At 43.6% G+C, this 208,478-nt stretch overlaps 2 protein-coding genes across 2 annotated transcripts; both read left to right on the top strand.

The window, feature by feature from the left end:
- Nucleotides 1–3,600: 3,600 nt before the first annotated feature.
- On the top strand, nt 3,601–61,495 carry TM9SF3 (transmembrane 9 superfamily member 3). Its single transcript, XM_065922988.1, has 15 exons — nt 3,601–3,871; nt 12,673–12,868; nt 25,984–26,106; nt 28,925–29,085; nt 30,100–30,177; nt 33,234–33,365; nt 35,587–35,753; nt 40,089–40,183; nt 41,715–41,845; nt 50,577–50,716; nt 53,561–53,629; nt 54,470–54,616; nt 55,085–55,168; nt 55,293–55,369; nt 58,206–61,495. Exons 1-15 carry the CDS (start codon nt 3,776–3,778, stop codon nt 58,271–58,273), a joined length of 1,764 nt encoding a protein of 587 aa, XP_065779060.1. The 5' UTR covers nt 3,601–3,775; the 3' UTR covers nt 58,274–61,495.
- Nucleotides 61,496–67,013: 5,518 nt separating this feature from the next.
- On the top strand, nt 67,014–201,488 carry TLL2 (tolloid like 2). Its single transcript, XM_065920056.1, has 21 exons — nt 67,014–67,194; nt 101,767–101,877; nt 128,923–129,000; nt 142,925–143,080; nt 144,738–144,855; nt 150,118–150,296; nt 151,209–151,314; nt 159,789–159,913; nt 162,510–162,625; nt 167,798–167,900; nt 175,517–175,633; nt 176,766–176,911; nt 177,354–177,549; nt 186,182–186,307; nt 187,024–187,184; nt 187,824–188,004; nt 189,964–190,089; nt 192,178–192,305; nt 195,573–195,786; nt 199,046–199,296; nt 201,354–201,488. Exons 1-21 carry the CDS (start codon nt 67,014–67,016, stop codon nt 201,486–201,488), a joined length of 3,054 nt encoding a protein of 1,017 aa, XP_065776128.1.
- The last annotated feature ends 6,990 nt before the right edge of the window (nt 201,489–208,478 follow it).

Raw genomic sequence — 208,478 nt, 5'->3', positions numbered from 1 at the left:
CTTAGTTGCCCCATGGCATGTGGGATCTTCCCAGACCAGGGATCGAACTGGTGTCCACTGTGTTGCAAGGCAGAGTCTTAACCACTGGACCACCAGGGAAGCCTAGCACTAGTGATTTTTGAGCCTTGAGGTCATCAGGCTCCAAGAATCTTTGAAGCCATATTCCTTTTCCTCTAATTACTTTATCTCCTATTCCTTCTTCCCAAGCCTACTCGTTATCAGACTTTTATCACCTAAAGCTATTTATCATCATTTCCTTGTACCTACCAGAGTTCCTGGCACATAACAGATGTTCAATAAACATTCTTTGCATTAATGGCCCTACATGCTCTTTCCCTCATTAAACTTTACCAAATATGCTGCCAAAACAGGGTCTGCTTTTCTCTTCTTGCTCATTGTTCATATTGCCTTTTGAACATTTGCACTGTTGGTCACATTTTGTGCAATTCTTTTTTTGTACACTGTTACGCCTGTTGTCTGTTATGTGTGTAGCGTTTCCTAGTTCTAAGTCTACACTCCTCAAATGAATACTTTTTCTTGTGTCCTCCCTCACTCAGTTGTGTACGACTCTTTGTGACCCCTATGGACTGTAGCCCGCCAAGCTCCTCTGTCCATGGAATTCTCCCAGCAAGAATACTGGAATGGGCTGCCATTTCCTTCTCCAGGGGACCTTCCCAACCCAGAGATTGAACCTGAGTCTCCTGCATTATGGGCAGATTTTTTTACAGTCTGAGCCGCTAGGGAAGCCCTGTTATCCCCACCCTCAAGCAATCGCCAACCTAGTGCTCCTGACAATACGGAGCAAATGCTTAATGCCTCAAATCTGTGGAGGCTGGTGATGGATGTTAAGCAAGAAACTACTCATCCATCTTAATTCAGCACTTACACTGCTTATTCTTCAATTGCCCATCATCACTTGATTCAAGAGCTGTGATTATTCATTCACGGAGCATTCACTGAGCTTACACTATGAGCAAGTCACAGTGCTAGGTGCTCTGAGGCATATACAAAGATGGATAAGACACCGCCTCTGACTTCTATTGCAATTACTGGTGTATGATTCATTCAGCAATTAATCAGGTACTGCCTTTGTGATGCCTCTTAGACTATTTGGAAAGTGTTCTTTAAGTGCTTCTGTGCTATTTGACTTTTCACTTATGTATGTCTTCAGTAAATAGTTATTGAATGTCTATGATGTGACAAGCACTGTCCCAACAACTGGGACAGATATAAACAAATGGTAGTGGATGCCATCAAAAAGGGTCAGAATGCAGTATAGAAGAGGATGTGAGACTATGGTAATTATGACATAAATTATTTTATGACATAAATGCAGCTGGAATCCTGAAGAAGGGATACTTAACTTCCTGAGGGCATCATGCAAGGTTTCACTGAAGAGGTCATTCATTTAGGCCAGGAAAATGAGTAAATAAAGGTTGTCCATTCGTTTCCATTCTAGGCAAAGGGAACATTGTGGATGAATGTGTACATACAACCGATTCACTTTGCTGTACAGCAAAAACTAATATAACATTGTAAATCAACTATACTGCAATAAAAATTAAAAAAACAAGATCAAAGGTACAGAGGTATAAAAGAATCTGGTGTATTTGGGAAATATAGGGATGTAGTCTGAGCAGACAGCAGGACTTTCCTGCTGGCTCAGATGGTAAAGCGCCTGTCTACAATGCGGGAGACCTGGGTTCGATCCCTGGGTCGGGAAGATTCCCTGGAGAAGGAAATGGCAACCCACTCCAGTACTCTTGCCTAGAAAATCCCATGGACAGAAGAGCCTGCTGCAGGTTACTGTCCATGGGGTCGCAAAGAGCCACGTCACTTTCACTTTCAGCCTGAGCAGAGATCAGTGGGAGGTAAAGCTGAGGAGATAAATTGGGAACTGATTCCTCAGTTGCATGCTAATAGGATTATCCTTTAGGAAGGAATTTTTTTTCTAATTACACAGATAGCACATACCCACTGTATAAAACACTCAAATATTGGCAGTCATGTACACTGTTAATGGTTTGAGTCATAACCTTTCAGATTATTTTCTGTGGTTAGACTAATATCATTCAAAATGGAATTAGTCTATTCTTGCAAATTTTTTCACTTAAAATTGTCTCTTGGCTATCATTCCATGCCAGTGTATACAAGTCTACTTCATTTCTTAAAATGATTGTATGGATGGCAGTTCATTAGTAGTAAGAAATAATGATTCTGGGGCTTTCTTGGTGGTTCAATGGCTAAGACTCCACACTCCCAATGCAGGGGGCCCAGGTTCGATCCCTGGTGGGGGAACTAAATCCCACGTGCCACTACTAAGTGTTCATATGCTGCAAATAAAAAAACCAAGTGCCGCAATGAAGACCGAATACAGCCAAATAATAAATAAATAAAAATAAATATTAAAAACAAAAGACTGATTCTGAAGTCAGATGCTTGGATCAAGTCCTTCAGTAACTACTTAACCCCTCTGTGCTTCTGTTACCATTTTTGTAAAATGAACAAACAGTGCCCGTTGCCTAAGGATTGGAGTCAATACATGTGAAGTGCTCAGAATAGTGCCTGGCAGATGAAAACATTAGCTATGATTTCTTGATTTATGTAAACAATATACAAGGAGTATTTTAAGCAAGGCAGTGATACAGTCAGGTTTCTTTATAGAAGAATCCCTCTGGTACCTGTTGGGGAGGATAAATAGGTAAGGAAGACCGGTAAAAAGGATCCTGTTAGGAGGTTGTTGCAATACCTGGTGAGGGAGGTGTAGACAACTGGCTATTACTAGGAGGGGAGAAGAAAAATTAATTCTTTAGGTATTTCTAAGATAACAAACGCTAGAACTTGTTGACTGGTGATGGCTGATAGAGACAACTCGACTCCAGGGTCCAGATGTTTGGCTTAGAGGACTGTGCAGTTGTATATTCAGGTATATATTTGACAAATAACTTTCGAGTTTCCACAATGGGCCTGACACCGTTCTCGTACATGTCAGTGAACAGGATCTCTGCTTAGGAGAGAAGCTTAGATTCTAAGAGGTGTTTCTACCTGTGGACGGGAGATTCAACAAATAAACTAACAAGAATTTTAAAAAGATTGAATATATGTTCAAAAATACTCAGGGATTTTATCAAACTCATCCAACCCTGCACCAGTTTAGCAATCTCCCTTAATGACGATTATGGAGCTGGTGATTCATTCTCGGCAGGAGCCGAGAGCCTGTGTGGGTTCTTCGATCTGATCCCCGCAAGCGAGAGAGGGCAGGTCAGACTATTACCCCACTTCACAGCCGAGGAAAATGAGGCCAGGAACAGTTGGGCGTTTTGACCCAGGTCGCACAACTAGAACAGAGGCGGCTTCGGCCCTGCGCTGAGGGCCAGGCAGCCGCGAGGAGCGCGAGGATGGGGCCAGTATGCGTGCCGCCAACCTTGGGAGCCGGCGGGCGGACCTGCCGGACCCTCGGACGGCCCTCAGCGGCCACGGACTCGCGCCTCCCGGGCGGGGCGGCCGGCGGCGGTTGCGGCCCCGCGTCGCGAGGCACTTCCGGCGTGTGCCGGGGTGGCCGGATGACGTGGCTGAGTCAGAGGAAGAGGCAGGGAGGCGCGGGGGGCGGGGGAGGCTCCGGAGCGGGCGGTGACGGCGGCGGCGCGGAGGAGCCAGCGGCTGGGCCCGGGCCCCGTGCGTCTGTCCGCGCCCCGTGGATGCGAATCGGCCGCGGCGGAGGCGGCGGCGGAGGAGGAGTCGGTGGGCCGGCGCCGGGCCGGTGGGAGCGCGGAGGATGAGGCCGCTGCCGGGCGCTCCCGGCGTGGCGGCGGCCGCCGCGCTGTTGCTGCTGCTGCTGCCCCGGACCCGGGCGGACGAGCACGAGCACACGGTGAGAAGAAGCGCTCCCTGCCGGCGCGGCCGCCTCCGCCCGCTCCCCGCGGCCCGCCGCCTCGGCAGGCCCGGCGCGGCCTGGACGGCCCGGCTGCCCGGCCAAGGCCCGCGGCTGCCTTCCGGTTGGGCCTGGCGGAGCAGGAACCCCGGGAGCGGGGAGGAGGCATTTCCGTGTGTTACCGGGACAGGACTCCACTCTCGAGTGCCTGGGCCTCCTTTCCCCAACCCGGACCTAAATGGCGCCGAACCTCTGAGTCCCGGAGCCCCGGGAGCCGGGAAAGAAGTGGAGTCTGAGGGTCGGGGCTCCCTTGACCGCGGCAGTGGGGGCCGCAGGCAGTCAGTCTCGGGGCTGGTGTCCCACAGGGAAGGGAGCTGCGCCCGTGCTGCTGGGGGGCTACGATACGGCGGAAGATGGATGCACCACGTATTACTCGTCATACCCTAATCAGGAAATATCCACCACTTAATGATGCTCACCGGCCTTGATTTCCCCCTCCTGCCCAAACCGGAATCTAACCCTGTCGTGGGGACAGCCTTGATAAACTTGAGGTGAAGAGCACTTTACACGTGTACAGGCGCTCAGCCACCGGCATCCGCCTTGGAGGCCTTGTAACTTTCTCCTTACCTCTTCTGGCCCCGAGATGAGGCTCGCGTCCCAGTGGTCTCTAGGGCAGCTTCTGATTGTGCAGGGTCTTAAGTTGCCCTCTTGTCTTGCTGGGAACAGTCGGCTTTGCATTTAGCCTAAAATCGATCGACTGTTCGTTTAATTGGCATTTTCAACATTAAAGCTTGGATATTAACGACTCTTCTTGTGACTTTCACTTAGGAATGTAATTCAGTGGCTTTCGTAATGGTAGGTGTGAGCAGGGCTGTAAAGTCATGTAAATTAGAGGGTGAGTGTGAGTAGTTTGTGTTTTTAGACCTTAACTCATTAATGATATGACTTTGCATGAGAAATTGTGTAGTACTAAATCTGAAAGTCTTCTGTCATTTCTGACAAGTGAGGAAATGAAGCGACCAGAGAAGTCTGTATGTTAGCTGTGCTCTTCATTTAGCTAACACGAGTTCTAAACTTTAAGGTACAGCAACTTCAGACACAGCAACTTCTTATCTGTATATTTTTTAAGTCCGGAGCCGTTTTTGTACTGTATTTGTGACTTTTCACCTTAAGATAGTTTTATTCTCAGGTTAAATAGTTTAAAACTTGTCTCAAAGAGTAAGAAGTGTTCATTTCCAATGGGCATTCTTTTGGCCAACGAGTACTAATATTTTAACAATTTTTTTTTGAGCCCTTTGGAAAAGTTACCATATAAAACTCGGAATTGTCTCTTTAGTTCCACCGTACAGGCATATAAGCTTAAGAGTAGTATTTTACTTTTATATAATGAAAGTGAAAGTCGCTCAGTCGTGTCCGACTCTCTGCGACCCTGTGGAAATTATATGGTCCATGGAATTCTCCAGAACAGAATACTGGAGTGGGTAGCTTTTCCCTTCTCCAGGGGATCTTCCCAACCTAAGGATCGAACCCAGGTCTCCCTCATTGTGGGCGGATTCTTTACCAGCTGAGCCATAAAGGAAGCCCAAGATTAATGGCGTGGGTGGCCTATCCTCCATTGGATCTTCCCTGCCCAGGAATGGAACTGGTGTCTCCTGCATTGCAGGGAGATTCTTTACCAACTGAACTATCAGGGAAACCCCTTTTTATATTGTGTTTTATATAAACCGCTGTAATAGGGAAAAGAACATATTAATTAAAATGCTACAAATTGGAGGTGAATAAAAAGATTAATATACAAATTTTAAATGTAAATGCCAACTTAACTGAAATTTTATGGCAGGAACATTTAATATTTTAAAACCAGAAATTGAATGTAAAATACTTGATAAAAGGTTTTTGAGAGAATACGTCATGTATGAGAAAATTGTTGGACAAAAAAATGTTGACTCTTTTATTTCAGTCATGTTTACATTGAACTGCACTCACTTGTTAATACCTATTTTAAACTTTTAGGTATTTAAAAATTATAGGGGAAATAGCATGAAGATATATGTAAAAAATTTAAGTGTTAAAAAAAAATTTAAGTGTCATTATATATTTTTTGGTTATTAGCCAAGATATTTTATTTCTTAAAAGTTTCTTGAAAATATTTTTGAAAACTAGGCATTCATCTCAAACCGATAATAATACTGAAAAGGGTATGGTCAAGTGATTTTTTTTTTTCCCACCAAGAAGGCAGAAGTAGCTAATGAAGACAGAATGATACTGAAGGGAGAGAAAAATTGTCAGGGGAAGGTTACTGAGTAAGTGTTTAATAAATACTTATGAAATTGGATTGTTAACCAAAGAACCATCTAAAAGTTAAAGTTTGCCCTTTAGATTAACTTTCTGTGAAGACAGTTTCCAGATCGAAATAATAGCTAAGATTTGTAGCAGTATGTGGTAGGCACTGTCCTAAGTACTTAATATGTATTAACTTGTATTTTAAACATGTATTGATAATCTTGTGAAATGAATGGGATTATGTCCTCTAGAGAATGGGATGGAGAAGAAGTTACTTGCCTGAGGCTGCACAGCTAGTACAGGTAGAGGTAGGATTTGAACTCAGGCAAACTGATTAATAGTCTCCTACACTCTCATAGGATATGCTCTACAGCCTTTTATCCTTAAAAAATAGGACAGTAAAACAGTTGGTTTCAAATTGAGTTATTTTTCGGTATTGAAAATATTTTTAAGTGCTTAAAAGAAATGTTTGGGTAAGCCTGGTTTCATAGGGAATTGTTACTGAGGTTGTGTTTGGTTTAGTGTTAGAGAGGGACGGAAAGGGCATGTGACCTCTGCAGCCACTTAGTGTGTGCAAGACATAAGGACTGCTTAGCTGAAGGCTGTGCTTCACCATTTGAAATTCTTAGTACTTGTTTAGAAAGGAGTCTTGCATGTTTATTTTGTGCTGGGCCCCACAAATTATGTAACTGATCCTAAGACAGAGCAACCAACTACTTAATGCAGTTCCTCAAAGCCCTTGATTTCTCTTACTTTACCTACTGGATTAGGATTCAGCTGACCATTTGAGTCATACAGATTTTTTTATGTGCTTATTTGTCCAATGCTCTTAATATTCTCAGGAGAATAATGGGAAGGAAACATGCTGCTGGCTTCTGGAATATATACACATGCAGAATATATAAAATGAGTTCCTTTCAGTTTTTAAATTACGGAACATACTCTTAAATAAAAATTAAAGAATACTTTCATGAAAGACAGGTTCTTAATAAATGATTGAAGAGTCATAAAAAGAACACTTAAGAGTGAAAGGTGTATAGGGTATGGCTCATGCTTATTTGGATTTCTGAAAGTTGGAGCACTCGGAAACAACTAGAGTTAGATTATCTTGTCTCCTAAGATTCCTGAGGACTCATTTGAAAGATTGCAAATTGAGAATAAAATTTTAGAACTGGAAAGACTTAAGACCATTGAATTCAAGACTCATTTTCCTAATGACCTGAAGAGGCCCAGTGGCTAGCCCAGGGCCACAGGAATAGTCTGAGCTACATGATTTCTAGTCCTAGTTTTTTCCACCTGTCTTGTACATATAATTTCCATAGTAATACTGTGTAAAAATATCAGCATCAAAAAATCAACAGTCAATGGCACAGGAATCTTAAAAGCATTTTATCATTTAAACTGAAGCCTTGACTTATTTTGAGCTCTGTTTTCTCAAGGTCACAAAATCAAAAAATTTTTTTCTGGGTCTGTCATATACCAGGCTCTGTGCTTAGCACAATAAGTGGTATTTAATCAGTGCTTGTTGAGTGACTTGAGTAATTGGGGAGCTGCCAGGGGTAAGAATATGCCTGGTTGGACGCTTGATAACCCTATTGCTTAACGCAGACCATTGTTCATATAAAATGCACGGTCTTGGGGATGTTATGTTTTAGGGGCCCTTCCTAGGTTACAATTCCATTTCTTTGTGGCCCATTGTACCTCCTATAGGTAGTGTTGGAAGGACCCGCCCGCTCTGTGCTTAGGATAGCCTATTCTCAAAATCTGCCATAAGCACTATTACACCACTGGGTTAGAAAAAAGATGTTTGCTTAGACAAATGGAAGCCTTTAGTCTTTATCTCTGTTGGGAGTATGAAACTCTTAAAACATATGTGAAGATTTATAAAGAGGATAAACTGTTTACTACAAGTGAATTTGTGAGTGTTTTAATATAGATCTAGTTTTAGGAAGTGCCAAAATTCATTGTCCTATTTTCAGCTGTACTCTATAGAAGACTAAAAGTTCATTTAGGAATAGGGTTATTTTGAGAGAGAGCAGTTATCTTAAGAGGTTATCCAAAAATACACTAATAATTTGTTTGTATTTGCATTCTGATATATGTGTTTTAAATAATTAAAAGGCATTGAAACAGTGATTTTTGAAACATTTCAGAACTGGATTTTGTTTTCTCAGATATGTATTTTAAAGTAAGCATATATCTTTTCCCTCATCTTATAAAAGTATTGGCATTTGGGAACTTAGTCTGAGTCTTCAGTTCTTTGCCTGTCTACATAAATTCTGATTTCTTTATTCGGATTTTACATGAGATCATCAGTAACATTATCTCCTGAATTGTTCCTCCAAGAAAAGGTAATTCACCATGTCTGTCAAGGAGGGGAACTTCTGTACCTGCACTGTCCCAGCACATAAACCGTATTTAAATGAGAGACCCAACATTGGTGACTTCTTGAGAACAAAGGTCATTGCTTTTGAGATTAGAGCACAAGGAGCTTCTTAGGAAGGTTTTTTTTTTTTTTCCCCCCAACTGTTGGGCAGATTAAAGGCTCAAATGGAAAAGTTGTTCAGTGTTTAGCACTTTCTTAGGTGCTTTGTACAACTGTACTTTCCCCAAATTCCTTTATTTAGTTTTTGTTCTTCAGTTAACAAAGCTGATTAGGGATTAGCAAAAGTGTAGTCCTAAATTTATAAACGTGATGCAAATTAGAATGATCTCATCTCTCTTTAGTTTTTTCGAATCTGTAAAATGGGAAAAAATCATAGGAGCTGTCTTATAAAACTTTGAGACATTAAATATTTATATATATAAAGACCTTAGAACAGCACCCAGAACATGGTATGTCCTTAATAAGAAGCCTCATGGAAGGAACCACCCCCGTGTCCAGGGATCCTCTGATCCACTGCTATGCTTGCTTACTTTTTCTCTCCCCCTCTTCTGATTATACCCTGCAGGTAAGTTATTAAATTCCATCTTGCTCTTTGGCAACTCAGTTTTTCCTAGGAAAGTATTTATAAAGAGCTTGCTAAGACATGGGATGTCTTGAAAGCAGATTAGACTAGAGTTTTGGCTGCACCACTGGTGTCTCAGATGGTAAAGAATCTGCCTGCAATGCTGGAGACCCGGGTTTGATCCATGGGTTGGGAAGATCCCCTGCAGAAGGGAATGGCAACCCACTCCAGTATTCTTGCCTGGAGAATTTAATGGACAGGGGAGCCTGGCGGGCTGCAGTCCATGGGATCGCAAAGAATTGGACATGACTAAGCGATTCACACTTGTGACCTCCACAGGTAGAGGGGAGAGTCTTACCAGTCCTGTCTTCCCACCAAGTTGGGGACCCCAGGGACTTTTCTAGCAGCTTAGCGGAAGGAAAGGTTTTTCTCCTTAAAACGTTTCTTCCTTTTGGTATTTTCTTATTTCAAGATCTTGTAAGACACATTTTTCTCTCTCGAAAAAGAACTCTCTCCTTTGGAAATACTTATTCTCAGGGATAATCAAAAACTATAATGAAAAGTAAACATTTTAAATTCTTGAAATTTGTGGTCTGTATAAGGAGCAATGTAAAAGAAACATTTTTAACCTTAATATTCACCCTAATCTGTGTGTGTGTGTGTGTATGTGTGTTTATGTCTATATAACATATATATATATGTATTTTTCCCCCAATCCCTGCTTCAGTCCTCTTCCCAGAGGGAATCCTAGGCTACAGAATTGTACACATTTTGTTATAGTACAATTTGCCTCATGTCATCAGAACTCTACTACCGAATTAAGGTTTCATGAGTGTTTAAAATGAGTGACTTCAGAATGTGTAGTTAACACAACTATGACCCTTAAATTATTTTAGTCTTATGTTTCAATCTGTATGAAATAAATGAATGCTCTATTTTAACAAGTGCTAATGTTTTTGTCTATTTATAAAGGAATATGAGCATTAGGATTTATAGAGAAGGTGTTCTGTTTATTTTCACAAGTTGTTACGTTTATAAAATTTCTCTCAGCAGGATTAATGACAAGAATAGTTCCTCTCTTTCAGGGTTATAATCCTGAATGGATACATGTGATTACCTTTCCTTCCTTCTTTCAAAGGATACTATTGCATTTAGTGCACATACTTGAAACTTCTTCTGAGTTGCTAATGACCTTTCATTTCAGCCTTTCTTCAGTGTTTTGTCATATTTATTAAATATTTTTTGTGTACATGATACTATGCAAAAAGCTTTCTACTCTGTGAACAGGTTTCAATTCTAATACAATACCTGCTCTGTTCAGTGGATAGTGATTGGTTTAGAGAACTATTCTGAGACTTGTTATGCTGTATCTGTATCTGTGCAGAAAGGAATACCTTGATTGATTAGTGCAGTGCGACCTTAAACATTGGACAGAAGGGTGATGTCATAGGTATTTTTTCAAGCCCCTAAAGTAACAAGAGTAGTTATGAATGGGGATCTGTGGGTACATTAAGACCTTTGATTGGTTTCTTCATACTTGTAGATTATCTACAGTTTTTCTGGATTCACTTGAAACAGCTTGTGATTTTCCATATTGTTATTCATCCCAATCCTTCTGTGACAAAGCAAAAATAATCATTCTTTTACTGTTGCTACAATAACTCTTTTCACCTTAATTGTAACACTTACTTCTTCACTGTTAATCATTTACTTTTCTGGCTCCACTTTGGACTGTGAACTACTTAAAGGACAAGATTTACCTTTATAGCATTAACACCTAGTACTATTCTTAGTACATGTGTCATGTATTCAAAAAGTCAGGTAGTTTTTTATTTCCTTGATGAGGTACCTGAATGATGTCTTAGGACAGTGAGACATCATGTTTGAAGGTGATTAGATCTAAGTCCTAGTTTAATGGTGGTATGAATCAAAAGAGGCAGATGCTTTGTATAAGAGTAGACAAGTCAACGGTTTTTGGATGCAGAGGGACTTGGAGATTGAGTCTCCATGTGTGAGAGGATAATACCATTAGAAAAAGTTTTGAGGGGTTGCGTTTGGGTGGGATGAGTTTGTTTTGGAGATGTTGGATTTTGGTGGAAAATGTTTATTCATTTTAGATGGAGGAAAGGTGAAGTGGAAGTCCTCAGTTGTGTCTGATTCTTTGTGACCCCATGAACTGTTTATGTATAGTCTGTGGAATTCTTCAGGCCAGAATACTGGAGTGGGTAGCCTTTCCCTTCTCCAGGGGATCTTCCCAACCCAGGGATTAAACCCAGGTCTCCCGCATTGCGGGTTGATTCTTTACCAGCTGAGCCACAAGGGAAGCCCAAGAATATTGGAGTGGATAGCCTATCCCTTCTCCAGCGGATCTTCCTGACCCAGTAATCGAACTGGGGTCTCCTGCATTGCAGGAGGATTCTTTACCAACTGAGCTATGGGGGAAGCCTTTAGATGGAGGACTGGGAGTAATGTTTGGTATTTGGGCTGGTTGGATAGGTTTCTCTTTTATATGCTCCATAGCACACTGCCTGATTATAATTGCTCATTCAGTGTCCATCTTTTTGTTTAGGCTCTAAGCTCTAGTAGGGCAGGAAATGTGTCTTGTTCAAAGCTGTCTCAGTTGTGAACACAATTATTGGCACATGGTAGGTGCTCAGTAAATAGTTGTTTGGTGATATAAGTTCTGCACTATTAGTTGACAAGCTGCGTCTTATGTTGTCTTTCATTTATATTGCTAATTAGGATTATTAGTTTTAAAATCACTCAGGTAACCACTCTTCATAGAATCATTGGAATTTTAAACTTGAGGAGATCTTAGAAATCTTTGGCAGTTCCCCAGTTGGACCCTGGAAAGGTGAAGTCACCCAAAGTCATTGGACCACAGCACAAGTTTAGCTACATAAAGTATTCACTGATGGGTAAAGCCATAATTGTTTATTCAGAGAAATTTGCATGCAGTAGCTGTGTTTCAGGCTGATAAAGGGAAAGATAGAATGATGACTTGGATGAGTTGTGAAGGTTGCATAGTATGACTTTCTCTCCCTTTTCTTTGGACATTTCCTCCTTTTGACCAATGATTGTGGGGGGGTGGGGGAAGGTGAGATTTTATTTGTGCATGCTGACAACATTAGATTTTTGGAGTTTCCAGTGATTAACATTAGGTTCTGGATAAACTACTGATTTTGTTTCCTCCTCCTTTGTCCACGTTAGCATAGTGAATCATGTCGGTTCTAGGTTTATCATTATGTGATAGTGTAAATATTAAGTATAAACATACTCTTACAGATTATTGGAGTTTATTTAAACTGTATCTTCTATAAAACAAAGTCTGGAAAACATGAATCTGCCTGAGATCATAATCAGAATACATCATTTTAAAATTCACCAAATTTCATTTTTAATGTGTAGAAACTGATCATCATTTTGAAACAAGCTTCCAGCATTTTATTTTAAAGCTTCCAAAACTGAGATAGTACATTTTTGTTTAGAATAAATAGCAAAATATGCCCTTAACTTGAATTAGGTTTTTTAAAAAAACATATTCTTACTTGCTTTTTTGGTTTGTTTCAGTATCAGGATAAAGAGGAAGTTGTCTTATGGATGAATACTGTTGGGCCCTACCATAATCGCCAAGAGACATATAAGTACTTTTCACTTCCATTCTGTGTGGGGTCAAAAAAAAGTATCAGTCATTACCATGAAACTCTGGGAGAAGCACTTCAAGGAGTTGAATTGGAATTTAGTGGTCTGGATATTAAATTCAAAGGTACGTAAACCGTAATAGTCCTTGTGATAAAAATTAGACTGTAGACAAGGGTTTCTCAACATTGGCATTATTGATGTTGGGTCCAGATGATTCTTTGCCGGGGGTGGGGGTGGGCTGTCTTGTACATGGTGGGACGCTGAGCAGAACTCCTGGCCTCTACCCTCTAGATGCCAGTGGCACTTCCCAGTTGGGACAGTCGAAACATTTTTAAACATCGGTAATCATCCTTGTTTGAGATCCACTGCTCCAGACTCTAAAAGATGTTTTTATCTTTAAGTTATGTGTATTATATTTAGAAAAGTATATTAGTAACTAACAAAGATTTGTTTTGAATATTTATAAAATATTCATGGATCTTGTTAATAAAATTACATTTCCTTACCATATTTATTTCTGAAAGGTGTTTTCTAATAAATCTTTTAGTGATTGGACATAATGTGCTTGGGGAATGCCTTCATTGATTCCTAATGGAGTCATTTCCAGAGGTACAGATGTAATGGGCTGTATGGATACTTAAAAATTATGTGTAAAGTCTCATTCACATTTGTACTATTGGATCAGTGTATTTATCAGTGTTGTATTGCTTTATCCTCTCAATACCTGTTTAGTGTGGTTTAAAATTTTAAGTCAAAGACTTGTTAAAATTGGGGGTGGGGGTAAAAATCCCCTGTAGCTATTTATTATTTGTTTTATCAGTGCCCAAGAGTGTGTTTATACATTTTATTTTTTTCTGCGAAGTTTGTCCCAGCAGGTATTTCCTGCATGGACTTTTTTTTTTTTTTTTAATTTTATTTTATTTTTTCCAGTGGGTTTTGTCATACATTGATATGAATCAGCCATAGAGTTACACGCTGCATGGACATTTTTACCTGGTGGGCAGACACCTGAGTAATTGAATTTTTGCAGGATCTTTGATTAGGTGTCTTGACGTCTGAATAGAGCATGGATCTTGTAATCAGAAGCTTTGAATTTTAATCCTGTTTCTTTTACTCTATTGAGTTTAGTAAAGTTGTTTACTCCAATTTTAACTTTATTGTCTACATGTATGAAATGAGTAGTAATGGCCCTCTGATATTTTTAGCCTTTTGGGAAGAGAGTGTGAAATGAGGTATTTTAAAGATAATATTTTGAATGTAATGTTTAATTTTGATTTGTTAAATTCTGTTGTTTTTAGGATGTTTTTCCCTATTGTTGAAAATAGGTATATGCATTTACATTTTTTTTCTGTATTATTCCTTGGGGTTTAATTATAAAATTAAGTTATAAGTTTAAACCACAGTGGCATGGCCTGTAACTTTATAAATTATTATAACATGCCTTGAGGCTTGCTTTAATTTAATGAGGTAATTTATTTAATCAGAAATAAGGAGGAAACTTAGAATATGCGGTCTTTGAGAGCCTCAGTACTACATTTATTCACATACTCTCTCCTCTTCCATATTTGATACTCATGTCTAATTTATTAAAAAGGAACCAGAGAAAGAATAGGCAAAAACCCTGAGTCCTTCATTGCTACTATGAACAGATTTCATACCTTTTTGAAATCTTCACATTTACTAACTAAAAAGAGTTACTCATTCAGCTGCCTTAACGATTCTTATTTTATTAGTTTCTTGAAGCTGAGATGGAAAGATTATTTAGATAGAGAGGGATGGTTTTCATGGCTTGTAGAAGTGGAATTTATTTTCTTTTCAGACTAAACACTTTTAGATGAAAAGAGTCAGAACTGGCTGATGTTACTTCCTAAGAGTTGGCAGTTCCTTGGAGTTCTGTCAACCCTGCACTCCAGCATGGATATGCTGCTAAAGGAACTGCCATGTTACGTGGTCCAGATGCAATAGAAAATGCTAATAAGATTTCTCTTTCAGTTGTAGATCCTTGCTCTCCCTGTTCAGAGATAAAGTTGATCATGCTTTGAAAAGTGTTTTGTGGGGTTTCTTGGTTTGTCTTGTATCGTAGAATTTTAAAGGTGGGATGGACCTTACAGATTGTGTCATCTGATTTCCTCTCAGGGAGGCCCATAGATGAAACGATTTACCTAAGGCATACCGCAGCATGCTAATGCTTGTGGAAACTTGAGCGCTCTGTCCCTGTGTGAACTGTAGAAATATTTATATTGTTAATCTTTCATCCCTTAAGTATTTGATTTTTAAAGGTTCTTCTGAAGGCATATTCAAGTAAGACAATACAATTTTGGAAATACTGTGACACTAGGAAAAACTATCTATATACAGATACAGATACACACTTAGGTGTGCATTCACACAAACATAAGTTTTTTTTTTTAACCTAGCAGATTCTGTCAGGTTAAATGGATTGGTGGTGTTTCGTAAAATGAAGGTCACTAAATAGATGGTGGTGCAATGGTAAAGAACCCACCTGCTAGTGTAGGAGACAGAAGAGACTCAGGTTTGATCCCTGGGTCAGGAAGATGCCCTGGAGTAGGAAATGGCAACTCTCTCCCGTCTTTTTGCCTGGAGAATCCCATGGACAGAGGAGCCTGGAGGGCTGCAGTACATGGGGTTGCCAAGAGTCAGACATGACTCAGCATTCTTAGAGGAGAGAGAGGGTGGTAGTTTTGAGTCTGATGTAGGACACCCCTCTCTCAAGGTTTTATGGACAACTTTGTTTTTTCCTTGCTTAATAGTTTTTATGCTACCACTTAGCAAAATGCTGCATCGAGAACATTTAGAGAAAGTTAGAAAGAAAAGGGCATACTCAAGGTGGGTATCTTTGAGCGAGACTTGAAATCATTACCCTATAATTTTCAAGGGTACCTCTCTCTTGGAGTCTTGTTTTTATGGAGTGGAAAGAACATGTGCTTTAGAGTCAGAGAGACTTGATGCATCTCAGCTCTGCCTCTGCCTATCTATATGGTTCTGGACAAATTATTCAGCCTCTTTAATCTTATTTTCCTCATCTGTGAAATGAGGGAAGTAATATTCACTTGATAGAATCATCAGATTTAAATGAGATAATGCATATACATCATTTATCAAAGTTCCTGAAAGTTTACATTCAGGAAAAGGTCATTGTTATGAATACTAATAGCACATAGTGTGTGTCTGTACTTCAGACTTGATTTTGTATTAGCAATTACGAAATGTTAATTGACTAAATTATAAAATTCAATTATAAAACAATAATTGAGTTTACTGACTATAGTATAGGATTTGACTTATCCTCAAGCTGCTGCACTAGCCTGCTGGGTGGTTTAGTTACTTCCACAGGGGCAAGGACAATTGAATTCTTATTCACTGCTGCATCCTTAGCTATTAAGTTATAGTGAGCTCTAATAAATTGTCTGGCATCTAGTTTGTGCCTACTTTTCTTTATGATAACTGGTTCATTAATGATCTTTAGATCTGGAATAGTTATTTTTGTTTGTTTGTTTAAAGTTTTTATTTTGTATTAGGGTATAAACAATTAACAGTGTTGTGGTAGTTTCAGATGAACAGCAAAGGGACTCAGCCATACATATACATGTATCTCTTCTCTCCCAAACACCCCTCCCATCCAGGCTGGCACATAACATGGAGCAAGAGTTCCATGTGCTGTACAATGGGTCTATATGAGTCATCCATTTAAATACAGCAGTGTGTACATGACCTTCCCAAAGTCCTTAACTATCGCTTCCCCTGGCAACCATAGGTTTGTTTTCTAAGTCTGTGAGTCTCTTTCTGTTTAGTAGGTAAGTTCATTTGTGTGTTTCTTTTTAGATTCCACATATGAAGGATGTCATTTGATATTTCTTTGTCTGGCTTACTTCACTCAGTAAGATGTAAGATGGACTCTCTAGGTCCGTCCATGTTGCTGCAAATGGCATCATTCCATTCTTTCTAAAGGCTGCGTGATATTCTATTGTAGCTATGTCCCACATCTTCTTTTTCCATTCCCTGGTCAGTGGACATATAGGTTGCTTCCATGTCTTGGCTATTGTAAACAGTGCTGCAGTGAACATCGGGGTGCATGTATCCTTTTGGATCATGTTTTTCTATGGTTATATGCCCAGGAGTGGGATTGCAGGGTCGTGTGGTAGCTCTGTTTTTAGTTTAGGAACCTTCATACTACTCTGCATAGTGCCTCTACTAACTTACGTTCCCACCAATAGTGCAGGAGAGTTCCCTTCTCTTCACATCCTCTCCAGCATTTGCTGTTTGTGGATTTTTTTGGTGATAGCCATTCTGACTGGTGTGAGCTGATATCTCATTATAGTTTTGATTTGTATTTCTCTAATAACTAGCAGTGCTGAACTAGAATAGTAATTCTTGAGAAGGGGAGGTAACCAACCACTCCATTCCCTCTCTTACAAGAATTCTTGCAGTATAATGAACAATTAATATAAATATATATAATATATATAAATATTTATAAATATCATATAAATATAAATATTAATTGTTGAAAAGTTGATGGATTCCTTCCTCCTGTTTATTTTATTGATCTTCCCTTGAATTTTCTCTTCCTTGAATATTCCAAGTTAACAGAGGGGTTAACTTATCTTACTGGTGTTTCTTCTACTTCTCTAGAGTGAAATGGTGAGTACTGCAGATATGGAGATATACCAGGGGCTGTTTAAGACTCTTGTGTATTTCTAACTCAGTGATTCTCAATCTTGGCTATTTTCATCCTTGAAATAAACTTATAGAGGTGTATTATACCTATTTTTCAGATGAGGAAGTTGGGGCCCAGAGATGAAGTAAACTTGTTTAAGGATTCACAGGTGAAAAGTGGGGGGAGTGAGAATGTGAACTGAGCAGTCCAGGGTTAGAGTTTGAGCTTTAACCACTCTGCAGTATTTCCCTCCAGATATCTGGCCAGGTTGGTAAAGCCTGATTGCCAAAGGGTGGGGAAAGGGCTTGGGAGGCTGCAGGTCCTTTCAGCCTGAATGAAGATTTTTGTTTTTGATAACCCCATCCCGTCTCCAGTCCCTGGATTCTCCTGTTCCTGCTCTTCTGAGGCTGGAGCCTCTCTGCTGAAGTTCTCTAGGGCAAGTGCCTTTGGTCAACTGCAGGGGCAAGTTGAGGGTATTCATCTGGTTGTGTGATGGGTGGAGGACGGGACCTGGGCATCCAAGTCCTTCATAAACGTAGTTTCATACAGTGTGTTCAGCCCTGTGTCTGTCTGTCTTCCACCTTTCAGTGTCTGTGGTGCCTCCAAGTCCTCTGAGTGTGTCTCCTGTGTCCCTTCTGTTAGTTTCCTCTGCCTTATTAGTCATTGCCATCTTCCATTTGTTTTCCGTTTCCTCAACATTTATTGAAATCTTTTCTCACTGTCTTCCTTTCTGTCCTTGTGCACCAACATTCTTTTTATTCCTTTATTGACATTTTAATAGAGTTTCGAAGGTAAAAGACACTTGTGGTTAATCTGCCTTGTTTAATTGGAAGTGGGAACTCGATGCAATATTTTGTCCTACTGGCTTCAACTGAAGTGTTTTAGCTCAACCAGGCAATTTGAATCTTATATTGAATCTTGACTAGATATTTTGAATTCATGGTATTAGCAATTTTTTAAACTTTACACTAACTGAAAATTTGATAAGCACAGTCTTTCTATAAGTTCTTATTCAAACCATTGCTAACGTTTTCTTCAGATTGACATCTTGTCTTTTTTGTTTTCAAAACAATGTGTGTGTATATATATATATTTGATTTTAACAGTAATATAGGATCAATGTACAAAATTTAGAAACTACAGAGAAGTGTAAAGAGTATAAAAATCACCTGGATATAAATACTAGTAATAGTTTCTTCTTTTTTTCTGAACATCTTTACAATCACTTGCATTATTTAAGATTTTGAATATTGGGTTCATGTTATTAGTATGATTTTAAAAATGTATTTAATGAGCACTTACATAATGTTTATTATGTGCCAGATACTGTTCTGAGCACTTGCTCATTAATGTTATGTATTAATTAGTTTTTAATCTTTTTTTCGTAACATCTTATAAGCTTGTCTTCAGATTGTTAATTACTGTTTAAAATGTTTTTATTTAGTTTTCTGTAAGTGGTTATTATAATTTCCCCCCATTTCCCAGTGCCAGTTTACTCATTATTTTCTTTCCTTCCTTCCCCCTCCCCTTTTTTTTCTGTTAGAAATAATGATGCATTTGCCTATACTAGCACATAAGTACTTTATTTCATCTTTGAATCTTTCATTAGGTTAAATTCTTAGAAGTAGAATTACTGAATCAAAAGGTATACATGGCTTTTGTTTTTACATGTTGCCAGATAGCCATCTAGAAAAAAAATATACATATTATCCTGCCAGTCAGTTGGGTCAGTTAGTATTGTTTATGTACATGGTTATTAATTAACAGTGAAAATGCCAGTTTTTCAGTCCTTTTTTAAAAGGTTCATTCAGCAGTTTTTCAGTGCTGATTGTATTCCAGAGCCTTATGATAGGCTCTGGGTATATAAAGTTGAGTAACAAGCTATGGCATCAGGGGTCTGTAGACCCTCTGGAATTGTACTCTTAATTTTGAGTGAATATGCATTTCAGGGGATAAGGGAGATATCACTTTCATTTGATTTTCAGAGAGGTACTTATAGTCACTATCTGTGACTATATGGGCACTTGTTGTCCTTAAAACAGCTCTGGGACAGAGATAGCATAGATGTTATCTCTTTTACAGTTGAGAAACCTGAGGGTCACAGAGGTTAAGTGAATTGCTTTTATTCACAAAGGGGCTTCCCTGGTGGCTCAGAGGTTAAAGCATCTGCCTGCAATGTGGGAGACCTGGGTTCGATCCCTGGGTCGGGAAGATTCCCTGGAGAAGGAAATGGCAACCCACTCCAGTATTCTTGCCTGGAGAATCCCATGGACGGAGGAGCCTGGTGGGCTACAGTCCACGGGGTCGCAGAGTTGGAAACGACTGAGGAACTTCACTTCACTTCAAGTAATGATACCCAGACTAAAATCCAAGTTTCTGCCCATTTTTCTATCATTTGTCTATAGTGACTTCATGAGAAACTGCTGAGTGCTGCTGAATTTGAGAGAATATTTTTGATTTTCCAATTCAGTAATGCTATCAAAAGAGAAAGTAAACAAAGGAAGGCGTGATATGTTCTTAGAGAATTCATGAATAATTATCACATTCTTTTTTCAGTGCTTTCACTGTCTATTCAGTTATTAGTCTGGAGTGTTGTTGAGAATTGATGACAGATTTACTGGCATGTAGTTTCCAGAAATACCCTTGCTTTCTGTTTGGAAGATCAGTGTTGACATTTGCTACTTTATAACTTTGGTTTTCTTTTTCCCCCATAAAAAAAAATTTGCATTGGTAAGATCTTAATTGCATCCTCTTCAGGATTCATAGGTGTGTATTTCACGTGAGAAGAGTATGTTATTGTTGTTCAGTTGCTAAGTTGTGTGCAACTCCTCTGTGAACCCATGGACTGTAGTCCCCCAGGCTCTCTGTCCATGGGATTTCCCAGGCAAGACTACTGGAGCAGGTGAGAAGGGTATATCCTATTGTAATTTTAAAGTCGTGATTTGTGGTGAAGGATGTTTCAGATTGTGTTCCAGTCATGTAGAGTGCTGAGTAGTGATTTGGTATATTCAGTTTAAGCATTACGTTCCTTGTCTTCAAAGTGGCTTTCTCCAGAGGGAAGTGCTTGTTTCAGTTGAGCGACCAAGCTCTTCAGTTATTGGTGATGTTTGTATTTGCTTACATGCCTGCAAGAGGAATTCATTCAAATATGACGAACCTAGGTTCTTATTATAGCCTGCCATAATGATGTTTTCTCTTTTACCTCAGTATTTATTTTCTCGATTTTATATCACTGAAAGATAGTCTTCAAGACTGCTTTATCGCTTCTTCTGAGATACTCAGCTGAGAAATTTCATTTGCTTATATTGGTGTTTTCTTCCACACACATCCACACCCCCCTCCCCCCATTCACAGGCAGATGCATGTATGTGTGCATACTTAATAATTTCCCTTGTCAAATAAATGGAAAATCATGCTCTTAAAATCTGTTAAAATGTTTTGTTTATTTGTTCAGTGCTTGCTCTGTGCAGGATACTGAAACAGACAGAACTGGAGCTGAAAAAGGTTCTGATCAGTTATAGACATTGCTCTCAAGACCTCATGGTCTTTTTGAGAATCTGAGGTACTGGTGTGAGATTCTAGGTGGTGCAGGCCTAGGTGCTGTAGGAGGTATGGAAAGAAAGCCATGGGGCTTCAGTGAAGGGGCAGGCTGGGTGGTTTGAGCAGTGAAAGGGTTGGGGAATCAGATCACTCTGCGGGGGACAGGGTTGAGGAATGGGAAAGATTCGAGGATAGACACGTGAGGTGGGGTTTACTCTACAAACAGAAAAATCCAGAGGCCCCGGGAGCACAAGGGGTATGGGAACTGCAGGTGGTTGACTTTCGCTGGAGTATAGGGAGAGAGGATGGTAGATAGTTGGGAAAGAGAGGGTTAAGCTAAAGTTCAGACTGTGAGGAATCTTTTCAAAGCTTCATATGGGTAAATGTCATATTGTATACCTCATAACTTCATCGGGGAAACTACTGCATTGTTAATGACAGTTATCAGTGAATGTCTGATTTAACACACGGAGTTTGATGGCCTTGCAGAGGTAGCTGTGAGTTCACCCACGGCCGCTGGGGCCATTCGTTGCTGCTTAACCTGGACCTTCCTGTGGTTCTGGCTCTCCCCTCTGTAGCTCCAGTTGCCTGCTGCCCTTGGTGCATTAACACAATCTGTGGAAATCCCATTTGGAGCCCTCTTGCTGGCAGCTCTTTTAGCTCCTTTTGTAGTAATCTCTTTCTTAATTCTCTCTTCCTTCTCCTGTGCTCAGTCTCAGTTTTTGCCATTATGAAAACCCTCAATTTCTTGCTGCCTTGAAGGGGCCTGGGTAGAAAGAAAGCATGTATAGGAGCCACTGTTGTTGGATTGTTGCTGTTGTTCAGTCGCCCCATCATGTCTGACTCTTTTTGATCCCATGAACTGGAGCACACCAGGCCTCTCTGTCCCCCACCATCTCCCAAAGTTTGCCCAAGTTCATGTCTACTGCTTCAGTGATGCCATCCAGCCATCTCATCCTCTGACGCCCTCTTCTCCTTCTGCCCTCAATCTTTCCCAGCATCAGGGCCTTTTCCAGTGACTCAGCTGTTCGTATCAGGTGACCAAAATAAGGGAATTTCAGTTTCAGCATCAGTCCTTCCAACGAGTCTTCAGGGTTGATTTCTCTCAAGATTGACTGGTTTGATCTCCTTGCTGTCGAAGGGACTCTCAGGAGTCTTCTCCAGCACCACAGTTCAAAGGCATCAATTCTTCGGTGCTCCACCTTCTTTATGGTCCAGCTCTCACAACCGTACGTTGTGACCCCTAGGAAGACCATAGCCTGTACTATACAGATCTTTGCTGGCAGAGTAATGTCTTAGCTTTTCAACAGACTGTCTAGGTTTGTCATAGCTTTTCTGCCAAGAAGCAAATATCTTCTAATTTCATGGCTGCTGTCACCATCTGCAGTGATTTTAGAGCCTAAGAAGAGGAAATCTGTCACTACTTCTGCCTTTTCCTCTTCTATTTGCCATGAAATAGTTAATGCTTTTGAACTGTGGTGTTGGAGAAGACTCTTGAGAATCCCTTGGACTGCAAGGAAATCCAACCAGTCCATCCTAAAGGAGATCAGTCCTGGGTGTTCATTGGAAGGTCTGATGCTGAAGCTGAAACTTCAATACTTTGGCCACCTCATGCGAAGAGTTGACTCATTGCAAAAGATCCTGATGCTGGGAGGGATTGGGGGCAGGAGGAGAAGGGGACGACAGAGGATGAGATGGCTGGATGGCATCAACGACTTGATGGACTTGAGTAAACTCTGGGAGTTGGTGACAGACAGGGAGGCCTGGCGTGCTGTGATTCATGGGGTCTCAGAGTCGGACACGACTGAGCGACTGAACTGAACTGAATGGGGCCGGATGCCATGATCTTAGTTTTTTCAATATTCAGTTTTAAGCCAGTTATTTCACTCTCCTTCTTCACCCTCATCAAGAGCCTCCTTAGTTCCTCTTCGCTTTCTGCCATTAGAGTGGTATCATCTGCATATCTGAAGTTGTTGAGGGTTGTTCTCCCACCTCTCTTGATTCCAGCCTGTAACTCATCCAGCCTGGCATTCCTTGTGATGTGCTCAGCATATAGATTAAACAAACAGGGAGATAGCAGACAGCCCTGTCTACTCCTTTCTCAGTCCTGAACCAGTCCGTTGTTCCATACTGGGGTCTAACTGTTGCTTCTTGACCCACATACAGGTTTCTCAGGAAACGGGTAAAAAGATCTAGTATTCCCATCTCCTTAAGAGCTTTCCACAGTTTATTATGATCCACACAGTCAAAGGCTTTGGCGTAGTCGATGAAACAGAGGTAGATGCTTTTTTGGAATTACCTAGCTTTCTCTATAATCCAGTGAATGTTGGCAGTTTGATCTCTGGTTCCTCTTCCTTTTCTAAACCCAGCTTGGACATCTGGAAGTTCTTGGTTTGCATAACACTTTAGCCTAGCATACAAGATTTTAAGCATGACCTTACTAGCATAAGGGACTTCTCTGGTGGCTTAGACAGTAAAGAATCTGCCCGTGATGTGGAAGACCTGAGTTCAGTCCCTAGGTTGGGAAGATCCCCTGGAGAAGGGAGTGGCAACCCACTTCAGTGTTCTTGCCTGGAGAATCCCATGGACGGAGGAGCCTGGCGGGCCAGAGTCCATGGGGTCCCAGAGAGCTGGACACAACGGAGCAACTTCCTTTACTGGCGTGGGAGATGAGTGTGATTGTCCGATGGCTAGCACATTCTTTAGTGCTACCCTTCTTGGGAATTGGGGTGAGGAATAACCTTTTCCAGTCCCATGGCCACTGCTGGGTCTTCCAGATTTGCTGACATATTGAATACAATACCTTGATGGCATCATCCTTTAGGGTTTTGAATAGTTCTGCTGGAATTTGTCACATCCACTAGCTTTACTAACTAATTATTATTAATATTAATTAGTTATTATTATTATCTAAGCTTTATTCCTAAGGCCCACTTGACTTAGCTCTCCAGAATTTCTGGCTCTGGATGACTGACCACACAATTGTAGTAATTCAGTTCATTTGGATCCTTTTTGTACAGTTCTTCTGTGCATTATTTCCATCTTTTCTTCATCTCTTCAGTGTCTACTCGGTCTCAACCGTTTCTAACATTTATTGTGCCCTTCTTTGGACAAAATGTTCCCTTGATATCTCCAATTTTCTGAAGAGATCTCTATAGTCTTTCCCCTTCTGTTGTTTTCTCCTTGTTTTATACACCGTTCATTGAAGAAGGCCTTGTGTCTCTGTGCAGTTCTTTGGAAATCTGCATTTAGTTGGATATACCTTTCTCTTTCTTCCTTGCTTTTCATTTCTCTTCTGTTTTTTAGCTATTTCTAAGGCCTCCTCAGATAACCACTTTGCCTTCTTGCTTTTCTTTTTCTTTGGGGTGGTTTTGTTCATTGCTTCCTGTACAGTATTATGGACCTTCTTCCATAGTTCTTCAGGCACACTATTTACAAGTTTTAATCTCTTAAATCTGTTACCTTTATTGCATATTCACAGGGAATTTAATTTAAGTCGTACCTGGCTGGCCTGGTGGTTTTCCATGCTTTCTTTAGTTTAAGCTTGAATTTTGCTATGAGAAGCTGATGATCTGAGCCACAGTCAGCTCCAGGTCTTATTTTTGCTAACTGTATACAGCTTCTTTATCTTTGGCTACAAAGAATGTAATCAATTTGATTTTGGTATTGACCATTTGTTGATGTCCATATGTAAAGTTGTCTCTTGTGTTGTTGAAAAAGGGTATTTGCTGTGACCAATGCATTCTCTTGGCAGAAATGAGTTAGCCTTCACCCTGCTTCATTTTGTTCTTCAAGGCCACACTTGCCTGTTGTTGGATACAAAGCAATTTTCTTCTCCCACTTTGAGAGTGAGAGTATTACCCTGTCCCTCTTTCATGGGACTTCAGTGTTTCTTGCTATCTTTGGTTTTACAGTTTTGGGGTATCCACTCTGGGCTGAGCAGTAATGAGGGGAAGCTGTTCTCTCTGTTGAGGACTGGGGAGACATGGTGGTGGTATCTGGAGTTACACCTCAGATTGTTACTTCTGGTCTAAATAACCTTATAGATGGCTGTTAACTATGGTTTGGCTGCAATTTATGTTTAGGTTATTTTAATCAGCATTGAGAAATTTGAGAAATTTAACATTGTTTCTTGGAGGAAGTTGTTTTTCATTTTCTAAATAACCAGTATTCTAGTACAGGAGAACTTAAAAACAAACATCTATGCTTTCTTTTTTGTTGTTGTTAAGGTTGATTTCTCTTTTTTCCCCTCATTGCTTAACTAACATAAAAAAAAACAGTTCAGTCCTTTGGTTGGTCATGTAGAGTGTTTTTCAGATTTTGTTTTGTTTTGTGTAGAAACTAATCATCCTAAGCACATTTTTGAAAGGTTTATAAGTTAGAGAGCATCTGAACAGTATTTTCAGATAACAGTATTTTTAAAAGCAGTCAAGAATGGAGATGACTCATCTCGAGGGAACTTTCCAGTAATTTATATACAGTGACACCTACTGGATAGAGGTTTACCTTTTAGTTTTCCAAATTATGAAAAGTCACTGGCATTTTTCATAGAATCTGAAGCCTCCAGTGACTTGCACTTCTAAGAATGTTCAAATGAATACTTATCACAGAGATCTTATAGCTAGACATTGTTGGCTTTACTTAGAATTATATTCTTGAGTTTTTGTATAAAATGAAGCTTTCCTATGTGTTTTAAGCTTTTCATTTCTGTTTTAAAATCAGTTGATTCATTTGAAAGTTTTTCTGTAAATGTTCTATATAATTTTCTTTCTGTAAGAGATGCATTCTTCACTAAGATATCTTTGAAAAATAAAGATGATTAAAATTCTTTTATTGTGAAAATCTTAAACATACACAAAAGAGGAAAGAATTGTATACTGAATTCCCATATATATATCACCCAGGTTCAACTGTTATGAGTAGAAATTTCAACTTCAATAAATGTTGTTTTTGTGTGTGCTAATTTTCCTGTAACTCTTCTGCAAGCGAGAGTGCTGATTTGCAGTTTTTATTTTACGTAGATGATGTGATGCCAGGCACTTACTGTGAAATTGACTTAGATAAAGAAAAGAGAGATGCATTTGTGTATGCTATCAAAAATCACTACTGGTACCAGATGTACATAGATGACTTACCAATATGGGGTAAGTACTGTATGTTACATTTAAAGTTTGGGGGATATTTGCATAATTAGCAAGATTTCTGTAATGACTATTCAGGTGATTATACACTGAATCAATAAATGTGTTTTCACTCTTTTCCACAGAATTATTTTAACACCAATTTTATATGGTCTCCTGTTACTTGAAAGATTTTGACATTGTGTTATATGAAAATTCCTGAAAATATAACTTTTATATAGTAAAAATATTCAGATTCAAGAGATTAAAAGGTGCTTTGAACAGTCTGAAATATTCCTCTTGCCCCCATTTTTCTCATATCTTATTTTAATTTATCAAATACAATCAAAGGGACTGAATAGGATTTTAAAATTATATTCTGGCTTTATCTCATGCAGAACTGTGGTGGTATGATTTTTAGGTACAAGAGTCTCCTGAATGTCTTGTTTCGCTAGTTCTGTGTTATTTTCTAAAAGTCTATTATGTTTAAAAATTTTTTAAACTTTTTTATGTTTTATTTTTTTATATTGTATGTCCGTGTTCATCTCTGCTGATAGAGAGGAGCAATGGAATAGTAGTATCAGTTTATGCAAAATCCAAACATTGTTTGTGCTGGACTTGATTATAAATTACTTAATATGCAAAAGCACAGCCATCTGTCATAGCCAGTATGTTTGATCACATTTTTCTCTTAGTGGCGTTTGTTGTTGTTTGTTTTTTGATATTTGGACATTTGTTCTTATATATAGTTAGTACATATAGTTAATATTCTAATTCTTAAAATTATTAGCAGACTGATATATTCATGAGAAGCAAATTGCAAGACTGAACATATCAACTCAGAGTTTAATATGGTACTAAGATGGAATTAAGGATCTTCCCTGTAGCTCAGACGGTAAAGAATCTGCCTGCAATGCAGGAGACCTGGATTCGATCCTTGGGTTGGGAAGATCCTCTAGAGAAGGGAATGGCGATTCACTCCACTAATGCCTGGAGAATCCCATGGAGAGAGGAAGGAGCCTGGCAGACCACAGTCCATGGGGTCGCAAAGAGTTGGACATGACTGAGCGACTAACACTATGACTAAGATGGAATTTATAAGAAAGTTACTCTCAAGATATAATTGCATGCAGCATCATTACTGTGTTGCATGTTAATTAGGTATAAATAGGAAGCATTTCATGTAAGTGACTGTAATTAGTATAACAGACATTTCTGTGACCAGCTCTGAGGGTAGCAGGAAGATCTGCTGAATATTCGCTGAAGATTTCTGAGCCTGTAGTTTAGGAGAACCCTTTAATCTGGATTTCCTCTTTTTGGTGAGAGAGCAAGTCCCTCTCCTGCTCTTTTGCATTGCTTATGGGTTTCCTGCCTGGAACCTTCGGCTTTTCCAGTCATTTCTTCGGCCTCCATAGCAACATGGCAGCTGTGTTTTCCTGTCTTAACATAAATCCTTTTTAGCTCTAGGTTTCTGCCATATTTAGGGCAGATACTTTTGAATGTCCTAGAATGTCTGAACCATGGGAAACCTTGTCAGAAACAAATCTTTACCTGGCTTTTCTTGGGATAAAGGTTTTAGGTCTTTTAAAAGTCCCTCAGAGAATACTTTCCTATATAATGTAATTGTGTTTCCACCTTCAGAGTTTTCAGAGAAGATGGGTAAATAAACTTCCATGAAATTAATTATTAGGTAGATTTTATTATCCCTCTACAACCTCAAACAAAATGCATCTGTATTCCTTGAACTTGTACCAATTAGAGCAGTTTTGGTTAATAAGCAAATAATTCTTAATAAAAAAATGATCTTTTTTTTCCCCCCCTAATGCTTTCATGAGTTGCACTGATCATAGAGGGAAGACCCAAGGAGTAACTTTTAGAACCTAAGATTTTCTAATGAATTTATAGGCTTGGGTATAGGGAACATTGGATAACTAACTGACAGTGTGAGGGCACCAGAGATGGTCCTCAGCTACTACCTGATTCCTTGTTTGGGTCTTCTCCTTCAGTGTCCCAAATTGTGATCAAAATGATCATTTTAACTATTGCCTCATTACCATTTTTTATCTTCAACACTTCTGTCATTTTGTTGACAAAATTCTAGGGATAATTCTAAGACTTGAGGTATAAAGAGGAGGCATTTTAAATTTTAAGTTAGGCTTCCTTGGTGGTTCAGATGGTAAAGAATCAGCCTGCAGTGCAGGAGACCCGGGTTTGATCCTTGGATCGGGAAGATCCCCTGGAAAGAAAATGGCACCCTACGCCAGTATTCCTGCCTGGAGAATTCCATGCACAGAGGAGCCTTGTGGGCTCCAGCCCATGGGGTCACAAAGAGCTGGACATGACTGAGCGACTAATATGTATATACATATGTACAACTATTAGGAATGGATTGATCATAGGTTACTAGAGAAAATATGAGACTGGAACTCTGGAAACCTTGGTTTTAATTTTAGTTTGGCCACTAAACTGAGAATCTTGCCAAATGGTAATATAGTGCTTCCTTGAAATTTTGAGATATCAGGGAACATAAAGTATATGGTCATAATTATTACAGTGAAGGTGTACTTTGAGGATCAAAGTATGAACTTTGAGGATCAAATTAATGATAGATTATGCTTAGCTGTTCATCACTCTTTTACCATGAAGTGAAAATGGTTTGTATTTGCCAAGTAGTTAACAAAGAGAAGTCCAGCCTGCAGCTTTTCCTTGTTCTAACTGTAAGGAATAATAGTAATGTTGCTGTTTTTTATAAAAATGCTTTTTACTGAGCTTTTAGTTTCTAATGTGTTTTAAATATTAAGTGATGTTACATACCTTGTGTGAAGTGTTATTTCTTTTGTAGGTATAGTTGGTGAAGCAGATGAAAATGGAGAAGATTATTATCTTTGGACCTATAAAAAACTTGAAATAGGCTTTAATGGAAATCGAATTGTTGATGTTAATCTTACTAGTGAAGGAAAGGTGAAACTGGTTCCCAATACTAAAATCCAGATGTCATATTCAGTAAGTATTAAAATAATTGTATACAGGAAGAAGTGTTTGTAACTTAACATCAAAAATTAAGTTTTACAACTTCAGTAAATGAAAATGTAGCTTGAAATGGGATTCAACAGAAATACTGCTCAGTATTTAACTTATAGAGTAAAAATCTTATTAGACTGTATTTCCCCAGTGTCTGTAAGTAAGCCTCCTGAAAACAAGGAGATTTACTTTAGGTCTGTAGTAATAGACACCTGTTATGCAATGGCAGGACCTACCTACCAGTTGCTTCAGCAAAGTTTACCATTATAACTGAGCAATTAGCTAACCCAGCCATGTATTCTTATGGTTACATTTTAGCAGTGCTCCTTGTCTTTCCTTTTTACTGTTGCAAATTAAGAGATGTTGCTATGTTGAAAATTTCTGGATGAGTATAGTTTACCATATTTTGCTTTATCAGATGGAATAAGATGCTCTTGCAGAGTAAGAGCCCTTTGCAGCTGTCAAGTTAATTCTTTTCTATTATGATTAAAAGTAGTGGAAAGAAGAGAAATCTGATGTAGGTAGCCTCTCTCTTTGCGAGTTTCTTTTCCTGGTAACTAGAATGAGTCCATTGCTGTTAGATAGTCTTGAAAGTTTTTCAAGCTTTGTGCATATGTACCTAGTACAAATAATATTTGCATAGCTATATTTATAAAGAAACATGATCTTTGTAATAAAACTAATGCAATCTAGAGACAAAGATATTCAGATTATTTATTTTGTCTATTTAATTATTACCACATTTATGAGGTCAGAGAATTTAACAGGTAATAGTCCTTGAAAACTGAAAAGGTCACTCTAAGTAAAGTCATAAGTTTTGTTAATACACAGAGAGGGAAGTTGGGTAGTTTTTTTAATCATATATTTCAACTTCTCAGATTTGTAGTAACTTTCTACCATTTCTCAAATTTCTTATTCTTAAGAGTATAAATCTTTTCAAATTTTGCTCAGAGTATTGTTTACTGTCCTTGATATTAAAAAAAAATTTTTTTTCAGGTAAAATGGAAAAAATCAGATGTAAAATTTGAAGATCGATTTGATAAATATCTTGATCCATCCTTCTTTCAACACAGGGTAGGTAAATTGTGTACTTCACGACATTCAGTATGTGCTTCAGTCAGTCACACAGTAAGCAACTGCCATCTGTAGGGCACAGTGTGAGGGCTGCGAATCTCAAAGGTTTCACTATAGTGCTGATTTCAGATGTGAGCGCAGAGGGGCCTGAGCACCTGTTAAAGTGGAGCTGCTGTCTGTGGGCCAAAGCTATGTTTGGAGAGCTGGGGACAATCAGAGTACAGTTTGGGAGATAGTATTTTTCAAGTCTTCAAGACATCCAGATGGAGATAATGACCAGCTAGTTGGATCTGTCAAATGGAGTTCAGGAGAGAGGCCTGGGCTATAGATAGAAGTTTTGTGGTCATTGGCATATAAGTAGTATTTAAAGCTGTGAGACTGAATGCAGTTACCAAGAAAGGGTGCATAGAAATAGAAGAGCACCGAGAACTGAGCACTGGGAGCAGTAGTGTAAGTTTAGAGAGAAAAGCAGAAACCAGCTCGGAGCTCTGAAGAGATACTTGTATGGTGTGAAAAAAGAATTATATGGTATCCTGAAAGCCAAGAGAAGAAAGTCTGTCATGAAGGATAGAAAGATTAGTTCTGAATTGTTGCTGATGGGTCAGTAAGATGAGTACTGACAGTAACTGTGGATTCATCTGGAGTCATCAGTGAACTTGACAAAGAGCAAGTTTGGTATAGTAGTGGGGCACAATCTCAACAGAGCTGGTGTAAGAGAGAATGAGGGGAGAGTAATTGGAGGCAACAAGTCTGGCTACTGATGGGAGTGAAGAAATGGTGTAGTAGTCAGCAGGAAAGATGGGATCAGGAGGGAGTTGGGGTGTTTTTTGTTTTGTTTTTTGAAATGTAAGGAAAACACTTTTGTATGTTGATGGGGTTCCGTAAAGAATACAAAACTGACGATGCAGAAGATGGGGAGAATTAATGAACCTTTTTCCTTGAGTAGGCAGTAGTGGATGGGATCTACTGTGATGCACTGGGATTGTTTGTTATACAGTGACTTACCAGCACAGACTTTGGAGCTCCAACTGCATGTAAACTCTGTCTCTGTCATTTACTGTAACCTTGATGAGAGGACTCAGTTCTTTAGCTTCTTTTCAGCAGTGAAGCGGGGGTTGCAACTCTACTACTCTGCAGAGTTGTTGTGAAACTCCATTTGACCATGTTTATAAAACCTCTGGTATAAAACCTTCCATAGCAGGTGCTCAGGAAGAAGCAGCACTGGTGGTATATTAATCTCCACTGTTCTAATGTCTGTGGTAAACCTGGAGTGCTACTTTTAGGATTAGCAACACTAGAGGGCGCTGGAGGCAGCAGTTCATAGGGTTAGTCACTGCTGTGTGACATCTCATTTCTTTATTGTTTTAAAGAAATATTTCCCTTGGTTAATAACTTCAGAATCATACAACATTTATTTTATAATTTGGGGGATAAAGGAATATTATAAAATGTCAGGTTATTAGTAGTACATTATAATAGGTATTAAAGTTTGCATCTTTGATTAGAAAATAGACAGCTTTGCTAGAAATTTTAACATTTGGGGGCATATCTTTCTTATTACCAAACAGTAACTGTATAAAACGTCTTTTCAAAAATTTGATAAATTGACTGAAAAAATTTATGAGGTGTGTGTGTGTGTGTGTGTGTGTGTGTGTGTGTGTGTGTACACACATATATATGTATGTATAACTTTTTCTCTCTTGTCCTTTTCTGGGTCATTAATTTCCAGAGTAGCAACAAAAGCAAATCTTTGTAAAAACCTATTTTTATATAGTGCATTTATAAATCTTAAGAGATACTTTTGTGATAAACTTTATATGTGAATAGTTTAGGTTTGATATGCAAGCTTCCTTGGTGGCTCAGAAGGTAAAGAGTCTGCCTGCAGTGCAGGCTACCTGGGTTCCATCCCTGAGTCAGGAAGATCCCCTGGAGTAGGAAATGGCAACCCACTCCAGTATTCTTGCCTGGAGAATCCCATGGACGGAGGAACCTAGTGGCCTACTATCCATGGGGTCGCAAAGAGTTGGACATGAGTGAGCGACTAACACTTTCACTTTGATATGTGAAAAAATAGGGAATGTTACTGTAAGTTTTAGAATAGAGAAACAATATATGAACATGATGTTTCAGAAATATGTACTGTTACAGGATAGACTGAAAGGAAGGGGAAAGACCAAACATAAGGTCATCATGTAGGAGGCCATTAGAGCTATCAGGTGAGAGGTGATGGCGTGGGAATGGAGAGGGAGGGGAAAAAATGAAATGAGAGAGAAGAGAAAATTTGAAACTACCCATAAGGAAGAATTTTGGGGAATTAAAATGTAAAGAAATTGATGGACAGTGCCAGAGACATAATTGAAGTCAGATGTGCTGCATCTGAATGTAATTTTTTGACAAATGTATGGGTGAAATCAAAGTCAAGAGCCTTGGGGAAGTTGACAAACTATGGAGTACATCAGAGTTCTCTGTATTATGGATAGGAAGGTGGCTTAAGTCCACAGCACCCAACTATGATGGTTTAGTCTTGTCATTTTGATGAGGTTTTCCAGCTGTTGCTCAGTTAGAGGGAAGGGAACTAATATTTATTGAGTATTCACTGACCTGTGCCAGACAATAATGACATGTGGCTTACATATATATTAAAATGTACAAATCACTTATGATACAGTATCATTTCCTTCCTCTTTGATGAAGGAAAACAGGTTCAGGGCCTGTGTTTAAACTGTGTTTTGACTCCAAAACCCATTTTCTTTCTCTGTAATACTGAATAGCATACTTCATGCGGCCAAATTGTACTTTATTTGTACAATTTGATTGTGATAATCTATATATACAGTATCATACTTTTAATGCATCTGAAGCTTACTGGAAAGAAAGCCAATCTCTTTACTCTTCTTCAGTGTATTTTAATTTTGGATTTTCATGTAAAAGTTTTAGAAGATTTTTGTGTTTTTTTTTTTTTTTCTTTTGCATAAACATTCCATTGTCATCATGAAACCTGTGAATTTTGTAACTGGTATTTCATGTAAGTAATACTTTATTTTCTATTATTCTAGATTCACTGGTTTTCAATTTTCAACTCCTTCATGATGGTTATCTTCTTGGTGGGCTTAGTTTCAATGATTTTAATGAGAACTTTAAGAAAAGATTATGCCCGGTATAGTAAAGAAGAAGAAATGGATGACATGGTAAGCAAACATTTTATTAATACATTATATTTACAAAAAAATTGAACTCAAGTGTTTTTGAATATTGGAAGTAGGTTTATAATCCTGAGATCAGCTGATCTTAAGAATTCAGAATTTTCAGACTTTAGAAAGATATAAACTCCCAGAGGGGTCTCTAATAAAATATTTTAATGTTTTTAAGTTGCCCTGATTAAATGTCCTACAATCAAATACATTAATGTGTTTTCAGCAAAACATATGAATGTTCACCCTAAGTGGGACAAATAAACAGTGTAAGTAATCTCTTGTTAGTTCAGTCTTGAGATTTGTCACCAGAGAAGGATATGTCAGGCTTGTGAAACAGACTCACTTTTCAGAGCTTTTGATTTCAGAATTGCAGCTAGGAGGTTGTCGACTTGTATTGGTATCTTTCTACTGCTGCTAAATATTGCTTGAAATTAAGAGTTGGTGGAAGGATTGATTTACATTTAGTTCAGATTGTTCAGAGGTTTGCTTTTGAAATTATTTTTACTAAATTATAGAACAGAAATTATATAGAAATTTATATAGAAATTATATAAATGAGCAAAAGTGTGGTTTGTTTGTTTGTTAATTTTTTTGACCACACTGCACAACTTGTAGGATCATAGCTCCTCGACAAGGGGTTGAACCCATGCCCTTGACAGTGAAAGCACAGAGTCCTGACTATCAGGGAATGTTAATGGCTATTTTTTTTTTTTTTCCCTTTTTAAAAAATGAAGTGTAGTTAATTTATAATGTTGTGTTAGTATCAAATGTACAGCAAAGTGATTCAGTTGTTAATGAATATTCTGTGTAGATATGCTCCATCATTAAATAAGTTTTGAAAACAGTTAAATTAAAACTTTAATATGCATATGTGTCTTGTGAAATATCAGAGGCTTGATGAACTATTTCAGTTCAGTTCAGTTGCTGACAAAACACGGTCCACTGAAGAAGGGAATGGCAAACCACTGCAGTATTCTTGCCTTGAGAACCCCAAGAACAGTATGAAAACATGAAATATTTGCTGCCTCTCAAATATAGCTGACCCAGACCACTCCCCCTCCCCTGTCACCACCAAAAGAAACCCAGAGATTATCTTGAGGGACTGATTGATATTTGTTAAGAAACACTATTTTAGATACTTGCTTACTCAGGTTGAAAAGTCATAATTGAATGTTTTGCTTAGAAGAGCACTATAGACAGCATATTAAAAAGCAGAGACATTACTCTACCAACAAACGTCCGTCTAGTGAAAGCTATGGTTTTTCCAGTAGTCATGTATGGATATGAGAATTGGACCATAAAGAAAGCTGAGCACCAAAGAATTGATGCTTTTGAACTGTGGTGTTGGAGAAGTCTTGAGAGTCCCTTGGACTGCAAGGAGATCCAACAGTTCCATCCTAAAGGAAATCAATCCTGAATATTCATTGGAAGGACTGATGCTGAAGCTAAAACTTCAGTACTTTGGCCCCCTGATGCCAAAAACTGACTCATTAGAGAAGACCCTGATGCTGAGAAAGATTGAAGGCAGGAGGAGAAGGGGGGGACAGGATGAGATAGTTTGATGGCATCACTGACTCAATGGACATGAGTTTGCACAAACTCTGGGAGTTGGTGATGGACAGGGAAGCCTCGTGTGCTGCCATCCATGGGGTCACAAGGAATAGGACATGACTGAGTGACTGAACTGACTGATAGACGGTTAAATAATATTTAACTATTCAATATATTCTCCATGTATTTTCTTAGGCTCCAGGCTATAAGGGGCATTTCTGCATTGCTAGGGCATCTAGTACTGGTTTTAATCTTTTCTTTTGTTCTCCACCTGGGCCCTGGTCATACGTGAGCCATAGTTATGATGTAATGTCAAGAATAGCATCTGAAGGTAATGTTCAGAGCTGCTGGGCTTTTCTCCCTGTGTGACCATTTCTTTTGCTCCTAGACCTTTTCTTTTTCCATTCTTTGAGATTTTCTGAGTACAACCAGGAGCCACCTTTCTGAGTTTCAGTAATATCACACTTTATAACATAATAAGTTATTAAGTCAGAAATTATTTTAAATTTGAAATGTCTTTTCTTGATATTTTGAAACTTTTAATAGCTCTAAGTTTGTAGGGAGGGAACTTAGAACTGTAGTTGTAATTTTTTAAGCTATTTTATGTATTTTAATTTCATTCTGGATTATTTTCTTTTCTCTCAACACTTATATATATATATAGGATAGAGACCTTGGAGATGAGTATGGATGGAAGCAGGTGCATGGAGATGTATTTAGACCATCAAGTCACCCACTGATATTTTCCTCTCTCATTGGTTCTGGATGTCAGATATTTGCTGTGTCTCTCATTGTTATTATTGTTGCAATGATAGAAGATCTGTATACAGAGTAAGTTCATATGTTTATAACTTTATTACTTTTTTGTTGTTCTTGAATAGTTTTAATAATTGAACCTTTAAGTCAATGATATTAAATATCTGCTGATCCTAATTATCTTAGAATTTAAAAAGCATAACTGCCATTATTGCAAACAAATAGTGAATAGTATTCTGCAGCTATAATAAATATACTTTCCTGTTATCTTTTAAAATTACTAACCTTATTGAGTACTTTGCTTGGTTATAAAGATTGTTTTTCATGAGAGGTATGAGCAGAGTTACAAATCAAGAGTTCTTTGGCAAAGTGAGTGGATACTTTTATGAAAGCTGAAGGTCCAATTAGATCTTCTAAGAAGCACGCAAGGATTACCCGTTTAGTGAGTTAGTACTTCACATTTGCCTCCAAAATTTGGAGCTCTACAGAATAGAAGAAAGCATTGTAGATAACACTAAAAAGAGTGGTGGAAAAGGCACATGAGGTTAGATCAATAATTGCATGGTTTTTCCTTTATTCCATCTTTACATGGTTTCTGGTACACTGTTTCTTTGAAGACAAAACCAGTTGCAAGAAATCTTTAATGTGAGGCCTTTGGATCCTAAGAAAAAGTTGTACATTCATGGATATCTTGAGTCTTTATTGAGTAGTCCTATAACCTTGTGCTCAGAGAGCCATGACCTCAACAAAGCAAACACTGAGCCTGGGGTGTAGATGCCACCCCATGAAGTCCTCAATCAGAATGACACTTGTCTCCTGTTACATTTCGTACCTCTGTTTCAGTTCCTGATGGTGCTTGCTTATATATGCCTGGCATTAGTGGACAAGTGGCAAATTGTTGCTGAAAGCATGGCTCTGTAGTTACACATTAAATGTTTAACTATAACTGGTTTTTCCTTGCACTGGACTGTCAGTCTCTTGAGAGTAGAGACTGGGTCTTCCTTTTGTGATCTCCGAGTGCTTGAGGAGCTCTGTGTGTTCAGGTTCCTCAGTCAGTGCTCACTGACCTGAAATGAATGTGTGTTAGTTTTTTTAATATAACCTTTGTATTTTAGTTACCACATAAACCTTAAAATAATTGGCCAAAACCTAAACTTCAGTGTCTTGTAGATAGTTCTAATTTTAGGATAGAATATATTTCAAGTAAACTAAATCTCAAATTCAAGAAAAGCTGCACTGGTAGGCAGGTTCTTTATCACTAGTGCCACCTGGGAAGCCCTTTTCTACATGAGACTACATCATCCTTCACATTAAATACTGGATTAAATTCATCACTATGGAATTGACACTGACTATATAGTCACAGTGTTAGAATTTAGTATTGGGTATTTAGTAGTGGGTAAGAGAGTTCCAGAAAAACATCTATTTCTGCTTTATTGACTATGCCAGAGCCTTTGACTGTGGATCACAATAACCTATGGAAAATTCTGAAAGAGATGGGCATACCAGACCACCTGACTTGTCTCTTGAGAAACCTGTATGCAGGTCAGGAAGCAACAGTTCAAACTGGACATGGAACAACAGACTGGTTCCACATTCGGAAAAGGAGTACGTCAAGGCTGTATATTGTCACCCTGCTTATTTAACTTCTGTGCAGAGTACATCATGAGAAACGCTGGGCTGGAAGAAGCACAAGCTGGAATCAAGATTGCTGGGAGAAATATCAATAACCTCAGATATGCAGATGACACCACCCTTATGGCAGAAAGTGAAGAGGAACTAAAAAGCCTCTTGATGAACGTGAAAGAGGAGACTGAAAAAGTTGGCATAAAGCTCACCATTCAGAAAACTTAAGATCATGGCATCTGGTCCCATCACTTCATGGGAAATAGGTGGGGAAACAGTGGAAACAGTGTCAGACTTTATTTTTCTGGACTCCAAAATCACTGCAGAAGGTGATTGCAGCCATGAAATTAAAAGACGCTTACTCCTTGGAAGGAAAGTTATGACCAACCTAGATAGCATATTAAAAAGCAGAGGCATTACTTGGCCAACAAAGGTCCGCCTAGTCAAGTCTGTGGTTTTTCCAGTGGTCATGTATGGATGTGAGTGTTGGACTGTGAAGAAAGCTGAGTGCTGAAGAATTGATGCTTTTGAACTATGATGTTGGAGAAGACTCTTGAGAGTCCCTTGGACTGCAAGGAGATCCAACCAGCCCATCCTAAAGAAGATCAGTCCTGGGTGTTCATTGGAAGGTCTGACGCTGAAGCTGAAACTCCAATACTTGGGCCACCTCATGCGAAGAATTGACTCATTGCAAAAGACCCTGATGCTGGGAGAGATTGGGGGCAGGAGGAGAAGGGGACAACAGAGATGAGATGGCTGGATGGCATCACTGACTTGTTGGGCATGAGTTTGAGTAAACTCCAGGAGTTTGTGATGGACAGGGAGGCCAGGCGTGCTGCGATTCATGGGGTCACAAGAGTCAGACATGACTGAGCGACTGAACTGAACTGAACTGAATTGAACTGAACCTCTCCTAGGGGGTTCCCAGGTGGTGCTAGTGGTAAAGAACCTGCCTGCCAGTGTAGGTAGACATAAGAGACACAGGTTCGATCCCTGGGTTGGGAAGATTTCCTGGAGGAGGAAGTGACAACCCGCTACAGTACTCTTGCCTGGAGAATCCCATGGACAGAGGAGCCTGCAGGCTGCAGTCCATAGGGTCACACTGAGTCAGACACGACTGAAGCGACTTAGCACACACACAGGCAGCCTCTCCGAGAATCCAAATTTTTGCTTTGTTCTTTCTCAAATGTTAGTATTTCAATGTTGGCAGTTCATTTTTTAATGCTGAAGCTCTTCTGCTTAAAGACCTTCAGCTTTTAGAAATAAGAATCCGCACCTAATAGATGGTTATTAGCAGGCAAGTCATGCATTGTTATTTAAGCCTGTCATTGTTATCAGTGGTTTTTCTACCATTTGAAGTGAACATATTTAATCACTTACATGATAAGTACTACACCTATGAATATTATTATGAGATCAGAGTAAGTAACCTTATTGAGGTTCCATGTTAGTAGCTTTTTGCTCATTAGCTCATTTAATCCTCACATCAGCCCTGTGAAGGGACTATTATTATCTTCAGTGTCTGTGTCAGTATCCACACACCCGGTAATAAGCAAAATGGATCAATTTGTTAATGATAGTCTGGAAAAAAAAGTTAGTACTTGCAATGTTTAATTGTATTCTTGAAAAAACAAATTTGGCTTTTCAAACTGATTAACTTTGAGAAACCCACAATTTTTTAAACATGGGAAACAAACATATTGCTGCCATGTTTCTATTTAGCTATATATTTATGTAATTGAATATTATATAGTGTTTTAACATACACATTAAGAAATTGAGCTTAAGTGTTTGAGCAGAAAAGTGGTACATATTTCAAGACTGTATGGTGCCTTTGTAAGTCTACGTAGACGGACAGTGGAATGTAATAATTATTATCCAGAAGATGGTTAATTTTTAAAAGTTGTGTTTCCTTCCAGAACACACATTAGTGTAATATTCTTGTAGGTTGTATTTAAAAGAGTATTCTTTAACTCAAATTAACAAGGCTATACGTTCTGTCTACAGACTTTTACCTTCCTAGTTGTGGTGAGTTTCAGAAATGGTCTTTATTTTTAGTTAAGTACATTTCTATATTATAGCAGATGATGCTGTCATTTTATCATTTTAATATTTCTCTTTGCAATTAGGCATTTAAAATATCTTTGTCCAGTTTTGTTCAATAGGGGAGTTGATCTGTATTGCCTAGATAGCATTACTGGAAGAAGAGGTTAGAAATTATTGATCTGAGTTAATGTTGATTTGTAGACAACGGATTTTTAAAACCGTTTTAACAGTATAAGGGAAACTAAATAGAAGTCTCAGTACTATACCATTTAAAGTAATAGTAGTAATATAGGTTACAGTACTTCCATCTTATTTCTGTCAGCAGGCAAGAGACTCTTAAGCAGTTAAACTATAAAGAGAAATATTCTAATTAATTTTCTTAACAGATGAATATTCTTTGCCATGTGATGCGATTGGTTCACAAGGTTGTGAAACAGTTTTAGTGCCAGCTTCTAGTATGTTTGCCAAAGAAATGTGAAATGTTTGTTAGGAATATTATGAAATTTAACTTCAAATTAAAAAAAAGTAGGATCAGTCTGTTACCATTTACATGCAATTTTAACTAGAAATTCATTTACTGGGCAAACTTTTGAGGTCCGCTGCAGTCCAGGAATACATTTTTTCTGTTACTGCTAAATTTGTCTTTGATATTAAACTGATGTTAATGTGATAGACTGTATGATATTTTCTTTAAATCATTGGTTTTAGTTTATCATATATGTTGTTTTGCCTTTTTAGGAGGGGGTCAATGCTCAGTACAGCCATATTTGTCTATGCTGCTACATCTCCAGTGAATGGTTATTTTGGAGGAAGTCTGTATGCTAGACAAGGAGGTAATTTCTGAGTTACTGTTTGTGTTTTTAATTACAGATTCTAATATTTCACTGTAAGGTGTATGTAGTTTAAAATGGGCAGTACAGCCATTTTAAAGTTATTTGTTATCCAGTTTCACATAATCTCCACCAAACCTGTTACATGTTCTCATCTGCTTTTTATAGAATCCTTACATTTTATTTCCTAAAATTATGAATAATTAGTAGATTATCTCCATTGTCCACTGTGAAGTTAGGCCTGAGGAAGCTGTGGGAGAGAGTGTATTTAAGTTACTAATATTATTTTGCTTTGAGGTGTCTAATTCCCTAGTAGTGCTCCATGGGAGGCTTCCTCATAGACTCTATACTCTATAGCTTTACAACTGAACATAAAGGCATATTTCATGGTTTATGGATATATGTCTGGGCAGTGGAAGGATAATAGGAAGGAAAGCTGTTTATTTCTGTTGACCCTTAAATACTTATCAAAGGATCCTGCAGAAAGATTTTCTGTCACAATCTTTTGCTAAAGGAGCTTCATCTGAAATACCCCCCTGCTGCTTTACTATTGTGACCTGAAAATGGTGGGTGTTCACGTACGATGTGAGGTTTCTGCCTTGTGGTGTTTCTTTCTGTGATGGCATTAAAGGTCTTTAAGTTCCTTTGTTTTTCCTATAATTGGTTGGGGTCAGAAAAGTGATAAAAGTAGTAGATTTGCATATTTCAGTTTATGAATGAAAGGTTGTTGAAAGATGTTAAAATTATATTCTTCAGGATAGAGACTTCCTACTGTGATTTTCCTAGCCCTTCCTGAGCATTAGAGGATCCTGCCCTTTTAGTAGGCTAGACATATAGGCTAGAGGAGCTCAGAGCACAGGATCATTTAAAATTCCCCCAGGATATCCTGGTTTACCACGGGCTTTTAAAAAAAATTGGTCCTGTCACACTTAATGTGGTCTATACTGTAAACAGAGATAATTCTTTGGATTGCCTGAAGGAGTGTCATTGCAGATTCCTGACTATTTTAGTTAGCTGTTCAGTTTCTCTGTTCTCCCTCTAGATATGGGAAATGAGTCTTAGCACACAGGTCTACCATCCTGAGGAAGTAAGGATGCCTGAGGTAATGCCTGCTTTGAATTTGATCTGAAAACTGGTTAGGCTAAGAGCTGTACAGTTTATGGTCTCTAGAAAAGTTTCCACATGAGGAATAGGTTACTCAAAACAGGAAATTGAACATAAATTCACTTTTAGTCTGATTGCAAGTGAAGAACACCGGACCAAACTTAACTTTACTACACTTGTTCTTGAAAGTTGGCAGAGTTCAGACTTAAGCTTAGGAGTATCAGATCTTACCAAGAGTAATCTAAAGGTTATTTTCTGATTGACAGTGTCCTGAGGAGATCTGATCATGTCCATGTCCTACATTGAAAGTATAGGATAAGAGAATGCTAGAAAAGAGTTGGAACTTAATAAGAGAAATAGCCATCTTTCAAACATTGATGTATGTCTGTCTACCTAGCTTCTCTGATTGTTAGTTTCCCTTTTCTTTCAGGAAGGAGATGGATAAAGCAGATGTTCATTGGTGCATTCCTCATCCCAGCTATGGTGTGTGGCACTGCCTTCTTCATCAATTTTATAGCCATTTATTACCATGCTTCGAGAGCCATTCCTTTTGGAACAATGGTGAGTTGCTCGAATCTTACTTTTAGACTGAGAGTATATTGGTGATGGACAGGGAGGCCTGGCATGCTGCAGTTGATGGGGTCGCAAGGAGTCGGACATGACTGAGCTGACTGACTGACTGATAAGCATTCTAATATGAGCTCTACTGTCTATCCAGGGTACCTCTAAACTAGGAGGTACCTTAAGTATAACAGCTACCTTTTTTTTTTTTTTTTTTTTTACTATTTGCAGCCAGTCCCTACTCAGTCCTGGAAAGTTAGGTAAAGAAAGTTTTTTCTTGTTTTTGTCAACCAATGAAGTGAAAGGTCAACTTTAAAGTAAGACAAAAGAGAACACTGTATTGTTTTATTAGAAATGAGGGAAACTGGTGAGTATATTTCAGAGGAAGGATGATGACACACAAGAAACATGGGTGTTTTAAGGTGATAGTTGAGTGCAGTGGTAGGAAGTGAAGACTAGCATTTTTTTTTTTTTGTAACTGTACTATTTTTAGAACCTCATGAAAGCATTTATATTAATATTGATAACTTATGTGCTATAAATATTTAAATCCTATTTTATATCTTACATGTTATCACAGAGTTTGAAACGTTTTAAATTTTTTAAATATATTAAAACTAAAGCACAGGAATACTGGTGCTTCATAGAGGTAACTCACAGTCTCTTGATTCTTCCAGTTGTTACCATTTTACTAGAAACAGAATTTTAGGCCTAGAGTAGACTTTAGTCTTAGTGTACACTTGTGCAGACATGCACACGCACACACACACACATGCAAGTTGCAAGGTGGTTACTGTTTTTCAGAGAGGTAATGTAACGTTTAACGTCATACAGATTTAATGGCAGAACTGCAACTGGAACCCATATCTCTGAATTTTAACCTTGTTTGGGTTTCTTTCTATCATATGGGAGTTATTGAATGGTCTCAGAAAAGTCCAGATGATTGGTTGTTTTACAGTCCAAGTTTTTCAGAGATACCTTGCATATATGTTTTTATTAAATCTTTAATAATTTTTATTTAGGAATATTTTGCAGATTGCTTCAAAATTGGAAGGTTTTTTTTTGGTTTGGTTTTTGTTTTTGCAAGCCACGGATACTGATAATGGTTAGGAAAGGGTAAAAGAATTAGTAACATTGAGAACTGGAAAATAATTTGTTTTACAGTAGTTCTAGGCCATCAGAAATTATATAGAGAGAGTCAAGTTACTTAGAGGTGATCTGCCAAATGAATTACTATCATAGGGCTTTAAAAATTAAAAGTCAGATTCTGTTATAATTTTTATCATAAAGTTTTTAATTTGTTATGGTGAAATGTTATTTCAAAGTTGCTTTGTTTCATAAAAATTATAAATGTTGCCACTCTGTAAATGGGGTTTTAATTGTTAACATTCAAAGTAATTTATCTTTAGATACTTTAATACTGACTGATTACTCAAGTACAGTATCAGACTCTGTGCTGAGCAAGAGATGGTTTATAAAATTGATCTTTATTGTATAAAAAGACTGGCTGTTGGTGCTTAGCATCCTCCTACAATGTCCTGGTCTTAATGTCCTGGTCTTTGTAATGAAGGAATACTGCTTTCAGGTTGTAATCAGGTGTGTGGTCTAAAATTTTTTCTTCCTTTTAAGAGTATTGTAATTTGTTTAGAACATGAAATGTAAGAATTGAGATATTTGACCTAGTTGTCCATTAAGTGTTTTAACTACTTAAATTTGTATTTTAAGTTATTTGACTTGTTGACATTATGAAGGAAATGGTTATATTATTTTCATAAACTCCATGGTCCCCAACCTTGGATACACATAGAATCACATGGAAGTTTAAAAAATTTCAATGCCCAGGGCTTCATCCTATGCCAGTTTATCTGTCCTACTTTAAACCCAATCTCTAGTGTTTACCTGATTCTAGTTCTTAGCATCTGAGGATGGATCTGTTAGTTGTAAAGTTCCCAAGTCCCATATGTCTGAGAAACTGGATCCCTTACTTTAATACCCTCGTTTAAAATCAGAGTCTTCAAATAATCCTGTATACTCTTCCCCAGGCTTATTCTATCCCTATTCCTTTGATTTCATGCCTGTTGAGCCCTTTCTCTGGGTAATCTTCGCTCTAGTTCTGTTTTCTCAGAGAGTCCGCAATTGAGGGCTTAATTCATTCTTAGTAAGAGTGACTTCAGCTTCTGTGTTGCCCTGCAGAGGCACCAGAACAATGGGGATTGTGTCCACTTGGAGTCCAGAGTTCTGTCAGAATACTACTGTTGTCCCTAGGACTAGCCCAAGATAAGATTGAAAGTGGGAGAAGTTTGTCTCTGGACCCCAAATTCTCTGGTCATATGTACCTGTACATAAAAGCCATTAAATCCATGCCAGATTAAACTTGTTGAGTACTTGTCAATCTTAGCAGCTTATTAAAGGTAAAAGAAACATAAATAGAGGGTGGTAACAGTAATCTAAGCTAATGTCTAGCATCTAGTCTTAAGGCATGATTGCTAGAGAATATTACAAAACTCTATAAGAGAGCATTTAAATGAAATTTGGGGTCAAAGATGGTTCAGAGATGAACATACCTGTTCCTAAAGTTGGCTTATTCTGGCCAAGACACTACAGAGAGTTAGAGAGAGTGTACTTCAAATTAAATTGAATCTGATAAAGTAAAACCTTTTTCCTTTGGAATTTGTTCAAAAATGATTTAAGTATCATACCCAGAGTTTTGGTCCTGTAAGGGTTTCCTGGGAGTGAGGAAAGATTTGCCAGGGTATTCTGAAAAAATGTTTTAGGCATCAAGTCTTCTCTTGGTTGTAAATCTCAGATTCTTAATGATATTGGAGGTTTTCAAAGGACAGAGAACCAAATTGCAGAGTTTTAAACTCATAGAGGCAAAGTAGCATAGAAACTGATAACCTTTCAATCTAAATATCATTCACCTCAGAATGCACCGATAGATCTGTGACTTATACTTTATGATTTAGTCTCTCAGTGGGTAGAGTAGTTGATGGAGAAGTAGGAGGTCATGAGCCATGTTTGTCATTTTAAGATTGTTTTACCCTGGGAGGGGAATTACCAGAAATGTACCCTATGTTTTAGGAAAAAAGATTTCACAAATATTTAGGGAAATGCTCTCTCATGATCCAAATATTTTACCATTACTGGGAAAATGTCATGAGAATTCAGGGGTCTCAGAAATGAAATTCATGAGGTATAATCAGAAATTAACACAGTGAGGAAAGAATGGAGACAAAGATTAATGGATGGGTGCTATTTTGTGATCTCTCAAAGGTTGTAAGAAGAGTACAATCAATTGACCATATATTTGTTGATCTATTTCTGGACTATCTTTTCTACTTTGTTGTTGCATTGATTGATTTGGGTTGGTTGGTTGGTTTGTTTTTCCAGTATCACACTGTGTTGATTATTGTAGCTTTACAATAAGTCTTGAAATCAAATTCTTTTTCAAAGTTGTTTTGGATTTTTTAGGTTCTTTGCATTTCCATGTGAAGTTTAGAATTAGCTTGTCAGATTCTACAGAAAAACCTGATTAGAATTCCGTTAAATCTATTGGATAAATTTGGGAAGAATTCACATCTTAACAATATTGAGACTTGATTAATGAACATGGTATATCTCTTGATTTATTTAGACATCCTTACTTTTTCTTGGTAATGTTTTGTAGATTTTAATGTTTTGGTTTTGTACAGCTTTTATTGAAATTACTCCTAAGTATTTCATATTTTTTATTTTATTCATAAATGGTATTTCTTAAACTAAAAATTTTGGTTGCTTGTTCCTAGTGTATAGAAAAACAGTTGATTTATGCATATTGGCTTTGCATCCTGCAACTTGGCTAAACTCACTTATTAGTTCTTATTTCTTTTTTGTAGATTCCCAGAGATTTTTTGCATATATTGTGTTGTCTAAGAATAAACAGTTTTACTTCTGCCTTTCTAATCTGTATACCATTTATTGCCTCACTGCACTGGTTAGAGCCTCTAGTTCTTTTCTTTTTCTTGCCTTATTGCACTGACTAGAACCTCCAGTTCAGTGTTGAACAGAAGAGGTGAGAGCAGACTCTTTATCTTGTTCCCAGTCTTAGGGGCAAGGTATTCAGCCTTATGCCATCAAGAAATGTTACCTGTCGTTTTTTCACACATGTCCTTCATCAGGTTGATGAAGTTCCCCTTTATTCCTAGTTTGCTGAGTTTGTTTTATTGTGGAGGGAGGTTGGCTCTTGCAACAATTTTTTCTGCACCTTTTGAGATGATCTGTGATTTTTCTTTTTTTTAGTCTGATAATACGGTGGATTGCATTGATTGATTTTTAAATCTTAAACCAATCTGGAATTCCATTGATAGACCTCAATTTGTTATGATGTAGTGGCTCAGACGGTAAAGTGTCTGTCTACAATAGACCCAGGTTCAATCCCTGGGTTGGGAAGATCTCCTGGAGAAGGAAATGGCAACCCACTCCAGTAGTCTTGCCTGGAAAATCCCACAGACGGAGGAGTGTGGTAGGCTACAGTCCATGGGGTCGCAAAGAGTCGGACACGACTGAATGACTTCACTTTCACTTTATTATCCATTTTATATATAGCTTGATTTAATTTGCTGAAATTTGTTCTTTTTTGTTGTTTTGCATCTATGTTTATGAGAAGTATTGATCTGCAGTTTTCTTGTAATATCTTTTTTTAAAGGTTTGATATCAGGATAATGCTAGCTTTATATTGGATTGGCAAAAAAATTCATTCAGAGTTTTTCATACCAGCTTACAGAAAACCTCAAACTTTTTGACCAGCTCTGTAGAATAAGTTGTTAACTTCAAATCCAGTGTTTTCTTCTGTTATAGTATTGAAGTTGCCACGAATCAGAATAAGTATTGAGAGTATCTATAAGATAGGCTTCTTATAAGTATTTGTGTTTGAGTTGGCAGTGTCCTGATTATTGTCAGCATGCTTAAATTGAAGCTACTTTTTATATCAACATAAAGGTATAAAATGTATAAGTAGAAAAGGAGCAATAAAAATTGTCTGCTCTGAGCACATGTCAAGGAAATACCTAAACATAAGGACTGAGAAGATGATATATTTTCTAAGAGTCACCTTGTGCTAAGTCGATTCAGTTGTGTCCAACTCTTTGCGACCCCATGAACTGTAGCCCACTAGGCCCCTCTGTCCATGGGATTTTTCAGGCAATACTGGAGTGGGTTACTGTGCCCTCCTCCAAGGGATCTTCCCAACCCAGGGATTGAACCTGAGTCTCTCATGTCTCCTGCATTGGCAGGAGGGTTTTTTAATCACTGGCACTACCTGGGAAGCCTGAGAATCACCCCACCTATAAGCAATTACTGTCTGTCACCCTCAGTGAAATTTATATCCTTTAGCATCCCAAACGGAGAAGGCAATGGCAACCCACTCTAGTACTCTTGCCTGGAAAATCCCATGGACGGAGGAGCTTGGTAGGCTGCAGTCCATGGGGTCGCACAGAGTCGGACATGACTGAAGCGACTTAGCAGCAGCAGCAGCAGCATTCCAAAATAGCACATTTTGGGCTGCCTGCTCCCTTTCCATTTTACTCACACCACAGATTTCCTTAAAAGGCCAGTTTGGAAACAAAGGTAAAATAATATTCACAATCTTGCCTTGTGAGATTGAGAATAGTTGACCAGTTGGTACATCTTTGGGGTATTAAGGAGTGATATGCAGTATTTGTTTCTAACTTGTTCTTCTTGTCAGTAGGGGACGCCCTCAACCTGGAGTGAGTTCTTCCCCCCCCTCCCCCCCCACCTTTTCACTTTACATTGATCCGTGAACAAAGGCTAGGAAGCCCTAAGGGAAGGCCCTATATTAGTTTGAGTTCCAGGGTTTTCACCAGTGTATTAGGCTAATGATTTTTTAACTCTTAGTTGCTAAATTTCAAGTTAAATGAAAGCTTAATGTAGAAACCCAAGAAAGAAAGCAGATAATAAGCATGATTCTATTAGTCTAAATAAATTTTGCTAATTCAGTACTTTAACATTTTAAGTTTAATGAAGGCAAGAAAGTTGTGATGAATACAGATCTAATATCAAGGGGTAAGATAACATTCTTCTTTAGTAACCAGTTTATTTGGTTGAGTATCAGTACTGAGAAAAATTCTGACTTCACAGATGATTTAGTTCCATGTGACTTTTTAACAGCTCGCCTTGCAGTCTCAGAGTATTTCTTCAAGTAAACTCATCCAGAACTTGGACATAAAGGAGTAGGAAATTGGTTTCACAGTTCAGTCACTAATAGTTTCCAACATACTGCTCACATTTTTACCATGTATTAAAGTCAGGAAAAAGGGGAGGGGGATTTAAACAAATATAAGCAGTGATAATGTCTTGATGAGACTGTTTATTGGTTCCTTTATTGACTTTTGTTAATGCTTTGAGCACACAGGCAGGGTATGCCTTCACTTCACCTGCCACTTAATTGCTTATGACATGCATGTACTATAGTGCATTTGCTTATAAAGCTTTTAATGAGCAAGTATGTGCAGGCCAGAATTGGGTGGGAGTGGGGTATGGGACGGAAGAACAAAAGACCAGTGTAGGCCTTCCTAATCAGTGATACATTTACTAGGAGTCCAAATATATATATATACAGAGATAGCAGAAGAAACTTTATTCTGAAGTTTACATGAAATGAGTTAACCTGGCTGTGGTATCTCCAGGTATTAATATTTGGTATGAAAATAATTTGAGTCTGTTTATTTTTTTTGTTGCTCTTTATTTTTACTTTATTTTTAAAATTTATTTTTAGTTGATGGATAATTGCTTTACAATATTGTGTTGGCTTCTGCCATACATCAACTATTACTCGGCCATAGGTATACATATGTCCCCTCCCTCTTGACACTTCTCCCACCTTATTTTTTTTACAGTTAAAAATAATTTTTTTAAAAAAGCTATTTTCAATAGGATAGTCAAATCAAGTGCTTGTGGAATTCCTAACTAAAACTTTTTTCAGCAGGACGTGAGGGTTCTGTGGAACAGTTTGAAAACTACTTTGCTAGACCATGTCATTCCACATAGGAATGTTTCTCAACAACTTCTCTTCAGTCCTTGTTTGAAATTAGAGTTCTGGTAAATTAAGGGAAAATATATAGGTCTCTTATTACAATGTTTTAATATTTATGAGTTTTATATACTTAATGGTAGCAAAATAATAATTAAAAAACAACAAAAATTGAGACAGAATTCAACCCCCAAGTATGGGATATGTATAATTCACAGTATATCCTAGTATTTAAAATATCTTTAAAACATCTGTCTATTTTTTATGTTTCACTTTTCTTATTATTCATATAAGCAAAAGTTCATATTATTAACACATCTAAACTGAGATACCACTGATTTGAGTTTTTAAGTCTGAGCTTTAAAATGGAATGTCAGAACTCTTAAAACTCTCCTACTTTTGTACGAGTTTTACTGGACTTCCCTGGTGGCTCAGATGGTAGAGTCCGCCTGCAATGCAGGAGACCTGGGTTTGATCCCTGGCTGGGAATATTCTCTGGAGGAGGACATGGCAACCCACTCCAGTATTCTTGCCTGGAGAATCCCCGTGGACAGAGGAGTTTGGTGGGCTACAGTCCCTGGGGTCACAAAGAATCGCACACGACTGAGCGACTAAGCACTACCTGAAGGGAAAATGATGACACTCTTTGGTTTGTCTAAACACATGCTAGCACACATCAGGGTGTAATGAAGATGTAGAGTTTTCAGTAATGTTGCTTCAAATTAGATTCTTTCCTTCTCGTGTCATCACTGTGGATTTTCTACCCCACACCTCTTCATTTCTCTCAGTTAATTTCTTCACAATTCTCATTCAGCATTTCTCTCACTGTTGATTTATGAGAACCCCAAAATATGTATTTGAGAGATACTAGAGGTGATTCAGTTCTGTTTCAGTTTTAGAAGTTCAGAGTGAAATAATCCTGATTTACATGCTGGCTGGAAAGAGCTTGAGTGTGTCTCTGTAAGAGTACAAGTTTATATAAAAAAGAAAAAAAAAATCACAAAAAAAATGCTTCCTTAACTTTGGTTCTAGAATCTCTGTATGGTCTCCCCTGTAATGTTAGACTTTGGATTACTAATAGGCAGAGAATAGTCATATTATTTTAGTAATATACATATATGCATGAATAGTGATGTTTTCTTATTTTTAAGATCCTAAAGCACTGTAGAATAGAAACGAGCAGACAGAATGAGACAGGCAGATCTGAATTGAAATCTTAGTTTGGCTACCTACTAAACTGTGTGATCATGGGAAGTCACATAGCCTCTCTGTCTCATTTTCTTCACCTGTGAAGTAGGGAAATAACACGTGTAAAGATCCTTGAGCTTATTAGGAGTTCAGTGAAGTATAGGCAAGTAAATAAGTTGGTTATAATGATAAAAGATAAAAGTTATGTTAAAATCATGACAGCTGAAACTGAGAGAAAAAAGGACTATGGCAGGGGCAATGTGCAAGAATAGGAAATATTGGGAACTACAGTTGATAGGAAATATGGTTCAACTTGTATTTAGTTTAATTCTAATATTTTAAAGCACATTCTTTTCCTATTGATATTAGTATGTATTCTGCACAGTTTTAACCCATTTTGAACTTAAACATTTTCTTTTATAATCAAATTGCGTTTAAATTTTTTTATCCTTTTATTTGTTTTTGTTAATATTATTGTTCTCTGAGTAATCACACACATTTTAACTTAATTTACAGGTGGCTGTTTGTTGCATCTGTTTTTTTGTTATCCTTCCTCTAAATCTTGTTGGTACAATACTTGGCCGAAATCTGTCAGGTCAGCCCAACTTTCCTTGTCGTGTCAATGCTGTGCCTCGTCCCATACCGGAGAAAAAATGGTAAAGAGAATGCTAAATTTTCTTTGATTGCTTCTCACAATATATAAATTCTTAAGGCTATTGCGTATACATAACTTTTAGAATTGGCATGTATTTATAAGTTTAAACTTAAGATTTGTCTTTTTCTTTCTCCTTCAACATATTATTAGGAGTAGTAATAAATGGTATCTTTATTTCACTTTTTGAATATTAGTACCATTCACAGAGAAATCAAATGCTTTGGTCAGTACACTAGTTCATAGAAGCGGATAGAACCTAACGCAGCAGCTGTTGTATTACTGCAGCCTATAAACCAAATCTATTTTTATAAATAACGTTTTGTTGGAATATAGACACGCCTGTTTATTCCCATATTGTCTATGACTGCTTTTCCACTATAGCATCAGAGTTAAACAGTTATGACAGACACCAACCATATCACCTGTAGAACATGAAATATTATCTGAGCCTCTACAGAAAAAGTTTGCCAACCCCTGGCTTACAATTTCAGTGTCCTTTCCACATTTTTTATTCAAAACAAAATTGACACACATTTATAGCCATATATTTTGAATCAATTGAGAGATGAACTAGGGCTTCCCAGGTGGCACTAATGGTAAAGAATCTGCCTGCCAATGCCAGAGATGCAGGAAAGGCCAGTTCAATCCCTGGGTCAGAAAGATTCCCTGGAGTAGGAAATGGCACCCCACCCCAGTTTTCTTCCCTGGAAAATTCCATGGGCAGAGGAGCCAGGCGGCCTCCAATCCATAGGGCCACAAAGAGTTGAATGTGACTGAGCACATAATTTACTGACCTACATTCTTTATCTTCACTTCTGGGATAGTATAGAAATCTTAGATACATTTTTGTCATTTTATGCACAAAATGTATTTTTGAGGATCTCCCGTAATTCAAGATTTAATCCTGACAAAAAGATGACAGGTATTTCTGTTTAATAGCTAAAGCTGTTCTTTTATTGCAGTAGTTTAAACATAGTTTATAGTTCATTATTCGGCTTTGAAATAGTGATTCTTGATGGATTTTTAACTTGAGATGGTTTATATTTTTTCAACCTTGGGCATAAAATGAGATTTCACTAATATGTTTATATTTCTAATTTTTGTAATTCAAATTTGAATAAAATGTGAACTCACTGTGCATATGTTTTGCCCTTTAAAATTAGCATATTGAATGTTTTAGTGCTGATTTATGCTATTCTGCATTTTTTATTTTATTAATTCTTATAGACATAAGTAGAACAATCTTACTGCATATTTTTTTATTCCCCATCTCATTTAAAACAGCTATATGGCAGACTCTACATATTCATAATAGGGGATATATATTGAAATACCTCTGTTCATAGATATTTTGCTGTATTATAAATATTACTTATTTTCAAGTACTTATACAGTCTTTTGAAGACCTGGAGGTATGTAGACATTTGCAGAAGTGGAAGGTGGATAAAATAGCCCCATAATTTAAAGGAGAGTGATCTGTTCTAGTCTTCGGAATTATACATGTTCTATTTTTTTTTTCTTTTTTTTAGATTAGTGCTATGAGGACGTATGTAGTCTGTGTTTTAAAGTCAGTTTTATCTTCTTCAAATCAAGATTAGCCTGTTAAGGCCCATTGATATCCTGATGTTCCTTCACCCATTACTGAGGAGGATAAGATTAAAGTAAAAGCCTAGTCAGAAATCACAAAAGTTCCTCTGGGTCACTAGATTGGTGGGAGGAAGGAGTAACCTGTACCCTTACTAACCATGGGTCACGTTTAGGTATAGGAAAGGCTCGCATGTCTCTTCATTTTCTCTATGTCATTATATGGGAACCAAAATCCACATCCTAGATCTGGCAGGCAAGTCATTTTTAACCTCTGTGGATCTTGACTTCTTATAAAAGGAAGAAAGGAGATGAGATTAAATGATCTTTAATTTTTTTTTTTCAGCTCTCAACTCATTTTCTTCTCAATTTTGTAGTTTGTTCATGTCAGAAATGGTAGTTTGCTGTCTTTTATGTGCAGTGTACTATGCCAGGCACTGGGAATACCTAGATGAATAGCTTCTGCCTGCCAGGGTTTATAATCTAGTGAGTAATTATATAAGTAATTAGTATAGTATAGTGTGGTAAGTGCAGCCTTGGAGTTACGTTCAGAAGGCAGTCGAAGAACCCACCTCTGGCTGGGAGACTTGGGAAGGGCATTATAGGGAGAACACTCGAGCCAGTACTTGCAGGAAAAGAAATATGAGACAAGGGAGGGCATTCAGGGTTGGAGAATTACTGACTGCAATCAGTAAATATTTGTTGAGTAAATGAATGAGGTTTGAATTTTATTTTTGAGTCATTCTTTGACTCCTTTTATAACTCAGAACTCATAATACTTTAATTGTATAATTCAAAGGAAAAGGAATTACTGAACCAAGGAAAGCATGAGCAAAGAGACTGGCAAGGCCACAATTTGGGAAACATTATTTCAGATGGGGGAGGCAGTTTCAAAACTTATATTTTCTTTTCCTATGGCTTTCTGTAAGTAAAGGACTAAAATTTTTAGAAGTTACTGTAAAGTATAGATCAGGAGACAGAGTTTTTCTTGAGTTCTGCCAGTAGCAAGAATTTGTGTTCCTGAAATTCTTATCTTGGGCTTTAATGCCAAAAAGAATTTTAACAATAAAATTTTAACTATGGCTAATTTGAAATCCCATTTCAATATTGTGTCTCTTTGAATTTTTGTTTTTTCTCTTTACTGGCTTATTTCTGTCCTTTAGATTATTTTTAAGTACCAAGTATTCTGATTCCTGTTATCAGAGTTAATATAATGTGGAAATCATACTAGAAGTTCACTGTTATTTTTAATATTTTCCAGGTTCATGGAGCCTGCAGTTATTGTTTGCCTAGGAGGAATTTTACCTTTTGGCTCAATCTTTATTGAAATGTAAGTTTTGGCAATGTATTTATGTTTCGAGAGATTTAATTGTAATAAGATAAAGGAAATATGGGAGTTAGGGTGGCTCCCCCTTCCCTTGCCCAGAGCACTGCTTAGATGCTCCTCTTAGGTGCATTGGTGAAGCGCCTGTCATGGTGCGTCATGATTGTCCCTTTATTGATGTTCCATGCTGAACTCATCTCCTTGAGAGTAGAGACTGTTTAACTCTGTTCTCGCTGCTTCTCTGATATGTGTAGGGCTTCTGTAAATACCTGTTGAAAGAATGGGTAATAGATAAAGTAACTAGCAAGCAGAAGGGAACAAGGAAAAGAAAAGAGGTTAAAAAAACCCTTTTTGTTTTAATGATGGCTTGTGTAATGGAATTAGGAGAAAGGATCTTTTTTTTGGTATAAAATCATAGTGCCCTTTCTCTTGCAGTCCTGTGAAAATGGCATAGAGCTTTCTTAGACTTTCTTTTCCTAATTATTTTTATTTTCCTAATTTTATACATTATTACCATATCAAACCTTTTAAAAAAATTTAATCGGGTGTTTTATAAACTGTGTTGCTTGTATAGTAGTATGCAGAAAAAAATAAATGAGAGAATTTATTTTAAAAATATGAATTTTTAGCTGTTTTCATTTTTCTTTCCACAGTACACTCCTAAAGCTTCTCATTTATTCAGTTTACTTAGAGATGAAAGGGGAGGAAGGGAAACTGTTGAAAGTTGCTTGGAAGAAAACTATTGAGATTTAAGTGATAACTAAGGTGCAGATGAGATTTAGCAAGAACAGGGTAAGTTTTATGAATGAAGATTGGAAAACTGTGTCTTTGTTGGGCTGTATTTAGGTATTTCATCTTCACCTCTTTCTGGGCGTACAAGATCTACTATGTCTATGGCTTCATGATGCTGGTGCTCGTCATCCTGTGCATCGTGACTGTCTGTGTGACCATCGTGTGCACGTACTTTCTACTCAATGCGGAGGACTACAGGTGGTGAGTACCTACTCTGCGAGGGGCTTCTGGGGCCATGTAGTGTCAGATAAGGTTGCATTTGAAATGTATCAAGTGAAGTAAAAGTCTATATACAAGTTTTCTTAAGACAGTGTAGGAGTTTTTTCAATTATAAAAATATTGACGATTAAAAAAAAAATACTGACAATTTTAGAGAAAAGAATAGTATCAGTCAAAAAAATTGGGAATATTAATGAGGGTCACTATTTTAAACATGAGGAGACATTTGAAAAAGGAAGTGGTTTATTTAGGGTCATTTGTAATTCGAAATCTGACAAAATTTAGGGTCTCTCCTTCCAGTTCTTTGGCTTTCTCCTTGTTAATATATTTAAATGCCATTATACATGCATTTGTTTTTAAATATATAGAATCATAAAGGATGTTTTCATAAAATGCTTTGCTTTAAAATCTTTCAGTGTGATCCATTCAAAAGAGTTATTTTTTCTTTAGGCAATGGACAAGTTTTCTCTCTGCTGCATCCACTGCAATTTATGTTTACATGTATTCCTTTTACTACTATTTTTTCAAAACAAAGTAAGTGGAGACATTTTCTCATTTTGTATTTTAGAAACTAAGTATCATTTAAATGCTAGAATTTAGGCCTTATGTTGAAAGTAAAAATGGATATGCTGTATATAATTTTTTTGTTTTATTTCAGGATGTACGGCTTATTTCAAACATCATTTTACTTTGGATATATGGCGGTATTTAGCACAGCCTTGGGGATAATGTGTGGTAAGTTCTGAAATTCTTGGAATATCATGAGTAAATCTCTGAGTGTTTCTGAATCAGAAAAATACAGTTTTTGGAAACTGAGAAATAACCTTCTATTGTTTGATCAGGAACACCAAAAGAAACTCAGACATCTGATTTCAGTCCTTTTAACTATTCCTCAAAATCTAATTTATTATCTCACTGATTTCTCTCATTTCCTGTTTTTAATAATTGTGTATAGCACTGTTTCCCATACCACAATTAGTTTTTCATTCATGTTGAGAATTGCCTTTTTTTTTTTAAGCTTAGATTGTTTGGAAAAGATTATTGTGTAAACAAGTTAAGGTTTTGGCCAAATGATTTTTGTTTGGAAGTTTCTGTTCCCCTGTTCATTGAGGTAAGAGTGTCTAGGAGGCAGCACAATTGATTGGTTATGAGTACACACTTGGGTGTTTGCAGACTGGGCTTAAGTTCTGGCTGTGCAATCTGTGGTTCTATACCTTGATCCAATTCCCCAAGCTCGCCAAGCGTCTATAAAAGGAGGATAATACCACTGTTTCATGGATCTATTACAGTCTTCCATTAAATGGAAGAGGTAATAGTCATCACCATAAATAGAGCGTATAGTGTGTGTGAAATAGCTAGAAAATGAAGAAAGAACTTTTTAGAGGCACCATGAAAAATGGAAAAGACATGGACTGAAAAGCCTAAGAGATCTGGATTAGATCTCCATGCTGCCACTTAACCTTCTTTGTGGCCATGGGAGGGCATATTAACCTAAGTCTCAGTTTCTAATCTATAAAATGGGCTTATCTTTCAGAGTAGTTATCTGTAATAGTGTCGTGTGTATAAAGCACCAGGTATAATGCAGGTCTGTTATTAGATGGTAAGACATATGAGACGTGGTGGGGAGTTTTGGGGAGGAGCAGGACTTTGGGGGGCCAGTCTTGATTGTGAATCGTAGTGCCCCTACTTAATAGCTAAATTTTTGAATGCTTTTCCTGTTGAAATTTCATCTTGCTGCCTGACAGTCCTGGCACATTTACAGTTCCCTGCTGTTCTGGCAATGTCCCAACGTTTATTCTTTAATGGGTTTATATGCCTTCAGTGCTAATCTGTTTTTGTCAGGGAGGGGAACAAGTTCACACTGGAAATGATTAAAATGTCATCATAATACAAAAATTATACATACTCATCTGGTTATATTGCTAATATGCTTTTTCAATCAGTAATTGAAAGAAAAATATATATTTTTTTTAATGTAGAAAAAAAAATATTTTTGTTAAGGGGGAAATAATTAGATTGCTGCAGACTATGTTTTGAGCATAGCATTTTAGTTTTTAAAAAATTAAGTTTGGTATTATTCCCAGGACATTTATTTTTCTAGAGAGCATATTCAGTCTCTTCCTTTTATAAAGTAATATTTTTTAAGGTTGTTCTTAAGATACTCATAAGATTAAGAAAAATGATTCTCTAGATTGACACCATTTTGCTTTTAAACATATCTCTGCTCAAAAGGGAACAATATTTTATAAGTCTCAAAAATTGAATTTGCTTATTGGACTAGTACTGTATTATGCCAGTTAAATTTTTGATTCTACCTAAAATTTTACAGATACTTTAAATTAAAAAGAATTCAGTTTTTAAAATTGAATGGTTATTTCCACTTATCTTGTAAGAACTTATATATAGCTATTTTAAGGTGAATTATCACTAATTTTCAAGGATAATATAATAATTTCATAATAAAAAATAAGTGTCTGTTTATTACAAAAATAGGTTTCCTTTATTGTCTGGGTGGGTTTTTTAAAATATTTTTTATATTTAATTATGGGGAATTTTCAAATATATACAAAAAGAGAAACAGTAGTATATATGTAGTGAGTCCCCATGTACCTAACACACCTAACATCAGTAATTGTCAACTTGTATCCAGTCTTGTCTTCCTTCTTTTCCCACTTTACCTCCTTTTTTTCTGATGTGAATCTCGAGCTTCATATCATTTTAGCTGTAAATATTTGTGTGTGTGTGTATATGCATGTGGGTATATAGATACATCAAATGTGCAGTGTTTATATAATTATTATATAGCTATAATATATAAGAATGCAGTTACATAATAATATTTTAATATATATATATATAATTTCCTAATGTGCTCAAATATTCACTTAGTATTCACTTCTTTCCCACACATCCTCATTTCTTTTTTAATTATATATAATTATTCAAAAACAGCATTTCAAAATTCCTTATCTACTTACCTGTCTCTCTCATCTGTGTCCTCAAATGCCTACCTTTCTACCAATCACACAGCTTCTACAATTTAAACATAAAAAAGAAGTCATCAGAAATGTGTCCTCTCTAGAGCTTCAGATGCTATTTGGCCATGGGTCTCAGTCCTTCCCTGAGAGAACCCCCCAGTCACTTCTTAATAAATTATCCATAAGTATATCATATTGTCTGGAGAACATGTTAGTATTGTTTTAATAACCTAGAATAATCTATGCTTAAATTTTTGAAAGACTTATTTTTTCCATTTAATGAATTTTTGTCATTCTGAAATTACTCTGTCTTTTTAAGAGATTATTTTAATTCATATAGGTCATAATTCATGAAATAATTGATATGTAACTATAAAAATGTTACATCAGGCCAGACTTGGTATATGACAGCAACAGGTAATTTGCAAAACAAGTGACACTATTTTAGTAAGTTTAGGGAGAATGCTAACATTAGATGTTATCTTAAAAAAAGAATAACTTTCCAGAGCAGAGAGCATTTAGTGTTTGTTTGTAAATGATGGGTATATGCTCTGTATGTGTTTGTTTCAAAACATCTTATTTTATCTTTACAGGAGCAATTGGTTACATGGGAACAAGTGCCTTTGTCCGAAAAATCTATACTAATGTGAAAATTGACTAAAGACCCAAGAAAGCCTGGAACTTCGGATCAATTTCTCTTTCACAGGGGTGGAACTTGGACAGCAAAAAAAAAAAAGCGCAAGAAGAGATTTGGGCTTTAACACTGGGTACTTTGTGGGTCTCTTTCGTGGATGGCTTAAAGTAACATCTATTTCCATTGATCCTAGGTTCTTACTGACTGCTTTCTCCAACTGTTCACAGCAAATGCTTGGATTTATGCAGTAGGCATTACTACAGTACATGGCTAAACTTCCCAAAAACTAGCTCATTAAAGATGAAATAGACCAGCTCTCTTCAGTGAAGAGGACAAATAGTTTATTTAAAGCATTTGTTCCAATAAAATAAATAGAGGGAAACTTGGATGCTAAAATTACATGAATAGAAATCTTCCTGGCACTAGTGTTTCTACAATACTGAAAAATGATGTTCCAGAAAGATTACTTTTTTCTCTTATTTTTACTGCCATCATCAACCTGTTGTGGGACATTTTTATATATTGAACCTGGGTTCTTTTTTGACCTGCTTTTTTTCCGCCCCCAATTCAACTGCATCCTTTTTTTTTTTTTTTTAAGAGAAAATTTTAAAATATTAAATCCTGCATGTAATATATCTGCTGTCATCTTAGTTGGACCAACTTCCCATTTATTTATCTTAAAACTATCCAGTTACATCTTAATTCCATCCAAAGAAGATACAGTTTGAAGATAGAGGTGTACTCTCTACAATGCAATTTACTGTACAGTTAGAAAGCAAATTGTTAAATTGAGAAGATATTTGTTTTTATTAAACATTTTGAGATTTAGATAAACTACATTTTAACTGAATGTCTAAAGTGATTATCTGCCCCCTCCCCCCAAGTTAGTCTTACATCTTTTTTGGGTTTGAATGAAGGTTTTACATAAGAAATTATTAAAAACAAGGGGGGTGGGTAATAAATGTATATAACATTAAATAATGTAATGTAGGTGTAGATTCCCAAATGCATTTGGATGTACAGATTGACTACGGAGTACTTTTTTCTGATGATGATTGGTGTAGAAATGTGTGAATTTGGGTGGCTTTTTACATCTTGCCTACCAGTGCATGAAACATTGGGGTTTCTTCAAAATGTGTGTGTCATACTTCTTTTGGGAGGGGGGATTGTTTTCTTTTGATTTTCTTCCTGAGACTCCCTACAGGAGCCAAATTTGTAATTTAGAAACATTTAATTTTGTTAATCCTGTCTGGGGCACTTAAGTAACATCTGAAGCATTACTGCTTTAGAGTGTTAAAATAAAATTTCCTGACCAAATTGTTTTGTGAAAATACATGTGTTTGCAATTTGAAGATATCTTTTCAAAAGACAGTATTACTGAATGCAGGGTTTTTTTTTATCATGCTTTTCTGATATAAGGGACCCATACTTTAAAATCCCCAATATTGCTTTCATCTGGATTATCCAGTGCAGTCACAAAATGAATGAGAAGCCCTTTGAATGAAATTGTGGCACAAAATCTGTTCAGGTCAGTGTACTATGTAAAGTGGGGATGGGTAAAAGTGGTTAGTGTACTAGAGGATGAGCAAATAAAGCTTACAGTTTTCTAAGAGAAGTAATTTTAATTTTGAATACATCTTTCTGGAACGGTCCATAATGTGAAGTTTTCCTAGAACCATTGAGTTTCTAGTTTAATAGTTTGCTATGCAAATGAACACCTAAAAACTATACTGTATATTGGTATTTTTAGAAAGACTCAAAACATTTTAACCTTAATGTATTTAAACCTTAACATGAAGTTCATGCCACTCAGAGTTACATAAGGTGTTTTGATTACAAAGTATGTTTCTGTAAATTAATAGACTCTGCATCCTTTAATATAGCATTAAAGACTATAAAGGGTGGCAAGTTTGATTTCTTACCATTTAAATACGACTGACATGAACAAACAAATTTTATCAAAAGCTGTCGGTAAATCCTCTTCTTCAAGCCAAAATATTAAGTGTAACCTGCTAGTTCCTTCATTTTCTGTTTTTTCTCACACCTGCCTTTTAAGATCTAATAAGAAAACTAAAAGTTAGTACCTAATGGCTTATATTATATAACTTTGAAACTACATGTAAAATTCTTATAAGAACATAGAGTCTATCTGATATATTGTAAATTGGGTGGCAAGCTTCTATCTTTATAAAATGAAATTTGTTTCTCATGAATCTTTCAGGTAAGATACAGGGTTTTTAAAGAATGAGTGATTTAGCTGCATTCAGGTACACCAGTTCTTTTACTAAACTAATCTGTATTTGAAAATCTTTGGAATCTTCACTGAAAAATAATTTTGTAATATTCAAATACGTGAAGAACTATTAAAATGAGTATAAGTCACCTTGAAAAGTCCTTTAGAAAATAGGTATTGTTTTATGGCTTTGTAGAGGGGCTGGGTTTTGTGTGTGTGTGTGTATGTGTGTGTGTGTGTCTTGAAGAAGATGTAATCCACAAATAGTTTAGTTCCATAGCTTTCTTTCAGTTGTAGAATAGCAAAATATATTATTTAAGTTAATCAAATGGTAGGATTTTTCCACTTCATAAATGCTCTTTGTCTTTCATTTATTAACATTTGCTCAACTTAGCAACTGAAGTTTTGAATACTCTCACAAACTGGGGGTTTGTATCTGTAAGCACGCTTCACCTGAAACTCAGCTACACTAGTGACACTGTTAATACGTGTACTCTAGTACAAGAGTGGGCTTCCCTGATGGCTCTGGCGATAAAGAATCTGCCTACCACGCAGGAGACCTGGGTTTGATCCCTGGGTAGGGAAGATCCCCTGGAGGAGGGCATGACCACCCACTCCAGTATTTTTGCCTGGAGAATCCCATGGACAGAGGAGCCTGGCAGTGCAAGAGTAGGATAAGGTGGAAATGTAGTGACTGGAAAGTTGGGAAAGCATCCATCATGTTGAGCTTCTGGATTGTATGGAGTTTTCCCATAAATTAAGCCCCATGCCCTTGGAATTAATTACCTTGTGGTGATTTCTGAACATAGTGAATGGTATGCTTGAATGTTTTCCATTGAGAGTGGATGGATCCCTTTATAAAGGTGGTTGCTGCAAACTCCAGTTCTTCCAAAAACCACTTTATTCAGGGTTATATATCCACAAATTGTGTTCATTTTGATAAAGCTTTTGTTTCCTAAATGTTTACTGATCACCATATGCCAAATGTTTTGCAAATAAATATTAGTTGAAGATTTCCTGATTTTTTTTTTACAAATGTAAAAAAAAGAATGTATTAGTGCAATTTGTTCAGGAAAAGCTACATATTGAAGGGCTTCTGTGTAGGAATTTTGAGAAAGAAAAGCCTATTTGTAATCTATACACTGCAGTTTCATCTGGGTTTTCGGCTTAGGTTTCAGTGTGTTTTAGTGCTTCATTCTATTGATTTATTGGCACACGTAATTAATAGGAGTAGTGACATGAAAATACAAGTATTCATGAATGTTTTATATCTTCACAAAAATTACATAGTTATGAAGCTATATTTTAACAATATGTTAAGGAGATCAGAGAAGTGAAAATTTATCAAGACTGGAAGTGTGTATAGAAATAGACTAGATTTAGAAGTAAGGTAGATCAGAAAGTTGACATATTGGTACAGAAAGTTTATAAGATTTAAATTCAGTTTGAGGAATAACTCCTGTTCTGTGAGCATTTTCTAAAAGCCATCTGATTTGACCTCTTTAGAGCTGTAGGCAGACTTGTGCAGGCAAAGGAAAAATTAAGTTCTTGTTTCACTGTTACTAGGTTATGGAAATAAACTGTTGTGAAAAGTGTTCATCTTGAAGTATTGGTGAACAGGGCTAATAATTGGTAAAGCAGCATTTTGTGTGCTTGCCCCAGTTATCAGTTTAGGTCATTTGAAGGTTGTAAACATTAAAAGTAAGAACTTAAAGGAAAGGAGGAAATAACGTGGCATTCTATTTGAAGGACAACAGAGTATCTTGGGAAAAGCAGTCCCACTTGGGCTTTTCAGCTGTGTCAGACTTGAACCTATAAATCTCCGGAGTATGGACAATTGGTGACAGAGTTGGAAGGAAACAGTTACTACTCAGTGATGACTTCCATTTTTGTACTCACCCGTGATTTGTGTAGGCCGTGTTCCAACTGGCTTTTTAGTAATAGAAATCCAGTGCAGTATATAATGTATCACGTTTGAAGTTCTAATCTAGTCTGTTAATCTAACTGAAGTTGAATTTTTAAAAAGTAATAAAAAGTCAAATGTTCTTCCCTCGGATGCTTTATTCCTTTCCTTTTTGAAACAGATGATCCAAGCATAAAGGATAACCCATTATTATTGGCACGCATATGAAGAGATTACTAATAGCTTTCCACAATTAAATAAAGCAGGGGTCAGCAAGCTTTCTGTAAAAAGCCCAATAGAAAATATTTGAGGCTTTGAGAGCCGTACAGTCTGTGTCACAACTGCTCTACCATTGTAGCACAACAGCCATGGGAGACAGTACATCAGCTAATGAGCATGGCCCTGTTCCAATAAAACAGCAGAAACAGCCTGCAGGTCATAGTGTGCTGACCCCTGAATCAAAGGATTTAAAACTTGAGATTTGGGTATTTTCCCCAACTTCATACTTTGAGGGAAAAAATGTACAGAAAGTGGGAAGAATGGTATAATGAATCAGCTTTGTCTTTTTAAGAAATGATTTTTTTCTCTCATTACCATTCTTTTGACTTTCTTTGTATACAAACTCTGACTCCAGCATTCAAACCCCTCTGTCCCTGTCATTCTCCTGATTGAGAATACTTGGTATTTGTCTAGTACTACTGTTGCACAACAGTTTCACTTGCATCCTCTCACAACTATCCTGTGAAGCTGATAGCATAGGCAGCTACATTTTAAGAAACTAGAGCAGCTAAAGAGTTCCTTTTTAGCCCAGAAGTCATCAAAATTAGGTCCGATTGTTTTGACGGCTGTAACTAAAATGGGGACGTCACTTCTCCGGCTTATGGAAGAGATATTCATAGAGATCACGCTGGAAATGAGTGTTCTATAGCAATGGATGGGATTGTTTTTATTGTACTACTAATATATCAAAAGTAGTGGTGAACTTCTCCAAGTCTATTTGTACTTTTTTTCATCTTCAGTTTTAACTAGTTATTTAAATTCTTGTTAGCCTCCTTGATTCTTTTCTCCCCCTGATTTTATTACCAGCCCCAGTTGACACCTTACTTGGAAATTCTTGTTAGCTCAATAGTTTAAATTGGTGCAAATCTGGGTACTTTAGATCTCTTTAGTGGGCACTTTTGTCTGGTTGGAAAACTAGGAGTTTAATAGAGGAAACTTATACAACCAACTTCTGAATTTCACAGTGAGAGCTTTTATTAAATAGCTTATCAACAGTTTTAACATTAGAACGGGAGGGAATAAATTTGTGTTGGGACACATGGAGTCAGTGATAATGCAGTCTACAAATGTTTTTAAAGTTATCTTCAAGGTTTTGCATACTTAAGGTGGTAGGAGTTTCAAATTTTTTAAATGGAGGACATAGTTGTAGGGGGGATTTTGACATAAGTCATTTAAACTGGCCCATGTCACAGTTCTTATGGCTCTGTGTAAGCCACTAAGATTGTGGAACCTAACCTTGGAGGTCACTGAAGGGAAGAGAGGGTCCAAAGAGGGTCCAGGTTAGAGACCCAGAAGGGACAGACAAATAGGTTAAGTGTCATAGGTGTGGTAGCTGCTGTAATGTTAGCATAAAGATGCAGCCTGTGTGGTCACGAAGTTGTGCCCGGCAAAGACATGGAGCAGCGAGGCCCTATTAGGATGAATGCAAGGTGTTTAATGCAATGTGAGTAGCCATAATGGAGATGGCACGAGCTCAAGGCTGGGGTACACATGTAAGGACAGCCTGATGGTGGATGGAGGGCCTGATGTGCCACCCTTAAACGGGCTTGGGCAGGGGTCTCAGCCACAGAAGGTTTTAAACAGCTGCTGAAAATCGTTAACAGTATGAAATATTTTAAAAACTCAAAGTACTATCTCAGTGGTCAGTTTGTGTAAACTAAGAAGTACACCAGCAAATGAGAGTGCCCTCTTTACCCTGAAGGGGCTGCTCCCTGCCTTGGAGAAGGTGATGTGGTAACCTGGAAAGGCATGAAGAGGAAGAAGGGACCTCTACTCTGCGGAGTAGTTATGGAGGATAAAATTTGGTAGGGGTGGAGGCGTCTGAGAGTGGCTGTAAGAGAGCTGTGGAACTCGGCATAGGGCATAGCAGCAAAGAGTTGGGTGGATGACAGACATGAAAGGGGACAATTGTATGGACTCGTGATCGTGAGCTGTGGAGGAGGAAACCCACAAATAACTAATGGAACTGAGTTGAGTGGCTTTAGATCCCAGAGCCTTTTATTCCAAATCTATCTCTAGTTTTTTTCATGGAAATTAAAAAATACATTTATAAAATTATTTGAGCCCCGATTAGAGTTTAAAACATAAAAGTGGTGAGTGAAATCAGAAAACATGAAGCTGAGAAAAAATATTAACCATCACTTTCGATTGTTTCTAACTTTTCTGTATTATGACTCAAGTATTTTGTTCATACTTGTTTGATAGCCTCTAAGATAGCATTCAAACAGGGCATCTGACATAAAGCTGCAGTTTGCTCGTCCCAGAGCATGACTGTCTTCAAAATGTTTGGGCAAAGAATGTTGGTGAGAAGCCTGGCAGCTACTCACGAGGTGGGGATTAGAGGCAATAAAAGCTCACAACCTCGGTGCTTGCACAAGAGGTCGCCTGTAATGTCTATTTTCCGGAGGAATTCCCTGCTAATGAGGCCAGTTGGCTGTTCGCCTAGTGCCATCTGGAGACCTGGAAGTGTCACAGAAGTTTGTTAGGCTTTTGAGATGTTGACTTTGTGGACTTGTCTACTGACAGGTGGTGACCTTCACTGGGTTAAACGCAGAGACCTATGGCGTTGGGTTTGACTCCTTCCAGTGTTCAGGCAGAAATGACGTTCAACTCCTTCCCATACCTATTTAATGGCCACTTGGTCTTCCCTGCCATTTGGTGGCATCCATTCCCCTCCCTCTCGCCACCTGCCCCAGATTACTCCCTCCCCTCTGTCAGTTCTTCTTGCCCAATCTGGCTCCATCCTATATGTGCCCATTTGATGAAAGCTCAGCATGAAGCAGGGTCAACTTACATTTCTAAGGGCCAAGACAAAACACCCAGTAGTTAAACCTTTACTGGGTTGTAGGACTTGTCACCCTACTTATTAGATGATCATAATTCAAGATGATCAAGAAATTCAGAATCCTGTGTAAAGCCCAGCTCTGGGCTCCCTGTCTGCTGTTTTGTCATTGGTGGCTGTGAAACCATGTGGAAATCACAAAGGAAATCTTGGTCCCTTTTTCTGCTTGCAGTTTAAATGGAAAAAAGATTCTACTGGGTGTGATGCTGACTTCACATTGATGTATTTTACTTCTTAATGGGGGCAATTTTGCTTTTGTAGAAAGGTCTTTGAAAAACCTCTTGGTAACAGCGTTTTTATGTCTATAAATCAAATTGACTCAGTCTAACAATTTTTACATTTAAGGTACAGCATAGGAGGGGGTTTCAAATATCTCTTGATTATTCTCTTACATTATTTGGGCATATGTTTTTAATTAGCAAAAAAATTAACCAGACTTCAGAAATTGGTTGTTTTTATTCCATCAAGTTAATGGTGAGTGGCTTATTTAATAAAACATGCCTGTAATTTAACACAAATAGTAGGTACAGCTGTTCATTTGTCAATCTTTTCCCCTGTATGAATCGTCTTGCACTGTTTTCCTAAAGGATAGGGTCACGTAGAGGGGAAATCCGTCATTTTAAATCATTATATTCTAAGCCACTCAATATCACCAGCCATACGTTAGGTTAGGTGGTTACTGCTGCAAGCGCCGGTCACGGCTGGACGAGGGAATGTGGAGAAAGCTGAGAGGATCGTAATCGTCGGGTTTTTTTTTCTTTTTTCTTTTTTTTTTTTCTGCGCCAAAAACGACCCAAAGAGAAGATGCGCTTCATCCCTACAGGGAAATGATTCTCCGAAAAGCACATAGCGAGCTGGTAACGGGGATCGCTCGCATTGTGTTTCTGGTCCGGCGCTCAGAGCTCTAGCCACTACCTCCTGTCTTCACCCACGTGTGCACCCGGGAGTTGTAAAGTGAATTTTGAGAATAAAGCAAGGCGGGAAGTCCAGCCTTGATCTTCAGGAGCAGCGTTGAAGGGAGGGTGGGCCAGAGGCGCTGTAACACCCAGAGAAGGGCGCCCTAGGCTTGGTGGGAGCTCGGCGGGCTCCGGGTCCTTGCCTTCAGCATCTGCACCTCACTCCCCTTCCTCCGAAGTTGCGGAGGTGCCGGGAAGAGGAGGGGCCTCGCCTCGGGCGCCCGAGTGATTGGCTGCCCAGGGCCCCTGGCGAGGGCTGTGCGGTCCAGCCTGGGAGGAGAGGGGCGGAGCGGCCACTGCTCCAACCACTGCCACAGTCGCAGCCGCCGCAGCCTCGGCCGCGGAGCAAGTAGCTCCGAGCAGCGGCTTCCTAGGCGCGCGGACGCGGACCGGGACGCCGCGCTCTGGGGGTTCCGCGCCCGAGCCATGCCCGGCAGCCGCGCGTAATCGCCGTGCCGGGTTGCCGCCGACCCGACTCTGTACGCGGTCCCTCGCCCGAGAGTCCTGCTTTCGGTGCACTCAGCTCCCTCGGTCTTGGCCGGCCGCTCGCAACCATGCCCCGTGTGACTGCGCTCGGGGCCCTTGTGCCATTACTGCTGCCTCTCCTGCTACTGCTGCTGCCGCTGCCCCGCGACGCCGGGGGGCTCGGGGACGCCACCTGGGACTCCTCGGCGCTGGAAGGCGAGGAGAGCGCGGAGCAGCTACTGGAGCATTACCATGACCCGTGCAAAGCCGGTAGGTGCCGCAGCCGGGGAAGTCCGGCAGAAGTTTGCCTTTGAAATGCAAACGAGGTAGTGGGCAAGCCAACGCGGCAGTCTGTGGGGGCGGGTCACCCTTCCCCTCCGCTGAGATCCCCCGGACTCCCCGGGAAAACAATGCCCCAGAGGGACTGCTTAAATACCTCTCTGGCTGGGACGTCCTGGCCCCTGGTGTGCGGCGCGCACCGGGTGGCGGCCGCGGGAATGTTCTCAAAGTGTCCGAGGCCGAGAGGGCGCCCAGGGGCTGGGGCGGGCCCCCGGGTCGCCTGACAGCCAGGTGGTCACCACGGGCCACCGCCGGACGCGCTGAGCTGGAGCAGAGGGGCGGGAACCGGGCTGGGCGCGGCGTTCCCAGGCTCAGACAGAGTCTGAGCTCCGATTTCATGGCATTGGTAAGTTTCACGCAAAGTTTCCCAAGATCTTGTGGTTACTCTTGGGAAGAGAGTTAAAAAAGCGAAAAGCTTCACAGCAGGCAAAAGGAAAGCGGTAGCCGATGGAGAATGAGCAGGACTCGAGTTGCTGCAGACTTCCGCGTAGCCCGCTCTGTGGTCGCGGCTGGGGGTCGTCCTGGGCGGGCAGAGATGGAAGCCGTCAGGTGCTCTAATCCGGACAGGAAGCCGCGCCCCAGGACGCGCGGGTCTTTCTGGCGCTAATCGCGGCCCGGGCGCTGCAGCTCCAGTTTCCCGCTGGAGCTGTGTCCCAAGGGTAGCGGCTTCAACCGCTGCAAAGCCGGAGCGTATGTTCCAAAGAAAGCCGTGGGTCTGGGGCAGTTGCCCCTGGAACCGAGGGGTGCTCACACTCCCCAGAGAGGGTTGGTCTGAAGCCCGCCGAGCAGCTCCTGGCCCGGGGCCGCGAGTAGGGCTGTTTATCTCTGGGCAGGGTCCGGCTGGTTCTGTGGGCGGCCCGCAGAGACGAGAGGACCAAAGGAAGCTCGCATCCTCCACGCGCAGAAGGGCAAGGTGCTTTGCTTCTGTTGAATGAGGGCGTGCCCAGTGTGGGTCCCGTCCCCTCACTTCCTGGAGAGGCTCAGTCTCCCTCTAGTAGGCTGAGTTTTCTCTTCTGCACTGGGGACAGTAATTGTTGGAGGTCTCAGATTAATTTATGGGGAAATTCTCAGCACATGGAATAATGATGAAGACACTGCTTTTGTTGTTGTTACTGCAGCCAGTGTAGTCTAGGCTCTGGGTTGGACAGGTCAGAAGTCAGTGAAATCTGGGGCAGACCAGGGTACTCGGAGGCCAGAGAACCTAGGAGAGTGTAAGACGTGAGAATCTTGTGGAGGGTGCCGATCATACCAGGCTTGAGGGCCTGGTCTTACCCTGAAGGAAGATTTCTCCAGAATAACAGTCCATTGCTGAACCTTGTGGAATTTCTGAGTTAGGAAGGAGGACAAAGAGTTGATCCCTGGGCAGTTTGAGAGGACATCCACAGGTAGCATGCCCTGACTGAGGTGTCTCCGTTTCTCACTGGACCTAGGTCCCAACTAGGCTTGAAAATCTCTGGAGCAGTGAATGATGGCCTTGCCTGAGAAGAATGGCACTGAGGATGCAAAACTGGGAGGGGGGCTAAATGGAGTGGATCAGCCACCAGCCATCACCTGCACCTGTCAGATCCTGGATTTTACTGGATGTGAACCAGGAGCCTGTGGGAGGCGGTGTGGGCCTGGACTGGGGTAGCAGTCAGTGTGCTGGGGAAGGTATCGAGCACCTCTAGGATGCTGAGTGCTGATCTGGGTTCTGTGAATCTGGGTGAAAGAGATATAGGTCTTATCTGGGAGCTCTCCAGCTGCTGGTCTCGGCTTTGTGGAATAACACTAAGGCAGCTTGGGGCCTCATTTTTCTCCAATAATTTTAGAGAAATTGCTAGATAACCAGGGCATGCATGTTCTGCGACTCTTCCCAGATGGGATGGGATGGGCGGGCAGGGCTAGGAAAGTAGGTGTAGGGTTTCAGCCAGCTTCCCGCATCCTCCACAGCCATCGTGTGTCCTCCCAACCCCCTGACCTCTCTCTCATCCATGCCAATGCTGAGAGTGTCCAGAAGAGGGCGATGGCAAGGGAGACATCATTAGGTTCAGGCTTCTGGAAATTCCCTGAGCAAGGCGACAGCCTTCTAAGGACAATAAGCAGTTCACCAAGGACTGGCATCTCAGCGAAAGGACGTGACTCTCGGCTTGCGAAGAACACTGCCTTTGCTGATTCTATATTCAAATCAAACCTTAAAGGGCAGCCTGTCCTCCTACCCCAGTCACATGCTAATCCCTGACTCCTCTTGGCCAGAGCCCCTTGCCTAGCACCTGCCTTGGGTCTTCAAATCTAAAACACCTCCCACTTGCCCTTCTTGAGCCAGGGGTCTCCATTCTGTGAAGGATGTAGAGTGCAGACAAAGAGTCTGGGGTATCTTCCTAGCCTCTCAGGAGCTGTGTTCCTTGGCATGTTCCTTTCTGAGTCTTAGTTCCTCATCCACAGAGTGACATTGTTGGACTAGTTAGGGTGGCAGACTGCCAGGTCTAGGGAGCTGGCTCCCTTAGTCCACAGCAACCCCCTTCACACCTTGCGAGCCCTTGAGTTTATGCCCCTGGCTCCTTCCTTCTGTGTGGTTCTATGACCTTTGCTTCCAGCTCAGGCTCTCAGAGGCTGACCAAACTGGTCAGTGTTCTGTCATTTACACTTTTACCATTTGCTCATTTTACTGTTTACTCTGTCATTTACAAACTGTGTGACCTTGGGCAAGTCACTTGATTTCTCTGTGCCTTAGTTTCCTCGTTTGTAAATAAGGATGATTCCTAATAGGTTAGTGTGCTTAGGACAGTACCTGACTTATAGTTAAGTACTTGATAAACAGATTTCCTAGAAACTTGTTGAAAGAACATCTTCATGCTGATCTTTGGAGTAAGTTTTGAATTGTGAAACTTAAATTTACTAATAGACAATCTAATTGAGGAACTTCACTGGTGGTCCAGTGGTTAAGAATCCATCTTCCAATGCAGGAAACTCAGGTTCGATCCCTGGTCAGGGAACTAAGATCCCACATGCCTTAGGACACCTAAGCCCACGTGCCACAACAAAGATTCCAGCTGCTGCAACTAAGACCTGATTCAGTTGAATAAATAAATAAATATATTCTTTAAAACCAATCTATTTAATGCTATAAAAAGGAATGCTTTTGAATCATATGATCTTGAAAGGAGAGTGGACCTGAAAAGTGCTCCTGACCTGGGGCTGGTAAGATGCATGGGGCTTCCTGGGTGTGGTCTCTGTCTGGTGGCCCATGGGTCTGCTGTTTCCTTTTCATCTGACACTGCAAATGAGGTCAGGAGTTCAACTGAGTAAATTGCAAGACATCCTTTCAACCACCATGTCCCTGAGAACAACTTTTGCAAAACTTCTGAGAGCTTCTCCAGCCTGCTTGCCCTCACTCGTAATTCCTTAGCTGCATCCAGAGCCAGAGGCCTGGATCCTTATCCTGACCCTGCCTCTTACTCTTCGTACGGCCTGGAGCAAGTCTGTCACCTCTCTGTGCCTCAGTTTTCTCATCTGCAAAATGGGAATGGGGACAAAACTGCTTCTAGGGCAGACATAAGGCTAGTTGTAGCTGTATTTTTGAGAGGGCAGGGTCTTAGACAGGACTTGTCTGTAGATAGATTGTTTAGGAGGTGACCCCAAGCAGCAGGGTGAGGGAGCAGGGGCAAGTATGACCAGGAAAGAGGAAATCCAATGAAGGGAGAGGAATCCAGGTAACTACCTTAACCTAGCCCTTCCATAAGGCCTCCCAGAATTATCTGCCCAGGAAACAGGAGGCTGGAACACTTATACAAAAGCTGCTGTTCTTTGTTGTTTGCTCCCTTTTCCAGTTTCTATCCCTGTGTAAAAAACCACCCGAACTCTGTAGTATTGAACAACTGCCATTTTACTCTGTAGGTGAGTCTGTGGATAAGGACTTTGGAAAGGGCACAGCAAAAATGATCTGCCTCTGCTCCACAGTGTCTGAGCCTCTGCTGGGTAGGCCTGCAGGCTGAGGGTGACTTGACAGCTGGGAGCTGGCATCATTGGAGGCTCACTGGTTCTCTCACATCTGGCAGCTGAGGCTGGCTATTGCCCAGGGCCTCAGTTGAACTGTTGGCCAGAACCTACAGGTGGCCTCTCTGTGTGGTCTCTCCATGGGGGTTGGTTAGGCTTCCTCACAGCATGGCAACTGGATTCTAGGTGCACGCATCCCAAGGGAACCAGATGGCAGCTGTATTTCCTCATGACCTTGCCTCGGGAGCTACATAACATCTCTTCTGCCATGGTTACAAGCTCCCCCAGATTCAAGGGACATGAACATAGCCCACCTACCCAAGGGAGGAGTGTTAAAGTCACATTGTTAAAAGAGCATGTGGAGTGAATTCCCTGGTGGTCCAGTGGCTAAGACTCCATGCTCCCAATGCAGGGGGCCCGAGTTCAATCCCTGATTGGTGAACCAGGATCCCACATACTGCAATTAAGCACATACTCCACAAATACTGAGCCCAGATGTGCTCTAGAGCCTGCATGTAGCAACTAGAGAAGCAGGTGCACTGCAGAGAAGAACCCAACACAGCCTAAATAAACAAATAAATATGTAAAACACCTAAAAAAAAAAGAACATGTGGAATGGGGCATGTTATGTTGTTGCCACCAGTTTGCGAGAATGTGACACTCCTTGAGGCATGAACTTCCCTGCCCCTGTGTGTGGTTGCCATGGGCTCTAGATTCAGAAAAAGTTCTCAAGTAGAAAAGTGGGAAGCCATGCAGCAGATGCATGGAACTGAGGATCTGGGACTCAGGTCACCTGCAGTGTCTACCTAAGGCTGAAACAATATGCAGATACCTTGTAAACTGTAAAGTGCTACATAGCCTTTTGGGTTTATAAAAGTGAAGCTGACAGTCAGCTTTACTTTTCAGTTGGTGGCTTAATAAATGCCAGGCCTTCACATATGATAAACATATATATTCCTCCATGAATGAATACAGTCAGCAGTCCCTCATGGCTAATGGCGGCAGCGCTGGGGTGAGGAGGCTGGCCTGGGAACTAGTTCATTTCCCAGGAGCAAGTTTGCAGGCCTTACTCACACTTTGAGACCTAACTTCTGCTGGAATTTGGGGCCCCACTCCGTCTTGTCATTCTTTCCCAGAGACAGTGAGCTTACAATCAGCTCCTCATTTTGGGGGTCACCAAGAGCCCTCTTTAAGATGGCCCTCTCTGGGGCAGCTCCTACCTGCAAGCCCTCACGTTATGGCGTGAGGCAGGAGTGTCAGACTGCGTGAGGCCAGTCACGGTTGTCCGCCTCGGTCACTGCCGTAAGCTCAGTGCCCCGCAGCAGATCGCGGGTACTTGTCAGTATTCGCTGATTGAGGGAAGGATGATTCTGCCTGGCCCTGTATGGATGGGGTCTGTGGCCGAAGGACCCTCCAAGCTTGCTGTCAGCCTGGAAAGGGCAGCAGAGCCAGCCAGGTAGGCAGCAGCCCCTCCTGGGAGAGCTCTAGGTGGAGAGTGGGGACGTGGAGTCTTGGGCAGCACTCCCAGGGTTTCCTTCCTTCACGGCAGGGGCAGGCACCCCAGATTCTTAAGCACAGATGTGAGGCTCCCGTGGTGCCTCCTGGAAGCCTGTCTCCCTGGCATAGCCTGTCCCTAGTGCGGGAGCCACCATCTCCCTGGCACCTAGTCTTTCCCTAGGGGGCCACACCCAGGTGAGGGCAGCTGGCAGTTTTACAACTTTGTTTTTATCCCTGCTTGTCTTGGTGTCCTTGCTGATTCAGGCAGGTGCTGATTTGATGGAGTCAAATTATTCCAGAGCTGCATGGAAATGAAATGTTGATCTTTCCCTCTTCTCCAGGCAGGAGCTGCATTTAGTCCACCCTGGTTTCCAATTTTTTACCCTCAAAGTGCCCCAGGGCAGGGCATGAGGTAGTTAAGAGCCTGGGCTTTGACAGTTGATGGACTGGGGTCCAAAATCTGCTGCCGGTGCAAGGATTTGTGACCTTTAGAAAGTTACTTAACCTCTCTGAGCCTCATTTTCCTCCCTTGAGAAGACTCCAGATATTCACTTCTCAGGGTTGCCAAGGGTTGGGTGATAGAATGTCATGTGCTCAGCACTGTTTCTGGACAGGCAGGAGTTCAGTGATGGATATGTACGTCCCTAGAGCACAGAGCAGGTGCTCTCAAGTACTTCCTGAACTTGTGGTGAAACACTCCAGAAAAATTTGAATTTTTGTGACACGTGAACACGTGATTTCATGTGTTAGAGTTATTTAGACATTCTTAAGTTCAGATCTGATAATTATTGGCAAACAGCGTCTCAAAAGTAAGTGAAAGATGAATTTTAGGAAAAAGTTAAGGATGGGCCAAGGCAGAACTAGGGAAGGAAACACACTGTCTTGGCTTCTGCAGAGAGACATAGCTGCCCATGCTGAGGATTCAGCTAACCGATAGAGAACAGGTGGACTTCAGGTGCCCCACAGAGCCAAGAGGTCCCAGCCAGGGCATGACTCAGGCTAGGGGGCAGCATCTGGGGGAGGGGAGGTCAGAAGGGGAAGGCATCAGCTCCTTTTGGGTGAGGATGTTCTGAGAGCTGAAAGATAGCAAGAACACCACCCCATTGACCTCCAGTCCAGGCCCCAGAGCAGACAAACAGCTGGAATAGTTTCCATTTTGCATCTGGAGACAGACCCTCAGGCTGAGACCTTCTACCCGATATTGGTACTCCTTTGACTTATGATGCTGGCTCTGTAGGTGGAGCTCAACAGTGGAGGCAGAAAACTCCAAGAGGGTCCCCAACTCTGACGTCAGTGGGACCTGTGTTTCCATTTTTTTCCTGCCCGGTGATGCTGCAGTCAGCATCTTGCACCCTCTCCTGGGGGTGGCATGTGTGTGGGGAGTGTCCTTTATTCCTCTGTCCAGCAGAGAGAGAGGAGAGGAGGAGCCATCACAACAGCCTTCCGTCTGCAGGGGGCCTGGCACATCTAAGGAGCTAAGTGCCAATCAGGCCTCAGCCGTGTCCCGGGAGCTCCTGGGCATGGCCTCCTCAGCAGGAAGATGCTCCTGATGGTAGCCGAGTACAGACGGGCAGCAGCCCTCCCACCCGGCAGCGCCTCCCGTCAGACCTGGACCTCCCCTTTCCACTGCTTCTCCTGCCACTCTCAGGGTTCTCCCCGGCCCGGGCTGTGGTTGTTTGAGCACCTGGCTCCTTGCCTGATGTTTGACCACCTAGCCTATTGGTTTGGTACCCAAGCTTCGGAGTCAGGCTGACTTGTATTTCCCTTCTCAGCTTTGTCACTTACTAGCCGTGAGAGCTTGAGGGAGTCCTGCAGCTGTAAAGCCTCAGTTTCCTCTTCTACATAATGCAGTTAATAGAAACTCCTATTTCACAGGCAGTTGTTGAATGAAAGGCACTTGATACTGTGCTTGGCAAATAGAAGTACTCAATATTTGTGAAATATTGCTATCATTTTGTGGCCTCTGAAACACCTGTCACATGCATTAAATTGAATTACATGAACAGCATCACTTTCTATTCCTCTGAGGAGTGAGCCGACTCTGGAGACAAATTGCCCATGTTCAGATCCCAGCTCTCACACTAAATGACTGACTGTGGGACCCTAAGCCGCTTAAGCTTTCTGGATCTCCATTTCTTCACCCATAAAGTGTGGTTACTAATATCTACCACAGAGGGTGACTATAAGGGTTAGATGAGTTAATATAGACAAAGCACTTAGAATAGTACTTGGAACATCGTAAACTGAATATTTAATATTCAATAAATATTATTTTTTTTATTATTATCATTCCATAGAAATCCAACAAGGTTTCAAAGAGCAGGAAATGATTGGAGCAGATGATGATTTTGGAGTTTTATGTTTCCTAGTGGTGCTGATGGTAGCAGTTCTTCTATATCCAGACCTTGCCCTAAAAACAAACCCTGGCTCTCATTGGCTTCCTTGATGTTTGGCTGGGTTGGGGGGTAGTTCCCTGTGCTGCAAGCCAAACAGATGTCCAGGTCTCACTCTAGAAGCCAGCCCTTGACTGGAGATGTGTGATTGATGTTAAATCTGAGCTTCCGTTCAGTCTGTGGTTTCTCCCAGCCACTCCTCTTTCGAAAAACATTCCTTCAGGGTCCAAATAGCCAAGATGCAAGCAGGATTTGGGCTCACATTGCATTCGATGGCAGTGCACATCCTTCTGGCACATGTGGTCAAGCAATCTAAATAGAGGCTGTAACTCCATCGGTCTCCAAACCTTTGCCTTCTCACTCCTCACTATGTTTTTCAAGAGGAAGAATAATGGCATTAACCCCCACAGTGGTTACAGCATTGCCTTAGCATTGTTTATAAAGCTCTTTTCCTTCCATTCTCTCCAGTGGTCTTTCAAATAGCCAGGAGATGATCCAGGCACTCACGAGAGGTGTTTCAAGATCTTATGATCCTGTGGGTATTGCATGATAGGTGACTGCCCAAGGGAGGCTGGACTAGGACCCACACAGGACACTGGACTTGTAATCTGTGAGACAGACACCTCAAACACCTGTTCTCCCTTTGAAACCCATGGTCTCGCCAACCCTGGAACAGCTTCCCTTCTCCTGGCTCCCCAACCCCCAATCAACAAGCATCTCTCACTGTTCATTCTGATGGTCATATTTTCCACCTGTTACCCAGAGCACCATAACCCTCCACCTTCTCCCTACCCTCTTCTCTGTCCTTGGCTAGCAACCCAACATGACTAGCAGGGATGAGACTGTTCTGACCTTCCAAGTGTTCTTAGTCCCAAAGCAGAGGGGAGAATAAATGAATAACACAGGGTGTTGAAATGCATCTTTTATCCTCTCTGTTGCCCCACCCCTTTCCTACCAGGCCCAGATAAGTGCCTGGGTGTCAGGTCAGTTGAGGACAATGGGTCCAGCCACTCTCCCCTCCCCAGAAGGAGAGGACTTCGATGGCCCATGATTCCCAGAGAGGCTCTGGTTGAGTGGCAGCCTGGGTGGCAGAGCGGAGCAATGAAATATCCTATATAAGAGACTACTTTTGGCATCAGGCAGCCCGTGGCCTAAAGCCTGCCTATGTCCTCATTGCTTGTGTGGCTTTGACTACGTTTCTTAACCTCTCTGAGCTTCGGTTTCCTTATTGGGAAAATGATATGAAAACCCATCAACTAGATTTGTTTGCAGATTGAATGAGGTAGTGAACAAAAAGTGTTTAGCAAGCGGTCATTAATTGTTAGCTCTTCTCCTTGCTATTATGATTACACCTGTTATTGTTCCCTGTTTAAGAATTTCCCTATAAGTGATTATCTCTCTGTGGCCTGTGCAGGCTTATCTCTCCCTCTGCAGAGAGTTCTCTTGGGATCCAGAGTGTGCGGCAAGTGATAATTTATTGCTCCACAGCTCACTTGCTCTCATCCATGAAGCAGGGAGTGGATAACAGATAAACCAAATGCATAGAAGCAGGTTTCTCATGGTATCCTCTTAGCCCGCTCATAATACAGTTCTGCCTGGATGCAAACATAGCAACAGGAACTGAGCTTTCCTGCTGATTGGTTACAGACCTATCTGTGATCACGCCACCCTCTAACCACTTCTGTCAATTACCAATAAATATTCTCAAGCTCGCCTGCATGGGCACTTGAGTGTTGATGTTCAGCCCCGAGTCTTTGCCCGCTCCGCCAGCTGGGCCACTTATCTCGTGGCTCATCCTGCAATTTGCACTGAGCCTCCTCTCCTTCCTCCCACCTGGGTTACTGGCCTTGAGTCGATATGAGGCCTGCCTGAGCCAGTTTCCCACAGGAGCAGGCTACCTTCCTCCCTGACTCTTTATTATCGCATGCCTGGGTCAGTTCTCCTTCCCGCTGAGCCGGCACTGGTTCACCCTCCTCTCCCCCGGGCTCACCCATGGCTTGCTGGGGTCTGGGCCCCATGGTGGCAGATGCCAAGTGGCACCTGGTGGTGATGGCAGGTGCTTCAGCCAGGAACTGGGTACCATCCTGGGTACAGGTCTCTCCCTCCTTCTCTCAGGCAGTCCAACCCAAGTCCTGCCAATTCTGTTTCCAAATTTCAGCCCATCCACTTCTCTCCCTCTATACTGCCCCTGTTTGGTCTGAACCCCACCACCTCCCACGTGGGCTACTGTGATGGTACCTGCACCCATCTCCCTGCTGCCTCCTGGCCTCCCAGTCTGTTTAGTATATGTGTCGTTTTCCCCTAGGGCCTTCCCAGGCCTGATCTCAATCAGGTCCCTTCTCTTAAATCTCTCATCACCTTTTTTCCCTTGTACCACAGGTTTTACAATCATTGACTAGGTATGGTCATTGGAGTGACTTTATCTGCTCAGTGTCTTGTCTCCATATCAGACAATGAACTTCAAGGGGCAGAAAATTAGACTTGTTTGGTTTCCCACTCACCAGTGCAACGCCTGGCACATGATGAGTGCTCAACCAGTAATTGCCAAATGAAAAACTGAACAAATGAGATACCATGGAGATTTGGAAAAGGTAGCAGTCACTGTAAGACAATCAAGGAAAGCTTCCTGATAAGGGAGGTGATGAGCCCTGAGTTTGACCTGAAAGGATGGATGGGATTTAAAAGAAAGGGATTCAGGGGGAAGCATTTCAGGTAAAATAAATATTATGAGTCAAGACAAGGCAGCAGGAATGCTTTGAAGTTGTCTGGAGCTGTGGCATTACCTGGCTTACTCTGCTGAATACTAGTGACAAGATTGAAAGAAGTTTGAAACGGTGACTGTCAAGCTGAGACATTTAAAACATGCCCCTTAAGCAAGGGGGAGCTATTGATGTGTTTTGAGCAGATAACTGTTGTAAGACAAGTGATGTATAGGATCTGTAGAAGCAGGAAATAGGAGGACCACCAGGAGTTCTAGGCTTGGAAGCATGGAGTCCAGACTTGGGCCTCAGGAATGGAAAGGAAGGGAAGATGGAGGAAAGATCATGGCTCTGTGTGTAGGACAGGTCCCAGGCTGAGTTCTGCCTCAAAGACTAGTGAAACATAAATGAGTTCATCCGGAGATGCTCAGCAAGCTTTGGGGTGCCCTTGAGATGGGCAGGAAAGGGAAATTATATTTCTTTAACATAAAACAGTTTTCTTAATTATACAGCAAATACACATCCACTGGAGAACATTTAGAAAATATAGAGAGAGCCAGCAAGAGTAAAAACTTCCGGCAATTCCATTGCCTAGGAGTCACTGTTGTTAATATTTGTTGTATAGTCTCCCAAAGATTTTCCATGCATGCTACCTATATTGTTTTGAATATATTGCTTGTATTTTACTTTCACTTAGTACCACGAACCTCTTCCCATGACAATAAAGATGCTTAGGTAATAAATGTACTTGTATAGCATCTATTTTAAGTTTTTTGGTATAATGCGCCATATTTAATTTAATCAATCCCCTGTTGTTGGACATACAGATTTTTTCCCCAGTCTTTTCTTTTGCTTTTGCAAGTAATCATGTTGGAGTTATCCTTATTGCCTGATTTATGTGTATGTTTTAAATTATTTTTTCAGAAAAAAATCTATCCATTGAATTGCTGGGTCAAAAGTATAGATCTTAGGGCTTCTGATTCTCATTTTCAAATTACCCTTCAAATTATATATATAAATATATATTTTACTCTTTGTACTCTCATTAAGATTAACATTAACATTTTTGTATTCTAGTTTTTAAAGTCTTTGTAGATTTGAAAAGAGAAAAATAATTTACCTTTTTTTCAATTTGCCTTTATGTTATAATTGTAGTTCTTTTTCAAATAATTTTGAGACTTTGAATATATATTTTGGTTATTTGTGTTTATTTTGCTGTGTGCATTTCCTATTTATGGACTTTTTCCCTCCTTATTTATGGACTTTCTTTTTTCTTTCTGTTTATGCTCATTTTTCTAATTAGATGGTCATTTTAAAAACATTTTGCAGGAACCATGAAAGATTAAGACTTCAGCCTTTTATCTGTCATGTTTGTCACAAATAATTTTTGGAGAGAAGATTTTTGAAAAGCTAAAAGCTTATCCCATACCTTATCACTCACTTGCTCCATGGCAATGACTGTATGGCTCAGTCAGTTAAGATTAGGTGGAACTGCTAGTAATGAACCCATGTTAATTGGCTGTGGCCATCAGGATCCAGTTGGGAGACTGAAACCACATCAGTAATTTCAGAAGTAATTCAAAAATTTAATATAAGGATTATTAACTAGCTAAAGGGGATGACTACTAAGAGAGGCAGAGAGAACTTTAAAGAAAACAGGGATGGTAGATATAGGAAGCAATTATTAGGGAAGGAATATATTTGAAAGAGGCCCCTCTGCCCCCACAACCCTCCCAGACTGTGACTTAATAGGAGAGGCTGTGGCTGTGGCCCCCTGACAGTTGGAGAAGTGTGTTGAGATGCTGCAGGAAAAGGCTGACAAGTGGGGAATTGCCTTTGGAGTTTGGTCAAAACTCTGAAGGTTGGGTGCCCGTGGGTCTCCCGAGCACTGCTGGTGACCTCTCTGCAGGAGCAAGAAAGATGAGACCCCCCCCCAGAAGGAGGAAGTCCCCTTCTCTTGCTGTGTCCGTCTTGTGCCCTCTACTGACAAAACATTTTCAGGGTTTGGATCTAGTACCACAAGGCACAAAACATGACAAACAAGGGTGGATTTAGAGCTGATAAGCAATGTATTGATAGCCAGACCACTGCCCTAAACAAACCAGAAGTTGCTTTCTCACTTCAAAGCCGGGAATTCTGCGATCTGTGACCAGTATGGCAGTTCTGCTCCAGCAAGTCCCCCAGGGTCCAATCTGCTTCCAGCCTGCTCCTCCACTCTCCCTAGGCTGACGCCCTTGTCTTCATGGTCCATGACAGTAGCCCAGGTTCAAACCATCACAAACACAGTCTCGAGATGGAAGTCATAGAAAAGGAAAAGGACAAAGAATGGGACAAAGGTTCCCAGGAGATGCCATCTGTTTTCATCTCATTGGTTGAAAGTTAGTCACATGACCACAGATAGCTATATGCGATTCTGGGAAATATTTCTTCTGGAAGGCCTGGAATTGAGCATCAAAGGTTTATTTAGGGGAGAAGGGAAAAAAACTGGTGGAGGATAAACAGCCTCTGCCACAAGAGCCCACATTTGCTGTACCTTTATGAAGAAAATTTAGGCAAAATCATGATATGCTTATGACCACTACTGAACATTAACTAGACACACAAGGTGAGATCTTAGAGTAAAATCTGTTAGAATGTTTGAGTTGGAAGTTACCATTGAAATTATTTATTCTGTTTTATGAAAACCCTTAGGGCCTGGAAGGGCAGTTATGTGTCCAAGGTCACATGGATAGCTCCTGGCATGCCTGGACGTGGACCCCAGGTCTCCTTTACTTTCCACCTAGTGTATCTTTCCACTCTCTGCACTGCTTATGTTCTCCAGGGGGCCTTTGTCTTCAGAATGAGTCCTGCTTAATTGCACTGGTAACTTAATGCTCGACAAGAGATCATTCCTCAGTGGAGATATCAGGGCTTATGAGATATGCCTGGCCCTGGAATCAGGCACATAAGATGCAAAATTAGAGTCCAGGAACCCTCTGGCTTTTAGAACCTAAGTGAAAGTGAAGTCACTTAGTGGTGTCTGACTCTTTGCAACCGCATGGACTGTAGCCTACCAGGTTCCTCCATCCATGGGATTTTCCAGGCAAGAATACTGGAGTGGGTTGCCATTTCCTTCTCCAGGAGATCTTCCCAACCCAGGGATTGAACCTGGGTCTCCTGCATTGTAGGCAGACGCTTTACCGTCTGAGCCAATAAACTGCACCCTTTTCTCCATGACTTATTGGAGGCTGTGTGAGCTTAGGCTATGGAACACAGCAGGTGTGAGACAGCAGTAAGTCCTTTGCTGCTGGAATTAAGCAGTGAGAAGTGTTATCTTAGGCCAAAGTAGCCGTTCACCTTACCAGTCAGAATGCCATCTTCCTATTTAGCTATGGAAATAATGGGAGGGTGTTCTATCAACAGGATATAAGATGGCAGCAGAAACAGACTTTACCCCAGATGTTTCAAATGAAGAGATTTTCATGAAGGGGCTACTGTCAGAGGCAGGGTTAGGGAACAGAGAAGAGCACGAGGCACGCAGAGACTACCAAGTCTCCCCTGGGGCTGAAGAAACGGGAAGTGAGCTGTTACAGGAGCTCCGGCTCCTGTGAAGGAGGGTAGGTGGCTGAGTCACTTGAAGTATAGTTGATTTCCATTATTGTGTTAGTTTCACGTAATGATTCAGGGTTTGGTTTTTTTTTTTTTTTTGCAGGTTATATTCCAGTATAGGGAGCTATAAGACAGTGGATATAATTCTTTATGCTATACAGTGTATCCTCCTTGCCTATCTATTTTATATATAGTAGTTTGAATCTGGCACCAAAGTAGGGAGAAAGCAGGGAAGAAATGCCTACAGCTCTCTCCCCTCTTCACTCTGATCAGCCAAGGTGTCCTCCTGATTGAATGCAATCAGAAGCCAGAGAGCAGGGAGGTGTGGAGGAAACAGTCCATAGGCTCTGCCTTCCTGGGCACAGAGCAGGGCAGAGAGGGTGGCAAGTAAGTATAAAAAGGATAGCTTGAGCCATAGCTCAGGCCTTGCTGCAAGTATTCTTCCCTGTGGATGAAACTGTCTTTAGTATCTTTACAATATACATTTGTAAATGCCCGGGTGTGGCACCTCCGATGACACTCCTTCTTCTAGGCCAGTGGCAGACATGACTAATTGATCACGGCTCCTTTTCCTGTGGGTCCAAGAAGTCACCTGTGGGCATGTGAGGGGCTTCTCAGGTGGTGCTAGTGGTAAAGAACCACCTGCCAGTGCAGGAGGCCTGAGAGACTGGGGTTTGATCCCTGTGTTGGGAAGGTCCCCTGGAGGAGAAAGTGGCAACCCACTCCAGTATTCTTGCCTGGAGAATCCTATGGACAGAGGAGCCTGGTACACTATAGTCTACAGCGTTGCAAAGAGCCAGACACAGCTGAAGTGACAGCACTCATGCACACATGCAGAGACATGTGAGATGAAATAGATTTGGAGCTGTAAAACTTAACTAGCCTTGCTGCTGCTGCTGCTGCTGCTGCTGCTAAGTTGCTTCAGTTGTGTCCGACTCTGTGCAACCCCATAGACAGCATCCCAGCAGGCTCCCCAGTCCCTGGGATTCTCAGGCAAGAACACTGGAGTGGGTTGCCATTTCCTTCTCCAATGCATGAAAGTGGAAAGTGAAAGTGAAGCCGCTCAGTCGTGTCCGACTCTTAGCGACCCCATGGACTGAAGCCTACCAGGCTCCTCCATCCATGGGATTTGCCAGGAAAGAGTACTGGAGTGGGTTGCCATTGCCTTCTCCAAAATGGCCTTGCAGATATGGCCTATCTGCTCCTGCCAGACTGCTAGAGAATCTTTTTTCTGGAGAATTAGCTGAGCAGGTATTTCTTAAGCCAAGTGAGTCCTGCTTGGAACATGGATCTGAAAAGTGCATTGGTGCAAACTTACTGTAATATAGATGAAGAGGCAAGACAGAGGTAATGTCTGGCTTGAGCAAGGTAGTCTCTTGGCTCCCCTGGAAAGTAGGATGATGCCAACCAAGGTAGAAAGCAAAACTGGGTGTTCTCTTGAGATGGGATCAGCTTTCAGAGCTGAGTTGCTCTGTGGTACCCATCTGTTTGTGGTGCTCTCCTAGGTCCTGATTGACCTTAAAAAGATTTTTGTTAAGTATAGTTGATTTACAGTATTGTGTTGGTTTCAGGTTTTCAGCACAATGATTCAGTTTTTTGCACATTATATTCATTATAGGTTATTACAAGATAGTAGGTAAAGTTCCATGTCCTATACAGTATATCCTTGTTGCCTATTTGATATACAGTAGTTTGTATCTGTTATTCCTATACCCCTAATTTGTCCTTCCCTCTCCCCTGTTTGTTTTGTAACAATCTTATATGTAACCACAAGTTTGTTTTCTCTGTCCATGAGTCTGTTTCTGTTTTGTACATACATTCATTTCTACTATTTTTTAGATTCCAAATATAAGTTATACCATATAGTATCTGTCTTTGACTTATTTCACTAAGCATAATATTCTCTAGGTCTACCTACATTGCTGCAAATGGCAGTATTTCATTCATTTTTATGGTTGAGTAATATTCTATTGTATATGTATAAAATGAAATATCTTCTTAATCCACTCATCTGTTGATAGGCACTTGGGTTGCTCCCTTATCTTGGCCACAGCACTGTACAGACATTGTGGTGCATGCACCTTTTTGAATTAGTGTTTTCATTTCCACTCAGAAGTGGAATTGTTGGATCATATGGTAGTTCTGGGCTTCCCAGGTTGTGCTAAAGAACCCACCTGCCAATGCCAGAGACATAAGAGACGTAGGTTTGGTCCCTGGGTCAGGAAGACCCCTGGAGGAGGGCATGGCAACCCACTCTAGTATTCTTGCCTAGAGAATCCCACGGACAGAGGAGCTTGGCGGGCTATGAGCCATAGTGTCACACAGAGTTGGACACAACTGAAGCAAGTTAGCATGCGTGGATGCATGATACTGTGTTTTTGTTTTTATAAGGAACCTGCCTACTGTTTTCCATAGTGGCTGCACCAATGTATGTTCCCAACAATGGTCAAGGGTTCCCATTTCTCGAACATTTCTTATTTGTAGATTTTTTGATGATAGCCATTCTGACAAGTGTGAAGGGATACCTTATTGTGATTTTTGATGTGCATTTCTCTGATAATGAGTGATGCTAAGCAATTTTTCATGATTGACCTTTAACACAGGAAGTCCTATGGATTCTCAGGTCCTGCTGCTTTTCTGGTGTGCACACTCAGACCCCTGAGTTCAGACTATAGGTGGCTTCGAATAGAAAACTCTTAGCTGGAACAAATGGCCAATGGGTTATGGATGTTGCCAGCATGATTTAGGGCATAGATGGCAAATAGGTCCCAATTCACCTTGCATCTCCATCCATTTGTGCTAGCTCTCTGTAGACTGTGTTGAGATGGATATGAAGGCTGTGTCCTCCTGTCCAGGGCAGTAGGGTTGTGATTAGCTAAGGATAATTGCCCTGGGACAGAGGGGCTAAGAGGGGTGCATGTTTGTCTCACATTTGCCATCACTGGTTGATAGTCAGCAGATGTGGCTTCTAGATGTGATATTTTAAGCAAGTCAATTAACCTCCCTGGATCTTAGTTTCCTCATTTGGAAAACAAGGACATTGCTTGGGTGACTTTTAAACTCTCTCCATCTTAGAAATCCCATGATTCAAACTAGTTTGTGTATGTGTGTGTGTTCATGTAGAACCTGCAACATATCTGTTTGATCCAATTAAACTATTTTCTTTTCCTCACCCATCTCTGCCATATGCTTGAGTAACTAAGCCTTCCCTGCCTGTGAAGGCCATTTCCCCAGGCTGGAGCAGCTGGAGACCCTGGAGACAAGAGGCCTCCCATACTAAACAGATTCTCCTCTTTAATCTCAACCAAAAGATCCAAGAGGTATGATTCACAGGTCCTCCCGTTTCCTCTCCTCTGTCCTCTGCCAGCCTAAACCTCTCCCCTCCTGCTCTGCAAACATGCCTGAATGCAGAGTCCTGAAATTTAGGTTCATGGTTTCAAAGTTCATGGTCCTGAGAATAAACAAAAAAACTATTGTGGTTGCATAGAGCTGCGGACCCCATTAACACCACCCCATGAATATTTATGGCGTGGAACTACAAAAGAACATAGAGGCCATATTGTATTTCCTAGAACTTTCTTTCCATCAGGTCCTTTCTCTGTGGGTCACTTTCATGTAAGCTTTGCTTATTTAGTTGCACACTTTAAGCCGATTAACTTTTCACTAAAAAAAAAAACCCTCCCTGTTTGTTTGTACATACACTCCTTTGACAAAGATTCACAGAAAACTGCTTTAAACCTGGTAAATCCCTCCGCTGGAAACTTGACGTGAACTAAATGTGTCTCTGGGTAGGATTTCCCTGTTACCCTCCCCGCCTCTGGGCCCTCCACCCCACCTCAGCCTGTTCCCTGAGAGGAATTCCAATGGTTTGAAGACTCTTCTGGAAGTCTCTGCTCCCCTCTAGGCGACCATCTCGTGGAGCATTAGAGAGGTCCTTCCTCAGTGTCAGGTTATTGGGATGGACAAACGGTAGGTCCTAGGTAGACGCCCTATGCTTCTCTGATAGAAACTGGAGTGAAGTCAACATGGGAGCCAGAGGGACCTGGAGACATCACCTCCACTGCTGTCCAGACTTCAGTGAGTGAGTCACCTGTGGGGCTGGGCAGGATATGAACTTAACACGCATATTCCTGGACCCTGTCCCTAGAGATTCTGATTCCATAAATGTGGGCAGGGCCTGGGAATGTGCATATCAACCCTCTCCTTAGAGACTTCTAACACGTGGTCTGTGGTTCTGCGGCTCTGCCTCCAGAATCCCTGAGCTAGTTCAGCTGTCTCATTGTATGGCTGAAACAAATCCCACCAAAGGGAGAAGTGGCCTGCTCAATGTCACACGCAGACTCCCAGCGCCCTCTTCCCAGGGTAGACCATGCCTGTGGTTCCATTACTGCTTTAACTCTGGCCTTTTATGTCTGAGAGGCAGCCTGTACTGTGGAACATTTGTGATTAGGACCATGAATGGATAATTGAAAAACAAACTTCCTGCAAGGCTAGGCCGTAAGTGTAGAAATGAAAATCAAGGACTGGCCTGGTTGATGGAGGTGAGGTGAGATGAGATCAGGTGACCACCTGCTGGAGGTCACTCCTATGGGATAAGTCAGGGACTCTGTTGATTTTGGAGTGAACCCTGGGAGGGGGCACGCCTGTGGTCGGGATGGGCAGGAGAGTTGTCGGGAGCTGGGCAGGGAGTGGATGTCCCCCAGCTGTGGCAGCCTCCCTGGGCCTCATGCTCTCTGGGTGGTGGGAAACAGTCCTGGGGAGGGTGTGGTTGGGGACAGAAAGCAACAGCAGAGTTGAAGGGGTCTCCCTCTGACTGGCTGGACTTCTGCCTGGCTCACAGACTCCCCAGCTCTGTAGGCTCCAAGCCAAGGGCCACTTAACATCCCCAGAATCCTCCCTCGAGACTCCCTGGATTTCAGGGGGACCACTGGGGAGAGGATTGTGAAGGACCCTCTGGCTAGCCTCTTCTGCTCTATGTCCCCTCCATTTACCCCCACCAGACTGCCCAGTCCAGACTGGCCAGCAGCTCCTCTGGGAACAGAGCTCTTAACCGCTGACCATGAGATCAGCTCCCACCTTGCATCCCAGTTCTAGAAATAGGTCCCGTATGAGGCAGTGAACCGGGCTCCAGGTTCAGAGCCGAGAGGTCTGCGTTCCCCCTTTCTCAGAGTTGTAAGCTAACAGGCTGGTCGTGAACTCCCCTGAGCCTGGCTTTCCCCTGAAATAGAGCTGATGGTCTGTGCCCTGCCTTCTCAGGACTTGGGCAAGGAGTGTTCGCTCACTCACTGGTCCCATATTTGTGACTGCGGAAGGTCCTAGCACTGAAGGTCCTTGCCCTCAGCAGGTGGGGAAGAATGTGTGGTGGAGGGGATGCAGACTGTGGAGTGCTGCACCCAGTGAGGGACTCCTGTGCCCGGCTCCGCCTTGGGTGTTCTAATGGCGCTGGAGCTCCATTCCCTGTGTCTGAGCCTTCCTTTCCCCCCTGCCCAGGCTCACAGTTCCTGCAGCCTTATCTCCTATCTCAGTCTTATTGACGGTCCACATGACTGGTCGTCACTTCAGCCAGGCCCTCTCACCTGGACACTTCTGCCCTTGCCCTGACAGTGCCTCGCTGTTTCTCCCCTCGGGGTTTTCGCACACGCTGACTCTTTGACCAGCATGCCCTTTTCCCCTTGTTATCCACTTGCCAGACTTCTGCCTACATGTCACCCTCCTATTCAAGTGTCACCCCTTCTGTGAGGCCTGTCACAGACTCAGCCCACCCCCGAGGCTGAGTTCGTCCCTCCTCCTCTCCACACTTCCATCCCCGCCTGAGCATCAGGGGTCACTTCACGGCAGAGATGGGAGGTAGAGCTGAGATGTGGCCTGGAACATGTTGCCTCATCTCACTCAGCCGACTTTCCTCATCTGGAGAAAGAGCACGGTGATGCTGATGGCACAGAGTTGCGGTTGTGAGGGTTAGAAGAGTGTGGAGAGCTGGGTGTGTGGCTGGTGCTCAGGAAGCATCAGTCCTGGCACTGCCTTGGCAGTCCAGTGGTTATGACTCCATGCTTTCACTGCCGGGAGTGCAGGTTCAATCCCTGGTCAGGGAATTAAGATCCTATATGCCACGCAGCAAGGCCAAAAAAAAAAAAAAAGTTGTCAATCCCTTTCTTTTCTTTTGGTCCAGAGAGAACAATTGGAACACTAGGTTTGGAAGAAACAGACCTTGAGCTCCCTGTCACAGGAGGAGAGGTGTAAGGAGAGGCCGCTCAGGCATCACATGGTGGGTTGGACCCAGTAGCCCCTCCTGGTCCTAGGATGATTGCTGAGCAGTGCAGCAGTCTCCACAGGTGAAGATTCGGTGAGGAGGAATTCCAGGGCAACCACATTGGCAAATGTTGCATTCTCTTTCTCTTTGAGAGTTGTGATAATTTGGGGGAGCTTGCTCCTTGGAAGAAAAGCTATGACAAATCTAGACAGTGTATTAAAAAGCAGAGACATTACTTTTCCAACAAAGGTCTAGTATAGTGCTGCACCCAGTATAGTCAAAGAAAGGTATATTCAAAGCTATGGTTTTTCCAGTAGTCATGTATAGATGTGAGAGTTGGACCGTAAAGAAGGCTAAGCACTGCAGAATTGATGCTTTCAAACTGTGGTGTTGGAGAAGACTCTTGAGGGTCCCTTGGACTGCAAGATCAAACCAGTCAGTTCTAAAGGAAATCAACCTTGAATATTCATTGAAAGGGCTGATGCTGAAGCTGAAGCTCCAATACTTTGGCCACCTGATGTGAAGAACTGGCTCATTAGAAAAGACCCTGATGCTGGGAAAGACTGAAGGCAGGAAGAGAAGGGGACGACAGAGGATGAGATGGTTGGATGACATCCCCAACTCAATAGACATGAATTTGAGCAAGCTCCAGGAGATGGTGAAGGACAGAGAAGCCTGGCGTGCTGTAGTCCATGGGGTAGCAAAGAGTCAGACATGACCGAGAGACTGAATAACAAAAACAGAAGGCTCTGAGAAGTACTGCAGTAAAGAAAGCAGTTCATCTTATTTAATTTGTTTTACTTTATTTTCTTTATTGAGGTATAATTGATTGACAATATTATGTTTCAGGTGTACAACATAGTGATTCACAATTTTTGAAGTTATACTCCATTTGTAGATATAAAATTTGACTGTATTCCCTGTGCTGTACAATATGTCCTTGTAGCTTATTTATTTTATACATTGTAGTCTGTACCTGTTAATTCCCTGCACCTATCTTGCCTTCCCCCATTCTCTCTTTCCACTGGTAACCACCAGTTTGTTCTTTATGTCTATCTTTTTCTGTTTTGCTATATCTACAAATTAAGAAAGCAGTTTAAATAGTGTTGCTGAAATTTGGCCAGTGCTGGCTTAAATCTTGGGGATGAATTTTGGGTGAAGTGGAAAGAAATAGTTTGAAATTTCATGGCGGTTCAGTGGTTAGGACTTAGTGCTTTCACTGCCAGGGATCTGGGTGTGATTTCTAATCAGAGAACTAAGATCCTGCAAGTCATGCAGTGTGGCCAGAAACATAAAAGAACCTATCTATGAAACAGAAACAGAATCAGGGACGTAGAGAATAGACTGGTGGTTGTTAAGGAGGAAGGGGGTGGGAGAGGGTTGGATGCAAACTGGTATATATAGAATGCATAAACAGTAAGGTCCTCCTGTATAGTGCAGGGAACTATATTCAATTTCCTGTGATAAACCATAATGGAAAAGCAGTAATTAACACAAAATTGCAATTTCACAATACTTCAATAAAAATAAATTTTAAGAAGTTTTATTGTTTTGCCAGGCAAAGGCAGCCATACCTGGCTAATACCTTCAAGACTGTGTGTCTCACCCTGGAGGGGTAGTGAGGAGTCTCAGTGTTCAAGGAGAGGGCCTGATCAGCTCATGAACATTCTTCTGATTGATTGGTGTGATGTAATTGGGAGTCAGCATCATCAACCTTCCGGTTCCAACTGGTCTGGGGTCTACATGCTTGTGGGCAGCATACAGTGAACATCTTCCTCCTGGTGGGGGTTTCAGTATCTGCAAAACAACTCAAAGGACATGGTTCAGAATATTATCTATAGTCCTTGAGGAAGAACTAAAGGTCCTTGACTTTGTTTAATGGCTAAAGATTATTTTGTCTTGTTTGATTGTTTTCCTTTCTTTCTGCCTTTTCTCACATCTCTGATGAAATTTATACTTTGACTAAAGTTTTTCTACAGACAAAAGGCAGGTGGAGGACATGGGTGGGGGTCTATTCTGAGAAAGCCTTGTAGGGTCTGCTTGTTTACAATAGTATTTCTTATTAACATCTTAGAATCTGAAACTTTGGGAGATGTTGACTTGGTGGAGGGGGCTGTGATTTGGGAATCAGGGAGGCATTTTTTACTTAAAACACCCATGAAGCCTCATCCTACCTACATGACCTTGGCCAATTCCTACCTCCTCTCTGGGCCTTCCTTTGAAGTTAATGTATAGGAGGCATTTATCCTGATCCCTGGGACAGAGTTCTATGTGCTTCAGTCAAAATGCTGTGCTATGGGGACCCTGAGATGGGACCTTCTGTGATGGGACTTTCCTGCAAGGGTTAGGTCATGGTCATCTTTTGCAGCCTTGAGAATCAGGCTCATGGAATCAGATGGGGAACATGACATAACTGTAGAAACTGAGAGACTTTACAGTTATTTATTACCTAGACAGCATATTAAAAAGCAGAGACATTACTTTGCCAACAAGGGTCCATCTAGTTAAGGCTATGGTTTTTCCAGTAGTCATGTATGGATGTGAGAGCTGGACTATAAAGAAAGCTGAATGCCGAAGAATTGATGCTTTTGAACTGTGGTGTTGGAGAAGACTCTTGAGAGTCCCTTGAACTGCAAGGAGATCCAACCAGTCCATCCTAAAGGAAATCAGCCCTGAATGTTCATTGGAAGGACTAATGCTGAAGCTGAAACTCCAATACTTTGGCCACCTGATGCGAAGAGATGATTCATTTGAAAAGACCGTAATGCTGGGAAAGATTGAAGGCGGGAGCAGAAGGGGACAACAGAGGATGAGATGGCTGGATGGCATCACCGACTCAATGGACATGAGTTTGAGTAAACTCTGGGAGTTGGTGATGGACAGGGAGGCCTGGGTGCTGCAGTCCATGGGGTCGCAGAGTCAGACACTACTGAGCAATTGAAATGAACTGACTGACTGTTATTACAGAAGTGTGCTGAAGCTGGCTCTTACCTGCTTGTGAGAGCTCAATGTAGACGTGTCCTCATCTCCGTGTTCTGTGACCATGAAGTCAGCCACGGTGGGCGTATTTGTACCAGAGAAATAAGACTTTCCTCTCCCCTAGCCAGCTGTTAGATATCAGCACTTCCTTGATTATACATCATTAGAAAGTACTTCTTTAAACTGCCTCCTTTTTTATTTTCAATTTTATTATTTAATAGCTTTTAATTTTTATTTGACTACTTTCAAGGTTTCTATTTTTGATTTCTGAAAAGCAGTTTTCCTGTTGTATTTCATAATTTATTCCTGATAGTCAGTGTCCAGAGCTTCATAACTAAATACCACCACCAGGTGACAACTCCCTGAATTGCAGGTTGGAGGTCCATTGGGGTTAGCCTGGACTGGAAAAGATGGCATTTTCTTTTTTTAAAAAATTAATTTATTTATTTTAATTGGAGGCTAATTACCTTACAATATTGTAGTGGTTTTAGCCATACATTGACATGAATCAGGCATGGGTGTACATGTGTCCCTCATCCTGAACCCCCCTCCCACCTTCCTCCCCATTCCATCCTTCAGGGTTGTCCCAGTGCACCGGCTCTGAGCACCCTGTCTCATGTTCTAACCTGGACTGGTGATCTATTTCACATATGGTAATATACATGTTTCAATGCTGTTCTCTCAAATCATCCCACCCTCGCCTTCTCCCACAGAGTCCAAAAGTCAGTTCTTTATCTCTGTGTCTCTTTTGCTGTCTCACATATAGAGTCGTCGTTACCAGCTTTCTAAATTCCATATATATGCATTAATATACTGTATTGGTGTTTTTCTTTCTGACTTACTTCACTCCGTGTAATAGGCTCCAGTTTCATCCACCTCATTAGAACTGATTCAAATGCATTCCTCTTAATAGCTGAGTAATATTCCATTGTGTATATGTACCACAGCTTCCTTATCCATTCGTTTGCTGATGGACATCTAGGTTGCTTCCATGTCCTAGCTATTGTAAACAGTACTGTGATGAACATTGGGGTACACGTGTCTCTTCCAATTCTGGTTTCCTCCGTGTGTATGCCCAGCAGTGGGATTGCTGGATCGTATGGCAGTTCTATTTCCAGTTTTTTAAGGAATCTCCACACTGTTCTCCATAGGGGCTGTACTAGTTTGCATTCCCACAAACAGTGTAAGAGGGTTCCCTTTTCTCCGCACCCTCTTCAGCATTTATTGCTTGTAGACTTTTGGATAGCAGCCATTCCGACTGACGTGGGATGGTACCTCACTGTGGTTTTGATTTGCATTTCTCTGATAATGAGTGATGTTGAGCATCTTTTCATGTGTTTGTTAGCCAAAAAGATAGCGTTTTCACTGGTGTACATTTTAGATCTTTCCTATGGCCTATACACCCATGTTATACATTTCTGTGAAGAATTACTCTGCTTGACCTTTTCCTTACAGGCATGACAGGCTCAGAGGTGTAGAGGAGAGCCCGTGGCCCCAGGGGCGTGATTGCTGGATGCAAAGCCTCTGGGAACTTGAGTCAGTGCTTCTCAGACTTCACTGTGCACACGCTCCACCTGGGGATCCTGTTATCATGCAGCTTCTGATTCAGCAGCTTTGGGACAGGCCCTGGGAGTGGGTGTTTCTGTCAAGTTTCAAGATGAGGTCAATGCTGCCCGTCTAGCGTGTGTGTGCTCAGTCGCTTGTGTTCAACTCTTTGTGATTCCTTGGACTGTAGCCTGCCAGGCTCCTCTGACAGTGGCGATTCTCCAGGCAAGAATACTGGAGTGGGTTGCCAGTAGCCAGGGGTCGGTGGTGACAGAAGAAAGTTACCTAAGTGGTAGGAATCCTTCCTTCAAGAGTCTTCTCTTAGGAGGCTGACGGGTCTTGCCTTTTGGTAACCATTCAGTAGCTGTGTGTTTTGAATGTGTAGACTTAGCTCATTAGATTCTAAATACTGTTCAGCTGATATGTTGATTTGGATCATTTATTTGTGATTTATTTTGGTGAGAGGTTCAAAACCAACTTGACTTTTCCTCAAAGAGCTAACCCATTGTCTCCATGTAATTCACTGATGTTGATTAATCCTCCTCTTTCCACAAATTTGTGAGACCTCTTTTGTCATATATACATTTTCTTATATAGACTAGGGATTGCTTCCAGACTATGCCATGTTGCTAGTTTGTCAAAGATTTATAACGAATTTTCATGTTAGATGAGGCCAGTCATCCTTTGGTACTTTTCTCCTTCATTTTTAATCACCTAATTATGCAGATGAACTTTAATATTCTTTTGTAAATAATAGGAAAAAATTTATTGGACTTTTGATTAAAATATGTTAAACCTACACATTATTTCAGAAACAGAGTATGTCTTCCCTTTCATGTCACTTTTTATAGGTTTTAGTAGAATTTTACAATGTCAGCATGGTACTACCTTTTTTTCTTTTTTTTTTTGGCTTCACCCTTCAGCCTGTAGGATCTTAGTTCCCTGACCAAGGATTGAACCTGTAACCCCTGCATTGGAAGTTTGGAGTCCTAACCACTGGACCATGGAAGTCCCAACATAGTACTACTATTTGTGTCAAGGTTTTTCCTAGATATATGATCCTTTTTTGCTGCTATTTTAAACAGAATTTATTATTTTATATTATTGCATTGTATATTATACAATATTTTATTTTATATTATTGATATTGTTTACTTGGGCTTCCTTGGTGGCTCAGTGGTGAAGACACTGCCTGCACTGCAAGAGACATAGGAGACATGGATTCAGTCTCTGGGCTGGGAAGATTCCCTGGAGGAGGGCATGGCAACCCACTCTAGTATTCTTGCCTAGAGAATCCCATGGACAGAGAAACCTGGCGGGCTACAGTCCATAGGGTCGCAAAGAGTCAGACACAACTGGAGCAACTGACCATGCATGCAGGCATGCACATATTGTATACTTATAGCGATTAGCCACATGTGGCAATTTAAATTAATTAAAATGATATAAAATACTGAGGGGTATCTGCTTAGCTCGGGCATTTCAGCCTGACATGCTGATCTCGCTGGTGAACGCTATACTCTCAATCCTTTGGCTTTGGTTGTCAATCATCCTCTGTGGCCTGTCCTGTTGACCTCAGGCCTCTGCTGTTCCGCTGGCCTTCTTGACACCCCTGCATCCTCCCTAGGCGTGTGGGAGCACCCAGAGTCCCAGACACCGGGTGCTGGGGACCAGATTTGGAAGCACCCTTGGCCCACGTCTCTGGACATTGCCCTCCACTGCCACTGTCCCATTGCCCCTGTGTGTGGTGGATGAGTGGCTTCTTCTAGACTTGCAACCGCACTGGGCTATACCTTGGAGAATTGCCTAAGAGCCTTGTCTGCACAGGCTCCCTCACACCACATGGCCCATTCCTATCCTCTGACGTGGAAGGCTTCCTTCTCACCCTTCTGCTGATGGGGACTCCCCAGGTCATATCCAACTCCTTCTCTGAAGTAGCCTTTTCCTTCTTCCCTCCCTGAGGCCACAATGGCAGAATGCATGCAGGAAACAAGACTCACTATCTATTGAAAATTCACCAGTTTAATGTTTTCAGGTATGCCTGTCGTTTCAAAAGGAAGGAGACCTGGTTACTTTCCAGGCAGGTGGCTGAGGAATAATTTAGCCTGGCTTTGGGCATTGAGCTTACATAAATAGAATTTGGAACACACTTACCTTTCATTAATTTATCAATAAATATTTTGTGAGTATACTCTCAATGTCAGACATCGTTCTGGGCACTAGGGATATTTGTAGCAAAATAAAGTAGACAAAAATCTCTACCCACATTAACAGGCCTTCTAGTGGTACCCTGGGTCCTGGTTTTATGGTGGGTAGGTATTCAACATGAGTTTTGTGCATAATACTTTTTGCTCATCTTGAGAGTGGCTTGGTGACTATCTCCTATAGGGTTAAGAGCTAATGGCCTGTCTTCATTTTCTGACAAGCCTTAGTCTGTTGGATAGAGACATAGTGACCATCCCTATAGGAGAATGTGTACTTCTTTCTATTTCATATGTAAAAAAAACCCCTAAAGGAGGGTCAAGAAGCTCTTTTTGGGCCTCAGATTTCATCTTTGGGTGTAGAGACTCAGGCCAGAAGACAGTCTTCTGAAGTTCCTCAAGGCTTTCATTCAACATGTTTCCTGCTCTCTGTGCTAAGGATGGACCTACAGGGCAGGCAGACAGTCCTTGCCTTCATGAAACTTCGAAGACAGAAGTTAATTAACTTCTGTTGTGATGAGACCCCTGGTGGCTCAAACGGTAAAGAATCTGCCTGCCAATGCAGAAGATGAGGGTTCAACCCCTGGGTCAGGAAGATCCCCTGGAGAAGGAAATGGCAACCCGCTCCAATATTCTTGCCTGGGGAATGCCATGGACAGAGGAGCCTGGAGAGCTACTCCATGGGGTCACAGAGTTGGCCATGACTGAGCAACTGAACGTGATGAAACTGTAGAGGAGAAGTTCTAGTAGAATGGCCTCGCCTTAGGACTCAGAATGGCTCAGGTGTGGTAGAACATCCTGTGACTCTTCTGGAACAAAAGGACCCTCCAGTCCATTCAGGAGAGACCCGCAAGAGTTATCTTGGAAAAAAACAGGAGACAGAGGCTTTGACTAGTTCAGAGGACAGGCTGTTTCAGAGATGGACTCTCTCTGCAACTCCATGGATGCAGCCCTCAGAGTCCCTGCAGTCAGATGGAGCCCACCTCTGAGGATGGGAGCCTGGCTGGAGGCTCTGGTGGCATCCTTCTCTTGCAAACAGAGCCCATCCTGTGTGCTTGGCTCAGTAAATGTTTACATCCTGCCTTCCTTCCTCAGTCTGCTATTTATTGTGCCTTTCTGCCAGAGGAGGAGCCATAAAACCACAGTGATTCTTTCTTGACATGAAGTTGTGACCTCTGGGGAATCCCAGAGTGACAACACCTGCCTCCAAACTGACTCCTGAGCATTCTTATGTTCTCCTATGGGGCATTGGTTGAGATCGCTGAAGGAACTATGTGCAGAAGAGCATGCACGTTGTTGGAGTCTGGGGTGATGGCTCCCCACTGTTGCCTCAGGCTTATTTTGAATATCCAAAGCCCATGTCTTCCCCCTTTGGCATTGGGATTTTCACTCTTGGCTCCCAGATGCATGTGGACAGATTCTACTGTACTAGTTCAGATGACAGCATGATGAGAATTGTCCTGGACTGGAGCCTTGGCTCTGTGAAATGCCTTGTTCAGGGACTTTGAACAAATCACTCAGCCTCTCTCCACAACATGCTCATGTCTATGGAACGGGATCAGGGTAGGACTGGAGATGACAACCTGATTCTGGACTTCTGTTCTGGGGTACCAGTTGGTCTGAATCCTGATGTTGGGGAGCTTCCAGAGCCCAGTGCAGTGCTGGTAAATCATTCTAGGAGAGGCATCTAGGTGACAGGCAGCAGCCTTCTTGGACTGTGTCTTTGAGGGACAATTTCAGTCGCTCAGTTGTGTCCGACTCTTTGCGACCCCATGGACTGCAGCATGCCAGGCTTCCCTGTCCATCATCAATTCCTGGAGTTTGCTCAAACTCAAGACCATTGAATCGGTGATGCCATCCAACTATCTCATCCTCTGTTGTCCCCTTCTCCTCCTGCCTTCAATCTTTCCCAGCATCAGGTCTTTTGTAAGGAGTCAGTTCTTCACATCAGGTGGCCTAAGTATTAGAGTTTCAGCTTCAGCATCAGTCCTTCCAATGAATATTCAGGACTGATTTCCTTTAGGATGGACTGGTTTGATTTCCTTGAGGGACAAAGGAGCTGCCTTTAGGATTCTGAGACAGCATCCGTTAGACAGAAGGGCAGTGTGTGAGATCAGACGTGGTGTCAGGGACCCTCCAGGACCACAGGAGAGGAGGCTAGGCTGGGTGTGGGAGGGGGCTCTCTGGGTCCTGAGATGGACAGTCCAGTGGCAGACCCTGTGGTCTTCCCAGTGTGTGCTCCCAGGGGCAGGCTGGGCCAGCCCCTTCTGTGGGGCTGTGGGTAAGGGCTGCCTTGGGCTGGGTGCTAGCAGTAAGTCAATGACCCCCTTGTGGAGGTGGGAGGGGTCATACCTGTTACAGCCTCTCTTGATCTCACTGTCCATCGCCATTAATAGGAGCCATTGCTGAGGATCTTCATGTCTGAAGGTGCAGCTCAGCTGAGCATCTTATATTTACCCAGTGGTGCCTGGTGCCAGCTTTACTAACAGTATCTCACTTGATGCTCACAACAACCTTGTGGGGAAGCTATTATAATTATTTATTCTCATGTGAAAGATGAGGAAACTGAGATTCAGAGAGGTTGTTTGTTTATGGTTACACAGGCACAACTTGGACAGTTTATCTCATTCAGTACCTCCACTCTTAGCCAGAGCATCTATATGATGACTTTTCTTAGTGTATATAAAATGAGATTTGCTATATGAAATATGTGTACAACTGGAGCCTGTCCTCAAGGCACTTGGAATCTGGTAGAACGGGAAGCTAAGGAAGGAAATGTGGGAACTGAAAAAAGCCTGGGTTTGGTTGTTCTGGCTCTGTCACTCGCTGGCTGTGTGACCCCAAACAAGTCATTCTCTTCTTGGAATCTAGTTTCTTCATCTATAAAATGGGAATGAGAAAAGTCAAGAATTATTGCATATGGACAATCCAATATTAATTGTAAAGCATTATAGAAAATACTTTTCTTCCCCACACCCCCAGCTTCACTTCCTTTACCCCCACCCTTGCACTTATGGGCTCAGTAAATATTTGTTAGGTAGATGCACAGACAAAATTTAGCTCCTGTGGTCTGGTTGATGTGGTCTGGTTGGGACTGTTTTTCCTAAAGGAATGCAGATAAAGGTAGGCATGTTTCAGGAGTGGGAGGAATAATTTCATGCAGGGATATGGCTGTTGGGAGCTGAGTGAGCTTCACAGGGCAGGGGCTTCTGGATGAAGACAGGGCAGAGTAGGAGAAAGACAGGGAACTCAGTGAAAATTAGAGTGACATGACTCTTCACTGAATGCTCCCTGAGGGCCAGGACCTGTCATACTGAGTGTTTAAATTAACACACCTACCTCATTTAGTTCTCGCCAACTCTGCAAGGTAGGTAATTTTCAAGATGAGGAAACTGAGGCTCAGCGAGGTCAAATGATTTGTTGAAGGTCACACAGCTATCAAATGGCCACAATAGGATTTGAACCCAGGATTCCTCTGGCTTAAAATTACATGTTTTTAATCAACCTACCTCCCCAGGTGAACAATACAACACAGGCAGGCTGGGAGTGCTTTCAGGAAGAATTCCTTATGTGGGAATCAGCCTGGGACTCCTTCCCTTTGAAGTCAGGAGGACTCCTGAGTGCTGAGCACTGAAGGGCTGGAAACCAGATGGAGACCAAAGCGGGCTAAGTAAGCCCGGGAGGAGTTTCTCGGCAGCCCTCTGACTTAGGAATCTCCCTTGCCCTGACCTCAGTTACTCTCTGGTTTGCAAATTGGTGTGTGCAGGGGTACCAGAGGCTTAGCAAGGGGTGCACTGTGCAGAGAATTTAGGGGAATGAATATCCAGATTCTAAAGCTTCCACACAAGATTCTGTATTAAAACTGCTGGAGGATGCCCTGGTCATGGTGGCCCCTCCCCAGTTTTACCAAAGAGAGCATCACTTGTCACTCATCCTGGGGTACAAAACCCTCTGAGCAGTAAAGGGAAAATGAGAAATGACTGGTCACAGAGCAGCCTTCTCTGATGATGAGTCAAGGTATCTTAGAAAAGGAGATGGCAGCTCACTCCAGTATTCTTGCCTGGAGAGTCCCATGGACACAGGAGCCTAGTAGGCTACCATCCAGGGGTCACAAAGAGTTGAATGTGACTAAAAACAGCAAGGCATCTTAGACCTGGCATTCTCCTATCTTTTCCTATCTGTATGAATTTCTGTTTAGGGGGATACATGGTGCTTAGTGGAATGTTTTGAATTCAAAACAACTTAAATAGAGTTAAGTTAATGACAGTGATTCTTTTAAGTATAACTGATATGGTTGCTGGACTTTCATTATTTCAAGATATGTGGATAAATCCCAAGATGAATATTTCCTTGTTTTCTTTCTGATGTAGCATGTGCTATTCAATAATATGGTTAAATCTATTTTACCAAATCACATTCTGAAGCATTTATTATAATTATAATCTTCATTGTATAAAATGTTCACTATTTTTTTTTTTACTTCTTGTGAACAAAATTTAAAATGTATTTAAACTCATGGGGGAAATTCTTTAATGTTAGGCTTACAATATACATAAGGATATGTGGCTTTTAAAAATTATTTTGGGGGACTTCCCTCTGGTCCAATGGCTAAGACTCCATGCTCCCAATGCAAGGGGCCTGGATTTGATACCTGGTCAGGGAATTAGGGCTTCCCTGGTGACTCAGAGGTTAAAACGTCTGCCTACAATGAGGGAGACCTGGGTTCAATCCCTGGGTCGGGAAGATCCCCTGGAGAAGGAAATGGCAACCCACTCCAGCATTCTTGCCTGGAGAATCCCATGGACGGAGGAGCCTGGTGGGCTACAGTCCACAGAGTCACAAAGAGTCCAACACAATTGAGTGACTTCACTTTCACTTTCAGGGAATTAGATCCCACATGCCCCAACTAAGACCTAACATTGTCAAAATAAATAAATAAATAAAATATTTGAAAAATTATTTTGGTTTATGTGGGCACAAAAGCTTGAACATCATTGTGCTACTTCCTTGGCTTGTTGAAGTCTTCCCAGGTCCTGTTAATATACTCCGTTGCCTTCCGCCCTCTTGCTTCCGTGCTCTCAGATGTGAGGCGTGCTCCTGACTACACTATGAATGCCATCATTGACAAGGATGTTTTTCCTTTGAGGAAAAGGTGGCAGTGTATTGTGGACTTGAGCTAAATCTTCAGGAAGGTGGGAGGGGCTCAGGACCCTCAGCTGGAAACCATCTTTGACTGATCCAACTTTGTTACACATTTCAACAAGGTGAAAATAAGTGTAAATTTAAAAATTTTAAGCAAATCGGTAGTTGTGCAAACCATCACCACAGTCCAGTTTTAGAACATTTCTACTACCTGGAAAAATTCCTTCATGGCAACTTATAGTCTGATCTCATCCACACCCCCAGCCACAAACAATCACTATTCTTTCTAGCTCTATAAACTTGCCTTTCTAGATGCTTCATATAAATGGAATCGTATAAGATGTAGTCTTCTGCATCTGGTTTCTTTCACTTAGCATGTTTTTTTTTAGTATCACGTATTGTAGCATGTGTCAAGACTTCTTTATTTTTTTTTAAAGTTTGTTCTTTTTAATTGCTAGATAGTTTTCCATCGTATAGATAGACCACATTTTGTTTATCCATTCAACAGTTGATAGACGTTTAGGTTGTGTTTAAGTTTGAGGCAATTATTAATAAGGTTTCTAGAGGCTGGCGGGCTGCAGCCCATGAGGTTGCAAAGAGTTGGGTACAACGGAGCGACTAGGCACAGCACATTAATAAGGCTGCTGTTAACATTTGAGCACAAGTCTTTATGTGGACCTATATTTTCATTTCCTTTGTGGAGATCTCTAGGAGTGAAATTGCTAGCTCTTGTGATAAATTTAACTTTGTAGGAAAATGCCAGAAACCTTCCATAGGGAGTATACCATTTTATATCCCTGCTGGCATTGAATGAGGGTTCCCAGTTCTCTGCACCATGAGCCTGAGTTTTAATCACTCTTTGTTACTTAAAGGCCTTCTCAGTTTTTCTTTTACTGTTTAGTGATAAGAATAGGCTGGCTCTTCCAACTCCTGAAGTTCCTGATTTTCCAGATTCTCTCCATTTCTTTTCATTCCCACTATGAATTGCTCGATTCTTTTTTTTTTAAATTCAACTTATTTAAACAACAACAAAATAAAAACAATAAAAATAATTTACCTATTTCTCCCATACCTACCCCACTCCCTGCCTCTGGCAACCATGTATGTATATATATACATATAAGCTTTCATGTGGAATATATATATTCTGCACGTAAAAGAGATCACGTGATCTCACGTGATGTTTGTCTTTGTCTGTCAGACTTATTTCACTTAGCCTAATGCCCTCAACATTCATCCATGTTGTTGCAGCTGGCAATATTTTGTTCTTTTTCATGGCTGACACTTAACGTTGTTTCCGTTTCCGTATCTTGGCTATTGTAAATAATGCTGCAGTGAATGTGGAGATACAGATATTGTTTCAAATCAGTGTTTTCATTTTCTTTATATAAGTACTCAGAAGTGGAACTGCTAGGTCACATAATAGTTCTATTTTTCATTTTGAGGGGAAACCACCATATTGTTTTCCAGAGTTTTTGTTGTTTAGTCACTAAGTCTTGTCCAATTCTTTTGCAACCCCATAGACTGTAGCCTGCCAGGCTCCTTTTTCAGTGAGATTTCCCAGGCAGGCATACTGGAGTGGGTTGGCATTTCTTTCTCCAGAGAATCTTCCCAACCCAGGGATTGAACCTGTGTCCTCAGAATTCAAAGGTGGGTTCTTTGCCACTGAGCCACCAGGGAAGCCTGTTTTCCATAGGAGCTGTACCAGTTTACATTCCCACCAACAGTGCACAAAAGTTTCTTTTTTTTTTTTTTAATATTTATTTATTTGGCTGTGCTGGGTCTTAGTTGCAGCATGTGGGATCTACTTCCCTGACCAGGGATCAAACCCAGGACCCCTGCACTGGGAGCTCAGAGTCTAAGCCACTGGACCACAGGGAAGTCCCCACAAAGATTTCTTTTTCTCCACATCTTTGCCAACACTTCCTTTTCTAGTGTTTTTGGTAACAGCCATTCTAACAGACGTGAGACAATATTTCACTCTGGTTTTGCATTTTCCTGACCTAGGCCTTTAATCTTCAGTGCAGTTGGCCTCAGCCCTGTGACTTTGAGGCACAGATTTATTATCTGTTGTTCTGTCTCTACCAGTCGTAACTTTTAGGCTCGGGGAGAAATTTGATTGGATGGACTATCTTTTCTAGAGTTTACTACTTAGCTTCCAATACCCTCTGGGCCACTAGTAAATTCATTCTTTGATCTCCAGCTTAAATTGGTATGCTTCTATTTTTCCTTCCCAGCTGTCTTTTGGGGAGACATTGCCTTAGATGAAGAGGACCTGAAGTTATTTCACATCGACAAAGCCCATGACTGGGTCAAGCAGTCAGTGGAAGACATGGGACATGGCACAGGTAAGTACGGGGTCCCCTCCACCCCCGCCGTGGAGGGAAGGGCTGGGGACTCGGACACGGGTAGATGTTGACCACAGATCATTGGTATCTGGCCTATTGGTCCAGGGCCCACCTGTCAGTGGAAAACCAGAGGGACCACACCTTCTCCATTGCAGGCTGGGAAGCTGAAATTTCCTGTCCTTTCAAGAAAGCCTCCATCTGCCTCTTTATCCAAAGGTTCAACCCTGAGCTCAGAGACTTGAACTCAACATGGGTTCTTAGGACTCGGCCTCGGGGTCTAGCGCTTCCCAAATGGAGGGGATTCCTGGAGAGGCTCCACGAGGGCAATGGTGCTGATGCTGGTGCTGATCAGTAGTTGGAAGCTGCTTGCGGGGGAGATGGCGAGGGAGCAGGGGTATTGTGTACTTGCTTGGCCGACAAACCAGGTGGAAATCCCCCCGGGCCAGGACACTGACAAGGCGAATACGCTGCGATGACACCTCTCCCACCCTCCTTCCGTGCCTTCACCTTGGGGTAAGTAGTAGTGAGACTGGTTTCCTGAGTTCTCCTCACCTCCCTGCCCACTGTACTCAGACGCCTCCCCTCTGTGGAATCTCCATTCTTAGAAAGAAGCCCAGGGTTCTGCGTTGTGGGAGATGATAGGCTGTGTGGCTGACAGTGACCAAGGCTCCTGTGTGTCAGATGCTACACTTTCTGTGCTGCCTGTGACCCCTCTACCCACCCTCCCTTCCTTTCTTTTGAGGCTTTAAAAAATTGTGGTAAGAACACTTAACGTGAGATCTATTGTCTTAACAAAATGTTCAATCTACAACACAGTACTGGAAACTGCAAGCACGATGTGATACAGCAGATCTCCAGAACATTCATCTTGCATAACTGATGATATTGCTACTGTATTATGATACTGCATACTTCCCTCTTTAGCACCTCTCATGGGTCTAATGCAGTGCTGGTAAGAGAAAGAGGAGTAACATGTGGCCTCCGCCTTCAAGGAGAGCTTTCTTGCCAGGCAGACAGAGTTTAGACCTGGACGAGCTCACTGACATCTCAAAGTTCAGTCTTCCTGTCTCTAAAATGAGGATGAAACCAGCACACCCGTCAATGGGGGTTCGGAGGATTTACTTCAAAAGGACTGGGCTAACCTGGTGCCTGGCACGTGGCATGTTCTCAGGCAATGACAGAGGTAATCACTAAGGCACCCAATCCAGCAGAATGAAACTGAAGTGTAGATAGATAAACTGTAATTCCTCAGGGCAAGTGTTACAACGAATCAAGAGCAGTGGGGCCAAGAAGGTCATCATGGGGATGGACACTCTTGCCTTGTGTCTTGAAGGATGAATAGGAGTTCCTTAGGTGAAGAATCAAGAAGAGACATTTCAGCCAGAGGAGAGGCTGTGTGCAGAGACAGGGAGTTTGAAAGGGGCTGACTTAGGGAACAGAGGAAGATGTGGGTCACTGGAGGGTGGCTCTTTGGGGAGCTATTGAAGATAGATGCACCTGGAGAAATTGGGGTAGATGATCAAGGTGCCTGTTGACAGGGTGGGTGGGAATGTGCCCAGAGTGGAGGCAACTCCCATAGTACCCGGTGTCTACGGCCCTGAAGAGCTGGGGCTTTCCTCTGAGGGCTGCAGGAGTCCTGCCTAATGTTTCTGAATGGAAATGTAATTCGCTCATCTGTGGCTGGGGGAGCTTGATGGAGTCCCCTCCATCACTGCTATCCACATCCCATCTGCTCCCCTGACCTTGCTGGGTTCCTGGCTGGATGTTTGGGTAGCCTTACCATGCTGCTCGCTGGTGGTGATGGTGGAAGAGGGGTTGTCAGGACCACCCCTTCCCCTCTGCTGATGAACTTGGTGGCATCCAAGAACATCCCCAAAGCCCCCCACCGCTGAGTGCATTGCACAGCTCAAAGATTCCGCTAGAACTAATTTACCAATTCTCCATTTCAGCATCTCCTGGCACCAAAGGCCCTGGAATCTGTATTCATTTGGGAGGGAAGGAGAATACATTGTATTCATATTTCTGGGTGTGGTCCGAGTTCACTCATTCACTCACTAACTCAATTATTAATTGAAACCTCTACTGAGTGTTCATTTTGTGCCAGGTCTAGTGCCGAATCCTGAGAAGGTATAGACTGAGGTGTCTCTTAAGGGTTCACCAGCTCGTGGAGGAAATAGATGCAAAATGAATGAAGAGTTAGAGGTAGAGGTCCCAGGAAGCACAGGGGGAGTAGGGACACTGAGAGGCACTGGTCCCATTGCTGGGAGCAGGAAGTCAGCAAGGCTTCCCAGAGGAGGGGGTCCTGGGAGGTGGACGGGATTCCCAGATTGGAGAAGGAGTCGGAGGGTTGAGAAGGACATTCCATACTGAGGGAGGGGCCATTCTTGGGGTGGGAAATGGGATGGCAACCTCCACTGAATTGGTGATAAGCTCCCTTCTTGTCCAAGGTCTGCTCCCTCTTTATGTGGTCGGGGGGGCAGTAGGACTGTGCTCAGCACAGTGGGGGGCAACTGCCATGGCTCATGGGGAGCATGAGCAGCTGCAAGGGCTAGGCCAAGCTCCACACAGGATGTAGGGTGGAGGGGAAGGCAAGACGGCAAAGGCTGTCAGGAGGTCAGAGGTCCTCATCGCCAGTGGCCGGGAGAAGGGAGGAATGAGCTTCTTTTGTGTCCGACTTTATGATTTTCACTTCTTTGGATTTGAAGAGATTTCTCCTGTATGATTTGAAAAGTCCATTTGAATTTTAAATGGGATTTTGGAATCCAAATTATTTCTCGCACTGTTATTTGCCTGGTGTGTAAGTCACATCATAATTGAACTCCAACCAAAGGAAGCATCTTTTCATAATTCTGTCATTCCAGCTCATCATATATGCCCCCCCATCCGTGCTCCCCACCAGATTCTTACTAGTGTCCTAGAGAAGTTGATCAGATTGTAAGTTTTGTGTGATTAATTTTTTTAAATTTTCTTCTTTGCTATATTGGGCTTCCCTGGTAGCTCAGCTCGTAAAGAATCCACCTGCAATGCAGGAGACCCTGGTTCAATTCCTGGGTCAGGAAGATCTGCTAGAGAAGGGAATGGCCACCCACTCCAGTATTTTTGGGCTTCCCTTGTGGCTCAGCTGGTAAAGAATCCACCTGCAATGCAGGAGACCTGGGTTTGATCCCTGGGTTGGGAAGATCCCCTGGAGAAGGGAATGGCTACCCACTCCAGTATTCTGGCCTGGAGAATTCCACAAACTGTATAGTCCACAGGGTTGCAAAGAGTTGGACACAACTGAGCAACTGTCACTCACTTCACTTTTGTTATATTATTTTAGTACTTAAAACTAGTGAACCTTGCTATGGCCCGGGTTCAATCCCTGGTTAGGGAACTGAGATCCCATGAGCTGTGCAACACAAACAAAAAATCAGTGAACTTCACATAGCTCAGACATGCAGTATGATGTACTTTTCTGTGTCCAGTCCACGTGGCCACCACCCAGACCAAAGGATGGAATATTTCCAGAACCCTGAGACTCCCTCTCATGCCCCCTTCCCCCCCCAGCACCCACCCCACGGCAGCCGTTTGTCTGACCTCTCCACACGGATGCATTTTAACGACATGAATGGACCCATGCAGTGTGTGTTTGTGTCTCCTCCTCCTCAGTTTTGTGACTGTGGAATTTCCCCCATGTTGTGTGTGAAGCTCTGGTTTGTCCTCTTTGGTTCTTGTGCTGTGTTCTCCTGCATGAAAATACCCTACTTTATTCATTATTCCATTGCGAGCCATTTGGACAGTTGACAGTTTAGGGATATGATAACTGAAACTACTACTCACAGTCTTGTGTCTACCTTTCTGTGGACATAAGCACTCATTTCTGTTTATGTACCCAGGAGTGGAATTCCTGGGTCACAGGGTATTTGTAAGTTATTAGGAGATGCAGGCAGATTTCCCAAGTGGTTACACCAATTTACAGCTGTGTGGGTACATGTTGATTTGGAAAGCAGGTGGAGGTGACCACGCAGGACCCAGGGAGACCTCTGGGTCTTGGTCTTTCCAGCTTGGGGACCCCACTCACACCTCCAGACCTGCACAGCAGCATCATCACGAATGCTCAGGGTGGCTCCTATCAGCAATCCTCCTGCTGTCCTTGGGGAACCTGCCATGGCACAGCATGGGGACCCAGGCTTGCAAATTTAAGTAAGAGACCTCAAAGAGAGGCTGGGCTGTGGCCAGCCACCATGCCAGCTGAATGACTAGCTGCCCGAGAGTTGCCTGTCTGGGAGGTTGCCTCAAGGATGTGCAGGGAAGGGAAGCCTAGCAGCCCTGCCTCTGACTCCTTCATGGTGCTCTCCTAAGGCTGCCATGGTGAGCCTCATGCTCTAAAAACCTGAGTATCTGTCTTCTCGTTCCTTCTCTGCTGTGAGCTGAGAGAAAACAGAGTCCACAAAGGTTTGACTTTGGATCCCCAGTACTTTTGTATCTAGGAGGTTGGAGACAAGAGAAGGAGGAGGTAGATGGAGACTGGCAGGCCCTGGATCATCTCCCACTGGCCTTAGGGGTGAAGAGCTCCCACAGGGCATTGCTCTCAGGAGTGTAGTCAAAGCACTGGTCACCATCACCAGCTTTGACCTCGGACTGTCTGGACTTGAATCCTTGAGCTGGGCCTCAGTATCTTCATCTGTTAAATGGGTAGAGTAATAATCCTTACCTTGGAGTGATGTTGTGAGGACCAAAGGAAAGAATACATGCAAAGTGTTGAGCACAGTGCCTGGCACATAAGAAATGCTCAATAAACATCAACTCTTCCTGTTCTTCCTCATTATTAGCAGTAGTATTTGTAGAAAGAACACTGACCTAGGTGGGTTCAAGGTTAAAGTAGAGGATGATGGACATTTGTTATGTGCAGGAGGGAACTTTGGGGGCTCGGGCATGAGGCCTTTGAAACATAAACCTTCCTGATATTTCCTCATTCCCAAGCTAGAGATATATAGTTTTTCTGGTGTGTTTTTATGCAAGGTTATTTTTATCTTGATTACTTTTCTCTGAGGGCCAATAGGACTTTGCATCTATCTAAAACAGTTATTTTATTTTCATAATGGGAATATTTTAAATTGTTTTTGCTGATTAAACTAATACCACTGGTTGTTAAAAAAAAAGTCCAATAGCTCAAAACTGTAAAAAGTATAAACTGAAAATCCCCTTTTATCCTGGCCCCAGGGGTCCCCCATCATGATTTGTTTGCTGGATCCCTTCCAGCCTTACTGCACTCAGATCATGTGCAGATATTTTTTAAACATAAAAGGAATTTCTCTTAACACCCTCTTGTGTAACCTGCATCTTTAACACCATACCATGGACATCTTTTAATGTGGTATTTTGAGGTTGATCACATTTCATGTACAACTCTGCTACCATTTATCGAATTAATCTATACAGATGGACCTGACGGCTGTTTTTCTCCTTTTCTGTAATTTTTTTTTTCTATTAGAGACATTGCTACTGTGAACAACACTGCATAGATCTTTAAACGTTAAAAAAAAAATTTTAAAGGAACCACACCTTTATCCGCTCTTTGTACTTTCAAATGTGTGAAAGGATGTATTCTTAGATATTGGTTATCTCATTTCCAAGTGTGGGTAATTACCCCTGGGTTTTTGGGAGGGTGGGGTGGGAACAGAGCTAAATCCCTGGAAGGGGATGGGATGCACTGTGGCCCCAGATACCTCCTTTCTCTGGTCTCTCCTATGAACTTGGAGCTGCTTTCCTGGTTGCTGAATGAAACAGTGTCCTTGTTCTAGAAATGACCTGGTCTGCCTCATTTTCTAGATGTGCCCTGTGTCCCAAATTCAGCCAGTTGCAGAGTCAGGACTAGAACCCAAGGCTTCCCATCTCCCAGGCTGTGTCCTCCGTGGTATCAACCTGTCTGCCATGTTGCCAGAAGGAAGGAATGCCAACCAACAGGGGTGCATGTAGCCATGCCTTTGCTGGCCGTGGGAAAGGAGCTAGAGTCTTTCTGGACCAGGAAGTGAGCCAAGACCTTATCCCTAGGTGAGTTTGAGAGCCCACTCAGTGTGCTGGGCTGGCCACAAAAATAGCCACTGAGGGCTCTGGGTCCCCAGAAGGGAGCCCCCTTGCTGGTCACTTAGGATCCTAGGCTATTGGTAATTGTTTCTGATCAGATCAGCCTCCCTGACTCCAGTTTCTGCTTCCCCATCCTGCTTCCAGGTGATCTTCCTGGACCTGACCTTGCAACCAATGTACTAGATTGAATAATGTTCTCCTAGATTTATGTCTATCCAAACCCCAGAATACAACCTTGTTTGAAAAGAGTCCTTGCAGATCTAAGATCTAGTTAATGATCTTGAGATCATCCTTGATTTGGGGGTCCCTGAGTCCAGTGACTAGGATCTTTATAAGAAGAGGAGAGGACACAGAAAGACACAGAGAGGAAGACCATGTGAAGAGCGATGTAGCTACAAGCCAAGGGACAGCATGGATTGCGGAGAGGTAGCTCAGCTGGTAAAGAATCCACCTGCAATGCAGGAGACCCCGGTTTGATTCCTGGGTTGGGAAAATGGATAGGTTACCCACTTCAGAATTCTTGGGCTTCCCTAGTGGCTCAGCTGGTAAATAATCTGCCTACAGTGTGGGAGACCTGGGTTTGATCCCCAGGTTGGGAAGATCCCCTGGAGAAGGGAACGGCTGCCCACTCCAGTATTCTGGCCTGGAGAATTCCATGGACTGTGTAGTCCATGGGTTCGCGAAGAGTCGGACATGACTGAGTGACTTCCACTTAATCACTTAATCACCATGAGCTAGGATGAGGAAGGAAGGTTTCTCCCCTAGAGCCTAGAGCAGAGGGAGCATAACCCTGCTGACCCCTTGATTTCGGACTGCTGTCCTTCGGAACTGGGAGAGAATAGATACCTGTTTGTAAGCCGCTGACTCTGTGGTAACTTGTCATGGCAGCCCGAGAAAACTGATGCACTGCTTTTTAAAACCCTTCCATGGCTCCCCATCCCTTATCAGAAACATTCCTTATCTGGTGCCACAGGTCCTCGATGCTTTATCCACAGCCCACACACTCATTCCCTTCCCTCTCTTCATCCTCCAGCGAAACACTATGGCATTGTGTCTGTACAGACCCCCAGTGTCCTTCCTTCCAGTCTTCTGTCCCAGCTATGCCCTCTGCTCCAAGTCCCCACACTACAGAAAAAGGAATGAAGGTCCAGACAACCAACAACTTACCCAGGGCCCTACGACTAGGGAGATTCATGACACCCTTTACTCAGCACGGATGCTGGTTTCAGAGGCCACCTGGGTTAACAGTGCTGTTAATATCAACCTGATTTTGTGCTTGAGACGGAGAGAGTACTGTTCTTCCCCGCTGCCCATTTTCAGACAGTCCCATTCCCCCCACCATGAGAAGCGGCAGCAGCTATGTGTGGGGGTAAGGAGGCAAGAGTGCATTCTTCAGGGAGAGAACGTCTTTCTGTGAGCATTTTATGTGCAGTGAGAAGAATGGGAGTTCTGGGCAGGCAAGGGCCAAGCTGTTCTATGAATGGGGCCCTTGAATTAACATTGCAGAGTTTCTTAAAGCTGCTAATCGGATTAGCTGTGTAGTGAAGGAAGTACTTAGCGGGACACACACACAGTCACACACGCAGGCACACACACATTCTCTCATCCTTTTACATCCTCTCTGATGTGGGGGTGCAGAGCCTGACACCCCATTTCTGAATCCTGGGATACCTCTCCCCCTAACCACAGAAGATGTGGAGAAAAGGCCTGTGTGCTTGACGTTTTGGGGACTTTCTGGTTGTTTGTTTCTGTCCTAAAACGTCCAGGAAGTGAAGTTGAACATTCTAATCTCTGCAAATGTTTAGAAACTTGGAGAGGAAATCTCATCTTGCAGTTCTCTCTATCCGGGTAATGGATCTGATTTCTTGCTCTTTGTAATGAAGACTCTGGAAGGGGAAATGGCTTTAATTACTTACTGGCTCTGATGGAAGGTGACGTTTCCCACCTTGTCTATTTTTGAGCCACTGGGCCACGTCCATCTCTTTTTAAGGAACCAACCTTACTCTTAACTCCTGCCATCTGTGTAGGACATCCACATAAGCCCAACAGTTTGGTTCAAACAGTTTGCTTGCAAACTGTTGTTCAAAATGGTTCAAAATAATAAATCAGCTGGAGAGAGTCCAAGACTTAAGTTGGGGTAACTAGGCCTTATCACTCACAGATGGACCCTGCAGAGGGTCCTTGAGTTCCTTCTCCTACTTTGTCTGTGACTCATAGGGGTATGTGCTACCATCACCTGGTCTCAGAGTCTCCTCTGAATAGAGGATCTCATGAAACCACATCCTGACTTCTTTCAAGCCAGTTTGAACTCTGTATTTGAGCTCTGTGCTTCAAGCTGGAGAAAAGAGAGGAAGCAGAGGCCATTGAGCATTGAGGGGCTAAATTTAGGCACAAAAGGCTAAAGCGTACCCATGAGAGACCCACACATACCACATGGGTTCCTGGGTCCTGCCTTCCAAGGGACCCAACATGTCGCTGTTCCTGGACACATTTTTAGCCGTGAGGCCCTTGAGAGAACTTGTGAGTGGGGGTTGCTTTGAGCAGCCCCATCAATAGGCTGTGGTTTTTCTGACTGTCCTCCCATGGAGACATTTCCCACACTGGGTAGACATGGCTTCAGCTTTTCATTAATCTTTATTGGTGGTGGGCAAGCTACTAACTGACCAGCATCCAGGAAAGAAGTGGGGGCAGTGGTGGCTCCTTGCAACATCCTGTAGATGGGACAGTGTCCTGAGCTTATGGATGAATGGCAGGTTAGGCTTGCTGAGATGGAGACAGTTGGGTTCAAAACTGTCTTCTGTCACATCAGAAAACATCATCTGGGTGAGATGTGGTGGTCACTCTTGCTGGGGTCACTGGCTTAGAGGAACAAGAAGCTGTCGGGAGCAATCTTACTCATCCTTTCTGCTGTCTCCTCCAGAGCTTGGGAACAAGGTCTTGGGGACTTCTTTTTCCCTCCTTATATTGGACTTGATATTTTGTGCTTCACAAATCCCTCTGAGAGTCTGATGAGTATTTTCAGCACTTCTTTGAGAGAAAGGTACAACACAGTTTTGCTTGCAATTTTAAGAAGTTTACTCTGTGAATTCCAAGTTATGAAACTCAGGTCCATGGTCCCCCTTTCCTGTCTGTTTCAGAGATGTTCTCACATGGACATCCTGGATCCTAGAGCTGCAGGATAGAAAGGCATGGATGCTGGTGTCAAGCGGGCTTCCCTGGCTCTGTACTGATAACGTGGGAGTTAGGGGATTCCTTCCTTATTTGGAAAGTGGAATTGCGGGGGGAATGGGAAAGTGTGGGAGGTAAAGCACCCATCCTGGAGTCTGAGGAATGGTAGGTGCTCAAGAAATAATACCCATAATGACTGTCTGTATGCTGGCTCCTGCCTTCTCATCTCCCAGCCCACCTCTGTGTCCCAGACTCCACACTACCTAGATGCCTGGAAGTCGTTTCCTTTGCAGTACCCTGCCTGCATCCCGCTGGGGTTTCTGGAGCCGAGCCTGTACCAGTGTCATCTGATCAGATCCTTGGATTTAGATCCCACCAGCCATGGGGAATCTCTATCAGTCCCCAACATAAAGCCTTCCGTAGTCCACCTGAGTCAAACTCTAGGTCATGAAGTTGGCCAAAGATCTGAGAATGAATTAGATGCTGGTTCTTCTTTGATGGCAACAACCAGAAGAATAACTACTGTTTGTTGTGTGCTAATTGTGTCTTGTTGTTTTGTCGCTTAGTCGTGTCCGACTATTTGTGACCCCATGGAGGTAACCTGCCAGGCTCCTCTGTCCACAGGATTTTCCAGGCAAGAACACTGGAGTAGGCAGCTATTTCCTTCTCCAAATAGTGTCTTAAATGATCTCATTTAATCATCATACAACAGCTCTGTGAGGCAGATATTATTGATACCTACAGATATATAAGCTAATGTTCAGAGAAGTGTGTAACCTTTCTTTGATCACACAACTAACTATTGGCAGAGCCAAGATTAGGACCTAACTCTGTCTAATGTCAAAGGCTGCTTTTAGCCTCTACACTACATTGCTTCTAGAAATAGCTGCTGGCTTCACCACTAACCCTGTTGCCTTGAGCTGTGAAGGCTTGGTTTCCCCACCACTACCTTTGAGAGGTGGTGATAGAAGACAAAGGCGAGTTCCAGGCACTTAATGGAGCTGCTCTATGGTCCTGCCCACTGTCATCTCAGGTTGCTGTGTTCAAGTTCAGTGTGTGCCTTGCTTTGCCCACCAAATTGTCAACAGCTGTGACTTCTTTTGTTTGGTCTTGGCGCTCTCTCTTTAGTTCCAGCATCAGCCTGGACACAGGGACGGCAGCAGACAAACCCTTGTTAGTTGAAGATGGAGCCTCAGGATTGCATGGTGGCCTCCTTGCTCCTCTGCTCCCCCAGGCCACTTGGGGTTAGGACTGTTCATTTGAATGTGGGTGTCTGGCATGGGAACCAGCAATGAAGAAAGGTGCCTGCTCAGGGGTGGTGCTCTCGGGCTGGGCAAGCCCAGATCACCTTGCAAGAGTGTCTGAAGAGGGCATCCTTTGGCCACATGGTCAATAGCTTAACTTTACTGAGCCCTTCGTACAGAGCCCTAGGTGTGGTCCTTGGGTCTTTTCCAAGCCAGAGACGAAGTGCCAGCCTTTCTTCCCACTCCTCCAGAGCTCCTCTCAGCTGTTTTCTTTGCAGATCTGAGCTCACCCCTCCCCTTCCAGAGAGAATTTGCCTTGGTTCCTACAGTCTAGAACTTGATCTTTATAGCTGCACTGTGACTTTGGCATGTCTTAACACTCCCTTGTATCTGCCCATAGCTCTGCTGAATGCTGTCTTCTTGGTAAGAGTCCTTTTCCCTCTCTCTCCCTCCACTCCCTCTCTTCCTCCTTTAAGGACCAGATGCTAATTGGGAACGTCTTCTGTGCTCAGCACCAAGGGTACAGCTGTATCCACTTTTTCTTCCGCCATTAAGGAGATGGAATTTTAATAATGGACGTGATAATGGTCCTGCTTTGGCAGTACTGCAGGAATGGGGCAGGCTGAGGTGGGGGAGGACCTGGGACCAAAAGACCCCATGGGTTTAGGGGCCCTACAGACTTCCGAGAGGAGGTGAGGTCCAGTGGGCAGAGCTCACACCTGGAGAGAAGGCCCAGGGTGACAGCTGTCATCAGGCAGAAGTTGGTACTGGGTGTCCAGCCTGGGACCCAGGACCTGATGGAAGGCAGGAATGTTCGTGCACAGACAGAGAGCCAGGCAGACAGCATCAGAGAGGCCTGTAATAGAACTCACAGAGGGTTCCAGTGCCATGCTGGGAGCTGGGAAGAAAAGGCCAGGACCCTCGTTCTTCCGCAAAGTGGGTACTAAGGAGGACAAGAAGCCAGAGCTTTGGCCTGAGGGAATAAGACGGGGACGAGGGTCAGAAATTAAGCAGAATTCCTTAGATCAAAATTGGAGCCAAAGGTGATGTGCCGCTGTGACCCTCGAGTGTGGAGCCCAAACTCCCTAAATCCCCCTGCCTGAGGATAGGGCTGGCTCCACGTGCAGTCAGCAACTGGAGAGGAGGACTGGGGTGAGGAACCAGGCGAGGCCTGGCAGTTATTCCTCCCATAAAGTTTTCAATTTAGTGAGATGATTTGAGATGAAAAAGAGGCATCTGATAAAGTGCACATCTGCTCTTTGGGAAGGAAAAAAGAATGCAACATAAGGATTCTATCATCTCTCTCCCTGAGGCCTCGTTCAGAGGCTGACTTATACCTTGGATTGAAGCCAGAGTTCTCTGTGAATTTGAAGTGTTGGGAAAAGTTAATTCACCTTTGGATTGATTTTTATTATGACTGCGTTTGTCAGAATTTGGAGAAACTGGACTGGAAGGCTACTTGGAGTCACAACAGGGTGCAGAACCAGATGGGGGAGGGGCAGGGACCTCCCTTGGGCATCTATGCAGGGAGCGGTTATCCCAGCCCTGCCACACCCACCCCTGCCAACAGAGGACCTTGAATCTGGGATCCCGAGTCAAAACTGAGAGATATAGCTTGAGAAACAAGGATAAATAAGAGTTTACTGCCTGACCTTCTAGGCAAGGTCCTTTCAGTTTAGAGATACAGAATCCCACTCGATATAGCTTGATAGAAGAGTTTATTTAGGAATATATTTTCTTGGCCATTTAAGGACAGAAGCAGAAGAGCTGGCCTCTGGGGACTCGTCTAGAGACGAGAGAGAAAAGACGGCTGGCTTCTCTCAGGGGCCACAGAGAATCTCCTTCCTGCTTTTTCTCTCCTCCTTGCACCTGACCATCATGGCCACCATGCCCACGTCTGCATCATGATCCCCCTGCTTGCGTGTTCCCCACTGAATGCCTGCAGTACCCATCTATGTCGGGGTGCTGGGGAAGCCCTCAGAGTGGAAGAGATCACCAAAAGAAGGAGTAAGAAGTGAACTGATCAGTGCCCCGGGGAGGCAGGAGGGAGAAGCAAAGTGATGAAAGAAGCAGGTGGTGGGTCTGCTTCTGTGGCTTCAGAGAGGAGTGAAGGCTGGAGCCGCCTCTGGTCAGTGGAGGGGACGGATGAGTGAACTGACCCCTGGCGTGTGGGGATGTGGGAGGAGCGCCCTCTGGACTTAACTTGGTCTTGGGGTCAAGCCTATTAATGTCACACCCTCTTTGCCATTTATATTATTTTCATGGGAAAAAACGAGTTCTCATCGGTCATCTTAATACTGGAATTCGGGAACACAGCCTCATGAGAGCTGGGGATGGCTAGTCTCAGGTGAGGATCTAGCCTTTGCCACTCATTTTTGGTCAACAGAAAGATTGTGCCTCACCTGTCCAAGCATCACTCTTTGCTTCCTCTTAATATGATTCTATTTTCATGCTCTGTTAACTGTGTATGGTTTTTTTTAATTTATTGCATAGAAATCTGTTTTCTGTTCTTCATTTAAATAGTAGGTGATCCCTAAAGCAAAATGAAATGAAATAAATCTAATCTAAGGTTTTTTATTTACGCAGCTCTCTGATTGATTGTTCTAGCCTCAGTGGCCTCAATAAAAACAATATTCCCCGCCCTGACCTAAGAGCACACTGTAGTGAATCCTTTTTGACAAAATAAAGGATGCGTTTATCTAATAATTAACCACCCTTAAAATTTTTTAGCATAGCATTTTTAGTTTTCTTGCACCCTTGCTTTTATTTTTCTTGGCCTCTTTTGGATGTGTACATTTTGTTACAGCTGAAACTGACCTTTGTTTCAAATGCATTTACTACTCAAATATTTTCTTGTTGGGCATGATAATGAACTAAATTGTTTTCAAGCAAAACCAGTGCCACACTCCTTCAGTTATCCATTGCATGGCAGACCTTGACATGTCAGTTCGCCTCATGGGACCTCCTTGTCTGTAGAATGGAGGGTTGGACTTTAAGCTTCCTGAGGGCCAAGAATGATTCTCTCAGTTCTTTTGACAAAATAATCCATGAATGTATGCGGACTCAATGATGGTGTCAGCAGTGTTCATGGTTGATCAGTTATCTGTATGTCTTCAGCTCCTCATGGGATGCCTCATGGGACTTTAGAATGGTCTGCTCAAATTGCATCTAACACGAGACCTTCTAGAGACCCTCCAATGGGCTCCCACAGGTGTTGACAGCAATGTGACTGTGGCCCCACTTTGCCAGTGGAATCTCATCCTGCATTCAGGTCGACTTATTTCTCTTTGGTATCCTTTACTGACCCTGTTTGCTCACAAACGGTGAGAGAAAAGCACCTCCTGACCTGGACACTGAGCCTCTGAACTTTATCAGTCCCCATCCTGCTCCTTGCCTGTGCTTCAGAGATTCTCCATGACTCACCTGCATCCCTGGACCTTGCTGCCGTGGCCCGAGGAATTCCCATCTTCCCTGACACGGGCACCTCCTAGAGGCATTCCCATTTGCTCTGCAGCCCAGAGGTCTTAAGCGGTCAACCCACCAGCCAAATCTGGTCTGCAGATGTGTTTTGTTTGTTTTGTAGAGCTTACATTTTTTAAAAATTTACTGCCAAAATTTAAAAATCAAATTTCTCATAAAAACCCAGAACTCTGGCTTCTCTTGAAAAGTTGGAAGTTCTGGCCCCACTGGTCCAGCAGTCCCACATGGCAACAACCAAAGGGGTTGCGTAACAATGGATTGGACTGTGGCGGAGCAGGTGCTCTGCGGTTGCCACAGACCTCACTGCTCCCCAAGCATCTTTCACACCCTGCTGTATTACTTGCCTTGGCTCCTAACTCTGGGCATTGGAGTTGGCACTTTGGGCCAGTGGGTAAGGGTCAACATCCTTGGGCCCTAATTCAAGTCCCATGACAACAGCCAGGGCTGCGCCTCTCTGCTCCATCAAGGGAGGAGGTCCTAAGCGTTAACTATTGCCTGATAGTCTGGAAGACCAACCTTTTCCTGGAGTCTCTTTTCTTCCTTTCTTTGAACTTTCAATCAAAGTCCTCATCCTAGTCCTCATCCCATCCCCTCTTTACCCCACAGCACAGCATGCCATATTCCAGGCTCTGGTTGGCATTAGGGTGCCAACAGGATCGTGTCCTGCAACAGGTGGTTTATGGCTCAGCATGTGCTGCTTGGCATCAGAACACATTCTTTCTGGCCCAGGGAATCAGAGGAATGGGACCATTAGGTAATAATCTTTCTGAAACAAAGGGTTCATTCCACATCACTGACATACACCACCACCCAGAAAAAGACTAGTCACTCTAATCTCTATTCACTTAGGTTATCTCTTAAAGATGAAGTCCTTGCTCTGTACTTCTTGAACTAAGCTGACTTCTGTCCCAAAAGGTCAAAGATAGGCTGTGGGGCTCCATGGTCCTCTTTCTGCTTCTCTCCTCCAGTTCCCTGAAGAGGGCTTGGGCTGGTCTTCCTTTCCATGATTCCTGAGTTCCTTGATACTCTTCCTGTGACCCACTTCATGGGGTTTGTCCTTTGAGACATCTATAGATCTGTAAATCTTTATCAGTCATTTGGTCACCTGTGCAAAGGTCACATGCTAAAATTCTTCTAAGATGTTCAGTGAGGACAAATGTGTGTCTCTTCCAAGGAATGTTATACCAGGTAGTGAGAAAGACTTAACCCTTGGGTGTCAGTTACCTTTTCTTTATTGTCAGGGGTTTTCCCTTCCTTTTCTGTTCCCATCAGATACCAAGGGACAGAGCAGTGAGGCAAAGAGTAAAGGTGTAGAGTTGGACCCTCCCAGCTCTGCTACATACCAGGTGGTGACCACAGATCAAGTACTTTAACCTCCTCGAGCCTCAGTTTCCTTATCTGTAAAATGGGGGTAGCCATAATAATTTACCCCACTCAGGTGCAACGAGAATACACACAATTGAGATAATACATGCAAGTATCAGTCAGTCCTCTTCAGTCCAGTTCAAATGAACATACTTGTTAAGCCTCTACTATGAAATCGCACAATGGAAATAGACAAGATATTGTCTCAGTTCTCAGGAATTAAGTGTCTCATAGGAACAACAGACTTGGTCTGCAGATTGTTATATTCCGGAGGTGGTATGATCAGGGCTGGGAGCTCCTTGAGAGGAGGGACCATGTCTGATCTGGTTTTCTATCTCTGACACCTGGTACAGTGCCTGGCACTGAGAGGTGCCCCCTAGAAGCTTGCTGAGTGACAGAATGAATGAACAGGTGAATGAGTAAAGGGCCACTAGGGGTTTGTAGGTGAAACATAGAGACAAGAGATGGCTTCACAGAGCAGGCTGAGCTGAGCTGTGGAGGATTTTGATTAGGGTTGAGGTGGGGAGGGCATTGCAGGTGGAAGGCAGAGCCTGATCACAGTCATGGAGTGGGGAGCTTGGTGTGAGAACTGAGTGGCTCCGGGCGGTTGGCAGGTGGATGAGGAGGTAGGACTCGGGGGAGAAGGGAAGCTGGAAAGGCTTGTTGGGACTAGACTCCGTTGGGACTTGGACTAGACTTAAACTCCCCTTCCTTTTCTGCCTCAGTGCCCAGAAAGCTGTGTGATTGTGGGTGAATTATTTAAAGTTTTCGATGCCTCAGTTCCTTCATTTGTAAGTAGTCGGTAATAGTCCTTACCTCACTGGACTATGCTGAGAATTAAATGAGAAAATACATGTAAGGCAGCAAGCATAGTCCTTGGAAAACAAGGTCCCCAATAAATAATTTCCCTCAGCAAAACTCTAACTTGTAATTTGGGACCCACTATTCAGTGAATGAGTAGATGGGGAAAAAATGGAAACAGTGGCAGATTTTATTTTCTTGGGCTCCATAATCACTGCAGATGGTGACTGCAGCCATGAAATTAAAAGACGCTTGCTCCTTGGAAAAAAAGCTATGACAAACCTAGACAGCACATTAAAAAGCAGAGACATCATTTTACCCACAAAAGCCTGTATAGTCAAAACTGTGGTTTTTCCAGTAGTCATATACAGATGTGAGTGCTGGACCATAAAGAAGGCCAAGCACTGAAGAATTGATGCTTTCAAACTGTGGTGCTGGAGAAGACTCTTGAGAGTCCCTTAGAGAGTAAAGAGATCAAACCAGTCAATCCTAAAGAAAATCAACCATGAATATTCATTGGAAGGACTGATGCTTAAGCTGAAGTTCCAGTATTTTGGCCACCTGATGCTAAGAACCAACTCATTGGAAAAGACTCTAATGCTGGGAAAGATTGAGGGCAGGAGGAAAAGGGGGCAACAGAGGATGAGATGGTTGGATGGCATCACTGACTAAATGGATATGAGTTTGAGCAAACTCCAGGGAAGTCTGACATGCTGCAGTCTATGGGGTTGCAAAGAGTCGAACACAACTTAGCAACTGCACAACAACAATAACTCAGTGAATGACACTTACTTATCTTGGCCAATCCATTCTACTCTCCCAGGAATAGCAGGATGACAACACACAAGCTAGTCACCTGAGTCTTTTCTTAATGTATGTGTGCAGCCTAAGTCACTTGAGTCGTATTGGACTCTTTGCGACCCAATGGACTGCAGCCTGCCAGGCTCCTCTGTGCATTGGATTCTTCAAGCAAGAATACTGGAGTGGGTTGCCATGCGAGGGATCAAACCCAAGTCTATTCTATCTCCTGCATTGTCAGGCAGGTTCTTTACCACTAGCGCTACCTGGGAAGCCCACTCCAATATTCCCATGGACAGAGTGGCCTAGTGGACTACAGTCCATGGGCTAATAGGATGTATATCTTCTTAATGTATATCTTTGGTTAATTTTTTAGTTGTTTGATGTCTCAAGTTGTTATGGAGCAATGTTTAAAGAAATATCATGCTTGGGTACAGAGAAGGTCTGGTTTTCACTGACTTCCATTGACTATCAATGGATCCTCAGCCTAAACTTGGTTCTCTTAAGTGTGCTTTAAGGAGAACTTGAACTTTTTACTTAATTTGTGGTATTTCTGGTGTAAAATGTCTTGTCTCCATGGCTTATTGTTTCACCCCATTTCAGACTTCAGAATAGTTTTAGAACCAATAGTAATAATAGCTAACTTAGTGAATGCTGACTCTGAACCAGGCATTGCTCTATGGCTTACATAGAGCATATGTAAGCATGTGGCATCATCTCTGTTAATCTGGATGATGACCCTATGAGGTGAATACTCTCATCCGTATTTTATGGATGAGGAGACTGAAGCATAGAGACATGAAGTGAGTTAAGATCACATGGCTAGTAAGTGACAGAGTAAAGGTTTAGCCTTGGACAGTCTGACTCCAGAGCTAGCCCTCGAGGTCCATCTTGCAAACCACCTGACTTGCTAGAACTTTAAGCACCTAGAGATCAGTCTAGGGATAGGCTGTTCCATTTGTGGTCCCTGACAAACCTCACCTGGCATAGTCATTCCTCGTGACTAGGCTTGGTTTTGACTGGCTTTGGCCAGTAGGACATTAGGAAGATTACATTATACTGTAAGCAGAAGCTGAAAAAACACTTGCACAGTGGGGCTCATCATTTTGGAATGCTGCCTCCACATGAGCCATCCTCCACCATCCCTCAACCTTTTCGTCCCAGCTCAGGTCACAGAGCAGAGACCAGTCAGCCCCATTTGTTCCTCACCCCAACTCCTGGCCCTCAGAAGCAAAGCTAGAATGGTGGTTGTTGTAACCCACTCTGTTTAGAGGAATAGTTTGTTGCACAGTAACAAATGATGGAAATGATTTCCATAAATGATGGAAATGGCCAAGAAGCCAAGGCCAGGCTTGTGTGAAAGATGTGGGCCAAGTGCACAAGAATACCTAGAGTCCAGGGCTCAAGAGATCAATGGAGGTTTGAAACCAGGTGAGCAACAAGTACTCCAAGAGCATCTTTAAGCAGAAGGCCTGACATAGCTCCACCCACTGTCAGGGACTAGGAAAAATGCAGTCACAGGCACTCACAATGGGCGGAGGGCCCAATACCAGGCAAGGTGGACATCTGGCTGGAGGCTCCGGGAAAGAGTAGCTCAAATTTGCATGATAAGAAGGCTCTCAGGAGCTTCTGCCTGGGGTCAGAGCAAATTCCAAGGCCTCTTCAGCCAATGGCAGGACACAGGTGGGAGTCAGTGAACAGAGCGGGGAAGGGCGGACTGGGTCTCCCAGGAGCCCATTCAACTCTGTCTAAATGAAGGTTCCAACAAGCCCTCCCTCATTCTCACCAATGAGCTTTCCTCTCTCCCATCTTGCCAAGGTGTGGGCTCATTGTTTTCTCTTTCCACGGTCAGAGCAGAAAATCAGAAAGAAAAAAAAAAAAGGCTGGACTACAACGTTTCCATCTGCATAAACACAAGTATGTTTCTTTCTCATCAGAAAAGGGTTTCCCAGCAACTGTGTGTTTGTATGTGTGTGTGTATGTGTGTGCACACATATACTAAGTGCAGAGCACATGTTCTTAGGCAAAATGTGTGATGTAATCTAGTTCTTCATTCGAAAATCTTTTTATTTCCTGATTGTAAAAGTAATATGTTGAACAAGATTTAGAAATTACAGAAAGTACATAAAAAATGAACATTTGTCCAAAAATCGCCCATCAGAGATCATCACAATGGACACTGTGGTTATTTCCTTCCAGTATATTTTCCACATTGTTTTATATTTCCTTTATATCATAATTACTTTACTACCCACTGTGGAGCGTGTGATTGATACAGTCTGTCTTTAAAATGTTGGGGATGAACATCTTTTGTTTTTCATTGTCAGTTTCTTTGTACTGATATCTAGAAGTCATATTATTGGGTCAAAGTCATTATTATTGCTTGTTTTAAAAGACATTGATACATCTTGCTGAATTACCTCAAAACATGTTACTAATTTATATTTCTACACCAACAGCAGTATCTAAGAATTCCTGTTTTATTATACACTTGCCAGTAGTAAATCATTTTATTAACAAAAACTGGCGGTGATCTTTTAACTTATTTTCCCTTTCCCTTCTGTAGCATTTGAAATTTGGCATAGATATAAAATTACTTGGCACCGAATTGCTTAGGATTACACATTGATTACTGTAGTGGTTGCCTAGTTCATTCCTAAATCAACCTGTTAAAGGGACTTTGCCTTGCTGTTTTTTTTCCTAATAAATAAATAAAAGCTCTGGTGAGTAGGTGTGTCTTGCCAGTAGTTTTCTAACAGGGTATGTAGATGCTTCATCCATTGGCCTTGACTGGGATGCTTGTTTAGACCCCACCTATACAGGTGTAGAGCAGGGTTAGGAGCATGGATTCTGGAGTCAGAAGGGCCTGCTTTACAAGGCAAATTCAGTCACTTACCAGCTGGGTGACTTTGGACAACTTATTCCTGAACCTCAGTTGTCTCTTCTGTAGAAGAGGAATGATGTTACTTATTCATAGCATTGCCATGTGTATTACATATGACCAAAGGGCATGGCAAATTGACTGTAAGGGTAAGAGTCTAATGCCCTGCACGAACTGACCCTACATCTCTTAGGTGTTAGCCTCAGTTCCAGCTCCATCGGGCACTTATTTTCCTCCCTCTGGACTTTTTTTTACTTGCTGTTTTGTTTTTTTGTTTCCTTCTAGAATACTCTCCCCAGATGGATGTCTGTCTACCTCATCATTTAGGTGTCAGCTCAAATGTCACCAACTCAGATCTTTCCTGGGATCCCATCCCCCATTGTTGTTTGAAAAACTTTTAATTTCTTGAGAGTGCTTAATCCTTCCATGGAATGGTCCTTTTCGCTTTGTTTTGTTATTTGTTTTTTGGCCGTGCCATTCAGCTTGCGGGATCTTATTTCCCTGACCAGGGATCAAACCGAGGCCCATGGCACTGAAAATGTCGGTCCTAACCACTGGACCACCAGGGGAGCCCCATGATCTCATTGTTTAGTGTGGATTTTCTTTCCTCCACTGGCACCAGGAAGGCACCATGAAGAGAAACACTGCCTGTCTCTGCCTTCAGGAACCCAGCGTGGTGCTGCCCAAAGCCGGCACTCAATCAGTACTTATGGAGTGGACTGGCAATAAAGTGATTTTTAAGATCTTGTGCTAGAGATTTTATTTTTTTTCCTTAGAGTAAGCAAAGTAGTTTTCTGCTAGATTTACCTCTAATGGGTCAGAGCTGGAAATACAGATATTAAAAAGTCAGTAAAAATGTGAGAGCTAACGTTGTTCTGGCAAGGTTATGTTATGTCTTAAAAGTTTTAAGATATAAAAGTTTTGACTGATCTGGGAGACTCTCAGCCTCTTCATCCAGTGACTGTGTGTCCACAGTGATGTCTTAACTGCCCTGAACCTCAGTTACCCTGCATGTAAAATGAGAATAACACCCACCTCAGAGGGTTAGCTTGAGGATTAAATACAGGTAACATGTGAGTACCTGAAATAAGCAAGCACTTTTTTTTTTTTTTGGCCTCATGGGCTTGTGTCAGCTTAGTTCCCCAACCAGGGATTGAACCCATGCCCCCTGAACTGGATGGCAGTCTTAATCATTGGACCTCCAGCAAAATCCTAGTCAACATTTAAAAACTGGTAGTTATTTTTGCGTTTAAGAAAAGCAAGAACCAAGTAATGCTGGGCTCTGAGAATGATACAGAAGGAATAATTACTATGAGGTTCTGTTTATTAATTACCATATTCATGAATATTAATTCATAGTCCCAATGAGTGATCATTTATTTGAATAAACAATACTGACCTATGACTCTGTCCTCTTGGGTTTTGGAAAAGCCCATCCCTTTCTACCTAGATGTCTTTGGATATATATGGTTAATATTTCATTAATTATGGTGGAGGGGCGTTGTGTGTACATCAGTGTCTCATATGATGCATATAATTAAGCCACTTTTTGTTGGGAGCGGAAGAAAATTGGGCTTTCCCAAAGAAAAGCAGCTTGCTCCCAAAGTTGCTAACAGATTGCTTCTTAATTGAACTTGGGAGGTGAATTATATGGTGAATTAGAAAAAAGAACAACTCTGAATTTAGTGAATTGTTCCATAAAGGAAACTGTGGGATTGAATTGCAAATGCTGGATGGAAACATTTCAGCCTGGCCCCATGCATCACGGGCCGCTGACCTCTGCTGTTTCAGTGAGAGCAGTGAACAGGCCTGGAGCTCTCTTTTCAAGGCATTGGAGGGCATTCTTTCCCAGAGACCAGCTGTAAGCCTGGGTTTCTTATGCAAAGGAGACGTTTGAATAAACCCCTGTGACTAATGAAATCTACAAGGTCTTTGCATAGCCTCTTACTGAAGAGGTAATTAACCAAAGATCAAATATGGGCATATATATGTATTTTTTCAAGTATTTTTTTTTGTCTTGGAGTCACATGCAAGGAGAATATATCCTCAGTCTCTGAATACTCCCTGTCCTGATTGCCCCCAATCTTCGTCTGCATCAAGCTGTATTTCTCTCTGCCTTGTTCTGTGTGCTTGTGGCTGCAGTTATAACCACAGCCACACCTGTCTCACTCATTTGATTGCTTTTACTGAAATATATGTGAGAAATGACTTTTCTTAGTACTCAATGTCTGTCTCCAGCTCCACATTTTCCATTCCTGGTGAGCCTGGGAGGAAAGAGATTGGTTATAAGAACACATCATGAGATGAGGCTACCTTTTACAGGGTTCTCTCAGTAAAGAATCTCAATTTTGGCTGCACCTTAGAATCACCTGGGGAGCTTTTTAAACTCCCAAGACCCAGGCCATGCCTCAGACCAATCAAATAAGAATCTCTGGAGAGGGATGCATACATTGGTATTTTTCTAAAAGGCTTCCCAAGGTGATCCCAAAGTGCAGCTAAAGTTGAAAGCCATTTTTCCAAGAATATCTATTCCCCTCTCTCTGTAAGCTAAAAAAGACAATATTTTTTCATCAGTGATGCTGAGTTAGAAATGATTGGGGTTTTCTTTTTAAGCACTGTCTACCTGATTCATCCATCTACCTATGCATCCATCCATCAATCCATCCATCAGTCACATATTTTATTGGGTGTCTGCTATGATGTGCCAAGGGCAGTGCTGGGTGTTTATTTGGGCAAGGCAAGGTCCTTCTTCTTCAGGATGCTAAAAACTAGACTAGGGGATCAGCCAAATAGAGAGGAGATGCCAATGACCTGTGGTGAGGTATGTGACTAAGCCCAGGGCGCTGGAGACAGAGAAGAGGGGGCTTCTATCTCAAGAGGAGCAACAGGGCTTCCCAGAGGAAGTGGTGTTCAAGCTGAGCCTTGAAGATCTGGAAGGATTTGGCCAGGCGAAGAGGTGGGTGTGACAGAGGAAGACGCATCAGCAAGAAGAGAATGGAAATCCCAGGCACCCTGAGTAGCTGAGGTGACTGAACACAGAGCAGGAAGCCCTGAGGCACTAGGTGGAAGAGGCCAGCAGAGTCACATCACAGGGGCCTCAGGGGTCCTGCCGGGGTTTAGAACTCATCCCAGGGGGTAGTGGGAAACCTTGGGAGAGATTTCCTCAGGGGAGTAGTCAAACCATATTCACTCCAAGTTGACCCCCAGGCTTAGCTGTAGTGGAAGCAGGAGTTTGGCTGCCCTTCTGAGAAAAGATTAGACCTGCCGATCTCTTGCTGGTAAGGGTGACGGAGGAAGGATGTGTGTTCTTAACTGCTGTGACCCCAGTCTCAATGGTGACCCTGGATGTACCCTCAAGACCTCCTGGAAAACGCCCTAGGTCCCTTGGGAACAGGCAGCGCCCCCCCCCCCCCCCCCCAGATAACCCGACTTGTGCTCTTGTTCTTTCTGGGTCTGAGGCAGAGGGGGAGGAGCTCAAATTTGGGGGGTCCGTCAGGACCCACCTTCAGCTTCTCTGTTACTAACCATCTCTGTACCATCAGGGCAGACAAGTCACTTCACCTTTTGGAACCTTGTTTCCTCATCTGTGAGATGGGGATGTTCTTGGATTTTTTGCCACTGAGTCTTCATGAGGCTGGACTTCCCAGGTGACGCTAGTGGTAAAGAACATGCCTGCCAATGCAAGAGATGTAAGAGACACAGTTTTGATCCCTAGGTCTAGAAGATCACTTGGAGGAGGGCATGACAACTCATTCCAGTATTCTTGCCTGGAGAATCTCATGGACAGAGGAGCCTGGCAGGGTTGCAAAGAGTCGGACAGGACTGAAGCAACTTAGTGCACACACATGCAAATAGTGATGCTTTCCCCACCTTCATCTGCTATGGGCACTTGGTCTCCTCCTCAACTCCAGAGCTTCTATTGTAACACCAAGGACCAAGGGGCCAAAGGAATCAGAAGTCCTCAACCTCCACCTCCTTGGCCTCCTGCAGAACTGCATAGCAATCTCTCCCAGCCATCACTTCCTCAGCCACAGCCTCCAGCTAACCTTGAACCGGGCTGTGCCCAGCTATCCTTACAGGACTATATATATAGTATATACACATATATAGTATACTATATATATATATTTGTAGGAGCCAAGCAGGTCTAATTATTGTAACTCTCCATGCTAGACTGGAACTACATGGACATCTTTCAAATCCCAGCTTCTGTGCCCCCTACTGCCCACTACTAATACCCCTGATTATATTCAGAGCCAGTGCAGTTACAGAATCCTTTCATGTCCTCTGGCTCCCATTTAGATCTCTCAGAATAAAAGCCCTTATTTTGAAAATGGCCTGCAAGGTCCCCCACAGCTCCAGACCCTCCACTGCTCACTGACCTCAGTGTCTGCTATTCTTTGCCTAGCTCATTCCATTCCAGTCACACCCACCTCCCTACTGCCAAGCATACTCTCACCCCAGGGCCTTTGCACCTGCTGTTCCTTCAGTTGGAATGCCTTTCCCCAAATATCTACAGACCCTCTCCCTCACTTTCTTCAGGGTTCTGCTTTTCTACCTTGTGTGAAATGGCAACCCCTCACCCCTAGCATTCCCTGTTCCCCTCCACCCTTTTCTTCATAGAGCTTATCAACAACTGACATATATTGAGTCTTCTATTTGTTATCTCCTCAATGCGGGAGACCTGGGTTCGATCCCTGGGTCGGGAAGATCCCCTGGAGAAGGAAATGGCAACCCACTCCAGTATTCTTGCCTGGAGAATCCCATGGTCAGAGGAGCCTGGCAGGCTACAGTCCCCGGGGCCGCAAAGAGTCGGACACGACTGAGCAACTTCACTTCACTTCACTTCTTCTACTATCCACCAGAATATAATTTCCATGAGGTCAGAGTAGAGTTTGTTCAGTCATATCCTGAGCAGCAGAAACAGCATCTGGCATGTAGCAGGTGTCAGATAAATATTTGTTGAATGAGCGAATGCCTAAACAAACCATTACCTCATTCGAAACTCGCAATGGCCCATTTGACAGATGAAAAGTCCTAATGCCCAAGGTCCCATCTATGCTCACACAGGGAGTAAAGACGAAGCTAGCCTTGGCCTCAGGCTCTCCTTCAGTCTGCTCACCGGCACATTCCTCTGCTGGCCAGAGATTTTCATACCATCAGGATTTCCCCTGACCTTTAGCCCAAGAGGAAATGATATTGCAACTGAAAGAATACCCAGAGGGCTGAGAGCTGGCAGCGAAGTCCCCAGCAGCTGCAGGGAGCGTGTGAGTGGATTCAGAGTTGGCCAGAAAGGCAGCGGACAGCAGGATGAAGGCATGCAAAAATATCCGCGCGCGCCTGGGCCACCGCCCGCGTCAGTCACCAGAGGGAAAGAGGTGGTCTGTGAGTCAGGAGTTGGGATTCAGGAGCAGCAGAGCAGTCTATCGGGGTTGTCTGGGGCCAGGGCATTAGGTTCCATGTTTAGGACCCTTCTTTGGGCAGCACTGGAAGCCTGTGACCTCTGTGACCTCTGGGGCACAGGAAACATCATTGAGCTTCTGACCAGGAAACTGTCTTGAGCCCTCAGCTTCCCTTATGGGCTGGCAACCCTGGGCTGATCATTTTGTGTCTCAGTTTTCTCCTCTGTAAAATGGGGTTACACTTCTGCCCATAGAGTTTTTTAAGCAAAGTCAAAGGGGAGATGGAGAAACTGTTTTGTAAGCTGTGCTTTTCTAAACAGATGCAAGAAGAAATAATTTTGCACCAGTAGCTTGTTCTGTAGATGTTTTGATGTGGTTTTGTAGTCTACTGGACACAGGATTTGTCCTTAAATCTGCTTTGTTGCATCCTGACCTACCCAGCTGCTCAACCACCAAATGCAGGAGACACTAGGGGCCCCTCTCAGTCCCTCATGTCTAAACCATCAGCCTCTCCTGTTGCTCTGCCTCCAGCTATTAATGTATTCCTAATATCCCTGCGGATCCAGCCTCCCTGCCTGCCTACCATGGTCAGCACCTCGACACCACATGCCCATTCCCGAACTAGATTCTTTTCCAGATCCTCCTTCTGCTGGGATGCGCTGGCCCAGATCTCCATGTGGCTGGCTCCTTATCTTCCAAGTCTCAACCCAAATGTCACCTCCCTGAAGGGTCTTCTCTGACCACTTTCTAAGAGGCTGCTCCAGTCCACTTTATCACATGCTGCATTTGGTCTTCAGAGCATTTTCTGAACCTGTAGTTGTATCATTCCTTTATTTTCTTACCTACCATTTATCGTCCAGCTGCCAATTTGGAACTGATGCACCATCTGTCTTGTTCACTGCTGGATCCCTGCTCCCTGGAGTGGTACCTGGTCCACAGTAGGTCTAATAGTGGACAATGATAGACCATCTTCTTGGTGGGTCAGGTGGGAATTTGGTTTCTAGATGATACTAACCAGTGAGATTGTGCATCACTGCTCTTGACTGAGGCAGTGTCTGCAGAGTCTGATTTATAAAGTGAACTGGGAAGTTTCTAAAAGGAAACATCCCAAAGAGGAAGCCAGGTTACCTAAGTTTAAGGTGAGGCAGCAGCCACTGTCACATCACACAGTCAGGAGCAGTACTGGTGACTTCTCCCTGCATCCCACACCAGGGGCCTCAGAATCAGAGAGCATCCTTTGTGTACTGGGCTTTCTCAGGGAGGCGAGGGTGAAGAAGCTGACGATAGTATTCATCCATTCACTTTGTATATTTCACTCCCAGTACCCTGAACTGATTGAGGAAAGGCTACTTTATTAATAATTTGTGAACTATGTGCATGGTTATAGGAAAGCAAGTTCTTTTTAGCTTCAGCATTGAGAACAGCCCCCCACATGTGGTAGGAGCCTGGATATCCTTTGTTAAACAAATCTTTGGGGACTTCCCTAGTGGTCTTGTAGTTAAGAATTCACCTTGTAATGCATGAGTCAGGGAACTAAGATCCCCGCATGCCATGCAGCAACTAAGCCTAAGCGCCCCGGAGCCGTTGCACCACACCCAGAGAGTCCATGCACCACAACGAGAGATCCCACACGAGTCGAATAACACCAGAAGCATCTAAATGAATATATATTTAAAAGAAAAACAAACCAAAAAAAAAAAAAAAAACAACCCCACAAGTCTTTACTGATCCACTGATGATTCTGATCATTCCCTAGGTGACCAGGTTTGTCCCCTCATTTCATGGTGCTGATGTAAAGAAGGCTAGTATGTCCTCATGTGTCTTTTCTTTGTTCCTTTAGGTGGGCTTGGAGAGCAGCCATCTGGGAGCTGGCCAAATGCTACAGCCACAAATGCCAGCAGCGAAGAAGCCAGAGAGGGTAATGTGAGACCCCACCAGGCCTGGGGGTACTTTTTTCCTTTCAGTTGTTGTAAATTTCACATAAGATTTTTAACCATTTTAATGTGTCCCATTTCATGGCATTAATTACCTATACAATGTTATGCCACCATCACCACTATCTAATTTCTGTCACTCCCCGTATCTCTCCTGCCTCCCTGATGCTGGCTTTGGGAACCTCATGTGTGTTAGCAGCTCAGCCATGTCTGACTCTTTGTGACCCCATGGACTGTAGCCTGCCAGCCTCCTCTGTCCATGGAATTCTCCAGGCAAGAATACTGGAGTGGGTAGCCATTCCCTTCTCCAGGGGATCATCCTAACCCAGGGATCGAACCCCGGTCTCCGGCATTGCAAGCAGATTCTTTACCATCTGAGCTACCAGGGAAGCCCTTTGGGAACCTCGTCTTGTACCTTTTACTTTCAACCTTAGTGAACTAGAAGCAGCAAAGACTGTAGGTGAGAGAGTGAGTGAGTGGTTGAGTGAGGTGGGCCGGTTGCCAGAGAAGGGTATAAGGATGGGGTTTGGTTGCTCGGGGACTGGATAACCTCCAGTCAAACCCTACAGTCTGGACTTGATTTTTCTCTCTGGTGCTTGGCTGGTGGGCTGAAGGCTCCGAGAATGGAGAGGTGGCATGATGAGGCTATGGGTACTGGCGGTCTTACAGAATGAGTGGGCTGAAAAGGCAAGGAAGGAAAATACACCTGCCGGAGAGGCAGGTGTAGAGACCCCTGTGGGCTTCTCTGGGGGTGGGGGTGCTGTGGGAGTGACTGGCTGTGGGCAGGGCCACTGTCAGCAAGGGTCTGCCTGGAGGTACCACCTCTGCCTGTCTGCACACCAGCGCCCAGACACGCATGCACTCTAAGAGATTCTAGCCTGGAGATTATAGGAGGCGCCTTACTGCAAACATCTCACTTTGGACGAAGGTTTTCCTGTTCAGAAAGTGTGGCGGAGGAGAAAGGCTGCTGGGCTTGCGTCTGGCCTGCATCCTGAACGAATCAAGGCTATTGTCGACAATAGCATCTCTTCTATATAAAATCAACGCAGAGCAAAGGGAATCATTTAAAATGCTAGAATCTTGTGTTTTAGGGATGCCTGTGTAGAGATGAAATACAAATCATTGTTTGCTTTATTTTATGTTTTTTCTTTAATGTTATTTTATAGTTTACACATACACACATATATAGTATAATTTCATGCTAATGTACATGATAAGTGCATGATAGCATCATATACTTTCACTAGTGTCATGGATTTTTTGCTTTCCTTTTAATTTGGCTACCTTCTTCACTTCTTTTTTTCCACAATTACCACTCTCTCTTCACCAGGTTATGCATGCTAATAACTTTGAATGCACCCTTCCATGTGTTTCTCCATTCTCATATATTCACATATACATTGATACAGAGATACACACATATATAAATATACATATAAACCCATAAACATATATACAGATATACTTTCTCACTGGTTAAAAATAAATGGGGTTATATTTGATACATTTTTTTATGCATTATGTTTTTCTCAATCATCATTACTTCGTGGCAAACCTAAGACCCTTGTTACAATTTCAGTTTATTCTTTTTTAAAATTTTATTTATCCACTTATTTACTTTTGCCTCTGCTGGATCTTCATTGCTGCTCTCAGGCTTTCTCTAGTTGCATCAGGTGGGGTCTATTCTCCAGTCGTGCTGCGTGCGCTTCTCATTGTGATGGCTTTTCTTGTTGCAGAGCACGGGCTATAGAGCAAGTGGGCTTCAACTATTGTGGCCCACAGGCTGAGTGGCCCTGCCACAAGTGGAATTTTCTGGGAGCAGGGATCAAACCCATGTCCCTTGCACCAACAGGTGGATTCCCAACTACTGGACCACCAAGGAAGTCCTCAATTTATTTTTGTTGTTGTTGTTCAGTCACTCAGTTGTGTCTGACTCTTTGTGACCCCATGATGTGCAGCACGCCAGGCTTCCCTGTCCTTCACCATCTCCGGAACCTACTCACACTCAGGTCCATTGAGTTGGTGATGCCATCCATCCATCTCATCCTCTGTCATCCCTTTCTCCTCCTGTCTTCAGGTCTTTCCCAGCATCAGGGTCTTTTCTAATGAGTCGGCTCTTCGCATCAGGTGGCCAAAGTATTAGAGCTTCAGCTTCAACATCATTCCTTCTAATGAATATTCAGGATTGATTTCCTTTAGGGTTGACTGGTTGGATCTCCTTGCAGTCCAAGGGACTCTCAAGAGTCTTCTCCAATACTACAGTTCAAAAGCATAGTAGTTGTTATTATTTAATTTGTATTTCTCTTATTCCTGGTGACTTTCAGCATCTTTTATCTTCACCAGTGACTCGGGGGTGCACTTCTGTGAATCACCTCTTGCTGTCTTTGGGTCATTTTTCTCTTGGCTTGCTGACCCCCTCTTATCCATCTGACCTCATTCAGAGAGAGGCAGATTCTTCTCCCACTCCCCACCACCACCATTTAACAAATGTACATCCGATTCTTAGTCACGTGAAAAATCTGTATTTTTCTGCTTTGCACTCTTGAAGGTATTTTGACTTAGGCGTTTTCAGGCTCCTAGACACCTGATAAACTCAGTGTCACTTCATTTTGGCCACAGATGACCAGCCCTTAATGGTAAAAGTGATGCATAGGGTATGAGGGTGGAACCAGAGGGATTTGCCATTACTCTTTGCTGATAGCGCAGATGGTTACGAATCTGCCTCTAATGCAGGAGACCTAGGTTTGATCCCTGGTTTGGGAAGATCCCCTGGAGAAGGGAACATCTTACCCACTCCAGTATTCTTGCCTGGAGAATTCTGTGAACTGAGGAGCCTGGAGGGCTATACTCCTGGGGTCACAAAGAGTTGGATATGACTGAGCAACTCACACTTTCACTTTTCATTTTCAGTGATGTAGACCCCATATCTAATTTAAGTGACTTATTTCATTAAAAACTATCCCCAAACTTAGTGACTTCAAATTGTGATATATTATCTTGCATGATTCTGTGTGTTGACTAGGCTTCGTGGGGTGGGTCTTTGGCTGACATCATTCAGCCAAAGTCGTTCACTTGACTACATTCATCTAGCAGCTGAGTTGGGTTGAGAGGTCCAGAAAAAGCTTTAGTCACATATTTAGCACCCCAGCGTGCCTCTACACGGCTCCTCTCTCTGGGTGGACCTTTGCCATGGAGTTGTATGTGCTATGCTTAGTCTGTCAGTCATGTCCAACTCTTTGGGACCCCATGGACTGTAGCCCGCCAGGCTCCTGGGTCCACAGGCTTCTCCAGGCAAGAATACTGGAATGGTTGCCATGCCCTCCTCCAGAGGATCTTCTCACCTGGGATCGAACCCAGGTCTGCCGCATTGCGGGCAGATTCTTTACCATCTGAGCCTCCAGGGAAGCCCAAGAATACTGGAGTGGGTAGCCTATCCCTGCTGCAGGGGAACTTCCCAACCCAGGAATCGAACTGGGATCTTCTGCATTGTAGGCAGATTCTTTACCAGCTGAGCTACCAGGGAAGCCCTAACTTAGGTAGTCTAACTAAGTTGTTAACTTAGTTGTCTAACTAAGATTTTTTTACAGATGGCAGCTGGCTTCCCAGAGAAAGGAGACAGAATCCACCAGTCCACTTAAGGTTGGGACTCAGAACTCTCAGAAAGCTACTTCTGCCACATTGTATTGATCAAAGAAAGCCAAAGGGCCAGCTCAACCTCAAGAAGAAGAAAATAGATTTCACTCCTTTGTGTGAGAAGTGGTGTGAGCTTATAGAAATGAGAGCTGTGGCCATATTTAGAGACCATCTACTGTCTTCCCTCACTGTATCTTGTCTGCTCACCAGCAATAGCTATTGTTAAGATTTTTAATATTTGCTAGTTTGTTGGGTGTAAAATGACCCAATCAAATAAACTTGAACAGTCAGGCACACTTGCGTTTGCATCCTAGCTCAGCCACTTTGTAGCTACGATCTTGGATAAGTTCTCCAGCTCCTCATCTAAGGTTTGGCAAGGATTAGAAACAATATTTATGCAAAGCACATAGCCATGTGTCTGGAACATAAGAGGTACTCAATGAGCGTAGCCCTTCCACTTCTTTCTCTCCACCTTCACTTCCAAGAATTATATGACCCAACAGTGGAAGTGCGTTGTCCACCTCTGGACTGGGATTTCACAGCTGTTCAACAGCTGCACAGAAACACAATTAAGGAGGACAGGAAGGAATAAAGCTGCCGCCACCCATTAAAATTCTGCCTCTGATTGGGTTGTACATGGTATTCACATTATGATGAGAGATCTTCTCGGGTGTTTTAGGGAGGATGACAGCACTGCCCCACCCACACCCCACGCCCCTGCAGCTGGCTACATCCACAGTCTGCAGCCCCTCAGATGACCCTGGTGTGTTTGAAGGGGATAATGTCAAGGTTAGGCCAGTCTTTCCAGTCTGAATCCCTCCAGTATTATCACAGCAGACGAGTAAGTCTTTAAGCATCCAGGGCGAGCTGGAGGAGGAAGGAGACCCCCAAGGTGAGGTGAGGATGGTCCCTTCTAGCTTGTTCCTCCAGCCCTCCCATCTGTCCCTCCAGGGCATTGTCAAGCGCCAAACTGGGTACCTCTTGTTTTGTTTGAATTAAAGATAAGACAAGTTGTGTCAATCTCAGATTCCCCTTTAATCACAACCCGCCCCCCTTCCGCCACCCCCCAGAAAAAGAGACTGCCCAAGCAGGATAAAGGATCTGAAGGGAGTCTCTGGTTGGTCAGCTGCGGCAGCAGGTTTATTTCCTGGCATTATGTGGCTCTCTTCAGCCTTGACGGCGGGGATTTGTGCTTCCAGCCTTGGGGAGTGCTGGGGAGCTTGGGGAACTACTCACTCGGCACCCCCCGGCAGACCCTTTGGTCTGAGGAGCCTTCCTTCTCTGGAGATGAGAGCTCAGCATACATTTGGGGGCTGATAATGGGATTAATGAAATGAGGTGTGTAACTGTTCCTCAAATGAAGCTGTGACTATTTTGATAGAGCCTGATTTCCAGAACCATATTCATAAAAGAGAAGGGACTTTTCCCTTTCTGTAGCTGTCCCTTGAGGGCTTTGGTCTGAACAACCTGATTCAGTTGTCCCAGAGAATAGGGATCCCTCAAACTTGGGCACAGAGCATCCAGACCCCTGAATGTCACTCAGGTCAGCATATCTGGGTGTAAACTGAACCTGACTTTGGACATTCTTTATAGCCTATCCCCAAATGCAAACATGATGGTGATGATTGCAGCTCATGTTGAGTTCTAACCATGGCAGGAGTTTGATGTTCACCGCCTGGCTCCACTCCCATGACACCACCATACAGCAGGCAGGAGGGCTCAGGGGACAGTGGCTTGTCTAAAGCCACACAGGTAGTGAATGGCAGCATTTATTTTCAGCCTAAGTGCCCCGGACCACAGGCCTCTTGCTCTTAATCTCTGGGCTACCTCATTGATTCTCAAGCTTCCTTTTGTGTCCGAATCACCTCGGGAGCTTGAAAAAAGCACAGACGTCTTGACAGTCCTTTAGGTTAATTGAGTCCCAGTCTCCCAATCTCAATGCAGGGGGGTGGACACCAGAATTTTTTAAAAGTTCCTTGATCAAACCATTGTGGAGAAGAAGCCACAGTCTCCACTTTCACCCAGCCTTTCAGAATCACCGCAGGCAAGGTGTGAGTTTGCCCATCACCCATGAGGTGATGGTTATGCAGATGGCTGGACCATCAGGGTGTTTACTTCCAGTGTGGGAGGGACCGGTTGACTAATCGAAAATCTGCAGTTCCTCGGTTGAGAAGTCTGGGTCAGGCCTGATTCTGTTTATGATGCGGCTGTGCCTTCAGCTGGAAACGGAACATTGAATAGCTAGAGCCGCTCTGCCTTTTCAGAGAGGAGAGGGTACACTCCCAGAGCCAGGGAATTTAAATGGACTTTATCCCCCAGCCCACCCCAACCCCCAGCGTGTTAAATCCTTTCAGACACCCCTGTGCTCCTCTTCAAATGCAGGACTCTTGGACCATAATAAATAATTACATCCTTCTATTTGGACTCCGATTCCAGATAGTAGTAATCCAAGAAAATCCAATAATGACAGTTGCATTAAGATCCTTCTTCCAGGCTAAGCAGAACATCTGTTTAGACATATTTTTAATCGGCAAATGCTTCCTGTGTTGAGTCCTCAGCAAATTAAATTTCTCACTGGACCGAGGGGGAAACTGTCATTCAATAACCCATCTCTGAAAATTACACTCCAGCCTCTTTCCAGGTGCACTTAAGATTTTCCCATACTGACTCGGCTGCACACAGGCCCTTATAACACCAGGTCACGAATATGGATAAGTGCAGCTTCTCTGAGAAACATCGGATTCCTTAGTGTTAGTTCCTCAAACAGAGAAGTATTTTTGCCTGTTCTCCAAGGGGGAGTTGGCGGCAGAGGAAAATTAAGAGACTTGTTGAAAACCATATGGGAAATGAATAACAAACTTCCACTTGCTACATCACTGCCTGTGATTACTTAAGACAGGATGATTCTCAGGATTTAAACATTAAGGACTTCAGGGCTGCCAACAGTTTGGAGAGGTTTCCGCCGCAGAATTGTTTGGACTGTTGGTTGTTTATTTTTAGAATAACTCATCCATTCTTTAATTAATTAATTGAAAACCTAAAAGCACCCCATGCTTACCACCGGCCAGACACTGTGCTGGGTGTGAATAGAGTGGTAAATGAGCCAGCCACAGTCCCTGCCCCCATGGAGCTTCCAGCCTACTGGGGCAACTCACATTTGAAGCTTTCCCAATGGCTCAGCGGGAAAGAATCAGCCTGAAGTGCAGGAGATGCAGGTCTGATCCCTGGGTCTGGAAGATCTCCTGGAGGAGGAAAGGGCCATTGTTCCAGTCTTCTTGCTGGGAAAATCCCATGGACAGAGGAGCCTGGTGGGCTACAGTCCACAGGGTCGCAAAGAGTTGGACACAACTGAGCACACATACGTTTGGAATCTGGATGCAATTTGTAGTCCTGGGCTGGGATAGCAAGTTAAAGTATCTGTAGAGGCCAAGCAGGTAATGTCAATGGGTGAAGTGGCTGGATGGAACCATGTGAAGTGGGAGATAGATTCCAGCAACCAGGAAAACATGTGCCTTGACTGTGAGGAGCAGATGCTACTCAACTGCTGTGGCTTGCAGATGATGGAAGATGGGCCACTGTTGCCACATCTTCCCATTTTTGAAGAACAACTAGAAAATTGGGATTTCTATGTGAAAGTCCTTGATTTTTAAAAGTTGGCTTCTCCAGTGAGATTTAAGAAAAAACAAAACAAAGTGTGGTCCAAAAGCATCCAGGCCAAACAAAACACATCTGTGGGTTGGGTTTATACCAAGAGCTGCAAGTGTGTGAATCCCAATCTAGAAATCCTAGCAGTAAAGTCATTATGTTCAAGCTGAAAGATGTGTTACATGCCAACTTTCTGGCTCTAGCGACTGAACTGGCATGGACCCCTTTTACAAACGGAGAATTACTAGGAAAAAAAATAAAACCTTCCCCTTACCCCAAATTAAAAATACAGAGTTACACTCAAATAAAAGAAAGGGAAATTGTCATGATCAGGAAGGAATAGCTATTTGCTTTTAATGACAGATACCTAAAGCTAACTACACTTAGATACGGAGGGCTGATACTAAGACAGTGTTATATTGACAGAGGGATAAGCAAGGGAACAGAATAGAGAATGCAGCAATAAACCCAAGTGCTGTATGACCCAGGAGTTCCACTCTTCAGTATTTATTACAAAGAAATAAAAATCTTTGTGCAAATGCCTGTACATTAACGTTGTAAGAGCTAGAAACAACTCATATGTCCTTCAATGAGTGAATGGTTAAACAAGCTGTGGGGCATGCATACCATGAAGTACTACTCAGCAATTAAAAGGAACTATTGATACATCCAACAACTTGAATGACTCTCCAGGGAATGGCACTGAGGAAGAAAAGCCAATTCCCAAAGGTTATACACTGTAGGATTCCATTTAAATAATATTCTTCAAATGAGAACATTTTTGAAATGGAGAACAGATTAGTGGTTGAGAGTTTAGGAATGGGTTGGGAGGGAGGGGGGAGGAAGGTGGATGTAATTGTAAAATGGCAACATGAGAGATCCTTACGGTGATGGCACTATTTATTATCATGAATGGGATGGTGTATACACAAACCTGTACATGTAATAAATTGTGTAGAACACACACACACACACACATGAGTATATATAATGCTGGGGAAATCTGAATGAGATCAGTAGATGTCAATATCCCAGTTGTGGTGTTGTATTATAGTTTTATAAAATGGGGAAACTGTCAAGGGTACACAAAATCTGTCTGTATTATTTCTTGCAACTGCATATGGATCTATAATTATTTCCAAAAAAATTTTCAATTTACAAAAATTATTTCATATACTTCCTGGTAAAGAACCTGCCTGGCAATGCAGGAGACATAAGAGATGTGGGTTTGATCCCTGGGTCAGGAAGATCCCCTGGAGGAGGGGATGGCCACCCATTCCAGTATTCTTGCCTGGAGAATCCCATGGACAGAGAAGCCTGGTGGGGCTACAGTCCACAGGGTAACAAAGAGTCAGACACGACTGAAGTGACTTAGCACACATTTCATTAAAAAAAAAAAAAATTGAATCTCAATAGTATGACCATTGCAAAGCTTATTTCATTGTTTGTGTGAAAAATGTATTGCCTACAGAAAACACCTGTTGAATGACTCATTTAAAGCAAAAAACATAATTACACAAAAAGACTGAAAGTAAATGATGAAGGAAAACTATACGAAGCAAACACTAATCAAAATAAAACTAGCATAGCAATATTAATATCAGTCAAAATATCTTTATTATGGATGAATGTTATTACAGATAAAGAGGGTATTTATTGATAAAAGATACAGTTTAGCTGGAACATTTAACAATCCTTAACTTGTATTACTTAACCAACATAGCCTTGAAAAATATAAAGCAAAAATTAAAAATAAAGATGACATTCACAATCTCAGTTCTCAAGGTTGTTTAAAGCACTTTTCTTGATAGCAGATATACCAAGAGGCCAAAAGTATTTGTAAGGAGAATATCTAAACAACATATGTAGCACCCTTCAACCTTCAGTTTTGGAAACTGATGCCCTTTATTTCAAGGATATATGAAACATTTATAAAAAGCGATCACGTTGTTGTTCAGTGACTCAGTCATGTCTGACTCTTTGCAACTCCATGGACTGCAGCATGCCAGGCTTGCCTGTCCATCACCAACTCCCGGAGCTTGCTCAAACTCTTGTCCATTGAGTCAGTGATGCCATCCAACTATCTCATCCTCTGTCATCCCCTCCCCTTCTCCTCCTGCCCTCAATCTTTCCCAGCATCAGTCTTTTCCAGTGAGTCAGTTCTTTGCATAAGGTGGCCAAAGTATTGGATCTTCAGCTTCAGCTTCAGTCCTTCAAATGGATATTTAAGATTGATTTCCTTTAGGATTGACTGGTTTGATCTCCTTGCAGTCCAAGGGACCCTCAAGAGTTTTCCTCAACACCACATTTCAAAAGCATTTGGCATTCAGCCTTTTTTATGGTTCAGCTCTCACATTCATACATGACTACTGAAAAAACCATAGCTTTGACTATATGGACCTTTGTCGGCAAGGTAATGTCTCTGCTTTTTAATATGCTGTCTAGGTTTATCATAGCTTTTCTTCCGAGGAGCAAGCGTCTTTTAATTTCATGGCTGCAGTCACCATCTGCAGTGATTTTGGAGCCCAAGAAAATAAAGTCTGTCACTGTTTCCATAAAGCAAAGCTCAAGATACCAAAGAATTGATGCCTTGAAGCACAGGCCAGCATCCATGGCCAGAAGGCCAAATCTAGCCTGCCATCTGCTTTTGGAAATAAAGCGTTACTGGAACACAGCCATACCCACTCATTTACATAGTGTCTATGGCTGGTTTCACACTACAGTAGCAGAGTTAGGTAGTTGCAACAGAGAATATAGTAACCTCAAAATGTAAAAATATTTACTATATGGCTTTTTACAGACAAAGTTTACTGACCCCTGCCTTGGAGAATAAGTCTTTGGAACATAAAGCAATGTTGGAGATCAATAACACACACACACACACACACACACACACACACACACACACACACACACACACACACATTTTAGATATTAAAAATCACACCTCTAAATAATTCAAGGACCAAAGAAGAAAGTCCAAATGGAACTTACACAATGTATCAAGGTCTAACATTGAAATGTACATGTCAGACTTCCCTGGTGGTCCAGTGGTTAAGACTTCACCTTCCAATGCAGGGGGTGCAGGTTTGATCCCTGGTCAGGGGGTTAAGATACCACATACCTCTTGGCCAAAAAACCAAAACATAAAACAGAAGCAATATTGTAACAAATTCAATGAAGAAAAAATTTTTGAAGAATTGTACATGTCAAAAGACGGGATGTAGATAGAAAGGAACTCAGAGAAATTTCAGTGTTAAAAATGGTAATACTAGAATATAAGAACAATTGAAATTTAATGTGCCAAACATTTAACTCAAGAAGCTGGAAAAGCATGGCCAATTGATTTTTTATGGGTTGCCAGGACAATCCCATGGAGGGAAAACTAGTCTTTTCATCAAATGGTACTGCTGCTGCTGCTGCTGCGAAGTCGTTTCAGTCGTGTCTGACTCTGCGCAACCCCATAGATGGCAGCCCACCAGGCTCCTCCATCCTTGGGATTCTCCAGGCAAGAATACTGGAGTGGGTTGACATTTCCTTCTCCAACGCATGCACGCATGCTAAGTCGCTTCAGTCGTGTCCGACTCTATGTGACCCTAGCTAGTACAACCAGATATTGCATACAAAAGAATGAAATTAGACCCCTACCTCACACTATATACAAAAATTAATTTAAAATGTTTGAAGATCTAAATACAAGAGATAAAACTATAGAACTCTAAAAGAAAATACAGATGTGAATTGTAAAGAGGTTGGATTATGCTACACCTTGGAATAGCGTGACCTCGGCTCCAGACTACTGGTAAGGTAAGTTGCACACATTTTTTGGTTTCCTGCTGCATATAAAAGTTATGTCTATACTATACTGTAGTTTACTAAGTTTGCAAAAGCATTGCATCTGAAAAAACAATGTATATAATTTTAAAATACTGCTAAAAATGCTAACCATATCTGACAAATCAGGGTTACCACACACCTTCCATTTGTAAAAAACACTCAATAAAGTGAAGCACAATTAAACAAAGTATGCTTGTAATTTATTATGTATGACACAAAAAGCAACAAAAGAAAAAAATGAATAAGTTGGACTGCATCAAAATTAAAAACTTCTGTGTTTCAAAGGATACCATCATAAAAATGAGAAGACAACCTACAAAATTGGAAAAAAATATTTGAATTTGTCTGATAAGGATATGGTCTCCAGAATATACAGAGAGTAACTATAATGCAAGAATAAAAAGACAACCCAGTTGAGAAATGGACAAAGAATTTGAATAGACATTTCTCCAAAGAAGATATGTTGTTGTTGTTTAGTTGTTAAGTCATGTCTGACTTTTTTGATCCCATGGACTGTAGCCTGCCAGGCTCCTCTGTCCATGGGATTTCCCAGGCAAGAATACTAAAGTGGGTTGCCATTTCTTTTTCCAGGGGATCTTCCCAACCTAGGGATCGAACATGAGTCTCCTGCATTAGGAAGCGGATTCTTTACCACTGAGCCCCCAGGGGAGCCCCCAGAGAAGATATACAAATAACTAATAAGCACACAAAGATATATTCAACATCATTAGTCATTAGAGAAATGTAATTCAGAACCGCAGTGAGATGCCACTGCACAGCCTTAGGATAGCTATAATAAAAAAGATTGATGTTGACAAGGATATGGAGATCCTCGAACCCTGATACTTTGCTGGTAGGAATATAAATAGTGCTGCTCCTTTGGAAAACAGTCTGGTAGTTCTCTAAAAGGTTAAACATAGAATTATTATGTCCATTGGGATGCTTCCACTCTTTGGCATATACCCAAAAGAACTGAAAAATATATGTCCACTCCAAAATATGTACATTAATGTTCAGACCAGCATTATTCATGATAGCTGAAAAAGTGGAAACAAACCAAATGTCCACCAACTAAAGAACAGGTAAACAAAATGTGATATACTTACACAGCAGATTATTATTTAGCCATAAAATGTAGTGAAGTACTGACACATGCTACAACATGAATGAACCTTGAAAACATGCTAATTGAAAAAGGCTAGACACAAAAGGCCATGTATTGCATGATTCCATTTATATGAAATGTCTAGAATAGGCAAATCCATAGAGACAGAAAGTAGATTACTGGTTGCCAAGGGCTGGAGGGATTGACTGATAATGGATACAGGGTTTCTTTTGGTGGTGATGAAAATGTGGAATTCCATAGAGGTGATGGTTGCACAAATTTGTGAATATACGAAAAACCAGTAAACTGTACACTTTAAAGTGGTGACTATTATGATGTGTGAACTGTATCTCAGTTTTTTTAAAAGAGAGAAAAGAAGGTAGAAAGGAAACATCAGAATAAAATAAGTGAAAATAGAAGGATGTAAATAAAATAAAATTAATGAAATAATGAAAACAAAAAGAATAAACAAAACCAAATCTAATTTTTAGGGGAAAAAATATAAAAACAAAAGAGAAAATGCCCCAAAGTGAGCTTATTGAGTGTAAATAAGTAGATTGAAAACAAAACCTTAAACTGTCTGAATGATGAATAAAACAAATGTGGATTCAATTATTCAGTTGCCTCAAGGTTAAGCGTTTCTACCCACCCATCTATCTCTGCTGTTCCTAGGGATCATAACTTGAACTCAGAGCCTTAAATAGAGTCCCCATTTCTTTCCCATATTCTTCCATCAAGGTCCAGATGTACAGAGAAATCCAGAAGAGCTGGGGATTCTATGGGGCTCTGCATTTTACAGGGGTTTATTTTGCAAATAATTTATTGGTTTATCTTGAAAATAATTTATTTTCCCAGCATCACAGACTCATTCACTTTATTTGTCACACTGGCCAAATTATTTCCAATATTTGTAGCACTGACAATATTTGGTCAAGGCAGGGGACTGACGCAGCTTGTTCTCGCCAATGTCTGTGGCTCTGAGAAGAGAGTACATCCCTAACTTGGCTCCACTTTAAAGGGCTGTGAGTTGTCCTAGTCACTTAATTCTGTGGCTCACAGGCTGCCCTTGAGTCCCATGGGGCTTCTTTCAAGACCTCCTACAAGCCAGACCCACTTCTATACTAGGTCTAGGATGCTTACTACACTTACTCTTTAAAAAAATAAAATTTCTCTTTTTTCTTTATTTTTGGCTGTGCTAGGTCTTCACTGCTGTGTGGGCTTTTCTCAGGCTTTTCTCTAGTTGTGGCAAGTGGGGTCTGCTCTTCATTGCAGTGCACAGGCTGCCCATCGCAATGACTTCTCTTGTTGTGGAGCATGCGCCCTAGGGCATGTGGGTTTCAGTGGCTGCAGCACGTGGACTCAGGAGTTTGCAACTCCCCGGCTCTAGAGCACAGGTTCAACAGGCACATGGGTTTACTTGCTCCAAGGCACGTGGCATCTTCCTGGGTCAGGGATCGAACCAGTCTGTGTCTCCTGCACTGGCAGGTGAATTCTTCACCACTGAGCCCCAGGGAAGCCCTACACTTTCTCTTCCTCTACTCAGGTTTAAAACCCTGAACAGATCCAATATCCCCTTTAGAATACATGTTCTGAATTTCTCCTTTTGTGGATTCATGGGTGATATAATCTTCACTTTATGCCCAGGAGGAATTAAAAGCAAAGTAAATGGCAGCCCAACTCTCTTGCAGATGGAAAGGAGAATGCCCTGCTTCCACAGAGCCCTGGGACCTTGCATGCTGGAGCTGAGACCTTCTCTCCCCGGGTCCGAAGAGCCACAACCTCAAGGACAGAGAGGATATGGCCGGGAGGGGTCATCCCGTACGTCATTGGAGGGAACTTCACTGGTCAGTAGCTCCAGATGAAGCTTGCTTGGGGCTGGGGGCTTTGTCTTCCCTAGTGGGCAAAGTCCTCCCTGCAAGGACTCAGGTGGGGTGGAACAGATGCTGGGGTCATAGCAGTCCCCGTGCTTCAAGCTTCCTCATGACCACAGGGTCTAATGCACTCAGCCTAAGGAAACTGCAGTCTCATTTGGGGCTCTGTCCTCAGAGGTGGTCACCTGGTCCCTGAGGCATTATCCCAGAGCCTCCAGTACGATGTTACTCTGCCCCTCAAGGAGTCCCCAGTTCTAATAAGAGAGAGAAAGAGATGTGTGTTCTTAAAGAACTAAAATGTAGGAATTGTCATCAGCTACTAGCTTTAGTTCCTTGGTATCTTTTTTGTTTTGTTTGTTTTCTTTTTTTTTTTGGCCTTGCCACGTGGCTTGTGGGGGTCTTAGTTCCCTGACCAGGGATCAAACCCATATCCAGTGCCGTGAATGCCCAGAGTCTTAACCATTGGACTGCCAGGGAAGTCCTGTTTCTTGGCATCTTAACCATGTTCTTTCAGATCTAGTGTGCTTATTTTGCCAAAGATTTATATAACTTTCATCAAAATTAGCTAATTTTATAGAGAAAACTTTCTTTACAAAGAGATTTTTTATTCTATAATTAGTAGGATTGCTATTTTGGTGAATCATTGTTCTATAAACAATTTTAACTTAAAGTATCAAGATGGCTCCCCCAAAATGGACAGCTAAGTTACTCTTTATTCTGTATATATGCTTTAGGGGGCCAGTGAAATGACACCACACCCACATCTTCTAGATCATCATGGGAACCTCATAGTGGTTTGTTGGTTTTCTGCAACGAAGTCATTCCAGAATTCAGATCCCATCCCCAACCTTCCTGTGTACTTCCCAAACAATTCTTTTTTTCTAGATCCTTCTCATTCCTTCTACCAAAATCAAAGTACAGTTATCTTATTTATTTCAGACTGATAGATTTTTAAAAGAACACTTATTGACTGGATGAAACTATCAGCCTAGAGTTTGCAACTACTTTTTTCTTGCTCCTAATTTACTTGTTGCTTTATTTTCAATGTCTAGTCAAGGAAATATGAAGAAAGGTTTGGAGGAAGTATGGAATTCATCTGTTCTCAAAGGCCTTGTAGAACATTAGGCTCAAGGATCCCCCAGCAAACACTGAACCCTAATGCAAAAATATCATAAGTACCTACAAATAGAATTTTTAGAGCATATGGGAATATACTCTCCTATAGGTAGAAAGTAAAACGAAGGGGTAGAATGCAGTACTGGTGAGTTACTTGAAAGGTCAAAAATTTCCAAACTGAATAACCTAAGTAACATTTTTTTAAAGTTTAGGAAAGTACTTTCAATACAAAGGAAAAGTTGGGAGGCTGGGGACATTTGAAAATGTATTTTTACCCTCGCTTCCAATTCACAAACTCCTACTCTCTAAGTTTTGGTTATTTGGGAAAGTTATATTGTATTCTTAGCCAGGGAAATCCTTAATCCTAGTTCATTTTAATTCTGGGTCACTGAAACAAGCTTTTTTTTTTTTGATCATTGGAACAAGCTTTGTTAATGAACCAGCATGCTCTAGAACATCTAAGGAAGCTGTGGACCCATGAGTGAATTGATGAGCATCTATCCTGTCATTTCAGGAAGCCAGAGGGCCATTTTTAAGCAGGCCATGAGACATTGGGAGAAGCACACCTGCGTGACCTTCATAGAGAGGACAGATGAAGAAAGCTTCATTGTGTTCAGTTACAGAACGTGTGGGTAAGTGAAAGTGAGTTCACCTCAGTGGAGACTGAGTCAGACAAGTCAGGTGGCCCATGAGCCTTGAATTTTCTCTCTAAAACAATATGTGTTCTAATATGCTGTAATATATAGGAGTCCAGAACTTGTCAGAAACTCTTCTTGCCCTCAACAAACTCACAGTCCAGGGACAAAGTAGGTAGGTTAAGAGGAAGACTCCAGAATGACAAGGTGTTTGTGTTTCCTGTCATGGGAGCAAGCTGAAGGAATTGGGAATGTTTCATATGGAGAAGTGATTCTGAACCAACTTGGGGCCAGTGATCCCACTGAGAATCTGATGGAGCTATGGGCTCCCTCATGATGGATGTACATTTATGCAAAATTCTGCACGTAATTTTGTGAGCTCCATGGGCTTACAGACTTCCTCCAGAAAACATGGTAAATAATAAGATGATTGGATTATAACCAGACTTATCTGTTATGCCAATAAATATAAGTGTGGTGTATTTTCCTGAAAGGAAAAACGTTCTCATGTTAGTTCAAAATCTTAAACCCAACTACATGCTATATATGTGAGAGGACTACTGAAGAAAATGATCCAGAAAGGTTTAAAAGTAAAAGGTAAGAAGGCATACAGGTAAATACTAACAAAAAGAAAGCTGAGATCACAATGCTAGTTGTAGACAACACTTTTTTGTTGTTTCTTCAATTCATTTTTAAAGAAAGAAAGTGCTAAAAGAAAAAAAAAAAAAGGTGAGACACTTTATAATGAGAAACAGTACAAGCTATAGTGAGAATGTAACAGTCATAAATCTTTATGCACAAAATAGCATAGCGTTAAGAGTCATAAAACAAGCCCCAAGGGTTTCAAGGGGAAATCGACAGAAACACCAACGGCAGAAGACTTTATTTCATTGCTGTCAACCCAAGTAGATCAATGTCAAGTTAATCAAAAAATAAGTAGAGATTTGTAGAGGACTGGAAAAATGTAATTAACAGAGTTGAGCCTCTGGGTCTACCAGATTCTATAACCTGTAATACATTTTAAAAATGCCTCTTAAACGTTTATAGACATGGTTTATCTATTAAGTGTTAAAAACACCACAATGTATTCTAAAAGTCCAAAATAAAATTAAAATATTCTCTGATTGTAAAGCAATGAAACTGGACATAATAACAACAACAAAAATAGAATAAATGCTCCTGCATTACCTGTTAAGACCTCCCCTCCCCCCGCCCTTGTTTTTTACAACGCTTAGGTTTTAAAGAAATTGGGATTAAAATTACAAGACATCTAGATAGCAAAAGTCCCACGGTTCAAAATTGAAGAGATCTGGGTAAAGCTATGTCCAGAAAAAACCACATAGCCTCAGATATCCACAAATCTGAGAATTAAGAATGACAGTGAAATATTCAATTTGAAGAAGTTAACAAAACAAATGAATACATAAAACCCTCTACCACAACAAAATAAACCTCACGAGAGCAAGAAAATGGACAAGGTAACACATTATAGAACTGATAAATTGGAGACTGACTTCTTCGAATAAGCAAACAAAAAACTGTAGATAAACTAATTGCTTGTTAGCCTAAGACAAAAAAGTGACAGTGCAGAAACATACAGAGTTAGACATGCAAGAGGGAGAAGTAACCACAGATTCAGCAGAATCATAAAAAAGGACTTTATAAACTCTAGGGAAAGAAATGTTGAAACCTGGATGATGTGATTGACTTCAAGGTAGATATAAAGGACTGACACAGACCAGTAACTTTGAAAGAAATTGGAAAATTGATGGAGAAACTTTCTCCTCCATACCATTAACCTAGAGTTTCACAGATGAATTCTTTCAAAACTTCAAGAAACAGATTACTCTGGTACTATTTAAGTTTTTTAGAGCATAGAAGAACACATTCTTCCAATTTACTTTTAATAAACTATCATGGTGTTGCTACCTCAAAATGAAAAAGATGGCACTAAAAAGAGAAAATTATAAACTCATCTAACTTATGAACAGCCATGCAAAATCCTAACTAAAATGTTGGCACATAGAACACAGCAGTAAAAGAATAGAAGAATAGCCTGCCAAAAAGGTTTATCTAAGGAATACAGGACTAGTTCAACATTAAGAAATCTATCTGCATTATTCAACATATTGATAGCTCAAAGGAGAGAAGCCATATTCATGTCTCAATAGGTGCTAAAAAGGCATCTGCACATTTCAGCATACCATCATGATAGATCCTTGACTTAACACACCCATATATACACATTAACATAACACACACAAATCAAATATATATATATCCCAAAAGCCCACATGTTTATCAATGATAATTCTAGAAGCATTTCTATTAGAATCATTAACAAAAGATGTTTATGATCACCATAGTTATTTCACATTTTTTTTCTGGAAATACTAGCTAATGTAATTTGACATGAGAAAGATACACACAATGAATATTGGCAAGAACAACTATTGTTTGAAGTTAATGTGACATGTGGTGAAAAAACCCAGAAAATCAATAGGAAAACTGTCAGAAACAAAAGCAGACTCTATTAAGGTAACTGACTACAAAATTAATCAATAGTAAATAACTTTTGCCTTAATGAAATAATTTGATACAGTAATACTTTCATAATGGGGGAAATCATAACTTTAGTAGAAACATAGTAGATAATATACCTAAGAATAAATCATAACAAAAATGCAAAAATATGCCAGCCATATAGGAAGAAAACAACAAAATTCTAAGGAAACTTTAAAAAAAAGAAGTAAAAATGGAAATACATACTGTTTCCTCATATGGAAATGGCCAACATAGTAAAGATGTCAGGACTTCCTAAAATAACCTATAAATTCATGCCATTCTGATTTAAACAGCATCTTCATATATGTATTTGTGGGTGTGTATGTACATATATTTTAAGAGCTTGAATAAATGATAGTAGAGTTTTTCATGTAGAAATAACAGAGAGAACAAACAATAGTGATAGGGACAGAGGTAGGGGAGGAGAAGAGGTCTGATGTTCTATCCCAATATATATGATATCAAAATGCAAATGAAGGGCTTCCCTGGTGGCTCAGCGGTAAGGTAAAGAATCAGTCTGCCAATTCAGGAGACATGGGTTCAATCCCTGACAAGATCCCACATGCCACGGAGCAACTAAGCCAGTGTACAACTATTGAACCTGTGCTCTAGAGCCTGGGAACCACAACAAGAGAAGCTACCACAATGAGAAGCCCACGTACCACAACTAGAAAGAAGCCTGTGCAGCAACATAGACCCAGCAGAGCCCAAAATAAATAAATAAAATTATTTTTAAAATGCAAATGAAGATAATAATTAAAACCATTTGGAACTCAAGAAAAAAGTAGATCTATGGAATGAAAGAGCTTAAAATGAATATGTTTATACACTAATTTAGGTAGTATTTTAAATGAGAGAAAGATGGATTAGTCAGGGATATGTGACTATTGGGATAATTCAGTAGCTCATTTTAAAGAAAATAAAGCTGGGATACTACCATACTTCATATACCAAAAATGATTCTGGCCAGATCAAAGATGTAAGCATTAAAAAAAAATGTATTTTCATATTTATTTTTGGCTTTGCTGGGTCTTCATTGCTGTGCAGGCTTTTCTTGAGTTGCAGCAAGCAGTGGCTACTCTATAGTTGCGGCGCACAGGCTTCTCATTGCGATGGCTTCTCTTGTTGCTGAGCACCGGCTCTGGGGCTTGCAGGCTCAGTAGTTACAGCTCGCAGTCTCTAAAGCACAAGCTCAATTGTTGTGGCACATGGGCTTAGTTGCTCCATGGCATGTGGGAGCTTCCCAGACCAGGGATTGAATCCATGTCTCCTGATTTTTTACGATTGAGCCACCAGGGAAGTCCAAAGATGTGAGGATTTTTAAAAGAAAAAGAACAAATGTGAAAAGTACTAGAAGGAAGCAAGATTGCATATTAATTATAATCTTGCAGTGTAGATGGCCTTTCTAAATAGCACATAAGAAAATAAAGACATTGCATTAAAATTTTAAACCTTTATATGGCTATAACAAAAAAATTACAAAGGGTGAAAAACATTTGTAATGCATTTAAGAGTCAAAGATTTAATCCCCTAGTTTTCAAAAGGTTCTTACAAATCAGTAATAAAAAGATGGACAACCCTCCCCCCTCCCCAACTGGAGGAAGATGTGATCTCATAGTTCACAAGAAAAAAATATAAACATCACATAAAACATGGAAAACTATCCAGCTTCAGTGAAATACCACTTTTTATCTATCCAATTGGCAAAAGTAGTTTGGCAAAACCAGGGCTGGCCCAGTTGTGGGGAAATAGGGCTATTTAACATAGTATTAATGGGCATATAAAAAAACACAACATTTTGGGATTGCAACTTGATAGTATCTATCAAAATATCAAATGCACATATCCTTTTATCCATTGATTCCATTGCTCGGAATTTACCCAAACAGAAGCAAGTAAGACTCCAGCGGTTTCTTTGTTTTGTATTTTGTTGTTTGTTTTGTCTCCCTCTTCCCTGAGGCTTCCGTTAAATAGAAAAAACTGAAGTCAGTCTAAATGTGTGTTAATAAGTGACTGACTAAATAAATTTTAATATATGTTGCTTTGAAAAAAATTAGGTTAGCATTTACTGTTATGAAAATATCTATGAATTAAGGAGGAAAAAAGGCAAGATGAAGGACAATATACATGATGTATTTTGTAATTAAAAATATTATATGTGTATATACAGATGTATTACATTTTTTGGACTAGAATTTGAGAAGCTGTCAACAATAGTTATCTTTGGAACCTTAATACTGTACTTAAATCTTTTGTGACATGGGCATGTATTTTTTAAACATTTTATAGAAGTTATCTGAGTGGTGGGATTATGGGCCATTTTAATTTACTTTTTACAGCTTTCTATATTAGGAACAATGAATATATATTTTAAAAAATAATTGTGCCCAGAAGGGAAGTCATCTCTAAGGCTCCTCTGATAATAGCAAAAAGACTCATGCTTTACAGAAACTCAGGGGCTCCTTCCTTTGTCTCTGCCTTGTCATCAGAGACTCAGGGATAGAAGGGTGGGGAAGGTATGTACTTTTTTCCTGGAGGAGAGGCCGTATCTTTCTAAGGATTCTCCAGGCCACCAAAAAGGTCAAGAGCCATTTTTGGAGGGAATTCCTGCCTTGGGAGGGAAGTTGGACAATGAGATTGTTTTCAAGCTTCATTCCCTGATCTGCTGACCTGGGTATTTCTGCAATTGTCCAGCTGTTGTTCCTATGTTGGGCGCCGAGGTGGAGGCCCACAGGCCATATCCATTGGAAAAAACTGTGACAAGTTTGGCATTGTGGCCCACGAGCTGGGCCATGTGGTTGGGTTCTGGCATGAACACACCCGGCCAGACAGAGACCAGCATGTAACCATCATCAGAGAAAACATCCAGCCAGGTAAGGAGTCTGTATGGAGCCGAGAAGCCAGCAGTCAGGCAGGTAGCATCATGGGGTCAGGAAGGAGGAAAGAGAAGGGCAGACTGACACTCATTTGTAAGTATGGAGGCCTTTGCCACCAGCATTTTGTCCTTTGTCCATCTGTGGTCCTTCCTGGGAGGTCATCTGCTAGAGCTTTCAGGTTAGAGCAGAAGCAAAATGATTCCATGTCGTAACGGACTGTGAAATCCAACTCCATTTCCTAACAGGAACAGAATCGACCAGAACACTGTTGCAGCATCAAAGCTACTCATCCAAAAAAAGAGTTCTCCCAGTTGCTTTTCTAAGGCTCATTTTTGCTGATGTAGGCAACACATATTTTTGAAACTGAAATATAATTAGGACACAAGTACATGAAAAACAGTATTTCTGCCTATCCCAAGGCAGATAAATTGTCTAGATTTCTTAAAAATACCTCCCTGTGTTAAACAGTTTTATACAGAAATTCATATTGAACATGAAAGTCACTGATTGAATCATATATTTGACTTAAAAATGCTTTCAAGAGTCTGAATAGTGAATCTGAGGTTGAACTTAAATATTGAATTTCTTTTCTTTATTCCTTCAATAGCAAGACTAGAGATTTAAAGGCAATTTTTAAATTTCATAACTAACCTGTCTATTAACTTACCTTAAGAGTTTTGAGAGGCATTGGGAGGGGTGTTGGGTGGTGGGGTTGGGACCACATAGAGCTGTTCTAAGTTTCAAATTTCTAATCTGTCAAAAACAACAAGAAGAACCACCACCAAGCCTGTCGTTTGACTGACTAACAGAGCTCTCGGAAGTTGCTATGGGCCCTCCTTCTCCCTCCTCTGCCTCCTTTCAGGTGCCTGCCTTGGTTTTCAAAGACCTTAACAGAGTGTTGTGTCACAGGTCAGGAGTATAATTTCTTAAAAATGGAAGCTGGGGAAGTGAGCTCTCTGGGAGAGATGTACGACTTCGACAGCATCATGCACTACGCCCGAAACACCTTCTCAAGGTCGGAATCTATGGTTACGCCTCATCTGTGTGGTCCTGTGCCTGCCGCAGGCGGGGGTCGGATTCCAGGAGGTCTGCGGAGAGCAGGTCTCTGCATGTTCCTAGCACAGTGGGCCTGTCTGTCCTTGAAATACGGTGGCCTCTGGGCTGCAGTGAAATATAATCTAATCAGGTTCCTGCTAATAAGATTGAATCCCATTGTGAAGCTGGTGTTTCATCATGCCCTCATGTCACAAGCAGCAAACTGGAAAAGGGAAATTATTGAGGGGTTGGCTGGAATCACAACTTAGAGGCTCTGCGTAAAATTTCCAGCGGGTGGGGCCCTCTTCTAAAGTACATCCAACCAGGTCTCCTAGAAGAGGTGTGGTTTACTGGAAGCTAGACTGTGTCAGACTGGGGAGGGTGGTAAATCAGGGGTTCATTTTAGAAGAAAGTGGGGCTCCAGCCAGTTGGGGGGCTCACAGGTAGCGGAGGTTGGAATGAGAACAAAAATCCAGGACTCCTGCCTGCTGGCCACATGTGATGGTGGCTGGTGTCCTCAAGCCTGGGCAGGCCAGTTATTTATGGCTGGCCTCAGCAGGATCAGTTTTGATGAGCTCATGCTGTGCTGGACCCAGTGTTAAGTATTTTGCATATTACCCTTGCTTCTATATTACCGTATTATCCCACTCTTATCATGTAAGTATTTTGTATAGAGAAGTGTTTCACTGCTCGTCCCAGTTTTGTAGATCTTTCCACTCGAGTTATTTTTCTCTCTTGGCATTTTTTCCCCTTAGTTTCAACCTAAAATCAGCTTTTTATTTATTTAATCATTAAATAAGATTTAAGGTGATTCCAATATATACAAGAAAAATAAATTAGGTGAGGAGATTTGCAGGTGTGAAGAGGGAAAAAATAAGGGTAGATAGCTAAGTTGAAGCTTGGAATCTAGTTGGTATTCAGAATATAAGCCATATTCTGTGGGGTTGTGGGGTTGGCAGCAAATCCTGCCCCATGCTTCCTAGCAGGTCATAGCAAAGAGGGAAACAGTCTATTTCATGAGTCTCTATGTCCATCAAGATCAAAGGAAACCATTAGTTCAAGAGACGTACAGCTCTTGGGAGTGGAAAGGACATTGTTTACCCAGACTTCTAGGCTCTTGGGTACAGCTTCTGAAAGCATCCTGTCGATAAGGTGACATGGGTGACATCCTCCACATCTCAGCATCCCAAGTTCCAAGGGGGCACTGGTCCTCTGGCCACATAACCGAGTTAGTTATGATCGCCATCCTGCATCCACGCAGGAGCTCTCCAGTGCTTTAGTGGGTGGCGTTTGGCCCAAAGTCAGCATCTTGGAATACCTGGCATGGTATTCCAAGATGACCTACCCACTTCTCTTTACTCTTTACTCTTCTTCTGGCTCTTTATCAGAAGATACAGAAGGCAATATGATGTAATGAAGAGACCACTGACCTGAGAATCGAAGGCTGAATTCTAGCCCTCGTTCACCATGCACCTTGCTGTTGAAGGAGGTCTGGATAGTAATTAGGGGCAGCTTTGTTTGGGATCAGATCTCCACCTTCCTGGGTCTCAGTTCCCTCATGACAGAGTTGGAACAGATGTTTTCTGAGCCCTTCCAGAATGGGTGAAGGATTGACGCGTATGATCTCGCACATTGCCATATAGGAATCTGAGGCTTCCTCTTCCAGCCTGGGAAATGGAGACTTTGGACCTAACCTGGGGCTCTGAGAGGCAGGATGAGTGCCCCCTCTGCAGATGTTGGAGGTGGGATGCTTGGATGTGGGGGTGGTACTGACTCACAGAGTTGGGAAGTGATGCAGGGAATAGCCAACTTGCACCACATTAGCTCTGGGGGTTGCTAAGTGGAGCCAAAGTATTGATTTTTTTCAGGGAATCAAGGTCAAGTTGGTCCAACTGAGAAGCTTGTACCTTGTTGTTGTTGAGTTGCTCAGTCGTGTCCTACTCTTTGCGGCCCCATGGACTGAAGCACGCCAAGCTTCCCTGTTCTTCACCGTCTCCTGGAGCTTGCTCAAACTCATGTCCATTGAGTTGGTGATGCCATCCAACCATCTTGTCCTCTGTCATGCCTTTCTCCTCCTGCCTTCAATCTTTCCCAGCATCAGGGTCTTTTCCAATGAGTCAGCTCTTGGCATCAGGTGGCCAAAGTATTGAAGCTTCAGCATCAGTCCTTCCAATGAATATTCAGGGTTGATTTCCTTTAGGATTGACTGGTTTGATCCTCTTGCAGTCCAAGGGACTTGCAAAGTCTTCTCCAACACCGTAGTTCAAAAGCATCAGTTCTTTGGCATTCAGCCTTCTTTATGGTTCAACTCTCACATCCATACATGACTACTGGAAAAATGATTGCTTTGACTAGACGGACCTTTGTTGGCAAAGTAATGTCTCTACCTTTTAATACACTGTCTAGGTTGGTCATAGCTTTTCTTCCAAGGAGCAAGAGTCTTTTAATTTCATGGCTGCAGTCACCATTTGCAGTGATTTTGGAGCCCAAGAAAATAAAGTATCTCACTGTTTCCATTGTTTCCCCATCTATTTGCCATGAAATGATGGGACTGGATGCCATGATCTTCATTTTTTGAATGTTGAGTTTTAAGCCAGCTTTTTCAATCTCCTCTTTCACCTTCATCAAGAGGTTCTCTAGTTCCTCTTCACTTTCTGCCATAAGGGTGGTGTCATCTGCATATCTGAGGTTATTGATATTTCTCTGACAATCTTGATTCCAACTTCTGCTTCATCCAGCCTAGTGTTTCACCTGATGTACTCTGCATATAAGTTAAACAAGCAGGGTGACAGTATACAGCCTTGATTTTCCTCCTTTCCCAATTTGGAACCAATCCATTGTTCCATGTCCTTGTACCTTGGGTCTTGTTTTTATAGATGCCAAAACTCTTCATATTGCTTTTTAACTTATCTATTAATTATTTGTATAAACTCATTTATTATTATTTATATGTTGGGACTTCCCTGGTGGTCCACTGGTTAAGACTTCACCTTCCAATGCAGAGGGTGCAGATTTGATCCTTAAAAACCAAAACACAAAACAGAAACAGCATCATAACAAATTCAATAAAGACTTTAAAAATAATCCACATCAAAAAAAAAATATTTATCTGTTGTATTCTTCTCTCCCTCACTGAACTGAGGTCTTTGTGGATAGAAACCACCACATTCTCTTCTATTCCCCAGCACTCAATACAGTGCCTGACACAGAGTAGCTGTTCCATAAATATTTGTCAAATGAACAAATTAATGAATGAGTCCAAGGAGACAGGAAATCTGTAGTGCTGGGGACTTGGTGAGGGAATAAATGTCCATCATCTGACAACAATTCTTCCCATATACAGATACAGTGGTCACTTCATTAAGAAGAATCTACACATTTCTATTATGTAGGAAATTTCAGATAGATTACTACTAATGGATTGTAGAAGCTTAATTGCCTTCTCCATGCCTGCAATGTACCAGTTACTATGCAAAGTTCTGTAACTAGAGCCCACGGCAAGAATGCAGACAAATCTTCTCTTCTGACACCAACATTTCTTTTCTTGTCTTTTCAGAAAAAAAACTTTCTTTTTTTTAAAATTTCTAACCCACCAGGGAAGCCCACTCCCTCCTGCTACCATGACGTCACCTATTGTCACTGTACCTGACATGCATGCTAAGTCCCTTCAGTTGTGTCCAACTTTTTGCAAACCTATGGACTGTAGCCTGCCAGGCTCCTCTGTCCATGGGATTCTTCAGGCAAGAATATTGGAGTGAGTTGCCATGCCCTCCTCCAGGGACTGTTCCCAACCCAGGGACTGAACCCGAGTCTCTTTCCTTCTTCTGCATTGGCAGACAGGTTCTTTACCACTAGCACCACCTGGGAAACCCTGTCACAGCACCATCTACCCCCAAACTTGGCAGTTTATAACAGCTTATTTTTTTAATGACACTGTGTGGGTCATCCTGATTCATTCCTTGCTGGTCTTGCCTGGGATTACTGCCACGACAATAACCATTAAAACTCCTAAGACATAGGCTTTAGAATGTGCATGCCATTATCTTTGTCACATTTTATTGACCAGAGCAAGGCACAAGTCTAGCCCAGATTCAAGTGATGATGAAAGACATTCTACCTCTTAATGGGAGTACTTGTAACTTCACATTGCCAAGAGATATGGCTGTTAGGAGGCACAATTTGTTATTTTAACAATCCACCGTAGTTACCTTCACACCCTGCCCCAGAACTGAGAATGGTCCCAGGAGATCTATTTTGTCGCCGTGTCCTCTATGCTAATTTTCTTTATGGATTTTCAGAAAACTACTTTGTTCAATGGGGATATTTATCAATGGAGTCTTTAACTAGGGGTCTTTCCTGATCTACTTTTTGTTAAATTTCCCCCCCCCCCCCTTCTTAGCCCTCTGGCATTACTCTTGTTCAGGTGTCCCCTGGATCTAGCCTACCTATCATCTTTGATTCTGCCAAAGACCAAAAAATGCCTACAGAACATTCTCTCATCTCTGGGGCAAATGCTATTCTTGCTGTTGGGAAACTCAGTCTTCATGTGTCTTTACAACTGAGCTGTCTGCTTCCAACTTCATTCCTTCTAGTTTATTGCAGTTCTTGCCTCCTCCCCTTGGTTGGACCCAGGCTGTGGGGAGTGATATCTTTGGAGGTTTCGTGGGCAAGAGTCCAAGAGATGAGGAGACAGTTCTCTGGTACAGAAGCGTCTTTGTTTGGAGAACTCCGAGCTGACAGTTTTATTCCCTAAGGGCATCTGCCAAAGCTTTTCTTAGTTTAGCAGAATGTCAATGCTAAGGGTTGTCCTACATAAAAGGGGGGATGTGACTGCAGCGGTTTACACAGGGACGTCTCTTGTGGTAAACATCTTCCAGAGCCCACCGCAGTGCTGCCCGCCCCAGGATGTGCTTGGGGGGAGGTGGGAAGGGCTCTCAGCTTGCAGAGCCATCTGACTGTGAGCCGTGGTTGCTCCTGCTTCTTTGGTTTTTGAAGTCTCCTCACTTCCTAACTCTATCAGGAGTCTAACGCACCTGAAGATCTGTTTCTTGGGTGGTGGGAAACACCAGCTGGAGAGAGGACGATGTCAGGAGGGGGTGTCCAGGCCTGCCTGCGTTCAGGTCCAGAATTGGCTCCCCATCACTAGCTTTATCCTCGGGTGAGTCTCTGAGGCTCTGCAGGTTGGTGTTCTCACCCGCAGAGAGGACCCCGCATAACAACAGCACCTGCTTCTTAGGGTGTTATGAGGATTAAATGAGAGGGTGCATTTAGAGGGTTCAGCCAGGTCCTGGCACGTAGGCAGTTCCCATGAATGGACAGTGTGTATGAACACACACTGCCCACACAGCAGGCTGCTGGCCGAGTCGCCTGCCCCGTGTGAGTTTCCACAGTGTCAGTTAGCCTGAGTTGCCAAGAGATTATACCGAGCCCTGCATTTTGTGCTGCAAAATGTCTTTCTCCAGGGGAATCAAGACAACAATTACAAGTAAATACGTTTTATATTGGAGCAGAAGCACACATTTTTAGATTCACAGGTGACTGAATTTAGAACTTTATGTAGCCATCCTTTGTGGTTTCACACTTGGTGAAACCGGTGAGGTCTGTGAGGGAGACCAGGGATTCTACAAAAGTCTCTCTAAAGGACCCAGAGATGAGGCAATAGTGAGAGACAGGCCAGGTGGTTAAATGTTGGGGCAAGCGATTCTGAAACGGACATCGGCAGACAACCTGGTTAACAATGAAAAGAAAGTGAGCTTGAAATATGATTTAGAAAAAGAAGAAATACAAACAAAACAAAACAAAAAGGAAGAAACAAGGACTAATATATATTTTCAAAGGTAATGCTGACCTTAGGGAAAAGAAAACATTTGAAAGTGAGAGAGAAGAGAAAGGAGAGAGCAGCTACTAACTAGGTAGCAGGCATTTTTTGCATTCCCTTTTGAGTCTACATAGCTATTTTGCAAAACCTTTTGATGCCAGTGTCCTGTCTTGGCTATGGGATTTAATTCAAGAAGCCTTTGTTGAGGTCTGCTCTGCTACAGTTCCCTTGAGGGCAGAGATGAAGGACCTGGTCTCTCTGCTGGAGGAATTTACTGTTTAGCACAGAAGATAATTATCATCAATCCCAAAAGATAATACAGTTTGATAAGAAGAATCATATCGAATTAGACAAGAAAGACCCAAAGGAGGGAACGACTCACTCAGGATGTGAGGGATAGAAAGTGCTCGGGAAAGACTTCTAAAAGGGATAGCCATCTGCTGGAGTTTTGAAGAATGACCAGGAGTTTGGTAGTGAAGAAGATGGGTGGTGGGCAGCCTTGGCAGAGGACAGCTTGCTTAGGGGCATGTTTAGGGCAAGAAGGAGGATGAGGTTGTTTATGGTAAAGGTGGAGGAGTCAGAAGAAGGCTGAAGCCAGCGAGTCCTGGGCCTGGAGCTGAAGTGGGTGATGGTCTGAAGTGGGTGAAGGCCTCCAAGCGGAGCGGACACATGCCTGCCCTTATATCCAGGATGATCACATTGCTGCATTGGGTGGGGAGTGAAGAGTGGCTGAGCCTACAGTGGGGTGACTACTGGAAAGAGTTCAGGAAGGGAATGCTGATAGCTAGGGCAGTGGTCCGGAATGAGGAGGAGGGCACAGATTCAAAGAATGGATAAAGCGTGCTACAGACTGGCCCTGGTTCCTGGTTTCAACAAGGGAGTGAGAGGGAGAAGACAAAGCCAAGGGCACCTTCAAATTCAGTCTCAGGTTCATGGAAGGAGCAGGAAAATGGAGTGCATTAGGTTTTGAATGAATTGGATTTAAGAACTCCATAGGACAGTGCAGTGGAGGGGTCACTAGACATATCTCTTAGCAGATGGTTCTAGAACTGGAATTAGAATTAGCTGTCAGCCTATAGGTATTCCCTGGTGGCTTAGACAATAAAGAATCTGCCTGCATTGTGAGAGACCTGGGTTCGATCCCTGGGTCGGGAAGATCCCCTGGAAAAGGAAATGGCAACCCACTCCAATATTCTTGCCTGGAAAATTCCATGGACAGAGGAGACTGGTGGGCTACAATCCATGGAGTTGCAAAAAGTCAGACACGACTGAGCGACTAACACTATAGATGTTGGTTAAAACCCAGAGAGCAGGTGGAGCAGGAGAGAGGAGAGAAGAGGGAGAGGGCGGAATCCTAGGAATAGCATTTCCAGGAGGCAGGAGAAGTAGATCCTAACTTGAGAGAGCAGTGCCTGGGGGGCCAGGGAGAGGAGAGTCTGAGAAGGGGGGGGCGGCCGGCAAAGGTGATCATGCTGCAGAGAGAGCCGCTGAGCACTGACAAGGGTTCACCCACCTCGTTGGTCACTGGCTGGTGACTGGTGACCATTGCTGGTGAGGTCAGGTCGCAGCTGGATTGAGGAGTGATGGAGCAGGAGGCAGCCAGGCTTAGTGTGGAGACGGTTCTTTCCAGATTCTTGGTGAAGAATGGATGGAAAGGAACAGGGTGGTAACTGGAGAAGGCCCTGCCCTCCAGGAGAGGTCCCTGATTGGGGTCTGGAAGCAGAGTGGGAGGGTCAGGCAGGGGATTAACCACGCCCATGACAGGGGGATGTGAAGAGAGCCAGTGTCATCCAGGCAGGCTGGTGGGCTTTTGTCTGCTTTGCTCCTCTTAGCTTTCATTCCCACTGGAGCAGAACGAGATGGTTAAGTTCAAAGAGACTGCCATGACCATCTAAACCAACCTCTCACTGTCCAGAGGGGCGAACTGAGGCTCAGAGAGGGAAGGGACTTGTCTGAGCTCACCAGGTGGCAGTCAGGCCTTAGACAGAGATCTCTAGGCCAGAGCTGTCCTGACTACCTCCTGTCCTCTGTATTCAGCCCATTTTCCATCTGATTATCCCTCCTGCCAGCAAGGCCCCTAAACCCTGAACGCCTTCTTTCACCAACCCATCAACCAGCTCTTGCTGACCAGCCCCTCCCTGAGAACCTCTCACTGTACTGGTTCCCAAGCTCTCTCTGGAGCCTCTCCAAGACCTGTCCACGTTGGGAGCTGCCCGTTGCACAACTCCAGAGGGCGCCACTCACATGGTCATCTCTGAATGGTGCTCCCTGCAACTGTGCAGTGGGGGCAGTGGTGGGGGGGACCCTGAGGCCTGGACCTGTCAGGGAATTTGTGGAGATGCTCAGGACGCTTCAGTAAGGAAGCCCTCAGGGCCACTGGGCTAGGGCATATTTTTAAACTTGGCAGAGTCATTTTCCCATTGGAAAGGGAGCTGGCAGCTGAGGAAATGGAATGCTAACATGCCAGCGCCAGGCAAGGCAGCCCCGTGAGTCACACCACCAAGGGTGGGCAGGCCAGGGAGTGGGAATGTGGATGGGGTGTGGACAAGGACATGAAGACTCTAAACCCCCACACGGACGGCCTGACAGCCTTGACTTTTCATTCTTCTTTCTCTCTCTCTCCTTTCTTCCTATAGAGGAGTTTTCTTGGACACCATCCTCCCCCGACGAGATGACAATGGTGTCAGGCCAACCATCGGCCAGCGGGTGCGGCTCAGTCAGGGAGACATAGCTCAAGCCAGGAAGCTATACAAGTGCCCAGGTAACCGTAAATCACGGGGTTCCAGGGCCTCTGGAGCACCACAGACCTCTCAACCACTGTTTGCAAGCTTCCCCGGGGCTGGGAAGACACCTCGGGGAGTGTGAAGAGTCTCTCCCTTGGCAGCTGTCATTCCCAGTGTGCTGCTGTTAGGAGGCGGTAGACAGTGCAGAAAGCCCAACCGGTGGAGTGGTTGCAGGCAATGAAGCAAATGATGGCTCTTAGAGGCCACAACTTAACTTGTGGGAAGCTTTGGAACTCTCTGGCAAAGCCCTGATGGTCAGAAGAGGAAGAAGTCATAGTGGAACAACAGTGAACGGGGGTCCAACACGGTGTGCGTGCCACAGGTGTGAAAGTGCTCTCCTTGCTAAGGGAGTCAGGGAGGTGGGTTTAGTAAAACAATAACCCAGGGTTTTGCAGAAAGGCAGAGTGAGGGAGCATGTTTTTGGAAGAGTGGAAGCCGGCTTCCCAAACACTGGAAGGCAGAGGGTATCTCAGTGCTGTAAATGAAGTCACTTCTGTGATCTCAGGCTCTCCTAACCGTCCAAGGTGCTCATCGGTGGCCAATATTCTGCCACTGGAGAGCGGACAGGACACTGGATCCCAGCAGATGTCTGTTTCTCTTCCGGTTCAGAAGCCCCACCCCTTGAGATTGCCCTCTTTGCTTCTATCTCATGGTCTTCAGCATCATCACCTCCCCCCACCACCCCACCGCACCTGCTTGCCACCCTAGGAGAAACTCACGTCAGCCCCTTTAAGTTGCTGAGCTTCAGTGGAAAGCACGACTTGACAGCAGGCACGTCTCCACCAGTGATAGGAGAAAAGGCAATTTGGTGGCTTAGAGAGGAAAAAGGAAACTCCGCTACCGAAAGGTCTGCTTATCTTTTCCAGACTCTTAGACCAGACCTGCATATGATCATAGGACAGAATATTTGAAATAGGGGCAGTCTTTGAAAATTGGCCTGTCACCTTTTTTCTTTAACCATACTGCCGGCAGGATGCACTCACTCATAAAGCCACAACCTTACTTGGTCCCTGTAGGATGGCAGTGCTGGCGCTGCTTCCCTCCCAGGCCGCCGTTCTGGGAGACTCACTTCCTCCTACAACCCACTTCCCGACCATCTGTGTCCTGAACCTGCCCAGGAAAGCCCTCTGGCTGCCCCAGCTTGTGTGCAGAGGACCGTGTGGGACTGCTCCATCATGAAACTCTAGGAAATGTGTCCATCCAACTATTAGTCGTCTGGGGGTGTTTTAGGGCTGAAATACAGGACACATGTATCATATAACCCTGCTGCATTGAAAGAGAAATCTTATAGCATTCCCTGGGAAATGCCATAGTATTTATTTAGTTATAATGTGTATATGTATGCCTCTTACTTCCCCCTGAAGGATTGGAAGCAGCTGGTAAATACCATGGAGCCATACAGTAATGTGTCTGTCCCTGCAGAATGTTGATGATTATTCTAAAATAATTTCCACAGAACCCTCAGGGGTGTTGACTGCTGGGCGTAATCCTCATGATGCCTGGCAGTTGTTCAGTAACATGATATCGAAGCCCCGATATCCAGGATTTCCTGAGGTCAAGGATGGGCCGTTCTCCAGCCATCCCTTCCTAAGTTCCCCAAACTGCATCTTCAAGTAGTTTCAAGCAGTCATTGAAAGTGAAGGTGGTTGCCATGCGGAGGCCGCATTGAATGGAGGAAAAGAAGCCTAAGGAAGTGTGTGTCCCACACTTTGGAGGTGGCCCCACGAGTCGGGGGGCGCTCAGCAAACCAATGCTCTTGCCTTTGAGTTCTGAATCCCTAGAGGTGAAGGGATATGAAACGCACAGCTTCCAAGCTTATGCCTACAGACATTGTTTCTTTTGAGGACAGATTAGGAGAAATACTGCTCACATACATAGGACTAGGTTCCAGACTCCAGGCAGCCCTCAAACATTCAAGGGAAGAATATCCCACTGTAGAATGTGCCAGCTTCCTGTGCTGCTGGTCATTTTCCTTCCTTTTCTTGACTATTCCATGCTCTTTCAGAGGTGGGTAGCAGAAAAAGAAGAGACAAGATCTCACTTAACAGCTGGTGTACATTTCAAAGTGTTTTGTTTTCTCTTTTTGCTTCACATGCATGCCCTTTTGTATTTTCTCTGCCACAGATATTATTAGCAGTAATTATAATGGCTGCTATGTAGGGGGTACTCATGCTGTGTCAAGCACTGTGCTGAGCCGTTTCATGTAAAGCAGATGGTTTCATTAATCCTCTAAGCAGGTCCCACCCATTTCACAGGTAAAGAAAACTGAGGCCCAGCAAAGCTGGGACATGTGCCCACCACCAAACAGCCAGCTGGAGAGCTGAATTCAAAGCCAGCTCTAGGCTGTGCTCAATCCTGAGAGCCTCAGAGGAAACATTTAGGGTGTTACTTTTTGGCCCCCAGGCCTAGTTTTTGCTTTTATTGGTCAGAAGAATGTCAATCTGCCTGCCATGCTTTTCGGCAGGGTGTTCCTGGGGCTTTGGCTGGTTAACAGTGAATTTGCTTAGCAGTCCTGTCCATGGGCGGGAAGCGCGTGCACATGCCCGAATCACACGTGTTGTTTTGCTTGCGCAGCATGTGGGGAGACCCTGCAGGACACGATGGGGAACTTTTCTGCACCTGGTTTCCCGAATGGCTACCCTTCTTACTCCCACTGTGTATGGAGGATATCGGTCACTCCAGGGGAAAAGGTAGGTATGAAACCACCTCAGGAAATGCTTTGCATTCTTTGAGTTGGGTGAGGCATGAGGAATTAGTGTTATTTTTCATAGCAGTAATGGTATCTGTTATGTTTTGTTATGAGCACCTACTATGTGCCAGTTACTGGGCAAACTTGCTGAACGTTCATGATTTCTGGACTTTCCCACCCGCCTCCCCCATACAAATAGAGGCCTATGTACTACATGTCCACTGGAGTTCTAAATCAAGCTCACATCTGGTAAAACAAAGTAGGCACTATCCTCCTACCTTGATAAAGACACCATCAGGATGCTCTGGAAGGCAAGGGACCAACTTAGAATTTCTTGACACTTTAGAGTGCTGTGTATCAAAGTGATACTATAAGGAGAGTTAGCCCCCAACCATGGCTGTCCCCTCCTCCTCTTCCCAGCCCCAGTTCCATCTAGGAGCAACCAGGGCAACACCCAGCCCACAGTCCCAAGCATTCTCCACACCTACCTTGCAAACAGCTGTTGCTGGGCTCCCCTTCTAGTGGAGGTGGACTGGCCATCTGTGTTGTCCACCTTTGGGAGGATGGATCCAAGGCAGAGATCCTTGCACACCCTGAATTCCTGTCCTGGGTGCAGTTTAGGGTTTATGATCTGGGGAAATCCTGGGTAGGCACATTCCTTTGGTTCTGAAGATTCCACAACCCTCTAAAGTTGAGCCCAGGGCAGGGGTCTCTTTTGCCCTGGTGCAGGAGTGGTATATTCTTAACCCTTCTGCAGGGTTCATCTTCTTATCTCCATTATATGAACAAAGGATCTGAATCTCAGACATTTAAAAAATTGCCCCCATCCACTACAAGATATAGAACTGGGAACTGGGGCTTCTGCACCTCGAAGTTTGTTTTTTTCCCCTACATCTCTCTATAAAACCACAGGTCCTTCAGGTCCTCTCAACCTAGATGCAGCTACCTGTGAAATGTCCTCTCTGCCCCTTGTGTCTAGCTTCCTGCAGTCATTCCTGTCGTGACTTGTCTCACAGTATCTTGACTGCTGACTTACATGGCTGTTCCCTTTCTAGACCCTAAATTCCTTGAGTACAGACGTGGTTCACCCCCAACACTCAATACAGCCCATGGCACAGAGTCACACAAGAAGTATTTGTGGACGTGTAGATAGATGAGTGGCTGAATGGAAAAAATAATAGTTGGGGGTGCAGTGGGGGGGTGTTGGATTTTCCAGTACCTGTAGCCATTCTTCAGAATATTCCTAATTCATCACTTCAAAAAAATGTCCACTTAAATGTGAAGTTAAACATATTGTGATAACTAAAGAGAAATGATGGTGAGGAACGACTATGAGCACTTTCTATGGGCTAGGCATTGTTCTCGGCATAGCATGTGGAGTCTCTCATTTAATCTTCACTTCCTGTGACTATTACCACACTCATTTTGCAGGTAAGGAAATGAACTTGCCTAAGGCTACTCAGTTTGTGGTAGAGCTGGGATTTGACCCCAGACAATTTGATTTGGAGAGTCTGGATAGTTAATCATCCTAAATTATTCCACAAAGGGGACAGGCTAGACATTTAAACATGTATTCATACATACAGACTCACATGCACACACACACAAACAGCCACATGCTCACATCCTTCCTTTGGTTCTAGGCATTTATAACAGTGTGGTTGTCATCTTGAACCTAAGAGACTTCAGACCAGTCTGCCTTGAGCAGGTTTGCTGTGCTTGTACCTGCAGGAGGCTTCCAGGGGAGGGAGGCAGGAAGAAGGAGAAGGAGGAAGAGGAAGGGATGTGGTAATCCCTAAACTGTTGAATTGCCCTGAATAGCAGAGGCTATGTGGTATGTGTGAACAGCAGAAGATTCACCAAGCCCTAATTATAAATGCTGACTGGGGCAGGGAGACTATATATGCTGACTGGAGCAGGGAGAATATATCATTGAAATTCCAGCCCCAATTATTTCAACTTTGACTTCATCCAGCCTTCTCCAGAGGTGCTAGTAATCAGCAAACTTGATTGATTTGAGTTTCGCCTCCTGTGCATCAACCTCTTCCCCTGTGGTCTTCATGGTTCACTAATAGACCTAAATAATTAGCCTGAATAATTATCCATTCATTTACATTGTGAACATGTTACCGAGGAAGTTGTAATAACATTTCCGTTCTGCAATTTTACAAAGCAAAGGCTAAAGAATTATATTGCAAACAGTTAGCAAGGATTACCGAGCCCTTCCTTCCTGAATTCCAGCACTGTGAGAGAGACGAAAGAAATCTAAGGTATAACCTCTGTCTTCAAGAGACTTAGAGTTGAGAGTCCTTTCTTCACCCCTAGGAAATCTCATTTAATTGAAGGAGGGGCATTTGCTCAGCACCAGTACTTTTTTTAACTTCTGAAGTGATTCCAATCCACAGGCAGATTGAAAGAAGAGTAACAGCACACACACACACACACACACACACACACACACACACACTCTACAGCACAGGAGGTGAGCTGGCCGGTTATTTTCCGGTGCTGACTTCATTTCCTAGGAGATTATAGAGCTCTGCTGAAGATGGTGCTCCTTGTCCTGAGACCTGAACTGTGGAGCTGTGGGCACTCTCAAGATAGGCTATGCAAAGAGCACTTAGTGCACGATGTACGCTCAGTGTGGCTTGAATTAAATCACCCTTTATCGAGTGTCTATTATGTCCAGGCACGGCACGATACCTGCCATATACAGTTTCTCATGCAGTCTCGTGAAAAACCCAGTGGTGGGCATGTTGTTTTACAGCTGAGAAAGCTAAAGGCCCAAGGGGAAAGTATTTTCCCAAGATTTCATAGCTGGGAGGATATCCAGACCTTCCTGCCTCTAAAAACACCTGCTAAGAGAGAGAGGAAAGTTCACCTGCTCTAGAACCGCTCTAAGAGAGAGGGGGGAGTTCACCTGCTTTAGAATCACTCTAAGAGAGGGGGAAAGTTCCAAAGAGGGAAAGTCAAGTGTATCTGGACGATCAAGGAAGGCCTCAGGGAGGAGGAAGGGGCCCCCGATCTGGGTCTGGGAAGGACCCATTAGCACAGATACATCAGGGTGCACCTGGAAAACAAGGTCAGGCAGGCTGGGTGCTGGGGGCTCTGAAAAGTAAGCCAAGTTTAGTTTATGAGACAGGTGTATAGAGAGCCGAAGTTTTCTGAGCACAGGAGGGATCTGGTAAACATGAGCTGTATGTGCAGGATTGATCCAGAAGACCTGGTGTGCAGAATGGGATGGGGGTGCAGCAGGCCTGAAGGGGAGCGAGACTGGCTCATAGCAGGGACTCCGACATCTCAAAGGAAGGAAGTCCATCAGTGCTGGCATAAACAATGGAGGCCAAGGGGAACTAACCACAAGCTAGAGCACCTTAGTGACTGGGGTGAGGCTGTCCCCTACAGACAGGGAAGCTAGGAGGACAATGTTTTTCTTTTGAGGTGCCCTCGAGGTAATGGCATCACCGATTCAGTGGATATGAGTTTGAGCAAACTCTGGGAGATGGTGAGGGACAGGGAAGCATGGTGTGCTGCAGTCCATGGGGTCGCGAAAAGTCAGACACAACTTGGCAACTTAGCAACACAGTTAATGGGCACCCAGCAGAGGAGAGAGAACAGTGGGCAGAGCACAGGCTGCTGTGGCAAAAACCAGAGAGGAGAGACTCCAAGCAGAGAGGCCAGAGAATGAGGACAAGACCCAAGTCCTTTGCATGTGACCAGGCGAGCACTGCAGAGCCTCCAAGGTTTACCTAGGGACGTAAGACCCGGGGCTATAAGAACAGAAAAGAAAGTGGTCAGTGGAGGCAGGAGAGTGAAGATGCTAGAAAAAGATGAATGGACGGTGAGCAAATCCCCACGGCCCTGGGCGGGAAAACGTCAGGGGTGCAGGGACTGGGGCATTGCCCTTATGCAGGACCCTGGAGAGAAGAGCTGAGAGGTAACAGGTGAGGACACGCCAAGCGCAGACAAGAAGCCCACTGGAGAGCTGCAGCCAGACAGTCTTGGGTACGTGCGTGGTGGGCTCCAAGCGGGGGTGAGGGGAGAGGCCAAGCCTGACCTCGGTCTGGGCTGGCTGAGCTGGAAGGGGTGCAGGGCCCATGTGCTGAGCCTGCAGGGCCACCCAGCCCCTTCCATCACTTGTGGACTAAGGCACCGACTGAATGGCCTCAGGGGGTCTCAGGGTTGTCCAAAGGAACTGAAGCCTCCTTCCCAGTCCCTCGGAACCCACCTCCCTTCTCACCTCTCCTGCCCCCTCACTCCAGACATGCACACAATGACTTCTACAGAACGCTCAGCAAAGTTCTCCAAGTGTCTCCTTGGTCTGCTTGTGTCAAGCCCTCGCACCGAAATTCTGTCTGGCCTTCCTCTACCCCTGCATCCCCGTTCCCCTTAGGTTAAATGCCACCCCCTCCAAGAAACCTTCTCCTTGTCCCTGGGGCAGAATCTAGTTCTCCTTCCTCGAGGCTCCAGAATGCCTTTCTGTTCATCCCTGTCTTTTCAGCATTTCTTCCATAGTGTTTTCATTGATTTAGCACATCTGTCCTCCTCTCCTTCTCTGAGCTTCTTACAGGCAAGAAATCTGTCTCACTGACCTTTCTATCTTGATTGGCCGACACAGACTGGCACACAGTAGGTGGTCAACTAACAATGGTGAAATGAATGAATGAATGAATGAAACTGCTGGAAGGTTATTAACACACCACACCTCAGAAGAGTGAGGTCATGACCAGGGGAACATTGATCACAGAGATGCTCGGATGCACTCAGGCTCACCCCGGGCCCTTTAGAATGATTGACGATGTTTTAAGATCTTTTCGTATCTCTAAACTTCACTGACCCCTTACCTCCTCCCAAATCCCCAGTCTCAACGCATCCTGGCCTGTGTTTTTAATGCGTCTTGCTTTCTGTAAACCACTAAGTGACTTCAAAAGCTCAAGTTATTCCCCAGACAGAACCATAGAACCCATCTCCTCTGTTTACTCCTCATCCTGTTTAAGGTTTATTATTTAATGTCATGAGGTTTCCTGTGAATGCATTTTTGAGAGGACACTCCTACTGTGGTCTGAGAGCTCTGTATGCTAAAGGGTAATGTGAGAACACCGCTATGCAAGATGTATCTTCAAAACTCTTCAGACTTGGCTGCCAAAACTCACTTTACGGTAACTCTTTACAGATCGTCTTAAACTTCACATCCATGGATTTGTTTAAAAGCCGCCTGTGCTGGTATGACTACGTGGAGGTCCGGGATGGTTACTGGAGAAAAGCCCCCCTGTTGGGTGAGTTGACTTCAGAGAGCCTTAAGAGGGGCGCGCTTAGATGCTCTCTGCGATGCTCTTAAATGTTTGGAAGGGGCCATCCACCAGTCACAGGAAGCTCTCACGGGTTGGTGTCGTTGTAAAACTCTGAACACTCCATTTGGCCACACATGTTAAAAGCTTTTAAAACTGTGAATACTCTTTGACCCAGCCGTTCCACTTCTTGGAATTTATCCTAGGGAACTAATTAAGGAAGTGTGCAAAGCTCTCGCTACAGGGACATTCACTGAAGCAGGAAACATTGAAAACAATTTAAATATTCAACAGTAGGGGTTAGATGAATAAATTATAATACATCTTTTCCATAGAAAACTATCCAGCCATTAAAAACAAAGTTGGACTATTTATTGATAGAGAAAGATGTTTGTTGTACATTGCTATGCAAAAGGTGTTGCAAAATGGATATGCAGTAAGATTCTGTTTTAACAAAAGCATATATATTATGAAGCACTGCAAAATCAGATGCCTTCAGGGCTGCTTTCCATAGTGTCGCACAGAGTTGGACACGACTGAAGCAACTTAGCATGCATGCATGCATTGGAGAAGGAAATTGCAACCCACTCCAGTATTCTTGCCTGGAGAATTCCAGGGGCAGAGGAGCCTGGTGGGCTGCCATCTATGGGGTCGCACAGAGTCGGACACAACTGAAGTGACTTAGCAGCAGCAGCAGCAGGGATAAGGTTTAAATGAGAGAGATGGCATTGGTATAATAAAGTGAGGAGTGGTGGAGAGTGTGGCAAACTAAACAGTAAATATCCTGACTCGAGTTACCCAAAGCAAAATTACTGAAAACAATCATGCAGGCTGGATTCAACTGGAAGGAACCATTTTGTGACCTACAATATAAACATTAAGTAAAGTTAGAAATATAAATAAATAACCGTGGTTATTTCAAGATGATGGATATAAAATTTATTCTCTTGTTGTTCCTGGTTTATCTAATTCTTCTCTGATAAAAATGTATTCTTTTGGGAAGATGAACAATACATGAACTCAACAGTACATGAACCCATGAAAAGGCAGGTGGGCCTTTGAGTAAGAGGCAGTGGGCAGGTGGCATAAAGAGAAAGGTCAGTTCACTCAGGATTGATCACCAGAAGAGAGATCTTTAAGGGTGACCAAGGAAAGTTAAGGTCATATAGAGGCCTGATGGCATCGGTGTCGGGACAATGGACATGGGGACTTGTTTGGCCCAGGAATGTCAACCATGGTGGAACCAGAAAGAGGAGCAGAGCCTAAGGAGTCAGTTGGGAGGGTCTCCACTGAGAGTGGGTTGTTTATAGACAGCTGTTCAGGGTGGGCTTCTGAGGTGGACCACTGTTAAGTTCTCTGTGCAAACTTTGTCCCTGGCAGATCTTCACGTGGGCAAAAAGCCATACTTGTGATGCTTCCAGTGACTGGGCCGAGTATGACAGCTGACTAAAGATGGAAGCAGGAAAGAGTGGAGAGCGCTAAGGTGGGGAGTTTCCCTGCCAGACCAAGCCCAACTTCCTGTCAGATTCCGGAATAGCTCAGGAGAGACAGGGATGGAAGGTCTGGCTGGACCCAGGGGGCCTGGCAGGTACTAAACTTCCATATGGACAAAGGGTCTCAGCCAGATCAGCTACTGCTGGGAAGGGCACATAAGTCCTCTCAGTCCAGAGGGCCATGAGCTTAACTTCCTAGAGGTACACATAGGTAGGAATTTGTGTCCTCTGGAGTGGGAACATAGCCAGAGCCGGCTTTGAGTGGAGGGTGCCAAGTTATCACTGGTAGGGGGTCAGTCAGGTAGTCGGTGGTCCAGGAAGGCAAGGCAAGAAACTGATTCCCAGGCCAGGCACAGACAGACAGGAGTGTGTGCACTTCGGGACAGATGGGTTATGCCACCTGATGGCAGGGTGGACACTCTCTGGGTTTCTGCTTCCTGTCCAACGTGAGCAGACGCAGTGTGTATGGGGCGGCGTGGCTTTGTAGGTAGCACCGATTGGGTGCAACAAAATAAAAACAGAGGGCTGCTCTCCTGGCCGCAGAGGTTCCAAAACCTGGCTGCACCCCAGCATCAGTGGGGAAGATTTCTATGAGATTCCTGGGAAACTGTTGAATCAGGATCTCCACGTGGTGGTTCAGGGAATGATCCCCCTTACCGATAAATATTTGTGCATGTGTACTTGTCTACTACCAAATACACAGAAATGGACTGCAAGGGCTCTCAGCAAACTAAAGAAGGTGGTTGCCTCGGAGAAAGAAAGAATGGTGGAGGGGGGCAACCTCCTGGTTTGGTTTGTGTACTTCTGGATTATTTGGCTTTTTGATAAGAATGCATCCAAATATTTCATAATTGAATTTAAAAAAACAAAAAAAACGCTGTGTGGGAGGAGTTTCTTGAGAACATGGAATTGTGTGGACCTTTGAGTCACTTCATCACACACCTTCATGAGAAACCCACACTCCCCAAGAGCAGGCGGACTCACCAGGGCCACACAGCCTGCTAGTGGCTTGAGATCAGTTCAGAACTTAGAAGTCCCGCTGATGGGGTGAGGGGACTGTGAATCTAGAAGGGACTCCCCATAGGACTGCCAGATAAAAATGCATGATTCGTTGTTTATCTGAAATTTAAATTGAACTGGGCTTCCTGTATTTTTGTTTGCTAAATCTGGCACCCTATACCCCCTAGGGAACGTGATAGACTTGAAAAGCTCAGGAGGGGGGACGTTCTCTATTCCTAAAGTTCCCTGGAGAGGGCCAAGGCACGCTCCTGAAAATGGGCACAGACAGAGGGATTTCCAGCCACCCCTTGAACTTGAAACAAGAATTTTCTCACTACAGATCCTGGGAACTCTGACCACACGTTCATTGATTCGATGGGGCTTTTGCTGTTCGTCATTGTCAGTGATGGTTTTTGTGTGTGGGTTTTTTGTTTTGCTCAGATTTTACACTTTTGCAATGAGTGTGTGTAGGTATTTGTGTGTGTATGTCTGTGTGTGTGTGTGCCAAGTGTGCTGCAGCCAAGGCATGGCCCAGCGCCTGTAACCGTCATTCTTCATTTGCAGGAGTTCTTCTTTGCCAACTATTTGGCCTGCTCTGATGTTTCCAAATGCAGTTGTTAGTGAACTTTTGTGTTTGGAACAAGTGCATTGTGTGGGCCGAGCTGGTCCCTGGGAGGGGTCAGTGCCATGAAATCTGCCGGGAGGAGGCAGGTCAATGCCCCTTTGGCAGGAGGGAGAGCGGATTAGAGTGGATTGTGAAAGTATGCATCTTGCTCTGAAAAACTGTGCATTGCATATTTTCCCAGGGCAGTGTGTGAAACTCCAGGCATAATGGACGCATAACTTTTTATGAATGAACCCTTTATGACTCCCCATGGAGTCCTCTTGTAGTGTCCTCATCTGCATTTCCTCTTCTTGATATCCTTATTAAACTCCTCCTCCAAAGGCGGGAACCAGAGTTCAGTTTAGGAATTTGACACTTTTTCTCTCATCCAATTTCTCTCCAGCCTGTTAGTCTCCCTGGGAGGAGGCTGTTTGGGACCCAGCTTTTCACATCCTGATTAAAGGGAAATGTAAGTAGATTGAGAACATTTCACGCCTGCTTAAAGGTAGCAGATTAATTTTTTCAGTTTCGAGGGTCACTGATGAGTTTGCACCTAGAGAGGGGAGAAAGGTGGCTGCACAGAACTCATCCAGTAACCTGAAATGCTGGCCTATTAATTGGATTCTCCTCTCTTCTTTCTGCTAGAGGAATTACTCTAACAATGCACTTTTGTATGCAGAACCATCCTTGGGCATTCTGTACCACCACAATGCACACAAAAGCCTTTTTCCCCACTTTCCCTGAAGTGGGGAGGGAAGTTCAGAAAGGCCAGGCCGGCCAATCAGTGTCGCGTGGCCCCACTACTGGGGGCTCCCTGGGCTGGGGCAGCCTCCCAAATGAGCAGAACCCATACCACGAGGCAAATTGGCATGCCTGGCATTGCCACAGGCTTGCTCTATGGTTTGAGTCTTTGATCGTCATTCCAATGTGTCTGTTTCCAAACTGGGAAATGGGAATAGTGATTACATTCCCAGAGAACAGATTTGATGTCTATTGATCCAAAAATGTACAGTATTTAGAACCAAGTCCTAAACAGAGATGTTCCTTTGGATGGTGGGTGGCAGTAATGGTGAGCATGATGAAGAGGGTTGGACTGGGGATGAAGGTCAAGATCTCAGGCTGCTAAGGTTCAAATCCTGCTGCACCTACAATCTTGAGTGTGTCCCAATGTGCTCAGTCGCTCAGTCGTGTCTAACTCTTTATGACCCCGTGGACTGCAGCCTGCAAGGTCCTCTGTCCATGTAATTTTCCAGGCAAGAATACTGGAGTGGGTTGCCATTTCCTACTCCAGGGTTACAACCTTGAGTATAACTTAAATTGAGTATGGTAGTAGTGGTTTAGTTGCTAAGTTGTGTCTGACTCTTGTGACCCCATGGACTGTAGCCTGCCAGGCTCCTCTGTCCATGGGATTCTCCAGGCAAGAGTACTGGAGTGGGACACGACTGAGTGACTCAGGACACGAGCACAAGGCAGTGAAATCCAGCTGAGCCTGTAATTCCTACCTCCTCCCGGATAGTGGAGCAGAGGCAGGTTGTCCTGTGGCCCCAGGGTGGGTGCTTCAATCTCATCTGGTTGGGTTCTTAGGCAACAAGGCGGTGGAAGTCCCTCTCTCTATTGGAAACATCCCCAGCAGCTGTGACAGCTGGGATTTTAAAAGGAGGAATTTGGACTTGAAACTGGGTTTGGCTGAGAGACCGTTCTTTTTGTGAACCAGCATTCAGCGGCTCTGTCTCCTCCTCACTGGTGAGAAATACCTCCCCAGGTTTACATGTTGTTTTCCAAAAACTAATTGATACTAATTGGTGATGCTGAAGGAGCCGTTACTGGAAGTGTAGTAGCATCTGATGGATTTTTCCCCGCTCAATTCTCAACAACAGTTTCAGCTCATCTTATTAAGCTCCCCAGATCTGAAAGGCTGCAGGGGGCCAGAATTGGAAGGTTAGAAGCCTTCCAAGACACTTGTTCCTTGGAAGAAAAGCTATGACCAACTTAGACAGCATATTAAAAAGCAGAGACATTATTACTTTGCCAACAAAGGTCTGTCTAGTCAAGGCTATGGTTTTTCCAGTGGTCATGTATGGATGTGAGAGTTGGACTATAAAGAAAGCTGAGTGCTGAAGAATTGATGCTTTTGAACTGTGGTATTGGAGAAGACTCTTGAAAGTCCCTTAGACTGCAAGGAGATACAACCAGTCCATCCTAAAGGAAATTAGTCCTGAATATTCATTGGAAGGACTGATGCTGAAACTCCAATACTTTGGCCACCTGATGTGAAGAACTGACTCATTAGAAAAGACCCCGATTCTGGGAAAGATTGAAGGCAGGAGGAGAAGGTGACAACAGAGGATGAGATGGTTGGATGGCATCACTGACTCGATGGACATGAGTTTGAGCAAGCTCTGGGAGTTGGTGATGGACAGGGAAGCCTGGTGTGCTGCAGTCCATGGGGTCGCAAAGAGTCAGACACAGCTGAGCGACTGAACTGAACTGAACTAGGAGCTTCTACCGTCTGAGTCACCCCTAAAGAATGTTGACCCCCGTTGGCCAATAGCAAGTGTCTTTTATTATATAGTGGCTTTTATTCCTCCCTGTCTCACTCCCACATTTCTCAGAAGGGCAGTAAGAGAATACCTATTTTTTAAATACCTGTCAAATGAACTTTAAAATGGTTTTTGGAGATGAAATTCACACACCATACAACTCTGCATTTAAAGCATGCATGTCAGCAGTGATGGCATGCTCACAGATGCTCACAGATTTGTACAGCCATCACCACAGATTTAGAACATCTTCATCAGCCCTCAAAGAAGACCCATGCCCATTCACAGTCATTCCCCCACAATGTTAAATGAATTTTTGAGTGATTCATACTATTAGCACTTGGCAAAACCATGCTCTTTCCATCCAAATAGACCTTGACTAGTCTGTGTTGTGAGCTGATCAGTGTGACTTAGCTCACCTCCCACCCCACCCCATCTCTATTCTTGCTGTGCTGCTATCCTTATATGGCATTGGAAGTGATCATAGTCAAGGAAGACCATGCTCTGGGAAGGCCTGACCTTCCCCCTTTTCCTCTGTAAAAGGTCCAAATTTCATAGAATGTATTCATCAGCTTAAAAAATACACATTTTGGAGAAGGAAATGGCAACCCACTCCAGTATTCTTGCCTGGAAAAGTCCATGGACAGAGGAGCCTGGCGGGCTGAAGTCCATGGGATTACATAACTGAGCATGTGTGCACGAGGGAGGAGGGAGATGGGTTGGTAGCAATAAAGTGGTAGAACTAAAAAAAAAAAAAAAATACACATTTATTTGTATTTTCAATAATGCAAGTTCAATAACAATTAGGAACCCCTTTGCATCAGATAGTGGGAACTTAATTGAAGTCAATTTGTGTTCCTCCTCCCCAGACTGCCAGTAAGGGGCACACTTTGTGCCAGGGCCTGGTGTCCCAGGGGCATCTGCATTTCTGTCCCAACTGGCTTTCCTGGTTCGACCTCATCCCCCTCTGGTCTCCAGTCCTCTGGCATCTAAGTGGCTGTTGTGCCTTATCCTGTCTCAACTTCTCCAGCCCCATGTAGATCAGTGCCAAGTCCACATCTCCCTAGAAGACATTCTATGGGAGGCATTCAATGGCTGTCCAGGCCCTCTGGGCCATGGGAAAGAGTCCTGTTGCTGCCATCCTTTCCTGCTTTTCATGAAGAACTCTGCCTGCCTGTCTCCTGCCCTAATGTCTTAAGAAACCATATAGACACTCCTGTTCTGAGCCCAGGTGGGACATGGGGGATCCAGGGTCTTGTTACGCCTCAAGGCTCTGCCAGGAACTTACCCCGGGAGCACAGCTCTCTGCTTCACAACTCCTTAAACCTCCCTGGGGCATCTATCATCCTTGTCCGCCTGGGGCACCAAGTCTTTCCAGGGGTCCCATGATGCCCTCTCCAATTTTCTGTCCCCCTAGTCCCCTTGCTCCTCTATCCCAGGAATCTTTCTAAGACAACAAGGGGAAGGGAATGTGCTCTTTTTCACTGTGTACTTTCCTAAATTTTTTGTGTTGTGACCAGACTAGTGGATTCAAAAGCCAAGAAGATCTGTTCACATCACCTTGTGTCCTCTGGCAACCCTTCCTGGGGCAAGGAAGGTATAAGGCATGCCCCTCAAATAGAAGGCTACGTATGTAGTAGAAATACCAGGGGGGACCCTCATCACTCGCTCAGACCACCTCCTCCTCCCCCTCGGCACTTGTCGTGACCCCCTGGCAGGGGAGGGGCCACATTCTGGGTACTCGGTTGATTGGCATCTGAGACTCTCCGGAAGGAGGCAACTCGGCGGTCACTGGTTCCGTTCCAGCTTTTCATCCTTCAGTGCTATAGGATGAGTCGGTCACCCGGTGAGGACTGCCCCCCTTGAACCTCATCTGAGAGCACTGCCTGCTCTCTCTCTCTTTCTGCTTGTGCTGAGCCCCCTCCTTGCTGTCTGCCAGCAGCCTGACAAGTCTTTTCCCTTTCCCAGGTAGGTTTTGTGGCGACAAAGTCCCAGAGCCCCTCATCTCCACGGACAGCCGGCTCTGGGTGGAATTCCGAAGCAGCAGCAACATCCTGGGCAAGGGCTTCTTCGCGGTATATGAAGGTTTGTTCAGGAGGGGAGAGGCCGCTGGTATGGCTCCTGGCATGCCTCTGTCCTTCCCAGCCTGGCCCGGGCAGCAGCTGCCGGTGCCATGAGGGTGGGGTAGCCGCCGTCCCCTTCCCCCATGTCTGGAAGCAGAGAGGCCAGCTGGGCTCCCTTCAGCACAGGCTACCTGTCACTACCCTGCTCAACCCCATTAGAGTCCAGCAGGGACGGTGTTGGGGGCTTAGAGAACCCTGGGGAAATGCAAGCCACCTCTGAGGAGCTGTGTGAGGCTGAGCAAAGAACCCAACGTCTCTGAGTTTCATTTGTGAAACGAGGACTTTGAACAACGTCCAGGAATTTCCAGCTGATTTCTTGGAAGGGTGGTGGTTGAGGAAACCAAGAAGTCTGGGCTCTAGGCAGCTGCCACCAAGGGCAATTCTGCTTCTGTCTATTCTACATCTTGGGTTTCTCTGGCTAAATAACCCTGCGCCCTCCCTCCCCTTAGGGACTTAGATTGTGATTTTGGAGAGGCCCAAGTTTTGTTTTTTTTTTTTTTTTTAATATTTATTTATTTGGCTGCACCGGGTCTTAGTTACAGCATGTGGGACATTTTTAGTTGTGGCATGTGGGATCTACTTCCCTGACTAGGGTATCAAACCTGAGCCCCTTGCATTAGGAGCTCAGAGTCTTAGCCATTGGACCACCAAGAAGTCCCAAGTTTTGTTCTTATAAAGGAAATAGCATGGGTGTGCGTATATACACATCAGTCTCTACCTGTGGCCCTCCTTCCTCTGCATCAGGGTTACAGGCGGAAGTCAGATGTCACTGCTGCTGGGACCCCTCCCTCAACACTGCCCCACCCCTCATACCCGCACACTTGATTGGAACTTCTGAAAGTGTGGCCCCTGTTCCCACAGCTTGAAAAAATATGCCAAGTGATTGTAATGCCAAGCAAAGGTAGAGAGCCACTGCTCTCCATGGTTATTTTCTTTATATGAGAAAAATTCAGAGTTGCAAACACGGAACTATGCCTTTCCAGAGGCATCAGTCCATTGGAAATGAAAATGTTGGCAAGTGGAGCCACCTAGCGGTGTACTTCCTTAGTAAGCTCTGACGGGGGACCCCCTTCCTCCTGGCTCTTTTTCTAAAGCTACCTGTGGGGGAGACATTAACAAAGATGCCGGTCAGATTCAATCTCCTAACTACCCGGATGATTACAGACCTTCCAAGGAATGTGTTTGGAGGATTACCGTTTCGGAGGGGTATCACGTGGGGCTTACCTTCCAAGCTTTTGAGGTGAGTACTGCTGGTCTTAGACACTGCTCTATAAAGATGAGTTTCCAGTTTGGGATTGAAGACAGGAACCCAAGAGGCTATTTCAAGTCCAAGGCACATTTTGCCAGGACATCTGGTATCAAAACCTCTGCAGGTTTTGAAATTGCATCTGCCTCCTTTCTGAAGGCTGCTGGAGAGGGTGGGGGAAATCACTGAAGCAAAAGTCCAGAATGGGATCCCAGGGCGTTTTATTGACTCTTTCTTCCCAGTTTATCATGACTTAATGTCTTTGCAACTTGATTCATCCTTGCCTTACGCAAGTAGGAGACAGCTTGGAAAAGTTCCAGAACACACTTGGGCCTCCTGGTTAGGTTTTTGAGAGTGATATTTAGTTTCCTTTCTTAGATTGAAAACCTTTAGGCCGAGCTGCTATCTTCCACGTTGCCTCTGTTTCTCCATTTAGATTGAAAGGCATGACAGCTGTGCATACGACTACCTGGAAATCCGTGACGGCTTCTCGGAAGACAGCGCCCTGATTGGCCACTTCTGTGGCTATGAGAAGCCAGACGATGTGAAGTCCAGCTCCAATAGAATGTGGATGAAGTTCGTGTCCGACGGCTCTATCAATAAAGCTGGCTTTGCAGCCAATTTTTTCAAGGGTATGAATTAGCAGTTGTTTCCATTTTAGACACAGGAAGAGGTATTGCCCCCCGGCCTAAGAATCACTAAACCCACAGACCTTAGCACCAAACAAGGCTCCCTGCAGTGGGGAGGCAGCGATCTGTTTATGCAAAGAGCTGTGCATAAATTCCCCAATAGAGAGAGTTCTCCACTGACTCAGGAACAGGCTTAGTCTTGGCTTGTCTTTGTGGCAGAAAGTTTTGCTGCTGTGCTTGGAAATTAGATTTATCGGTTTACAAGGTCAGCTTCATGAACCTTAGTGAAACTGAGCGTTGATAACAATTTTTGCTTGTGTAGTCACTATCATTAATTGAGCACCTATTGTGTCAGGAACCACGCAAAGTACTTGATTTACAGTATGTCACTTAATGCCCTCGATCAAGGTTGAAAAAGGCAGGCTCAGGGTTGCTCAGATAGTTAAGCGGCAGACCAAGAATCTAGTCACAGTCTGACTCCTAAACAAACTCTCTCCAGAACACTGCCTTGCATTCCCTGATATGGGGTAGAGAGGCAGCCCAGGTCTTTAGCTCCTGAAGCATCAGCTCCCAGCCTGCAAGTCTACACTCAAGTGGGCAGGGCTTGTGGGGGACACTGAGAAGGTTTGGTGCTCAGGAAACAAATATCCATGCTGCATTAGGGACTGACTGCTCTCCGAGTTCTTGATAAAATCAGGCCCAGAGTGGCATGGAAGACCATCATTCCTGGCCCCAGCAGAACAGCTTCCTAAGACTCTTTTGAATGGACAAGTCTGCCTTCTCCACTCTCAGCGCCCTGGAATTCCTCACACCACTTGCTAAGAAGGAACATAGGATATTCCGCAGTGCCTTTGGGTTGGGCACCCACCAGCTCACCAGCAGCCACTGAATGGATATGTCCAGTCTATAACTGGAATGACCGATCAGTAACTCCTTCTCTCTTCCCTCCTTTCCCGGGCTTCTGGCTGCGCTGACCCAGAAATCCTGGTCCCTTACTGTGTCTCCCCATCTGCCCCCTTTCTATCCCCTTCTCCCAGGTTTTAGGTGAGCAGATGGTGTCAGAAGAGCCCATTTCCAGCTGTGTGACCTGAGCCGGCATCCCTTTGTCCTTACTGAAGCCTCAGTGTTCCTCTCTAAAACAAGGAGGAGGAAATCTGCCCATTTTCCCCAACCAGCTGTAAGGCCCCAATGAACTAATGGCTGTGGAGACACTTCATAAGCTGAAAAGTGCCACACAAGTGTGTGAGAATGTTATTTTTTCCTGCTTTGAGGCGTCTGACAACAGCAAACCAAAACAGCAAGAAGCATAGCATTCTGAATTACTGGAGACAAAGTTAAATACTTTCCCAAGCAAAAACAAAGCAAAAAGCACAGAAAAAAACAAGCCATAGCATGTGGATTGCAAATGCAGTTAGGTTAGTGATCATAGTGGAAAGAAGAATGTGGGGGTCTTAGTAGAGATCCCAGGAAAGTCACAGCCCCCGCCCCACCCTAGCCCAGACTGCACATGCTGTCTCCCAGCCTGGGGACACCCCCGTATGACTTAGCAGCTACAGTGGCTGGGTGGTCTTCAGCAAGTTACAAATCCTCTCTGAGTCCCAGTCTCTCCACCTATAGAAATGATACTACTAGTTTATCTCGGAGTTATTGTCAGGAAAAAATGAAATGGCATTAAGCGAATAGACATGGTATCCTGTTTAGTCCTGTTAATTGTCTTTGCTAAGGAAGGGATCTCTGAAGTAGTTATTTTTTTTCCCTGGAAAAAATGATGTGACCGTTTCTTCTTGCTGTCAGTTTTTTTTTTTTTTTCATGTATCAGTTTTTTATCGATGCTCTAACAAATCACCACAAATGTGATCACCTTACAGTTCTCAAGGTCAGACTTCCTTGCCTTTCCCAGCTTCTGGGAGGAGGCGCCTGCACTTCTTGACTGGTGGTGCTTTTTGGTCTTCAAGCCAGCAAGGGTGGCTGAGACCATCTCAGGCTGCATCATCGACCTCAGTCTCCATCATTGTTTCCTTTTCTGACTCTGATTCTCCTCCTGCTACTGTCAGTTGGAAGGACCCTTGTAGTTACTGTGGGCCCACCAAGCTGATCCAATGTAATCTCCCATTTCAAGAACCTGAATCTAATCACATATGCAAAGTCCTTTTTGCCATGTAAGGGTAAGTTGACAGATTCTAGGTTCCAGGACTGTGATATGAATGACTTTGGGAGACCTCATTTTAGTTAACCTGTCACCCATAATCATGAGGTTTTATTCTAATTCTCTTTGTCCTAATTCTCCTGTCCTTCTTCTTCCCTGATTTCCACCCCCAGGTCTTAGGTGTTGGGACTTCTTTGCAGTAAGATAACTGATAACCAGTTGGCACTGGTCCACCCACACCTCATTCCTGGTTCTACTGATGATCAGCATTATAATTTTGAGAGGATCAAAATAGCTAAAATAGAAGGGTTTCCAAATTGAACAAGTTAAAATAGTGTGCCCAGTTAAATTCAAAATCCCGATAAGAATGATCTTTTTAGTGTGTGTCCCAAATATTGCATACTGTACTAAGAAATAATTGTTCATCTGAAATTCAACTTTAACTGAACTTTCTGCTTTTTTTTTGTGGCAGCTCTAGTGGAGATGACTGGAGAAGGCAATGGCACCCCACTCCAGTACTCTTGCCTGGAAAATCCCATGGACGGAGGAGCCTGGTAGGCTGCAGTCCATGGGGTCGCTAAGAGTCAGACACCACTGAGCGACTGCACTTTCACTTTTCACTTTCATGCATTGGAGAAGGAAATGGCAACCCACTCTAGTGTTCTTGCCTGGAGAATCCCAAGGATGGCAGAGCCTGGTGGGCTGCCGACTATGGGGTCGCACAGAGACGGACAGGACAGAAGTGACTTAGCAACAGCAGCAGCAGCAGTGGAGATGACAGGCATTGCAATGGAGGGGGGGGGGGTCCTCTCTATGATGCTAAACCGGTTTGTAAGGGACTGAGTCGAGAACCTTGACCTGCTCTGACCAGCTGTGATAACTGGCTCTGTTTTGCTGGTTAGAAAATGCCATCATCTCCCCACTCCACATTTAACATTTATTCAGCAGTCATCAAACTGTGTGTCAGGGGCTGTGGGACAGAAGAGAACATGGTCATTGTCTTCAAGAACTCAAGCTGACCAAGGGGACCTGTAAGCCAGTGGGCAGTGATGTTGTATGAAGTGTGGACATCAGAGGAGGGTCTCACTCAGCGTGGGGGTGGGGTGAGTGAGTACCCAGACGAGCTACTTCAAAGACATTTCAGTTGGCAGACATCCTTTTAGATGCCCATCAAGGTGTTGAGGCCCACAAACACTAACTTAGTGCACAGTTAAGACATCTTTTTTGAGCTCGTTTTTATGTCAAGAAGGGCCGCAGAGAACCACGTTTAGAAAAGGAGAACTATACAGCATTGACCTTGACCCTGAGTCTTCATCGAGGAGCCAGGTCTGTTGGAAGCCTCTTTGGGACCTATCTATTAAAGGAGACAGAAAAGACATTTATTGAGTGCCAGAAGCTGCATTAGTTACTTCCCTTTGTCTTTGGGAAAACTGCTTGCTTGGTGTTATTACCCCCATTTTAAAACAGAAGAAACTGAAGCTCTAAGGAGGCTGAGCTAGAACTAGACCCCAGATGTGTAGGATTTCACAGCTCACTGTGTTTCCTCTACAGAGACCTGAAAGCCACAGGAAAGTAAAGTGAAGGGATTTGAATTTTTCATTTGATTCTGATGCTCATCGCCTTTCTGCCTTCTCTACACGTGGGAGTATAGGGTAAAGGGCCCTGGCTTCAGCCTCTGCAGTGTGGGGTCCTGCCCACACCCCTTCTCTGCTCCCTGCTCTCAGGCAGGTCAGTTTTCCTTTCTGAGACTCAATCCTGCCTGCTTTGTCCTCCACCGTATTCCTAGTGCCAGACCCAGAGTGAGTTCAATAAATACTTATGGGGCAAAGGATGAATGAATACGGCTCAGATTCTCACTTGTGGATTGGGCTTCTTGCTCCCTGCTCTGCCTACCTTTCAGGGTTCCCACGAGGATGAATGGAGCCAGAGAACACAGTGCAGAGCAGTGCTGTCCAACAGAAATAGGAGGCGAGCCACAAACGCAAGCCATGGATGTAACTTTAAACTTTATAGCAGCTACCTTACAAAACACTTAGAAGAAGAAGCGGAGAGAAAGAGGCAAAATTAGTTTTAATATCATGTTTCTTTTAACCCAATGTATCAAAAATACTATCATGTTAACATGTAATCAATATACATAGTATTTTTTTAAAGTTTTAAAACTTTTAAAATGTTTTTGTTTATGTATTTTTGGCTGCACAGGGTCTTTGTTGCTCAACACAGGCTTTTTTTCCAGTGGCGATGCACAAGCTTCTCGTTGCAGTGGCTTCTCTTGTTTCGGAGCACAGGCTCTAGGTACACGGGCTCAGTAGTTGTGGTACACAGGCTTAGTTGCCCCGTGGCATGTGGAATCATCCCAGACCAGGGATCAAACTCTTGTCCACTGCATTGGCAGGCAGTTCTTAACCACTGGACCGGACCACCGGGTCGGATCCAATATACAAATATTGGGAGAGATTTTATGGCTTTTTTCCCCACTAAGTGGACATCCAGCGTGTCTTACCCTCACAGCAGGTCTGAACTTAGACTAGCTGTGTTTCAAGAGCTCTGCAGTTACGTGGCGTCTAGCACAGGTTAGTAGAGGTCTGGACACAGCCAGCTCCTTTGCCAGCCTTTTTCCTACAAGGCCATCAGTAGGATGTCCTGTGAGCACACAGGGGCCAGGAATTCTCGCGTGTATCAGGAATTCTCCAGTTAAAGAAGCTAGAAGAGAAACTACAGAGGCCACGCAGAGGAGTTGGACCAGCCACCGAAGCTCTGGCCTTGGTGCCAGTTGGCAGGAATCTCTGCCCAGGGCCCAGCTGGCACATGGCTCTGTCCAGGGTGCCAGTTGGCCTCTGCAGCCCTCCCCTGGTGCCAGATGGCTTTCCCGCTCAGAGCCTCCTGGCAGGGCAGCAGGCAGAGCACCTCACATCCCTGCTTACTTGGGGAGATAGCGAGTGCGTTTGCAGGTTGGCAGGGTCAGTTTGGTGATACGTTCCCCACATCAAGGGTGGGAGGATCTCCCACCTTGATCCCCACATTCCCCAGTCCCAGTGCTGCGGGCCCACCATGGAGTGTTTGATGTGGGGGTGCTGGCTTTCTTCAAGGTGCCTTAGAAGCTTAGGGATGTGCCCTGCCTTCCCTTTCCTTAACTCTCTCTGAAATAGCTTTGGGATCCTGCCTGAGTCTTCTCATTATCTAACCTCAGAATGGTTCCTTCTGTCACTGGTACCACTTGGAGAAGGCAAAAAAGAGTCAGAATCCCGCTCTGCGAAGCTGGTACCTGGTTCAGCCTCTTCTCCCACCACCCTTCCCTACTCCCCCAAATTTTCCTGGGGTACTTAGTCTTGACCACTATAGCCCAGAGCAAGCACGAGCCTGTTGACTTCAAATAGGTGCTACTTCAGTACAGTGGGAGGTGACGCAGAGTACACCCAGGCCCACCCCTTCAAGGGCAGGGCCCTAGTATACTTCCATGCCACCCACCCGAGTTGGAGCAGGGGTGGAAATGGCCAAACATTCCATCACCCTTCTAGTCTTCAGGGGAACTATACTCTCTCTGCTTAAGTACAAACCCAGCCCACCAGCCTCTTGCCCTCCACATGGCTAAGGATGCCAGGAGACCTAACAGTGGTCTTCCTTTCTTGCCTATGACATATGTGTGTCCTTCCATGGGCATATCATATTATGGCATTGGTCTCCCCCCACCCCGGCCACCCTTCTGGGCCCTTTAACTTGTTCTAGGTTGATGGGCTCTTTCCATGGTTCCTCTTTTCCTTCCTCCTATGCCCTCCAGCCAGTTTCTTGACTCTGCTATTCTGCCTTCTTGGCCATCTAGTTTTCCTTCACTGGCCCATCCTTGGTGCTTTCTTCTTCTTTCTGTTCCTATCTCTCTTCCTTCCCCAGGCCACACTACTCTACTCTGCCCTGACTCACAGATGTCTGGTGACCTTATCCTTTTCACCACTCCCATCATTGTGTCTCCACCCACTGAAATTTCAAAAGCAACCCTGCTCTTGTCTAGAGCAGTAACTACTGTGTACCTAGAGTCTCTATGCTGGGTACTTTGCAGGCATCATTTTCAATCACCACAACCCTGAAACCAGGTATTATCCTCATTTTAAAACCGGAAGAAGTCTCAGAGAGGTCAAATCACCCAGTTTATTGAAGGATGATTCACCTGATGAATCAAACCCAGGTCTGTTTGGCTCATGCTAAAGACTGGACTCTTTCTTTTTCTCATTATTAATGCTTCTTATTTTATACTTTTTAGCAAATGTCTAGGAAAGTGCTTTGCCTACTATAAAGTAGTAAATAATTGTAGGATTGTTACTATTTTAGCATACTTAGTACTTATATTTGTTTGTGACTATGGGGCTTCCCTGATAGCTCAAACAATCTGCCTGCAATGCAGGAGACCCTGGTTTGATTCCTGGGTCGGGAAAATCTGCTAGAGGAGGGATAGGAGGGATAGGCTATCCACTCCAGTATTCTTGGGCTTCCCTTGTGGCTCAGCTGGTAAAGAATCTGCCTGCAACGCAGGACACCTGGGTTTGATCCCTGGGTTGGGAAGATCCCCTGGAGAAGGGAAAGGCTATCCACTCCAGTGTTCTCTCCTGGAGAATTCCATGGACTGTATAGTCCATGGGGTCACAAAGAGTCAAACACAACTGAGCCACTTTCACTTCACAAGGACAACTTCAACCCCTTGCCTACAGGGTGTTCCCTAAACCCAATCCTCCCTACTGCCCAACTTATTTGAGCTTTTGTTGAACCCAAGGACACATCACTCTTAGAGTCACCGCCTAAATCTGCTTCCCACTATAGGAAATGATGGGAGATTTACAAACTGTCCTTTACCCAGTGATGAGCCACCAGGTTGATGAGTGTTTTGTGCATCGTGGATCAGGGAGATTGGAAGGAAGTGAGTTTATTTGAGTTGGAGTTTTTGAATTGAAAAAAGGAGAATTGACGGTTGAAAGTTTTGCATTTTCTGCAGGACCACTGTGTTAGAAGTTGCCAGGAGTCAGAGTTTTTAACAATTCAAATTTCAAAGGACTAGAAATACTTAAAAACAGTAAGAGTTCTATCTCTGGGTGTTTTCCAGCAGGGTCTGAAAAGCTCTCTACCAGAAATCTTATTAAGTGGATCCGTGCTGAGGTGGCAGGACTGGGAATCTTTTCAAGTTTTTATCAACTTGAAAATGTCCTCATTCCTTTTATTTTATGTATGATGTGAGGTCTTCTGAGATTTTGTGAACTCCGTCCTTGCTCTGTTCTTACCTTCCCTGGTATTAGGAAACCAACATTTCTACCTACTCCCCAACCCTTTCTTCTTCCTAGATTGGGCTCTTGTTGTTGTTTGAAGATCTCTCCGTGTCTCATCGTCCTTTCACTAGACTGCAGCTCTGTTAGGCCACAATCTGCATGCTCTTTAGGGATAAATGTACCACAAATTGATCACAGAAACTTATGATTTTTTTTCTTTTACGTCTGACACTCGTTTTGGAGACATCCAGTGCCTGAGTTTTTCTTTCCTCAGTGGTGCAGGGCTGACAGGCTGGGGTGATTCTCCAATGAATTCTGTGTTCTCTCTCTGGACAATATCCTGCTTGCTGCTCTTTAATTGCCCCCAGCACATCAGTGAACCCCATCTAATTCCCCTGCTAACTCAGTCTCACTGTGGCCTCTTCCTGCAGTTTCTCCTGGGAGCATCGGCTCATCTAAGAGCCAGTGTTTTCTGTAAACCTGACGATCACCCAGGACACATCTTCAAATTAGTAATAAAAATTTAACTCATAGCTTCTGGCTGTCTCCCTAGAGAATCATTATATATCTTCATCTAGGAGTGTATCTCTTTGTCCCTGTATGTGTGTGTGTGCATGCTCGCACACACATGCGTGCATGGTCAGTTGTGTCTAACTACTTGTGACCCCATGGACTGTAGCCCACCAGGGTCCTCTGTCCATGGAATTCTCCAGGCAAGAATACTGGAGTGGTTTGCCGTTTCCTTCTCCAGGGGATCTTCCCGACCCAGGGTTCAAACTCGTCTCTCTTGCATTGGCAGGTGGATTATTTACCACTGCTCCACCTTGCTCTTGGTCCTTACCCTTTGCTTAGTGTCCTGAGAAGTTCCACAGTTATGGAGGGAGCCCCAGTTTTATGGCATTGAAGTCAATCATCTTTGGTATGGAAGCTTTGAGATTTATTAAGGTCACAAACGAACACTGCTGATTAAACTCTTCAAAGAGCACAGTTATCCAAGTTATCCAGGCCCGATCATCTCTCGGAGGAGTCCTGTTTCCTGCTAACAGGTTACTCTCGTGTGCTGTCAAGACTCACTGGCTGCTGTCGCTGCTGCCAGTTTCTGTGGACGGGGGACTCCTTGGAAGGCGGGCAGCAGGAGTTGTTCTTGTTCTTAGAGGGAATCCTGGGATGTGGACCACAATGGGGAACAGACCTGACAGTTGTTCGATGACTTAACCAGGGTCACCTTCCTCCCCAACAGAGGTGGATGAGTGTTCCTGGCCAGATCACGGTGGGTGTGAGCAGCGCTGCGTGAACACTCTGGGCAGCTACAAGTGCATGTGTGATCCTGGCTACGAGCTGGCCGCTGACAAGAAGGCCTGCGAAGGTTAGTATTAGACCTGCCAAGCTGGAGTGAGAAGGGATGGGGGACAAGTCTTAGGAGAAGGGGAACAGATGGAGATGGGGCAGCCGGTCGGCTGTGAATAAACAATTGTGGGGGATGATTCACCTCCCTTCTGGAGGGAAAAACAACGTGATAAGGCCACAAACGCGAGATGACTTTATCGGACTCCACCCCAGCAACTGAGCAAATGGAATCATGGAATTTCATTTTCTTCTGTGACCATGTGAAATTCACATGATTATAAAGATGGAAAATGAAAACAAAGAATAACTGTGAGCACTTCAGTGTGACACAACAAATAGTGCATTTCATTCATTTCATTCCAACCTGGCTGGTGGTGTTTCCCTTGCCACCTGCATGACTCTGCCTGTTCATGGAAAACAGGGACATCGCATAGCTTGGTGCAAACATTTCTTAGCCCAAGTCATATGAAGTCCCCAACTATGCCCCTGAGAGGTTAAGCACAGATGCCTCATCTTCTTTTTAAAAAGCAGTAAAGACTTGTCCTCAACTCCATCCCTCCAAAACCTCAGTTGAAACAGACCAGAAGAAAGGACATGAATTAATCAGTTCAGATTGTCTATATTTTGTTTTTGTTGATGTTATTAAAGAACAGCAGGGCTTATTGCTGCTTGGGGGAAATCGCAGTCACTTGGAACTAAAACCAAATGAATTTTGCTTCTTTTCCCTCCGGGCAGTGGCCTGTGGCGGTTTCATTACCAAGCTGAATGGAACCATCACCAGTCCCGGGTGGCCGAAGGAGTACCCTACGAACAAAAACTGTGTCTGGCAAGTGGTGGCCCCCGCCCAGTACCGGATCTCCCTTCAGTTTGAAGTGTTTGAACTGGAAGGCAATGATGTATGTGTCCAGGCTCTGATTGACTGGGAATGCTGTTGGGATGTGACCCAGGGCTGGGAACTCGGGAGGGGATCAGCAGGCAGGGAGGTGGCCTCCAAGGGTTGTGGCGTTGTAGCTGGGCAGAATCTGGGGTGTTTGTCGAGGCGATTTCAACTGCACACCCTCAGCAGATGGAGTGCTCTCGTCCTCTCATCACCGATAAATCCAAGGAGAAGCAGGAGAAGAGAGGAGGAGGGGGTTCTAGGGAGTGGGAGGTGGTCAGGACAGGTACGTCCCCTGGGGTAGGAATCTGGGGCTTAGTGTCCAGCTGGGAAGAATGGAGGGGGTGAGATGCATCTGGGGGCCAGGATGGCATTAACAGCCCATTCCCTCCCGTGGGCAGTGGTCATGGGATGACTGCATCAGCCAGCCAAGGCCCAGGCAGAGCCCACTGCTAGACAGCAGGTCCGAAGTGCCCCCATCTGCACCTTGGGCTGGAAGGATCCCAGTGAGAGTCGAGAGGACCCTCCTGCCGGACCCAGTCAAACCCATCTGCTCACTTGGAGGGTGCAGCTCTTAGGCAGGGGTCCTGCAGGGTGCCGGGATCTGGGGGGAGGGAAGCGGGAGCCCCCAGCGGCTCCCCACGGCGCTCCCTTGCAGGTGTGTAAGTATGACTTCGTGGAGGTGCGCAGCGGCCTGCCCCCTGATGCCAGGCTGCACGGCACGTTCTGCGGCTCTGAGACGCCCGAGGTCATCACCTCGCAGAGCAACAACATGCGCGTGGAGTTCAAGTCCGACAACACGGTCTCCAAACGCGGCTTCAGGGCCCACTTCTTCTCAGGTGTGCGGGTTTTGGGGCAAGACCACAGACTGAGGGAGACAGGGTTTTGCAGGCTCCCAGCCTCAGGGCACCCGCCTACCCCTCTCTGTCCACTGCCCCTGCCCTCACAGTCTGCCTCGGTCCGGGTTTTATATAGTGGTAGCTATATTATTATAGGACTGCCGAAACACATGACCACACACTGGGTGGCTCAAAACAACAGAAGTGTTGTCTCTCACAGCTCTGGGGACCAGAGGTCTGAAATTGAGGTGTGGGAAAGGCTGGACTCCCCCAAAGGGCTTGAAGAAGAGCCTGGGTTGTCTCTTTGTAGCCCCTGGTTCCAGTAGTGAAGTGCTGGGTGGTCTTCAATTCTTTATTTGTTAAGGGTCCTTTAAGGATTCTTAGTTGTCCTCATGGAATCAGAGGCTAAAACACCGAGTGTTTGGTGACCCATTACCGGCAGTAGGCAGAGCGAAGGGAGACACCTGAACCCCGAGGTTATTCTTGGGGGAGGGCTGGGGGTGGAGGCTGACCCTCGGTTAGTAGGGGAGAAAGCTGCTAAGCTTAGGCAAGGGCTGCACACTTGAGGCACAGGAACCACAGTGATGACAGCAGCTAATGCTTGAGTCCATCCATGGTAATAAGTAAAAGCTAACAGTAGAGTCCCTTGGACTGCAAGGAGAGCCAACCAGTCCATCCTGAAGGAGATAAGTCCTGGGTGTTCCTTGCAAGGACTGATGCTGAAACTGAAACTCCAGTACTTTGGCCACCTCATGCAAAGAGCTGACTCATTGGAAAAGACCCTGATGCTGGGAGGGATTGGGGGCAGGAGGAGAAGGGGACGACAGAGGATGAGATGGCTGGATGACATCACCGACTCGATGGGCATGAGTTTGAATAAACTCCGGGAGTTGGTGATGGACAGGGAGGCCTGGTGTGCTGCGATTCATGGGGTCACAAAGAGTCAGACACGACTGAGCGACTGAACTGAACTGAACAGTGACATGGGGCTGGACACTGTTCTAAGTGTTTTTTTCTTATACTAGTTCATTTTCTCCTCTCAACAACCCTGTGAGGTAAGGACACCATGACTGACTCCATTTTACAGGTGAGGCAACTGAGGCACAGAGGTCAAGGACTCCCCAAGGTCACAATAGCTGGAAGTAGAGGAGCAGGGCTTGCACTGGGCTGTCTGGCTCCTGGCTCACATGCTTATCTGCTCCGCAGGCAGGAGGAGGCGTGGAGTCGTGGAATAAGAGCCCAGGCCTCCAGGTCACACCGGCTGCTTGCTCACTGAGTAACCTTGGGCACGTTAGCGGTCTCAGTAGCCTTAGTTTCCCTACCTGTAAAATGGGGACACAGGCACCTCCCTCCTAAGGATGTGTGACAATTAAGTTAGGTAATATAGACAGTATATGCTAAGTTGCTTTAGTTGTGTCCAGCTGTTTGCAATCCTATGGACTGTAGTCCACCAGGCTCCTCTGTCCAAGGGATTCTCCAGGCAAGAATACTAGAGTGGGTTGCCATACCCTTCTCCAGGGGATCTTCCCTACCCAGGGATTGAACCCACATCTCATGTCTCCTGCATTGGATGTAGATTCTTTACCACCTCAGAAGCCCAGAGAGTATAGTATAGAGTGATTAGTGTCCATCACATAGTAAATAATTCATGGTAGCTGTTTTTTTCTTGTTAATATTATTACTAATATTAGCCTATCCTTTAGGGAGCTCCTTGGTTTGGGTGGGGAGCAGGGGTGGAGCCACACGTACACATAAAGTACTTTAGGAGCATGGGGAATATACAGGGCCAGGTCATGCCCAAGGAATGCCGCCCCACCCTCCCCCTCGGAGAAGAATGATCAGCGTTGGGGATGATCAGGGAGGCTTCCTGGCAGAGGCTCCTTTGGAGCGGGGCCCTGGGCTGTGAGGAGCGCCCCCATGTTGGTGGTTCCCCTTAGGACAGCCCGCTGATCTCCACAGACAAGGACGAGTGCGCCAAGGACAACGGCGGCTGCCAGCACGAGTGTGTCAACACGTTTGGGAGCTACCTGTGCAGGTGCAGGAACGGCTACCGGCTCCATGAGAACGGGCAGGACTGCAAAGAGGGTGAGGCTGGATTGCGGCCGGGGTCAGGGCGTGGGGGGTCACCTTGGCTGCCCGAGTATACCCATGCTCAACAGCCAGGGGCGCTTCTTCCCCGGTTGGCCAAGCCCGGAAATGAGGCTCAGCTTCTGCCTGCCTTCCCTTCTCCCAGCCTCCTGCTCATGAGTGATTTCCCCCAGGGTAGTCACTCCCTCAGGGGGCTTGTATGGGCCCTCAAGTGCTCTTCTACACTTATTATTGCAAAGAAGTTAAACCCCAGGTTTCAGAATCAGACCCCCAAGGTTTAAATCTTGGCTCCACTACTTACTAGCTGTGTGACCTTGGGTGAGTGACTTAACCTCTCTGAGCCTCAGTTTCCTCTTCCCTATAAAAAGGACTAAACATACCTGCTTCTTAAAGTTTTTGTGAGGGTTAAATAAGAGAATGCTTAGCAAGTATTTCATATAGGCTGACACATAGTAAGGACTTGAAATGTCAGTAGATATCAGTTATCTATGTCGTAATCTTATTTACCATGCACGAGTCTAGTAAAATAGAATTTGGGGAAGACTCTGTTCCCTGCTCCGTTTGCTCCTGGGAGTCCTTCAGAGCCAGATGGCTTTTGATGTCCAGCCACCCTGAGAAAGGCCTTCCGTGTGTGCCTACTCCACCCTGCAAAGGGGGTTTGAGCATCTCGATAAACACACAAGCCTGCTGGCCTTGGCCCCACCACAAAGCCCTGCATGCACAGCAGGGAAGGGAAGAGGTGAAGACTTCACGCCCCACCTGGGACAAGCACTTCGGACTTAGGGCATTCGGGCTGGCCAGGGCATCCTTGGAAAATGAGCTAATTAAGAATTGAAGAAGGAGCTCAGACATCTTCCGAAGCCCACCCTCAAGGCCAGCGTTCTGACCTGGACACAGGCAGTCACAGGTTGGGTTGAAAGTTGGGTCGGAAGAAGGAGCTGTCATTCTGGAACTTAAAAAAACTAAAAAAAAAAAAACAAAAACCACACACTTTCATCTAGCCCCTGCGGTGCAGGGGAGGCCAGGAGGATTATAAAGTCAGCTAAGGTTCTATCGGGTGAACCGAATGGGTCCCCGTTGGGGGGTGTGGCGTCCAGGAGCAGACACCCCGTATCTGAATTGTTGCCCTGTTGGCACCTGTTCTCCTCATGGCTGCAGAGCAGAGGCAGCAAGGAGGTGGAACCTCCACACAGCTGCCCCCCACCCTGACCTGCCCTCAACTGCCCCCTCCCCACAAACACACACCACAACCTGCAGCCTGGGAGACAGCAGTGGTACCTCCTCGGGGTCCTCTCCTTCCTAATCAGCAATGGCAAAGGCAGTCCTGGCTCCACCCCTGACCAAAAGGTCGCTTGCCTTCTCTCAGCTTATTTTCTCAATTAGAAGGTGGAAAGGATTAAATGAGAGGTTGCAATCAAAGTGCTTACCACAGCGCTCAACACAGAGGGAGACAAATTCTAGCTATTGGCCCAAACGCTACTTACTGAGCTAGTCGTGGCACCACTCTTTGCAAATAGCACGGTAACCAGGGCAACATCTGTAGCCTCCAACTGAAACTACTTTGGAAACTAGAAGACTGGAGGCATGGTGATGGAGACCTTTGTTAGCACTCGCCGCGCCTTTCACATGCATCATCTCATTTAATCCGTGCACACACCCCCCTCCAAAGGGTGTGCATTTAATCCATGCACACACCCCACTCCTTTTACAAACAAGGACACCAAGGCTTACAGAAGCTCCCAAAGTCCCCCAGCTTGTATGCAGTGGAACCAGGACTTGAACTGAGGCCCATCTGGCTCCAGGGCCTGTGGTCTTAACCAACTCTACCGTATTTCCAATGACAACTGCAATGCAAATAGCAATAGTTAGAAAGATGACCCGGCTCCAGGAAGGCAGCGAAGAAAAATATATCAGATCTCTGAGCCGGGGAACCCTTGATTCAGGCCAGCCTCTGCCCCGACGTTCAATGACCATGTGACAGGGGCTCGGAGAGTTGGAGGAGACTCTTCCAGAACACCCCCTCTGCTGCCCAAAGTGAGCTACCTCTCTCTCTCTCTCACGCTGTCTCTCTCTGCCTGTCCCCAGCCGGCTGTGTACACAAGATCAGCAGCGCAGAGGGGTCCCTGATGAGCCCCAACTGGCCTGACAAATACCCGAGCCGGAGGGAGTGCACCTGGAACATCTCTTCAACCGCAGGCCACAGGGTGAAACTCGTGAGTTATTTTCAAAGTCTATGAACGACACAGATTTCAGTATCAGGCTGACATGGGTCTGGGTCTCTGCTCTGAAACCTGGTGATGTTAATCAACGTTTCCAGGACTCAGTTTTGTATTCGGGAAAACGGGGCTGCTAGTAAAACCTACCTCCTGTAGCTGTTGTGCAGATTAGAAAAGAGGATGTACCTGAAGCCATCAGCACAGGGTGGTGGGTGAGCAGCACTGTGCAAACAGCATCTGTTCACAGTGGTGTCACTGAACTGGCACCCTTTACACAGACTTTAAGTGTTGTTTGTGATTCCGTTGTTTGCAGTTATAATATTTTACCAAATGATACATTCTCAAGATATTAAAAAAATATAGTCAGTCAGAGGGTTGGAAAGTGAAAACCAAATTTCCAGACCCCCATGCTCACTCTAGAAATTACTTTTCTGAACATTTTTTTGTGAATTCTTCCAGAAATTTCTGCGTTTGTATGCACAGGAAAAAAAAAACATATATCCTTTTCTTGCTCACATTTCTCAAAAGTACTCTATTATTCATATTCCTCTACAACTTAACATTTTCCCCATTAACAAAGAGTTGGACATGACTGAGCAACTAAGCACGTAGCACCTCACTGTTGTTACCTAATTAACAATAGGAGATTAAGTTATGTATGCTCATTCTCTCTTGCATTAAACATATATATCTTCCAAGCCTTTCTTTGAGCTTCTCTGGTGGCTCAGGTGGTAAAGAATCTGCCTGCAGTGCTGGAGACCCGGATTCGATCCCTGGGTTGGGAGGATCCCCTGGAGAAGGGAATGGCAACCCACTCCAGTATTCTAGCCTCAAGAATTCCATGAATAGAGCAGCCTGGTGGGCTACAGTCCATGGGGTCGACAAGAATCAGACACAGCTGAGCGATTAACACACTCACACACAAGCCTTTTTTTAAAGTCCTATCCGTGCATATGATTGTGGTAGTCTGCATACCATGCTCGGTTATTGCAAAAGAGAAATGAGTTTTTTCTACAAGTCTTGCTTCTCAACCACCAGGGACTCCCAGATCCTGGAGTGTAAGACAAACCCTCTTGCTTTCTGGAGAAACTGTATTCCAGCAGACAAACAGTTTTTAAATGGGTCATTCTAACTCTGGAGATTGCTAAACTCTTTAGAATATACATGGATGTCCCCTTGAATTATGGACCCCTTGGATTAATATATATGAGTGTCCCCTTGAATTATGAACCATATCTCCAGGGAGAAGGGGGGATAACATAGGAGAAGGTGATGATAAACAGATGCTCAGCTGGAGATTTACATGGGTGTTTATTGGCGAGAGCAGTGAGGAGGACAGGTGGGTGAACACGCGCCCAAGCTGGACAGCAGGTGCTGGTGTCTCTCTGTGCCAGGCCTGGGGCATCGGGGGTAAAGTCAGGGTCCCTGACCAAGGGTGCTCATGTGGGCACCTCCTATGCATGGCTGTCCCTATAGTAAGCACTTTGAGTTGCTCTCCTGGGTCAGTCAGAAGCCTTGAATCTGGGCAAGGGTGAATTAAAGCAAGTGCATTGGAGAAAGGCTGCCATCTGCTGGAGGATGTTCATCATGGCAACAGAAATCTCTGAAGCAGCCGGGGAATGGCTCCCTCCGGGGTTGGGAACCTGCGCTTCGGTGGAAGGGTCATAAGATTTCAATAATTGCCCCCAAAGTCTTTTCCTGTTCTTTGCAGTGCTGAAGAACTAAAACAACCGATCACAGTGGCCAGAGTGAGCCCAGACCTCCAGTTTATCTAGGGCTCATACATACGTGATAGTTCTTAAATATGTCCTTTGGAAGTGGGTAGTGGGTATTGATCACGCTCTACTGTTTTGCTGCCACAGAGCATGAGCTGAATGCTTACCAAGAAGCTAGGGTCTGACTGCATGGGGACAGCCACGGGGCATCCCGTGATGGGGAGCCCCCTGGCCCGCCATCCGCCTCCCACTGCCCTGCCCACCCTGTTTCCACCGGCCTCCCTTTCCCACTCCTGCCCACAGCCCTACCCCCACTCTCTGCCCCTCCTCCTTGTCTGTAAGTGTGAAGAGTCTTTCCCATTTCAAATGTGTTTAACACCCTTACAAAAGCCAGTGGCCCCTCTCTTTGTGCCTCTCTACCTCCATCCCTGACCTGTTGCCCCAGCTCCCTTGCTGTGAACTGAGGCTCCTTCCCAGCGCCTCCTGGTAATGTTCTCTCTCCTTCTCTGTCATTTGGTCCAAGTCTTCATTTAAAGTGTCCCCTCTCTTTAAATGCCCCTGGTAGCCATGGGCAGGCCATCAACCAGTCATCTGCCCAGAGCCTGAGAAGTCCTACATTTGGAGCTGCAGAGCCCAGTGCACAGCCTGAAATTATGAGGTTGCCCTGGCCTGCTTTGAGGGACAGGCTTGGGGGGACAAGAAGAAGAGAGGCCGTACAGGCTGGTGATGGTTAGGAGTGTGGTCTGGAGTCAGGCTGCCTGGGAGTCAAGTTCAGCTCCATCCTCCAGCTGGGTGAGCGTGGGCAGGTCCCTTAACTTCCCTAAGACTCAGTTTCCCCTTTTGCACACTTGGGATACTCATAGCCCTTCCCTGACAGCATCATCAGAATTAAGTAACAAAATGCAGGGCTCCGCATGGAAAGAAAACTCACCTCAGGCCAGCCTCTCTGATCATGAGCACGTGGAGCAGTGTGCACTTCACAAAAGCGCCGTTCACGTCATCTGTGCCGAGGCGCCTGCACAGTGCCTGCAGAAGTTGCGGGCAGGGGCTCCTGGCCTCCTGGCCCGAGCCCAGCTCTGCCAGTGGGTGACCCTTGGGCCAGTTATGCGACAGCTCTGTGCCTCGGTTTCCTCATCTGTAAAGTGGCGGGGTTATCACGGTAGACACCTCACAAGATCGTGAGGACTGCTGCTTACCAAACCCTGAGAACAGCACCTGGCCCAGAGGAAGCTCCGTGGTCTCATGGTTAAGCGAGGAGATTCCGTGAGACACGACCGAGGAGCACAGACATCAACAGGCGTTGACACTCTCTGACCCCAGCCGTCTTATCCGCCACGGGGTCATGGTGGAATTAGCTCACAGGGTTGCTCTGGAGACCAAAAGAGGCCAAGTGGTGACCCTCACCACAAGTGTGGCCACCATCGCCATGGGCTCCCCGCCCCCCACACAGCTGGCTGGGTAGATGCATGTCCTTGTGTCCCCGGAGAGGGGGCCTGCACCCACCCCGGCTGAAAGGATCTGGCCTCACTCGCTGCTCTTTCATCCCCAGACGTTTAATGAGTTCGAGATCGAGCAGCACCAGGAATGTGCCTACGACCACCTGGAACTGTACGATGGGCCTGACAGCCAGGCCCCCGTCCTCGGCCGTTTCTGCGGCAGCAAGAAGCCGGACCCCGTGGTGGCCTCGGGCAGCAGCCTGTTTCTCCGGTTTTATTCGGACGCCTCGGTGCAGAGGAGAGGATTCCAGGCCGTGCACAGCACAGGTGTGTGGGCTGGGGCCCTGGCCTTCAGCTAATCCCCATGTGGACCCGAGATAGATGAGTGATGAAGGCAGGAAAAGGACCACCTTTAATTCTGATTACTGTGGGGACGGGAGGTGTGTGATGATGTGTCCCTTTTAAAATGAAACACGAGCAGCCATGCGGGAAGGGCTGTTTTAATGTCTTTGACAACCTATTAAGTGAGCAACCCTTTTTCAGTGCCAGACTTCTTACCTCTCTTCCTTTCTTCCTCCTGCCCTCCTTTTAAACTTTTATTTGTAATTTTGCTGGTTTGTGTCTGGGTGCTGAATGGTGGAAAGAATCCTCTGTACCCTTCAAGAAGCAGTTCCAAAAAACCAAAAGTGTTTCTGTTTCCCGTTATTTTTCTCACTTGAAATAAACAGCCTTAATTAGCCCTTTGGCGGAAAATGTTTATGCTTATAACTTACATTATTTACCCCATGTTAAATAGAAGAAAATCAGTAAGAACATTGGCTCTGCTCTTTAGCCACTTAAAGGATACAGCCTGGGACTTGTTCAGTCTCTAAGTTGTGTCCGACTCTTTGCGACTCCTCTTTGCAGCACGACAGGCTTCCCTGTCCTTCACAATCTCCGGGAGCTTGCTCAAACTCACGTCCATGGAGTTGGTGATTCCATCCAACCATCTCATCCTCTGTCGCCCCCTTCTCCTGCCCTCATACAGCCTGGGACTAGAATCCATGAAGCAACCTTGACTTTCTGATCCTCGCCCTCTGACAAAGCAGCGGCAGTGAGGCTCACTCAGAGTCTGTGATCATGATCATGACCTCTGTGAGGTTTTCTGATCCCTTCAACAGCCCCTTCTCCCAGTTTTTTCCCAGAGCCAGAAAATATGAATCAGACGAGACAAAGCGACAGCCAGCATCTTCGAAGCCTGGCTGACCCTGGCCGCGAACTCCCCACTGTTCACGGCTGCATCACCACTTCCCTGGTGATTTTTAAAAGTCACTAACTAGTGACTTCACCCTCTTGTCCCTGCAGACTGAGTGTGGGTGATCAGGGTGCTCAGGGTCCTGCAGGAAACAGGGCACACTCAGGGGGAGTCATTATTTGAGAAGCTCCTAAGGGACTGTTTGCAGAGGGCTGGACAGGATGTGGGGACACCACAGGGACAGTGCAGCAACCATGGCTAAGATGTAAGGCTGTCACTCTCATCAGCCTCAATGACAGAGGTGGGGGATCAGTTCCTGAAGCCTAGAGACACAAGCAGGCAAGCAGAGGGCCCCCAAACAGGAGCTGCGACTTGTCGTCAAAGGACACAGCCTGTGGTGACCAGGCAAGGAGGGGCCTGGGACTAGTGCCCTGACCTCTGTCTTCCCTGATCTGCTAGTGCTGCCTGTGGCCGGATCATGGGGCCAAGGGGCTCGTCCGTGTAGACCCAGAGGTCTGCCTCCAGGGGCCAGGGCAGGTGGGAAGAGAAGAGGAGATCTGGCAGGATGGGTGGGAGGCATCCTACCCTGCTCAGCCCTCATTTCATTGCCAGCCACATCGCAAGAATTTGAAATTTTCCAAAGACAGCTCAGACCTGGAAGAAAATCTAAGCCAGAGCACATTCAGGACTGAGAGCTGGCAGTTGGACAGGACTGGGGCCAGGCTGGATGTGGCGCTCCACCTGGGTGGGGGACAGCACGGGGCGGGGGGGAAGGCGGGCAGGGGACCTCGGGGCAAAGTGAATGTTACTGCACAGCGTGGAAGCCACACCATGGGGAGGAGGCATGGAGCACGCTGAGAACTGCAGTGGGGAAATTTACCTTCAAAATTCCGTTGCTCTCTAATGGCCCATCACTCCCATGTACTATTTTTATCATGTGTTATGTAGGATGGGCTCAGGCCAACCAGAGTTACCATCCTAGTAAAAAATAGAAGCTAAAGCTACAGAATACAAGACCAAAGTTTGAGGCATAGCTCACCTGTAACACCCGCAGAGGGTTTTTGAAAGCTAGCCTGTGGTCAGGCTCTCAAATGCAGGTGCTGCTGCTGCTGCATAGGCGCGTCCAACTCTTTGGGACCCTATGAGCTGTATAGCTCACCAGGTTTCTCTGTGCATGGTGATTCTCCAGGCAGGAATACTGGAGAAGGTTGCCATGCCCTCCTCCACCATCCGGACCATCAGGGAAGCCCAAGAATACTGGAGTTGGTAGACTACCCCTTCTCCAGGGGATCTTCCAGGAATTGACCCAGGAATCGAACCGGGGTCTCCCACATTGGGGTCAGATACTTTACCAGCGGAACTATCAGGGAAGTCCAGATACAGGTGCTGCTGCTGCTGCTAAGTCACTTCTGTCGTGTTTGACTCTGTGCGACTCCATAGACGGCAGCCCACCAGGCTCCGCCGTCCCTGGGATTCTCCAGGCAAGAACACTGGAGTGGGTTGCCATTTCCTTCTCCAATGCATGAAAGTGAAAAGTGAAAGTGAAGTCGCTCAGTCGTGTCCGACTCTTCGTGACCCCATGGACTGCAGCCTACCAGACTCCTCCGTCCATGGGATTTTCCAGGCAAGAGTACTGGAGTGGGTTGCCATTGCCCTCTCCAGAGATACAGGAGCAAGCCAGATCTATTCTGAGGTTTCAGATTTGAGCCCTCACCAGCAGTTTTGATGCGCTTTTGGCGCCCTCTGCTGGCAAAAAGAACAGATTACGGTAAGTCTGTCGGCAGGAGTGAGCCCTTTTCAGATGCTTCCAGGCAACAAAGTGGTAAAGATCCAACCACATCCCGGCGACCAGTAGGGCAAACCATCCCTTGGCCCCATATATCCATAATTGGAGAGAAGGAAAGGCTTTTATCATGGCATGTCTGGTGTTCCCCGAGGCTCCCTATAGCCAAATCTGGGCACCTAGGTCCTGGGTTTGTGTGTAAGGGCTAATTTGGATTCCCCAGCGAACCCTGGAAAGTCCTGGATCTCTTTTACTCCTCTGTAAAATGGGGTTTTTTTGGAGGAGGAAATGGCAACCCACTCCAGTATTCTTGCTTGGAAAATTCCATGGACAGAGGAACCTGACAGGCTACAGTCCGTGGGTGCAAAGTCGGACACAACTGAGTGACTGACAAAATGGGGCGGTGAAACGTGCCTGGCCTTTCGCACAGAGCCAACACCCGGCTTTGCAGAGAAAACCGGCCTGTACAGAGGGTGCGAAGAGAGCCGGGGTCGCTGGGGGTGGGGTGCGCGGCGCGGAGCGCGGCCCGTCTGTGCCGAGGGGGCATCGCGCTTCTCTCTCTGCTCCAGAGTGTGGGGGCAGGCTGAAGGCCGAAGTGCAGACCAAAGAGCTCTATTCCCATGCCCAGTTTGGGGACAACAACTACCCAAGCCAGGCCCGCTGCGACTGGGTGATCGTGGCGGAGGACGGCTACGGCGTGGAGTTGATCTTCCGCACGTTTGAGGTCGAGGAGGAAGCCGACTGCGGCTACGACTACATGGAGGCGTTCGACGGCTACGACAGCACAGCGCCCAGGCTCGGCCGCTTCTGCGGCTCCGGGGTGAGTCCTGGGGATGCTGGGGGTGGTGGTGGGCGGTCACCGCGGGGACTCAGAGCATGAACTGAGCGGTCAGACACACGTGGGTCACAGCCCTGGCGGCCCCTGCGGCTGCTTAGGGCCCCAGCCAGGAGGCGCGTCCTGCTGGAGCCGAGAGGGAAACCCGGAGGGTAGCGGAGAGGAGGTTGGGAGGTAACGGGGACCAGGTCAGGAAGGCCTGATGCAGAGGCCAGCTAGGGAAGAGCATCTTCCTTTTAGTGCTCCCTGTTTTCACAGACTGGGCTTCCCTGGTTGCTCAGCTGGTAAAGAATCCACCGGTAATGCAGGAGACCGGGGTTTGATTCCTGGGTGGGAAAGATCCCCTGGAGAAGGGATAGGCTACCCATTCCAGTATTCTGGTGGCTCAGCTAGCCACTCTTGTATTCTGGCCTGGAGAATTTCATGGACTGTATAGTCCATTGGGTCACGAAGAGTCCCATGCAACTTTCACTTCACTTCGCTTTTGCAGAGAGTTTGTCTTACTTTTGCAGAGGGTTTGTCTCCCCACACCCCCATTTTTATTTAGCCTTCAGGCCTTTTTTTAAGAAAATATTTTAACTATCCTCTTGTGTAGTCTATATACTCCCAATTCTCTCCCCCAGTAGAAACCAAATGCTTATACAAATTACAAATCACTCTTTTAACTATAAACATTAGTTATGTTCAAGGTCATTATGATTGTTTTCGTTATCATCTTTTTTCTGGGCCACCTCCTCAGGACAGGGCATGCCTGTTTTCATCACCATTTCCCCAGCACCTGCCATAGGCCCTGAGTTGACGCTCAGTGAGAGCGTAGACCAGTTCGATGTCCTGGTCCTCCTCCATCGGCGTCCTGGTCCTCCTCCATCGGCATCATGCTGAGCACTGCCCACACTGGGCTTCCAGCTCTGTCTTTTCCTTCACCTGCAGAGCTGATCACTCAAGCCTCTTTGCAACTGGCCAAACTTACAATAAATCATTCTGGAGTCATTAGTGCATGTGGTAAACTGGCCTCAAACTGGCCTTTGTATGGATCTTTGAATAATATCCCTTCATCTTCTCTCATCCTCCAAAAAAGAAAGGATGACACAGTGTGGCTTAGCTGATGCAGTGCCTTTGAGAGATAAAGGCTTTCAAACTGTGGGGTCCACACGTGGAGGAGAACTTTGAAGGGTCCTGAGCAGTGAAATATATGGGAAGCCCAGTTTGGTTCTATTAGAATCTGGCAGATGGCAGCCTGGGATCCTGGCTCCCCTTCACCTACCACCTGGCGAAACCTTTCTGTCAAATGTAGCAACTCCATCCCAGTTTTGTCCTTGGACAAGACAGAGGCCTCAGCGATGGTCTTTGTCTTAGATCTCCTGGGAGAACATCACAGCAGTGACCCCAGTGCTGGGTGATTCGTGATATACACTATATAGTCAGAAGACCTGAGGTTGAGAACTATTGAGTTGTGAACTAGATTTTCAACTGGATTCTCAAGCATAGAATGGAGATAGTGCCTGCCTTATAAAGCGAATGTAACTTTACATGACATGAAATCTGAAAATGCCTCAGCATGTGTGTGTGTTAGTCACTCAGTCATGTCCGACTCTTTGCTACCCCATGGACTGTAGCCTGCCAGGCTCCTCTGTCCATGGAATTCTCCAGGCAAGAATACTGTAGTGGGTTGACATTCCCTTCTCCAGGGGATCTTGGAGGGATCAAACCCAGGTCTCCTGCATTGCAGGAGATTCTTTGCCATCTGAGCCACCAGGGAAACCCTGAAAGTGCTTAGATGCACTTAATTAACCGATGCACTTAATAATAATAGATTCTATATGAGCTGTGCATTTAGAATTGTCTTTGGAAAAGTAGAGCTAGGGCAAGGGGGTGGGGGTGCTATTGGGAGCAGAATTTGAAAAGGTTTTATTTGAAAAGCAGCTTGTTTTGATGTCCTTCAGCATCTCTCCTGTGTCTTTGTCTCATCCTCCTTATTTTAATACTCCAACCATAGCCAACTGGCTTAAAGTCCCCCTGGTTTTCCTTTCTCCCTCCCTCAGCCATTGGAAGAAATCTACTCTGCAGGGGATTCTCTGATGATTCGATTCTACACTGATGACACCATTAACAAGAAAGGCTTTCATGCCCGGTATACCAGTACCAAGTTCCAGGATGCCCTACACATGAAGAAATAATGTTGTTCTTGAAAAACAGGAACTGAGAATGTTTTTATAACAACAGCACCTTGTGAATCTGCCCTAAAGCAGTGTACAGTATTATTCTCAAACAAAAACTCAAAATCTAGCCTTGGAAGTGTGTGTTTCTGATGAATTTGGCCAGAATAAGGAGGGGAGAAGATGTTTCTTTGATTCCGGCCTCGGTGTTACCAATCATGCAGTTTTAAAGATTAAGATTTGGTGTCCCTGGCTATTTAAGCTTGGCCTGTTTGTTCTCTTTGCCCTTTGCTCCTATGAGGCAGAAGCCTACCATTGGGTGGCTCTGTTTCTGGATGTGCTTCCATAGGTGTAAGGCAGGCTGACCATGTCTCAGAGACTCAGGTCATCTTCCATCAGCTCTGGGCAATGAGGATAAAAGACTGGCCATAGCTCACGTGATCCTCACAGCTTTGACTGGAGACATTAACTCTCTGCCAGGGACACATCACCCAAGAAGCCCGAGAATATGGGCGCTGGGACTAAAACAGGCAACGCGGTAAGCATCGTACAGAGGAAGCTGGTGTTTGAGGATCACTGTCACATAACAAGGAGACCCCCAACTTGTCCTCTGTGTCTTCAGCTCTCCTTGCCCATGCTGGGTTTTCTCCATCCCTAATTGCATGAAGGGTCCAAGGCATCTCCTGTGACTTCAGCAGAACATTTGCTGGTGAGAGTCCCTAGTCTTCCGAAAAGAAGACATCCTGACTTGTCCTCCTGCCCTCACTGACTTGGCGAAGACTCCCCGTGGCCTTGGGATTCCATGGGCCAGTAATCTCTCTTTCTCCAGCCTTGGAGGCCCTTGCTGTGGTTGACTTTCATTCCTGACAACCAATTCAAACTATATTTGCAAAACGTGCAAAGACATCTTATGGGGGACCATTCAGGTCCCTCATGAACATCATTGAAAACTGATTAATTATAAGTTATGTAAGAATCAACACTTTGTGGAACAAGTCTACCTGTGACTAACTTCCTGAAAATGGTTGGGTTAAAGAGTGCATTGGTGACTTACTCAGACTAACTAGCGTTCAGTCACCAGCTTTCAATTAGAATTCATCACATTTGGCACTCGCTTTGGAGAAGTGGAGAGATGTTGTTTACATAATTTTAGAACCTCCAGGTATACTTTAAACAGTGAGGTAGTTTTGAATGGCATTTCATTAAGGCATCTATGGGCATTATGAGCTAAAAGCTGTGGTATGTTAGCTTTAAAAAAGAGTATTTATGTTGGAATAATTTTAAAATAATGTTTACATAGCTATAAGTCCTGTGTGGTTGGTATTGAACACAGGATCGCACACGAGAAGGTTTTTGGTGATAGTTGAAATTGCTCCCAAGCACCAGAATTCCTTGGGGATGAATCAACATCATTTGAAACAAAATATTTGCAAAACATTTAAAGGTGATATTTTTGAAAATCAGAATATGGCCCCAGAGGACTATGTCTAGTTTAAAAGATTGGTGGGAGTTAAAACAAAAAGACATAAAAGAATAAGAATACAAAGAAAGGTAGAAAAAAAATGCATGGGAATATTTTTTCCTTAAAACAGAAAAAAATCAAAGTATTATTATTAATATTAATATATGTCTGTATATATGTATGTATGTAAAGGATCCACTGTCAGAGCCTTAATCAGTGCAGTGTGATAAATGCTGACCCACAGGCTTGACTGAATAGGCCCTCCTGGACCGGCCTTGTGTTTTATGGGTCTACTTATACCAAGCCTCTCTTGGCCTTTCTTGGCCCTGGAGGGAGGTTCAGCCTACATTCTTATATTGTGATCTTTCGCAGCCTCTGTCCCAGAATATCTTTGATTCAGCACGTGGAACAGCTTGTCATGTGGTTCAGGTCTTACCCACCTCATAGGGTAGATTCCATTCCTCTGATTTTTCGTTTGGGGGCTTTTATTTTGTCCCATCTGATCTTCAAAGTTGACACCGAAATCAGGATGCAGAAGGTGGCTGTTAAGGCTGAAAATTCTGTAGTTTCAGCCTTTAGAAGTCTGAATAAGACTGATGAATTCCCTGGAAAAGTGAGAGGGAGTCAGAAACAGAGTCAGCTCTACCTCTGTCTTTGCTGCCCTCGTGAAACAATGGTACTTGTTTTTCTCTGTCTAGTATGATTTTCAAAAACACACAGCTTCAACCATTATCAACCTGTGGCCAACTGGAAACAATGAGACGCTTATGAAAACCTTTCTTTAGGCCTTCTGTGGGTGACGTATTCCCAGAAAAGATAAGCTCTGATTCAGCTGGGGCTGGCCAGACAGCTCCCCTGGAAGCTCAGACTCACGGGACATACACACAATGCAGGTTCTGCAAAGAACTGAACAGATGGCTTCACGAGAGAAAGTCCACTCAGCAGAAAGACCCAGGCCCCTGCCTTGGCTCTTCCAAATGCTCAGTGACCTTTCTGTACACATCCCGCGGGATGTTACCCCTGCCTGCTTTGTCCTTGGGGCTGTTGCAAAGCTCCAAACAGGCTGACTTCAACTCAGAGAATTCTCTTGATGACCTGGTGAAACATTTGGGGTCCAGGTCTTCAGCCTGTTCCAATTCTAGTGTCATCTGGTCTAGCAAATGCTAGAACCTGGATCCCAGGGCAGGGTGAGGATCTGGAATTAACTTCAGCCTGTGGAATTTCTCCAACCAGAGAAGGAGGCTGTGCATTGATTCACCATAAGACGGTTTTCCTCTAAAGTTAAGTTTTATGTTACTCATGAAATGCTCAACCTGGTTACATCATTTGTAGAATCTTGTTAACTAGCGAATCACCCTGGGGTTTGCCGTCAATCTGGTCCATTTGATAAATATCAGATAATTTGTGGTATTGTTATTGTTCAATGTGTGAGCAAGTGTTCCCTAGGCTTCAGCAGATGGTATTCAAGTTTCCTTTGTAGACTGAACTTCTGAAAAATAATCCCAAATGCCTAGAAGATTTCTTTAAAAAAAAAAAAAAAGGAAAGAAAAACCATTTAGAGCATTATCTATAAATATACTGTATTTTTTATCTTGTGTAATGGTACGTTTCATGAAATGTCAGTTTCAAAAAGAAAGTGGAAAGGAGCTAACATATGTCTAGAAAGAATTGTTTCATTAAAGAATGTGGATTTATCGACGCGTCCTGGGTTTGTATGACAAGTCCTCTTGGTGATCTTTTTCTCCAATATCACAGGAACTTGGGAAGTATGTACAAAAGGGGGGCCTTCTCTCTGGCCTTCGGTGATCTGGTGAATACCCAGAGCCTGGCTCCAGAACAGGGCTCCTATTGGATCCAGAAAGTCACGAGCAAAGCTGAAGAGGGCTTCAAAGTCGTCCCCCTTCTTGGACCCAGACAGGCTGGAAATCTAACAACATGAACGTTGCGGAGATGGTTGCTACTGTAACAGCGTAGGCATGGTAGCCGTCTTCCCTTTGTCCCCCAGCAATTCTCTTCATCTGGTTTTGAGCCTGAGGACCACATGTGGCCTGGAAAACTGAAGGTCACAGTTCTTACAAGGGGGCTCTCTTACACGTGGCAACTGGGTTTTTGGTCTTTGGGGATCTTGTTGTTCATGATTTGCCCCAGCTGCCCATGCACACAGTTATTTTTAGTTCCTTATAGTTTCTTTGTGTTTGGTTGCTCAAGGAGACATTTGTCCAGGTGCAAGCAAGCACTGTAACAAGGGGTCCCAGGTCGCAGACCCCAGCCTGTCTCAAGACACATCAGATTCTCCTTCTGAAACTAGAGTCCTGATCAAGGGGTAAGAGGGCTGAGCTTCTTCAGGGCTTGTTTTCCCTTGGAGGATGTCCTGAGAGCACCATCTAGGAGTTCTTGCTGCTGAAGCCTCAGGAGCAACCGAGAGCTGGGGTCCCCGACCTCTCTTCTTTCTGTTGGCATCCCTACACCCCCCAACCAATTTCATTTCTTCTTAAAGATTAGGCATCTGAAAAAAAAAATTAGACTTCTCTTTTGATGCTTATGACTGGAAAACCATGACTGACCCAGACTCTTAGGCCAGAGCACCCGTTGACTGACTTTCTTAGCAATTCTTCCAAAGGAGTAGCATGTCCATTGGAGGACGAGTTGGTGATCAGTGGATGCAAAACAAAGACAGAGTTAAAAAGGCCCTTGCTGGCCTTATCCATCTGCAGACAGCTTAGCCAGAGGGGGCAGGGCCATCAACGCCAGTTTCTTGGTCCAGATCTCTGGTCCAGGTGTAATTTCATGCCCACCAAGCAAAGATAGAAGCACAGTTTGTACCAGTTGCGCTGATTTAAATAATCTAATAACCTGTATTGTAAACATGTTGTCTCTACTTTATAAATTGAGACGGAGGTTGGAAGAAGTTACTTCATTTGCCTAAGACCACACAGGGTCCAGAAGTGTGGTCAAGGCATTCCAAACAGGCGTCTCTGAGCTGTGTTGTCTCCCTGACTTCTGGACACCGATGAATTCAGTTTAAGCCTCACTGAGTCTTGGGGACCTGAAGCCCCATGAGGCAAAGGCCATGCTGATCTTGTTAAGCAGGGCATACAATGCCTGGATCCTCACACCCCATTTTCCAGGATCATCTGCCTAAACAGATGGTGTCTCCACCCCTGTTATATCCCAACCCCAGGAATTGGCTTTATTCCAATCTTCCCCTCCCTTTCTTCCCTCCCCACCTCACATTTCTTCCAACATCAAGTCTCACTGCCTCTGCTTCCTCAATAAGCCACAAACCCCTTCGCTGCTCTCCATTTCCACTACTCTCATCCCAGGGCAGCCTGTGTCACCGCTCACTTGGACTCTGCTAACCAGAGTCTGGGTTAACCCTTGTATCCCTTGTAATCCAGGCAGTATAGGTAATCATTGTCAGCCCCACTTAGATCATCCTCTCCTCAAAACCCCGAAAGTCTTCCCATTGCTGCACTGTGGAAGTCTTACCATGCCCTGCTGCTCACATCACAGGCCCCTAACTCACTCTGCTTTTAACCTCTTCCAGGTCCCTCCCAGCAGGTTCACTGGCCTCCCTCCTGTCCCAGCACCCCAAGTCTGCTTTAGAACCGGGCCTTTGAACTTCCTGTTCCCTCTGCCTGTAAGCCTCTTCTCATTTTCTCACATGCATCTTAAATGTCATCTCTCAGAGACAGCTGCCTCCCCATTACTCCAGGCCCTCTTCCGTTATACACCCCACTTGCTTCTCCATAATGATTTCCCCTGTCCTGTTGTCCATCTGCCTCACTGGAACATACATTCCCTTAGAGTTGGGAATTTGTCTTTATCACCAAGCCCGGAACAGAGCCCAGAATAATGCTTGGCCTAGAGAAGTTAAAGATTTGTTGAGGGAATGAATGAATGAATGCACTCTTTGCAATGACCAAATCATTGGTTTTAATTTTGTTGTTTTGTTGACATGAGATTCCGACCCCTTCATTGTTTTAAAGAAGTAAACTTCTAACAGAGAACTCATAAGAAATACAAGGCAGTCCATGTCAACGGCTTGGACTCTTGGTCTGTGGGGCTCTGCATCAAAATGTGAGAAAAGAATGAGGGTGAGGCTAAACTCATGCTCGTCACCTAAAGCAGCTGCAGCCCTGCCTCCAACACAGAGCAGGCTCCAGCCCCCATTCCCCAGGCACCCCCTGCATCGATGCTGGTGATGTGTTGACTCCCTCATTGCTGGGACAGTGATCAATGCCACTGTCTGCCCACTGGGGGTGGAGTGCCCAGCCTCACTCAGCCTGTGTGTAACCCATTGTTTCTAAAGAGCTGCTGGCTGTAGGAGCCACCAAGGTCTTGGGCCAGCTCTGAGTTCTTTGCTGAGATGAAGGTGTAACCAAGGAAGGAGCTTGAAAGTAAAAAAGGACAGAAAATGAAAGCAGAGAGCATAGGCGACCCGAGCCATACACCGTGGCCGTGGAGCAGGAGGGCTTCTCCCCTGAGGGATGGGCCAACGACTCGGCTACTCCCCTGACCATAAATGGCTTGGCCAGAGCTCTGTTGGAGCCACCTCTTCTGTTGGCACCCTTGCTCTCCCAATTGGATGTTCCTACAAATGCAAGACACAAGCCAATAACACCAGCAAAAAGTCGAGGTTGCCGAGGGCAGCGTTTAGAGAAGGCTCTTGGGAAGCTGTTGGAAATGGTGAGTGAGAGTGAGCGTCTTTCCTCTGCCTAGCCTTCATTTCTTTCTATAAACAATAATACCCAGGCTTTTAAAGCTCACATCTTCTAATTCAAATATAACTGTACCTGCAGTGAAAGGAAGTTAAGGAGCTTGGCTTTTAATTATTTACCTATTAGTATGAAATTATTTTCCTGTTAGTATGAAATGCTAATCATGAAAATAGGAAATTATTTTCCTACTAGTGCAAAATACTAATCATTAAAAATTCTCATTTGATATTTGCTGATGTCTCTATATTTTAATATTAAGGTTTTGTTTTTAAAACCCCACCTACAAGGGTGCAAAGAAAATGTTTCAGCTAACCTCATTTCCCAGGTGGAGCAATGAGTCCTTTATCATTTGTTCAGTCTGCCTTTTGCTGTGTGATCCACAATAGAGAGACTCATAAGTTGCATCAGAACTGTCCACCTTTCTTACTGACTTGTGGTACATGTTTGGTTGTGACTCAATCAAATGAAGTTTGCTGTGTTAGAAGGGGCTTCTGTGACTCCTTCATTAAAGAGATTAGTAAAAGGGGCTGTTCCGATTTGGAGTTAGGAAGATCTGTGAAATAAGATTTTTTTATTTAGAAGATCCAGCCTCTTCTTCTCCAGTCTCTTCCCACTGACCAGCTGGGGACCTTGAGAAACCTGTCTTGGTCTCTTAGTTCCCTCACCTATGATGTAGGGGTAAGAGTCTGCCCCTTGTGGGGATGAGAACAGTGTGTGACACATGGGGTATCCTCAGTCACCGTGAGTAGTTAACCCGTCTCCCCTCATTCCCATCGCAAACAGCAGACTCATAATGAGTGGCACTCAGCCACTGAGACCCTGATGTCC

This window comes from Muntiacus reevesi, chromosome 2 (assembly GCF_963930625.1).
Source record: "Muntiacus reevesi chromosome 2, mMunRee1.1, whole genome shotgun sequence".
NCBI classification, from domain to species: domain Eukaryota; kingdom Metazoa; phylum Chordata; class Mammalia; order Artiodactyla; family Cervidae; genus Muntiacus; species Muntiacus reevesi.
The sequence above is the reverse complement of the archived record's forward strand: the minus strand, read 5'-3'. Positions and strand labels throughout refer to the sequence as shown.

Coding starts and splice junctions, on each gene's coding strand:
- TM9SF3 (XM_065922988.1), top strand. CDS start 3,776: ATGAGGCCGCTGCCGGGCGCTCCCGGCGTGGCGGCGGCCGCCGCGCTG. Junction 26,107..28,924: donor AGATGACTTACCAATATGGG/GTAAGTACTGTA, acceptor TTTCTTTTGTAG/GTATAGTTGGTGAAGCAGAT. Junction 40,184..41,714: donor TCTGTATGCTAGACAAGGAG/GTAATTTCTGAG, acceptor CTTTTCTTTCAG/GAAGGAGATGGATAAAGCAG.
- TLL2 (XM_065920056.1), top strand. CDS start 67,014: ATGCCCCGTGTGACTGCGCTCGGGGCCCTTGTGCCATTACTGCTGCCT. Junction 192,306..195,572: donor CAGGCCACAGGGTGAAACTC/GTGAGTTATTTT, acceptor TTTCATCCCCAG/ACGTTTAATGAGTTCGAGAT. Junction 199,297..201,353: donor GCCGCTTCTGCGGCTCCGGG/GTGAGTCCTGGG, acceptor TCCCTCCCTCAG/CCATTGGAAGAAATCTACTC.